Source organism: Bos grunniens, chromosome 10 (genome assembly GCF_055505025.1).
Source record: "Bos grunniens cultivar Pamir isolate PY7600 chromosome 10, Bosgru_T2T1.0, whole genome shotgun sequence".
Classification (NCBI taxonomy): Eukaryota; Metazoa; Chordata; class Mammalia; order Artiodactyla; family Bovidae; genus Bos; species Bos grunniens.
This window is the reverse complement of record NC_141174.1, coordinates 44,875,231-45,122,840: the sequence shown is the minus strand read 5'-3', so window position 1 is coordinate 45,122,840 and position 247,610 is coordinate 44,875,231. Positions and strand designations below refer to the sequence as shown.

At 40.0% G+C, this 247,610-nt stretch overlaps 5 protein-coding genes across 12 annotated transcripts; 3 read left to right on the top strand and 2 right to left on the bottom strand.

Annotated features, from left to right (window-relative positions):
- Positions 1–34,324: 34,324 nt before the first annotated feature.
- On the bottom strand, positions 34,325–68,761 carry MAPK6 (mitogen-activated protein kinase 6). Of its 6 annotated transcripts, none has more exons than XM_086320956.1 (7): positions 68,623–68,761; positions 55,001–55,090; positions 46,560–47,748; positions 45,020–45,164; positions 41,757–41,921; positions 37,695–37,896; positions 34,325–36,686 (listed from the first exon to the last, which is right to left on the bottom strand). In XM_086320956.1, exons 3-7 carry the CDS (start codon positions 47,112–47,114, stop codon positions 35,585–35,587), a joined length of 2,169 nt encoding a protein of 722 aa, XP_086177082.1. In that variant the 5' UTR covers positions 47,115–47,748; positions 55,001–55,090; positions 68,623–68,761; the 3' UTR covers positions 34,325–35,584. The 6 variants fall into 6 exon arrangements, with proteins under 6 accessions (XP_086177082.1, XP_086177086.1, XP_086177083.1 ...); XM_086320960.1 differs by lacking the exons at positions 55,001–55,090; positions 68,623–68,761 and adding exons at positions 63,047–63,110; positions 67,956–68,048; XM_086320957.1 differs by lacking the exon at positions 68,623–68,761 and adding an exon at positions 67,956–68,048.
- LOC147364456 (uncharacterized) lies at positions 68,033–69,451 on the top strand. Its single transcript, XM_086320961.1, has one exon. The coding sequence runs from the start codon at positions 68,033–68,035 to the stop codon at positions 68,750–68,752; it is 720 nt and encodes a 239-aa protein (XP_086177087.1). The 3' UTR covers positions 68,753–69,451.
- A 35,588-nt stretch (positions 69,452–105,039) lies between these two features.
- LOC147364455 (RNA polymerase-associated protein LEO1) lies at positions 105,040–141,439 on the top strand. 3 transcript variants are annotated; one of them, XM_086320951.1, is made up of 12 exons: positions 105,040–105,169; positions 114,309–115,070; positions 116,989–117,093; positions 119,911–120,005; positions 121,015–121,160; positions 121,890–121,974; positions 125,903–125,997; positions 126,546–126,680; positions 127,876–128,011; positions 129,206–129,392; positions 132,112–132,209; positions 141,196–141,439. In XM_086320951.1, exons 1-12 carry the CDS (start codon positions 105,160–105,162, stop codon positions 141,298–141,300), a joined length of 1,959 nt encoding a protein of 652 aa, XP_086177077.1. In that variant the 5' UTR covers positions 105,040–105,159; the 3' UTR covers positions 141,301–141,439. The 3 variants fall into 3 exon arrangements, with proteins under 3 accessions (XP_086177077.1, XP_086177075.1, XP_086177076.1); XM_086320949.1 differs by lacking the exon at positions 105,040–105,169 and adding an exon at positions 105,353–105,450; XM_086320950.1 differs by lacking the exon at positions 105,040–105,169 and adding an exon at positions 105,353–105,824.
- A 4,783-nt stretch (positions 141,440–146,222) lies between these two features.
- LOC147364454 (RNA polymerase-associated protein LEO1-like) lies at positions 146,223–156,146 on the top strand. Its single transcript, XM_086320953.1, has 9 exons — positions 146,223–146,660; positions 147,274–147,419; positions 148,181–148,265; positions 149,492–149,586; positions 151,342–151,476; positions 151,956–152,091; positions 153,010–153,151; positions 153,664–153,761; positions 154,772–156,146. The coding sequence occupies exons 1-9, from the start codon at positions 146,577–146,579 to the stop codon at positions 154,829–154,831; spliced, it is 981 nt and encodes a 326-aa protein (XP_086177079.1). The 5' UTR covers positions 146,223–146,576; the 3' UTR covers positions 154,832–156,146.
- TMOD3 (tropomodulin 3) lies at positions 155,829–244,556 on the bottom strand. The gene is made up of 10 exons (XM_086320952.1): positions 244,444–244,556; positions 204,288–204,483; positions 199,019–199,175; positions 179,747–179,869; positions 178,450–178,539; positions 176,311–176,441; positions 174,493–174,600; positions 169,011–169,154; positions 167,265–167,409; positions 155,829–161,931 (listed from the first exon to the last, which is right to left on the bottom strand). The coding sequence occupies exons 2-10, from the start codon at positions 204,411–204,413 to the stop codon at positions 161,897–161,899; spliced, it is 1,059 nt and encodes a 352-aa protein (XP_086177078.1). The 5' UTR covers positions 204,414–204,483; positions 244,444–244,556; the 3' UTR covers positions 155,829–161,896.
- Between the last annotated feature and the right edge of the window lie 3,054 nt (positions 244,557–247,610).

Here is a 247,610-nt window from a genome sequence, read left to right as displayed (position 1 = left end):
TGGCTTAACACTCAACATTCAGAAAACTAAGATCATGGCATCCAGTCCTATCACTTCATGGCAAATAGATGGGGAAACAATGGAAACAGTGGCTGACTTTATGTTTTTGGGCTCCAAAATCACTGCAGATGGTGACTGCAGCCATGAAATTAAAAGACGATTGCTCCTTGGAAGAAAAGCTATGACCAACCTAGGCAGCATATTAAAAAGCAGAGACATTACTTTGTCAACAAAGGTACTGTCTAGTTGTCAGGCGAGTGTATCGTCGGTTCTGTCTTTGTCTCAACAAAAATTTGAAGCGACGGACATTAGAGCCCTCAGCATGTCATAGCTCTCAGACAGACCGTGTTATAGCTCTCAGGTCTCGAACAGACTGTGTTATAGCTCTTAGATCAGTGTTACAGCTCCGTGTTATAGCTCAATTTTATTTAGAAAATAGCAGGAAAATACATCCTCGAGGAGTGAGGGCATGCCAACCCTAAGACGCGAAGAGAAGAGAGGAGCCCCTGCCCTTCGGTTCCTCTTTTTATATGTTTTTTTTTTTTCTCCCCCGGGCCTGCCCTTTGTAAACTGGGCTCGCCAGGAGTGCTGTTTGTTCTACCTGAGGTCCTCACTCTGGTCCTCGGACCTTCCTTTGTTCTATTTTCACAGGCTTTTCCCTTCCTTGTCTTTTAGCCACCGCCATTCTGGACTCCTGTTTCCTATTCTAACTACCTAACATAGTCAAAGTTATGGTTTCTCCAGTAGTCATGTATGGATATGAGAGTTGGACTATAAAGAAAGCTGAGCATTGAAGAATCGATGCTTTTGAACTGTGGTGTTGGAAAAGGCTCTTAAGAGTCCCTTGGACTGCAAGGAGACCCAACCTATCTATCCTAAAGGAAATCAGTCCTGAATATTCATTGGAAGGTCTGATGCTGAAGCTGAAACTCCAATACTTTGGCCACCTGATGCAAAGAGCTGAGTCATTTGAAAAGACCCTGATGCTGGGAAAGATTGAAGGCAAGAGGAAAAGGGGATGACAGAGGATGAAATGGTTGGATGGTATCACCAACTCAATGGACATGAGTTTGAGCAAGCTCCAGGAGTTGGTGATGGACAGGGAAGCCTGGCATGCTGCAGTCCATGGGATTGCAAAGAGTTAGACACGACTCAGCGACTGAACTGAACGGAGACTCGAGGCTCTGCAAAGCGGTGGCTGAGAGCGCACCTCTTCACACAAGCGCTTTGCCTGTGACCCAGGTGTGCTCCTCTTCCTAGTTGGCTGCCTGGGGACCTCAGCACTGGAGCGATGCCTGGTGCTTCACACTACCCCCTAATCAGTCATAAACGTCAGGCCAGAGGTGTGTGCTAACGCTGAAGCACTGCAGGCCCTCCCTAGCCCCTGTGTTTTTCCCAGGAAGAGGATGATGGGCCAAGCAGCAGAGATGAGCTGGGATGGGAAGGTTGAATGAAAGCGGAAAGAAAAGCCATGAACAGGGGTGCCACTTGGTACCAGCATCACCTCCACCTTCTGCCGCCTCGCAGCAGCCCTCCTGGCTTCTTCTCTGGAGTCCCTTTTGCCTGGACATTTAACCTAGCCCTGTCCCAAACTTGAGCCTTCCACTTTGAATTTTGACTCTTTTTGTAATTACCTTAAATCCTTCCCTGGTGGCTCAGTGGTGAAGAACCCATCTGCAATCCAGGAGATGTGGGTTCAATCCCTGGGTCGGGAAGATCCCCTGTAGGAGGAAATGGCAACCCACTCCAGTATTCTTGCCTGGGAAATCCTGTGGACAGAGGAGCCTGGTGGGCTACAGTCTATGAGGTCACAAAAGAGTCAGACATGACTTAGCGGCTAAACAACAACAAAACTCTTGAACACTCCAGTGATGATTATATGCACAAAGCACTTAGAACACTTCTATTATAGGACCTCCCTGGCAGTCCAGTGGTTAAGACTCTGGGCTTCCATTGCAAGGGGTGCAGGTTCCATCCCTGGTCAGGACCTAAGATTCCACATGCCAAGGGGCAAAGCCAAAAAAAAAAAAATCCACTGCTGTTATAACTGCATTCCTGATCCCAGAGCCAGCCTCAGAGAGATCTAGCAAAGCCTAGAGACAAGGGCAGAGATGGGGGATAGGTCATGTTTCAGGGAGTGGGACTCCCCATTTTGCTTACAAGCCAGTTTCCGCCCTAGGCCTCAGGTAAAGAGACCCCATAACTGCCGAAATTATATCCTAAGAGGTAAGACACAATGAGCCCATTCCTCTTGACTTGGATTATAATGATAGTGACTTTTGATTTCCTGATAGAGTCCTGGATCTCCTGGCACAGTCTTTCTTCCAAGTGTTTTCTGCATTCAATTAATGAAGAATGCCAAGTGGGGAAGACATTTCTGCTCATCTAATGCTTATCCATAAAACATATTTAAAAAAATAAGATTCAAACCTGATGAGTCATGAAGTCATCTTGCCTCAAGACTAATAAAAGACAGTCTGGTAGCCCAAAGGGATGTACAGGATCATAAAGAGACCATCGGTTTGCACGTATCAGTTTGCAAAATGTAAGCATTTTGAGAGCTTGATTTTATGTGTTTCTGCTTTCAGAGGTCACTGGCTACCTTGTGCTCTAATCACCTGATGAAGAGGAAACCTCTGAGTATCTGGCTTTCAGAAGCTGAAAATGCAAAAAGAAAGGATAAAGTTAAGAAATCTGTGATCTGAACCCTGCACCCTTATCCTGTGTTGAAACCATGGAGGCCACTGCTCTCCTGATGTTAGGATTGTAGTGACACTGACCTTGACTTCTCCATACAGCCTAGATACCCTGGTCCAAAGCTGCCTCCATGCTGGGCCAGCATGTCAGACTTCACTTATATCTTCACATCACCTATTCTTCTGGGAACGGGGTCAAACTCTTTATTATTTTCTAGTCGCTATTTAAGTATCCTATGAGCTTTATTTAAAGGAATTAGGGTAGGACTTCCATGGTGGTACACTGGATAAGAATCTGCCTGCCAATGCAGCGGACATGGATTCAATCCCTGATCCAGGAAGATTCCATACACTGTGGAGTAACTGAACCTGGGATCTAAAACTAGTGAGCCCATGAACTGCAACTATGAAAGCCCATGTACCCTAAAGCCTGTGCTCCACAATAGAAGCCATCGCAACAAGAAGCCAGCAAACCACAACGAAGAGTAGCCCTGGCATGTCACTACTAGAGAAAGCCCTTGCACAGAAACAAAGACCCAGTGCAGACAAAAATAAAATAAATGAATAAGTTGTTTTTAAAAATAAAATAAAGGGAAGCAGGTAAATTGTAAAATATGTTCCTCAGTTTGTTTTTAGACCTGTGGGTCTCAGTCTTGATATACATCAGAATCACCTCAAGTACTTTTAAAACTATGGATGCCTTTGCCAGCTCTGGAATCTCAATTTGATTGACTTGTGTGGGGCACAGCTTGAACAGGTTCTAGAAGATTCTACCATGCAAACAGAGTTGCACAGCCAGAGTTGAGAACCACCTCATTAAATGCTTACCCTATAGTTAACCTTTCATGATAATACATTTCCTCTTGAGCCCAATCAAACTAATTGATCCAGTAAAGATTTCAGTTAAATCTCAAGATAGTTAAAGATTTCCACTTAAATCATTGTCAAATTTCTTGTTTTCTTTTTTACTTTTTTTGAAGTAATATGTAGTCATAAATTAAAGAGTCTAATGGTTCAGTAAGATCTGTTGGAGAAACAGTTCTTAGACCCTCTCCTGCCATTTCCCAGCCCCAGAGACAACTCCTTTCAATGCTTTTAACTGATTCTTTTGGATTTGCCTCTATATCTTTAAACAGAATTCTTGGATTATTATTCCTTGATTATCAGTGTGGCATGTTATCTATTGTCTTCACACCATGATAGTGAAGACTTATCTTTTTTATCCCCTCAACTCCTGCCACACAAATTTCTGTCCCTCTACTCCCACCCAATATATTTATATCATGATTTTGCTTAAATAAATATTAATTTTTTACATTATTTTGATTTTGTACACCATTCAGAGCTGAGCCATGTAACAAACTATGATTACTTCTCCTTTCATGTACATTTCTCTTATTTCCTTGAGTTAATATCTGCCTTAATTTTCACTTGATTAGGTTTTTTTAAGTGAATATTTTTATTTTTAATCAATTTATTTTTTTGCTGCACCTGGAGGCTTGTGGGATCTTTAAACTCCAACCAGGGACTGCACCTGAGCCCTCGGCAGTGAAAGCTCAGAGTCCTAACCACAGGACCTGAGGAGAATTTCCCACTTGATTAGTTTTTTTTATTAGTTTTCTATGAACTTTTCAGTAATCCATCCTTAAATTCTCCAACAGTTGTTTAAATCTCTTCTCAAGACATTTTTGAAATTCTAAGTTCCCACAAGCCTTTGGGTGCAGCAAAAAAATAATTAAAAATAAAAATACTCACTTAAAAACCTAATCAAGTGAAAATTAAGGCAGGTATTAACTCAAGGAAGTTAGTTAATATCAGGTATTTCATAAATTTCATCTTCCTGAAGAACTGTCTCTCAGAGCTTTCTGACCTGCTCAAATCTGTGCTGGTTGCCATCTGTACCTGGTACACAATTATTATCCTGCAACATCCATTCAGTATCATCATCCTGGGATTGCCTTAGCTTTTATTGCCTGTAAGATCTCCTGTTTCTTTTTTCTAAAACTTTACATATTTATTTTAATTTTTGGCTGTGTCAGATCTTTGTTGCAGCACGTGGGCTTCTCTCTAGTTGTGCCACACAGGGTCCAGAGTTTGAGGACTCAGTAGTTCAAACATGCTGGGCTTAGTTGCCCCCTGGCATGAGGGATTTTAGTTCCCCTACCAGGGACTGAAACCACCTCCCCTGCATTGGAAGGTAGATTCTTAACCACTGAACCACAAAGGCAGTCCCAGATCTCCTGTTTCAGTACCCCAGTCTTTTCTCTTTCTTGGTTGACTCCATCGTTTTGCTGAAATACATCCTCCACTAACTTCTTGAAAAAGAGTATGTGGGAGGTAAAAAAAACTGAAGCCCTTGCATGTCTGAAAATGTCTTAGTCCCACCTTCACAGTTGATTAATATTTTTAGTATCAAATTCTAGATTGTAAATCATTTTCCTTCAGTATTTTAGATCCGTTTCTTCATTTTCTTCTAGTTCAGTGTTAAAGGCAATCTTCCATGTTTTTTTAGCTTGCAGTGTTGACTCCTGATCCTTTTTTGGTGGCTCATTTTTTCTCTCCAGAAGCCTTTAGGATCTTTTCTATGACCCTAGAGTTCTGAAATTCACAATGATATATGGGTATGTTTTCATCCATTGTTCTGGGCACTTAGGTGAGCCCTTTCAACCTGAAAACTGTGTCCTTCAGTTGTGGAAGTTGTTTCCCAGCTGCCTTTGCAGCTAGAAGTGTCCATGTGACATGGTCTGGCCAATGAGGTGTTAGCAAAAGTCTGTCAGGAGGTTCTGGGAAATCTTTTGCTTCCCTAATATTGAGACACAGAAAAGTGCTAGTATGGCCTCTTCTTCTCCTTCCCTTGAATATGGATTCATATTGATAAAAATGGAACTGTAAGAGTTATCTTGAACCCATGGGAGATAGGCAAAATAATCACAGATGTCATCCCTGATAATTTTTACCACTGATGCAGTATCAGAATCTGAGTGTCTCCTGAGTTTTTCACATGAGAAAAATGAATCTGTTTTTTGTGTTGTTTTTTTTTAAAATAAACTCTGTAGGTTGGATTTTCTGTTACTTGCAGCCAATTATTCCTGATAGATTCCTGCTTACTGTAGATGCTTGATAAACATTTATTTGGCTGAATGCTATAGAGAGGATGAAAGATTTGAGCTCATAGATGTCTTACACGAAATTGTGTCTTCTCTAAGGGAGAAAACTGAGAAAGAAAAGTGCCCAGGTTGGGATGTCCCTGGCAATCCAGACTCTGCACTTCCAATGCAGGGGGCACAGGTTCAATCCCTGATTGGGGAACTAAGATTCCACATGCTGTTTAGCATGGCCATAAATAAATAAAATTTTAAAAAATGTATCCAGGTCTTTTTCTTGGTGTCTTCAAAAAACCTCTACATAAAAGAGGAACTTGATCAAAGCACCCGAAGATACCAAAGGTGCTTGGGGGAACTGAAAAGAGATCAGTGTCATGGCTATGAGACAGCATTTAAAACCCCACTGCACACACTTCACAAGCTTAGAGAATTATAGTATTTGGAGAGTAAGGGGTGGCATTTCTTAAATTAGCAAGAGGGGAAAAAAGACCTAAAAGGTCTGGCAGGGGAATGCTTGGTTTTATCAAAAGTACTGGCATACCCATTGATGCATCTTACCTATAATATATATTGAACCTAAATAATAATTACACTGCAGTCTGTGTTCCTGGGCTTCCCAGTGGCACTAGTGGTAAAGAACTTACCTGCCAATGCAGGAGACATAAGAGACACAGTCTCGATCCCTGGGTTGGGAAGATCCACTGGAGAAGGAAATGACAACCCACTCCAGTATTCTTGCCTGGAGAATCCCATGGACTATAGCCTGGCAGGCTATAGTCTGTAGGGTCGCAAAGAGTTGGACATGACTGAAGTGACTTAGCACAGCACACAATCTGTGTTCACAAGGTAGACCAGTCCAGAATCAGAGTTTTAACAAGGAGCAAATGAATGGCTTAAGAAATAAAGCTCATTTCATCCTAAAAACCAGACACTGAAACTTTCTAGAAACAAATGCATTTCAGCATGATTGTAATTGTATGTTTCCACCACACTAAAAAATCAAGCAGCTACAGCAAGAGTAAATTTTGTTTAAAAGACATGTATTAAGCACCAATTGCACATCCAGAAAAGGCTTAATTTGGCTATGAAACTGACTTCCTGCTAAAAAGTCAGACAAGGTCAGATAAAAGGAACTTAGCATCATGGTCGACCACAGGATCTGGTATACCTTTGGGAACAAGAGTTGCCCCCACAGCTGGAGACCAGGGTAGCTATTCAAGGGGAGAAGCCTATTTCTCAGAAATCAGTTTTCAGGAAAGAGAAGTTGGGTTTTCTGTGGTTTGACAGCTCTGACCAGTCTTTACTGCAGCTATTTATATTTTTAAAGCTGCTTTCCAGTAACTGTGAGCAGCCCTCGAGTTGGCAACTGTCCTAGGAGGGTGGTGACCAGGGCCTGCTCCATGAGGAGGTAGGGGGAGGGGAGAAGGGGAAGGGATGTGACGACTGAATAAAACAAGGGGCCCAGAAATAGCAAGTGGCATTGCAGTGAGGTGAGGGAAGGGCACCTGGTGGGCTAAGGGCAGCAGGTGACCTCGTGCTGACTGAGCCACTGGGCGAGCTGGCACCTAGGCTGCATGAGGGGAGTACTTGGATACAGCGCTACTCTCTGCTGGTCTCCCAACATGACCATCTTCATGGTCACTGAAGAGATGAGGAGAGGCTCTTAAACAGTAATTCTTAGTAATCCTGGCTCTTCTCTTTATTGGAGGTTTCAGAGGGTCCCCTGGCCACCAGTGAGGTGGAGGGATGCAGGCCCTGGCTGTGCCCAGGCAGGAGGAAGGTCACACTCCCCTCTAGGCTCGTGGGGAAGGCTTGGGTCTTCGAGGGTCCCAAGATGCTTGGTTTGCCTCTTTTCTGCTCCCAGAGGGGAGAATAAATGAGCACAGATGTACATGCATACCAGAATTGCCAGTGTGATTCGTTCAACTTCCTTTGAAGAGAATTGAAATTCTCTCTTAACCTTAGCTCTCTACCTGTTGAAGCTAGTTTTTTGTTTGTTTTATGGTGGTGCCATGGAGCTTGTGGGATCCTAGTTCCCTGACCAGGGATCAAACCTGAGTCCTCAGTAGCAAAAGCTGAGAGTCTTAACCACTGCACCACCAGGGGATTCCCTGAATCTAGATTTTTAAATTATTTATTCAATTGTATGTGCGTGTGTGCATGTGTGCTCGGTTATGTCGGACTCTTTGCGACCCCATGGACTGCAGGCCCGCCAGGCTCCTCTGTCCATGGAATTTCCCAGGCAAGAATACTGGAATGGATTGCCATTTTCTCCTCGAGGGGATCTTCCCGACCCAGGGATCCAACCTGTATCTCCTGAATCTCCTGCACTGGCAGGTGGATTCTTTACCACTGAGCTACCTGGGAAGCCCTTATTCAACTTTAGGAACAATTTTTTTTACATCTTGGTCCTTTTTATGTGGCACAGACACCTTTTTTTATTATTTTTAAACTTCTATTATGGACAATTTCAAAAATACAAATTTAGATGAAACAACGTAGTGATTCCTCACATTCTACAAATCCAGCTTAAACTGTTATCAACTCACAGCCAACCTTTTTCATCTTTTATACCCTTCCTTACAACCTATCACTTCAAAAAGCAAATCCCAACCACTCGAGGCAAGCTTCTGAGTTCTTTGACCTGCACATAGCGATCCTCAAGTGGTCCTGCTTTCTGGTATGACAAAATGTTCCAGGTTCATCCTGTACTTTTACTGTTCCAGTAGAATTAGCCATTTCCTTAAATAAGAAACAGTATTTCGAGAATGCAGTCTGGGTTCTCAGGGTGCTGTTGCATCAGCTGATCACCGTTTCTAGGATACAGTGCCTACTTGGGCATTCTTTTCAGGCTCTAGTAAACATTTGGACTCACATCACTACAATAGGCCACACTTGGCATTGACTTCACTTAGAATAAGGATACAGGACAAGAAACAGCCCACCAACAGGGGAGTGGCAGGCCTTTGTCTAGGTACCCCCATTCCTTACCCCTTGAAGGAGGTCATCAAAAGGACGTGACTGCCGGTTGATCCATGAGCTGGACCCAGGCAGTCAGAGGTTCCTCATCCACTACCCGCTCCTTGGAATGCATGTTCTGCCCTGTGTTCCCACAGTGGGAGCTGTTCCAAGGATGCAGCCTTGAGTAAGGTGTTATTGAGACCATCTGGACAGTATACATGACTGAACCCAGTTAAGGCAATCAACCCTTTGTATCCACAGGTTCCACATCCTTGAGTTCAACCAACCTCAGATGGAAAAGAGTCAAAAATAAATTCCAACGGCTTCTGAAAAGCAAAAATTGAATTTACCAGTGGACCAGTAACCACATGGCATTTACATTGTATTTACACCTACTTACATAGTATTTACATTGTATTAGGCATTGTGTGTAATCTAAAGATGATTTAAAGCATAGGGAAAATATTCATATACATTATATGCAAGTACTATGCCATTTTATGTAGGGGGCTTGAGCATCCATGGATTTTAGTATCCATGGGGGTCCTGAAACCAATCCCCTGAGGATACCAAGGGAGGATGACTGTTTGAACTTTTCATTAAGCTTCTAGCAGGCAGGTGCTGGAGGGCGCCAGAAATCCTTTCATCTTTCGGCATCCTAGGACAAGCCTTGTATGTGAGTTGCTTTGTTTGTTAAAGCCTGCCACCTACCAACCTTGAGTGGGCTGCCTCTTTCTTCAGGCTCTCCTCCTTGCCCTCCCTGTACAGGAGCCAGTTTGCAAACTGACACCACCTCCCCCCAAAAATTACCAGATAAAGTACAGGATGCTTAGTTACACTTGAATTTCAGATAAACAATGAATATAATCCTCATATATAATCCTCATATAATCCAACTAGAAACTAATATTCTAATATTAGCAATATTTTTATGGGACTAGCTTGCTTCCCTGTTCCCTCAAGGGATATGTCCAATTCCAAGAGTCATACTTCTCAGGAAACTGCAAAGCCACAGCTTTCCACCATGTCTTTCTAATTCATTCACTGTCCTCATTGTCCAGATATAGTAGGTCATTTTTACCATAAACAATGTTGCTTAGTAACGTAGTTGACATTCTACCTTCCTCAGCTTTTCAAAAGAAGAGAACTATAAAACGTAAACTTCACAGAGAATGAGAAATGATTTTTTTTTTTAGCCCTATGCAAATAGAGGCCTTTTCAGCGGTCAGAGCTAGATCAAAGTAGAAATAGATGATAAAGGAAAAACTCAATTTTCCACCTGAGCCAGGAAAACCCCAGTGTTTTCCTACTGTGTCTTCTTTACTACTCACACAAAACACTTCACTTCTGACACTCCTGATCCCCAAATGTCTGGAGGTTTTCCCCTACACCAAGCAGAAACAAAGGAGAGGCAGTCAAGAGACAGCAGCGCAGTGTGCGGCAGGCTTCTGCTTCCCTCAGAGAACATATCCAACAAAACACCGTTGAGTTCTTCTGTGAGACCTTAAGCTCCGCCCAGCCCGAGGACGTTAACTTCAGGCTTTGCGCGAGGTTCCTGGAACACCACCCTGTTACCTCACCACCAACCAATCAGGAGAAAGTATGCAGACTGTGGAAGACCACAAAGACTCTGACCCCCGCCCCCCAGGTGTTTCTCCCTTCAAACACTATCATGGCCGCTGCAGAATCTTCAGAGCTGGTTTTTGGACATGAGTTCACCTTCTCCCCAAGTTGCCAACCTCCTGAATAAAACAACTTTTCTTTTCTAATCAACACTCACTCTTTTTTTTTTTTTTTTTCTTTTTTTTAATTTATTTTTATTTTATTTTTTTTTTTAATTTTATTTTTAAAAAAAAATCACATGCTCCCCATCCTGAACCCTCCTCCCTCCCAACCTCCCCATACCATCCCCCTGGGCCTTCCCAGCGCACCAGCCCCAAGCATCCAGCATCGTGCACTGAACCTGGACTGGCATCTCGTTTCATACATGACATTTCACATGTTTCAATGACATTCTCCCAAATCTTCCCACCCTCTCCCACAGAGTCCATAAGACTGTTCTATACATCAGTGTCTCTTTTGCTGTCTCGTACACAGGGTTATCGTTACCATCTTTCTAAATTCCATATACATGCGTTAGTATACTGTATTTATGTTTTTCCTTCTGGCTTACTTCACTCTGTATAATAGTCTCCAGTTTCATCCACCTCATTAGAACTGATTCAAATGTATTCTTTTTAATGGCTGAGTAATACTCCATTGTGTATATGTACCACAGCTTTCTTATCCATTCATCTGCTGATGGACATCTAGGTTGCTTCCATGTCCTAGCTATTATAAACAGTGCTGCGATGAACATTGGGGTACATGTGTCTCTTTCCCTTCTGGTTTCCTCAGTGTGTATGCCCAGCAGTGGGATTGCTGGATCATAAGGCAGTTCTATTTCCAGTTTTTTAAGGAATCTCCACACTGTTCTCCATAGTGGCTGTACTAATTTGCATTCCCACCAACAGTGCAAGAGGGTTCCCTTTTCTCCACACCCTCTCCAGCATTTATTATTTGTAGACTTTTGGATCGCAGCCATTCTGACTGGTGTGAAATGGTACCTCATAGTGGTTTTGATTTGCATTTCTCTGATAAAGAGTGATGTTGAACATCTTTTCAAGTGTTTGTTAGCCATCTGTATGTCTTCTTCGGAGAAATGTCTATTTAGATCTTTGGCCCATTTTTTGATTGGGTCATTTATTTTTCTGGAGTTGAGCTGTAGGAGTTGCTTGTATATTTTTGAGATTAGTTGTTTGTCGGTTGCTTCATTTGCTATTATTTTCTCCCATTCTGAAGGCTGTCTTTTCACCTTGCTAATAGTTTCCTTTGATGTGCAGAAGCTTTTAAGTTTAATTAGGTCCCATTTGTTTATTTTTGCTTTTATTTCCAATATTCTGGGAGGTGGGTCATAGAGGATCCTGCTGTGATGTATGTCAGAGAGTGTTTTGCCTATGTTCTCCTCCAGGAGTTTTATAGTTTCTGGTCTTATATTGAGATCTTTAATCCATTTTGAGTTTATTTTTGTATATGGTGTTAGAAAGTGTTCTAGTTTCATTCTTTTACAAGTGGTTGACCAGATTTCCCAGCACTACTTGTTAAAGAGATTGTCTTTAATCCACTGTATATTCTTGCCTCCTTTGTCAAAGATAAGGTGTCCATATGTGCGTGGATTTATCTCTGGGCTTTCTATTTTGTTCCATTGATCTATATTTCTGTCTTTGTGCCAGTACCATACTGTCTTGATAACTGTGGCTTTGTAGTAGAGCCTGAAGTCAGGTAGGTTGATTCCTCCAGTTCCATTTTTCTTTCTCAAGATCGCTTTGGCTATTCGAGGTTTTTTGTATTTCCATACAAATTGTGAAATTATTTGTTCTAGCTCTGTGAAGAATACTGTTGGTAGCTTGATAGGGATTGCATTGAATCTATAAATTGCTTTGGGTAGTATACTCATTTTCACTATATTGATTCTTCCAATCCATGAACATGGTATATTTCTCCATCTATTAGTGTCCTCTTTGATTTCTTTCACCAGTGTTTTATAGTTTTCTATATATAGGTCTTTAGTTTCTTTAGGTAGATATATTCCTAAGTATTTTATTCTCTTCGTTGCAATGGTGAATGGAATTGTTTCCTTAATTTCTCTTTCTGTTTTCTCATTATTAGTGTATAGGAATGCAAGGGATTTCTGTGTGTTGATTTTATATCCTGCAACTTTACTATAATCATTGATTAGTTCTAGTAATTTTCTGGTGGAGTCTTTAGGGTTTTCTATGTAGAGGATCATGTCATCTGCAAATAGTGAGAGTTTTACTTCTTCTTTTCCAATTTGGATTCCTTTTATTTCTTTTTCTGCTCTGATTGCTGTAGCCAAAACTTCCAAAACTATGTTGAATAGTAATGGTGAAAGTGGGCACCCTTGTTTTGTTCCTGACTTTAGAGGAAATGCTTTCAATTTTTCACCATTAAGGATAATGTTTGCTGTGGGTTTGTCATATATAGCTTTTATTATGTTGAGGTATGTTCCTTCTATTCCTGCTTTCTGGAGAGTTTTTATCATAAATGGGTGTTGAATTTTGTCAAAGGCTTTCTCTGCATCTATTGAGATAATCATATGGTTTTTGTTTTTCAATTTGTTAATGTGGTGTATTACATTGATTGATTTGCGGATATTGAAGAATCCTTGCATCCCTGGGATAAAGCCCACTTGGTCATGGTGTATGATCTTTTTAATGTGTTGTTGGATTCTGATTGCTAGAATTTTGTTTAGGATTTTTGCATCTATGTTCATCAGTGATATTGGCCTATAGTTTTCTTTTTTTGTGGCATCTTTGTCAGGTTTTGGTATTAGGGTGATGGTGGCCTCATAGAATGAGTTTGGAAGTTTATCTTCCTCTGCAATTTTCTGGAAGAGTTTGAGCAGGATAGGTGTTAGCTCTTCTCTAAATTTTTGGTAGAATTCAGCTGTGAAGCCGTCTGGACCTGGGCTTTTGTTTGCTGGAAGATTTTTGATTACAGTTTCAATTTCCATGCTTGTGATGGGTCTGTTAAGGTTTTCTATTTCTTCCTGGTCGAGTTTTGGAAAGTTGTACTTTTCTAAGAATTTGTCCATTTCTTCCTCGTTGTCCATTTTATTGGCATATAATTGTTGATAATAGTCTCTTATGATCCTTTGTATTTCTATATTGTCTGTTGTGATCTCTCCACTGTCATTTCTAATTTTATTGATTTGATTTTTCTCCCTTTGTTTCTTGATGAGTCTGGCTAATGGTTTGTCAATTTTATTTATCCTTTCAAAGAACCAGCTTTTGGCTTTGTTGATTTTTGCTATGGTCTCTTTTGTTTCTTTTGCATTTATTTCTGCTCTAATTTTTAAGATTTCTTTCCTTCTACTAACCCTGGGGTTCTTCATTTCTTCCTTTTCTAGTTGTTTGAGGTGTAGAGTTAGGTTATTTATTTGACTTTTTTCTTGTTTCTTGAGGTGTGCCTGTATTGCTATGAACTTTCCCCTTAGGACTGCTTTTACTGTGTCCCACAGGTTTTGGGTTGTTGTGTTTTCATTTTCATTCGTTTCTATGCAAATTTTGATTTCTTTTTTGATTTCTTCTGTGATTTGTTGGTTATTCAGCAGGGTGTTGTTCAGCCTCCATATGTTGGAATTTTTAATAGTTTTTCTCCTGTAATTGAGATCTAATCTTACTGCATTGTGGTCAGAAAAGATGCTTGGAATGATTTCTATTTTTTTGAATTTACCAAGGCTAGCTTTATGGCCCAGGATGTGATCTATCCTGGAGAAGGTTCCATGTGCGCTTGAGAAAAAGGTGAAATTCATTGTTTTGGGATGAAATGTCCTATAGATATCAATTAGGTCTAACTGGTCTATTGTATCGTTTAAAGTTTGTGTTTCCTTGTTAATTTTCTGTTTAGTTGATCTATCCATAGGTGTGAGTGGGGTATTAAAGTCTCCCACTATTATTGTGTTATTGTTAATTTCTCCTTTCATACTTGTTAGCATTTGTCTTACATACTGCGGTGCTCCCGTGTTGGGTGCATATATATTTATAATTGTTATATCTTCTTCTTGGATTGATCCTTTGATCATTATGTAGTGACCTTCTTTGTCTCTTTTCACAGCCTTTGTTTTAAAGTCTATTTTATCTGATATGAGTATTGCTACTCCTGCTTTCTTTTGGTCCCTATTTGCATGGAAAATCTTTTTCCAGCCCTTCACTTTCAGTCTGTATGTGTCCCCTGTTTTGAGGTGGGTCTCCTGTAGACAACATATGTAGGGGTCTTGTTTTTGTATCCATTCAGCCAGTCTTTGTCTTTTGGTTGGGGCATTCAACCCATTTACGTTTAAGGTAATTACTGATAAGTATGATCCCGTTGCCATTTACTTTATTGTTTGGGGTTCGAATTTATACACCATTTTTGTGTTTCCTGTCTAGAGAATATCCTTTAGTATTTGTTGTAGAGCTGGTTTGGTGGTGCAGAATTCTCTCAGCTTTTGCTTATCTGAGAAGCTTTTGATTTCTCCTTCATACTTGAATGAAATCCTTGCTGGGTACAATAATCTGGGCTGTAGGTTATTTTCTTTCATCATTTTAAGTATGTCTTGCCATTCCCTCCTGGCTTGAAGAGTTTCTATTGAAAGATCAGCTGTTTTCCTTATGGAAATTCCCTTGTGTGTTATTTGTTGTTTTTCCCTTGCTGCTTTTAATATTTGTTCTTTGTGTTTGATCTTTGTTAATTTGAGTAATATGTGTCTTGGGGTGTTTCGCCTTGGGTTTATCCTGTTTCGGATTCTCTGGGTTTCTTGGACTTGGGTGATTATTTCCTTCCCCAGTTTAGGGAAGTTTTCAACTATTATCTCCTCAAGTATTTTCTCATGGTCTTTCTTTTTATCTTCTTCTTCAGGTACCCCTATGATTCGAATGTTGTAGCGTTTAATATTATCCTGGAGGTCTCTGAGATTGTCCTCATTTCTTTTAATTCGTTTTTCTTTTATTCTCTCTGATTCATTTATTTCTACCATTCTATCTTCTAATTCACTAATCCTATCTTCTGCCTCTGTTATTCTACTATTTGTTGCCTCCAGAGTGTTTTTAATTTCATTTATTGCATTATTCATTGTATATTGACTCTTTTTTATTTCTTCTAGGTCCTTGTTAAACCTTTCTTGCATCTTCTCAATCCTTGTCTCCAAGCTATTTATCTGTGATTCCATTTTAATTTCTAGATTTTGGATCAATTTCACTATCATTATTCGGAATTCTTTATCAGGTAGATTCCCTATCTCTTCCTCTTTTGTTTGGTTTGGTGGGCATTTATCCTGTTCCTTTATCTGCTGGCTATTCCTCTGTCTCTTCATCTTGTTTAAATTGCTGAGTATGGGGTGTCCTTTCTGTATTCTGGCAGTTTGTGGAGTTCTCTTTATTGTGGCTATTCCTCACTGTGTGTGGGTTTGTACAGGTGGCTTGTCAAGGTTTCCTGGTTAGGGAAGCTTGTGTCAGTGTTCTGATGGGTGGAACTGTATTTCTTCTCTTTGTTCAGTCGCGCTGTGGGGAGGGAGGGAGGGATGCTGCAAGCAAATAACACTGGCGTGCGCTCGCAGTGCCTCAGCCACACTGGGTCTGCCCCCGCTCACTGCGCGTGTAGCCTCCCTGCCCACACTGCTCGGGCTCTAGGTTGTTCCGCCGGGAACAGTCCGAGGCTGGCCCTGGGTTGCATGTACCTCCCAGGTCCAAGCCGCTCAGGTTCAGGCACTCGGATAGTCCTCAGAGGCGCAGACTCAGTTGGGCCTGAGTATTGTGCTCTTCCCAGGTCCGAGCAGCTCAAGTGATGAGGTGTTTGGCGAGCGCCAATGCTGCGACTTATCGCCTCCCCGCCACTCGGTTATCTGGGCGCAAAACCGGCGCACCTTCTTAGGCAGATGTTAATCGTCCAGACCCCCAAGAAGTTTTAGTTAGCAAAGAAGCCTGCTTACAGTTTTATAGATAATGTCTCTCTGGGGCTGCGATTGCCCCCTTCCGGCTCTGGCTGCCTATCACCGGAGGGGGAAGGTCTGCAGCCGGCTATCTCTGTTCAATTCTTTGTTCCGTGCGCGGGCCTGGCGGTCTTAGGTTGGGGCTGGCTTTTCGCGTAGTAGATATCCCACAGTCTGGTTTGTTAGCCCAAATTATTTCGCTCAGATAGTGCTCAGGGTATTCAGGCCAGATTCTTACTCTAAGCGATGCAGCCCGCGCTGCGCCTCCCTGCCCAGCCCCCGCTTGTTAATGGCGCCTGCAGGCGTCTGCGCTGCTTCTCCACTGGGGGAGTTACCGTAGGACTCGCAATCTTCGAGTTTTAATTGTTTATTTATTTTTTCTTCCTGTTATGTTGCCCTCTGTGCTTCCAAAGCTCGGCACAGATTCGGCAGTGAGAAGGTTTCCTGGTGTTTGGAAACTTCTCTCTTTTTAAGACTCCCTTCCCGGGACGGAGCTCCGTCCCTCCCTCTTTTGTCTCTTTTTTTGTCTTTTATATTTTTTCCTACCTCCTTTCGAAGAGTTGGATTGCTTTTCTGGGTGCCTGATGTCCTCTGCCGGCATTCAGAAGTTGTTTTGTGGAATTTACTCGACGTTTAAATGCTCTTTTGATGAATTTGTGGGGGAGAAAGTGTTCTCCCTGTCCTACTCCTCCGCCATCAACAACACTCACTCTTGTGTATTGGCTTTTAAGTGGCAAACAGCTGAACCTGAGTTTAGTTACAGTACACTTTTTTTTTTCTTTACTAGTAATACATATGCTTGTAACTTTTAGTAATGAAAAATGGAAGACATATAGTGTTGAGTTATCTGTCCACAGGGGTTATTTAGTACCTACTATATGGTTGGGGCTTCCCTGGTGGCTCAGAGGATAAAGCGTCTGCCTGCAATGAATGCAGGACACCTGGGTTCAATCCCTGGGTTGGGAAGATCCCCTGGAGAAGGAAATGGCAATCCACTCCAGTATCCTTGCCTGGAGAATCCCATGGAGAGAGGAGCCTGGCGGGCTACAGTCCACGGGGTCACAAAGAGTCGGACACGACTGAGCGACTTCACACACACACACACACACACACACACATACATATGGTTGGCACTGCTCTAGGCATTTGGGATACATTATTGAACAAAACTGACAAGGTCCTGCCTTCTGGGAGCTTACATTGAGTGGATGAGGGAGACACACAACAACCAGTTAGCATAAGAAATAAGAAAATTGCTTAATAAGTAAGAGATGATAAGTGTTAAGAAAACAAAAGTAGAGGAGGATGGGGAACTGGAATGCTGAGGGGTGGGGCAAGGGTTGGCTGCAGGGCTAAACGGAGGCACAAAGGCTCCAAGACAAAGGGCTTAGTCCACAAGACTATCAAGAGAAGAACACCTATATGCAAAAGTACATCTATGACCTCACCTGTTAAATTTATGCTTTAACAACTATACTGTATATATATCCATGTGGTTTCTTTACATATCTTGTATTTTCATAGAAAAAAAGTACAAAATATCTACAGTGGCTATCTGTGGAAGAATATGGTGATTTTTTTATTTAATTTTTTTTTTTTATAGTTTAGTGTATTTGCTATGTTTTGTAGCTCAGTTGGTTAAGAATCTGCCTGCAGTGCAGGAGACCCGGGTTGGATCCCTGGGTCAGGGAAGATCCCCTGGAGAAAGAAATGGTAACCCACTCCAGTATTCTTGCTTGGAAAATCTCATGGACACAGGAGCCTGGTGGGCGGCAGTCCATGGGGTTGCAAAGAGTCAGGCACGACTGAGCAACTAACACTTATAACATCAAATAGACCTAGTTTATTATCAGAAGTAAAACAATATATAACATTACATGTTTTAAAAAGCAGAGCTATTTTACCTTTCAACCCCAGGAAAGGTGTTCTTAAAGGGGCAAGGAGGTGTGGTTTGACAGCAGTAAGGGGTCTGACCTTTCTGAGGAGACTGTATTCTTCCTCAGGTGGGAGCTTTACCTTTAAATAAGGAGGCAGCTGAGTCAGGAGTCAGGAGTTGGATTTCAAGGGAGCCATGTGTAAAGGGTAAATTTTTCAAAAGTCCACCTCCACACCTAAAGAACCATGCTCAGAGTGGCTGGAATGCTTCTGACACTCTAACGCCTGCCTCTCTGGTCAGTAATAATACAAAAGTCCATTTCTGGAAATAAAAACAAAAAATAAATGGGACCTAATTAAACTTATAAGATTTTGCACAAGGAAGGAAACTATGAGCAAGGTGAAAAGGCAGCCTTCAGAATGGGAGAAAATAATAGCAGATGAGACAACTGACAAAGAATTGCTTTCCAAAATATACAAGCAGCTCACTCAGCTCAATACCAGAAAAATGAACAACCCAATCAAAAAGTGGGCTGAAGAACTAAACAGACATTTCTCCAAAGATGACATGCAGATGGCTAATAAACACGTGAAAAGATGCTCCACATCACTCATTATTAGAGAAGTGGAAATCAAAATCACAAATGAAGCATCATTTCATGCCGCTCAGAATGGCCACCATCAAAAAGTCTACAAACAATAAATGCTGGAAAGGATGTGGAGAAAAGGGAACCTTCTTACATTGTCGGTAGGAATGCAAACTGGTACAGCCACTATGGAAAACAGTGTGGAGGTTCCTTAAAACACTAGAAATAGAACTGCCATATGACCCAGAAATGCCACTGCTGGGCATACACACCAAGGAATCCAGAAGTAAAAGAGACACATGTACCCCAAGGTTCACTGAAGCGCTGTTTACAATAACTAGGACATAGAAGCAACCTAGATGTCCATCAGCAGACGAATGGACAAGGAAGTTGTGGTACATATACACAATGGAATATTACTCAGCTATATATTAAAAAAAAAGAACACATTTGAATCAGTTCTAATGAGGTGGATGAAACTGAAGCCTATTATACAAAGTGAAGTAAGTCAGAAAGAGAAACACCAACACAGTATATTAACACATATACATGGAATTTAGGAAGACAGTAATGACGACCCTATATATGCAAGATAGCAAGAGACACAGATGTAAAGAACAGACTTTTGGACTATGTGGGAGAAGACGAGGGTGGGATAATTTGAGAAAATAGTATTGAAACATGTGTATTACCACATGTAAAATAGATGACCAGTGCAAGTTCGATGTGTGAAGCAGGGCACTCAAAGCTGCTGCTCTGAGACCACCCAGAGGGATGGGGTGGGGAGGGAGGGGGGAGGTGGATGCAGGATGGGAGGAAACATGTGCACCCATGGCTGATTCACGCTGATGTGTGGCAAAAACCACCACAGTATTGTAAAGTAATTATCTTCCAATTAAAATAAATAAACTAATTTTTTAAAGTCCATTTTCCTTGAAATCAGTTAGCAAGTACAGTTTAGCAAAACTTGGACTCAGCAAATACAAGAAGGAAGAATATGCTCCTCGACCTTAGGGAATTAACAATTCAACAAGAGATTACCCTTCCACTGGGAAAGGAGGAAGAGACCTGTGGGGCAAGGGAAGATTTGGCAGAGATTCATCAATGCAGAAGCAAATGTGAATCAGCAGGATGTTATCAGATGCTTGAAAGATGGGTACATAGAGGAGGGAAGGGCTCCAGGGGAGGAGGGCAGGTGGAGAAGCAGAAAGAGGCAGAGGCCAGCAAGTCCATACTGGAGGCACAGGTAGTGCTGTGAAAAGCCTGTGACCTGAACTGATACTGGGGATTTTGCAACCTCATGACCCCGAGGAAGGGGTCACCAGGAATTGCACTCCTGGCCATGGGTCTCTTAGCAAACCTGACCCACGTGAAACCAAAGAGCAAAGAAACACTTGTGGTTCGTGATGCTGAAGCAGCCATCCCATTGCTGCCAACCAACTTGACTCTCAAGTGTTTACTTACCTGGTCAGAGGGAAGCTGGGTGCAATCCCACTTTCATCGCTGAGGCTTGTTTCCCTGCATGCTTGGAAACATGGTGGGGCAGGTCCTGGCCAGAGGATGAGAGAATGAAGGGGGACTAGGCATGCTCCTGGGGGAAAATGTATCTTTCTCATCCCAATGCATGATGTGCTGGGAAAAGAGAAGAAGACCAGCTATCCCAACCTGGGGATCAGGGAAGGCTTCCTGGAGGAGACAGTACTTAAACTGGATGGGAAGAGCATGTGGGAGTCTAAGAGGAGAGGGTTCCAGGCAGAGGGAGCAGCACAGGAGAGGGAATGGGGCATCTCTTTATGCAGTAACCTCAGCCTGGCTGGAGTCTGACATTGAGTGCGTGGACAAGGTAAGGGGCGATGCTGGACTGGAGGCCACTTTCTCTGCAGGGCGACGGGAAGCCTTGAGGGTTTTAAACAATGGAGTTAGCTGATGATTGATACCGAAGTTTACTAAAGTCACCAATGACCCTTGTGTTGCCGAATCCATTTTGTACTTTTCAATCTAACGTGAATTCTCAAGGTAGCGTTTGGTCCCACTGCCCTCTCCCTCCATCCTAGAGCATTCTCATGTCTTGACTTCTCAGTCACCACATTCTCCTGGTTTTCTGTCCACCTCCCTGGTCACTCTTCTCAGCTTCTACTTCTCTCACTGGGCTCTGAATGTTGGTATTTGACAGGGTGTGTCTTGGCACCTCCTCACCATTCACTCTTGCTCTCAACCACCTCATTTATTCCCATGGCTTCACATGCATCTATTACACATAATAGAATTAGGAGAGAGGAGAGGACTCAGAATCAAGTCAAATCAAGCATAGGGTCCTGTTTCCGGGGTGTCATGGCTGAGTCTGCATGTTCATACTGAACCATCAACAATTGTGGGATGAGTCAGAGTGGAGAGGGTCAGAATGAGTAGTTCAGAGATCAGTAGAGGCATGTAATAAGGCGGGGGGCGGGGAAGAGGAGAGTTGCAGATTAGTATAGTTAGTGTTCTGGATTAGAAAGAAAGCAGAGAACACAACTCACTGTTCCCAAGCATGGAAGGAGTGGTGGACACTGATGCACATTAAAAGACCAAGTCCAAGGTCATAGAAAAACGTGATTGCAGAGAGGTTCAGGAAAGACGCATAGGCCCATCTGACTCCAAAGTCCAGGAAATCATCCAAGGCAGGGATCCAGACCACAAGAGCAAGGCCAGCAGACTGGTGGCCCTGGCCTGGCTTGAACTTCTGCTGTGGTGTGGGCAGGCAGGCAGGCATCCAAGGATATGCTCCCAGACGAGGACAAAGGCTTGGGGGTGTTGGTGGACTCTGTGTGCAGTCCAGACCACACTGACACATTCATGGTGAGACAGGGAAATCATGAGCCATTCCTGGTCCCTTATGGTTTCCAACCTTACATGCCCCAGGACAAAGAATTTAGCCACTGATAAAGCAAATTCCTTTTGTACTTCATTAGGAGTAAGGCTGCAAACAAGATCCAAACATGGTCTAAAGAAATTTTTGTGGCATTTACAATCAGCAGGAAAAGGCAGATTATTCAGTAAATGATGTTAGAACAATTGACTATCTATTTAGAAAAAACTAAGTTAGAGTCTTACCTTAAAATCAAGAACAAAAATAAATCTAATAATTAGTAGTTGATTTTAAAACTTTCCAGAAAGAAAAGCCTAGGTTCCAATGACTTCATTGATGAATTCTATCAAACATTCAAAGAAGAACTAATACTAATCTTTCACAAACTCTCCCCCAAAATAGAAGAAAGAATATTTTCTAATTCATTATTTGAAAAGACAACCCCCTGAATGGGAGAAAATATTTGCAAATCATATATCTGTTAAGGGATTTGTACAGAGAACACATAAAGAACTCTCACAACTCAGTAATAAAAAGACAACCCAATTTAAAAATGGGCAAAGATCCAGGTAGATATTTCTCCAGTGAAGATATACAAATACCCAATAAACACATGAAAATATCTCAGCATCATTAGTCATTAGGGGAATGGAAATCAAAATCACAATAAACAGACATAGAGAACAAACTTATGGCTATCAAGGGGAGAAGAGGGAGTGGGATGGATTGGAAGGTCACAATTGGTGTATACACACTTCGTTGTTGTTTAGTAGCTAAATCGTGTCCAACTCTTTTGAGAAGCCATAGACTGAAGCCCACCAGGCTCCTCTGTCCATGGGATTTCCCAGGCAAGAATACTGGAGTGGGTTGCCACCAGTCGGATTGAACCCATGTCTCCTGCATTGACGGCAGATTCTTTACCACTGCGCCATATGGGACCTGCAATACATTTTCATGTCTGAGTGAGAAGCTGAGAATAACCAGCCTTCCACCTTGAGGCAGCAGGCTAAAAGTAAGCCCTGGGGGATCTTTGAAATGTTCAGTGTAAGGAGAATTTTGACCCAGCATTTCTACTTCTAGAATTGTATCCTCAGAAATGTTTCAAAGACACCCAAAGAATGTTTACTACAGCTATGTCTGTCAGTCAGTCAGTCAGTTCAGTCACTCAGTCGTGTCTGACTCTTTGCAACCCCATGAATCGTAGCACGCCAGGCCTCCCTGTCCATCACCAACTCCCGGAGTTCACTCAAACTCACATCCATCGAGTCGGTGATACCATCCAGCCATCTCATCCTCTGTCGTCCCCTTTTCTTCCTGCCCCCAATCCCTCCCAGCATCAGGGTCTTTTCCAATGAGTCAACTCTTTGCATGAGGTGGCCAAAGTACTGGAGTTTCAGCTTTAGCATCATTCCTTCCAAAGAACACCCAGGACTGATCTCCTTTAGAATGGACTGGTTGGATCTCTTTGCAGTCCAAGGGACTCTCAGGAGTCTTCTCCAACACCACAGTTCAAAAGCATCAATTCTTCGGTGCTCAGCTTTCTTCACAGAAGTAGTAAACAATTAATGTCCATTCATAGGAAACTAGCTACAAATGATGAATCCTTACCATTAGACACTAAATGGCCATTTAAAAAAAAAACTCAATTACTGATGACATAGAAAGATGCTTGAAATGCATTGTTAGAGAAGAAAAATAAGTTACAGAACAGTATGTCTAATGTGATCCCAATTTTGAAAAAGTAATGGTATAGATGTTTGCATATGCATAGAAAAAATTCTGGATAAGTACACAATGAACTATAACAGCAGTTACCTGTGAGGACTGGATATTTAGAAGAGAGAGAGTATGGGGGGTGGGGGGAGGAAATTTTCTTTGTATACCTTTGAATCATTTTTATACTTTGATAAATATGGAAAAATAAAGCAATTACCTTAGGAGAAAACCAGGAAGGAAGCAGAGAAGGTGAGAGGGAAGGTATAATATAGGAATAGTAATTAACATTGATTTTTACCTAGGTGATGGAGTTTTGGAGAATTTTTCCCATTTGCCTATCTGCATTTTCTAATTTTTCAATGAGTTTTTATTAGTTGTTGAAAAAAATAGTTAGAAATAAAATAACGTCCTAATGCCTTTCTGTTCACCAGTTAAACAGATAAGGAAAGACTCGGTGACACGGGTACAAAAGGATTTAGTTTCCAAACAATGAAGCCATTTAGAAGAGAATGTTAAGAGAAATGGTGCTGGAAACACATACAGAAATGAAATCCTGGTGCTTCCCTGGTGGTCCAGTAGTTAAGATTCCACGCTCACAATGCAAGGGGCATGGGTTCGATCCCTGGTTGGGAAACTAAGATCCCACATGCCACCTGGTACAGTACAGGGAAAAAAAAGAATGAAATCCTAAGTCACATACTTAGTAATCATGAAAATGTCTCTCTGAGGCATCAGAACTTCAAAATTTTAAGGTATTTTTGGTGCAACATGGACTTGAAACTTGAAAGTTCTATTATGCTAATTGATCATTATGGACTACAGTACTCAACTGACATGTGTGAGTCCATACAGTAAATAAGGTAACATTTTAATTTGTTAGAAGTCTTAGAACTCCTTTTGTCTTTTCTCCCATTGGTAAGTAAATAATCGAGTCAGGCAGGTTCCGTATCTTAAAGCAAGATAGACAAGGAAGTTTATTCCAACAATATGACATTTTTGAAAACCAATCATTTTTTAAACGTTAAAAGTATATTTGCATATGTGTGAATATGGTGTGTATATCTATCTATCTGTCTATATATACTATAAGTATGGTATGTTAGGATACATGTGATTACCAGGCACGTATGGTGGGGATTTCTGAGAGGGAGTAGACAACTGGGGAGAAACAAGCAAAGAGAATAAAATGCACTAAAAATGTATGAAATTACCTTTATGTATTTGTGTTAAATAAAAAACAGATTCAACAAACATTTGAGGATTTACTATATGCAGGCCCTCTTCTAGGTGTTGAAGTAGGTCATCAGTGAAAAACTCTGACAAAGATCTCTACCCTCAAGAAGCTTACACTCCAGAAGATAATAAACTTTAGACATAACATGTTAGTAAATCATAACCTACATTAACTGTGGTGATATGTAAGGAAATAAGACAAAATATTCAATGAATGAGTAGAAAACCGACACTTCTCCTGTGTCTTTGCCCTACTACTACTACCGTACTCACAACATTCTGACACTACATGTTGAGGGTGTTTTCCAATTCTGCAGTTGGGTCTGCAATTGGGAGACCAGCTGGGTCTCCCACAAATAAACTCAGTTCTGACACTGTCTTTCAGGACATAGCATCAGATCCCACGTTAAGGGGATCTGAGGCTGCCCCCACTTCAGATGCCAATCACAAGCAGTCAGTCCCAGGTTACCTGCAACTTTTAACTTGGCTACAAATTGAGGGTTCCCACAGCCTCTTCCCCTTTGGATTTGATTATTTTCCAGAACAGCTCATAAAACTCAGGAAAACGTCTACTTACGCTTAAAAGTTTATGCTGTGAAATAAAGGATGTGATGAAGGATGCAGATAAACAGGCAAATGAAGAGATACAGGTGAAACCTGGGAGGATCCTGAGCACAAGAGTTTCTTCCCCATGTAGTTGGGTGAATCACCTTCCCAGAATACACATGTTTTCATCAACCTGGAAACTCTGAATTCCATACTTTTAGGATTTTTATGAAGGCTTCATCACATTAATAGGATTGGTCATAAATCCCATTTCTAGCCCCTCTTCCATCCCTGGAGAATGGCGAAAGGGGCTGAAAACATCAAGCTTCTAATCATAGTTGGTCTTTCTGGTCACCAGTCCCCATCTAGAAGCCTACCAGGGGTCACTTCTTTGGAACAAAAGACACTGCTAACCGGGAAATTCCAAGGGATTTAGGAATTCCGTGTCAGAACTGGAGTCAAAGACCAAATATTAGAACATAAGATGCTTCTAGTGGTCTTATCACTTAAGAAATTACAAGGATTTTAAAAACTCTGTGCCAGGAACCAGGGGCAAGGACCAATATATTTCTACTATCTCACAATGAATAAATATAATTTTTAAGAATTATAATTAATGACAATTAAGTGATAGATACATGCTGCTGCTAAGTCACTTCAGTCGTGTCCGACTCTGTGCGACCCCATAGACGGAAGCCCACCAGGCTCCCCCGTCCCTGGGATTCTCCAGGCAAGAACACTGGAGTGGGTTGCCATTTCCTTCTCCAATGCATGAAAGTGAAAAGTGAAAGGGAAGTCGCTCAGTCGTGTCCGACTCTTAGCGACCCCATGGACTGCAGCCTACCAGGCTCCTCCGTCCATGGGATTTTCCAGGCAAGAGTACTGAAGTGGGGTGCCATTGCCTTCTCCAGATAGATACATAAAAATTAAATTAAAAGAATCTATACACATATTTTTAAATTAAAAATAAAAAATTCCTTTATCAGTAATTGGTTATTTAATACCACCAACAGAGAAATATACTGGTGTGACACTTTCAGTTCAGTTCAGTCGCTCAGTCATGTCTGACTCTTTGCGACCCCATGAATTGCAGCACACCAGGCCTCCCTGTCCATCACCAACCGCCGGAGTTTACCCAAACTCATGTCCATTGAGTCAGTGATGCCATTTAACCATCTCATCCTCTGTCGTCCCCTTCTCCTCCCACCCTCAATCTTTCCCAGCATCAGGGTCTTTTCAAATAAGTCACTTAGCAGACATTAAAGGAAATTTTTATTCTAATTAAAAAACCTGAAAAAGCACCTAAGAATTAGGTGGCCTGAATTCTAGTCCTGATTCCACCACTGCCCAAACCTGGGGTAGTTACTTATTTCTCTATCTGTATCCTTAAACTTGCAGTTGGGGATAATAATATATGGTCTACTTGACTTCATAGGGTTATTGTGAAACTCACATGAAGTATATTAGTATGCTCTAAACGTCATCAAACAGGGACTCCCCTGGTGGTCCAGTGGTTAAGAATCTGCCTTCCAATGTGGGGGATGTGGGTTCCATCCTTGGTCGGAGAAGTAGATCCCACACGCCACAGAACAACCAAGCTGGCTCACAGCACCAAAGTGCCTGCCACCACAATAAAAATCCAGTGCAGACAAAAAAAAAAAAAAAATCCTCAAACACTATATACAAATCAAAGAATTGTGATTGATGAAGCTACAGATTGTTCTGATAAACCCAACAAGAGACAAGCCAGTGGAATCAATGCCTGGAAGACCCCGTGGGGTCCAGTTGCAAAAGCATTGTCCTTCAAAATGATCGAGGAAAGAGAGTTTATCACCATGTGTCGCAGGCAACTGGGGACAGCCATCTAAAAACAACCCCTCTACCTGCCTTCCACTCTCCACTAAAAGGGCTGACTTCCAGCAGCAGTGTTTCCTCAACACAACCCAGTCACTGGTAATAGTTAAACACAGGTGGGCCAATATGATTTTCTTCCAGAGAAGCTTTGACTTAGGAGAGGGAAACAGAGAGATGCACACCTAGACAGAAGCATTCTGTACATCCGGAAGTTACACTTGAAGTTGGAGCTGTGAGCAGCCATCTTTGGGCCAGGAAGCCCGGTTGTTCTAGAAAGAATGAGGCAGGGTTGAGAAACAGCCCTCCTTGTGCTGCTGGTGTCCTCCAGCCTGGTTCTGCTTCTTCTTGAGGCCCAGTTCTTGGGCTCCATGAGTCCCCTGTTGAATCCCGACAAATTTTCAAAGGTTAGCATGGTTTCTGTTGCCAAAGTTCCTGAACTAAACATACAGTCTAGGCCTGGCTCATTTGGCAGGGTTACGATTAACAGGAATAGCAGAGAGGCAGTTAAAAAATAAACCACCTCGTCCTGGCTTAACTGGGTCATGAACATATTGTGCAACCCTGACAGGTATAGTCATTCCAACAAAGAGAACAGGAAAATAGGCAAGCAGCTGAGTCAGGAGCAAAGACTGTCATTAACCTAAACTGCACCCACTTTTGGAAATGCAATTCAGGAAAATGAACCTGCTGGACCAGATGACATTTTTTTGAGAATTTCTAACTGCTCTTGAGACTGCAATTTAGAGCTTCTTAGTTATGGAGAGTCACACCTAAGGAACGCCAAAGTTATTCCTTCCCCACTGCAAATCATAGAAAGGCTGGAGAACCATGAACACTATAATTTAACCTCAAAACTATTTAGCAAATAGAAAAGTCAATGCTGCTGCTACTGCTGCTAAGTTGCTTCAGTCGTGTCTGACTCTATGCGACCCCATAGACGGAAGCCCACCAGGCTCCCCTGTCCCTGGGATTCTCCAGGCAAGAACACTGGAGTGGGTTGCCATTTCCTTCTCCAGTGCATGAAAGTGAAAAGTGAAAGGGAAGTCGCTCAGTCGTGTCCGACTCTTCGAGACCCCATGGACTACAACCTACCAGGCTCCTCCATCCATGGGATTTTCCAAGCAAGAGTACTGGAGTGGGGTGCCATTGCCTTCTTCGAGAAAAGTCAATAGAGCCTCACTAGCCCTGAGCCCCGTCAATCCAAAAGGAAATTTGGAAAACAGCAGTCATCATTCATTTCCTTCATGCCTTCATTCAACAAATATTGAGTGTCTACTATGTGCCAAGTACTGCGTTAGGGGTTGGGGATACAGCTGTGAAAAAAACTGATGAGGTCCTTGTCTCAAGGAACTTATGGTCTAAGTGGAGAGAGACAGACAATATAAAATGGGGATATTATGTGTTTGTGTATTTGCTGGAAAAAAAATCAACCAGCGCAGGTGTACAGGAGTAATAGATGTGTGTTACCTCACATGCACTGGTCAGGGACAGCCTCTGTGATAAGTTGATGTTTGAACAGAGACTTCTAAGAAGGGAGGGAGGAAGGGATGCTGCACTCTGGGTCGAGCTTTCTAGGCCGAGGGAAGAGCTAGTACACAGCCTAAGGTGGGGGCCGGTGGGAGCCAAGGTGGCTGTTCATCCCTCTCTCACTTTCCCTCTCCTACGTCAAAATGTCTCATGAACTTGGCAAGGAGTTGTGGATGGGTGCCTTGTAGGCCTCAGTCAAAACCTTCACATTTATTCTGAGGAGGGCAGTCATTGAGATTTTGAGTAATTGGAGGAGAGACATGATCTGATTTATGATTTAAAAGGATCATTCTGGCTGCTGTACAGAGAATAAACTGTAGGGGATCCAGGGAGACCAGAAAGGAGACTATGGCCATAGTCCAGCAGACAGATGGTGGGTTAGATCACGTAGCAGCGATGGAGATGGTGAGAAGTGGTCAGACTCCAGATATTGCCATAGACTCACTGAGGGATTGGTTGTGGGTTTTCAGAGGAAGGAACACCGAGTGACTCCTAGGCTTCTGACTTTCAAATGAAGACACTTGTTCTCCAGGGAGACAAAAAGCAACACAGACTATTTACAGCAAACACAGAAAGTGGACATGAACTGTTTAGTCTTTATAGATCTGAGAGCTGCCTGTGCTGGAGTAGTTCAGGCCAGGGTTTGGGCTGAGGAAGGATCAAAACCTGGAGGCAGGAGTTGGGCAGAGCTGATGAGCAGTATGCCTAGAACAAAATGCCATCTGTATGTCAAGGCCAGAAGTTATGATACTTAGATAAGGGGAAGCGATAATGAAAGCAAAGTCAAGGTCAGAGTTCAGAGTTTCAGTCCAATTGGGGAGGGAAAGGCAACAACTGAAACAGGACAAGAGCAAGGACAGTTTATGATATATGACACATTCTGCTAAAGAGTTTGAATACATTTCATTTAATCCTTACAAAACCCCATGAGTTAGGTGTCATTAGCCTTATCTTACGGATGAGGAAAAGCAAGAGGATGAATAACCCACATATGGCTGGTAGGCAGTAGAAGACAGTATTAAGCCTGGTTTGGATCTGACTCTGAAGCTTGTGTGCTTAAAGACTGCACAATACTGCAAGTTTCAATGTCTCAGTAGGCAGCTGAAGTCATCTCAAGTTATGTGGGTGTGGGAGTGGTAAGCTCAAGTGGAAGCAGAGTCCAAGTACACAGACAAATTTGGATCCAAATTTGTGGTTTTAAGCTGGACGTGAAGAAACAGGCTTGGGCTGGAGTCTGAAATCAGAAGCCCAGGATCCGGCAAAGCAACCGTCATCCTACTCCAGCAGCACCGAGCTATAAGGAAGGCATTGTACATGCAGACATACCCCAAGGTAAGTATCCTGTTTAGCTAGACTTGTAACACTATCACTGTGCTGTATCAAGACAGCAAGGGTTAGCATACAAATCCAGTGGAATTTGTTAGATCTCCGCATTGGAACTGAGATGATGTTCCAACATGGGTAATCAAACATCCATCTTTTCTGTAAGATACTTATTACACACTAAGCTTTGGAAGAGCTTGTAAAGATCCTTCTCTTCACCTGGTTTATTTAAGGAGCATGCCCCAGGCACTATGAAGAAAGAGGTTGGTGAGTTCACAATGCTCTTTCAAAGGTAAACAACTTTGGACTTTGAATACTTTTGTTTCTGGCAAGGTTGCACTGAACACAAAGTTTCATTCTTATTCTGCTTCAGAGTAATTAATTTACTCAGCCCAGTGCATCTATTACAGAAATAAGACCTAGAAGGAATATATACTGGTAAAGGTTAAACATCATGGCTATTATAGTGGGTTAGAATTCAAAAGGTGTCCCATTCAGAGTTGTCCCAGGTAGGCTGTATTATTAGGCTCAAGTAATCTGTATCACCTAAATTAACAAGAACCTTAGGTCCAAAGAGTAAGTGCCACCCAATGAGAAGATGAGTTAATGGTGAAAGTGGATCCAAAACTTGGATCTCCCAATTTGTCCTTTTTCCTCTCAAGCCAGATTTCAACATATTAAATAGTAAGAAACCCTAATATTAAGAGGCAAACTATTAATTATTAATATTTATTAATAGTAGATACATGATAAACCCATTTAGGGTAGAGTCTTTGCTTGTTTTGAATTCAACAGTAAATGGAAACTGAGAAGGCCAGGATTAGGAGGTGAGCAATTCAAAGAACAAAACCAGCCCACTAAATGTGCTACAGAAAACAGTACTTCTAAATAATTTCAAAAGGAATAATACTGTGCAGAACCTAGTAAAATACATTATTTTAACCTAGAAGTAAAGGTGATACCATATTGGATTTTATTTTAAAAGTTTGGTTTACTCCCTAGATGTAGGCCCAAGTATAAATTTATAAAATTGACTCACCTGTCCCCAAGCTGCAGCAACTGCAGTGAGAAATAAGAAGCAAGACTATCTCATCATCATTGAAGCGACTGCACAAAAATCCCTAAGGTGTAGTCTTAACTTTGTCGTGAAGTTGTTTGGAATTAGAAATTTCGATTTCTACAACTCCAATACTTTGGCCACCTGATGCTAAGAACTGACTCATCTTGAAAAGACCCTGATGCTGGGAAAGAGTGAGGGCAGGAGGAGAAGGGGACGACAGAGGATGAGATGGTTGGATGACATCACCGACTCAATGGACGTGGGTTTGGGTGAACTCCGGGAGTTGGTGATGGACAGGGAGACCTGGTGTGCTGCGGTTCATGGGGTCGCAGAGTTGGACACGACTGAGCAACTGAACTGAACTGAACTGTACTTCAAGTAAACACACCGAGCCTGGTAGGGTTAACTGAGTAGAAGAGTTGGTTTCTTCTTTGGGAGGATGTGATTAACAGAAACTTTCATACACTTGGACAGCAATGTAGCATCTCACAGACTTGAAGATATGTTTTCTCTGTGATCTAGCAATTGTACTATATATTACCCCAAAGACACTCTTATATGTGTTTACAAGAATTCTCACTGCAAATGTGTTTGTAGCAGCAAAATTTTAAAAACAAGTGTCATTTCAAAAATGGATACACTGAAAACAGCAATTAAAATGGAATTAGGAGGCCTACACACATCAACATAAACTTCAGACATGTTGAATGAAAAACCTAAGTTGAAAAAATATGCCATGATTTTAACATGCAACATTACATACGCAAAAACTGTGCATAAGAATGATAAACCAAATTCAGAAAGCGTCTACCTCTGAGGACAGAGGCAGGGAAATGAGATGTGGGAGGGCTGAGAGGGATTCAGTTTTATCTGTAGGTGTTTATCTGACACAAACTGACATTAGATAAACTAATAAAGCAAGTGGTATGTTTTTAAAAAAATTCTTTTTCTACATGCTTGAAATCTTAAAGACCAACCAAAGAAGTGTGGGAGGGAAGGTGTTGCTATTTCCAAATTAAACCTAATATCTAAGATTCAGAAGTAGCTCTAAAAATCGTGATGCCAAGCCATTAGTTCAGAGATGTGACTCATCTCATGACACAGATCATCCAAAAGCCTGAAAGCTGCACCACAGCTGGGACATTCCTCTAAGTCATAATCAGTCATTTAAAAATTATTTTTGGACATAGACAAGATGGCAGAATAGAAACCCCTAGACCTCACTACCTCAGAGAAAAACTGACTTAACAACATATGGTCCAAAAAGCCTTCATGAGAACTCCAGACACCAGTTGACAATCTCAAAACCAATAACAGATACACTTAAATGAATAATTTGAAAAGCAGTTTTATTTCAACCATGTCAGCCCCCTCCTCAAGCCAGCATAGCTCCTGCTTGGGAGGGAAAGCCCACCCACCCTGTAGCTCCTCCTTTGGGAGGGAAATGGAAGACTGGAACAATCCCCCACTGTTCCAGGTTTTGGGGGGCTGCCCAAGAGACTTGATTTCAGTTTGGCCTGATTAAAAGCACCATTCTTGAATGCCTGGGGGCCAATGAGAACAAAAGACAGCTCAGGGAATTGCTGTAGTATCAGACAATCTCGGACAGACACTAGACAAAGCAACCCTCGGAAAAGAAATCTGGTTGGGGGATGAAGAGTTGGAGCGGGGGCGGGGAGGAGTTTATACATACAAGTACAGAGATTACACAATCCTATAAAAGGTTTGAGAAACTTCTCTAGCTGGGAAGCTCAGTTCATTTCAGTTGCTCAGTCGTGCCTGACTCTTTGGGACCCCATTAACCGCAGCACGCCAGGCCTTCCTGTCCATCACCAACTCCCGGGGTTTACCCAAACTCATGTCCATTGAGTCAGTGATGCCATCTAACCATCTCATCCTCTGTTGTCCCCTTCTCTTCCTGCCTTCAATCTTTCCCAACATCAGGGTCTTTTCAAATGAGTCAGCTCTTCGCATCAGGTGGTCAAATTACTGGAGCTGACAAGACTGGTGATATTTCCCAGTACAAGTCAGTCTGTAAAGCAGGCAAAGGTACCTGTTTTTTCAAATGCAAAAATCAGAACAAAGAAAATAACAAGACACATGAATAAACAGGGAAACAAAGCTCAAAGAAACAAAATGAATCTCCATAAACTGACCAAAAAGAAATGGAGATCTATGAATCACCTGACATATGGTGGACACATGTCATTATACAGTTGTCCAAACCCACATACAATAACAAGAGTTAACCCTAATTAAGGTAAACTATGGACTTAGGCTGATTCTGATGTGTCAGTGCTATGTTCATCAATTATAACAAATGTACCACTCCAGTGGGGGATGGTGATAATAGGGAAGATTATACATATATGGAGACAGTAGATATATCAGAAATCTTTGTACCTTATGCATACTTTTGCTGAGAATCTGAAATTTCCCTAAAAATAAATTCCATTAAAAAAAGATCAAAAAAAAAAGGCTTCAAATCAACAATCTAATTTTACACATCAAGGAGCAAGGGAAAAAAACAAAAAAAGAACTAAACCCAGTTATCAAGAACTAAACCCAGTTATCAGAAGGAAGAAAAAAAAACTGGAATAGAAATAAATGGAAATATAGAAAAAATAAACAAATTTAATAAATGCTGAGCCAGAATAAGAGAGTCCACATAAATCAGAAATGAGAGAGAAATTAAAAAGGGATATTAGACTATAATGAACAACTGTATGCCAACAAATTGGATAACCTAGAAGAAATGGATACAATTCTGGAAATACGCAACCTGCAAGAGTGAATTGTGAAGAAGTGGAGATTAAATCAATCATCAAAAGCCTCCCAACAAAGGAACCCCAGGACCAGACAGATTCAATAGAGAAGTTTAACATTTAAAGAAGAATTAATACCAATCCTTTTGAAACTCTTCCAAAAAACTAAAGAGGGAATACTTCCAAACTCATTCTATGAGGCCAGCATTATCCTGATAGCAAAATCAAAGATATAAGAAAATAAAACTACAGACCAATATGCCTGATGAATAGATACAAAAATCCTCAAAAAAAAAAAAGCCCAAAACAAGCCAACTAAACCGAGTTGCATCTTAAAAGAATTATATAGTATCAGTTCCGTTCAGTGCAGTTCAGTCGCTCAGTCGTGTCCGACTCTTTGAGACCCCATGGACTATACGGTCCATGGCATCTTCCAGGCCAGAATACTGGAGCGGATAGCTGTTCCCTTCTCCAGGTGATCTTTCTGACCCAGGGATTGAACCCAGGTCTCCCACATTGCAGGTGGATTCTTTACCAGCTGAGCCACCAGGGAAGCCCAAGAACACTGGAGTGGGTAGCCTCTCCCTTCTCCAGCGGATCATCCCGACCCAGGAATTGAACCAGGGTCTCCTGTACTGCAGGAGGATTCTTTACTGGTAGCTGAGCTACCAGGGAAGCCAAAGAGTTAAACAGGAGCCATATTTGCTGGCCATGTTTTATTTGTCCTTTTTCTTCAAACAGGATAACCAAAGATACAGACAGTATTCCATAAAGTAAAATAGATGAGACAAATTCTAAGAGACTGCGATGCCACATGCTACATTTAACCTAATTTTATTCATGCTTGCTTTGGGATGGGGAATAGATCATTCAGTAAAAACATACAGTAAAAACAAAATATGTCTTATCATGTACAACTTTTAAACTACAATAATGATGTACCTTAATTACTTCCATGCACACAAGTCTAACATTACAGTTTTTTAAAAAATAAACACAATTAAGACTTCTAGGAGCATTTTATAATAAAGTAATTCCTAATTTTTCTTTGTAGATAGATCAAGCACCTCCAAAATACAAATTCCTATACACAGTGAGCGCTTTACTTAAAATGAATACTTAAGTAAATTAAGTACGTGGACAGCCTTAGGATAAGCTGACATTATATATTCAGCTAAGTAGGCAACAAACCATAGTGCCAAATGGAAAAAAGTGTATTTGCAAATAAATCTCAAAAACTAACTTTTTATCATTAAATACAGAAAATATACTGATTTGCTAAAATAAATAAGATGTGATGTAACACTTCACTATAAAGAATGCATACCAGAACATTTATAAACAGTGAGTGAATCTCATTAAGAAGAGTTTACTACAATAAACGCTGGCTAAATAGAAGTGCATATTGTGAAGCACTATGGGTGGTATATGTTTTGCCACATACTCTTGTTACCTTGAGGTAGATAACACATGTGTACCAAATTCGGCATTCATTTTCAGTTGCTGCTGGTATCATGTGTTTTTAAGAAATGTGTACAGTATGAAAAACTTGAAAATACTCATGAATGAAAAATGTTTTAGGAAAAAAATAGATATTTTCATGCAATTATGTACAGTCTCACTGTGTAAATTTCAAGGCAAGATTTTTGTTTCCTGTAAAACAGATCATTGTTCTATAAGAGAATGTTTTTCACTTGTCTTAGTGCATTTCTTTTGTCTCCTCCTGCATTGCATTTTTTGCTCTATTCTTTATTTTTGTGTGCAAACGACATGCCAGTTAAAATGAAAACCATCTCACATGTAGAAAAAAAGTCTGGATTTTAAAAACCAAGAAAAAAATCCTTTCTAAATGACACCATCTGATTCAAGTAAAAAAAAAAAAAAAAAGACTTAAACACTAGTAATAAAAAAGACAAAACACATTTCATGAAGAATACAAAGAGAAATGTCTGCTGAGTGTTTTAGTTCAGATGTTTCAGAATGCTGCTGTATGTCTTATGAGGAATCTGAGGGGAAGATTTCATAGCAGAAGGTGTTAATGTGGCCTGTATTGACTTAAGTGGTGACCCAACTGGACTGTGAAACTGTGGGATGCCTATGGATTCAAGCTGCTTGTTGAAGAGGAATTCCCCACTGCTGTTCAGAAATCCTTCCTCATTTCCTCTCTCCCCAAGCTTCCCATCCTCTACCGGCTCAGTTTCTAGCATTTCAGTATCTTCTTTCCTGCTAAAAAACTTGTCCAGGTAACTGGTATAAGTGTTTTCCTTTTCAATTTGCTCATCTTTCCTTACCTCACAACAAAATTGATTTATGAGAAAACAGTCCTCCCCACCACCCACAAACTGGCTATCCCAAGAAGATTGATACAATGCTTCTAATTGAGCCAAATTTGCCATTCCTTTTTCCTGTTTTTCTCGGCTTACTGACTTTGATATCAAACTTTTCAATTCTAATTGGGACACTGAGCTATTCAAGTCATTTAATTTGTCAACAACATCAGCAGCCTCATGTTGTGAACTAAGTTGAATAGTTCCTGCAATAAAGGAATCAAAGTCAAATCCCTGATTCTTTTCCCTTTCTTTTTCAGCCAGTTGCTGTGATGCTTCCTCTAAAGCTATCTGGGCTTTAACCAATCCATTCCTTTCACATTTTGACTTGCCCTTCTTATCAGATTTTTCTTTGCTTTGTTCTTTCCAATTAGAAAGATCTATAATAAGCTTGGGTTCATAATAATGATTAACTTCACTCTCTCTCCAAACTAAGTTATCTAAATATGATGATGACCTCGTTTTGTAGTTACAAGTATGGCTACACTCCAGATCACAGTATTTGTTTTCATGATGATCTGGGTACTGCCAACAAGGCTCAGTAGAGTAACTGGTGTCAAAAGCAGGATCCTCCAAATACTTTTCACGATCTCCATCCAAATATTTTCGAGGATCAACTTGTACATCTTCTTCATCAGTGACATCAGACAGAGCTCTTGGGTCTAGTTGAACTTCCTCAATATCAAAGTTGTTATGTATAGGCCAATCATGCTCTGAAAATTGACAATCATGGTACCTGAAAAAAATTAATACATTAGTGTTACTCCAGGTATATGATTTCACTTTCAAATTTACTGCATGCCTTTTGAGTCAAAGCACTGTGCTTGCTAGGTCTCTGAGGGGAATAATAAGAGTATTAAGTCATATAAGAATTTATAATCTTAATGGATAGGTAAGCCCTGTTACTATATAAAGCAGTATGATGCAACGGAGCATATAATTATATAAACTGCACATAAACAGCTGAGTGGCTGGCTGGTCTACAGTTCAATTTCAAAATTTCTATAAACATAATTTCACACACGGGTGAAAAAGAAAACCTTTATGGCCACAAAATGTAGATCCCTAATTTCAATCAGGTGCCGTACAGATTTTCACTCTATGGTAATAAAGCAGACTAGAGGAAGGCTTGCTGGAACTCATCACCATAAGTAGAACAAAACAAGTCTCCATGTAAATGTGTTACTGAATGTGGTATCCTCTTACTGACACATTACAGCAAGGTGCCCACACTACAACCAAGTACAGGCAGACTAAGACACAAGCGAAAACAGTGGCGGTTGAAGAGGAGAGAATAGAAAAGAAATCAGATGACTTAACTAATAAGTATGGTAGAAAATGTCGAGACTGGAAGACATCTGGGTATGTGAGAAAACAACTATATATATAGATAGTAGAAATGTTCATGTAGATGGTTGGCAGATATGTTTGATCATAAATACTTCAACATTTTAGGAGTTAAAAAATGCAGCAAGTAAACAAACTAATTTCAACATTAACTACTTCTTGTTCCAAAGTAGCATTTAATTTTTCCCATTATGTATATACTAAGCAGTAACTATTAAATATTGAAATTACATAAAGGCTATTCAAAGACATCAATAAGTTTAGCAGAAAGCCAAAAAGACCATTTCTAAACTTTTAAGATTTTTACATTGTCTTATCATATACAATTTAAAATAAAACTCACTAAATTATGTTTTATTCAAAACAAAAGCTTTTCCTAATTTAGGGTCAGTTTTACCTTTCCCAGTTATAAATGTGACTATGAGTTTCATCCATAAGCAAAATATCATCAACTTCATCTTCAATATGAAAAGGATGACTTGAGATTGGCTCATCCATTGGAAAAGAATAAATGCTCATGTAAGGATGGGAAAGCGCTTCTTCTGCTGTCAACCGATCCATGGGGCTGAATGTCAAAATTTGTTCCAGGAAATCCAGTGCTACAAGAGGAAGGAAAAAACCTTAACTGTACTGGAGGTCCACCAACCCATAAAGAAAAAAAGGGATTACACAATTAAAAGGTAAGTTAATTGAAGTTCTGTCAGAGAAACAAAACAACTTACTTGATTCACTGATTAAAAAGACATGTGTCCAAGAAACAAAGTAAGTGTCTGAAATATATCCCAATCTCATATTATGGCCAATTATAAAGGAAAAGGAATATATGAAGTTGAACCATATGAAATTTTCATTTTTGTCCGTCAAAAAACAGCAATTTCATATGGCATAACCTGATACATAGGTCCTAATTTCAGTTCTGCAACTCACTAGGTTAGCTGGATTACTAGCTATGTGGAACTGGAGAGGTTAAACTTGCTGAACTTCCATTTTTTCATGTGTAGAATGGATACAGAGATAGGTATAAGGTATAAAAATGAAATGTATAGTGTTTAGTGCTCAATATAAAGAAAGCCCCTTGCTCCCCTAACTTCATTGACCAGCTGTTGTACTAATTTTGTTGACTTCTGTTTCACACCAATCATACTACTGCAGATCACACAATGCATTTGATCACTTTAGGGCTACAGCATAGCTACCACAAACCCAGATCTTTTCACTAACTCAGACTGCATCACTGTCACCAGCCTTCTACCACCACCACACACTTGAATGCCTTATGAGTGACACCATCTTCAACTCTGAACCATTCTCACCTTCTACTTTTTCTGTTTCCTAGTTATACAGTACTGATAAAAGCTGGATGCAAAATCATATGTGTGTGTGTGTGTGTGTGCGCGCGCGTGCGTGTCTCTCTCTCTCTCTCTAAGCTCTCTACAGACTCACACATACTGTGGAATTTCAACTGGCCTTTGAAATGGCTCAGCAATGTTCCTCACCATTTCTTTTTGCTCTCAATCTTCTCATTGTTCTAAGCAGATAAACCTTCACATTTATCTCAATCCCTACTTCTTCACTCTGGTCTGTCACACATCTACTGATCCTTGCCTTCTATCTCAACAGAAAAGCTAGTTAGCACTTCTCTAAAACTAAGCTGCACTCTAGAAAGGACCTTATTCTCAACTCCCGATCTCTCATTAATATTAAAAGTAGCTGACATTTATACAGTGATTTATATTCCACAAAGTGCTTCACTACATTATCTCATTCAATCCTCAGATCAGTCCAATGAAGTACTAAAGAGAAGAAAGGTAAGGCTCCTTGTTATTCATACCCTTCAGTGGCCCAGGGCTGAGGTTCCTGCCTGTGCTCCAACTTTTCCCCACCCGCCTCTACTATATTACCCTAACCTAGGAAATGATTCCATGATACATCAAGCTGTTCTTGGTTCTTCTGCAAGTCAATGCCCCACGTGTCTCAAGGCAACAGACAATCTAAGGCACAGTTACTGATAGTTGACTCAGCATAACTGCCATTCTCAGAGTGAAACATATCCAACTACATGAGAGGAATATACTCTAGAATCCCTAAAACTGATAGCAGGGAGAAAAGGGAGGGCTAACAGTCAGGCTGAACTCCCAAATGTATGCAAATAAAAAACATTTCCATCATTGTGAAAATTCTATTGGATAGCCCTGCTCTAGAGGAAATCAGTCTATTTACTACAATGGTATGCTAAGACAAAGAAATAAGTGGTAAACTATAGAGAAAGGGAGGATAAAAGGTAACCATGAAGGAAAATTTAAAAGATTTGGGTATCCATTTAAAGACACTAACCAGTACAGGGTTCCAGTAGTCTTAATGTGTCAATTCACATGTACTTAATCTTGTCTGCTTTTTCCCTCTGAAGATCATAAATAGAATGTGAGAAAGGAACATATACTACTCTAAGAGTTCCCCTTTGCTCAGAAGGTACTCTGCCTCCAAACAAAATTCCAGTGGTAATGAAGAAGAAACTTGCAGAGCACATCTATGTAACAAGTCTTTAGCTTCAGGAACTTTGAACACTCTGCAATGCATTTGTATGCGAGTACAGGTGGCACTAGTGGTAAAGAATCTGCCTGTCAATGCGTAAGATGCAAGAGACGTAGGTTTGATCCCTGGGTTGGGAAGATCCCCTGGAGTAGAAAATGGCAACCCACTGCAGTATTCTTGCCTGAAAAATCCCGTGGACAGAGAAGCCTGATGGGCTACAGTCCATGGGGTCGCAAAGAGTTGGACATGAATGAGTACGTGCGTGCACCCACACACACACAGAGTTCTATCACTTATAAAAATCAAGAATCCTTGTTCAATGGTTACTTTAATGAACCTATTATCAAAGACATTTGTTCAACACATTATGAATAAATCCCAGGCACCAACTAAATATTCAGGTTAGTTCACAGCTGACTAATGAGGAGAAGGGAAAAGAAGATTCAAATTTAATTAGGTTACAAATGCCTCAACAGCAACGTTCTGTATTACTAGCTTGCCTGTTTTGATAAGACTCAGCAATGGCAACAGTGACTCCAAGCCAATCCCTGAGCACTCTCTCTCAATTTGGCTGAGCAGGGTCATACCTGCAGAGCAGACACATGTCCTGCTTGCCTCCCCACCTCTGGATTCTGATTTAACATTCTGCACTTTTTAAAGAGTTCCAACAGACAACTCTGAGGCATAGTCAAGTGCTACATGACTGCTGTTCAGTTATGAACAGGATGCCATCATGACAGTGGCAACAAGATCAGGAGTCAGAAAGTCAGCAATATATTACTGACTGTAAAGATACTCTAAAAGACGGGTTAAAAATGTAGCATTCCTGAAAAGGAAGCTTATGAAACCTGTTGAAATTAAATACAGTTGCTTCCTTCTCATTCAAGCATTTAATAATGAGTTCCGAGCATAGCTGAGGGGAAAAAAGACAATGTCATCAGTTTTGCCATCCAGTGCCTATTTCTCAAAACACTTGCTAAGTTAAAGCACTTTGATACACATTAACCTTAACTACATAATGATCAGAGTGGGTGATATGAACAATAAACATATAAAGAGAAAGTTTAAGATGTTTAGGAAACTCTATCTCCCTAACTTTATGATTCAGGAAAAAACTATCACAATTCTGGCATGGATACAGCTAAATACAGTACAATAATCCTTAAAGGTATGATACAATCAACTTTTAAGGAAGATATTTTTCATTTCTAATGCTCTTCTTTTAAAAAATGTTATCTTATTACAGATAACTATTACAGCATTTAGACTTTTGTATCTTATTTGTATCAACAAACCCTGAAGATACATCTCTCCATTCTGATGTATGAAATTAACTGCTTTAATGGTCAATGAAGTTTTGATTCTCTCCATGTTCCTATTAAGTCTGCACAAACTGTCACATTTAGCACCCAGTATTACTAACACCAATCTGCAATCTTTTATGTAACAAGTTTGTTCATATGTAGTTTTGATCTTTCCTCCATCTTTTCCTTGCTCTAAAACCCCTGCTTTCCTTCAAATCAATACCCTCTTTCATATCTAAATCACACTTATATTTGTACCCTTACTTACTTATCATATAACCCTCAGAGAATCCCATTCCAGCTCAGTGAGAGTCAGTGATAAACACGTTCACCTAGCAGAGATGATCAGAAGTAAAAGTTGGAAAAGCACATGGAGTCAGAACCAGAAAAGAGGGGTACACTGGAATCTGGAAAATTATTCAGAGCAAAGAAAAGATTCCCAGCCTAAGTGCTTGGCTATAAAAAGGAAAGCAAGAGCTTAAGTTTTAGGTGCACCTTGAGTGTCTAAAGACTATTTGGGAGAATGCCACATCTATAACAATAAAAAGCTAAAGCTTCCCTACACACATCCTGCTCACACATAAACACACCATTACATGATGGTTACTCTTCAGTTATAGTACCTTCTCGACTAATTCCTGGAAGCAGCTGAGTTAAAGGTTTGTGTGGCTCAGTCATGTCATTTCTAATGTAAACTGGAATTACGCTGAGAAGCTCCTGACGATCTTCCTCATGGACAACAGGAATAGATTCTAAAATCAGCTGCATCTGTTCAAGTTCATGTGCACCTAGATAAGATTAAAAAATACCAAATACAACATTAATAAACACATTTCTCAATGTTTAACCTATTGGCAATAAACATTCTAAAGCTACAGGAAACTAACAGAACTATAATGACCATCAAAGAGGAAAATGGTTTTAACTGCATCATTAATCAGCAGATTGCACTACTTTGAACATCATCATCAATCTGCTCAAAAAGCTTATCTTTTTCAAATTCTGCTCATTGATATGTTCAGTTTTAGCTGCTTTGTTTCCGTAAGAAATTGACTTGAAGTCTGGCCTCATATTAAGGTATCAGAAAGTAGTGAAAAAAGCAATAAACTGAGATTTAAAAGATGAGATTCTAGTCTCAACCATACATACTAATTAACTCACTATAACTTGGAGAATATTTAACACGGTGATGATTTAATTTCCCTATCAATAAAATAGAGCCTTAGACTAGATTTGTGAAACAGAAAGTTTTATAGTTATGGATTAAGCTCAGTTAACATTTCAGAACCACTATTAAAGAAATAAAAGGGGAAACTTCAGGGTAAATGGGCAGCTAATATTTAAAAAACAAAACATTCATTTGTTTTTCCACTTATTTCTAGAAACTCATTCAATAATCAAAATTTTTCTTGAGTGCCTACCATGAGCAAGGTACTTTAGAATACACCTGTGAAACAAAACTGACCAAATTCCTGCCTTCGTGGAGCTCACAGTATAATGGAGGAAGACAGATAACAACTTCTGTAAACATTTACATCAAACAGTGACAAATGAAGAAAATTAGAGTAAGCTAAGGGGGACAGAAAGTGAAGAGGAATTAAAAAGCCTCTTGATGAAAGTGAAAGAGGAGAGTGAAAAAGTTGGCTTAAAGCTCAACATTCAGAAAACGAAGATCATGGCATCTGGTCCCATCACTTCATGGGAAATAGATGGGGAAACAGTGGAAACAGTGTCAGACTTTATTTTGGGGAGCTCCAAAATCACTGCAGATGGTAATTGCAGCCATGAAATTAAAAGACGCTTACTCCTTGGAAGTAAAGTTATGACCAACCTAGATAGCATATTCAAAAGCAGAGACATTACTTTGCCAACAAAAGTCTGTCTAGTCAAGGCTATGGTTTTTCCAGTGGTCATGTATGGATGTTGGACTGTGAAGAAAGCTGAGCGCCAAAGAACTGATGCTTTTGAACTGTGGTGTTGGAGAAGACTCTTGAGAGTCCCTTGGACTGCAAGGAGATCCAACCAGTCCATTCTGAAAGAGATCAGTCCTGGGATTTCTTTGGAAGGAATGATGCTAAAGCTGAAACTCCAATACTTTGGCCACCTCATGTGAAGAGTTGACTCATTGGGAAAGACTTTGATGCTGGGAGGGACTGGGGGCAGGAGGAGAAGGGGACGACAGATGAGATGGCTGGATGGCATCACCGACTCAATGGATGTGAGTCTGAGTGAACTCCGGGAGTTGGTGATGGACAGGGAGGCTTGGCATGCTGCAATTCATGGGGTCACAAAAAGACAGACACGACTGAGCAACTGAACTGAACTGAAGGGGGACAGAGAGCACTGTTAGGAGTAGGGTTAATTTATATTAACAACCCCTTGGTTGTTATGACCGTATCATCCTTATGACCAAGGAAGGCCTCACTGAGAAGCTGACAAGGAAGTTAGGTAATACACCATACATTCATAAAGAGGAAGGGAGTTCCAGGAAGATGAGAAAGGGCCCAAAGGCCTAGAGGAGACAGTGGGCTTGGTGTGTACAAGAAACAACAATTAGGCAAGTGTAGCTGAAGTACAGTGACTCAGGAAAGTGACAGGAGATGAGCCCAGTGGTACCAGAACACTGAGAGTTTACATCATTCTGAATTAGATAAGAAACCATTACAGAGTTTTGAACAGAGAAATGCCATGAGCTGTGTTTTCAGAGAATTACTATGTGGTTATGTGGTAACTAGACCACAGACAAGAAGAGTTAAAGCAGGAAAGCCAGTTAGGAGGTCATGTGTTAGACCAGGAGAGGCAGAATGACTTCCTGGACTGGGAGGATGAGAGTAGTGAAAGAGATACTAGCAGTAAGATTCAAGATATACTTTAAAGAAACAGCCCATAAGACCTGTAAGGAGAAAAGTGAAAGATGACGCCAAGATTCTGGCCTGAGCAACTAAGAAGTGGGTCTGGTTTACTAAGATGAGGAAGACAGCAGAAAGAGGAAGTAGGAGGGAGAGATATCAGGAGGTCAGTTTTGGATAAGTTAAATTTGAGATGCCATTAAACATCTAAGTGGACATACTGAGTAAGACCAAAAAATAAGGTTAGAACACTTACTATAAGTTAAAAATACACAGATTTCCAATGAATGCTTAGGCCTTGCCTTTTGGTGCTATTAATATGAGGCCTATCCTAACCAATAGATTTCCCTCATGCTGCTTTTACTGAATGGTTCACAAACCTACTGAAAAGGTTTTTAGAAGGGACCTACAACTGGGTCTTTCAAATCATTTCATAAACATTTCTGTTTAATTAAGTGTTTAAAGTGTACAAAGGTTTAAGATAAAAAATTGTTTTATTTAGAGGTTTTTATTTTAATCCACCTTAACTCAAAACTTTCTCATGCACTTTTTTAGACTCCCTCATAGCACCAAACTCATTATAAAACTGGTTGTTTCTGAAATATCACATCAGTCAGGCCAACAGGATATGGCAGTTCAAGCAACAGGATTGATAGGAGACAAAGAAAGAATTACTGAATTTACAATAGCTAAAAAAATTTCACCAGGAAGTGACAAACACTGACAGAATCAGGTAACACAGGTATCATTTAATAAAAACCAACAAATATTGATCTATAAAATAGGAAATTATATTTAAGAAATAAAGATATTTCTTAATTTTTTTAAGATGTTTCTTAAATACTAGAATTCAGACTAACTTTACTGAACAATCCAGTAAATATGTAAGTGTTCTCAATCTTTAAAATACCATTTTATCTTTTCATTTTAATAGACTATAATAAATTGGTTTAAATCTTACATAAATCTTGATTCATAGAAATGTATGAAATTATTTCTCCTTGGATAATTTTCCCATTTATTTTAAAATTTCTAACCTGCAAAGAGGGTTTTACCAGTCAGCATTTCAGCAAAGATGCAGCCTGCAGCCCACATGTCAATGGCTTTAGTATAATTATTAGGAGAAAGTAAAAGACGTGGAGATCTGTACCATTTAGTAACCAATCCTTCAGAAAGATGACCCTGAAAAAGAAACAAAAATATACTTTTTACTTTAGCTGAATAACAGTACATAAAACATGATTCATTAAAGCACCCTTAATCTAAAAACAAACTGTAACTGTAAAATCCTTAAACAGTACTGGTGGTTTCTATGCCTTTTTTCAAGGCTCTTGCACTTCTGAGGCTGTATGGAGATTAAACTCCCCCTGTAACATATCATCTATAACATGATATTCTCATGAAGTATTCTGACCAAAGAATACTATAAGAATTTAGTGTTAACTCTAGGGCACATATTCACAACAGGTTTGAGAAGAGAAGCTATTTATCACTTCAAGTCAACAATGAAGTAGGTATGCTTTAAATCAATGAGAGAAAAGTCAGGAAAGAGTACCAAAGGTGAGCTATTCATAAAGCAATACGAACCTCCTTACTGACAACCCAGGGGATGTGGCTATACTGCACACGCCATTCCTAATCAATTTCACTACTTTTAATTTATGAAGTATTTGACAAAAACAGTTAAATATATGTTGCCTTGTTTCACTCTAAAAATAATGCTGAGAAAATATGAAGGTAGATATTAACACTCAGGTTAAGGAGTCTGCAGGTCATATAGTTTAGCTGGATGTAGAAATGGAACTCAATTTTAGATAGTGTAACTCCTAGTTCAGTGTTCTATCCACAATACTTCACTGTTATCCATAAAGATGTGGTCATCCATTTCATTTTGGTACTCAATTTTGATCCTGAAGTTTTTTTAAAGTTAAGTTATACTCAATGTGAGATGATACATGCAAATACCAAGATGTGTCTTAGATGTGTGCTATGGGAAGCCAAGCAAGCAGGCTTCCCAGGGATGGTTTATACCAAAACAGCTCCATTTTTACATTTTAAACATCACAGTCCCATATATGATTTCATTTGAAAACTAAAAAACTAAAACTAAAGAGTTCAGCTCAAAAAATGTCATTAATTTCCTATACAAAAGCAAATTTTATTTAAGGCAAAGTTACTATGAATTCTTCTGCCTATTCTTATTGCCTACTTTATGTTTGTGCAAATTTAGATTTCAAACTAAGTTTGCTAAACAAAGCATAACAGAAGAGTATATCCAAACAAACAAAAAAAAGTAAAAACTGAAACAGCAACCTTCTGCCCTAAACACATGATATATCCTACTTTTAAGTAAGAGAGAGTTTCAGTTATTACAAATAACCAGAATTTGTATTTAACTAGGATCCCGTTCCACCTTCACTTCAAACACAGGGAGACTGTGAATGGAAAAAAGGTAGTATGCAAAGTTTAATACAATTAACTACAAATTCTGCCACAACACACAAAGGAAATTACAAGCACCCGTTTCTGATGATGTGTATCAATTTAGAGGTCTGCCTCAACTGACTTTCCACATACCTTATGGGAATAATGGGGATCCATGATCCGTGCAAGACCAAAGTCACCTATCTTCAGCACCAAGTCTTCAGTATTAATGAAAAGATTAGCTGGTTTGAGATCTCTGTGCAGCACGTTTGCTGAGTGAATGTATTTGAGCCCACGCAGCAGCTGATACATGAAAAGCCTGGCGTGCTCTTCCAGTAAAGGGCCCTGCTCCAGCACATTAGCCAAGTCTGTCTCCATGTATTCCTGAACAATGTAAACACTGCTCAGTTCGGTAAGAGAGCCCACGTCATCCGTTAACTGGCTTCCACTAGGACCAAGAATTTCAAACACCTTCACAATGTTATCGTGGTCAAGTCTTCTAATAATTTTGATTTCGCGTAGAGCATGTTTGACACTCTGGGGATCAGTAAGGACAATTTTCTTGATGGCTACTCTTTTGTCACAGTCATTGTCTACAGCAGAAAAAACCAAGCCATTGCCTCCACAACCCAATGGTTTTAAGTCCATATACCTAGAGCCCAGATCAAAACCATGAATGTTCATGAGACTTTCAAATTTCTCTGCCATTTTTAAACCCTTACTATTGGCTTTTCCTTTCAAATTGTTGAACTTGTGTGAACAAGGAATAAAACTGGCATCAAAAGGAAAGATCTTTTAAAAAGGGAGAAAAAAATAATTCTGCGTCCACAGCAAGATGGTTTCTTGATGCTCATTGCATATGCCAACCAGGCCTGTTGAGTTCCCCTTAGATTTAAAGCTCAAAAAGCTCTACTCATACTGAGAATTAAAAAGATTGCAGTACTCATAGTTCAAGAAAGGGACAGCAACTCTGCAGACATTTAAAGAAAACACTCAAGAAACTCAAACGGAATGAAATGACATACTATGCACTCAGATTTACTGTGCTGAAGGATTTAACATTTAACAAAAATGTGAATAAATATGCACACAACAGGCTTCTATGAACATTCTCCTCACAGTGCAGATACATTCAGTGTTGGACTGGTCCTGAGCAGCATCATTCTAAGGTGCTGGTAAGCGCTATTTCCGTTTTGCTTCTTTTCTTCCTCTGTTGCTGTATATTTCAACAGGAAGCCCTGGCGGCTGTTGGTTAACAGAAGATGTCTTTTGTTAGTGATCAGGTGGCTCCAGCTCACCACAATCACAATCAAAGCTACCGTCCATCTTACTCTGATACAACCTGGAGGATGAGAAAAAAGAAGGAAAAGAGTCACCACTGCAGGAAATGCTCTTTTAATCAACTTTATAAAATGACACAAACTGGGCATTTAGCTATAAGCTACCACTGGTGGTGTATTAAACTTACATACATCACTAAATGGAAAGCTTACCCTCAATCAAAAATAGCTACCTATGTTATAAGCAATTCACATGTGTTGACTCAGGCTCCAGACCTCACCATACTAGATTCTTTGTATTATCTAGGTCATTAGGCTGTATAATTTCTTAAATGCCAATGAGCAAAGGAAAAGTTCATAATATTTTTACAGAATTCTTTAGAATTTTTCAGTAAAGCATTTGCAACATTTTTCTAAAAATACATACATAATATCTTAAAGTGTTAGTTCATTAAAGGGCATGTTTATTTATTAACTCTGCCTGACAGAGTTAATGCCTGACAATACCTAATGAACAAAAATGTAGCAGTACAAATAAGAAATTTGCCAAATATGCTCTTAAACTTACAAGGTGAACTTCGTAAGTTCACTTACAAAGGGGTGAACTTAAACAGTGAATTAACCTATGAATAAAGCCTATGAAATGTTTAACTTCACTGATGATCAAAAATATCAAATTACTTCATGAAGATGATATTTCAGATTGGAAAAATAGTTTGAATGAAGTGTCTCAACTGCAAATATCAAGTCTGGAGAGGAATGTAGAAAAACAGGAACTTTCCTACAAAAATGGTGAGAGTTTACAAGGGACAGTTAGGGAGTTTGGGATTGATACGTATACAAAATGTTATAATTAAAATGGATAACCAACAAGAACCTACTGTACAGCACAGAGAACTCTGCTCAACATTATGTGGCAGCCAGGATAGGAGGGGAGAGTTTAGGGGAGAATGGATACATGTACATGTATGGCTGAATCCCTTTGCTGTCTACCTTAAACTATCACATCATTATTAATCAGTTATAGTCCAATTTAAAATAAAAAGTTAATAAAAAATTAAAACAAAATAAAGTTATCATAAAATATTGGGAAAGAGTAAGAACATCAAAAAACAATTTGGCATTAAGTAGATACATAAGTAAATAAATAAATATCATACCTATGACTTGGCAATTTTTCTTCAAGGAAAATTCCCTAGATAAGTGCTTGCAAATGGATATACAGATGTTCACTTTTTTTTTTTTTGGAATAGCAAAATAACAAAAACAGCCTAAACTTTCAACAATAAGAATAAATGAGTTATAGTCATACAGTGAACTACTATATAATAGTAAAAATGAAGATGGCAGAAATCATCAAATATATACTAAATTTAAAAAGCAAACTGCATACAGAAACACGCATGCTGCAACTAGTTATAGCAGGTGGATAAACATGCAAAATAAAGCTATTTTAAGGTACATTCAGATGTAGCAAAAGTATAAAAACATAAGATTGATAAATAACAAATTAAAGATAATAATCACCTTAGGAATGAAGGAAGAAACAAGAATGGGGCGGGGGGATTACACAGCATGCTTCAACCAATCTTTAATGTGTTATTTTTTAAAAAACAACTGAAGTATGACAAATTATTAGAATGTTATAGAGTTAGGTAGAATGTAAATGAAGAGTTCATATTACAGGCGGAAACATAGGCAGACAAAAAGCAAAACACACATTAGATGGCAATAAGTGGTATGGAAAAATAAAATAGAAAAAAGAGACAAAGAGGGTAGTGAGGAAATGCCTCTCTGATAAGGTGTTACTGGAGCAAAGCTCTAAGGGAGGAAGTAAGGAGGTGGGTGGGCCTTAAGGATGTTATGTGGAAGTAACTGTTATAGACAGAGGGGGCTCCAATATAAAATAAAAAGTTTTAAAACATCAAAATAAATTTATCATAAAATATTGGAAAAAAGTAAAAACATCAAAAAGCTATTAGGCATAAATAAATACACTAAGATGAGCATTTGTTTCATGTTCCAAAAGCAACTAGGAGACCAATGCAGTAGCTCATTTAAACATATTAATACATGCCTATAAGCATGTAATACAGCCTAGACCCTTAAACGAAAAGGCTTCCTGGTGCTGACTTTTGACCTTAAAGCTAGTATAGGTGCATATACAATGCTATTTTCTCAATGAGTCTGAAAGGACTGGAAATAGGACAGCTGCAATAATCCTTGGTTCAAAGAGCTAATTATAATTATTTAAAGGCAGGAGAAACTTTTATCAGTGAATGAAATAAAGCTGTCCATTCTGAACCTGAAGACATGACAACTTGCAATCACCTTCAGGTGTGGCTTAAGAACTGCTAGGACCAAACACATCAGCTATTTCACAGTGGTGAAGCTTCTATACAACAGAGGAATCTACCTTATTTCCCTGTCTGCTTCATTCATATTTCTATATACTTCACATGTGGAAATATATGATCCTGAAAAATAAGGTAACAGCATATGCTTCAATCTGAGCAAATCTTCAATTCTGAGAGATCCATAAATACGAAAAATAACTGTGTGAGAGAGAAACTGATAATACGAATAACTCAGAAACTAAGTAGATAAATGACCCCTCTTGCCCTGATGTAGACAATTCCTTAAAGATCAATCAAGTTTTAAGTTTTTGATAAATGCACATTTTTATGTCTGTTTAACAGACTTGACATAATACTAAAACCTCTAAGTACTCTCATAAGCTTCTAGTTCACTAACACAGCAATCAGAGACAAGCAGAAATAACGCTTCGCTAAAACACCACCACTCTCATTCACGAGAAAAGTATCACAGTAGAAACTCCATTCAGAGGATGAATTGCAGACTCAAGACCTCCATCCATATCGGGCCCCTTTCAATCTCAGTGAGATCAAGAAGCATTACAGACCAGAAACAAATGTAAGGATGAGAATGCCCTTTCGGAAATCTCAAAGACACTGGTCATCATTTACAGGGGTAAAGAATGGGTAAAAATTCATTTCAGGGAAGGTAAGAGCTTATGCCTAGGCTGAGAGCTACAGAGTTCTCATTACAGACTCAGATGATGCCTATACTGAAAGCCTTGAGCAAACTTTACAGAAATATGAGACCACAATCTCAAGAATGTAATATTTATCAACTAAACTGTAATTCCACCAGACAGTGAGGACTGTACCAATAAAAAAAACTGGGATGGGGGAGTGGCAGAGGAAAGGTTGGGGAGTGCTTGCCTGTATAGTCGCCTCACTGCTCTGTGAGTAGTAGTCTTCAAAGTCCTTCAATATCTGTTAGACCAAAAGCTTTTTAGCACCTTTTCATCCAGGAGCTTGAAAAGTAAGCCCACCTTAATCAGTAAGTTGGAGGTAACGCCATACCTCTGTATGATAAAGTGGATCTAGTAAATGCTTCCAATTCAGTGCCCTCCATTCAGCAAGTATTTGCAAATTGTGTTATGTACTTGTCAGCATCCTAAGCACTGCAGATAAAATGGTAAGTAAAAATAGGCTTGACCCCTGCCCTCATGAAGTTTATAGTACAGCTGGAAACAAACAACAATAGGAAAAAAGGGAATGCAGAAGGGAAAAAGCAGTACAGGATGCTGTGAGAGCCTAGACACTGGGTGATCTGACCTAATTAGAGCAGTCAGGATATGCGCCTCTGGAAGCCATAAAAAGCCAAAGGCCTCCCATGCTCCTCCTTACTGACTATGAAAACAGCTTCTTCCTTATCACTATGACCCTTACAGCAGTTACATTTCAAATCCTGATCTTGTCCAATCACCTCCATCTTTCACATCCACCAAGCAGTCATCGGGCATGCAACTGCAACTAAACTGGATCAGCAGATTACTGGTCAGTGCATCCTCCATCTACCTCAACAACCTCTAGAAATGTCTCATTTATACCATTTTCTCCACCATCTATCATGTTTAACTTCATAAAAGCAAAGTTCAAGGCTCAGACTCAAGATGTGCAGTTCTCCTTCCTTTTGCACTTTCTACACACTTCAAGGAAAGAAAGGGAAAACCAAGCCAGGACAGTAACTTTAAAATGACCCTTCCCACCACCTTTTTAATTTCTATGTCTCCAAATGTTTCCCATTCCTACTAATCTGAGTGCTGATACTGTGTTGCTTGGAGAGAGATCACTGGTTAAGTTTTAATTAGCTAAGTTGATGTTGCTTTGTTTTTAACAATTTGGTAAATAACAATGAAGGGCAGAGAATGATTTATAAGAATGAAGCTGGCTCTTTGGTCTTCTTTTAGTGATTCACCATAACATGGAAGTAAAAGCTCTCTGTATAGCCAGGCTGAGTACCAGCTTCCAACATTTACAAGATAGTTCCCTGAAACTACATTAGCCACAAATGTTGCCTCGAGCTTTTTCTTCCCTAAATTGCCTCCTGCTTTCTGTCACTTAGCTCACTCCATCACCAAGAGAAATGCAGGTACTCTAAGTCAGGCCTAAGTGTATGAAGTCATAAAACACAAAAGAAAGAAATAAAAAAGACAGTAGAATAACTTCACTTTGCTTTCATGCATTGGAGAAGGAAATGGCAACCCACTCCAGTGTTCTTGCCTGGAGAATCCCAGGGACGGGGGAGCCTGGTGGGCTGCCGTCTATGGGGTCGCACAGAGTCGAACACAACTGAAGTGACTTAGCAGCAGCAGCAGCCTCATTTCCACATTCTACAGAAATTCGATTTTCTTTCCCTTCTTACCCATGAACAACTTGGTCAGTGTCAGCAAGTACAAGTTTGAGGTGAGGGCCTTAAATATAAAGGTTACTTGCCTGATATTCCCTTCCATCTTCTATTCTGCTGCTTCTCAGGTTAAATGCTGACTTGGGTCATCTGGCCTGATCACACTCACTCACTCACTTACCCCCACCCCTCACCAGCTCTTGCCTATTTAGCTCTTCTCCAGGGTCAACCAAGTAACCTGAGTTAACTGGCATTCAGCCAGCCTCACATCTCAGCCAAAGCTCAGTTACTTTTGGAGAGAAGGGAAAGGTTGAGCTCTACTTACATTCACCTAGGACTGTTTCCTAACCCTGGCACAGAGAGGTGTTGTTATAGCAAATTCACCCTTCCCTAAGATCATGTTCTCAAGCTCTCATCAAAGCTACTAAGCTTCTAGGGCAGAGAAAGCCAAAGACTACAGCTTAACTGCTTGCTTATAGGCATTCCTGACAAAGCTCTTACTCCTAATGCAGGGTAGCCCACAGTTATCAGGGACCCCTCTCAGGATTTGGGCCTCAAGGAGGTCCGAAGTGCAAACCAGTGTCAGTGAATCATCTCAGGAACTCTGTGTGAGAGGGAGGACCTTAACACTTAAGCATCAAAGCCTAAGGGGCTTTTGCCTGCTATCAGTAACTGCCATTAGCTACAGAGACAGACTTTCAAAGATGGATGCTTACATAGCTTCTAACAAAGTAACCAGTTTTTTAAAAACTTCTCTTCTAGTCCTAACTTCTGTTCTTAAATTGTCTGAACCTTTGCCTAAATGCATTTTAACATTAGGGACTTCAACCATTTAAAAGGCCATTATAAGATAAACGTCATATGTTTATTTTGATGCTCATATCTAGTTGCTATTTACTCTAGGTACTCACATTGGAATATCAGAACTTTACAGATTAGATAAACTAGTCACACGATCTCTAAAGTGAAAGTGAAGTCGCTCAGTCGTGTCCGACTCTTAGCGACCCCATGGACTGCAGCCCACCAAGCTCCTCCGTCCATGGGATTTTCCAGGCAAGAGTACTGGAGTGGGGTGCCATTGCCTCCTCCGTTAACAGCGGCTAGGCATACCCTTCCAATTCTAAAAGTCTATGACCTATGAAAGCACAGTACAAGTTTTCTAACCTGACTAGGTTTTGCTCCCACTTAATATACTAGGACGCCCAGAATGGTGGAACTGTGATTGAAATTGCTATAAAATTAACATTAAACATTTAACATAAAACATTAAACACAATCCCATCTACAAATTTATGGCTGGAAAATTTAAAATAATTATAATAACCCTTCAACCCCTTCCTATCTTCCTCCTGTCAGAGCCGTCATTTCTAAGACTCTTCTCCTAACCAATGGCAAGGAAACACTGGGGCAAATATATAAGCAGAAGACACTTGGGCAGCCTTCTTCTTCAAGTACCTTTGGAAATCTAACGATTCCAACTAAACAAAAATGAATACAAATTTCTATAGTAGTTGAGAGACAACTTATACAGTGTTACAGTAACAAATAACCCCCAAACCTCAGTGAGTAAAAAGACCTTTTAAATCTGGCTCATGCAACAAGTGAAACAGCTGTTATCCAAACTCCTGAAGGAGCTATACCACCTCTATCACAGCCACTCAATGTGCCAGAGGGAAAGAAATGAGAATATCTCACTGATATGTAACGTCGTGCGTGCTCAGTCATGTCCAACTGCTCACAACTCCATGGACTGTAGCCCGCCAGGCTCTTCTGTCTTAAGGATTATCCTGGCAAGAATACTGAAGTGGGCTGCCATGTCCTCCAGGGGATCTTCCTGACCCAGGGATGGAACCCGCATCTCCTGTACTGGGAGGCAGGATCTTTACCACTGATCCACCTGGGCCGCCCCACTGATTCGTAAACCTTCATCCAACAAATCATACACTTCACTTCTACTCATATTTTACTGACCAAAGCAGGTCACATGGTGGCACCAACTTCAAGGCAGTAGGGAAATGCCATCCCAAAATGGCCCAGAAGCAGTTTTTAAGAGCTTTCACTGTTTGTTTCAATTCTTCCATCCATCCACTACATTTTTATTCAACAAAACCTTGAGTGCTTATCAAATGCCAGGCACTGTCTTAGGCATTAAGGTATAGAAGGCATCAAATTGGTTAAAAAAAAAAAAAGCCTCATGGAGCACGTACTCCTAGAGCATTGTATTCCACTGCAGTAGATTCCATTGTAGTAGACTTCTCTCTGTCCACTAGGCTTGCTTTCTCTTTTCCATAGCATTTTCCTTCCTTTGTCTTTTGCCATCCATCCCCAATCTCATTTAATCTACCCTCTAATCTTCAAATCCTCTAATCTTCATTTTCTAGGGCACCACTCCCTTCCCCCTTGCTGCAGTTCTATTTTTAAAGGTTTGGGACTAAGTACCTTTACTGACATTTTCTGAGCATAGTTCCTGATGGCAGGCACCTTAAACACTACTGAATGAATTAATGTAAATAACATATTCTACTTGGTAGGAGAAAGCTTTGGAGAACACAAGCTCTACCCTCAATTTTTTCAGAATTTGATCACATTCTGACCTACCATGTGGGAACATCGGTGATGACTCCAGATACGGTGCTTTCCTTTCCAGGCATTAGCTCAGGAGCCTCACCCTATGGTGAACATATAGGTCTGCCAACACACGAAGAAAGCAATTGATTTCAACCCAGTTGGACTGGAGAAACAGAAAAACGTTAGCTGTTATAGCTCCTAGTTTGTTTTGCTGAGGTAGTGGAGAGGGACTGCACCACTGAAGCAGTGCCCTATATAACCAGATGAGCAGGACTCTGTAAAAAGTCCTGCTAGCTTAGCAAGTAGGTATTGTGAAGATATGGAAGATCATGCCAGTACTCTCTGATTGTACTGTTCTTTATCCCATGTTAGGAGAATCTGAAAGCACCACAGCTTTCCAGACTGGCATCAAATACAACAGCTGTTATTTCTGAGCTAACCCTGGTGAGGGTCTGAAGAAGGTCCCACTGCTCAAGGCCACATAAAACATGTCTGGACGCCCACCAAATGGAGACAATCACATGCTTATTTAAGAGTGTGCCCAATTTTTAAAAAAAATTATTCAGAATGGCATATAGCTTTTCTGGAATATCTTTTCTCCTTTGTTTCTCATTTTCTCCAAACCTAAACAAGAAAGCTTGTAAGATAGAAAATAGTGTAAGTAGGAACTTGCCTGATGGTCAAGTGGTTAAGCATCCACCTTCCAATGCAGGGGACATAGGTTTAATCCCTGGTCCCAGAAGATTTCACATGCTATGGAGCAATGAAGCCCAGGCATCATAACAATTGAGCCTGAGTTCTAGAGACTGTGAGCCACAACGAAGACCCTATGTGATGCAACTAAGACCTGATGCGGCCAAATTAAAAAAAAAATAGCATAAGTCTCTTATCAGAGTCACATGACAGTTTGATACTGCTGAAAACTTCTCATCTGATGTCACCAACCCCATATTAAAAACAAAGAAGCATGAACTAAAGTGATCTGAAGTTTAGTCCAGGATCTGTGGCGAAACTAGCTTTGTAATCAAAGCCTCTCATATTACTATGTCTCAGTTCCTCATCAGGAAAATGATGTAGCTAAACTCCATGATTTCTACAATCTCTTCCAGCTCCAAAATATTTTAAGTTTAGTGAAAAACTCAGGATTTCCACTTCTGATTAAAATGCAGAAAGTTGCAAGATACCATTACTCTCTTCCGATAAACCATGATAAACTGAGTAAGCTGCTGCTGCTGCTGCTAAGTCACTTCAGTTGTGTCCGACTCTGTGCAACCCCATAGACCAGGCTCCCCCATCCCTGGGATTCTCCAGGCAAGAACATGGGAGTGGGTTGCCATTTCCTTCTCCAACACACGAAAGTGAAAAGTGAAAGTGAAGTCGCTCAGTCGTGTCTGACTCTTAGCTACAGAACTGTAATTAAGAAATACACCTGAAAGCTAAGGATGCAAAGAACTCTAAACCCTAGAAAATATCAAGCCCTTCCTAACACAAGAGATCATGGTTATTCTCATTTCTCATAAAGTTGCAAGAGAACAAGATATTTTCCACTAACAGGACGAAGAAGAAGCCAGTCAAATTTATAAACAATGATATTTGCCGCACGCGGGTTCAGGTAACAGATTAGAATTCAGAGGAAGCCCAGTTACAAGCCCTACCTGCCAATCCTTCCCCACGGGTCTTCACTGAGAGTACAAGTCTGAAGCCAAGTCAGAAAAGCTGAGAGAAAACCTCATGAAGCATATGGGCATCCATTTTGTCCAAGACAGATGCCCCTCTCAAGGTGGAGGTCAAGACAGGAAGTATGAGATAAATCCCTCAAAGGCACTCTTGAGTATAAGGCAAATATTCTTCCTAAGAAAATGGGCAAAAACCTGATGTAAAGAAAACCGGAGGTGGTACTGGAAATCAAAGAAAATGTCCAAGCAATCCAAAGAGCCAGCAGCAAGGCTGAAAAGTAGTTCAGAAAGCTGACATGATTTACAAAGCTGACAGGGCAGAAGTATGTGATGAGACAATGGGCAAAAACTTCCCCAAACTGATAAAGACATCAACTCACAGACCTGGAAGGTCAATGAACTGCAAGCAGGATAAATACAAAGAAAAATCTAGGCACGTGATAAACTGTTGAAAGTTAGAGAGCGGGAAGGTCAAGAGCAACTCTTAAAAGCAACTATGAAAGAGAAAAAAGTATATACTAGGGAAAAACAATAGGAACAAAGGCAGACAAACACAAAAGCTAAAGACAACAGAACATCATCTCTCAAGTGTCGAAAGAAACAACCAGCCCAGAAGTCTAAATCGAGGGAAACATACTTCAAAAAGGACAAAACAAAAACATTTTCAAAGAGAAAAAAATGAAAAGAATTTGTCCAACAGATCCCCATTACAAGAAACGCTAAAAGAAGTTTGTTATCATGAAGATGAACCAAATGGAAGATCTACAGAAAGCATAAATAATTGGAAAAAGCAAAAAGCCTTAAAAAAAAAAACAACCCAATCCACACGTTTAAATGTCTTTAAGAGACTATTGATTGTTTAAAGCAAAAGTAGTAATGTATTGGGGTTACAGCATATGTAGAAGTAAAACATAAGAGCACAGTGTGTTTCAAGAGGGTGACCTGAATCATGCGGTCTTAAGGTTTGCAGTGTTAGTGAAGTAGTTTATACTGTTTAAATAGACTGTGAAAATAAACTGTGAAAAATAGACTGAAAAAAATAAAAAGGCTCAGGGGTCATCCTTAAACACCTTCTCCCTTTTTGGTCATCTGTCGTTGCTGTATGTGCTGTTTTAGTCAAGAGTCGTGTTCGACTCCTTTGCGACCCCACGGACTGTAGCCTGCCAGGCTCCTCTGTCCATGGAATTTTCCAGGCAAGAATACTGGACTGGGTTGCCACTTCCTTCTGCAGGGGACCTTCCTGACCCAGGGATCAAATCCACATCTCGTGCATTTCCTGCATTGGCAGGTGTATTCTTTACCACTTAGCCACCTGGAAAGTTCCTTTTTGGTCATTATGTTTACTTAATAATATCCCATCAAGGGGAGTGAAGGGAAAGAAAAAGAGAAAACTAAAATCACCAATTGTAAGTAATGATTCATTTTGCTAGGCAGTTTTTGTGTAATTTTTACATCAATAATGATACAAACTAATACATTAGCATTTAAATACCACAGATTCACTGACACTTTCAAAGAAGATAAAAATTTACCATGTTACACAAGACAAAGACACATATTTTATTATTTTTCCCACATATTTTAATTGAAATAATTTTTAGAGGCTCTACTTTATAACTTAAAAGTATACAGTTTTTAAGAATTTAAGAACTACATTATGGAATACAGTTCAAAAAGTTTTAACTTGAGGATATAAATAACATTATCTGGTACATATTTATCTTACATTATCAGCTTTTATAAAAGCAATTAATGAAAAAATTTGTATTATAAAGGAAATCACAGCACTGAACATGAGAATAGATTTTTTTTAATACAGAACAACAGAAAGCCTAAGAATGTATTATATATGAAGCATACTACTCTTACACTAAATCCTCCTAACAACACTGCAAAATGGGTCCTGAGATTTTTAGAGAATTTAAATAATGCATTAAAAGTCACACACACTGAGAGCCAGAATTTGAACTTCAGGTTTCAGTCCAAAGCCCATGATCTTCTTTCTAATAGTAATGTAATTTATTGACAAGTACACTGTACCTTTCTTCCCAACCCTAGTGTTTCTTATAGACAGGACATTCTTCCGCATAACCAGAATACAATCATCAAAATCAGAAAATTGACACTGGCATAGTATTACCACCTAATACTCAGATCCCATTTAAGTTTTTGCAACTGTACCAATAATGTACAGAGAGCTAAAAAACTCAGTTCAGAATCATGTTACAATGACTACAATGCAATCTTTAACATATTTTTCCCTTCAGAAATTTAAGGGAGCCAAACATTTTATAGGTGCACAAAAATTTACTGAGCACTTGGCATGTGTCAAGCAGTGTTCTATGGCACAGTGGAGAATAAGACAATTAAGGTTCTTCTGCTTCCAAACAGTTTACACTCTAATGAGAAAAGACCAACAAGTAAGTATAACTTCAGGTTTGGCCAAGTGCTCTGATGGAGTGGCTTGGAAATGGCCATCTAAAATGCTGCAACCCGAATAGTAAACGGAAGCAGCACTACTAAGAGATGGAACAAGAGGATCCCAAACAGAGGGGAAAGAAATACAATCTAGATCAGGATGTAACTTGGAATTTTGGAGGAAAAGAAAAGAAGCCAGTGTACTGACGGTGTCCTTAGTAAAGGGAGCAGGGAGTGATGCGAAAAAGAGGCACGATTCTGAATTTTATAACTAAGAAAGCTATTGAAGAATTTTAAGCAGACAACTGGCATGGTTGCATTTCCATGTTTCCAAGATAATTCTAGCTACTGGGAGGAGAATGCACTGAAGAAGATGGTCAAGTGAAAGGAGAGACCAGTTAAAAGCTATTTCAGCAGGCCACATGAGATAACGGCGACTGAGACCAGGCTGGTAGAAATGAGGAAGAAAACCAGGACAACCCGAATATTCTGGAGACCAAGAAAACCTGGCGATGGATTGGATATGGTGGATGATACAGGGAAACATAGGTTTTAAGCATAACTCCTAGGTGCCAATTACTGAGATGGGGGAGACTGGAATAACACTATAAGAGAAGGAGTTCTATTTTGGACACGTTAAGTCTATTCAGGTGAGATATTTAAACCAGAAACATATATTTGATAATTATTCACATGTAGATAGTGCTTTATTGACTATGCCAAAGCCTTTGACTGTGTGGATCACAATAAACTGTGGAAAATTCTTCAAGAGATGGGAATACCAGACCACCTGACCTGCCTCTTGAGAAACCTGTATGCAGGTCAGGAAGCAACAGTTCGAACTGGACATGGAACAACAGACTGGTTCCAAATAGGAAAAGGACAACGTCAAAGGTGTATATTGTCACCCTGCTTATTTAACTTATATGCAGAGTACGTCATGAGAAACGCTGGGCTGGAAGAAACACAAGCTGGAATCAAGATTGCCGGGAGAAATATCAATCACCTCAGATATGCTGATGACACCACCCTTATGGCAGAAAGTGAAGAGGAACTAAAAAGCTTCTTGATGAAAGTGAAAGAGGAGAGTGAGAAAGTTGGCTTGAAGCTCAACATTCAGAAAATGAAGATCATGACATCTGGTCCCATCACTTCATGGGAAATAGATCACTGCAGATGGTGACTGCAGCCATGAAATTAAAAGATGCTTACTCTTTGGAAGGAAAGTTATGACCAACCTAGACAGCATATTGAAAAGCAGAGACATTACTTTGCCAACAAAGGTCCGTCTAGTCAAGGCCATGGTTTTTCCAGTGGTCATGTATGGATGTGAGAGTTGGACTGTGAAGAAAGCTGAGCGCCGAAGAATTGATGCTTTTGAACTGTGGTGTTGGAGAAGACTCCTGAGAATCCCTTGGACTGCAAGGAGATCCAACCAGTCCATTCTGAAGGAGATCAGCCCTGGGTGTTCTTTGGAAGGAATGATGCTAAAGCTGAAACTCCAGTAATTTGGCCACCTCGTGCTAAGAGTTGACTCACTGGAAAAGACTCTGATGCTGGGAGGGATTGGGGGCAGGAGGAGAAGGGGACGACAGAGGATGAGATGGTTAGATGGCATCACCGACTCAGTTGACATGGGTTTGGGTAGACTCTGGGAGTTGGTGATGGACAGGGAGGCCTGGCGTGCTGCAATTCATGGGGTCTCAAAGAGTCACACACGACTGAGCGACTGAACTGAATGAACTGAGATAGTATTTTAAAAACTAAATTGAATGAGACTATCTATGGACAGAACTAAGAGAAGAGGAAGAAAGTCCAGGACCAATCTCTGTGTGCTTAGTCGCTCAGTCGTGTCCAACTCTTTGCAACCCCAAAGACTGAAGCCCATCAGGCTCCTCTGCCCATGGGGTTTCTCCAGACAAGAATACTGGAGTGGTTTGCCATGCCCTCCTCCAGGGGGATCTTCCCAACCCAGGAATCGAACCTAGGTTTCCTACACTGCAGGTGGATTCTTTTTTTTTTTTTTCAAGGAGAATCTGAAAATAACTCAAGGCTTTTATTATTATTATTTCCCCATATGGAAGCAACACACTCATCATTGCCCACCCCAAAGCAACAGAAGTGATTAGAGACACAGGCCTTCAAAGCTGAGACACCCGGGTACAGCCAAGGCCTTTAAACAGCACCAAAGATAGACACACACACAGTTTCTGGTCAGATATGGCCTGCTTTGGCCCTTGACCTTCGACAATGCTGCTGCCAAGTCGCCTGTGTCGTGTCCGACTCTGGGTGACCCCATGGACTGCAGCCTACCAGGCTTCTCCGTCCATGGGATTCTCCAGGCAAGAACACTGGAGTGGGTTGCCATTGCCTTCTCCATGCAGGTGGATTCTTTACCAGCTGAGCTACCAGGGAAGCCCAGACCAACCTCTGGGATATGCCAATACTTAGAGGCAGGAGAGGAGAGAGAAGCCTGTTAATGTATGACAAGGTGTGAAGTAGGAAGAGAACAAAAATATGTGTCTCATAAACTAAGAGAAGCAGGTGAATAGGCAGGAAACTGTTAACAATACTGAATGCTGCTATAAGATCCTTTAAGATGGATTTGGTAAATGGTATCGCTGGTAACCTTGACTTAAGAGTACTTTCAGTGGTGAGATGGTGACACAAGTCTGGAGTTGAAGAACAAAGCAAAGTGGAAGGAGAACACAAAGATAGTTCTTGAAAATATGCTTCAAAGTAGACTAGAGAAATGAGGCAATAGCTAGAAGAGAAAAATGTGGAATCAGGAGAGGGTTTGTAAGAGATTTCTACTCTATATCTACACTGTCCAGTACAGAAGCCAATAGCTACACAAGGATACCAAGCAAGTAAAATATAATTAGCATGACTAAGGAACTGATAATTTTTGTTTAAATAGCCAAATGTGGCTAGTGGCTACTGTATAGCTCTACAGCACATCTGTATATCAATAAAGATACCTGGTTCGATCCCTAGGTCAAGAAGATCCCCGGAGAAAGGATTGGCTATCCACTGCAGTATTCTTGCCTAGATAATTCCAAGAACAGAGGAGCCTGGAGAGCTACAGCCCATGGGGTTGCAAAGAGTTGGATTGGTACTTTTACTTTTCACTTTTTCAAAGACAGTCCAATAGAAGGGGCAAAATTCATGAGGCAGGCAAGAGACGAGTCCTTAAGAAGCTAAGAGAACGGGACTCCCCTGGTGGTCCAGTGGTTAAGACTTCACTTTCTAATGCAGGGGGTGATGCTTCGATCCCTGGTCAGGGAGCTATGATCCCACATACCTCTTGGCCAGAAAACCAAAAGGTGAAACAGAAGCAATATTGTAACAAGTTCAATAAAGACTTTAAAAATGGTTCACATCAAAAAAATATTTAAAAAAAAAAGATCAAGAGAAGGAATTTAGAGCACAAGTGGAGGAATGTACTAGGGATATACATGAATGAAGCAAGGCAAGAAGTCATGTAATTGGTGGGAACCAACAAGATTTAAAATCAGAATCTTAAACATAAAACTAAATACAGGCTGTAAGAAGCTGAGAACAAGGGAAAGGGAAGGTAATTCAAATTTACTGAGTGTCCATTAAGTGCCAGGCATTTTCTGAGTGGGGATTCTTTGGTGGCTCAGCAGTAAAGAATCACCTACAGTACAAGAGAAGTGGGAGATGTGGGTCTGATCCCTGGGTCAGGAAGCTCCCCTGGAGAAGGAAATGGCAACTCACTCCAGTATTCTTGACCAGAAAATTCCATGGACAGAGGAGAATGGAGGGCTACCAGTCTATGGGTTCACAAAGAATCGGACATGACTGAGTACACACACACATTTTCTAAGTAAAAAACTATTTCTGTTACTCAGAACCACCACCTTTTAAGTCTCATTTTACAAACAAGAGCACTGCTCCAAAAGATAAAGCAAGTTCACCAAAATCATGCAAGATTTGGACACAGGTCACTCTGACTTACTCTAGGGTTACAATCTTCCCACTGCATAAGGTGGAAGGTTAAGAACCACTCAATGTTTCTACACCTGGAAATAACACAAGAAAAGGCAGATCAATCTGGCAGCTATCGACAACTGCCAAAAAACCTGGAGATATTATGCCAGAGGCAAAAACTGTCCCCTCAATGCTACCCATAAGATAATTAAGGAACACTTACTTAACAGGTTATTTATTTTAAATATTTACGTACTTGGCCAAACCAGATCTTAGTTACAGCCTTTGGGATTTTCAGTTGTGACATGCATACTCTTAGTTGGGGCATGTGGGATCTCGTTCCCTGACTAGGGATTGAACTAAGGCCCCTGCATTGGGAGTGTGGAGTCTCAGCCACTGGACCACCAGGAAGTCCCTAACAGTTTATTTTTAATATTTTTAAATCCAAGTGTTTGAGACAAATGGGGAAATAGATATTCTTGCAGCTTAGATTCGGAGAAGGCAATGGCACCCCACTCCAGTACTCTTGCCTGGAAAATCCCATGGATTGAGGAGCCTGGAAGGCTGCAGTCCATGGGGTCGCTAAGAGTCGGACACGACTGAGCAACTTCACTTTCACTTTTCACTTTCATGCATTAGAGAAGGAAATGGCAACCCACTCCAGTGTTCTTGCTTGGAGAATCCCAGGGACGGGGGAGCCTGGTGGGCTGCCGTCTATGGGGTCGCACAGAGTCGGACACAACTGAAGTGACTTAGCAGGAGCAGCAGCTTAGATTATCTACACTATTGAACACAGGAGTATATCAGAAAATTGGCATTGCTTTATAATAACTACTAAACTAATACCTAGGCATTTTAGGGATGTAGGTAGTTAGAAACCTACCATCACTCCAACTTGTAAATTAGGAGGAAATTATTAAATTAAGTTTAAGTGAAGTGAAGTTGCTCAGTCCTGTCCGACTTTGTTGTGACCTCATGGACTGTTGCCTGCAAGGCTCCTCCATCCATGGGATTTTCCAGGCAAGAATACTGGAGTGGGTTGCCATTTCCTTCTCCAGGTGATCTTCCCAACCAAGGGATCGAACCTGGGTCTCCCACATTGCAGGCAGACTCTTGACCATCTGAGCCATCAGGGAATCCCAAATTAAGCCTAATCAGTTATTAAATTACAGCTCAAATAATTTTAAACTTAATGTGGGCAAAGATCATCTAAATATGTGCTGTCCAATACAGTAGCCACTAACTCCATGCAGCGAAGAATAAATTAATTAGAAATACATATAATTAAAAATTCAGTTCCTTGGGTATACTAGCCACCTGTCAAATGCTCAACTGTCATGTGGCTAGTGATTATCTCACTGGACAACACAGAGTAAAATACTAATACTTCTATCATCACAGAAAGTTCTACTGGACAGTGATTAGATTCTCAATCTTCCTTTTGATGTTTTTTAGGAGGGTCAATGGAAAGAGCAACTCAGAAGACCTGAGTTTTCCAAATCAGTCACTAACCAGCGGAGCAACTTATGTATGCATCACTTAGCAGTGTTGCCAGAAATGAACATGGGTTTGAATCACTTGAGAATCTAGTTAAACTGTAGCTTCTAAATAAGTCTTGAGATGGGGTCAGGATTCTGCATTTAATTCCCAAATGATGCTAATACTACTGGTCCAGAAATCACCCTGTACCAAGATTTTAGATCACTCTGGGCCTCAGTTTCTTGAGCAGTCAAATGATGTACCTGGGGGAAGATAAAATGTCCATGACTCCTCCGTAAAAACTAACATTTTATAGTTTTATGGTTGTACAGAATTAAATGCACATAGATTTCTCACATTCTGAAGAGACAGTATCTTTCCTGAAATAAATTTTTTTCCCTATGAAAAAGACATCAAATTTAAATGAAAATCAATGGGAAAATGTCGTTTGCTACAATCTCTGTATACTTTTTCAGAAATGGATTTAAAAGGTAGACATGTTATGTAAGATAAACCTTTTAAAAAGTATCAAAGGGGATACACTACACTTTCCAAATATGCAGTTCAGAAGGAAAAAAAACACTGGTGGATTCTGCCCATGCCACTATTACTTTAAAGGAATCAGTTCCACATGAAAAGCAACTCCCAAGGGGAAAAAAACCCAGTAACTACAATAACATTTTTGTTTTTGTAAAGTCTCAATCAGGACTGAGCAATAAAACCAACCAAAATCTCCGTATCTCTAGCAGGCTATAGGGTAACGTTAAGAGTCCACAAAACAGGCTAAAGGAGCTGACAGTGGGAAGCCAACAACGCTACAAAGAATTTACTATTGAGGCATGTTCTATTTTAACAGGGGCCCTAAAGTAACACAGAATTCAAGTGGGCAATGCAAACACAGAACTGGAAAGCAACAGGGAGGCTCATCATCATTTCGTAAGTCAATACCTCATAGAAGGAAGACAGACTAACACAACCAGTTTATAAATTCTGAATTAAGCATGACAGGTAATTACCTACATTCTTAAAACACAAACACACACTGGAAATACACGTTCAACCTCTAAAAGGCTTTTGAAAGTCTTTAATACTTTCTACTTGTATTTTTATATTTACTTTAGTAGGAAGTATATTTTAAAGTTTTAACTAAACTTTATTAAAGTTCCCCTATATAAATCATGCAATGTTCTTCCAAAATCTCTTCAAAGATTTAATTCACATTAATACACTTTACTGCCCACAAAACCATTCAAATAAATCACTGAGAAGATACACAAAGAAAAATATGAGAATGGCGAGTTTTTCTTCTCACTTTTAAAACACATTGTTATTCTCAATCCCCATTTTTCTCAATCTTATTTTAGGCCAACCTGCTAAACAATGGCTTTCTACAATCAGTCAAAATATTTTATTACCAAATTTCAATGTAAACCTTAAATTTGGAACTATACAATCAGCTCATCTAAGAAAAGGACTGATGAAAAAATAGTGCCTATAACAATACCTATTTTAACTTTTAAATTATTATATATTATAGTCTATTAAATTAATATAGATTAGAAAAAAGGAGAAAGCACTATATATAATTCCACCAGAGTGAAATGCTCATGTTCAGAGCTTTATCTGATTAAACACTGCTGTAGTTTTACAACACAAACTAATTTCTAGATAGTACAAAGTTAACTTTTACATTACCAATGGAAACAAAAAGGTTAATTTCTATCTATACCATAAAAGTACTATCTGTAAAAAATCCATAAGAAACCTCTCTCATCAATAGCCAAGGAACTGCTGTGGCACTGGCCAAAAAGTTCCCTCCGGTTTTCACCTAACATTTTACAGGAAAACCCAAATGTACTTTTTGGCCAACCCATAGGATCAAATATTTCATTGCCCCAACTGACTAGCAATTAATTTTACCTTTCTTTTCAACAAATGTTACCAAATTCCACCTGCAGGATATAAGATATCCCTTTAAAATGCAATTTCAGAAGCCATTACTTTTTTAGAGAATCTGTGGCTCCTCTGTGTGATAGAGAATTATAATGTAGACAGGAGCATTTTAGCCTATCATTAAAAAAAAAAATAGTGTATAAAAAAAAAGGGCCACGTAGCAGTCCGTGGGCAGGATGAGTCATCACCCAACTCAAAACTTGCAGCACTTCGAAGCTTCCTCCTACCCGACCCCATCCCCTTCAGCAATGTACCCTGAGTCAGCAAACCTTACTATTTTCTCAGTTATGAATTCTCACGATGTTTAAACGAACTTATGCAAAATGCTGCAACACTTTTAGTACTAACATTTGTCATTAGAACACGTACTTTTTCTATCGCAAAATTAACTGATCTTCAAATCAATCTTCTCTGGATTCTTTCTTAATCACAGAAAGTAGCAAACATTTTTAATCCTCTTTTGCAAATAACTGAACTACAAAATATGGTCATAAAGGTTTTTATAAATAATCCTCCATTTCCCAGAGCTCTTTTTCTAACAGTAATTCTTAGGTGATTGAAACACCTCGTGCTCAAATCTGGTATATTTCCTAGACGACTGCAATTCTTGAATTCAGGACACCAATAAGCAATTTTACAAGTTTCACAAGGCAATTCTTACTCAGTGATGTAGCACATATATGTGAAAGGACTCTGCTCCTTGGCACATAGCAAGCCCTTCCTAAACATGTCTGAACAACTACCCATTCAAGAAATGTAAAGCCTCTGCCACCGATTACCAAGCATATTTCAAACATAAGTATCTGACATTCTAAGAAGAAACTCTAGAGGCAATTTCCTTTCAGAGCCCACTCCTGTTTGATCCCTTCAATCTTCTAATTAGACTACTCTTTCCATTTCAGTTCCCCAACGTTCAAGAGAGAGGATGCGTCCAATCAGAGCTTTAAAAAATAACAAGGCTAGACGACTCAAACAATCGGAAAAGTACTCTGAAGCTGTTATCGCTCTATTTTGTCCCCTGTTACTTTTTCTTTCCTTTGATAAATCATCTTGTATCTGTAAAAAAAAAAAAACAAAACAAAACTCAGACTGACTTTGGAGGGCATTTTTAGCGATGAAGGAAAAGAACACTAATTGTGCTGCAAATGCAGTACCTCACGTTAGTGGACCTTTCCCAATGAGCGAGCAAAGGTAGAAATAAAAAGGAAAGGAATCGAAAAGATCCTGCTTCGGAACGCTCCCACCTAACACCTGAACCAGTCTTACCAATCAAGGAACAAAAAGCGGCCAAAAAAATCCTTGCTTTTCAACGAACCTCACCAAGTCAGAGAAAAATGCACCGAGAAGCGAGGAAGCTCTTTTTCAGTGAACCGACAAAACAAGTTTTCATTTGGGGACTTTCAAGGACCACCCCCGCTGCGCGTCCCGAACGCAGCTCAGACAAGGCTGTAGTAAAGGAAGGGGGAAGAAATTAGGAATTCCGATTTGGAGGAGTTTTTCTGTACCTCCTTAGCGGCCAGATTCAACTCGGGCAGAGGACTTCGGGGCTCCGCGCCGAGTCGAGTGACCGGCGCGCTACGCAATGTGCCGAGTGCACTGGGAGACTTTGCCCGGCCGGAGTCAGCTGAGGCCGAGTCACCGGAGTCGGATGGGGGAGGAGACGCGGGAGCATTTCGAAAGGCGGCGTGCCAGGAAGGCTAGACTCCGCGCCACCTCACGCGGCTGGGGCGGGTCACCCCTCCCGGCCGCCGCCCCGCGTCAGCCCGCCGCCGGCCGGGCCGGGTTTCGAACCTGCGGAGCCAGACGTAAGCGGTCGGGAGGCAGCCAGCAAGCCGGGCCCGAGGCGGGCGCGCACTGCTGGGCCCGGCACCCCGGCCCGCGAGGGGCGTGCCGGGTGGGAGGGGCGCGCCGGCCGCTCTGCCGGCCCCACGCGGGGACCCCGGCCCGCCGCCGGCGGCCCGCGGGAGGACGCGCCGGCCAGGCCCAAGAGAGCGAGCCGGCGGGCGGGCCGAGGGCGGGCGGGAGAAGGAACAAAAGCGCCTTTGTTGAGCGACGGCCGCCGGAGGGTCACACACAATGGAGGAGAGAGCCGGCTCAGCCACCGGGCCCGCCGCGGCGCCCTCCTGAGCTGCCCCGGCGGCGCGCCCCGCACACGCACACACATATACCTACCGGACTTCTCCGACTCATCGAGGGAGTGCGGGGCCCACGGACAGCCCCCAGTGTCGGCTCAGGTCTCCGGCTGTGCTGGCGGCAGCGGCGTCTCCGAGGCTCTCGCTTTGCCGCAGTCGCCGCCATGTAACCCCGACCCGCGAGAGAGGGCGAGGAAGAGGGGGCGGAGGCTCTGGAGCCACGCCCCCGTACGTCACAGGCTCACTCCACGGGTTCCCCCGCCCCCGCCCGGCCCAGCGCGCCGGCACGCGCCGGAATTTCCAACGCCCGTGACTGGGCTCCTCGCGCCGCGGGGGCGGCAAGAGAAGCACGCGGGCTTGTCCCCAGCCTCCGGTCGGATGCGCTGGGCTGGGCTAGGGAGCTGGCAAGGAGGTGAACAGACAGGCACTCTTCGCTCTGCTACTTGACCCAGGGTTAGAGCACATAGTGGTCAAACTCTTTGTGAGCGTTTACTGCGCACCTACTACGTGCATGGGACTGGACGACCTAGAGGAACAGGACTTCCCCATCCCCTGGGAATTAGGAAGCTGGACCCGAAGATGGATGGACTAGAAGGCAACAGCCAAGGAACAAGGCAAACGCGTTAAAGGTCAAGTGCTAAGACAGGCTTCTAAATGAGGTTGCCACCGCTGACCTTTCAGCCAAATGAGAAGGAGCCCGTGAAACTAGAGGAGGTGGCGGGGAGGCGGGGGTGGAGGGGTGGGGGTGGCTGTTCCTGCGGAGGGAACAGAATGAGCAACGACATGGAGGAGGGGAACACCTGGCTTGTTGCAGGAACTGGGACTAAGCCAGTCTGAGGGAAGCGTAGAATTTGGACAAGAGTGTACAGTGAGAAAAGTGGGAAATGTAGATTGGTACCTTCTTGGGCCCACTAGGACAAAAAAAAGCTTATTTATTTATTTTAGTATGGCTGATTGAATCCAGGAAGCCTTCCAGTATTTGTGTGAAATGTAGTAGGTATTTATTAAATTAGAGACGCAGGTCAGCATTTTTTTCAGTAACCGAATCACCATTTCTGGTGAGAACCAAACGTTTGGCAACCAGATATCCATTATTATGCGCATCCTCAAGCTTCAAGCTGGAGGCAAAGACCACTTCAAAGCTCACATACTAGCTTGAAGTTAAGTGAGTGGGATGGAGTTTGAATGGTTTATTTTTTTTTATATTTAAAATAATGCTATTTGAATAACAGGTGTGAAGAGGACACAGTGAGTAGATAAAACCAAGAAAAAGGGAAGGGTTGTCCTAACCACAGGATTTCTTATTTGTGAATGCCGCTTCTCTGCAATAAGAGCTCCTTCTCTTTGACCACTGTACATCCCTGCTCTGCCTGCTGGAGCTCCTCTGAAATTCATGACACCTTTCCTCCCCCATCCACCAGTGTTTGAACACCAGGAGGAGAGGGTTCAGTTCAGTTCAGTCGTGTCCGCCTCTGCGACCCCATGAACCGCAGCACGCCAGGCCTCCCTGTCCATCACCAACTCCTGGAGTCCACCCAAACCCATGTCTGTTGTGTCGGTGATGCCATCTAACCATCTCATCCTCTGTCATCCCCTTCTCCTCCTGCCCTCAATCTTTCCCAGCATCAGAGTCTTTTCAAATGAGTCAGCTCTCCGCATCAGGTGGCCAAAGCGTTGGAGTTTCAGCTTCAACATCAGTCCTTCCAATGAACACCCAGGACTGATCTCCTTTAGGATGAACTGGTTGGATCTCCTTGCAGTCCAAGGGACTCTCAAGAGTCTTCTCCAACACCACAGTTCAAAAGAATCAGTTCTTTGGTGCTCAGCTTTCTTTATAGTCCAACTCTCACATCCATACATGACTATTGGAAAAACCACAGCCTTGACTAGACGGACCTTTGTTGGCAGAGTAATTTCTCTGCTTTTTAAGATGCTGTCTAGGTTGGTCATAACTTTCCTTCCAAGGAGCAAGCATCTTTTAACGTCATGGCTGCAATCACCATCCGCAGTGATGAGGAGAGGGTAGAGAATAAATAAGAAGCACTGTGCTTTCCCTTAGAGAGCTTATAATGTGTCAAAGACCACTGAAATAACCTGTTGCTCAAGCATAGCCAAATTTGTTGATAGTTTTAGTAGCATCTTAGAGAAAGAGGTCAAGGGTAGGAAAGCTTCAGAGAATTAGGGTTAAAAACAGGTCTTTCAATGAAAGCATGTTTGAGATAAGACTAAATTTTGTAATATAATATTTGAACTACAAGAAGATCAAACCAGTTAATCCTAAAGGAAATCAACTCTGAATATTCATTGGAAGGACTGATGCTAAAGCTGAAACTCCAATACTTTGGTCACCTGATTCAAAGAACTGACTCATTAGAAAAGACCGGATGCTGGGAAACATTGAAGGCAGGAAGAGAAGGGGACGACAGAGGGTGAGATGGTTGGATGGCATCACCAACTCAGTGGACATGAGTTTGAGCAAGCTCCTGGAGATGGTGAAGGACAGGGAAATCTGGCATGCTGCAGTCCATGGGGTTGCAAAGAGTCAGACATGACTGAGTGACTTAACAACGAACAACAAATCTTTGGATTAGTAGACCTAGGGAAGAGTTTTGAAGCAAACCTTAAAAAGTCAACAGTTATTTGATAAACCCAAGAGTAATATTATGGAGGAGGGGCTGTTTACCTTGAAGAAGGCTAGGTCTCTTTGTTGTTCAGTTAAATGGACTTTGAGGAAGGTCTTGAAACTGCAATAGTTATTTGCCACTTCATCTTTTGGGGCAGAAATTTCTTGAAATTAAAATCATGTTTAAGCATATGTTGGGGTTGTAGAGTCAATGTAGTCAGTTTTAGTTCTTAACTCTATTGTGTGGCTGTAAAAAGTTTAAGTTCTCAGTAGTTTTTCAAACTGCCAAACATAGTGAAGTCATTTTGGTGGATTAAGATCTGAAGTTTTTTCTTAATGAAATAGAAAAAACTAGAGAGCATAGCCTATAACATAGAGTAAAAACATTGTTTTGTGAAACTTGTGTTTTGATTATGTATCTTATTCCAACAAATCTAAAATGTCATCAATTAGGACGGAGGTTCATGACATTGTACAGGAGACAGGGATCAAGACCATCCCCATGGAAAAGAAATGAAAAAAAAAGCAAAATGGCTGTCTGAGGAGGCCTTACAAATAGCTGTGAAAGGAAGAGAAGCGAAAAGCAAAGGAGAAAAGGAAAGATATTCCCATTTGAATGCAGAGTTCCAAAGAATAGCAAGGAGAGATAAGAAAGCCTTCCTCATTGATAAATGCAAGGAAATAGAGGAAAACAACAGAATGGGAAAGATAGAGATCTCTTCAAGAAAATTAGAGATACCAAGGGAACATTTCATGCAAAGATGGGCTCGATAAAGGACAGAAATGATATGGACCTAACAGAAGCACAGGATATTAAGAAGAGGTGGAAAGAATACACAGAAGAACTGTACAAAAAAGAGCTTCACGACCCAGATAATCATGATGGTGTGATCACTCACCTAGAGCCAGACATCCTGGAATGTGAAGTCAAGTGGGCCTTAGAAAGCATCATAACGAACAAAGCTAGTGGAGGTGATGGAATTCCAGTTGAGCTATTTCAAATCCTGAAAGATGATGCTGTGAAAGTGCTGCACTCAATATGCCAGGAAATTTGAAACACTCAGCAGTGGTCACAGGACTGGAAAAGGTCAGTTTTCATTCCAATCCCAAAGAAAGGCAATGCCAAAGAATGCTCAAACTGCCACACAATTGCACTCATCTCACCCGCTAGTAAAGTAATGCTCAAAATTCTCCAAGCCAGGCTTCAGAAATACGTGAACTGTAAACTTCCAGATGTCCAAGATGGTTTTAGAAAAGGCAGAGGAACCAGAGATCAAATTGCCAACATCTGCTGGATCATCAAAAAAGCAAGAGAGTTCCAGAAAAACATCTATTTCTGCTTTATTGACTATGCCAAAGCCTTTGACTGTATGGATTACAATCAACTGCGGAAAATTCTTCAAGAGATGGGAATACCAGACCACCTGACCTGCCTCTTGAGAAACCTGTATGCAGGTCAGGATGCAACAGTTAGAACTGGACATGGAACAACAGACTGGTTCCAAATAGGAAAGAGAGTACGTCAAGGCTGTATATTGTCACCCTGCTTATTTAACTTATATGCAGAGTACATCATGAGAAACGCTGGACTGGAAGAAGCACAAGCTGGAATCAAGATTGCCGGGAGAAATATCAAAAACCTCAGATATGCAGATGACACCACCCTTATGGCAGAAAGTGAAGAGGAACTAAAAAGCTTCTTGATGAAAGTGAAAGTGGAGAGTGAAAAAGTTGGCTTAAAGCTCAACATTCAGAAAACAAAGGTCATGGCACCTGGTCCCATCACTTCATGGGAAATGGATGGGGAAACGGTGGAAACAGTGGCTGACTTTATTTTTCTGGGCTCCAAAATCATTTCAGTTGGTGATTGCAGCCATAAAATTAAAAGACGCTTACTCCTTGGAAGGAAAGTTGTGACCAACCTAGATAGCATATTAAAAAGCAGAGACATTACTTTGCCAACAAAGGTCCGTCTAGTCAAGGCTGTGGTTTTTCCAGTGGTCATGTATGGATGTGAGAGTTGGACTATAAAGAAAGCTAAATGCCGAAGAATTGATTCTTTTGAACTGTGGTGTTGGAGAAGACTCTTGAGAGTCCCTTGGACTGCAAGGAGATCCAACCAGTCCATCCTAAAGGAGACCAGACCTGGGTGTTCATTGGAAGGACTGATGCTGAGGCTGAAACTCCAGTACTTTGGCCACCTCATGCGAAGAGTTGGAAAAGACATTGGAAAAGAGTCTGATGCTGGGAGGGATTGGGGGCAGGAGGAGAAGGGGATGACAGGATGAAATGGCTGGATGGCATCACCGACTCAATGCACATGAGTTTGGGTAAACTCTGGGAGTTGGTGATGGACAGGGAGGCCTGGCGTGCTGAGATTCGTGGGGTTGCAAAGAGTCAGACACAACTGAGCCACTGAACTGAACTGAACTGAAGACACCAATATTTTATGTAGTATAAGAAAGTAAAACTATCCAGATGATGATACCCTATTGCTACATCCTAATCACAGAGATATTAAAATAGAGGAAGTACTTCTTAGAATTGATGAACTAATTGTAGATATCTATAAAAATGCTAATTGGATCACAGTAGCACTTCCCTGGTGGCTCAGCTGGTAAAGAATCTACCTGCAATGCAGGAGACCTAGGTTCTATCCCTAGGTTGGGAAGATCGCCTAGAGAAGGGAACAGCTACCCACTCCAGTATTCTGGCCTGGAGAATTCCATGGACTGTGTAGTCCATGGGGTCCCAAAGAATCAGACACGACTGAGCGAATTACATTTAGTGCTACTTACTGGTCATTACTGCTTTGAGCTGTGTTACTGCTAAGCATTTGAAAGCCACCATAGTAGTGGAAGAATGTGGGAAAGAAGCAGGTAAGTCCACCATAAGGCAGCTTGAAATGAGTGCTTCCTGAGCAGAAGTGCAAAGTACCTGCTCTTATTGGAAGGAACAAGTGATGAGGTCTAGAGATACCAGGAAAGTTTCAACCCGAAGACAGAGCATTTGAGCTGGGCTTGATTCCATCAGCCAAGTATGAGGAAAAAGACAGTTCAAGATGAGAGGGCAGAATGTACAAAAGCATGAATGTGCTGGACACGCTTTGGAAAAAAGTCTGACAGGACTGGGGAAGTGAAGGCAAGTTAGTACCCAACTGAGAAGGCCTTGTTTGGATGCCAAAACTTTTGGATTTATGCTAAAGGCAGAAGGAGAGGAATTTAGATGATTCAACTAGTATTTAAGAACGGTAATTCTGGAATGAATGCAAAGGATAGATTTGGTGAACAAGAAGTTGGCAACAGGAAGAAGGTAGAAGGATTCATCTACATTGTTGTTTTCTGCCATGCATCCAGTCTGTCTTACTCTGGTGACAATACTCTGATGTCTTTTAAGGAGCCACCCTTTCTGTGTAAGAATTCTTTTTGTTACAGTGACAGAAAACCCAATTCAAATTGTGTTTTAAGCATGAGAGGAGGGCAGGGATGGAAGAGGGGAAATGTGTTTCTATTGGGCATAGAAAGGGGATGTTAATACAAGTGATACTTGAAGACAAATCAACTGGCCTTGATGAAGGGAAAGTCGTGAGTCACCCAGGTGGGTCCCATTTTTCCTGTTTGAGTTTAGATTCCCTCATTAGGCTACTTGTTTGATCTTTTTCCAATTCACTTACTATCTTCCTATGAAAATAAACTGTCAGTATCTTGATTTTAAAGATGGAGGGTAAGGCAGATATTAGACATACAGACCACCAAGCTTGATGCCAATTCCTGGAGATTTTCTAATGTAAATCATTAAACATATGTTAGGGAAAATGTAACAGTTAATAGGAGTCATCATAGATTCTTTTCAAGTAAATAATGACAAAAGAAATACCACTTCTTTCTTGATAGGATTATTACATTACTAAATAATGGGTAGTGTAGTCTTGATCATCTCAAAAAGTCAAAGCATTTTTGTGGATAAGATTGAGAAATATGGGTTTAGATAATTGTAGAGACTGAACTGAACTGAATTGTAGAGAAAGTTTGATTCAAAGACTGCTAATTACTGGAGAGACATTAATCTTGAGGCTTCCAGTCTCAAGCGATACAGATTTGTCCTCCTTTGTCAAGACTTGGGCAATATTTTTATCAATGTTTTGAGTTAAGATTTGAGGAAGATACAGAACTCAGATCTGAATATGTTGACAGAATAGTTACTCAAAATAATTTTTTTTAAAAAAGATGACATCTGGTTGCAATAAATACAAAGCATAGTATCTTTGTTCAAGAAATCATTTGAAAGGGGCCAGGATTTAGGAGACTTGACCTGATAGTATGACTGTAAGATAGAGATATGCATACAATGTGAGCTGCCACCAAAAAAAAAAAAAAAAACCTAACAAAATGTAGACTGTGTTAATGCAAAACAGTGTTCAAGTCACAGGGGCACTAGACCTATGCTATTCAGTTCAGAATTTCTGAACTCATGTGTTCAAACATAGATACAACATTAAAAGAGCTCCTTGCATAACAAATCAGAATTCTTTAGAAGGAGACATCCAGGTAGAGTATGGAAACCATTTTTTCCTCTAAAGAAAAGATGAGGGAATTGGGTCTGCTTAACCTGCAGAAAAGCAATTTGCTAAAGAGTTGTTATGCAGAGAGTAGATTTCTTCCATATTGCACTGGAGTTCAGATATAAGACCATCAGGAGGGCTATTATGGAGAGGAAGATTTTGGCTCTGCATAAGAAAAGACAGTTTTGGATACTGGAATTGAGCCCCGTAGTCAGGACCTCCTGGTGAAATGAGTTCTACATCACTGGAAGCATTCAATCAGAAAACAATGGCCACCTGTCAGGGATGCTATAAAAGGAATTTCTGGGGGGGTGGGGGGAGGAGGGGCCTATAGAGAGGTGATAACATCCAAGGTCTTTAATTGGAAGTTTCCATGTGTCAGTATTTATACTATTAATTTAAAATGATTGCTTTTCTAGACATGGTTTCCAAAAGAATATGTTGTAATTTTCTTTGTAAATAAAACAACTTTCCACTGAAGAAATTGATTGCCAAGTCCAGCTGATTCTTGTTCTTTGTGGTAGTTACGTTCTATAAGGTTGCTTTGAACACTGAGCTAGTGACTGCTGAACCATTGCTTTTAAGGGGGATACAGGATTAGTTTCCTTTATTTATTATTTATTCATTATTATTTATTGTTAGTTTCCTGGTAATAGCCTTTATCAAGTAACCCTTTCAGATAAACACTTTATAAACATTATTTCATTCTCTTAGGCTATGATAAATAGGATATTGGAGAAAAGCTGTAATGCCATAAGCTACTTACATTTTTTAGACAAAACCTAGCTTTCTTTGCAACAAAATCTCAATCTGTACACTTACTTTTTGAATAATGGTTATGTAACTAACCACTTAAATATACTGGGAAATACCTATTCGGATAATTTTACAAGAACAACAGATAATCAAAGGATCCTCCCTGTGATTTATCTGCCTTGGAAGTCAGTATTTTCTGGAAGTGGGATAAATTTGCAGAATGGTAGAATTAAATGACTAATACAATAGTGTAGCTCCTGTGGCAACACACACACAAACACTTTTTAAGAGGGAGCAGAGCTATGGTGACACTCTTGGCTTTAGAGAAATCTGGTATGAGGGTTTTCTTATTTATACTCTGTCCGTCCTCTTCCTATCTTGAGAGCCCTGTTAGCCTGAGGAGAAGAGATGCTCCTGAGTTCTGGAGATAGTCCACATTTTTGAAGTGAACTCTTGAGACCACAAAGTCTTCTATACCCATCCTCAGTTTATGAGAACAATCTGGGCCTCCAGCACATGATCAATGCAAATTAAAGTAAGATTCGACAAACTGTTCCTTAGCCCATCCACCGAGTGATAAATATTTTGAATTGTGGGGACAAAGCAGCTTTCAGTACACGAGGTCATTCCCCTCCTTTTTGCACTCCAAATTGTCGAGCTATCTGCCATTTGGGGAAGAAAGTGGTCACTATGTGTAACTCTAAGGAAACATGCTGAAGATGTGTTTACATTGGTCATTCTGAGTGCTCAAGTTATCAACTGGTATATAATATTGTTCAGTAGGTCTACCTGCCACAATCTCATCTTCTATTTGATGTATTTTGCCAGCTGTCAGTTACCACCATTGGAACAACTTTCCCTGAAGATGTCATCCCCAGAGGCCAGTACCCATCTCTGAGACCTGACTGAAGCCTTCACCGTTTCCAGTGAAGAGTACCCTAGGAGTGGTATTCTGAAAGGAAATGGCCAGACCCTCAGGAGGCTTAAAAGATCCATCTGCCCATCCTGGGAAGCTCTATCCTATGAATTCCCACTGCAGGCTATCTCCCCATCTTTGACCCTTGCCCCATATCCAGGGCATTACACAGGACCCAAGCTCAGAAAGACCCCATGTTTGGTTTCATACTCTCCTCTCACCATCTTGAAATCCCTAGTAAGTTTATCTTTGAACTCATGCTTGTAGGGCGGTTGGATGGGACAATGGAGCATCCATGTGAGCAGGAGATGGATGCAATTCGTGTCCACTGTTCTTTGCCACCCTATTCACATGCAGTTTTCTCAGTGCTCCGTGAGGACAGAATTCTGGTGGACTCACAATGCACTGGAGTTCAGTGAGACACAGCAAGGAAGTACAAGGTGTGATACATTTATAACTGAATAAGTGGGGGTGCTGACAGCTCTGAGAGGCCATGTTTCCATTGGAACCAGAACTTGCTTCAAACACAGAAAGAAGGCATTCTAGGAAACACAAAAGATCAAGGAACCCTATCACGTCCTTTCGTTACTTCCCCTTATTAGTCAACCACTTGCATGCATGCTAAGTCACTTCAGTCGTGTCCGATTCTGCAACCTCATTGACTGTAGCTTGCCAGGCCCCTCTGTCCATAGGATTTCCCAGGCAAGGATACTGGAGTGGTTTGCCCTTTCCTTCCAGGCCGAAAATATTTCTTTTTCCTTTCAGCCATTTCTTATACCTCAGTAAGTCAAAGCTAGAGAGTGTTGGTCCAATGTGTATATCAGGAAGTGACAAAATAATGGTCAAGTTAGTTTTCTGCTGCTAATGGTTAGTTGCTTTCCACTGCTCTGGTGAGATCAAAACACATGCTCATAAGAGCTGCGACGTAGAAGTCGGGTCATTTTAGTGATTTCACATAGGAGGTAAACACTCATATTTGTATTTCAAACTATATTTATCTTACAATAAAAATATAAAATTCATGCTGACAACTTGTTTTTAATTTTTCCCTATCTAGAATATTTGTTATAATTATTGACTGTCTAAAACACTGTAAGTCAAGAGAGACCAGAAAGAAAGGAGAAAAGCTTTATATTTTAGTACCTTTCTTTCTTCCTACTCTTTGAATAAGAGGCCTCAGAAATTAGGTAGCCAACTTCGAACCCCCCAGCCCACAAAAGAGTCCCAATAGCCTTGCTCTGGAGAAAGTGGGTCTGGAAAAGACACTCTACCTGCCTGCATCCTGTTCACTGACGACGGGGTTAGGGCAGGAGAGGTGAGAGAGTGCCTCTGCTCTGTGGGTCGGGCATCCAAGGCTGCTGCAGGACCAGCTGCCCACTCACAGGAGCTGCATGTCCTGTAGTAAACAGTGGCTTCTACTCAGGAGGTAGGAAGTGGGGGCGGAAGGAAGTCCTTGTTCTGCTGTAGAGCACATTTTCCCATGGAAACAATGTTGTAGGTCACAGTTCTCATCCTCTTGTAGTCCAGCTGCTTGTGGGCTAAATGGGCTTCTAAGAGTTGGCTTGAGAACCTAACCAGTATTTGTCACATTCTCTGGGAAAAATGCATTTTCAGTTTCAAACAACTAAATGAGAAATCAAAGTTTGGGAACATAACTCTCATTCAGAGACTATCTGTATTTTGCTAACTCAGAAGAAATGCTGAGCTCTTAGAGAAGGATGGTATGTGTAAGACCCAGATGAACAACTAAACATTAATGAGAAAGGTTATTAATTGTAATAACTTCACTGTATCCACCACATGGTATGAAGAGTCCAGTCCTTCAGACTTGCTGCTTGAAGAACTTGTGTGCAAATTCATCACGGTTGACTGGTCTCTGGCAACCAACACATACCAACCAAACCCAAGAGACTTCACTGTAGACTCGATACCAATTCGTAAAGAACATGAGAAAAGCTATACTGAGTTGGGCTAAAAATTCATCCAGCCTGTTATTCTCTGACGTCTACATTTTATTCACCCTAAACTCTAGTGTGGGGCATAGTATCTGAACATAGTATCCTCCCAATAAAATGTTTGTTGAAATGTTTTTGAATATCACAGTTGCCCCCATGACATTAACTTCAAAAGGTAAATAAGAATTTCCTCCAAATATCCACTTATTTACTCCTATTTTTAAAGCAACTGTCTTAGGAAATCTTTGATTATTTTAGTTGCTTTTTTCTTTGACCTGGTATATAGACTAGGCTCTTTTTTAAGGTTTTCAGGCAGAATTAGATGCTTTACACTAGGTTTAGCCACATTACCATTTTGTCAAAGGTAGAACAAAACAGTGCTCTCAGTTTTGTTTTCCACATTCTTAGCAAAGAGGCTAAGAACGTGGAAATCATTGTTATATGACTTTAGCAAACAGCAATAGCTCATGGTTCTCTTTCTTGAAATAAAACGTAATTCCAAGCTCATCTTCTTCCAAGTGTCTTTCAGACTAACCACCTAAAAGGATTATCAAAAATCAGTACGGAATGAAATTCATTTGCCATACTTCTGTCCGCTCACGTGGCTTTGTGCAATTTATCTTTACATCAATTTAGATTGGCCCGCTTGGTGTTTACTACTCTGGAGAGCTTAAGGGCATCTCAGTCTAGTGAATTTTTTTGTATGAGCCCACTTTAAAACAGTCTATGAAATTTTTTAAGTTTAGTCCTCTAGTAATCCTTGAGGATTCCACCCTGAAATCAGAAAAATCCATCCAGTATTTTGGCACCAACAGTAGTCAGCAGACCTTGGTATTGGCCCCAGTTCTGCCACTTACTAGTTGTTAGAGTCCAGGCAAGTCATTTAATCTTATCGTTAAAATGCCTCACTCCCTTGCAGGCTTGTTCCAAGGATCTCAGGAGATAATGTGTGTGAAAGCACTCTGAAAATGCTAAACGACTGTATAAATAAGGGGTGCTATTAATATCTCCACCCAGAAGCTTGCCTGTTTAAACCATGGTTTCCTGAAGTTAAGCCAGCTCTCTCTCTTCTTTCACTCAATTCATTTCACAGATACTCCTTTTAAGTGCCTGCTTTACCCAAGGTAGAACTTTCTCCCTGTTTTTTGAGTAACTTAGCTGGGTAGGGCTTTTCTTCAACATTTAGTGTGTAAATTGGTTTAAAAAAAAAGGTTTTGAAGAATGTAGCTTTCACTACTTCCATACTTATTTATCCTTCAAAGAACTGTGATCAAATAGTGAAGCATGAGACATGCTGGAGCATGCTGCAAAGATAGAAGGCCAGAAGACTCTGCCTGCATCTTCCACAGAAAACAGGAGTGTTTTCTCTGCAGCCCAGGAGAGACAAAGGAAAGTTCAGACAAGTAAAGCTGATGACACAATGGGAAGGGGATGAAGAGAAACTGTGTAAAATCTCTACAGGCCCCAACAGTCAGAACTATCAGAAAAAAAAGATTTACTTACATGAAAGCAGCTTACAGAAGCCTTAATTTAGCTGGTGGTCCATTCAGCAAAGAAAATTTTCTTCCAGTTTTAGAAGCTTCTGAGGGTTTGTAAATACTGTTTCCAAAGGAAAAACAAAAGGGAAACGATTCTTGGGGAAGAGGGAAAAAGACAGATTTTTTTAAAATGATTTAGCCGTACAGCAGATTATGAAGGAGGGAAAAGGAAGAGATTAAAATGATTCTTTCCCTCCTCGCTCTGTGACTCAGAGATTAATTTTAAAAATAATCTTCATCCCGGTATGAGAAGCTGAGCAAAGACATGCATCTTCACATTTCAAGCTCCATGATGGGCTTGGAGAGGAAAGGAACAAAAGAAAGAGGGAGATAAGAAACAGTAACCATTAACAATAATCTGAAAAAGATTTCACCTACTCAGAAGAGGTGAGGTGAAATTAAAGGCAGGTCTAGCTGTGATGAAATAGGAACCTCCTGTTATTACCCTGTTCTGAAGTATGTTGTATCAGCAAGGATGAAGCCTCAACTTGCCTTTTCAGTCTTACCTCCCACTGACTTTTCTGGTGATCCATATTTTACTCATTCAAATGAGTTTTCATCTTTCAACACGAATCCCCTTTCTTTGTATCGGCAACAGAAGGCTCTTCTAGGTGTTTCCTTAGTCACATTTAATTTATGTTAGCATGTTCATATTTTTTGTTTTGAATTGAAAGCATTCAAGCTTACAAAAAAGTTGCACACATAGCATCATTAACTTTTTTTTACCTGGATATTTCGAGAGTAGGCTGCTGGCATGACAACTGTGGTGGACGTTGAGATGCATTGACCAGATGCCTGTCAAGGAAGGATCTTTTGCCCAGTCATGAGGACTGTGGTTGACACGCATCTGTCAGTGGTCATTTCCTTCAGGTTTGGCCTCACCTGCAAAGAGCCACCTTGCCTAAGGAGATGCCCCTTTCCCAAGTGGCCCAAATGCAAGGACTCATCAAGCGAAGAATAGAGAAGCCTGGCTATATTAGCCCTGTGCAGGACAACTGCAATGGGCCATTTCTGCTAAAGAACTCCCAGTGGGGTTAGTTGAGCTTATCCAGTTTGCGTCTCAGATTAGTACCTCTGTCTGCCCAGTCTTGTTTCCTTCCCCTCCAATCCATAGATATTGATCCCAAGAGCCCTTCTCCATAATTATCCTGAACACTAAAGCCTGTCTTAGTCTGCTTCCTGGAAAACCCAAACTGGCACAGCTGGAGCAAGGAGAGACCTGAGAAAGCAGATGATAAGATGGGATTTTGGAGTTGGATCACCACCTGACTTGTAGGAGGACCACATCGCTGCTGATGAATGGAGCACAGATGGCCCCTGGCATAAGGTAGCAGTCTAGTTACTTACACCTCCACCAGTGGTGAATTGGAATAGCATACTCGTGAAAGAGAATGTATTAGTTGGTGCAATATATGGAGAGAATAGTAACTATAAGGACAGTGGAATTGTATGGTTATTGCTTAGCTCTTTTGAAGCTCTAGGAGAAGAAAACAAAAAGCTGAGCGAGTGGATAGCAGGCAGCTGAAAGCCAACAGTGAAAGCCAGAGTCTCTTTGGCAAAGAGACTTTAATAACCAGCAGAGGGAGCACAGAGAAAGATAAGGACCAGACAACACTAACTCATCAATGTGGCCAAGCTCCAAAGAAGGTTAAACTACTAACTAGACTAGGTCTCCTAGTCCAAGGGCAGGGCTTTTGTTGGGGAAGAAGGAGACCCTGACACATACCTTCCCAGGTTTCTTTTCATCCTCTGAGCCTGAAAAAGTGAGCCACCCTTTTCTATCAAGAGCCACCCTTCTCTATCAAGAGCCATCCACTCCCCTTGCTGGAGACCATACCAAGGACTCTTCCTACAGTACAAAATGTGTCTCCTCAGGATCTTCCCCCTCTACCCTCCTGTCCACAAAGTCTATACCTAGGGGTAAGTGGCAGCATAACTCAGCTGGGGACATGCTAGGTCTGATAAGGGAGGAAAGAAACCGTATCCCAAGGGAGTAACATGATTTAACTGACATGGATTGCAGTGAATTTGACAAGATGTGTACACTGAAAACTACACAACTTTGTTGAAGAAAGTTAAAGAAGACCTAAATTAATGGAAAGATAGTCCATGTTCATTTATTAGAAGACATAATATTAAGATGGCAATATGCTCCAAATTGATCCATAGATTGAATGTAATCCCTATCAAAATCTCACTCGGTTCTTCTGCAGAACTTAACAAACTGGTCCTAAAACTCATATGGAAATGTAAGGGACCCCAGATAGCCAAAACATTCTTGAAAAAGAACAAAGGTGAAAGATTCAGTTCCCAGTTTCAAAACTTACTACAGAGCTACTGTAGTACTGGCATAAGGATAAACACGTAGATCAAGGAAAAAAGGCTGACAGTCCAGAAATAAATCTACACATTTATGGGGCAGTGGATTTTCAAGAATACCAAAAAAATATTCTGTGAAGAAAGAATAGTTGTTTTTTTTTTTTCCAATAAATGGTGCTATCCACATGCAAAAGAAAGAATTTGGACCCTTATCTCACAAAATACACAAAACTTAAGTCAAAATGAATCATAGTCTTAAATGTAAGAGCTAACACTATAAATCTCTTAGGAAAAAAGTATAAATTTTAGTGACTTTGTATTAGGCAATGGTTTCCTAGACATGATACAAAACAGTCAACCAAAGTTTAGATCATCAAAATTAAAATCTTTTCTTTTAATTAAAATCTTCTGTGCTTCAGGGAACACTACCAAGAAAGTCAAAAGACAGCCTACAGAATAGGAGAAAATATTTGCAAATCATATATCTGATATCAATCTAATACCCAGAATGTATATATAGAGGAGCCTGGCAGGCTACAGTCCACAGGGTCACACAGAGTCAGACACAACTGAAGCGACTTAACATATATACATATATATATTAACTTAATAGTAATAAGACAAATAACCCAATTTTAAAATAGACCAAGTATTTGAATAGACATTTCAATAAGAAAGATATACAAATGGATAAAAAAGCATATGAAAATATGTTCAATATCAGTGATTTTTATAGAAATGTAAATCAAAACCACAATAAGATACCACTTCACACCAATGAAGTGAAGTCTCTCAGTCGTGTCCGACTCTTTGCAACCCCATGGACTGTAGCCTACCAGGCTCCTCCCTCCATGGGATTCTCCAGGCAAGAGTACTAAGAATGACTATAATAAAGAGAAAGAGGGCTTCCCTGGTGGCTAAGTGATAAAGAATCTGCTTGTCACTGCAGGAGACATGGGTTCGATCCCTAATCCGGGAACATCCCACGTGCCTCAGAGCAACTAAACCTGTGTGCCGTAACTATTGAGCCTGTGCTCTAGAGCCTGGGAGCGGCAACCACTGAGCCCACGTGATGCAATTACTGAAGCCCGCAAGCCCTAGAGCCTGCGCTCTGTAACAAGAGAAGCCTACGCAATGAGAAGCCCACGCAATGAGAAGCCCGCACACTCACTGCTCGCTGAAACTAGAGAAAAGCCCATGCAGCAACAAAGAACCAGCACAGCTAAAAATAAATAAATAAAAGTACAATTTAAACAAGAAAATGAAGTGTTGGTGAGGTTGTGGGAAAATTGGAACCCTCATACAATGCTGGTGGGAATGTAAAATGGTGCAGCCAGTTTGAAAAACAGTGTGACCACTGCTAAAACTGTTAAACATAAAATTACCATTTGACCCAGCAATTCCACTTCTACAAGTATTCTCAAGAGAATTGAAAACATAATGTCCACACAAAAATTTGTACACAAATATTTATAGCAGCATGATTCATAATAGCCCCAAAGGGAAAACAACCCAAATGTTAATCAAACGATGACTGGATAAATGAAATTTGCTCTATCCATAAAATAGAATACTATTCAGTTGTAAGAAGGAATGAGAGTCTGATATATGCCACAACATGGGTAAACCTTGAAAACATTAAGCTAAGTGAAAGAAGGCAGGCATAAAAGGCTACATATTGTATGCATCCACTTAATGACATGTCCAGAGTAGGCAAATTCTTAGAGACAGAAAGTAAGTTAGTGGTTGCCAGGGGCCGTCAGGGAGAATAAGGAGTGAACTGCTAACTGGCACAGGGGTACATTTCAGGGTGATGAAATTACTCTAAAATAGATTATGGTGATGGTTGCCCAACCTTGTGAACATACTGAAAAACATTGACTTGTATACTTCAAAATGGTGAATTTTACGTATAATGCTATCTCAGTGCTTTAAAAAGGACTCAGGGAAGTGAGCATGCTGGTATCGATATACTATGAAAGACCAGAAACCCCACCAGATGACTGTCCCACGGAAGGACGGGGAGGATACACCATCTACAAAAGCAATACAGGATGTGTTGGTGAAAACGTACCAGCCTGGCTATGAAGTTCAGTGGCGGCTCTTTTGCAGGCTGGACTGATGGTAGGCTATATTGTTGTAAAACTGACTTCCTTATTAGCAATGGAGTTATTACAACCCAGAAATAATTGAACCAGATGGCATCACACAAGTGTCAGAAACCATGAGGGTACAATTATGATAATAAGTGGTAAGATCAGAGTGGCAACCAGGGGAACTTGACCAGCAGAGAGTTATGGAGATAATTAATGAAACTTGGTGTCACTTGCTAAAAAAATATATGGGCAGCCAATAAGGGTACTACTCAGTTTGTACAAGCAAAAGAAAACAAAAAGGGTATAGGGCAGGGGGCCCCAACCTCCAAGGTCTAGCCTAATGATCTGAGATGGAGCTGATGTAATAATAATAGAAATAAGCTGCACAATAAACGCAAGCACTTGAATCAATCTGAAACCAACACCTCCCTGCCAGTCCCTGGAAAAACTGTCTTCCGTGAAGCTGGTCCCTGGTGCCGAAAAGGTTGGGGAACACTGCTGTGGGGAATGGAACTATTTGAGAGCAAAGTTTTTGAATACTATCGAAATTAAATTGGTACTAACTGGAACAACGTTGCTATACATTAAGGTATTAATAATAATCCCCAGGGCAACCACTAAGAAAATAACTCAAATATATACGACAAGGGAATTAAAAATGTTACATTGGAAAACATTCTTTAACGCAAAGGATGGCAAAATGGGAATAGAGGAGTAAAAAAGCCATGGCGTATGGAAAAGGCAAAATGGCAGCTATAAATCCTTTAATATAAAATGACTTAGCCAGTTGACTCCACCTTTGGACTCCACCTGTGGGCTCCACTGACCACACCGTTGCTGGTGCAATGGATACTTGAATAAAGTGGCCATGCAGCAGAGATTGAGGCTATTTTGGCCCATAAGTACAGGTTCCTGCTTATTAGAGCTGATGTAGTTATTGCCACTGCTAAATGTCCAATTTGACAGCAAAAGAGCTCCTGATATGGCACTGTTCCTCAAGGAGATCAACCAACCGCCAACCAGTTGGTGGCAAGTTGATTTCTTTGAGACTCTTCTACCCTAAAAGGTAGACTGTTTCATTCTGACAGGAATGGACATATATTCTAGGTTTAAAAGTCTTACCCTCAGGCCTCACTCTGGACTTAATGTTTGATCCACAAGCAGGAGCTTCATATAACTTTGTATCAAACCAGGGAACCTAATTTACAGCAAAAAATACATGAGAGTGGGCCGGTGACAATGGTATCAGCTGGTCATATTGCTTACTGAAACACTGTGAAGCTCCTGGCCTGACAGAGCATCGGCGTGCCATGCTGAAGGCACAGCTAAAATATTAGCTGAAATGCAACACTCTGTGAGGGCCATCCCCCCTGGAAGCATTAAACACATTGAATCGAAGATCTTTATATGGTTCTGTGTCCCCAACATGAAGAACACATGAGTCTGAGAACCAAACTATGGAAGTAGGAATAGATCTGCTTATCATTACTCCCAATGACCCCTTGGGGAATTTATGCTTCCTGTTCCTTCAATTCAGAACTCTGCAGGGTCAGAGGACCTCATTTCTAAAAGGGGAATATTTCCCACCAGAGGATACAGCAGAAGTCCCTTCGACTTACTAGCTAAAACTTCTGCTGGACATTTTGGGCTCCTAGTATCCAGGGATGAGTGGGCTGGAAGTAGAGGAACCATCTTAGGGGTTTTAACCCTAATCTTCAGAGGGATTTAGGTCTGTTGTTATACAGTAAGGGTAGAGAAGAATGTTTCAGCACCCAGACAATCTGCTTGGGTGCTTCTTGTTATTCCTTGCCCAGGTGAAATAGTAAATGCATAGTGCATTAAGGATATGGTGACCAGGAACCTCTCTGGGATGTACATATAGATCATACTCCCAGGTAAGTCACTGAGGCCAAGAGAAGTGTTAGCTGAGAATGAGAGAGATTTAGAAAGGATGGTTGAGAAAGGAGGCTGTAAGTTTCAGCGTCAGCCCCAAGACCAGCTGCAGCAGAGAGCCCTCATTTGTTTGTCCTACAAGCCTTCCTCCTCTAAGATTCCTACCAGGACAGGCTCATCAGAAACCTGAAGAAGCTATTTCTCAACACATATGAAGAAGTAGAGCCAGGAGCACCACAGGGATGAAGGCAGAGATGACCCACCAGGATTTCCCCTTTGCAGACGGACTTCTTGTCCCAGCTAGTCTGTCCGCAGACAGTCTTTAGGCAGGAGAGAGCTGCCTTACCAGAGCTCACACCCCTTTGGAGACAACTTTCATCCTTTAGGGCTTCCCTTGTGGCTCAGCTGGTAAAGAATCCGCCTGCAATGCAGGAGACCCCGGTATGACTCCTGGGTTGGGAAGATTCCCTGGAGAAGGGATAGGCTACCCACTCCGGTATTCTGGCCTGGAGAATTCCCCGGACTGTATGGTCCATGGGGTCGCAAAGAATCGGACACAACTGAGTGAGTTTCACTTTACATCCATTAACTAATCAAGGCATGGTTTTAAAGCTTAGTCATTTCAGCCTGGTTTGGGACAACACTAACGGGCTGTTTCACCTCCAAAGCTCCGCGTGAGGTTAGTTCAGGCTACTGGGCTTTCCTCATATGCAGCTTGCTTTTCCTTCCAGCTAAGCCTGCTTGCTTCCTTCTCTTCCCTTCCACAATTGTTGATCCCAAAGGCACTCCAGATAAACATCCTGGACACTAAACTCTGACTCAGTCTTCTTCCTGCAGAGTCTGAACTGTGAAAATGCCCCATCATCACAAATACTTTAGTACATTATTTTTTACTAGTGAATATTCATCTAGATAACCCCAGTACAATATCAAAATCAGGAACTTAACTTTGATACGTTACTATCTAATCCTCAGACCTCATTCAAATTTTGTCAGTGGTCCCAGTAATGTCCTTGTACAATAAAAGGATCCTGCTCAGAAATTATGCATTGTATTTGGTTGTCTCTTCTGTCTTCTTCAATCTTGAACGGTTCCCTAATCTTTGCTTTACTTTCGTGACCTTGATACTCTTTAAGATTGGTGGTCATGCACGCTCAATCATGTCTGACTCTTAGCGACCCCATGGACTCCTATGCCGCCAGGAGTAGCCCACCAGGCTCCTCTGTCCTTGGGATTTCCCAGGCGAGAATACTGGAGTAGGTTGCCATTTCTTCCTCCAGGGGATCTTCCTGACTCAGGGATCAAACCCACCTCTCCGTCTCCTGCATTGGCAGGTGGATTCTTTACCACTGAGCCACCGGGGAAGCCCACTCTTCAAGATTATGGACCACTTATTTTTGTAGAATGTCCCTCCATCAGTTTGTGAGAGGTTTTGTCATGATTAAATACAGGTTATGCATCTTTGGTGGAAGGGTTAGGGAAGTGGTGCCGTGTTCTCACTGCATCCCGCCAGGTGGCACATGACTTCAACCTGTCACTGGTGATACTAACTTGATTAAGGTGGTATCTGCCTTGTAATTAAGTATTTTGTGAGGAATTAGTTAAAAGATATGTAGATATCCCATTCTTCATCAAATTTCCTACTTATTATTTTTTAAATTTATATCCATATTGGCCAAGGAATTCCTACTTTATTCAATGGACTATGATCCATTACTGTCATCATTTCAACACCCAGACTGTTCCACATTTGGTGAGTGGGAGCTTCTTCAAGTTGCTTCTTTATCCTTTTAACAAATCTCCATCATTCTTTTGCACTCCCTTGCTTGCTGCACATGATTGTCCAAGCTTATTTTGTACTTTTCCTGCCCCAACTCTGGAATCAGCCATTTCTCCAAGCAGCTCTGGCTCCTTTTGATGGAGAATGGCATTCAGAAACTAAGATCCCAGTGTTAAGCATGCTCGTTGCTATTGAGGTGTCACCATTCTTAAGCCTTTCAGTGGACACATCTAGGGACTACATGAAATATATATGTGTATATTTATTTATGTATATAAATTTACATTTATGTTTACCACATTTTACTTCTATATTTCTATGTTCAAAATCATGAGTTCACACTGATTCCTCCAATTTCAATCCAACACCAACTAGTTCATTCTAGTTTTTTCACTATTCATATATATAATTACCATCTCTACCAGTGACAAATGTAACTCCCATTATCCTTAGTATGACTGTCATATTTCATCAATCTTTCTGTGTGTAAACAATCTCCTGTGATTGACCCTCCTCACCACCTCGTGCGGACATCTGCCTACCCTGCACTGGACTGCTGCTCTGCCCATGTACCTTCTGCATCTCCAGTGCTCCGAAATGCATCGTGCCCTACATAGTCACCTTCCTCGCCTTGGTCTGACACCCTGTGCCAGCTGGTCTTCCTTCAATGGATGGCCTCCTCACCCAGTTTGATCTCTGCACCCATACTCAGCCTCCTTTCCTCCTCTCCCCGCACCCTCCCCCCATGTGGATAGCGATCTTACCTTCATTGGGTTCCAACACCTGGCAACCACAGGCTGTCCCTCTGCAGGGACACCATTCTCACTCTGCTCAAGGTACCACACTAGTATCCCCTCCTTGGGGGAAGGGGCAGGGACACCCTCTTCATCTCAGTCAGGCCACCTTCCATCAGATACTCTTCTCATTGGTCTTGGGCTTTAACATCTGCACCTGCCTGACCTCTTACCCAGATGCCCTCTTCATACATCTCAGCCATCACAGTTCCACAACCTCATCATGGACATCCTCCTTGCTTGGGCTCCATTACATGGCTTTTGGATTGATTTGTGCAGAAAGGCAAAGGAAGAGAATGGGAAGATAGAGGAAGAAGTGGCAGACCATTAATTCATTCTTTAAAATTCATTTTTATTTATTTATTTTTTGGCCACACTGCACAGCTTGTGAGATTTTAATTCCCTAACTGGGGATTGAACCCATGCCCCCAGCAGTGAAACTTCAGAGTCCTAACCATGCCAGGGAATTACCTAAAGTTCATTTTTAATAGAATCATTTTTCTGAGATTCACTTCCATTTGCTTTATGGTAGATCTAGTTCTTTTTTTTTTTTTACTAGATTTATTTCTGACATCATGTCTGTTATATTCATTTTTTGCCGAAGGAGTCCAAGCTGCCTCTCAGCCCATTCCTTATCTGTGGTGGCCACCATCTCCTCTATCAGAACCAGATGGCTCACACAGGTCAATAGACAACAGGTTGCTCAATTGAAAAGTTCCCCTGTCACCATTATTTTCAGTAGGGTTTTTAGGATAATATGGATATGGGTGTGCATATTTAGAAAAAGGGCATCTTGCTTCAACACTTCCAATTTCTTTCTCTGTTTCCTTTTCTCTTCCTATCAGAAGTTTGTTAATCTTGCTAGGTTAGTTGAAATAGAATCTCAGTTGCCTCTAAATTTCTGCTAGACATTTTCCCATAGCAAGATACTTCAAAGGTATCCTCAGATCCCAATAAGAGTGGATTATTCCCTGCTCTTCTACCAGCTGTTCTGTGTGTCTTTATTCATGCTGGTACCTCTGCCTGTCTATCCTCTCACTGATTCTCCAGAGATCAAAGCCTTACATCCTGAAAAGTACACTTTGCATGCTACCTCCCACCAAAGTCTTTACAAATATCCCCAGCTCTGAACCTCAACAGAACTCTGTGTGTACTTATGACATAAATCCTGTTCTGACGTTATCATTGCTAGGAGACAGGAAACTAGTTCCTTGGTTATAGGTACCATTTCTTTTCTACCTGGAGGCCTTGCGCATAGGAGAGACTCCATACATTTGCTGAATTGACATGTAATAAAGGTTTCTATCTTTTATATTAATTTTTCTTTTTACATAGTATTCTCTTCAAAACAGTTACACTTCCAAGTTGTTGTTTTTTTTTTTTCTGGCAAGAGAGAGACCTACATTTTCTCCCTCACAGAAGAGAAAGATGTTTATTTTTATCATCTAAAGGACAAGAAAATGAATATATTTATTTTTTTTCAACTTGATGCAATAGGTTGTCTTAGTATACCAAGAAGCAAAATCTAATCTCAGAGTAAATTCATATTTGCCTATGCAAGCCTATATTTTTATCCTGCCCAAATGGCATACCATTTTGACTTTTGAAGTTATTAAATGTTGACATTGTCCTAGAACATATGCATTACTTTGCATAGTGAACAAAATCATATTTTCACCTGCAGAGAGATGGCCCCAATTCCTCACTCCCCATAGGAATTATGTAACTACAGTAGGAGACCGACCTGCTTCTTTTGTGTTGGTCTTAGCCTGGATTCTCATAATCTGTTCCAAAGTAGGGCATTATCAAAAATCTAGGCTGCTTTGCCATATTTTTTCTCCATTTAACTGTTTATTGCAAGGGCGATCATTAGGTTGTAAACTCTTTGACTCGGGAGTGTCTTCCAAGTCTTTTGTATCCTTCTTTTGTAGGTGATGATAGCACACTGTAGATGCACTATGAATGATTTTACCAAATTAGTCTTAGAGCACTTCACTTCCCTGGGCTCTCACTACTAAACTTGCTGTGTTCAGAAGCCAAAATTAAGGACGTTTAGTGTTCTCCTGCAGGCTTTTACTGTTTTTGGACCTCTATTTATCCCTAGTGGCCTGATAGCTATTGCATCAAGTTTTTAGAGTTAGCAATTTAAAGAATTTTATTTTTTTGTTTGTTTTGGCTGTGCCTCAAGCCTTGCAGGATCTTGCAGGGATTCAACTTGAACCCTTACCCTCGGCAGTGGAAGCATGGAGTCCTGACTGCTGGCCCGCTCAGGAGTTCCATTAAGCTTCTTTCTATGTCATGCCTTGAAATTGGAAGAACTGGTAGAGAAAGAAAAGTTGGGCACCATAAAGAGATTTCCCATTTAGTAATAGAATTCCTTCTGGCAGGTATCTGTAGTAGGCTGTTATGGCTCCCCCAGAATGTCCATGTCCTAACCCCTGGACTCTGTGGATATTACTTTGTATGGCAAAAAGGAAAAAAAGACTTCGCAGGTATGATTCAGAATTGTAAGATGGGGAGATGATTCTGGATTATCAGTTCAGTTCAGTCACTCAGTCCTGTCCAACTCTTTGTGACCCCATGGACTATAGCACGCCAGCCTCCCTGTCCATCAGCAACTCCCAGAACTTACTCTCACAGCCATACATGACTACTGGAAAAACTATAGCTTTGACTAGACGGACCTTTGTTGGCAAAGTAATGTCTCTGCTTTTTAATATGCTATCTAGGTTGGTCATTACTTTCCTTCCAAGGAGTAATCGTCTTTTAATTTCATGGCTGCAGTCACCATCTGCAGTGATTTTGGAGCCCCCCAAAATAGTCTGTCACTGTTTCCATTGTTTTGCCATCTACTTGCCATGAAATGGTGGGACCAGATGCCATGATCTTAGTTTTCTGAATGTTGAGCTTTAAGCCAACTTTTTCACTCTCCTGTTTTACTTTCATCAAGAGGCTCTTTAGTTTTTCTTCACTTTTGCCATAAGGGTGGTGTCATCTGAATATCTGAGGTTATTGATATTTATCCCGGCTATCTTGATTCCAGCTTGTGCTTCATCCAGTCCAGTATTTCTCATGATATGCTCTGCATATAAGTTAAATAAGCAGGGTGACAGTATACAGCCTTGAGGTACTCCTTTCCCAATTTGGAACCAGTCTGTTGTTCCATGTCCAGTTCTAACTGTTGCTTCTTGACCTGCATACAGATTTCTCAGGAGGCAGGTCAGGTGGTCTGGTATTCCCATCTCTTGAAGAATTTTCCACAGTTTGTTGTGATCCACATAGTCAAAGGCTCTGGCATAGTCAATAAAGCAGATGTTTTTCTGGAACTATCTCACTTTTTTGACGATACAATAGATGTTGGCAATTTGATCTCTGGTTCCTCTGCCTTTTCTAAATCCACCTTAAACATGTGGAAGTTCACGGTTCACATACTGTTGTAGCCTGGCTTGGAGAATTTTGAGCACTACTTTGTTAGCATGTGAGATGAGTGCAATTGTGCAGTAGTTTGAGCATTCTTTGGCATTGCCTTTCTTTGGGATTGGAATGAAAACTGACCTTTTGCAGTCCTGCAGCCATTGCTGAGTTTTCCAAATTTGCTGGCATATTGAGTGCAGCATTTTCACAGCATCATCTTTCAGGATTTGAAATAGCTCCACTGGAATTCCATTACCTCCACTAGCTTTGTTCGTAGTGATGCTTCCTAAGGCCTACTTCACTTCACATTCCAGGATGTCTGGCTCTAGGTGAGTGATCACGCCATTGTGATTATCTGGGCCATGAAGATATTTTTTGTATAGTTCTTCTGTGTATTCTTGCCACCTCTTCTTAATATCTTCTGCTTCTGTTACGTCCATAATATTTCTGTCCTTGTGACCTAAATGCAATTCCATGCATCCTTAGACTAGGAAGATAGTGGAGATTTGACATATAGAAGGGAAGGCAATATGACTATAAAGGCAGAGATTGAAGTGATGTGGCCACAAGCCGAGTGCCAACAGCCACTAGAAGCTGAAACAGGGAAGAAACAGATTGTTCTGCTATCTCTGGAGGGAGCAGAGCCCTGCTGACATCTTTATTCAACCCAGTGAGGCTGATGAACTTCTGATCTCCAGGAATGTGAAAGACTACATTTCTGTTGTTTTAAGCCATCAACTGTGTGGTAATATGTTATAGCAGCCAAGGGAAACTAATACAGTATTCTATATTTCAAACATTTCTATACTTTCTTTCTACTGTTCCCCTTCTTTAGCCTGGGGACTTCTCAGGTGACTCAGATGGTAAAGAATCTGCCTGCAATGCAGGAGACCCATGTTCAACCTCTGGTGGGGAAGATTCCCTGGAGAAGAGAAGGGCTACCCACTCCAGTAATCTTGCCTGGAGAATCCTATGGATAGAGGAGCCTGGTGAGCTATAATCCATGGGGTTGCAAAGAGTTGAACACAATTGAGTGACTAATACTTCACTTTTTTTTAGCCTATGTATGTATGTGTGTGTATATATATATATAAACTCCCATTTATTCTTTTTTTCCTAATAGATTTTTCCTGTTGGTGTCCCTAAGAAAACAACTTTTCATATCTTTTTCAGTACTTAGATATTGGGTTTCAAAACAATTCAAGAAACATTTGAAGACCATTCACTGAACCTCTAGCATTGTTTAGAAACTCTGGGGGGACAGAAAGGATAAATATAAATTCCATCCTTAAGTATCTTCATCCTTAATTAATTAAGAAAGTTTACATAATATTATGGTCCAACATGTGATAAAGTGCAAAGATAAGCACCAAAGACAGGAAGTGCTGCAGAAATTCAGAAAAGTGAGTAGTCTGCAAGAGGTATAGAGTAAATTGAGAGGGTTTTATTGAATAGGTGGATTTTGAAGTCAGGCATTTGGACAAAAGAAGAGTTAAGATTTCATCCTCTGGGCAGTGATTTTTTTTTTTTTTTGGCAGTGATTTTTCATCAAGAATTTCATCCTCACTGTTATTTCTTTTTACAGTATGAAAGTAGTCTAGACTTTTCTTAAAATATTTTAGAGGTATAAAAATCAGAATGTAAAAATTTCCCTATAATTCTACTACTCCTGGAGAAATGCTTTGCTATCAACTTGACATACATTCATCCAGATTTTTTTCTGTACATAATGTAATGTTGCTTATATACTTATTACAGAAATGAATTATGCTGTAAATATCTGTTTGCCACCTGCCATTAAAGATGAGCAAAATGAAAAGGAAAATCATATTGTAGGATGATTAATCTTTTGGCAACATATATGTAGATCTCTTGCATGCACATTTCCTGCATCTGTTCTAATTATAGTATAGACTGTACTTAGGGGAGAAATGGAAACAAAGGGGAGAAGCTATGGCTGATAAAACAATCTGGGCAAAAATATTAGGGTAATGGCTATGACAGTAACTGACAAAGTAAGAGACTGGGGAATTTTTCTATTAAGAGTTAGGAAATATGTTTATATATTTATAGATCTAGGGCCACATAAATAAAAACTAACTTCTCCTTCTAGCTTTAAGAGAGGAAAAAAGATGAAAGATTCCATTTACCACATTTTAAGTTAGTCATATGCTCTGATTGTAGTAATAGCAGTCCCATAGGAAAGAAATTGCTTTGTGAGCAGTGACAGCAGGGTTAAGTATTTTATGTATAATGATGTCTTCCCTGATTATGAAAGCATTATATAATTATAAAAGCATTTATAGAAAACATGGAAAATACTGAAAGATAAAACAAAAAATAAAATCATCCAGAATCCCATCACTCAGCTATAACCACTATGTATACTTTGTCATATTTCCTCTCAGACATTTTCCCGTGCAAAGGAATGCACATAAACGAAACTGAGATAATACAAGATGCTTCAAGATGTACAATTTTTACTTGACAATGTGTCATAAGCATCCTCCCAGGTATTTAAATATTCTTTTAAAAATCTTTGTTTTCTTAAATTGGCATTTTTATTCTTTTGGTGGATTACAACAGTGGTGAGATTTTGTTGTAAAAAAATGGAAACGAACACAGAAGTATGTGGGTAGGACATGAAAGTCTTCTCATAATCTCACCTCCAAGAGGTACAGAGACTTCTGTTCAGTGTGCTGGAGTCTGCTCACACTGCTCATTGAGCTAATTGTGTGTGTCTTTCTCTGACTGATTTCACTTGCATGATGTCCTCAAGTTTCATCCATGTTGTCTGTACCAGGATTTCCTTCTTTTTATGGCTAAATAATATCCCACTGTGTATTTTTACCATATTTTCTTTATCCATTCATCCACTGATGAACACTTAGGCTGTTTCCATGTCTTGACTATTGTAAATAATGTTGCAATGAATATGGGGGTCCAGATATCTCTTTGAAACGGTGATTTTACTTCCTTCCCCAGAAGTGGAATTGTTGGATCATACAGTAGTCTAATTTTAAATTTTTGAGGCACTTCCATACTGTATAAAATATCCACTTTTTCTAGTTGGCTTTGGCAATCCAACAACGGATTACAATTATGCCCTCTACTTCAATATACATTCATCAACCTAATCCTTGCTTCTTAGCATTTTACTCTGTGACTGCATTATAATTTATTCAAACAATTCTACATTGATGGGTACTTTCATTGGTTCCAGTTTCTGGTTATCATATACAAAGTTTCAGTGAATATTTTGTACATATATATCTGCATGTGTTCTTCCCTGGTGGCTCACTGGTAAAGAATCAGCCTGCCAATGTAGGAGAGGCAGAAGTCACAGGTTCAAACTCTGGGTGGGGAAGATCCCCTGGAGGAGGAAATGGCAACCCACTCCAGTATTCTTGACTGGGAAATCCCATGGACAGAGGAGCCTGGTGGGCTACAGTCCACGGGGTCGCGTAGAGTTAGACATGACTGAACACGAGCACGATCTGCATATCTCTTCAATTATTTTCTTGGGATAAATTTCTAGACAGGAAAGATTGAATCAAAGAATATTCCCAGTTACAATTTAGACAGATGATAACAAACTGCCCTTTAAACAGTTTCTTATACTCACATCATTGGTATATGTTAATATCCTGAAAAACATACTTTAATGATTGCACAGTATTTCAGTTTATAAGTGTCTGATAATCTATTTGATCAATTTCTTATTATGGTGTTTACAGCACTTCTTATTTCTTTAAACAATGTTAAAATCAGCACCCTTGTTCTCATGTGACTCTCTTGTTTTCCTAAGAAAAATTCTTTGATAATGGAACTACAGAGTCAAAGGTAAGAATATTTTTATGACATTTTTATACATATTATTAGCTTCAGCTCAATATTTAGAACTTAAGATTCTTTTAAAGAATTTACTTGATGTTAAGTAAAAAGAATTTTTTTTTTAATGACTAATATTGTTCTTGCAAATAAAGTCTTACGGCTCTCAAATAACCTTTAGGCTATTTTCCATTTAGTTATTTCTTTGAGATTTTAGCCCCAGGATTCTACCCTGCTCCCCCACCCAAATTTTGTTTCTGTGTTAAGTAGCAGATAAGATATAAATGTGTTTGCATGTTGGAAAATTAAATATATCCATATATCATATGAATCATTATTAACCTGCAGTCACACCAATTAAGACATAGGATTAACCCTACTTGTCATTTCCTTAAAGAGTAAGGAAATAAACTGCAGTCAAAGAAATGAAATCTTCAGTGGACTCTTTAAGTAAATTTCATTTTATGAAGCACAAGGAAAAAAATTTTAATTTTCCCAAAAGGTAACACTTTATTTAAATTGATCACTTTTCAATAGATACATAAAAATCAGAATGCCTACAGCTGAAAAATATTTCCTTAATGTTTGCTAGTCTTAAATGTATTGCTTTTTAAAATCTGGGATAAAGAAAACAAGTGGACAAATATTTCTAACTTTTTAAATATGTTTTTAATGTTGATTACTATGTAAAGTTAGTTTTTCAAATCTCTCCTTCACATCCCCTGCCCATTTCCTCAAGTCAATTTTTTGCTAAAGGAAAAACTGGTGAGGGGGGTGGGTACGGGTGGTGTGTGCGTGCACATCATTTTGTAGAAGACAGAGGTGTGCGTGTCTCATTTTGCAGAAGACCCGGGGTTTCTTCAGGGTATACCATCACCATCTTGTGGCTTGTTGCCATATTACTGTTAAATGTTTTAACACCATAATGCTTTTCTTTTCTTATTTTTGCAATTGCAAGCATGAAATGCAGTGTATCTTCTTCTGGTAACCCTTCTCTGGATTAGATGAAATAAACTGAGGGCCAGAAACTGCCTGCATGCAGAGTTGCCACCCTATCGTGAAATGGTATCTCTGCATTTATGTTGTATTCTCACATGATGCTGAAACAACCAGCTGGATAAGGAAATCCAGTGAAGAGATGTCGTTTTACTGTAAACTGAAATCTTCAGTTATCTTTTGTATCTTGTGTGTGCCAAATCTGTTTTAGTGATTCCTTCTGATCTGTAAAAATATTGGTTGTCATGGGAGCCTGTAAATCTTTCCCCTCTCTTTGGTTATACTGCCGGAGTATTTTCTCATTTTTGTTTCAATATTCCCCCACTTTAGTACTATTTTATTATTATTTAAAAATTTTTTTTCATCCTTTTCTCTTGTAGATGCTTCTTCTATTCTTTTTGTCTCGTTAATACATTTTGCCTTCTTTTCTCTCCCTCCTCATCCTCACTTTCAGTTTCTTTGGTATCCCTGTAGCAGATCACTTGACTTACTCTGTGGCTTGTACTAACGTCTGCACCCACGGTGCCCCCACCTTCTGTTCCGTATCCTCCTTTCTTTGTTCCTTCTAACTCCTTCCCCCAGTAGCTGACGTTCCAGCTTTTCTAGTGTGGAGAGCACTGACCTCATCTGATCTTCCGCTTAGGTCTTTTAAGGACACAGCTTCCTGGTAACCCTTAAGCTCCCAGGAAGAATCTAAATCCTACCTCTTCAAGGAAGCCACTCCCTGAATTTAACTCTAGATTCAAGAGAAAAGGTTTCAAAAAGACAATCTTAGCTCAGTCCTAAGAAATAACTGACTCATTATCTTAATTCTGTTCTTTTTTCTCAGCACAAGTGCAAGTTTTCATAGGAAGTGTACCAGGATGTTTTTCAAACTCATATTTGCATGTCCAAACTCTCGTTTGCATAGGGCACAATTACTTACTAGTGCTTTGGAGTTGACATTTGTCTTATAAAAGTGAGTTAGATTAATGACAGTGAGAAGAAAAAGATTTGGCTAAAGGACTTGCTGTCATTTTGGAAAACAGCTGAAACTGTATTGTGAGATGTATATTTCTGTCTTTTCTTGTCTCATCTTCCACCAAAATGCTAGCTTCTAAGAACAGACACTTGTTCTATTTTGTTCTCTGTTGTGCCTAGAATAGTTTCTGGCACAGAGAAGGCACTTAAATCCTTACTGGATGAAGGTATCAGGTATTCTATTAGTTTTGTTTCCTTCACAGTCTGTTCATCCTGTCCTCTCACGGAGCCTTCGGTCCTCTTGTTGCAATCTGGACCAGCATCCCTCTAGGCCTGCAGACCTAACTTTAGTCTGCATCTGTGCAGTCTTAAATTTCCTGCTTCTCAAGTTTTTATCTTCCTTGGTTTAGTCCATCTTTTTTGGTGGGCCACATTCATCAACTGTACAGTTTTTGAGTAACTCTTTCAATTGCTATTGTTGTGTGACAGACCACTTCAATATTTAGTGGCCTCATGCCACAACATTCACTTATTATCTCCTGGTTTCTGTGAGACAGACATGCAAGAAAGGCTCAACTAAGCACTGGTGGCCTATAGACTGGAGCTGGAACTGCAGGGGGTGCACGGAAGCTGAGGGCTGGCCATACATTTCTATGTAGTTCCTCTGCATGGGCTAGTTGGGTTTCTTCACAGCACGGCAGTCTCAGGACTGCTGACATATAGGCTGGTTTCCACTGAATCTGACTGCTTTTCCCGTGTACCAAACGACAGTTTGTCGAGTATAAAAGTCTAGAATGGATTATTTTCCTTCAGGATTTCAAAAGCAATTCTCCATTGTTTCATAACTTTCAGAATTATTGAACAGTTTAGTGTCAATTCCAAGATCCTTTGAAGGTCAGCTGATTTTTCTCTCTAGAAGTTTTTAGAAAAATCTCTTTATCCTCAGTGTGCTGGAACTTCATGAAAATCAAGGAATAGATTTGATAAACTAACTGAAGTTTTGCTTGATTGAATTTTAAGTTCTACTCAATTTTATATCCTGATAACTGGGTTTCCTCCCATTACTCCTTTATTCTAGCTTGAGACATCCTGTCTGTTTTAAGTCTGTTCTCATTATTATAACAAGATACCACAGAGAGGGTAGCTTATAAATAATAGAAATTTATTTCTCACAGCTCTAGAGGCTGCGAGGTCCAAGGTCAAACTGCCAACATGGTTGGAATCTGGTGAGAGCTGTCTTCATTGTTCATAGCAAAAGGCTTCTTACTGTGTCCTCACATGGTAGAAAGGGCTAATGAATTCCATTCCGTGGGATCTTTTTAAAATAAGAGTATTAATCCTTTTAAAATGACCTAATCACCTCCTGAAGGCCCTATCTTCTAATATCAGCAATTAAGCACTATGATTTCAACATGAACTTTGTGGGGACACAAACATTCAGACCACCGTACTAAGAAACCTTTTTCGACTAACTCCTAGGGATATTAATCATTTTCTGGCTCCCCATTCTTCAGCACTTGAATATAATATCAGTGACTACACTAAAGCTTTTGACTGTGTGGATCATAACGAACCGTGGAAAATTCTTAGAGAGATGGGAATACCAGACCACCTTACCTGCCTCCTGAGAAACATATGTGTGGATCAAGAAGCAACAATTAGAACCAGACATAGAACAACGGACTGGCCCAAAATTGGGAAAGGAGTAACACAGGCTGTATATTTAACTTATTTAAGTTATGTAACTTCTATGCAGAATACATCATACGAAATGGTGGGCTGGAATCAAGATTGCTGGGAGAAATATCAACAACTTCAGATATGCAGATGATACCACTCTAGTGGCAGAAATGAAGAGGAACTAAAGAGCCTCTTGGTAAGGGTGAAAGAGGAGAGTGAAAAAGCTGGTTTAATACTCAGCATTCAAAAAACTAAGATCATGGCATTCAGTACCATCACGGCATGGCAAATAGAAGTAAAAGTGGAAACAGTGACATTTTATTTTCTCGGGGTCCAAAATCACTGGAAGGCTTCCCTGGAGGCTCAGCAGTAAATAATCAGCCTGCTATGCAGGAGACACCCATTGATTCCTGGGTCAGCAAGATCCCCTGGAGGACGGCATGGCAACCAACTTCAGTATTCCTGCCAGGAAAATCCTGTGGACAGATGAGCCTGGCAGGCTATGGCCCATGGGGTCACAGAGTCAGACATGACTGAACAACTGAGCACATAAAATCACCACAGATGGTAAGTGCAGCCATGAATTTAAAAGATACTCCTTGGAAGGAAAGCTTTGACAAACCTAGACAAGATATTAAAAAGCAGAGGCATCACTTTGCCGATAAAGGTCCATATAGTCAAAGCTATGGTTTTTCCACTAGTCATGTACGGATGTGACAGTTGGACCATAAATAAGACTGAATGCTGAAGAACTGATGCTTTCAAATTGGGGTGTTGGAAAAGATTCCTGAGAGTCCCTTGGACTGCAAGGACAACAAATCAGTCAATCTTAAAGGAAATCAATATTGGTTTCCTTTAAGAAATCAATTCAAAGTTGAACTGGAAAAGTCATTGGAAGAACTGATGCTAAAGCTGAAGCTCCAATATTTTGGCCATCTGATGGGGAGAGCAGACTCATTGGAAAAGACCCTAATGCTCGAAGGCTAAAGGAGAAGGGGGTGGCAGAGGATGACATGGTTAGACAGCATTACTGACTGAATGGACAAGTATTTGTGCACACTCCAGGATATGGATGTGAAAGACAGAGGAGCCTGGCATGCTATAGTCCATGGGGTCACAAAGAATCAGATATGACTCAGCAACTGAACAACAAACTGGCACTTGCCACTTATTTCTACAAAAATTAAATTATGTGCTGCTGCAACTGCTGATTTTCAACACTCCCTGAAAGGAGCTCAGGATGGAGAGCAGAAATGAGGCACTCTGTGCTGGGGGTGGGGGAACTGGCAAAACATGTCTTCAGATAGCAAGATAATTTCAGGAGTCAATTTATGAGTGCAATTCTTGTATCACTTCATATCTAGAAAAACACCAAAATCCTTCACGGTGGTGATTCTCTTTCATGCATAGCAGAAGCTTCTGGAAAAATATGTGCTTGACTACATGTACTTTCCCTTCACCAAAATCACATATATACTGTTCTTCCCTCTCTACCTCTTCAGAGCAGTTTCTCAGAGCTATCTGAGGCTCTGTTTCCTAGGCTGCAGTCTTCATTTTGCCCCAAATAAAGCTTAATTTGCAACTCTCATGTTGTGCATTTTTTTAAAGTTGACAGTAGTTCAAAGCGCTTCTATATATATGAAAAAATCATCTTTGCTCTTATTTTTACATCTGCATAGCACCCACTGCAGGGACTCAATTCAGTAAGAACTCTAATAAAGGCAGATGATAAGTGAACGCTCTGTGTTTTCCAAGAAATAAGCTGCCCCATTGTTCATTCAGGGCTTCCCAGGTGGCACAGTGGTATAGAATCCATCTGCCAATGCAGGAGACTCAAAAGAAGTAGGTGCGGTTCCTGAGTCGGGAAGATTCCCTGGAGTAGAAAATGGCAATTCACTCCAGTATTTTGCCTGGAAAATTCCACAGACAGTGGAGGCTGGCGGGCTACAGTCCATGGGGTCGTACGACTGAGCACAAACACAAGCACACACTGTTCATTTGCTGCTGGAGAGACTTTGGGAATTCTTCTCTTTAGCTCAGATCAAGCTGTGCCTCCTAAAGGCTAACTCCATCCACAAAGTACTCAGAAATGAGCCACACGATCCTCCCATGGGGTGGCAGTTTACCATAAATGGAGTGAATTTGCAGTTAATGTATTGTTTAATCAAACTGTTGTTTTTCCTCTAAGTCTTTCAGATGTTATACAAACATTATAACAAATATTTCTGTTTTGCAACTTGATGGAAGCATAGATTTTTATCAATTTTAAAGATAGATACCTTATAGAAGTGTTTGTAATGTTACACTAACTGTGTCATGTTATTTGTGTTGTGTGAGCCAACCTAGTTTAATCTTTGTTCTTTGACTAGTGGGTATTGGTTACTATTTTGAGGATCTTATGAAGGCAGAACATGGGAAAAAGACAAACTCTCAAAAACTGGAAAAAAATGATAAAGCTATCCTGGAGATGTTTTATCCAGTTACTCACCTAACATATGAGATTTTCCATCCCTAGAGCAAAAGAAAAGATTATCTTAATGAATAAATGAATGAATGAATCTTAATACCCAAAGTTAAAGTAAAACACAAACCCAATAGGATAAACCTGTCCAGCTCTGCTAGTAAATGAAAAGGTTATTTGAACACTGTAAACATCAATGATAGTGATCTGGGTGTAACCTCAGGCAAGCACTACCTGTGACTAATTAAGCTGAAATCTAATTAAATGTATTAGATCCTGTCTGAAGACAACTTGAATAGAAGAGCAATGTATAGCAAAAACAAACAAAAAACAAATCAAGGAACCAGAAGTTATTTGTTTTGCACTATTCATATGAGATAGACACATTAATTCTGCTAGTCAAGGTGGGTAGGGTGATTCAGCAGGCCTCACTGTAATTCAATTTGTTACGATTTAATCAATGCTCTTTTCAAGGACAGTATTCCAAATGAAAATGAAACTGAATCACAATCACATAGAATACTGGTTTTTCCAGCATTCCATAAAGTTTTAAAGTGATCCCGTCTACTTACTCTTATATTATCCATTTTATACACAATAGCTCTAGGATAACATACTCAGTCCCACTTCTTGTCCATTTAAACCCTATCAGGCACTCCTATTTACAACAAAAATATACCTCATAACCTCCAAACTAAAAAATCTACTGTTGATCAAAGCCCCCATATTGAGCTAATCAGATAATATCTTAACACTGGATGTACATTTCTGAAAATTCAAAATTCCTAGAAAAGACCTAGTTGTTTAACATATCCAAGTCACTTCATTTCTTTGAGCTTCTGTAAAGCAAAAGGGTTTATCTAGCACTGACCTATTAAAAAATTCTATTACTGCCTGATTTTATAATGTGCAATTGTTTAACCACATTCCCCAGCAAAATTAGTTTTTTTCCTGAAAAAATAAGTCAATGGAATTGAAATTGTGTTTTTCTAGCTGCAGGCTGCAAGCCATTAAATAAATCACGAAATCAATTTAGTAGATGCACTGCCTGTCAGAATAAAACAAGCTTAAACAGAATAAAATAAAAGAGAATAGGAAATCTCAGGTTGCATCTTAGTAATCAGTACTGTTTTGTGATTATTTGTTTCAATTTTATATAAAAGTGTGTACCGGGTTAGGATGGCACATTTTTGATATCTGACATACAGTACTCTAAAGTTGTGGTCTGGAGAAGGCAATGGCACCCCACTCCAGTACTCTTGCCTGGAAAATCCCACGGATGGATGAGCCTGGTGGGCTGCAGTCCATGGGGTCGCTAAGAGTTGGACACGACTGAGCGACTTCACTTTCACTTCTCACTTTCACGCATTGGAGAAGGAAATGGCAACCCACTCCAGTGTTCTTGCTTGGAGAATCCCAGGGACGCGGGAGCCTGGTGGGCTGCCGTCTATGGGGTCACACAGAGTCGGACACGACTGAAGTGACTTAGCAAGCAAGCAAAGCTGTTGTCAGACTGGTCAGAAGATGACCCTTTTAGGGGTATGAGAGGTCCTTCCTCTTCCGATCACACACATATGTGTGTGTGAGGACCGATTTTCTTCACAAGCTTCAACCAAAACCTTTCTCAAGACTGAATGCAGAAGCAGGTATGAGAATTCAGCTGTTTTCATTTGAGGCAGATACCAAAGACGCTTTCAAAACTGTAAATAATTCCACTCTTCAATTTTCAGAAATAAGTCACTTAAAATCTTAAAATGCTATTTTAGGTTAACTCGTTTATTATTGTACAACGACGTTTTAAAATTTCTGCCTTAATTACTATTACAGTAAATATCAATAGATACAAGCCACATAAACAAAAGCATTTTGAGTCCTCAACAATTTGATAACAGCTGATCCGTATAAAACAAAGGACTGCAGGCCTGACTCCAGGCAGGTTTAACACAGTCACAGGCCCTTCCTGGGAGCCCCCAAATACCACCCCCTCCACTGACATCAGACCTGATGTACTCAGGTGAGAATCCTCGCGAATAAGAACAGATATTGACGAAGGGCGGGGTTGCTGGACGTAAGAGCGTGGGCAAGTGCGGGTTCAAAGTGCAAGCGAAAACAAGCTTCCAGTAGAAAAGGAGACTTTTTAGCAAGTCTTTGCGACACTGTCGCGTTTCGTTGGTTCCGTGCCGTAAACGCAGTCGGGGAGCCGCTCCCGGTCAAGACTGCGGCGGACGTGCGCTGCAATGGCGGATATGGAGGACCTATTCGGGAGCGACGCCGACAGCGATCCTGAGCGTAAAGGTGGGGTCCGCAGGGCTTCGGTGGAGGCGAGCGTGGTGGGCCTTCTCCGGCGGGAGCCCTACAGCGACCCGATTCCGGGTCTGTGAATGCTCTGGCGCCGCTGGCGGATGGCGCTTCCTCTACTTCTGCCTCAGCGCCCCCTGCCCTCCCGGCGGTGCCAGCCTTTTCCCGAGGGAGGGGATGAAGGGACAAATGCAGAATGTGTGCCTCGAGATTCTTGGTGTCAATCGAGCAAGCCGAGCCTCCTAGGCGCGGGGCAGGAATGGAGGCCGGTGAGCCGGCGCAGCGAGAGGAGGAACCTTAGAGTCCTGCTCTGCCCTGCCTTGCACATGGACTGTTGTGAATGAATGGAAATTACGTGTTCAGGAACATGGGTATGGACTGGATGAATTTGCAGAGGGGCTCTGATTGTCCTTTTGAATGAAACCAGAACGTGGCGTGATGGAAAGTTTAAAATGTCTGGGTGAGAAGACTGGGAAGGTTACTGGGGTAGGGCTGCATATAGGTGTTACGCGCTGGAGATAATGTGTCCTCCGAAGAAGTGAAGTCGCTCAGTCATGTCTGACTCTTTGCGACCCCGTGGACTCTAGCCTACCAGGCTCCTTCGTCCATGGGATTTTCCAGGCAAGAGTACTGGAGTGGATTGCCGTGTCCTCCGAGAACCTGTACAAAACTCTAGAATTTTCTTTGAGTCGGTGGTATTAGATTGGGGAGCATATGAAGTCAGTGTTTGGAGAGAAGGGATGAAGGATTTGGTGATGAAATGAATTAATAAGTGTATGTTCATGATGCAGGGGAGCACCAAGTGGAATCTAGTGTGAGGGCTCTGCCAGGATGGATGTCCTGAAGGTTCTGGTCAGGATAGGTCTGGAAGTATAGAGCCCTTATACTATACTTATACTCTTGTTACACTTACTTTTCTAATGTTTTCATTACCCTATCTTCTGTATTTGTCCGTATCCCATTCACCCTTCTAGGAACCGGAGCCATGTGAACCCTGGCATCACTCACTTCCATGAAGTTCATTCATTCATCCTTTATAGATCCCCTATCGTATTATAGCGACTTTGCTAAGTGTAGGGATTATAATGACGCAAAGATCATCACCCTCCCTCAGTTAACTTCATCGCTTAATACATAAATAATTGAATAGGTAGAAGCAGTAGTGAGTGTTTGAAGGTCTCCTGCAGAGGTGAGGGTCGGAAACGGCCTGCCGCAGGGACAGGGGCACTGGCAGCTGCAGTCCTGGGAGGCATGGGTTGACATAAGTCCTTTTGGGAGGTCCCCGGTAGCCCTAACATAGAGCCTGTAGACTCCAAGACTGGGTTGCCTCAGTTGTTAGTGTTAGTCGCTCAGTCGTGTCCAGCTGTTTGTGACTCTATGAACTGTAACCCGCCAGGCTCCTCTGTCCATGGAATTCTCCAGGCAAGAATACTGGAGTGGGTTGCCATTCCCTTCTCCAGGGGATCCTTCTGACCTAGGGATTGAACCCACATCACCTGCATTGCTACATTCTTAACCATCTGAGAGTTGTTAGGCCAAACAGCTATCAGGGAGGGAGCACAGCCCAACCCATTAGCGGACAATTGGATTAAAGATTACTTGGCAAATCCCTGCACCGGGAGAGCAGGACCCAGTTTCCCCCCCAGCCAGTCCCTCCCATCAGGGAACGTACACAGTCCTCTTATCCTCATCCATCAGATGGCAGATAGAAGCAAGAACTTAATAATCCCACAGCTTTCAAAAGAAAACCAGTATCACAGAAATCTAACCAAGATGATCACATATGAAACTATGAGCCATGCTGTGCAGGGCCACTCAGAATGGTCAGGTCATGGTGGAGAGTTCTGACAAAACATGTGTGGCCTGTGGGATCTTAGTTCCCCAACCAGGGATTGAACCTGGGCTATGGCAGCCAAAGCTCTGAGCTCTAACTACTAGACTGCCAAGGAATTCCCAAGATTTCCTTCTTTTTTTATGGCTGAATAATATTCCTTTGTATATATGCCATATTTATAGTGGTGTGGATAATATTTTGTTGTTTGTATGCACCACATTTTGTTTGTCCATAGATGGACATTTAGGTTTTTTCCGTATTTTGATAATGCAGTGAACATAGGTGTGCATATATTTTTTCAAATTAATGTTTTTGTGTCCTTTGGATAAATACCCAGAAGTGGACTAGCTGGATCATATAGTAGTTCTGTTCTTTTTCTGAAACATTTCCATACTGTTTTCCATAGTGACTGCACCTCTTTACAATCCTACCATTAGTGTACAAATGTTCCCTCTTCTCCATATTCTCTCCAACACTTGTTATTTTTTGTCTTTTTGATAATAGTCATTCCAACTGTGGTTTTGATTTTCATTTCTCTTTCAATTAGTGATGTTGAGCATCTTTTCATGTACCTATTGGTATGTCTTTTTTGGAAAAATGTCTATTCAGGTCTTCTGCCCGTTGAGATCTATATATATAATATGAGCTCTTTATATATTTTTGGTGGCGTGCTGCGATTCATGGAATCGCAAAGAGTCGGACATTGCTGAGCGACTGAACTGAACTGAATCCTTTATCAGATATATGATTTGTGAATATTTTACCCTATTCAGTAGATTACCTTTACATTTTGTTGATGGTTTCCTTTGCTGTGTAGAAGTGTTTTAGCTTGATATGTCACACTTGTTTATTTTTGCTTTAGTTGTCATTGCTTTTGGTGTCAAATCCAAAAAAATGATAACCAAGCCCGATGTCAAGGAGCTTACTGCCTATGTTTTCTTCTAGGAATTTTATGGTTTCAGGTCTGAAATTTAAGTCTGATCCATTTAGAGTTAAATTTTGTGTATGGTGTAATAAGATAGTGGCCCAGTTTCATTCTTTTACATATTGCGATCCAGCTTTCTCAACACCATTTATTGTTCTTTCCTCATTGTGTATTCTTGGCATGCTCCTTTGTTGTAAATTAATTGACCATATATGTGTGGCTTTATTTCTGAGTTTTTTATTCTGTTGCAGTGATTTATGTGTCTGTAATACAGTTTGAAATCAAGGGCATGATGCCTCCAGCTTTATTCTTTTTTTCTCAACATTGCTTTGACTGTATGGGTTTGTGTGTATGTGTGGTTTCACACAAATTTTAGAGTTCTTTGTTCTATTTCTATAAAAAATGCCATTAGAATTTTGATAGGGATTGTGTTTAAAATGTAGATTACTTTGGTTAGTGTGGATATTTTAACAGTATCGATTGTTCTAATCCATGCGCAACCTTTCCGTTTATTTGTGTCTTCAGTTTCTTTCATCACTGCATTACAGTTTTCACTGTACAGGTCTTTCACCTTTTTTGGTTAAATTGATTCCTAAGTATTTTATTCTTTTTGTTGCAGTTATAAGTGGGATTATTTTCTTAATTTCTCTGTTAGCTTATTATTTATATATAGAAACACAACTGTGTATTGATTTTATATTCTGCAACTTTACTAAATTTATTTATTAGTCTTGGAGAAGGAAATGGCAACCCACTCCAGCGTTCTTGCCTGGAGAATCCCAGGGACAGGGAGCCTGGTGGGCTGCCGTCTATGGGGTCGCACAGAGTCGGACACGACTGAAGCGACTCAGCAGCAGCAGTTTTCTGGTGGAGTCTGTAGGACTTTCTATATATAATGTGTCATCTGCAAATAGTGACAGTTTTAGTTCTTTTCAGTTTGGTTGCTGAATATGCCATTTTTATGTGAACAATTTAGTGGTATTTAGTACATTTAAAATGCCCTGCAGCCACCACCTCTGTCTAGTTCTAAAACATTTGCATAACCTCAAAATAAAACACTACACCCATTGAGCAGTTACTTACCATTTGCTCCTTTCACTAGCCCCCGTCAACCACCAATCTGCTTTTTACGTCTATGGATTTTCTATGTTCTGGACATTTCATATAAGGGGACTCATACAACATGTGGCCTTTTGTGTCTGATTTCTATCTCTTGCCATCGTGTTTTTGAAATTCATCCATATTGTATGTATCAATACCTCATTTCTTTTAAATGATTGAATAGTATTCACTCTGTGTATATATCCCAGTGTTTATGTAGCCACTGGTGAACATTGGGTTGTTTCCATGTTTTGGCTATTTAAATAGTGATGCTGTGAACATTTGTTTACAAGTATTTGTGTAAGTGCCTGTTTCCAGTTCTCTTGGGGTGGAATTGTATATATATATGTAGGGGTGGAACTGCTGAGTCATATGATTCTTTGTTTTACTTTTTGAGGAGCAACCAAACCATTTTTGGACCAGCCAACCAGTTTTGTAACCATTTTACATTAGCACCTGCAATGTTTGAGGATTCTATTTCTTCACATCTTTGCCAATATCTATTTTACCTTTTCTTTACCCCTTTTTAAAATATAGCCATCACTGTTGGTGTCAAGTGATATTTCATTGTGGTTTCAATTTGCATTTCCTAATGGCCAATGATGTTGAGCATCTTTTCATGTATTTGTTTCATGTGTATGTAACCGTGGAGAAATGTATATTCAAGTTCAATGTCCATTTTTTAAAATGGGTTGTTTGTTTTTTTGTTGTTGTTGTAAACATTCTTTATATATTCCAGATTGTTGTTGTTCAGTCACTCAGTCATGTTCGACTCTTTGCGACCCCATGGACTGCAGCATGCCAGGCTTCCCTGTCCTTCATCATCTCCCGGAGCTTGCTTGAACTCATGTCCATTGAGTCGGTGATGCCATCCAACCATCTCCTCCTCTGTCATCCCCTTCTGTCTTCAATCTTTCCCAGCCTTAGGGTCTTTTCTAATGATTCGGCTCTGAACATCAGGTGGTCAAAGTATTGGAGCTTCCGCTTCAGCATCAGTCCTTCCAATGAACATTTAGGGTTGATTGCCTTTAGGATTGACTGGTTTGATCTTGCAGTCCAAGGGACTCTAGAGGCTTTTCCAACACCACAGTTCAAAAGTATCAATTCTTCAGTGCTCAGCTTTCTAATGGTTTAGCTCTCACATCCATACATGACTACGGGAAAAATCATAGCTTTGACTAGATGGACCTTTGTCAGCAAAGTATTGTCTCTGCTTTTTTAATAAGCTGTCTAGATTTGTCTTAGCTTTTCTTCCAAGGAGCAAGCATCTGTTAATTCCATGGCTGCATTCACCATCTGCAGTGATTTTGGAGCCCAAGAAAATAAAGTCTCTCACTGTTTCCAAGAAAATTAAGTCTCTCACTGTTTGCATTACATATGCATCATATATATGGTTTGCAGATATTTTCTCCCATTTTATAGGTTGTTTTTTCACTTTCTTGATAATATCCTTTCTTGCACAAAAGCTTTTCATTTTGAGGAAGTACAGTTCATCTTGTGTTGTTGTTTATAATTCCTTCATTTTTGAAGAATAGTTTTGTTGAATATAAAGTTCTTGATTATCTCAGCACTTTGAATATTTCATCCCATTGCCTCCTGGTTTTTATGGTTTCTGATGAGAAATCAGCTGTTATCCTTACCAGTGATCCTTTGTATGGGATGAGTTGTTTCTTTTTTGCTGCTTTTAGGATTTTTCTTTGTCTTAGGTGGTTTGATAATGATGCGCTTGGGTGCTGTCTCTTTAACTTTATCCTTCTTGGTATTTGTTAAACAGCTTTGATGTGTATGCTCATGTCTTTCATCAGATTTGGGAAGTTTTTGGCTGTTATGTCTTCAAATGTATTTCCTGTCCCTTTCTCTTTTTTTTCTCTTCTGGAACCCCCATTATGCATAGATTGGTACACTTGCAGTTTTCTTACAAGTATTTTAGACTCTTCATTTTCTTCATTCTTTTCTCTTGTTCACCAGACTGGATAATCTCAATTATGTATCTTTTAAGTTTCCTGATTCTTTCTTCTTCTCACTCACATCTGTTGTTTACCTCTAATGAATTTTTCATTTCAGTTATACTTTTCAACTCCAGATTTTCTGTTCAGTTTTTGGAAAAATAATATCTGTCTTTTTATTGATATTCTGTATTTGATAAGATATCATTTTCATTGTCTGGGCTTCTTTAGGGACAAATTGTAACCTTTCTTTTACATGTATGGGCCATACTTCATTGTTTCTTTGCAGGCATTATAAGTTTTTGTTGATAATTGGACATTTTGAAATTATATTGCGGCAACTCAGGACAGCACACTCCCTTCCCCACCCCCACCCCCAGCATTTATTGTTGCTATTTGTTGTAGTAATTATTGTTGACTCTTTTGAACTAATTTTGTAAAGTCTGCAATTTTTGTATGTGACCACTAAAGTTTCTGCTCCATTAGCTTAGTGGTCAGCTAGTGATTGGACAGAGGTTTCCTTATATGCAGAAAAAGAAACAACAACAATCACAGAAGAACTTCCAGACTTCACAGGTTGTCTCTGTGTGTGTTAGGGCACGGTTTTAGCACTCCACCAAGTAGCTTACGCCCTGTCTTTGCTTTCGTTTCTTGCTTTCATGGAGCCTGAAGGTCAACCAGAAGTGAGGTCTTAGGGCCCTCTTGGTTCTTTCTTGAGCATGTGCACAGCCCTGGGGAAGTGCATGGCTTTCCAGATTGCCAAGAATATATGGGAGGGTTTTATTTGTTTGTTTCATTTATTGTGGGAGGTTTTTTTTTTTTCTCTATAACAAACTTTTGATTTTGTATTAGGATATAGCCCATTAACAATGTTGTGTTTGTTTCAGGAGAACAGTGAAGGGACTCAGCCATACATATACATGTATCCATTCTCCCCAAAACCCCTTTCTCATCCAGGCTGCCAAATAAAGTTGAGCAGAGTTCCATGTGCTATACAATAGGTCTTTGTTGGTTATCCATTTTGAATATTGCAGTGTGTACATAATCTTCCCAAAGTCCCTAACTATCCCTTCCCCCCAGCAACTATAAGTTTGTTTTCTAAGTCTATGAGTCTCTTTCTGTTTTGTAAGTAAGTTCATTTGTATCATTCCTTTTTAGATTCCACATATAAGGGATGTTATACGATGTTTCTCCTTCTCTGTCTGACTTGTTTCACTCAGTATGACACTGTCTAGGTCCATCCATATTGCTGCATATGCCTTATTTCATTATGTTTTAATGGCCGAGTAATATTTCATTGTATATATATACCATGTTTTAGTCCATTCCTCTGTTGATGGACATTTAGGTTGCTTCCTTGTCTTGACTGTTGTGAATGGTGCTGCAATGAACATTGGGGTGCATGTATCCTTTCAGATCATGTTTTCCTCTGGGTATATGCCCAGGAATGGGATTGCAGGGTCATATGGTAGCTCTGTTTTTAGTTTTGTAAGGAATCTCCATACTGTTCTCCATAGTGGCTGTATCAATTTACATTCCCACCAACAGTGTTGGAGGCTTCCCTTCTCTCTACACCCTCTCCAGTGTTTGTTGTTTGTGGATTTTTTGATGATAACCATTCTGACCTGTGTGAGGTGGTAGCTCATTGTAGTTTTGATTTGCATTACTCTAATAATTGTCAGAGAATCTTCCTTGGTGGCTCAGATGGTAAAAGCATCTGCCTATAATGCAGGAGACCTGGGTTCAATCCCTGGGTCGGGAAGATCTCCTGGAGAAGGAAATGGCAACCCACTCCAGTACCCTTGCCTGGAAAATCCAATGGACGGAGACGCCTGGTAGGCTGCAGTCCATGGGGTCACAAAGAGTCAGACACAACTGAGCGACTTAACTCACTCACTCACTAAGTAATTAGCGATGTGCACATCTTTTCATGTGCTTGTTGGCCATCTGTATGTCCTCTTTGGAGAAACATCTCTTTGGGTCGTCTGTCCATTTTTCGAGTGGGTTATTTGTTTTGATGCTGTTAAGTGTCATAAGCTGTTTGTAAATTTTGGAGACTAATCCCTTATTGGTTATATCATTTGTAAATGTTTTCTCCCAATCTGTGGGTTGTCTTTTCATTTTGCTTATTGTTTCCTTTGCTATACAAAAGCTGTTGAGTTTAAATAGGTCCCATTGTTTGTTTTTGTTTTTATTTCCATTATCTGGGAGATGGATTGAAAGAGCTCTTGCTGTGATTTGTGTAAGAGAGTGTTCTGCCTGTGTTTTCCTCTAGAAGTTTTGTCATCCTTTTAAAGTCCTTACTGCCCATATTATGTCATTCCTCAGCCTTTTCATGGAGAAGGAAATGGCAACCCACTCCAGTATTCTTGCCTGGAGAATCCCGGGGATGGGGGAGCCTGATGGGCTGCCGTCTATGGGGTCACACAGAGTCGGACACAACTGAAGCAACTTAGCAGCAGCAGCAGCCTTTTCAACCAAGCTTTTTAGTTAGTCTGTTGTTTGCCCTAACTGTTATTCATTGTCCCAAGCAGACGAAACTAATACATCTACCTGTAAAATGTTTTGAGTATCCACCTTAGCAACAAGAGTGTTCCAAGTTATGTGTGATAAAGTCAAGTCCTTTGAGTCAGTCCCTTCAGTGATCCACCAGACAGATCAGAACTAACAACCATGATTCTTTGCGAATGATGTGCTGTCTGCTCCCTCCATTAGTGGCACATGGGCCAGAAATTCAGGGTTTTATATTATCTTCAAGGCAGTGTTGACCAAGGGGTGGGTAGGGGGCAGTGGGGGGGTGGGGATAGGGACCAGAGTATGTTAGAAGATCGCTAAGTTCTGTGTTTTTACTGAGATTCAGCTTTTTTTTTGTCTCATTAAACATTCCCCTGGTTGTTGCAACTTTTAGTTTCCAGAGTCTGAGAAGATAGATTCTAACAGCTTTTAAGAAGTTTTTTCCTTGCTTTTATGTTGGGATGGACTTTTAGTGTTCCTTATTCTGCTTTTTTTTTTTTTGCTTACATCACCCTGTGTTTATATGATCCCATAGATTCTGACTCTGGATCAGGCTCGGATTCTGATCAAGAGAATGTTGCTTCTGGCAGTAATGCCTCTGGGAGTGAAAGTGATCAAGATGAAAGAGATGACGCAGGAAAACCAAGTAATAAGGAACTGTTTGGAGATGACAGTGAAGATGAGGGAGCCTCTCATCATAGTGGGAGTGATAATCACTCTGAAGGATCAGACAATAGATCAGAAGCTTCTGAGCATTCTGACCATGAAGACAACGATCCGTCAGATGTAGATCAGCACAGTGGATCAGAAACCCGAAATGACAATGATGATGAGGATGAGGGTCATAGATCAGATGGAGGGAGTCATCACTCGGAAGCAGAAGGTTCTGAAAAAGCACACTCAGATGATGAAAAATGGGGCAGGGAAGATAAAAGCGATCAGTCAGATGATGAAAAGATACAAAATTCTGATGATGAGGAGAGGGCACAAGGGTCTGATGAAGATAAACTGCAGAATTCTGATGATGATGAAAAAATGCAGAACACAGATGATGAGGAGAGGCCCCAGCTTTCAGAGGATGAGCGACAACAGCTGTCTGAGGAGGAGAAGGCTAATTCTGATGATGAACGGCCAGTGGCTTCTGATAATGATGATGAGAAACAGAACTCAGATGATGAAGAGCGGCCACAGATATCTGATGAAGAGAAAATGCAAAATTCTGATGATGAAAGGCCACAGCCCTCGGATGAAGAACACAGGCAATCAGATGATGAAGAGGAACAGGACCATAAATCAGGTAATACACTTATGAGAACCAAAGTGGTTTAGTAGAAGCATTGAGGTACAGCAGGGGCTCATTGATTCTTCTTACAGTCCCACCTTTAGTACTCTGGTTTTTCTCTTCTGTTCCTTAATTTCAACCTTTTCTAACTCTATACATTTTACTTGTAAACATTTTCCTAATCCGTGTATTATTTCTGTCTATTCCCCTTGCATTTCATTGATGATAGATCAGGAAGAAAAAAATTTAAAGAGGAAAGTCTTAGAGCAAGGTGTATAGTGCTAAAGTAGCTAGATACCGAATAGAGTTAGTTCCATTTTTGTGGGTAACTGAAGAGCATGCCCCAGATGAGAATAGATGTGCCTGGGGGGAAAAGCCCAGTGCCATTGAAATGACCGGTTTCCAGTTCAGTTTATTAGAGATCCAAAATTTCATCCTCCAGAGGTAATCAGGCTCCAAGGAGTTTACTCGGACTAACCACAGGAAGTTATAAAAATTGAATTGCAAGATTGTTTCAAGAACATCAGTTATTTTTCTCTTATCATTGTATCCTTTGGGGGGAAATCTTCATTGGATACCAAATTGTAAGTCAGGAGGTTGCCTGAGGAGCATAATATCCAGAATGACAACATAGGCTGGATGATCTCAGTAAGTTATGATAGCCTGACACGTGCATCCTCATCCTGGGGAGATGTGCTTGCATCAGAACATTCATTCCCTGAAGACAGCGGGAAACATAGAGCGGAACTTTGGCTTTTGGATCCCTTTTCATAATAGCTACTTACACTGTTTTCTTGAAGTTAACACGTTCTTCATATAGAATATTAAAACAGTTAACCATCTGATTTCTTTGTGTTATACAAAAGTCGCTTTGATTAAGTTGGAAGTCTTCCTGTAGTAATATCTGGGTTGCTTCATTTTTATAAGTAATTGATTATAATTATATATTGGTTCTGTCTTCTTAGAGAGCTGCAGTATGGGGAGTGGGAGGTCTTTTCCCCTGGAATATATACCTCAGGATAGCTTTCAAGACTGCATTTTAACATTATTTAGGAGAGGAGGTCAAAAAGTTTCCAGAGATGGATACAGGTCTATATAGACTATAAAACTGCAGTAAGTATTCAATAACTAATTCTGGGTAGAGTTATTTGTACTGGGAATACCCAGAATCATTAAGGCTTATGCACTACTTCCCAAATACTAGCAGACTAACATAAAACTAAGAGTGGGAGTCTTGTCGCTGGTCATCCTGCTTAACTAGTTCTACAGCGGTTGGGTTTGAAGTTGAAAATTATGTGAACAGTTGTACCATCCAGAAATGACATATTCGTGTCTTCCATTACAGTATATTTCCTTCTCTTTTGTCTTCTGTATTGAATGGTATATAAATTTATAGAACTGCTTTTCTCATTCTCCCAAGTTTTTCTGCTCACAAAAACCAATGTTCCTTTTTTAATTTTATTTCAAAATTAACCATAGTAAGTTGATTTTTTGTGTGTGTATGTAGAGTTCTCTTAACATTAACGCATGTATAGATTTTTGTAACCATCACCGCAGTCATGATACAGAAAGGTTCTCCTAGCCCTAAAAAACTCCGTCATACTGTCCCGTTTGTAGTCATACGCTTCCCCAGCTGGGACCCTTAACAACTCCTGCTCTGTTCTGTCACTGTGGTTTTGTCTTTTTGAGAATGTCATCTTATAAATGAAATCAGACAGGAGTGGTGCCTTTTTTCTTTCACTTACTGTAATGCATTTGAGATGCATCCAAATCGTTACTCGTGTCAGTAGTTCATTCTTAGTTATGACTGAGTAAGTTTCTGGTGTATGGGTGGTCCATAGTTTGTTTATCTCCAATGTTGCTTTTCAAACACAAAAAATCAAAGTGATGGTATGACTATGATTATGCAGAACTTCTGATTCTACTCTTACAGAATCTGCAAGAGGCAGTGATAGTGAGGATGAAGTTTTACGAATGAAACGCAAGAATGCAATTGCATCTGATTCAGAAGCGGAGAGTGACACTGAGGTACCAAAAGGTACTCTACTTACTTCTTTTATATATGTATATTTCCATTCCTTTCTCTGCGTTTAACTAGGGTACATTCGCAACCCTGGGTGTTTACCCCCGACTGCAGGACTCACAGAAAAGAGTGTGGATACGTTTAGTGTACCCAGGGAAGTTGTACAGATATGAGAAACTGCTCACACTTAAGTAGTTGAAGGACCTGCTTCATTTGTAGTCTGAGTGAGTCTGCTGTTAGGGGCCCGAGGCTCTGTTGAGGGGGAAGTGGCATTGCCTGTTCTTCAGGTTGAATAGTGACAGTTCCAGGACAGCTTGTTAGCTTGTTCTTAGGTTCTTAATAGGTTAATATTAGATGAAGAAGCTGATTCTTCAAGCTATTTTAGATGCTGCTAAGTCACTTCAGTCGTGTCCGACTCTGTGTGACGCCATAGACGGCAGCCCACCAGGCTTCCCCGTCCCTGGGATTCTCCAGGCAAGAACACTGGAGTGGGTTGCCATTTCCTTCTCCAATGCATGAAAGTGAAAAGTGAAAGTGAAGTCGCTCAGTTGTGTCCGACTCTAGCAACCCCATGGACTGCAGCCTACCAGGCTCCTCCATCCATGGGATTTTCCAGGCAAGAGTACTGGAGTGGGGTGCCATTGCCTTCTCTGATTTTAGATGAAGAGTTCATAAAAACCCAGTGTTAGATAAGGTAGGTTTTTTGTAAGGATATAAGATCTACCTGGACTTCCCTGGTAGCTCAGCTGGTAAAGAATCTGCCTGCAATGCGGGAGACTGGGTTTGATCCCTGGGTTGGGAAGATCCCCTGGAGAAGGGAATGGCTACCCACTCCAGTAGAATAGCCTGGAGAATCCCCATGGACAGAAGAGCCTGGTGGCTACAGTCCATTGGGTCACAAAGAGTCAGGCACGACTGAGTGACTTTGAGGGGGTTCCCTGAAGCTCAGACGGTAAAGAATCTGCCTGTGATGCAGGAGACCAGGGTTCAATCCCTGGATTGGAAAGTTCCTCTGGAGAAGGGAATGGCGGTCCACTCCAGTATTCTTGCCTGGAGAATTCCATGGATAGAGAAGCCTGGAGGGCTACAGTCTGTGGGGTCGCTAAGAGTCAGATACGACTAAGCAACTAACACACACACACACACGAGATCTACCTGTTTATGTATGACTACATTTCAAATGGCAAATTACTATACAATAAAGATGTTAGTATAAAAGTTACAATAACATAATTTTGATAATTTGCACAGCCATTATTGTGCTGAATGGTAGTTAGGCATTAATGTTAAATAGCTTATATAAATTATCACAAGTAACAGTATAACTAAAGCAAACATTTAGCAGGTCAACTAGAGAGAAAAGGAGACAGCTGGACAGAACAACAAGCTCTGGGATTTACTTAAAGATCTTTGGGTCTATAACTCCTAGTTACGTACATGGACTTTGGAATCAGATAACCCAAGTTAGAATCTTTGTGATTCTACTTTCCAACTGTATGATTGTGGTCAAATTAAGTACTTACTAAATTTCAGTTTCTGATCTGTAAGAGAGAAATGATGCTATCACCGTATAGTGTTGTTGTGAGAATCAGATATATTAATTACTTTATTTTGTTCACATTTACTGAGAATCTGCTTTGTACTAGTACTATTCTGTGCACTCGGAATGTAGCAATAATCAAAGACGTCTCCCTGTAGAACCCACATTCTGCTGGGGTCAGGGTAGGGTAGAGAGACTGATGATAACACGGTAAGTAAATGAAATATATAGCATGTTAGATGATGATAAAACCTAAGAAGAAAGTAATCAGGTGGGCACAGGAGCATAGTCTGGAACCAAACCTGAGATATCTCCAAGGTAGTCCTGTATTCCATGGTCTGGATGTATCAGTTTATCCATTTACGAACTGAAAGACATCTCGGTTGCTTCTAAATTTCGGCAATTATGAGTAAAGCTGTAGACATTTGTGTGCAGGTTTTTGTGTTGATATAAGTGTGTAGGTCCTTTGGGTAAACACCAAGGAGCACAATTTCTGGGGCATCTGGTAAGAATGTGTTTAGTTTGGTAAGAAACTGCAGACTGTCTTCCGAAGTGGGTGTGCCGTTTTGCATTCCTACCTGAATCAGTGAATGAGAGTTCCTATTATTCCACGTTTTTGCCGGCATTTGATGTTGTCAGGGTTCTGAATTTTGACCATTTTAATAGGTTTCCTTCTCTTTTTCAGTGGTCTGTCCTTTGCCTTGTCTTAGTGACTCACTCTCATGATTTTACCCTAGACCATGTCATTACCAAAATGGCAACTCTTCTATAATCTCAGTTTCAAGCAGTCTACCTATTGACCACCCTCCTATCTTCCTGTCATCTCCTTTACTACCCCACTTTGGTTTATTACAGATTATAGTTGATGTTATTGTTTTGCCTGTACTTGGGTGAAGTTCTTCCTGAGAGGAAGGGAGCCTGGGTAGACATGACCTGTAATTTTAAAACCTGAGGGATGACGTGGAGAATAGGCCTGTATGGTGTGCTTAAGCCCCAAATTTGAGTATCTGGACTGTAGGAGGATATTTGGGCTCCTGAGGAATAAAGGAAAGTGGAAAAACAGTAAGTAAAGGAGGAAAGGAGTGCCTCCTGTGCACTTTGCCCTTCACTGGATTTGCCCTCTTCCTCTGCACAGACACTCTAGTTAGATCCCTGAGTGCCAGGCTCAGAGTTGTGTTTGGGTGGTTTCCAGGTGCCGGGTCTAGGAACTTTAGGAATATGTTGAAGTGATAGCTTTGAAAAATCATTGTTACAGGTATTAAACACTGTGCCTTTTTCCTCTCGCATTGAAGATAATAGTGGAACCATGGATCTCTTTGGAGGTGCCGATGATATATCTTCAGGGAGTGATGGGGAAGATAAACCACCCACTCCAGGACAGCCTGTTGTAAGTAAAATTACCAGTGAGAACTGTAAGAGAGAACTAAGTGTCTCTTTTATGCCAGGAAGAGGAAGTCGGTAACTGAATTGCAGTATGGAAATACAGTGAACGTGTGACTTCCTCATTTATGTAGAGAAGTCTTGGTTATAAGGAGGATTAGAAAAAACTGTCTTGAAACGTCCTTCTGTGGAATACTACTCAGCAATAAAAAGGATTTATATATGCAGCAACTTGGATAAAGTTTACTGATATATGAAATTTACTGATATATGCAACAACTTGGATGAAGTTCCAGGCAATTACGCTGAGTGAGAAACACACAGTCCCAAAAGGTTAAGACTGTATAAATCCACTCCTATAACAGTCTTGAAATGACAGAATTATAGAAATGGAGACAAGATTAATGGAAATTACAGCAGCGGAATGAGGGCAAGAGGGAAGTGGATATTGGCTATAAAAGGGCAGCGTGAATCCTTGTGGTAATGGGAATGTCCTTTATCCGCCTGGGTCAGGTCAGTCTCCTGGTTGTGATATTGTACTGTAGTTTTTTTTGCAAGATGTTGTCACTGCGGGAAAGAAGATAGAAAGAAAGAACTGCCCGGTGTGAGGTGGGCCCACACCTTAAGAGACTAGACTGCATGGACCTGTGAATTGAATAACATTTATTTGAACATTTTTCTTGTTCATGTCAGCAAGTGTGTTTTGTTGATAATTTTCTCTAATTTTAATTGATAAAGTGACTTCATATTCAAGTGTCTGTTAATTTCACATTTCTGTTGGTGAGTATGTGGAAGATAGATTTATCATAAAAGAGATGTTTTCTTGCTTTGATGCCTCTAAACCGATCTTGTTTTTCTGTGGGGGTTTTGGGGGGTTGGTTGGTAGGGATGGATAATAGCCCTGAAGTCTTGTCTCATTATGCTTCTTATCTGCCTAAACGATTAAAGTGTGGAAATGGAGCTGGACCATCTCTAAAGTCCCATCAAGCTCTAAAATTCTGTGACTCTTTTACTAGGATGAAAATGGATTGCCTCAAGATCAACAGGAGGAGGAGCCAATTCCTGAGACCAGAATAGAAGTAGAAATACCCAAAGTAAATACTGATTTAGGAAATGACTTGTATTTTGTTAAGCTGCCCAACTTTCTCAGCGTAGAACCCAGGTAAGGGGATCAGTTGATAGTTTTTTAATGTTGGATAGAAATATGTAGAATGTTGATATTTTTCTTACTTTGTATGAATTGACTAGTCACAAAATGGAAAACTGGTTATATATCTCTGAAAAAATAAAAACCAAATATATCCTTTTACAGAAAAAGTATGGACTATTGGCAAAGGAGATTTATAATGCTTGTAGTTGTTTTTAGCAGTCTGTTACTTTCTTATGAATTAACAGGTATCACTAGTCTTGGGTGTTTCTGACTAATGAAGCCCTGAAAAAACTGAAATTGAGAGTAGTGAAGTTTGCTAGAAAAACTGCAGATGTCCTCTATAGCAGCCATTGTGGATCTAGAAAAACTAAGGGTTTGGACTGTTAAACAGCACTGATGGATATTATTCACTAAGTTACATGCAAGCTCTTCGTGCTATTTAAAAACTTTTTCCTAAGCAAAATGTGGAAAGCTAGGATATACGTGGCCTACTTGTTCAGAGACTTACATAAGAATTAAGAGTACTTGAATATTTCGCCTTGCTTGCTCTTTATTTCAAGCAATATGTATTAATACCAAATTTCAAGAAGGTGCAGTAATTTGAATACATCCTTATAGTTGAACATGAAGATATTTGACTATTATGATTTTTAGTTATTAGGATTTTTTAAAGTTGCTTTATATAGCAGGAATATTTCTTACAAAATATGACTAATAGTTTATTTTAAAAACAATTTGTAGACCATTTGATCCTCAGTATTATGAAGATGAATTTGAAGATGAAGAAATGCTGGATGAAGAAGGTCGAACCAGGTTAAAATTAAAGGTACCATTCTGTGCTTTACCCTTTTCTTCTTTTATAAAATAAAACCTGGGGATACTAACTTGAGACTTAAGCTTTTGAAAATGATCTCTGTTTCCTGTGTGGTCAACAAGTTAATCGTCTACCTTTTCAGAATAGTTTTTAGAAAGAAAATAGCATAGCTTTTTCTCTGTAAAGATGTCACTTTTTTTTATCCCTTTTTTTTGTTTGTTTGCTCTATTACATCTTTTGGTGCTTTAAAAAAATTATTAGCTACTTTCTTCATAATAAGTTGTACTGTGGTTTGTGTTTAGAACAGCTCCCTCCATATTTGTTGTGGGTTAAGTTCTAGCAACTTCCTGCAAGGGGAAATTATCTTCAGGTTCTTTGATCTATGGATGAACAAATCATATACAAAAGAAGAATTTATTACTGGTACTTAACACTTCACCACATGGCTGTCTTTGTATTTTTCCAATTGTTCGTGTTCACTATTAGGAGGGATTTTTATTGTGCTAAATTCCTATTAATGCTTCTTTTTGAGATCTTGTACTGTCTGGTTACTCTGTCCAAGGAGGGCCTCTAATCTTCCTTTAATCAAGGAGGATGTAGGTTTAAGTAGATGGTTTAGAGCTGAGTTGTAGCACAGTAACAAGAAACAGTTGAACTCATGATACCGAAACTGGTGCTATGCATTTTAAATTCTTAAATCTGAAGATTTCCTGTAAATACTTTTTTTTTTTTCCAGTAGATATTGTACATGGTATTAAAATATTAAGAAGTGAGAGTCCAGCCTTCTTAGAATTCAGGGGCTGAACTTTTAGAATAGTTCCATCTTTTCAAGTTTAATGGATCCATAAGTACCTAAAGAACCTTGATATAAACTGGTTTCTCTAAAATGCATGAGCTTCCAAAGGTTTTCAGTGAAATTTCATTACTCCTCCCACTTAATGGAAATGTAAATCAGATGAGGAAATGGAGATAAACAGGCACCATTAACTTGGTCAAGGTCACACTATTAAATATATAGGCTCTTTTTTTTGCTCTTTTTACTTCCCCTCCTCTGTCTCCATGTTAGGTTATCTCTTAATGTTGCCCTTGGAACATGTGTATATCTATTGATTTAAGGGTAGCGCTGTTAATTTTTTGTGACTGATTTAGTACCTCTGGAGTTACTCTGTTGCTTTTATTTCTCATCATTTATATAAATTAATGTGATAGTTCCTTATTTACTTACTTTTTACTGATTTTTACATTTTCCCCTTATCTTTTATCATGGTACATCAACAAGTGTCCATGTATCTATGTTTTAAGGTCACATAATACCAGACTCTAACATCAGCGTTAATGTCTAGAAATAAATGTTTTACTCTGAAATCTTAGTGTGTAGACTACAAAATGTCAGTGTATAGCAGACTATTGTTTTTTAAATCCTTGATGGGTGATGGAAAATAGCCTTGGATCCTTGGTTTTTTTGAATGAAGGCCTGCCATTCTTAAAGAGTCAGTTGGTGGTATGATTAATTCTTTAATGAACAAAGAGCCAGGTACAGTGTATGTACCTCTCTGCATTCTGTGTCTTTAGAAGTGCTTTAATGTGCCTTTCATCCCAATAGGGTAAGACCTAGCAGAGTATTCTACCATAGCATCATTATTATTTGAATCACCTTATGTAATAGGAAACGTTTTTCAAAGTGGCTTCACAGTTAATAATGGCCCCTGTGTTTTCATATTTGTATGTGGCTAACCTGTTTTATGCTTCCCTTGTGGCTCATGTGGTAAATAGCCTGCCTGCAATGTGGGAGACCTCTGTTTGATCCCTGGGTTGGAAAGATCCCCTGGAGAAGGGAATGGCTACCTGCTCCAGTATTCTGGCCTGGAGAATTCCATGGACTGTGTAGACCATGGGGCCGCAAAGAGTCAGACACGACTGAGCCATTTTCATTCACTCACTCAGCCTATTTTATAGGGCTTCTCCGGTGGCTCAGTGGTGAAGAGCTACCTGCTAGTGCAGGAGACATGTGTTCTCTCCCTGGTTTGGGAAGATTCCCCTGGAGAAGGAAATGGCAGCTCACTCCAGTATTCTTGCCTAGAGAACCCCATAAACAGAGGAGCTTGGTGTGCTACAGTCCATGGGGTTGCAAAGAGTCAGAATCAACTTAGCGACTAAACAACAACAACAAACCTATTTTATTTGAGAGGGAAGGCAGGAATAATGACAGATCATTTTGTTTACCTTCTTTTATTAAGAAAAATTTCAAACATAAACAGAAATAGCAAGAACAGTGAAGTAAACTCTCACGTACCCATCATTCACTTCAGTGGTTGTCAGGTTGGACATCTTATTTCATCTGTAGTCCTTACCCTATCTTACCCAGACTGTTTGGAAACAAATCTCAGATATGACATCATATTTAATATTGAAAGTGAAAGTTGCTTAGTCGTGTCTGACTCTTTGTGACCCCATGAACTATATAGTCCATGGAATTCTCTAGGCCAGGGTGGGTAGCTTTCCCCTTCTCCAAGGGATCTTCCCAACCCAGGGATCGAACCCAGGTCTCCTGCATTGCAGGTGGATTCTTTACCAGCTGAGCCACAAAGGAAGCCCAAGAATACTGGAGTGGGTAGCCTATCCCTTCTCCAGTGGATCTTGCCAACCCAGGAATTGAACTGGGACCTCCTGCATTGCAGGCGGATTCTTTACCGAGATACTGCATTCTTAATCAGGTAGCTTCATAGTTGTTCGTTTATTTAGTGAGGAATAAAGAAGGACAGGGGGAAACTGGAAAGAAATCATTAGGACACAGTTGTAAAGGCAGTTAGTTAACAGAGGAGATCTAGAAAATCTAGCTGGGAGTGGGAATGGCTGCTGTTAGGTAGATGGTAGGGGCAGAGGCAGGGGGATGCTTGGGCTTCAGTCTGTCGGTTTTCAAAATGCTGGCTTTGCTTTGATGCCATCTTAGCTCACATTCTCTTTCTCTTTGTGAGTGTATCCTTTTTCAGTTCTTTTCTGTCCGTTTTAGTGCACTTCCAGGATGTGGCATGGATAAACTACATGCATTTAGTGTGCTGCATTTTCCTGGAAGTCCCATTGAATTTTTAATTTCAGTAACAGTGGTTTTCATTTTAGGAAGCCTTTGAATATTTTGCAAATCTGCCTGGTATTCCCCCTCCCCATAAAGTTAGACTCTAAACCTGCTCAAACTTGGGGTTTTTATTTTCATAAGGTGCTGTTTTTTCCTTACCTATATGTGGGGGTTTCCTTATCTTTCTAAGCCAGTAGGCAGTTTTTTAGTCCCACATTTATTGGGTTTTTAGTTCTGCTTTATATAGGAGTCTCAATCCTAAATTGCTATATCATATGGCTTCAAACCTTATGTCTTGTCCTGCTAGCTCTTTCTGTGTCTTATAACTTCTGGAGGTTACTACAGATTTAGCACCTGCTCGGAGAAGGCAGTGGCACCCCACTCTAGTACTCTTGCCTGGAAAATTCCATTGATGGAGGAGCCTGGTGGGCTGCAGTCTATGGGATCACTGAGAGTCAGACACGACTGAGAGACTTCACTTTCACTTTTCTCTTTCATGCATTGGAGAAGGAAATGGCAACCCACTCCAGTGTTCTTGCCTGGAGAATCCCAGGGACGGTGGAGCCTGGTGGGCTGCCATCTATGGGGTCGCACAGAGTCGGACATGACTGAAGTGACTTAGCAGCAGCAGCAGATGCTCTGGCACTGAGCTCTCTCTCTAGTTCCAGCACTGGGAGTAGAAATTCACATGGGCATATTTTCTGTCCTGTTGTTTTTTTTATCTAATGTCTCTAGGTGATTAAAACAAGTTTTCAATGTCCTCTTTTCTGTCACTATCTGTCCATGCTTATTCTGTGATTATGTATCTCTTGTGGAGAGAAGACGCAAAAATGACAGTATTCTAAGGCACTTGTGTTTTTAAAACAGGTAGAAAATACCATAAGGTGGAGGATACGCCGGGATGAAGAAGGAAATGAAATTAAAGAAAGCAATGCTCGAATAGTCAAGTGGTCTGATGGGAGGTGAGCACAGATGCCTGAAGAGTGTGGAAACATACAGAATGTGGCTGGGAGGGATGGTGTTTTGCAGTAAGACCTTATTTGGGGTATACCTCTTATTAAAGGATTTCTGTTATTTAGTCTCTGGCATTGTATAGAAAACCTCAGAAATAAGTAAGCAGTTGAGGGTCGTGCAGGCTGGTGGGAGACTTGTTAAAAGTAGGCTGGAAATGTGATCATCCTCTGGCTATAGCACCGTAGTCAGGAAAATTAGACCAGCTCCCCTGCCCATTGCGTACTACTCCCTAGAAGCTGACACTTTAGTAAAGCTGCCCTTCGTTGGGAAGGTGGTAGGGGTTGAGTGAATGTCACAGCATGTTTTGCTTCCTAAACATAAACACGCAGTGTTCTTTACTTCTGTGTAAGTGTTTTTTCACATCATGCCTTTTTATTCTTCCCTTGCTTCTGAATTCTGTGTTAGGAGAGAAAACAGCCATTGAATCACATTCGAAGTGAACTAAAATGAGAGTGAAAGCTTTCTGACTAACGTGTGAAGTGTTCCTTCTTTTCAGCATGTCCCTGCACTTAGGCAATGAGGTGTTTGATGTTTACAAGGCTCCACTGCAAGGCGATCACAACCACCTTTTTATAAGACAAGGTACCGGTCTACAGGGACAAGCCGTCTTTAAAACCAAACTCACATTCAGGTAATTACTCTCATCAACGTACTATTTGTTAAACAGTAAAAGCAGTGAAATACAGGTGTTGTTCAAAGTGCCTGACTCCTGATTGGCGTAACCTCACAGTATAGTTCCCCAAAGACCAAGATCTGGTTCTCAGCTCTGAAGGTTCAAAGGCTCTTTTGTCAAGTGCTCTGAAAGTTGCTGCTTCACAGGGAGCCAGGTCGTGCTAACCAGAGCTCCAGGAGACTGGTATGTAAACCAGAACGTCAGTGTATTAATTCTAGAGATTACTATAGCTGCCAGGAGGCCTAAGAGTACTAACTGGGCAGTATACCTTCCTTTTTAGTAAAATTTACCTGTGAGACTGCTAGAGGTTCTTAGTGGGCGTGCGATCAGAGGAAAGGCCGTGAGTTGGTGGGTATGAAGGCCAAGGTCATCTGTTCTTTAGGCCCTGCATCCATTACCTCTTCAGGCAGTCCTGCACACTTGGTCAGCGGGCAACCCTTGTTGAGACAGAACAGGCAGTGCAGTGGAGCATTCATGTTTTTCTTTCCTTGATTCTAAGCGGATCATCCTCCTTGGGTAATGCTTACCTTACCTTTAGAGATGGCACAGTATTCTTGGTTATGAACTACATTTTCAAAATTGTAATGGTCAAGATTATAGGCTTTGGAATCAAATAGACCTGTATCCGAGTCTCACTTCCACATGCATGACTTTGGGCAACTTTTCTCAGTTTTCCTTGCCTCAGTTTCCTAATATATAAAATGTAGTAATGATCTCATAGAGGAGCTGTGACAGTGAAGTCATGTAATATAGAAAACACGAGAGTACAGTGCTTCGCACTCGTTATTCAATGAATGCTTCTTGGTTTTTGGTTTTGTTTTTCTTTTTTTTTTGTTTTCTTTCTTTCTCTTAATTTTTATTTTTTAATGAATGCTGTGTGAGCCCATCAATTTACTGCTTCTAGAGGGTGATCATGCTATGCAAGCCTTTTTTACACAAGCTTTCCATATTTTACTTCACTTGTGGAGGTGAGAATGGTTTAGTAAGCTGCAGAATGAAGAGAGGTTAGAATCCCCATCTAGTATATTGTTTTGTGTCTCTGCCTATTTTTTCATGAGAATGGGAAATGCTCACTGGCCTCATCTGATGTTGGTATGGCTGGCTCACAAATGTATTTGCTAAATAGTGAGGTATTTTTGTTCCTTTCCTGCAGACCTCACTCTACAGACAGTGCCACACATAGAAAGATGACACTGTCACTTGCAGATAGATGTTCAAAGACACAGAAGATTAGAATCTTACCAATGGCTGGTCGTGATCCTGAGTGCCAGCGCACAGAGATGATCAAGGTATGTTGGCTGAGCTTTATCCTAGAATTTTGATATATTAAGAAAAGCATTTCCCAAAATGTTGTTCATCCTCTCTTATTGACCCACCTTTCTTCCTTCCAGCTGTCATGAACAGGGAGCTGGTTTCCATTTCTTAAACATTTGGCAAATAAGGGTGATGTGGTGAGGGTCCTAAAACAGACCCTGGCTTGGTTTCTCTCCCACCAAGTCCTGAGAGCAACCTGTTGACTAAAAGAATCTGAACCTTCACAGATAACTTCAAGGATGATGAAATAAGTCATCCATGGCTGATTTGGTGTCCATGTCAAAAATCAGTGGAAATGCTCGAGAATTAGTCTAGATAGAATATAAAAAGACCAGAAGTTTCCTCCGTTTTCCGCGGAAGGTAGCAGGGCTGAAGGACCTGCAGACTCCAGGACCACGTTGAGAGATGCCCAGGCCCTCCTTCACTTCCCCAACTCCTGTGGAAATGCACAAGGAATCCGCTAGATTGTTTTTAATCTCTGTTCTGTTGACAGTGATTTTTACAGGATTAGATTTGTATGCAGTAATAAAGCAATTAAACAAGGAATCAAGGGAATGCCAGGACATCCCTGATCTCTCATTGCCTGGCCCTGCCCAGTGAACCCCAAGGTGTGGAAGCCAGGCAGATAGACGAGAATGAAGGGTCTATTTTGGGGCTCAGAGCCCCTCTCTGCCAGCACCCCCTCATCCTGCTGTTAGCTGTGGGGAGTGCCCTGGGTTGACGGCCCCAGGCAGGAATATCTGGGCGCCTTGGTAGTTTGGTGGAGCCTGGGCAAGTCAGGTGTGTCTCAGGGTGAAGAGAACCTGCTTCCCTCAGGCATCCGCTGGGCATGGACGCGGCTCCTCAGGCTGGTCGTGCCCTCTGGACTGTTCCTGGCTGCAGAGGGGATGCTGCAGCTCCCAAGGCTGTGCCCATGCCAGTTGTGATGGGGCGGTTGGTGTGAGGGAGCCTTCTGCCTCTCCACCCTGTGGTGTCTTCACGCCTTAGAACTGAACATGATGATGACCATGTGTGGTAACAGACGTGAAATGCAGAGAACTCACCCTGAGGACACAGGAACTGGTGTTATCCCAGGCAAGGCATTTTCATGTTGTTTAGAGTGAGGTAGTTTCGAGTGGGCATTAAGTGAGGTCATCTTTTTTAAAGTTCACTAATTTGCTTCTTTACAGAAAGAAGAAGAACGTTTGAGGGCTTCTATTCGTAGGGAGTCTCAGCAGCGCCGCATGAGAGAGAAACAGCACCAGCGGGGACTGAGTGCTAGTTACCTAGAACCTGATCGATACGATGAGGAGGAGGAGGGCGAGGAGTCCATCAGCTTGGCTGCCATTAAAAACCGATACAAAGGGGGCATTCGAGGTGAGTTTGAGCAGAAATGAAATTTCGTCATTTCAGGGTCGTGGAATCACCTTCGCATTAGGTACACTGTGAATGCGAAGTCATCGGGCATTTTATTTTTAAGGAATCAGTGTTGATGAGTGAGACGTTTCAAGGTCTCAGGAGCTAGTCGTTGTGAAAGTCTTTGGGGTCAGCCTAAAAGAGTAGAAGCTGCTTGTACTTGAACTTCTAGACTCGTCTCTTGAGCCTCTGTTCCCTGGTTTGAAAGTCTGCCAACTGTTTATCTTAGAACTTTTCTCAACTTTTAAAATTACTAATTAGAAATCAGGAAGTTCAGTTTTTCAGAGAATACATGTGTTTTCTTTCAAACTTCTCCATTGTATATTCTTTTCTTTCACAAGTACCAGTAATTTTTAATGGTCATTTCAGCACATACTGAGTTCCAGGCAGACACTCAAACATGGATCCTGTTTGGTCCTCATAACAATGTTATGACCCAGTTACTATTATTGTCTTGTTCTTTTTAAAAAATTTTTAATTGAATACTAAAGTAATTGCATTAGTTTCAGGGTTACAGTCTAACGATTCGGTATTTGTGTGTATTGTGAAATGATCCCTATAATAAGTCTAGTTAATAACTTCTGCCATCAAAGTCAGTTGTAGAATTCTTTTTCTTGAGGTGGGAACTTTTAATATCGGCTGTCAGCAACTCTAAAATATGCAGTGCATTATTATTAACTTCAGTCACCATGCTGTACATTGTATCTCCAGGATTTATCTGTCTTCTAACTGGATCCGTTTGACTCCCTTTGCCTCCACCCTCCACACCACACCTCAGGCAGCTGCTAATCTGGCTTCTGTATCTATGAACTTGGTTCTTTGTTTTCTGTTTTTTTCACATCGCACATATAAGTAAGATCATACGGTGGTTGTCTTTCCCTGTATGACTTATTTCACTTAGTATAATGCCTCAGGGTCCGTTTTTGTCTCACCCTTATTGAGGAAACTGAGACTTTGAGAGGTTGAGTGGCTTGTGCAAAGACATAGCTGGTACACAAACAGTTGGAGACTCAGGCGGCCTGACTTCTGAGGCATCTGTCTCGGCCACAGTACTGCCTCCAGAAGTTTCCCCGCAGCCAGCGAGTGAGATGTTGTGCTGAAAAGTAAACTGAACCCGAAGGTGGGGGACCAGGCTGGACACCCCAGTTCCGCCTGCTCTGATCTTAGCCCTGCCACTTTTCAGCTGGATGACTTTTGGAAAGTTACAGTACCTCTTTTTTCTGTTACCTTATCAAGAAAAAAGCTGCTTATTAGTAAGTGTTTACACCATGAGGTTATTTTGAGAATTGACTGACATACTGCATATTAAATACTGTATCCAGTGCCCGGCATATAACAAGTACTAAATAAACGTCTCACAAAACTATCATCGTTGTACTTAGCACTCATCAGCTTCAGGAGTGACTCCACATCTCTGAATATACCACATTCCCCATCAGTAAAATGAGGATCTAATCTTCTCCAGATGAGCTTTAATAGAGCTTTGGGAATCACTATACAAAACCTTGGGTCACCTTGCTCTGTTAGAATGATAAATTTTAAGGACACCCACCCAAATTTCTCTTTCTCTGACGATTCCATGGGATGCCTTTCTCCTTTTTTTTTTTTTTTTTTTTTTAAAACAGCAACTGCATTTGTTCTGGTGGACTTTTTACACCCTTCCTACCTGCCTATTATTTATTTTGGGACTACATATAAAGACCTTTTATATTTTCATTAGTGCTAATTTCCCACAGAAAAGATTAATTGTAGAAATACATGCCATATAAATTAAATAAAAACAAAAAATTGAGGATGTCTTTAGGAGAGAGTTATATAGTATTCAGTTCCCCAGTGATTACAGTCCTAACAGGCAAATTTATTAACAGTCAGTTCTGTCTGGTAGTCAGGTAGGCAGGGAGTAGGGAGAAAGGCAGGGCTTTGGGCTCTGAAGTGAGGAGGTTGGTCTAATAGCAACTGTTCTTATTTCACCATGCTTCACCTGAGCTGGGGTGTCAGCACAGACTTATTCATCTCCATCTCCCTTGGAAATGTCTACCTGGCAATAGGTGGTCTTACAGGCCCTGGAAACCACCTCCTGTTTTATCTCCAAAGCTTGAGTTAACTGTTACCTCTATGAAAGCATGACTCGGGCTATTTTGGAAGAATAGTGATGTCTGTCTCTTTAATCATCTTGCATACAAACCTTAAAAAAGTTTTTTAAAATCAGTCTCGTATTTGAGAGGACAAGTACTTCGTTTCAACAGATCTCAATTTACATTTATCTTTAAATTTTGAATATTTTTTTATTTTTGGCTGCGCTGGATCTTCACTGTTGCTGCAGGCTTTCTCTAGTTGCGGCAGGCAGGGGCTACTCTCATGGTGCTCAGACGTCACTGCGGTGGCTTCTCTTGCTGTGGAGCATGGGCTCTAGAGGCGCAGGCTTCAGTACCTGTGGCCCGTGGGCTTAGTTGTGGCATGTGGAATTGCTCCTGGACCAGGGATTGGATCTGCATCCCCTACATTGGCAGGTGGATTCTTATCCACTGTACCACCAGGGAAATCTGAAATTTTAAAAGTTCTTAATTATTTGCTTCTCTGTAAACAGTATACAGAATGAACTGAAGATACACATCAGAAGAAAGATCCAGGAATGGATTATCTTTGAAAGTCACTCACAAATCTTACTCTTTGCTTTCAGAGGAACGAGCTAGAATCTATTCATCAGACAGTGATGAGGGATCAGAAGAAGATAAGGCTCAAAGGTTACTCAAAGCGAAGAAACTCACCAGTGATGAGGTAAAACTAAATTTATTCAATTCTAGAGGTTTACCCTGTACCCACATGTTAATGACTGAAATGAGGAGGAGCTCACAGCCTAGGAGCACAGACATGTGTCTACATACTTCACTGAAGCTCAGTGAGATAAATCCAGAAACAGGCTGGGAGTGGCCCATTAGAGCGTCTAATACCCCTGCTTAGAGAAGGAGACCTCTTCTTGGTGTGTTGAAGGAAGAATGCTAGCACAGGGCACACCAGCCAGGATCGGCATGCCAGGTAGATGGAGAGGCCTGGGGGAAGACCTGCCCTGAGAGAGCCAGGCTCTACTGGAGAACTATTATAGAAAGCATTTAGTGTGGGTAGACTGTGTATCTCTTCTTTCTTTTGCTCTTTTTAAAAATTTTTCAATATGTTTTTAAAATTACAGAAATAATTCTTATGGTAGAAAAATCTTTTCTTTTTATGTAGATTAACTAGTATTTGAAATAGTATTGAGTAATTCAATAAAATAAATTTCCATGTGTTACTGAAATAATAAAATTTCAAAGGAATTTTAACTTATATTTTTAACAGTATCCTTTTCAAATTATGAGAGTTCAGGTACTAAAATTTTAATTAAGTCTTTTTCAAGATATATGTAACTTGATACATGATATATGACATATAACTTTATATGATGTTATATTCAGGTGTACAGCGTAATGATTTGATTGATACATGTGTATATTGCAAAGTGATTACCACAGTAAGTCTGGTTAACATCCATCACCACGATAGTTATGTATATTTTTTGTCTTGTGATGAGAACTTTTAAAGTGCATGGTCTTAGCAACTTTAAGTTGTACAATAGAGTATTATTAACTACAGTCACCGTGCTGTGCATTACATACCCAGAACTTACTTATTTTATTTAAGTTTATAGATTATTGTTATTTTTGGTGTTCTTGAACTGTTCTGTGGTATCCTACTTTGAATTTCTTTTGATTTCTCTGATTGGGATCTGTTAGACTTTCTGAATTTATAGATTGATATCTTTCATTAGTTCTGAAAATTTCTCAGCCATTAATTCTTCAGATATTCCTTTCTACCATTCTTTTTCCTTTCTTCATGAAACTCTGATTGGATGCATGTTATTCCTTCTCACTTTATCCTCCATGACTCTCAAGCTGTCCTTCATATTTTCCATGTCTTTTTAGCTTTGCGTTCTTGGACAGCTTCTTCTAGTTCACTGTTTCTTTCTTTAGCTGTCTAATACATTGTTGATCTCTTTTACTCAATTCAGTTTTTTAATCTCTAGAGGTTTAGTTTTTCAAATTGGTCATTTAAAAAAATCCTCCTAATTCATATTTTTCAGTTTCTCCTTTATGTCTTTAAGTATTTTAAACCTACTGGTATGGTCTTTTATATCTGATATTCTGAAGTCTTTACATATGTGGTTTTACTTCTGATTATTTCTGATAGCTGTTTTATGATGACTTATTTCTCCATGTGTTCTGTGATTAAATGATTGATTTACTCAGATCAGTGGGGATTTTTATAGCCTAGATTGATGGCCCTGAAGATGATATATATTTGCTTCTTGGCTACCTTGGGACTACTTTAAATTATATTCTTGGAACAGATCATTTTAGTTATTGGAAGTATGGCTTCTGACTTGTTGTTATGAATTTTCCTAGAAATGTTTAAATTTTCTTAATCCCCTCTTAATTAGTTCAAATGTTAGAGACTGGAAATTACCCTTGCAGGCATTTGAAACAGGGGTTGGCAAACTACATCCCGCTGGCTAATCTAGCCTGCCCCTGTTTTTTTTTTTTTTCAAATAAACTTTTTTTTCAAAATCTACCCATAGTTAATCATTTATGTATTGTCTCTGGATGTTTTCTTTCTGCGGTGACAGAGTTGATTAGTTGCAATAGAAACCATATGTCTTGTACAGCCTAAGACATTTGGCCTCAGGCCCTTTACTGGAATGATTTGCTGACCCCTGCCTCAGAGAAAGGGGCCTGGGCTTATCTCTAGTTCACCTGAACAGTAAAGATACAGTCCTTCGGGGTCTGTTGTTTATCTGCTGCACTTGGCCTTTGTGTCCTGTCCTCGGCACCCTGCAAGGCATAAAAGCAAAGCTTGTAGTTCATACAGTTCGGTAACTGTCGTCAAGGAGAAACCGTGCTTTAGTGCTCTGCTCGTCTCTGTGGGTTCCTGGTTTTGCTTAATTTTTGGCTTGTGATTATACCTTATTTTCTTGCCATCACTTGGGTTTGTTTATAGTTTTTCATCGTTATTTTCAGTGAGAGGGTTATTCAAAGGGCTCTTCTGCCATATTGTGGAAACATTGTTGTGTCCCTGTTACTCATGATTTTAATGTACTTTGATCAGTTTGGCCTTCTGTGAACTGTGAACTTGCATGAGCTCTTTTCTCATGAGAAACGGAATTTTGTCCTTGTGTTATTGTTGGTTAATCACAACATTTAGTATTTCCCAGTCTTCTTGGAAGTGGTATGCTATGGAAGATAAATAGACAAAATTGTTAAATTATTCTGCAACATATTTGTTTTAAATTAGATAGGAGATGTCTTAATGATGCATTTACAGTGTGTTGAACTGTTGGCAAACAGCTGTCGTCATCTAAGCAGATGCCATTTTATTTATTGGCAAGCAGAAACTGAGTGAAAATTGAAAAATGTCATGGGACTTCTGTTTATTCCTTGAATTCTCAGAAATGAGATTTCAACCTGTGATCCATCAGATAGCCTTCTTCAAGGCCGGGCAGTTAGAAACCTGTAACTGCGTGACTTAAAAATACCTCTCGCGAATGCCTCCTAGCTGTCTGTTACAGGAGCTGCCCTCTACCTCCCCGACCCGAATACTCGCTGTTAAGTCTTCCTGTTGCCCCTCCCCGCCGCCCCCCTTCCGCTTCTCCTTTCCTGACAAGAGACTTTGCTTCTGCCTGGACCTCCCAACCTCCTCACTACCCCAGTTCAGGTCCTGGAGTGGGTTACAGTGGGAGAGCCGGGGGGAGGCGGGGGGGGACCTGCTCTAGGCCTCTCTCCTTATTTGCGCACTAAACCCCACCCACACGCCATGAATCTAGATATTCCTCTGAGATTAAGCCAGTTTTCAAACCTTAAGTCCCCGTACCAGAGAATGACCATTGTCATGAGAGCATTCCTTGATATGGGGGAAAGGACAGGGCTCTGGATTGCTGAATCTTGGGGCTACCCTCTACCTCTCATATTGGCTTGAGCAAGGCATCTCACATTTCCAAGTCTGTTTCCTCACCTGTTCTATGGGACTTATGCTGTCTGCCTTATAAAGTTGTATTCTAGTTAATAACAGATATGAAAGTAGGTGTCACAGTGAATGCTCATTTCCCTTCCCCAATAGGGACTAAGTTGCAAAAAAGAGAAAACAAAGCTTTTTATCCTCCCTTATTTTTGTAAGCAGAGAAAATTTTAGAAAACCTAAATTACTCCCAGGGTGAAAGGCTGGTAGTAGTAGAAGAAACTGTGGAAAAGGGAAAGATCCCGTGGAAAGGAACATGCAGACGATGGGAAGAAAGGGTGGCATGTCCAGGCCGCAGCTTTCTTGAGTAAAAGAGGCGACCTGCTGAGACTTCCCAGAATGTGGTACTGGTGGTCTGCTTCCTTCTGCGTCTCTCTCCTCCCCCTGCTCTGCCCATAGAACCTCCATTCCTTCCTTGGCAGCTGTCTTTATGGAGCCATCAGCAACTTGGAACAACTGTAGCTCCAGCTTCCCCTCTAGAGTGAGGCTTTCCCAAGGCCGAGGTTCAGAGTATGTTTCCCTGGAAGCCTTGGCTCTCTGGGTGTTGGTTTCTTGTACTTTCAGATCAGATCAGATCAGTCGCTCAGTCATGTCTGACTCTTTGCGACCCCATGAATCGTAGCACGCCAGGCCTCCCTGTCCATCACCAATTCCCGGAGTTCACTGAGACTCACGTCCATCGAGTCAGTGATGCCATCCAGCCATCTCATCCTCTGTCGTCCCCTTCTCCTCTTGCCCCCAATCCCTCCCAGCATCAGAGTCTTTGCCAGTGAGTCAACTCTTCGCATGAGGTGGCCAGAGTACTGGAGTTTCAGCTTTAGCATCATTCCTTCCAAAGAAATCCCAGGGCTGATCTCCTTCAGAATGGACTGGTTGGATCTCCTTGCAGTCCAAGGGACTCTCAAGAGTCTTCTTCAACACCATAGTTCAAAAGCATCAATTCTTCGGCACTCAGCCTTCTTCACAGTCCAACTCTCACATCCATACATGACCACAGGAAAAACCATAGCCTTGACTAGACGGACCTTTGTGGGCAAAGTAATGTCTCTGCTTTTGAATATGCTATCTAGGTTAGTCATAACTTTCCTTCCAAGGAGTAAGCATCTTTTAATTTCATTGCTGCAGTCACCATCTGCAGTGATTTTGGAGCCCAGAAAAATAAAGTCTGACACTGTTTCCACTGTTTCCCCATCTATTTCCCATGAAGTGATGGGACCGGATGCCATGATCTTCGTTTTCTGAATGTTGAGCTTTAAGCCAACTTTTTCACTCTCCACATTCACTTTCATCAAGAGGCTTTTGAGTTCCTCTTCACTTTCGGCCATAAGAGTGGTGTCATCTGCATATCTGAGGTTATTGATACTTCTCCCGGCAATCTTGATTCCAGCTTGTGTTTCTTCCAGTCCAGCGTTTCTCATGATGTACTCTGCATATAAGTTAAATAAACAGGGTGACAATATACAGCCTTGACGTACTCCTTTTCCTATTTGGAGCCAGTCTGTTGTTCCATGTCCAGTTCTAACTGTTGCTTCCTGACCTGCATACAGATTTCTCAAGAGGCAGATCAGGTGGTCTGGTATTCCCATCTATTGAAGAATTGTCCACAGTTGATTGTGATCCACACAGTCAAAGGCTTTGGCATAGTCAATAAAGCAGAAATAGATGTTTTTCTGGAATTCTCTTGCTTTTTCCATGATCCAGCAGATGTTGGCAATTTGATCTCTGGTTCCTCTGCCTTTTGTAAAACCAGCTTGAACATCAGGAAGTTCACAGTTCACATATTGCTGAAGCCTGGCTTGGAGAATTTTGAGCATTACTTTACTAGCGTGTGAGATGAGTGCAATTGTGCAGTAGTTTGAACATTCTTTGGCATTGCTTTTCTTTGGGATTGGAATGAAAACGGACCTTTTCCAGGCCTGTGGCCGCTGCTGAGTTTTCCAAATTTGCTGGCATATTGAGTGCAGCACTTTCACAACATCATCTCTCAGGATTTGGAATAGCTCAACTGAAATTCAATCATCTCCACTAGCTTTGTTCGTAGTGATGCTTTCTAAAGCCCACTTGACTTCACATTCCAGGATGTCTGGCTCTAGGTCAGTGATCACACCATTGTGATTATCTGGGTCGTGAAGATCTTTTTTGCACAGTTCTTCTGTGCATTCTTGCCACCTCTTCTTAATATCTTCTGCTTCTGTTAGGTCCATACCATTTCTGTCCTTTATTGAGCCCGTCTTTGCATGAAATGTTCCTTTGGTATCCCTGATTTTCTTGAAGAGATCTCTAGTCTTTCCCATTCTGTTGTTTTCCTCTAGTTCTTTGCATTGATCGCTGAAGAAGGCTTTCTTATCTCTTCTTGCTATTCTTTGGAACTCTGCATTCAGATGTTTATATCTTTCCTTTTCTCCCTTGCTTTTCGCTTCTCTTCTTTTCACAGCTATTTGTAAGGCCTCCCCAGACAGCCATTTTGCTTTTTTGCATTTCTTTTCCATGGGGATGATCTTGATCCCTGTCTCCTGTACATTGTCACAAACCTCATTCCATAGTTCATCAGGCACTCTATCTATCAGATCTAGGCCCTTAAATCTATTTCTCACTTCCACTGTATAATCATAAGGGATTTGATTTAGGTCATACCTGAATGGTCTAGTGGTTTTCCCTACTTCCTTCAATTTAAGTCTGAATTTGGCAATAAGGAGTTCATGGTCTGAGCCACAATCAGCTCCTGGTCTTGTTTTTGCTGACTGTATAGAGCTTCTCCATCTTTGGCTGCAAAGAATATAATCAATCTGATTTCGGTGTTGACCATCTGGTGATGTCCATGTATAGAGTCTTCTCTTGTGTTGTTGGAAAATGGTGTTTGTTATGACCAGTGCATTTTCTTGGCAAAACTCTATTAGCCTTTGCCCTGCTTCATTCCGTATTCCAAGGCCAAATTTGCCTGTTACTCTAGGTGTTTCTTGACTTCCTACTTTTGCATTCCAGTCCCCTATAATGAAAAGGACATCTTTTTTGGGTGTTAGTTTTAAAAGGTCTTGTAGGTCTTCATAGAACCGTTCAACTTCAGCTTCTTCAGTGTTACTGGTTGGGGCATAGACTTGGATTACTGTGATATTGAATGGTTTGCCTTGGAAACGAACAGAGATCATTCTGTCGTTTTTGAGATTGCATCCAAGTACTGCATTTTGGACTCTCTTGTTGACCATGATGGCTACTCCATTTCTTCTGAGGGATTCCTGCCCACAGTAGTAGATATAATGGTCATCTGAGTTAAATTCACCCATCCCAGTCCATTTTAGTTCGCTGATTCCTAGAATGTCGACATTCACTCTTGCCATCTCTTGTACTTTAAGATACCTTAATTGGTATATAGTCTTAGGTATATTTTGGGTTAAGTAAGGTCTGAGAGCTGTTTACAATGTGAATTTTACACTCAACCTGAAAAATAAATTGTTAGAAGCTAGCTCCTGTGTGATTGTGGGTTGCCGGTTCCTTTGTCTTTAGGGACCTGCATTCATGACTGTGAGGCTTCCCAGGTGGTGCTAGTGGTAAAGAACCCTCCTGCCAGTTCAGGAGATGTAAGAGGCTTGGGTTCGATCCTTGGGTCAGGAAGATCCCCTGGAGGAGGGCATGGCAGCCTACTCCGGTATTCTTGCCTGCAGAATTCCATGGACAGAGGAGCCTGGCAGGCTACAGTCCATAGGGTTGCAGAGAGCCGGACATGACTGAAGAGACTTAGTATTCAGGAACTCATTCATGACTGTATTAGGAAGCTTTGTGTTCATCTAATATATTTTTGTTATGTATTGTATTTACATGGCACAGGGGTTTATTCCAGCTCAGTTCGAGGCAGAATCCCACACTCCTAATTTCTTAAGATGAGGTCTCCCGAAGGGTGCCACTACCTTTCTAAATCCTGAGAGTAGCAGGCCTGCATGCCTTGGCTGGACTTCACTGTGCTTCTGTGTAGCTGCCAGGGCAGTCAGTCCTGGAAGGGTTTTCGGAGCTGAATTCTGGAGCGTCTTACCCCAGACAGAGGATTAGAACTGGTGCTGGTTAGACCTCTTTGGGAGAGCTTTGACCTGGCTCCTGCGCTCCCAGCTGCTGGGCATTATCTAGGACCCTTCAGGACAGTTGCTCCCACCTTTTAGAAAGCTGTTCTTTTATTCACCCAAACCCATTAAAAAGTTTTAGAGCTGAAGAGACCATACACACTGAAATGTACTTGGGCAAGGTTGCCACAAACAGGCTTGTGTGTAGTGTTTAAGGTAAGATCCATCAGCTGAAAATAAATGAAAAATGGTGGCAGTAGTCAGCGTCCTTCTTGCTTTTGCCTGTGTGGGCTTGGGAGAGAAGTGTCTGGGTTTGCCCAAGGCTGGGAAGTAGATAGGAGGCTAGTCAGAGCCTGGGGGCAGGATCCATCTTCCAGGCTTGCTGTTGGGGTGACTTTACTGCCGCCTGCTGGGAAGTAAGTGCAGGGGACCTCTGGATCTCTTCCTGTGGGTTCATAACTGTCCTGTTTGAATTCTATGACTTCGGATCTGTGGGAATGCATTTGGGGTAATAAGGCAGGAAACAAGTGTGAGGTATGATCTTGCTCCTCAGAGGCCAGGCATAGGGACCATCAGAAAAAGTGGCCATGCCTGCTTGGATGCTACATCCAGAAGCAGTCCTTTGGACAGGGTAGTAAGAGGCCTCACCTTCCCCGGCTTCAGCCTTAAACTGGTCACCCTGTCTTATTTTTGGTGAAGAGTTTCATTAAGGTAATTCGGGAGTGTCATATTTAGTATCATTTCATTTTAATCAATATTTGATATTATTCAGTGTTGTTCTGTTTGAATTCTATCTGTAAAAATTGTTTTAACTTCCTCAGTTTTTTGTTTCTGTTAGAACACTGTGCAGCATGATTTTAAGCTTTGGAAACTTGTTTATGAAGGCCTTTAATTTCTTCAAAAATTGTTTAAAAATTAAAAAAAATACATACGTGGCTGCGTCAGGTTTTCGTTACATCATGTGGGATCTTTCATTGTGGCACACAGGCTCGCTAGTTGTGGCAAGCCGGTTTAGTTGCTCTGCGGTGTGTGGGGTCTTAGTTCCTAGACCAGGGACCGAACCCACGTTTCCTGCATTGCCAGGCGGACTCCTAAACAGGACCACCAGGGAACTCCCTCAAATATTTTTTTAAAAAATCTTTATGAGTTTTTAGTACATCCAAAACAAGAAATTACTTTTTTTAATTGACAATCTTTACAAGTTTTTTTACATAATGAAGAAGTGAAGTCTGAGGAAGTGGAGAAAAAGAGTTTAAGTAAAATATTCAGCAGGACGAGTGGTTCACAGGCCAGCCTCTTTGGGAGAGCGCTAACCCTTCCCGGGGCAAAGCCGGTTTCCACTTCCCTGCAGCCCTTCTCCATGTACAGCGGCTTCTTCCCTCTCTGAGACTGGGTCACAGCTGCTTAGCAGTTCACCCTTGTGGTTTTGAAGTTGGGTTTTAGGATCAGTTTTGTAATTACTCTGGAGTCATTTTGAACACCTCTAGTACTTGTAAGATTTGGAAACTGCCATGACCTAAACCACTGGTTTTACAGCTGGTAAACATTCTTATTACAACAATTATGTTATTTTGGGTTTTCTGAGGGTTATTCAGCTCAGAGCTACTTTTGATAAACCTTTATAGAAATATTCTCTATGAACTTTGAGACTTTAAAGATTTTTATCTGTTTAGGAGGGTGAGCCTTCTGGAAAAAGGAAAGCAGAAGATGACGATAAAGCGAATAAAAAGCACAAGAAGTATGTGATCAGTGATGAAGAGGAAGAAGATGATGATTGAAGTGCAAAATGTGAAAACTTTATATATTTTACTGTACAGTTTGTTTTATAAATATGATGTAAACATGAGTTATTTTGATCAAAAGAAATCGATTTGCTTTTGACTAATTTTAATTGTAATAAAAAATTTTAAAAAGTAAGTCTCTGTTCAAGAAATGGACTTCTTCCGAAGCCGGTTGATTTTGTTCATGCTTTACACTAAATCTTAGGTTTTAGTACATTTCTCCCAGGCCCTGCAAAGAACCTGGCCAAGGCCCAGTGAAGAAGGGAGGCATTCTTCTGGGGTGCAAAGTTTTTAAAAATTGACACAAAAAGCTTCCATAATTATATTCGTTTGCTAGGGCTGCTATAACAAAGTACCACAAACTGGGAGACTTCAAACTGTAGAAATGTATCCTCTCATAGTTCTGAAGCCTGAAGTCCTAAATCAAGGTGTCAGCCGAGCCATGCGCCCTCTGGAGGCTCTAGGGAAGACCTCCCCTGCATCGTCTTAGCTTCTGGAGGCTTCCGGTGTTCCTTGGCTCGTAGCAGCGTAACTCTAATCTCACCTCTATCTTCACATGGTGGTTTCGCTGTGTGTCTGCTCTGTATTGCCAGATCCCACTCTCCTTTAAGGACACACACTGGTAGGTTTAGGGTCACCCCTAGTCCTGTGTCCGCTCATCTTAATAATTACATCTTCAAAGATCCTATTGCTAAATAAAGGTTCTGATTGGATATGAATTTGGAAGGGTCCCTATTCAGCCCACTACAATAATCAAGTTAAATAATATTGTGATACAGCATTTTAAAAAACTAAAATTAATGCAAAAATATGATGGACAAAATGTCAAAAATTCACATAAAGATGATCTAGCAGGTCTGGGATGAGGGTCAGGCAAGTGACAGGAGTTGTACAAGTCCAGAACTCCATGGATCATCTCTATTTACAATTTTGATGTTTTGTTCAGTGGGATTTTTTGTGATTTAAAATGTATTGCAATATTATTTCTCTTGATCACTGAGATTTTGGCAGCCCTTAAGTGAGTGTCTCATTTGTTGTATCCTAGGCATGGCCCTGCTTTCTCACAGATGGTGATAGGCTTCAACAGTGAGCACTCCAAGAGCTGTTTTACCTTTTCTTGAGGGTACCTTTTATGGCTAGCACTGAAAGTCATATACAGAATCCACCACATTCTGTTCATTGGAAGTGAATCACTAATGTGAGCCCATATTCAGAGGGAGGAAAATTTGACTCCCCTTGATAGTAGAAATGGCTGAGTTAGCAGATAGATACATTTTAAATCTCTAAGACACATATTTGTGTTTTCTGCAGTGCTCTTCTACATGGACTAATCTTTCCTTTTCTTTCCATTATGGACTAGGGCTGTTAATACAACCCAGGAATGGTGGCTATCTATGGGAGGCTTTCCCTGAAACCTGGTTATAGAGAAGTGGCACTGAAGGAGAAGGTCCTAACTCACCTTTGTGTCTCTTTTCCTAACTCCCAAACCTGTAGCCTCTTTGCTATTGGCTTATCAAGTTGAAACATGTCTGGCCCTTGAGAGCCTTCATTTTTGACTCTGTCCTTTCTAGGACAACATAGTTTCTGTTTTTTTTACTAGTAGATACTTATGTGACAATGACTGAGCTCTTGGAGTCTCTCATCTCCAAACCTGCCCCTTCTATGCAGAGCTTGGCGGTGAAAGGTCAAGCCTCTGCAGGCACGTTTCAGCTTTGCCAGCTGCCCCCTGTTAGGGGGCGCTGGAGAAGAACTGGGAGCATAGATAACAAAGAATAGATTGCTCCTTCCTGTTTGCTTATAGAACTTTGTGGGGGCTTCCTGTTGAAGGGAGCCAACCAGGAGTTGTTCATCTCAGCTGAGGCGGTATATTCCTACAGCTGCTCAGTCCAGTTTGCAGTTTTACGAAGACTTGAAGACCAGCTTCATTGTATTCCTGAGAGACATCAGTACCAGCTGGACACTTGTTTTCCTCAGGTGTGAGTTTCAGCTCCAAGGGGCTCTGTTATAAGTTTTTAAGTTTAGGAATAATTCTACGTTTCCCTTTGTTCCCTTATCTGTAGGGGTGGAAGTGGTTCTCTGAATTTGCTACTTTTGTCATCCCTTAGGAATTTTCTTTGTATTTCTTGTAACCAAAATCAACAGCTCTAAACCTAATTGCGATTTTTAAAAAATACTAAAATGTATTTGTATCAACAACCGGTATGTTTTCTGTGGCCCAACCTGGACCTGAGTGGTAGTCCAGGAAGCAAATCCTCAAAGATGAGGTGCATAGGTTGGTTTGGGTTTGAATGCAGGTCTGAGTTCCTCACCAAAGGGAAACGGTGATGCCTTGGCATCATGATGAATCAGATTATCCCCTGTGGTTGAGGGCTCAAGTGGCTGCTACACTTGTTAGGCAGTCCTGATGACTAACGACTGGTATGGGGTGCATACCTCTGAGTGCCCTGGAGCACTTACAGAAAGTTTACAAGCTTAGGTTGGCTTTTTTTTAATTGAAGAATTGATTTACAGTGTTAATTTCTGCTGTATAGCAAAGTATTTCAGTTATATGTATATGTTCTTTTTTATATTCTTATTTATTATGATTTATCACAGGATGGGAATATGTTTGGATTCAGACAAAGGTGAAAAACAAAGTTTGTAGTCTCTCTGAGCCTCGTTTGCCTGTGAGAAGCAGTTTGCCTCCCTATGTCTGAGGAAACTATTAATAGCTTTTTTTTTTTTTAATATATAGTTGATTTAAAGTTTCAGGTGTACAAAAATAGTGATTCGAATATTTTTTATAGATGATACTCCATTTAAAGTTATGAAATACTGGCTATGTTTCGTGTGCTGTACACTAACTATATCCTTGTAATCTATTATTTTATACACACTAGTTTGTTCCTCTTAATTCCCTACCCCTATTATGTCCCTCCCTGCTTCTCTCTCCCTACTGGTAACCACTAGTTTGTTTTCTATTATCTGTGAGTCTGTCTGTTTTGTTATATTCACTGGTTTATTTTTCAGATTCCATATATAAGTGATAATATACTGTATCTGTCATTATCTGGCTTATTTCACTAATAAGCATAGTACCCTCTAGGTCCATCTATGTTGTTGCAAGTGACAGAATTTCCTTCCTTTTTTATGGCTGAGTAATATTTCATTATATATATATATATTCACACCATATTTTTTTTTAAATCCATTTATCTGTTGATGGACTGGTTGCTTCGATATCTTGGCTATTGTAAATATTGCTGCTATGAACATTGGGGCACATGTATCTTTTAGAATTAGGGTTTCTGTTTTTTTCAGATATAAACCAAGGAGTAAAATTACGAGATGGTAGTTTTATTTCTGATTTTTTTTTTAAAATTATTTATTTTTGACCGTGCTGGGTCCTCATTGCTGTGTGGGCTTTTCCCTCTAGTTGAGGGAGTAGGGGCTTCTCTCTAGCTGTGGCGGATGGGCTTCTCAGTGTGGTAGCTTCTCATCTTGCACAGCACGGACTCTAGGGTGCGTGGGCTCAGTAGTCGCAACTTGTGGGCTCCAGAGCACAGGCTCAGTATTTGTGGCACGTGGGCTTAGTCGCTCTGCAGCCTGTAGGATCTTCCTGGATCAGGGATTGAAACCATGTCTCCTGCAATGGCAGGCAGATTCATCGCCACTGAGCCACCAGGGACGCCCCTACTTTTAGTTTTTTGAGCAACTGCCATACTGTTTTTCATAGTGGCTGCACCAATCCACATTCCCCACAACAGCATGCAAGGGTCTCTTTTTCTCCACAGTCTCAGTGATACTTGCTATCTATAGATTTTTTGATGGTAGTTATTCAGTGAGGTGATATCTTACTGTGGTTTTGATTTCTATTTCTTTGAATGATTAGGAGTGTTGAGCATCTTTTCATGTGCCTCTTGAACATGTCCATGTCTTCTTTGCAAAAATGTCTATTAATGTCTTCTGCCCATTAATCAGATTTTTTTTATATTGAGTTGGATGACCTGTTTATATATTTTGGATATTAACCTCTTATTGGTCATATCGTTTGCAAATATTTTCTCCCATTCAGTAGGTTGTGAAACTAGTCTTCTTGCTTGAAAATCCTGTAATAACATCACTTGGATCAGTTTTCATTCTCCTCAAGAACCACTCAGCTGAGTGCTCTCTTACCCAATTTTTACCAATAGATCCATCACTAGGATCTTATGCACTGGCAAAGAAAGCGTAAACTTCAACTGAAGAAGAAATAGCTTATACGTCAAAACAGTTGCAAGGTTTTGCTAATACATATGGGCAAAAGCCTGGGGAATATGAGGGAAAGTGGATTCTAAGAATGTGAGATGAAGGAAGAACACTTGACTGCCTTGGGTGTCAAATTTACTGATACGGGTGCACTTATATATTCTGGACATGGCTCTGTGCTTGACTGGGTAACTAAAAACGCTCAGTGGTAGCCTACATTTAATGAAGTTGAGATACCAAAGTTTCCCTGGCATTGTGCAGAGGGAATCCAAAAACAAGGAGACAGGAGTGTCGAAGTAGACATGTCTTGTATGACCTGCACACCACCCCTCACCTTCCCCAACTACATTCCCTGAGAAGGCCAGCTTAAAATAACAAACATTTCATATATCTCTCAGTCCTAAAGGTCAGGAGTGGTGTAGCCCTGGCCCAGGGTCTCTCACAAGGCTTTAGTCAGGATGTTGGCTCATCCAACATTGAGTCAGGATGTTATCTCAGGCTGAAGGATCTGTTTCCAGGATGGCTCACTCTCATGGTGCTTGGGTGGGGGGACTGTTTCTCACCACATGAGCCTCTCCATGGCAGTTTATGTGTTTTCACATCGTGGTAGCTGGCTTCCTCCAGAGCAAGTGACCCAAGGGAGAAAGAGTGAGGCAGAAAGGCCATGATGTCATGCTGAGCCTTGGAAGTGAAGCTATATTATGTTGATCACATAAACCAACCATGATGCCTGTTGGAGGGGACTGCACAAGGGCCAGAATACCAGAGGCAGGAATCCCAGGGCTCCACCTTGAAAGCTGGCCATCACAGCAACTTGACTTCCACCAACTAACTGCCATTTTCCTTCTCTGTAGTCACTCTTGCTTGTTAGGCTTCTGAGGCCCAGGCTCATGAAGCCAGTTTCAGGATGGCTTAATAAAGATTTGGTTTATGAATCTTGGAAATATAGTGAAATGATGGGCCAAGAACTATGTGAAGAACTTCAGTCAAGAGAAATTAATTAATATGATGCATTCTTTCCCAACATTGAAGATTATAGTGGGACAATGGATCTGTTTGGAGACATAGATGACATTTCTTCAGATAGTGATGGGGATAATCAACCACCCATTCAAAGACAGCCTGTTACAGTAAGTACAAATCTCAACTGAGCCCATTATTCAAAGCTAAGAAAAAAGTTTCAGAGGCTGATGGGCCTGACTCTCTCATATAGAGAGAGTCTGGAACATCTGATGAATAGGTGACTTCCTTAGCTATGTTGGGAATTTCTGGATATTAAAGGGCATAGAAGGAATTGCTCAGAATGAATTTGATGCCAAACTTTAGGGGCTAGACTATGAGGACTCATAATTTGAAAACCTTTGATTCAAAAGCTTTTCTTACTCAAACTTGTGCCGAGATGTGTGTATTACTTGACATTTCCCCCTGATTTTAGTAGTTACTTAGTATTGAAGTGTTGTATAATTTCACACTTGTGTTGCTAAATATCTTATGAAAACTAGGTATGTCAATATTTTTTTCTGGTAATGCAGGCTGACACGTCTTGTTTTGCATGGTGGTTTTAGGGGAGTAGGATAGAGAGGATGAAATTTTAAAGTGAGACTGGAGGGGCTGCTGACTACTTTATCTCTGAAGTGGTTTCTAAATTTACTTCCTGTCAAACCTGCATCTGCCTGCTGCGGAAGGACAGCTAGAGCATTTCTAATGTCACCTCAAGCTCTCACATTCTGATTCCTTTCTTAGGATGGATGTGGAGTGCCTCAGAACCAGCAGGAGGAAGAGCCGATTTCTGAAACCAAAACAGAAGTAGAAATTCCTAACATCAACTCTGATTTAGGAAATGAATTATACTTTGTTAAACTACCCAAATTTCTCAGCATAGAATCCAAGTAAGAGGACTGATTTAAAGTTTTATTTTTCCTGCAAGATATTGAGTAAAAGTATGTGGACTGTAAATGTTCTTGTTTGTAATGCGTTGGCTAATCACAGAGGTGGGAGATTTTTCATGTAACTCTGAAAAAATAAATTTAGGGTGTGCTATGGTAGAAAATGATGAATTTATTGGTATGAGAAGGCTTTACTGCTAATAATTCTTTTAGCATTTTGGCACTTTCTTATCAATGAGCAGATATCATAGCTGATGAAGATGTTTTTTATTCTCATAAAGCTGAAAAATTGGTAAACGAAGGTGAGAAAGTTTGCTGGAAAAATCACAAAAGTTCAATGCAAAAGCCATTGTGAATCTAGAAAAGATGATGATATTTGAAAACAAAATAGTGTGGTTGGGTCCACACTATTTTGTGAACCATCATGATGGTTCACAAGTGCAAGCTCTTGTGCAATTAAACATGACACCTTTCTTTAAAAATATGAAAAGGTAGATCATGTGTCACCTATACCTTAGAGGACTATTTCACCAAACAAGAAAACAATTTTAAAATTTTGAATTATTAGTCACATTTGGATTTTTTTCAGGCAAAAAAAATTTTAAATAAAATTTTAAACAAGTCATTTGCATACTTCTTTGAAGTTTTACTTGAAGTTATTTGTCTACTGTGATTTTTTTAACATATTGGTATATGTTATAAAGACTTATAGTATTATATTCATACTAAAGATGGCTAATACAACATTAAAAAACAATTTTTAGGCCTTTTGATCCTCAGTATTATGAAGATGAATTTGAAAATAAGAAAATGCTTGATGAAGAAGAGAGAACCAGGTTAAAATTAAAGGTATCATTCCACACTTTATTCCTTTTTTTTTTTTTTTAAGCTTTTTATAAAATAAAATACAGGGATAACAGTTTGAGATGAACTTACAAAATGATCTTTATTTTTTGATCAATAAATAACTGTTTAGAATGAGGAATTAAATGTCTTTTCAGAATATTATTAGGAGAGAAGGTACATATCCTTTTTAAAAAATTGTTGTAGAATTATCACTTTTCTAACCTTTCTTTGGCAGTTGTAATTTTTTGACAGCAGTCAAGATAAGAATTCTTGAAAATTGTTAGCTACTTCCTTCAGGATAAATAATAATATAATTAGATATACAGAACTGCCCCTCCAATTTTTATCATGGATAGTTCTGAGCTGCTTCCCATAGCAAAAATATCTGACTCTTTATGGAAATTCAGCTTATGCACAGAGAAGAGGTCTTGTCATTAGGGGGTCCCCCTTGAGAAGACCTGGAAAGCAAAACCCTACCATTGCTCTCATAGGAATGGCATTGTCTTTAACCGGGTATGGAATGAGCGTCTGCCAGAGGCCACAGTGGTAGCAGTGGCAGGAACCATTCTTATACTACTTTTCTAATTTGGAGTTTCTCACCATATGGATAAAGCAGAAGTCGCAGGTTTTAATTTATTGTTTATTACTGAATTACATTTTTTTAAAAATTAATGCTCAGAGCTTTCTTTCCTACAGGGCCTTTCTTTAGTCCTTCTTTCATTGGGTTCATAACCCTTCAAGTGGGGTTGCAATAGAAATCTCAGTTATAACCTCCTACCTCATATGGGCCCTAAGTTTTTGCTTCCACTGCCATGAGGTGGAGCTCAGAAAAGATTAAAACAGAACATCTGGTGAGTTTAACCAGTGTCTATAGGTATCTGTAGTAGGAGGGTTTCCGTGTTGCCTAATCATCTATTTTTCGGTGAGCTTACTTTCTCACCACCTCTGAATTCTTGGCATGTGATTATAAATCACTTGAGAAGAAAAGAACATGCAGTCTGGTTTTGTATATGAAAGTGTTAGTTGATCAGTCATGTCTCTTTGCGATCCCATGAACTGTAACCCATCAGACTCTTCTGTCCATGGGATTCTCCAGGTGAGAATCCTGGAGTGGGTTGCCACACCCTTCTCGAGGGCATCTTTCTGACCCAAGCATCGAATCCAGGTCTCCTGCACTTCTGGCAGATTCTTTACCAACTGGTTTTGTATGCCTTTGTGTTTTATATCAGATAGAAAATACTATACGATGGAGGATACGCCGGGATAAAGACGGAAATAAAATTAAAGAAAGCAATGCTCGGATAGTCAAGTGGTCGGATGGAAGGTGAGCACAGACCTGAGGAGAAACACCCAGAGGGAGGCCTGGGATGAATGAAGTTTTCTGTATAGGACCATATTTGGGGATCTTTTTTCATTACAGAATTAACAAAATCTAGTAGCAACCCACTCCAGTACTCTTGCCTGGAAAATCCCATGGATGGAGAAGCCTGGTAGGCTACAGTCCATGAGGTCGTGAAGAGTCAGACACGACTAAGCGACTTCACTTTCATTTTTCACTTTCATGCATTGGAGAAGGAAATGGCAACCCACTCCAGTGTTCTTGCCTGGAGAATCCCAGGGACGGGGTCGCACAGAGTCGGTCACCACTGAAGCGATGTAGCAGCCGGCCTCTTAGTGAGTGAAGTGAGTGAGTGAAGTCGCTCAGTTGTGTCCGACTGTTTGCGACTCCATGGACTGTAGCCCACCAGGCTCCTCCATCCGGATTCTCCAGGCAAGAATACTAGAGTGGGTTGCCATTTCCTTCTCCAGGGGATCTTCCCGACCCAGGGATCGAACCCAGGTCTCCCGCATTGCAGGCAGATGCTTTAACCTCTGAGCCACCAGGGAAGGCCTCTTAGACCACATATTAAAAAGCAGAGACATTACTTTGCCGACAAAGGTCCGTCTAGTCAAAGCTTTGGTTTTTCCAGTAGTCATGTATGGATGTGAGAGTTGGACTATAAAGAAAGCTAAGTGCCAAAGAATTGATGCTTTTGAACTTTGGTGTTGGAGAACACTCTTGAGAGTCCCTTGGACAGCAAGGAGATCCAACCAGTCCATCCTAAAGGAAATCAGTTTTGAATATTCATTGGAAGGACTGATGCTGAAGCTGATACTCCAGTACTTTGGCCACCTGATGCAAAGAACTGACTTATTTGAAAAGACCCTGATGCTGGGAAAGACTGAAGGTGGGAGGAGAAGGGGATGACAGAGGATGAGATGGTTGGATGGCATCGCCGACTCAATGGACATGAGTTTGAGCAAGCTCTGGAAGTTGGTGATGGACAGGGAGGTGTGGCATGCTGCAGTCCATGGGGTTGCAAAGAGTTGGACACGACTGAGTGACTGAACTGAACTGAACTGAACTGAGGCTCCTGGCATTATCTGGGAAACCTGGGAGAAATAAACAGGGTTGAGGTCACAGTGCTGTGCTGGAAGACTCTAGACATAGACTCAAAAAGTAATCAAATTCACAGTATCTGCCTTATTGAGATGAAAACATAATGTCAGTGCCCATATGTGACCATTAGACATTATAGATTGGTATGTTTGAAAAAACGATTTCTGTTTTACTAATGAAGTCATAGAGATTGGGAAATGATAAAACAATTAGATTTCAAGTTGAAAGGAAGATGGATTTTACCACCTTTTACTTTGAAAGGAGGTAGGTTAGTTGTTTCTAGTATCTTTTGTCTGTCTTAAATCTTCAGTATGGGGACAGGATCCTGCAGTTCCACAGCATTTTAAGAATTGCTAACAGGGTAGAGGAGACTTCCCTGGTAGCTCATGATAAAAAACCCATCTGCCAATGGAGGAGATGCAGGTTTGATCCCTGGGTTGGGAAGATCCCCTGTAGAAGGAAATGGCAACGCACTCTGGTATTCTTGCCTGGAGAATCCCATGGACAAAGGAGACTGGTGGGCTGCCGTCCATGGGGTTGCAAAGAGTCGAACACAACTTAGTGACAAAACATGACAGAATGGAAGCTATAGGATTTGTTAACGATCCATCCTAATAACTGAACTATTTCTGTTTCCAGCCTGTCCCTACATTTAGGCAACAAGGTGTTTGATGTCTACAAGGCCCCGATGCAGGCCACTCACAACCACCTGTTCGTCAGGGACGACACTGGTCTGCAGGGACAAGCCGTCTTCAAGTCCAAACTCACATTCAGGTAACTATTCATAGTGATCTCTTGCTGCTTGGCAGTTTGAGCAACAGGTTAGAGAGGCTGGATGTGCAAAGAGCCTGACTGACATGATGTTGAGGTGCAGCTCCCCAAGGCCCATGGTCTGGTTCCCATGCCATTTTTCACCTTTGCAACAAGTTCCTGTCTCTCAGGGAGCCAGTTCATGCTATGGAAGCCAACACGAGGCTGCTGTCTAAACCAGAAGACGAGTTATTAATTCACATTGATCAGCACACCTGGTAAGAGGCCTAAACTGTCTGTGCCACTCTGCTGGTCAGCATGTCCCTTCTCTTCAGGGCCTTTTACCCGGGAAGCCGGCTGATTGCAAGCATGCTCTTGGTGTGTGCATGTGCCAGAGGAAAGGGCTGTGGGTGCTGATGTTACTGTCCGCCGCTGTTTGCTGTTGGTGTGATTGCCTGCAAATGTTCTTAGTAGAGTGAGTCATTTTTGTCTGTTTGCCGCAGACCTCATGCTACAGACTATGCCACACATAAAAAGGTGTCCCTGCCACTTGCTAGTAGATGCTCGAGGATGCAGACGATTAAAATCTTACCAGTGGCAGGTCCTGATCCTGAATGCCAGCGTGTAGAGTTGATTAAGGTATGTTGGCTGAGCTTTATCCCAGGATTGTTTAGGGGCATTAAGAGCTGTGCTTTTCAGAATATTAAATCATCTTATTGTGACAGTCATTTTATTTCTTGTAGTTATCAGGGAGCCAGCTTTAGCTTCCAAGTGTGTGGTTAACCATAGAAATGGTCATAGTCAATGGGCCAGTGGTGAGATACAGCAATCCAGACACTCAGGTGTTCTCTCTCCAATCTGTGAGCTCTCAGCGGGAAACTGACAGTTTTTAAAAAAACATAACCTTTGATACATATCATTAAACTGTGTTAGCCAGAGGAGAGGTGATGTAGGAAGGTCAGGACGACATTCCTGACTCAGTCAACACTGGCCCTACCCGTGGAGCCCAACATGTGGAAGCCAGGTGGATGGAAGGGAACAAGGGCTCTACTTTGGGACTTAGGGACCCTCCCCACCAGCACGCCCTCATCCTGCCATCAGCAGCTGTGGGGAGTGCCCTGGGTTGACGGCCCCAGGCACGAATATCTGGGTGCCATGGTCGTTTGGTGGAGCCTGGGCAAGTCAGGTGTGTCTCAGGGAAGGTGAAGAGAACCTGCCTCCCTCAGGCATCTGCTGGGCATGGACGCAGCTCCTCAGGCTGGTCGTGCCCTCTGGACTGTTCCTGGCAGCAGAGGGGACGCTGCAGCTCCCAAGGCCGTGCCCATGCCAGTTGTGATGGGGCGGTTGGTGTGAGGGAGCCTTCTGCCTCTCCACCCTGTGGTGTCTTCATGCCTTAGAACTGAACACGACGATGACCGTGTATGGTAACAGAGATGTGAAATGGAGAGAACTCACCCTGAGGACATAGGAACTGGTGTTATCCCGGGCAAGGCATTTTCATGTTCTTTAGTTTCAAGCAGGCACTAAGTGAATTCATTTTTTTTTAAGTCTTTACAGAAAGAAGCACGTTTGAGGGCTTCTGCTCACCAGGAGACAATCCGTCTGCAGAACCAGGGGGTGCCAAGTGCCCCCTACCAGGACTCGAACAGTGATGAGGAGGGTGAAGCCGTCGAAAACCACAACCAAGGGGAACGCGGAGGTGAGTCTGGTGACCACTGAGTGTCTGTCCTGCTGTTATTCACTGAGGACAATGCAAAGGCCTTTTCTCCTGTTTTTGTTAGGACCACTTTCTCACATGAAAAGTTGGCTGGGAAAATAAGGCACCCCCATAATTAAGAAAATCAACTAAATAATTTATGTCATTGTAAAAAATGTATAATAGGCAGTTTGCCTGATTGTATAATTAAGGACCCAGTGTTAAACTTTGTAGTTTTAAAAAATGTGTGTCTGGAGCCCTGCGGGTATTTAAAAGTGAGCAGTCTCTCTGAGAGGAAAAAAACCTCTCCAATGTAAGTCATTTAAGCATGTTTGAAAGCTGTATGTATCTCTTCATGAAAACTTAAAAAAAATGGTTGGTGTCTCAACAAAGGGAAATATATACAGTGGGAAGTAAGAACATTCAACAGTAAAAAAAAAATTTTTTTCAGGAATAAATGGGTCTTCATCTTTGAAGGTCAGTCCCATATCTAAAGTCCTCAAATTTGCTTTCAGAGGAAGGGGCCAGAATCTATTCTCCAGAGAGTGATGAGGGACCAGATGGAGATGGGGCTCAAAGATCACTGACAGCAAAGAAACTCACCACTGATAAGGTAAAACCAAATTTATTCAATCTGAAGGGGTTTGCTCTGTAGCCACAAGCCGACTCCCGGAATAAGGAGCTCAGAGCCCAGGAGCACAGACAGGTGTCTACACACCTCCCTACAACTCAGTGAGATGAGTGCAGTAACAAGCCTAGGCGTGGCCCAGAGGAATGCCTGACACCTGTGTGCAGCGGGAGGCAGCCCAGAACAGTCACCCTCTTGTTGGAAGCTGAAGGAAGTGTTAGGGTGGGTGTGCCGGTGGACAGAAAGGCCTGTGAGAAAAGACATGTGGCTGAGACACCAGGGCCCAACTAGAGAACTAGAAGTAGTTCAATGAAATAGATCAAGGGCCCTCTCCCGATCACCATGAGCATAATAATGGTGCAGGGTTATTTCATCTCCATGTTATTGAAATTATCTACTTTATTTCCTTTTCCACTTAAAGATCACAAGAAATTTTAAGTCTTAATTACACAAGTGACTCACTCTGTTCTTGCCATTGTACCATATTCATTTATCCAGTGTTTTCTGAACACATAACTCACTCCACTATGGGTCTTGAGTTACAGGTCAGAGGAAACATCCCAGTAACAGAAATGGCTCTTACTATGTAGAAGAAGCACTCATTTTTCATGTGAAAAAATCTATTTAAAACTTGGAAACCATACTGAAAAAAGCACATAAAACACAAGCAGTCCTTTAAAAAAAGTCAACAGGCTTTAAAATTGTGAATTTTAGATAGAGAAAGTGAAGTACTGAGGAAGCAGAGGAACATATTTCAAGTAGTAATGAGGGGAATCCACACCTAAATAGAGTGACGTGTCCCTTGGCCCTGACCGCTGGAAGTCCGGGCTCCCCTTGCCTGACCTGTAGAGACAGTGTCTGTGGACAAGGTCATCGCTGGAGGGTCGAGTTCTAACTTGAAAGGCTGGCTCCCCCACCGGCTCAGAACTACTTTAGACAGAATTTCCGAAAACATTCAGTATTGAATTTTACACCTTCTCTCGTTATCTGTTCAGATGAACCCTCCAGAAAGAGGAAAGCAGGGAGTGAAGAGGAAGAGGATGACTGAAGCATAAAACGTGTACTTACTATAAATATGGTTTTCAACTGCTTGCTTTAAAACAGTGATGAAATGACTTGGGATTGAAGTGAGGAACTGAATTCCTTTTGCATAATCCTAGTTGTGGTTTTAAAATGTTTGGAAGCAAGTCTGTGACTTCAGAAAATCCACTGTTCCCAGGTGAGGCCATTTTGGTAACAGTTTGCGCTGTGTCTTGGGATTTTTTTGTCAGAGCAGGCATAGCACAAGAGAGCTCACTGGAGACTCAATGCTTTGTTACGTGTTGTATGGGCCTTACCAGTTCTAATCCTCAGAACAACTCAAAGGGCTGCTGCTGTTCTCATACTACAGATATGGAAGCTAAGTTAGAACTTAAGACTTTTATCCAAAGCTTTTTCTTCTCAAGTTAAAAAGCATTTTTGAGACAAGGATCAGGAACTTATGTGCACAGCCATCACACTGCTGAGCAGGTCTATTACTGACCTTAGGGAGAAAGACATCCAGAATGCTGGGAGAAATGGTCACCAGGAGCTTAGAGAAAAACAGAGCGCTGGGAAACAAGATACTAGATGTGACTGTTAGCTTTTTGACTAGTGCAGTAGCTGGAACATAACAGGTACATGAAGTTTTTTGTTGTTCAATGTACAAACCAATGATGTTACCTTGGGCAAGTTAACTTCTCTGAAGTCAGTTTGCTCAACTTGGTGGGGTCTGGACTTGACCATTGTGAGTCTTTCATGATTTAATGTTTATATTCCTCTACTTCTGAGAAGTGAAAAATATGTTCTTTTTTTTTTTTTTAAAGAGTCTTATTGTTCAATAGAAAAGGTCAAAGAAAAATGGCCCACTTACCATGCAGGAAACCTGGATATACATTATAATTCCCTCCCTTTTATATATTTAAAGTGTAATTTCATGGAGTAAACACAGCCATAATTAGCACCAGCTCCAGAAAGGCCATTTAGAGACTCATCTAAATTGCTGAGAGGTATTATCACAGCTCAGTCATAAGGTTGACTGTTCTTTACAATTTTATTGAAGTATAGTTGATTTAGTGTTGTGCTAATTTCTTTGGTACAGCAAAAGTGACTCAATTATACACACATAAACATCTTTTTCATATTTTTTCATACTTTTCCATTATAGTTTGTCACAGGATATAGTCCCCTGTGCTGTTCATCCATCCTGTATATAATAGGATGTCTGTTTCTGTGCCAGTACCACACTGTTTTGGTCACTATAGCCTTGTAGTATTATCTCAAGTCTGGGAGGGTTATGCCTCCTGCTTTGACAATTCTGGCTCTTTTATATAAAGTTTTATATAAATATTAGGATTATTTGTCTTAATTCTGTGAAAAATGAAATGTGTTAATTTGATGGGGATCGCATTAGATCTATAGGTTAGGTTGGCTATTCTTTATAGAGGTGGCCTTGAGTCTCTGCTACAGGATGGGGGCTAAAGCTGGGCTGAGCCTAGAGGCCACCAACCCTTGCAGACATGCTGGAAAGCTTAATATTTGGTACCTAGAGGAGTGAGGTGCCATTGGCTGAGCAAGAAGGCACTCTCCCCACGGCTATAGCGCCTGTCTCCAAGGCCACTCAGAGGAGGAGCTGAAGTTAACTGACAACTGAAGCACCCAAGCCTCTGACTCACCAAAGCGGACAGGCATCAAGGTTTCCCACATGTGAACGTAAGCCCAACAGCCATTCTCGGAAAGCCAGCCAATACTAAAGATTCAAGAGAAATTTCTTTATTCCTTAAGTTTCAAAGCTGAATTATTTGATTTATCCCTAAAATTTTCCTCAAACCCATTACACGTTTCACTGATTTCCTCTTTTGGTTGGTGGATTTAGGTGACTGATAAGCAGTATCTTTGCTTTACCTTAGAAATAATCTCTAATAGCAGGATTGGCTCCCCTCAGGCTCAGAACACACTGTATCATAGGTCCCTCTTTCAATTTGTCAACTCAGTTTAAAAAAAAACAAAAACAAAAACTCAATTTGACTTTATGGACAGGCCAGACTGAGTACTGATGGTATGAGACTGAACCATAGGAACTTACTACCTTATGGGTGTAAATGGTCAAGTACTGACAGTTTCAGAATAACTCAGGGAAGTTAATACACTTGTTCTTAAAAGGTATATAAGGAGTGAACTTTAGAACATAGGAATTAAAGGGATTTTCCAAACAGTCAAAGTCTACAGTATATTTGATAGACTGTATTGAAATTATTTGTTCCAATATGAAATGGTAAATCCTAAATGCCTGTAATCCATATTCTTCAAAAGAAAATTCACTGTGCTATTATGAACCAGTATTATTAATATGAATATTCTGTAATAGTTTATTAAAATTGAAAAAGTAAGCACTTACAGCATTTTTATATTTTAGCATTAAAAAATGTATTTAAATGCCCAATTTCATGTGACAAAGAACGCACTGTTACAAAAGTAATTTTCAAGCTTTTAAACGTACCTGAAACCAAATATAATTCATCCAAAAGACTAAAAAAAAAAAAGTGGGCACTTTCTCAAAATTACAATGGTTTTTATATATTCTGCGTGTGTGCATGCACATGTATGCATGAACAATTTTCTTTATAATTTACCTTCTTTTTACAATTCTTAAGCAGACAAATCTAAACAGTTTAAACAGCTGAATCAAATTGTTTTCCTTTTGACTTAAGGTGAAATTTAAACTAAAAATTTGCTTTACACCCATGAACAAGCACCCAGAATTTGTTTTTAAACCATACTCTCTGATGAACTACAATATCTGACAGAAAAATTTTAGACCTATTAATTGCTTTGCAGCATTTAAAACATTCTGATTGTCTGTAGAAAAGGAAGTTAAGCCTCACTCACATATGTGTACTGTAAGAGAGTTTGATTATTTTAAAAGTGTACAAACTTGAACAATAGTGCTAAATACAAAACATGGCTGGTGGTGTTTCACAGTGTTACAATCTATTATCTAGCTACCAGAGCAGATATCCTAAGTAAAAGTCCTTATATATCAGTGAAGGCTGTCTAAAATGCTTGGTAGAGGTTTAAAGATTGGCTTCTCTGAATGATCAGGCTGCATGTTAGAATTTAGCATTAACAAACTTATAAATGTTTTATTATAAAAATTTTCCAATGTGTTCAGTTTTTGTAGGGAAAGACATACAGAACTAAATTATAACATACAAGAAATATGACATAAGAAAGAATGACCAAATTAAAATGAGCTAATATAAATTCTTTGCTGATTGTAAATACAATTTTCTCAATTTAAAACTCGGTGAAGAGTTCCTTTGAGTGAGAAGTAGCTAGAAACATGAATGTTCAATGAGAAGTGATGGAAAAGAGGGTTCTATGGATGTTTAGACTGAAGAACTCACACCCCTTGATAGGAGTTGCTCTGACACATCCAATGTGTTTGGGTCTTGTGGGTGCTGTGTCTTCAGTTAATACTACATGAAAGTGGAGTGGCCTTGAGGGCATTATGTTAAATGAAACAAATCTGAAAGGAAGACAAATACTATATGATCTCATGTATTAAAGCCTAAAAAGACTAAATCCATTGATACAGCCAACAGACTGCGGGTTGCCAGCGTTGGGGTGTGGAGAGTGGGTGAAATGGATGAACGTGGTTAAATGGTATAAACTTCCAGTTATAAGAAAAGTAAGTCCTAGGAATGTAATGTCAGCATAGTGATGACAGTTAATACTACTGTATTATTACATATTTGAAAGTTACTTAAAAGTTCTCATCACAAGGAAAAACATTTTTAAAAACTATGTGAAGTGATAGATGTTAACTAAACTTACTGTAGTAACCATTTTGCAAGTATGTGCATATATCAAATCATTGTTTTATACCTTAAACTATGTTATATGTCAACTATCTCAATAAAACTAGAAAAAAAAAATTTAAGTGACGTGACATTGTAATGGAGGAAAACTAGGCCGTACTGAACTTACAGAGAATGGAAACTGCTGTAGATTCCAGAAAAACAATGATCCTTTTTTCTGCCAGGAGACAATGGTGATTCCTGATTTTATAAGGAAAAAGTTAGAAGTTCTAGGACCACAGAGCCAAAATTTTACAATTTTATGAAACCTCATGAATTGTTTAATCTTATTTTAATGGCAGCAAGGGTTAAAATAAAGAACAACAGAACATAACTTTTTATCAAAACATGTTTTCTTTTATAATTTTCTTTATACCATGGATTCCCCTTTTTAAATGAAAAAACATCAGATACTGTCAATGGAAAAAAGAATTTACAAAGCTCTATACCTGTTAACTTTTTGAGGGAGTACCTACTGCACAAAGCAAGTATGTGGGTTATTTCATTCAAATCATGAGAATCTACAATTTAACAATCAAGGTAATTCTCCTTAGAATTTCTAACAGTCTAATTTTTTTAAACACAAAATGTTTATTTGGTCTTTTAAATGACAGGCACCCTTAGAGAATGTATTCCACCTATTCTTTAGACTGCTACTAGGCTTTAGCTACAAGTATATAGCACCAAAATCCATTTTAATAATATCATTAATATTGATTTTAATACATATAATCTCATGTAGACAAACTGGAAAAATTAGAACTTCTGACAAATATGAATATAAAATTTTATAAAATGTGAAATTAAAAGCTTTTAAAAAAACAGCAATTTCAAAACGCAAAGAACAGTCTTTGCTTGGATAACGAGATAAATCTATACTGGTTACACTACAAAAACTTAAATGTCTTAGAAGATCTTTGGTTTAAAAATCAAGACTATTTCACAATTCTATTGTAAAATTTTAGCATAATATAGAAATATTGCAAGTTACTAAAAGGATAAGAAGTGCCAGATTTTGTTTTTTTGAGAGGTGCCAGATTTTTAAAGATCAAAGTAAACATCCGTTTTCTCCCTTGTGTTACAGTTTGTGAAAGATTTTCTGTATTCAGATAGATGAATGCTCACCTTTAGTTAGTTATTAACAAATCTTTTCTTCCACTATATAATGAACTGTAGCTCAGAACTGGAATGGTACAAGCAAAACACTCAACTTCTTCATACTTTGATAAATAATAAATGAAAAGATATTACCCATAAGTACAATACAGAATTCTAGGTGGGGCCCTACCTACCTATATTTAAAAAAAAAAAAAAAAAAAAAGACTTTTGCGAAGACAGGGTAACATAGTTATCAATTCATTGACTTACAGGGCAGGGCAAAAAAGGAAGCCTTGCTAAAAGTGTTCTGGCGGCTCTGAACTCTTGGTCCATGCCAACTCCCCCCTCTGTTGGAACTGTGCAGTCTCTAAAAATCAAGTACATTTCCAAAGTCATTTATGAAAAAGGAGAGAGGGAGAGCCAGTGAGAGTGAGCCTGACTTGCTAACTTGAAAAAAAAAAAAAGTCTCCAGCACCCTATAACCAAAAGGGAATAGTGGAACAGTGCAAAGTCAATCTTTGGCCCCTTTCAAACACTGGATACTGATTCCAAAGAAACTCACACTCAGTCCTTATGAGGAAAGCTTTCACCTGTCAAGAAGACTTATTTCTATAGCATACAGGGAGCCATCTAGCTCGAGACAAACTGACTAGTCCAAGACAAAGGAGCAGACATTTTATAATTTGGTTTCAAGAAGTTTAAAAAAAAATTAAGAACACATCTCTCCCCTATTCTGGAAAGAGATTCCTCCCTTTAGAAAAATCTCCCTGTAAGTGACACAGCCAGGCCTGAATTGTTCAGATTCCTTCGTGCCCTGTCCTCTGTAGCTGTACAGCCTCTGCCACCTCCTGCTCCCGGGACTGCCCTGGAACCTGGCATGAATACAGGTCCACATGGTCTGTCACACTACTGGACCTGGAGTGGCCTGCCCACCACGCTACACTGTTCAACCACTCACTTTAATACTCTGAGTGACAGGAAGACATCTTGTTATGAGAAACTACTTTTATACAGTATGGACCAAAAAGTTCAAGATGAAAGGAAACAGTTAATAAAAATTAGATTTATCAAGAATAGTCATTTTCCTTATTGGTTGGAAAATCTGTAGTAAGGGGTGATTGTATACCAACCAGACAACTCTGCACTGCATACAGGAACATCTCACTATCCTGTGTAAACTCTTAATTTATACACAGGTCAGCTTCTGATTTACTTTACAGTAACCATCAATTTAAAGGACTGTTCTGCATGCTCCTGAGACTTAATCTCCACCATTTAATAAGTCTGATTTCATGTGTTTAACAACAGCTTTTTTTTTTTTTAACCTTAAATAACAGAGTTAGTTAGCTGTATGCCTTTTACAGGGAAGAAAATAGCTTTCCTACTCAGATTTTATTTTTACTATGAACTTTCACAAAAATTTAATAATGCCCACATTATTAAAATGAAAGTCTGTAATGAATTTAGACATAGCTACTTTTTAAACCAAGTGTGTAACCTAGCCAAGATGATGACTTTGTTTAAAAAAACTGTAGGTGCTGAGACACCTCAGACAGGTCTAGTGTGGGGAGGCACAGGAGACCGCTTCCTCTCGCCTGGAAACCTGCTTTGACTCTAAGACAGATGACCAAGTTTTAAGTCATCTGTTTTAAGATGTTGGCATTTTGCTTTTTGCAAGAAAGAAGTGTGTGTGTTCTAGAAAACACGGAAAAGTCTCCATGCCATGGAATGAGGAAAGCTTTGAAGTGCCTTGTACCTAAGAAGTACGACAGCAGTTCTGACATCAGCAATGTCCCTTTTTGACTTAAAAAATATTGGTCCTTAAAATGTTCATATTATTCTACATAAATGACTTACTAAACTTTTTTACAACTGTATTTTTTTTAACCCAACTCATCACAGAACATTTAATTAAGCTAAATTAAAATCAATTTTAGCAGAAATAATGCTTTAGTATACAAAATATCACCTACTATTGATTTTGCAGTTTGAAACTGGTAACAACCTTAAACTAGAAAAAAGATACATGTAATTAAAAAAAAAATTTCCAGTCTTTTCCCTTCTCCCCAGGAAAATTTTACATCTGATATCACAAGAACCCTCGATGACCTTTCAATGTCTTCCAAATATGACAGGTTGGCAGACTTACTGGTGGTCTCCTTCAACTCGTCTCTTGCGAACTATGAGAAAAATAAAGAATGTTAGAAATCCCTGTTAGTTTGTACAATGTTGATTTGCTTGTGACAAACAAGTTTCTGTGCAATCCAGTTAGAGTTGTAAAAAAATGGATTGTCCATTTGTAGTTCACACAGCCATTAAAATAAAAAACTCGTATCCTTTATTATTAAAATAAAAAACTCATATCCTTTACTGTGTTCACTTACCTGCTGAGAACTGAGGAGCTAAGCTCCCCTGTGCTTATACAACAGCAACATTAGAAATCCACAGTAGAATGGTCAGCAGTCACCTTCAACTCACTGTGCCTGTCTCATCCATGTATTAAAAAATTTTATACCTCCATTAAAAATGGTAACTTATCATATTAAATTTTGAAATAACACACAGGCAGCTGGGATTAGAAAGTATGAAAGGTAATTTGCATGCCCTTCTGGTTATTTCCTTAGTTTGTGAAAGAACATACCAAAAATACTTTTGAAAGTTTCAAAGGTAAGTGAGTTGCTACTACTGCTCTCCAAATTTTCCTTCTCTTATCTCCTACAAAATGAGCCAGTTTGGGGCTCTGAGAATACAACAAATGCAAAGTAATGCAGATGTTAGACCCTAGTAACATGGTGATGTCACCTCTGGCTACCATAAACTCGGGAGGTCAAAGTGGTTGACCCACAGTTAGCAGAGTAAACAAAGGCGCACATCTAAGGGTGCCCAGCCTAGGCACGGGCTGGAGACCCTGAGCTGCGAGGCCATGCTTGTTGGCAGCAGGGCGAGGTCTTCAGTCAGGATCTTGCTACCTTCTCTCTCACCTATCAGCCACCAGAGAACATTTGCTGAGAGCTGGCAGCTCAGGGCTCCTCAGCATTGGGCAGTGGGAACCTGCTGCTTTTTGTAGTGTGCTCTTTGGCAAGCAAGGCAACCTCTCTGAGCCTCAACTCATCCTCTGTAACAGGAGAATAGTGACACCTGAACCTCATGGCTGTGCAATTCAAGGCTGCTTCAAAGTGAAATCGCTTAGTCATGTCCGACTCTTTGCGACCCCGTGGACTGTAGCCCACCAGGCTTCTCCATCCATGGGATTTTCCGGGCAAGAGTACTGGAGTGGATTGCCATTTCTTTCTCCAGGGGATCTTCCCGACCCAGGGATTGAACCTGGGTTTCCCGCATTGCAGGCAGATGCTTTACCCTCTGAGCCACCAGGGAAGCCCCAAGGCTGCTTAGTATTGTGTTAATATAGAAAGCATTCAGTGGGGTTAAGGAATGGTCCTGAGGCCAGCCATCTTTTCAGAGTGAGGAAAGCCAATTTAGCCTTTATAAAGTTAGAGGATCTGCATGTACACATAATTGGTTTTGATACTCTTACCAGTAAGTTAAGTTCCTCTGTGTAAGTTACATGGTTGGTCTGTTAATTTCTATACTCTCTTCTGTGGAAGCAAGCAGGAAGGCAGCTGCCTCTGTGCAGCCTGAACTGGCTGTTTTAAGAGAGGAATGAAAAGCCAACAGGTGCACAGGCCTCCTGGCCAGGCTACAGGTCTTGCTCTCATGTCGTTCTGACTGCTGGCTTCTGTTCACTGGCCTTTAAGAGATGACTGGACAATCAAGTGACGTGAATAAAAGCCTGTCCAGCTATTGGCTGGGCGCTGGCTAGAAAATGCAAACCAGGAGGGCTGCAGTTTCAGGTCCCCATGAACATTTATATACACAGTTATATAACTGTGTGCACCTCAACTCTAATTTTAGCCCATGTTAACAAAGAACAAGTTTACTGAAATATTAGGGGAAGAAATCAAATGGAGAACTGAGTCTGCAAATACAAACTTAATTCATGTATATAGATATCTGAACCACATGGATATATCTGAAAGGCAAATCATATTCTTTAAAGTAGAACATTTCCAAGAAAATTTTGAATTGCAGTAGTGTTTGGATATTATTGGCAGACCATTTCAGATGTTAAAATGCATATTATTCTAAAAATGCACATTAAAAACAAGATCGATAGGACAGATAGAACAAAGTATAGAAAACTGATTACATAGTTAGTGAGTGTCAAGACAGGAACATAAGACAGAGTTCAATCGAATGTTGCACATACACCATATAACCTCTTTGCTGTTATAGCCGTGATACTTCTTAGCTGGAGAGATGGCGAGTAGGTAGGATTATTTCAGTGAAAAGTTGAGACTAAGAAAACAATGAGAGAGGGAGACGTTATCAACATCGGGACACTAAAGCTAGGATACAGCCCTATTTGCAAGGTGAAGGAAAATTATATGCCCCAGAGATGCTGTGCAAGTTGTTAAGTCTTGTTCTCTGATATCTCTGTCCAGTTACCACATACTAGAATGCTTGTAAGAAAACAGTCTTAATAGGCTTGCCATCTTGATCTAGAGGCAGAAATCAAAGTGCAGGGTAACAAGTAAAACCAGCTGAGCGTTCAGGGAAGGTAGGCTGCCGCTGCTGCGCACACAGGACAGCAGAGGATAGGCAGAGGCCACTCCTGACCCCCGTTCCTCACTGGCGCCACGTGTTACCTCAGCAATTCCTCAGTTCAGCCTATAGATGAGAGACTAATACATTTGGCCCTATTCACAATTCTTTAGCAATTTCTTGCCAAAACCCCCTCCACTAACATAAGTTCTCCACACTTCATGATTAGTCAATTGCCAATAAATCCTAACTGATCTCATTTCTTCTCCATCTCTGGAAGAGTAGTAAGAATCGTGTTTTTGAAGCATCATTTTAATCATGCACTCAGTGAGTGCCCTAAAATGGCTCTCAAATACCTCCACATAAATTCCAAAGAAATCTAAGTTCCTGACCATGTAACTTTAGTGCCTCCTATTGGTATTCCCTCTTAATCCGCTGGCAGCATTTTATTTTCATTCTGTTAGCTTCAAATAGCAAGTACTTGAGCAAAGTTTATTCTGGATCCTGCATCCTGTTAAGAAAGTCAGTTCTCAAAATCTGCAGGCTGTCTTCAGCATATAAATATAACTTGCTTAGTCCCAAATCTGAGCTTCTATCCATGCAATTCCTCACTCCAGGAATGTCCTTATTCTCATTTTACGCCTGAGACCCGTGTCTGAAGCTCTGGTTTGGACCAGAATGAAACAGCGTGGGGAGGGCAGGCGGTTTGTCTAGAGAGCTACCAGCACAAAGCCATTTGCCCTCAGCTTGGTGTCTGACCACATGGCCTCTTCATCCTCTTAAACACGCCTATGCACAACTCCTTAACTTCCCAGTGTTGACAGAAGGCAGCCCAGGAAATTGTTTTCATCTGTTCCCTGCATCTTCCACCTGCCAAAAGTCTTTCTTGCTCTGCTATCAGGCCTTCCTTTCTGACAGATCTGGACAAAGCATCTGCCACAACACGCATGCAGAAGAGCACAACCGCTGAGCCCTCAGGGGCCGGCACCCCTTCGCGTGCAGGGTTGGATACATACAGGCCCTTGCGGTGCTGCTCCTGCCAGACGGCTGCTGGGACCTTCTCTAGGAGGGACATAGGTGACAGATGGCTAGGGCTACAAGGATGCTGGTGGGATCCCAGGAAAGCTAAGGTGGTTTCAGAGGAGAGGAAGCATGGAGACTCACTCTCTCCATTCGTCCTCTCCGTTCTTCCTCTCTGCTATCTCCCATTCTGGAAGAGTGTCCCAGGAAAGCTGCTTAGTTAGGAGAAAATTCAACTTTGAGCAGGATTCAAATTCTACTACATTTTTTTTACTTAATAAATCTTTATTAAGTACCTACTATTGTCAGACATGGTTTTAAAGCTGTGGATTCAAAAGATACACATGGCCCCCGACCTTCAAAAGTTTAAAGTCTTAGAAAATAAAATAGATTATTAGAATGAAGTATAACCTCGTAAGTAAAAAACTAACTTTTTAAAGCCAATAAGGTATATGTTCTTAAGGTTTTCTAACTGTGAAGTTCAGTTAGACTTGAGAAACACTGCTGTAAAAGGCAAAATTTAAATTCCTGAAGTGTAAAAAACAGAAGCTAACTAATGAAGAAATACTAAATAATCAGCATACTTTCCAAACTACATCTAAAGTAAACAACACACACCAAATTTCCCTTTTAAAAAAAAAGAGGCTAAAATCTGCTACGAGAAATTACAGTCATCAAAGAACAAAAAGTCTGAACTAATATTTTTCACAGTGATCTGGATTAAAGGTTTTTCTGCTCCAGAAATCTTTAAAAATGCAAAGGCAAATATGGCTGAAGCCTAAAAGAACTAACTGCATCACAGTGGAATGTGACTCCCTTTAAATAGATTGCCAGTCAGGTTCGATGCACGAGACAGGGAGCCCAGGGCTGGTGCACTGGGACAACCCTGAGGAATGGATGGGGAGGGAAGTGGAAGAGGGGTTCAGGATGGGGGACACCTGTACACTCACGGCTGATTCATGTGAATGTATGGCAAAAACCACTACAATACTGTAAAGTAATTAGCCTCCAATTAAAATAAATTAATTAATTTTTTAAAAAGAAGAATTTTAATTCTCTGCATGCATTTTAAAAAATATTTCAATGAGAAGTGTTAGTCGCTTAGTCATGTCTGATTCTTTGCGACTCCATGGGCTGTAGCTTGCCAGGCTCCTCTGTCCATGGAATTCTCCAGGCAAGAATATTGGAGTGGGTAGCCATTCCCTTCTCCAGGGGATCTTTCCAACCCAGGGATCGAACCTGGGTCTCCCACGTTGCAGGCAGATTCTTTATAGTCTGAGCTACCACGTAAGCCCCTTCAATAAGAAACACCAAACTTAAAATTCAAAAACTACATGTCTGATGCACAATACTGGATGCTTGGGGCTCGTGCACTGGGACGACCCAGAGGGATGGTACGGGGATAGAGGAAGGAGGAGGGTTCAGGATGGGGAACACGTGTATACCTGTGGCGGATTCATGTTGATATATGGCAAAACCAATACAATATTGTAAAGTTAAAAAATAAAATAAATTCAAAAACTACAACTATTTTATATATCACCACGTGAAACTGAATTTCTAAAAGGGTGAAACTTTCTGGTTTGATCAAAAGGGCAAAATTTTCCTATAATGTTGAATTCTTTGTTTTAATACCTCCAAGAGGTAACTTATAACTGAGAACAAAATATCTGTTGTAGAAAACTATTTCATATTTCACTAAAAGCTACGAAGTAGGTTCTCATCCACTAACCTAATAATCACTACAACTTCATTTAAACCGAACTCTAATTCAGTCAGTATTAAAAGAACTGCAAACCCTGTGTAAAAACTTACTAAAAACAAAGTTCCTCCAATACATTAGCTTAATATTACAGTTCAGAATTTTGATTTCATACTAAGTATGTCTTACCTAAGTCATTGTTTTTTGTTATTGCATTAGCTGCCCTGGTTCGGGGTCCTTGCTGAGTAAACTGATATCCAAATTTAAGGATATTGGTATTTTCCTCAAGCATGTTGGCCATTTCCAATTCTACAGCTGTCCCCAGCTGCTGCCTCTGGAATAATTAGAAATAAAGAATAGTATTAATAAGCTAGTTCAAAATATAAGTCAAGTCTAAGACATTCATGTATATGCTGATTCTTTCAAAATACTTTCCCAATTCTTACAACATATAAGAGAAAAAAAAATAAGTTCAGTGTATAATCATATAGACATCAAAAAAATGTGGATTATTATAATGAGATACCACTTCATACTCACTAGGATGATTATAATCAAACAGATGGACAATAATAAGTATTGGCAACATACATGGAAAAATTAGGAGCTTCAGACAGGCTGGCAGGAATGTAAAATTGTGCAGCTATTATGAAAAAAAATTCGGCTATTCCTCAAAAAGTGAAGTGCAGGGTTACCATGTAACCTAGCAATTACACTCCTAGGTATATACCCATGAGAAATGAAAACATATTCATAAGAATTTGCACCTGAATGTTCATAGCAACATATTTCTACAATCCAAAAAGTGGAAAGTATCCAAATATAATAGATTCTTCAACCATAAAAAAAGAATAGATACTGGTAACATACTACCACATGAATAAACCTCCAAAACATTTTGCTAAGTGAAAGAAAGCAGACACAATAGACCGCGTATTACATAACTCCACTTATATGAACTGTCCAAAACAGGCAAATGCATGGAGACAGAAAGTACATCAGTGGCTACCAGAGGCTGGTGGGAGAGCTGAACATGAATTGACTGCTAGTGGGTTTGAATCTCTCTTTGGGGTGATGGAGGTGTTCTGGAGTTAGGCAGTGGTAATGGTTATACAGCTCTATGAATGTACTAAAAACTGTATGTATACTTTAAACAAGTAAATTATATGGTATGTGAATTAAATCTCAACAAAAGATTGGAAACATTGATTAAATAGCATTCTGGTTAAATTTTTTTTGGTTAAATTTTAAGATATAATTCTATCTTCATAATCTATAAAATTTATTTATGTTGGGAATTGAGGGAGTCATTTACCACATATTAAAAAAAAATAACTGGATTCACTTTTCAAATAAAATAAACTGAAGTATTTCACTCAAATGTATATGTTGTTTTATTTTTAGTTAACTACATTCTAGATGGAAATATTTCTAACATGTGTTTCTCTACTTCTCTAAAGAAAAGTGCATCTGGCTCTGGGTGATCCAGCAATATCTTAGGCGGTCAGCACCCAATGTGGCTGGACAGAAGCTGTGCCCTCAGGGTACCCTGGATACTGGAGTTTTCTGTTTTTCATGAACTATTCTGTTTACCTCGTGTCTGAGACTGACATGTTATAGCCACAGAAAGGTTATTATGTGGCTATTGCTACCTAAGAACTGAAAACTTTGAGGCTGGACTGTCACCTTTAAGAATCCTTCTAGTTCAAAACCACTAGCCATCTCAATCCTCTACAGACCAACCAGGGAGAGCTGCTTGTATACCTTTCTATACATTAAGATTCTGAATGCCCCAAAAGTTCTCATCCCTTTTCAGGCCTTTGCCTTCCCAAGGGCTCCCTGGAAAGCCTTCCTTTTGCCTGCCTCCTGAGTCCCCAAGCCCTGCAGGGAGTGTGGGCTGCAGCTTCTTCAAAGCTGCTGCTGTAGACCACCAACCTGGTTGTCAATTTTCAGCTCCATCAGGGTTTCGTTCTCTTTCAAAGCATCAATCAGTGCTAGAATCCCAACTCCTGTAATAAAGTTGGATTCCATATTTAAGCTCTTCAAATTTTTGTTCACTCTTAGCATATCTGCAAAAGCCTGGAAATTACAGAAAATAATTGGAGATTAGTTTGACAGCACGTGGTAAATAAACACTGAACACGCCTGAAGAAATACACACATCAATACAGCTACCTTAATGTTTCTTATTAGATTGTTTAAGCTTGACAGGCCACCTCACAGATCTCACATGTATCTACTTTTCACATGCACTTGGTCGCAAACTTTAAATTTGTTGTCATGTGTAATTCTCTGTTGCTAACACTCTCTACTGCTATTCATTCATGCTTCTGCTTATTGCTTCTTTCTCCCATGTTTCTCAGACTTTCTCTCAGTCTCTGTGTAGGAATAACTTCATCAGTGTCTCTTTGGGACAAGTTTTCTTACTTGGGTCCTGCTGTAGCTAGGTTACAGTGAAGCCCAAATGAGGGGAAATTATGAACTAACTGCCAAAGCAAGAACAGAAAGGCCACAAATAACTGGAATTGCTAGAGCATAAGAACTATGGAAAAGAAGGGCCTAACTAAACATTCACCACCTCAGAGAACAGTGTCTTGCATCTGCTTGCATTACAATTTCTCACAGGATGTGGCAGTGCTAGGCATTTGACCCAGTGCTTAATAAACACTATACTGAATAATTAACAAAGCCTGTAAGTGAGCAGAGGGGAAAGAGAAGGGCTGGGGAGGCGGGTAACAGAAGAATATGAATGTGAGCTTATTAATACAGCCCTGCAGAGGGGTCAAAAGAAAGGCCAAACTCCAGAGAACATGGGGTAAGATCAAACTTAAAAGTCGTTAAAGGCAACAGGGGCAGCCACACTATAAAGAACTTGAGGCAGGTATCTACTCTCCTGAACTACCTATTAGCAACAACTGGCTAGGTGACCTCAGGTAAATTCCTTATCCATCCATCCGTACCCACATTTATTAAAATGTTACTAACGGCCTTAGAAAGGCAATGCCAAAGAATGCTCAAACTATCGCACAATTGCACTCATCTCACACGCTAGTAAAGTAATGCTCAAAATTCTCCAAGCCAGGCTTCAGCAATATGTGAACCGTGAACTTCCTGATGTTAAAAGCTGGTTTTAGAAAAGGCAGAGGAACCAGAGACCAAATTGCCAATATCTGCTGGATCATCGAAAAAGCAAGAGAATTCCAGAAAAACATCTATTTCTGCTTTATTGACTATGCCAAAGCCTTTGACTGTGTGGATCACAATCAACTGTGGAAAATTCTTCAAGAGATGGGAATACCAGACCACCTGATCTGCCTCTTGAGAAATCTGTATGCACGTCAGGAAGCAACAGTTAGAACTGGACATGGAACAACAGACTGGTTCCAAATAGGAAAAGGAGTACGTCAAGGCTGTATATTGTCACCCTGTTTATTTAACTTATATGCAGAGTACATCATGAGAAATGCTGGACTGGAAGAAACACAAGCTGGAATCAAGATTGCCGGGAGAAATATCAATCACCTCAGATATACAGATGACACCACCCTTATGGCAGAAAGTGAAGTGCCGGGGACCAGCCCCGGCTGATCCAGGGTATTCGAAGGAGAGACGGCATAGGCGAGGATCAGGATACAATAGCTTCAATTAGATATTAATTAAAGATATAAAGAGTAATAGAATAAGGATAGCTCAGTAGGAAAATTCAGTGGAGAAAAGAGGCTGAGTAGCTTGGTTTACGCGGGAGACCAATAAAACTTCAAGACAAGAAGTTTGCACCACTTACGTAGGCCGCAGGCGTCCTTCCGTTCTCCCGAAGGAGAGGAGACACTGAGGCCTCCCCGGTCGGATCTTAGAAGCCCAGGCATAATTAGTAAGCATGGTGGGTTCCGCGCTCCAGATGGAGACTCAACCAGAGTGAGAGAGAGAACGACATGGGGAGACCAGTATTTCGAGAAACTGATCCCAATTCTTTATTTTCCAGAGTCTGTTTTTATACACTAAGATGTTATACAAAAGTCACGTGGGGACAGCAGTCCTGACTTTTATTAAAGTCAGGTGCTTCACACAAATGTATACAGAGGTCTTAGGGGTGTTACATCATCTTCTGGCCAGGGGGGCCTGCTGACAATTTACGACCCTCTCCTTGTGACAGCGGTCAGTCAATCAGGACACTTATTTCTCCAGGGCTGATTATTCTCAAAACAGACGCCACCCAAGTAAAGTTACATTCCTACAGGGTGAGGGTGTAGTGGGTTTTAGTTAAGGAAAGAATTTACTTAGCCTAAGGTCTAGCGTGATTAATATCAAAGGTTAATACTTATTCCTTCTATATATTCATTAATGTGTGTAAGGGCAGGGGATATGGAGACTTAGCAACAAACATTGGCTCAACAAATGAAAAACCCTTCACCAACACAATTTCTAATTAGCCCATTATACTTATACTAATAGTTTTCTAACTTTTCTAAGGAACCTGTTTTTAGAAGGTTTAAAGCATCTCGTGCCTCTCACGGTTGGGAGGCTGTGAGCAATCACATGTGGCTGGACGAGCCTGTCAGGCAGGCTAGAGAACCTTCAGAGGAGTTTGTAGGTTAAAACACTCTTATCACGCCCAGGAATTATTATTAACTGGAGCTCTAGGTTAACTCCTTCTCCGAAAGAGGTGGTGGGGGACAGCCCCCCGTAAAGTCAGAGGTGTAGGTAAGCACAAAGTAGTAAAGTAGGCAGGCTCTGGTTATGGGGGTAGATGCTCGAGGAGTTCCAGGGGGACTCCTGAGGCTCGATCCCGCCTTTGCGTATGTCGAGCCTCCTTCCTCATGACCTTTGTCACGGGCGGAGTACCTCACTCTGGCCCCCAACAGTGAAGAGGAACTCAAAAGCCTCTTGATGAAAGTGAAAGTGGAGAGTGAAAAAGCTGGCTTAAAGCTCAACATTCAGAAAACGAAGATCATGGCATCTGGTCCCATCACTTCATGGGAAATAGATGGGGAAACAGTGTCAGACTTTATTTTTTGGGGCTCCAAAAACTGCAGATGGTGACTGCAGCCATGAAATTAAAAGACGCTTACTCCTTGGAAGGAAAGTTGTGTCCAACCTAAATAGCATATTCAAAAGCAGAGACATTACTTTGCCCACAAAGGTCTGTCTAGTAAAGGCTATGGTTTTTCCAGTGGTCATGTATGGATGTGAGAGTTGGACTGTGAAGAAGGCTGAGTGCCGAAGAATTGATGTTTTTGAACTGTGGTGTTGAAGACTCTTGAGAGTCCCTTGGACTGCAAGGAGATCCAACCAGTCCATTCTGAAGGAGATCAGCCCTGGGATTTCTTTGGAAGGAATGATGCTAAAGCTGAAACTCCAGTACTTTGGCCACCTCATGCGAAGAGTTGACTCATTGGAGAAGACTCTGATGCTGGGAGGGACTGGGGGCAGGAGGAGAAGGAGATGACAGAGGATGAGATGGTTGGATGGCATCACTGACTCGATGGACATGAGTCTGAGTGAACTCTGGGAGTTGGTGATGGACAGGGAGGCCTGACGTGCTGCGATTCATGGGGTCGCAAAGAGTGGGACACGACTGAGTGACTGAACTGAACTAAATGGCCTATTTTTGATAGGCACTGCTCTATAGATTCTGACGTAAAACACCCAAGTCTCTACCTCATGGAACTTACATTTTAGTGGGGGGCCCAGATAATAAATAAGAAAGCAAAACATAATGTCAAATGGTAAAAAGGACTATAGAGGAGGAATAAAAGGCAAAGCAGGGTAGATGGGGAGTGTTGGGGAAAAAGCTGGCTTGCTATCTTATATACAGGGCTCAGGAAAAGCCTCCCCTGGAGGGTGACATCTGAGCAAGGACTCAAATAATTAAGGCGATGAAGTTAAACTATGTGGAGCATCTTTAGGGAGATAGGAGCAAGGAGGCTGTACAGCTGGAATAAAATGAAAAAAATAGCAACAAAGGAGGTGAGTCTCCTCAGCTAAGGCCTTACTAGGCCACTGAAAGAATCTGATTTTTACTTAGTGAGACAGGGATCTGCTGGAGGCTTCTGAGTATAGGAATGAAATCATTTAAGTTTTAAGAGTCACTTGTGATGCTGTATAAAGAGCTGGCTCTGGGGCAGGTAAGGTGGAAGCATGCAGTTAAGTTAGGAGGCCACTGCAATAATCCAGATTAGGGAAGACAGTGGCTTGGACCAGGTGGTGGTGGTGAAGATGGTGAGAAGTGGCTGGATATAAAGGAAATACCTGAAGACAGAGTGGGATATACATTTAAGGTTGTGACAAAGGGAAGTCACTCCATTATTATTATCTTGACTTGAGCAAATGAAAGAATGACGTTTCCATTTAGTGAGATGGGGAAGAATGTGAGAGAGGCAGGTATGGGATGGAAGTCAGGAGTCTGGTTTGGGATTTTGGTCTGAGACTTCTGTTAGACATCCAAGTAAAGCTGTTAAGGAGAAGCTGAACATGGGTTTGGAGTTCAGGGGAGAGGTATGAACTGGAGATAATAATGTTGGGAGTCACTGTAATACATGGATAATATATGGCAATGAAACAGAATGAGATCACCCGGAAAGTGAGTGTAGACGAAGAAAAGAACAGGGACGAGGGCCAAGCTCTGAGCCGTTTAGAGGTTCAGATGCTGGGGAGATGAGAAGGAACCAGTTTAGGGACCAGAGGAAGAATGCCCAAGCAGGTAGGAGGAGAATGAAACGGATTGATACCCTCAAAGTCAAGAAGAAAAGGGTTTATATCATAGTCAAGTGGGACTTCCCACAGAAATGCAAAACTGATTTAACATACAAAAGTTAAGCAATGTAATATGTATTAATTGAATAAAGGACAAAAACCACATGATCACTTCAACAGACACATTAAAAAGCATCGATAAAAACCCAACACTGTAGATCCATAAATGGAACCCTCTACAGGTTTTAAAAGAATGATGTAGAACTTTATATGCTGATAGGAAAAGACCTCTAAGATATATTAAAGTAAAAAATTTAGTTGCAGAACAGCTTACACTGCACTCTAAACTCCACTGCATTTTAAAACTCCATTCATGTTTTAAAATTTTCAAAGAAGGGAAATACATGGAAAAAATAAATATAAAAGGATAGTAAATAATATATTGCCTAATAGTAATCAGAAATTGAAAAAAGAGTAAAAAAATTTTTTTAAACTGATACTTGCTTTTATTGACTACTGAACATCATGGTTACTAACAGTAGCTCTTAGAACACAAAATTTTTTAAACTACACTAAAATTATTTATTTTTAAATTTATTTTTATTGAAGTATAGTTGAATTTTAAAAAAGTACATCTTTTCATAAAACCAGTTTAATCACCTTTGTAACATATCCTGGTATTACACAGTCATAATTTCAATATTATTAGTCACAGCTTACTTACAGTAGCAACAGGGTCATTGCTTCGGGTGGCTGCAAGACTGAAATATTTCACATGTGTGTTGGTTTCCAAAGCCTTTGCAAAATCTTTTAGGGTTGGAATTGGGATATTCTTGAAAGACAAAAATATGAAACATTATTACATTTTAGTTTTCAGTAAATTCAGTCCAATAATCAAAGACATCTCTACTTTCTCTTTTGCTTAAAATGTACTCAGAAATTATGTAACATATAACCACTGTCCTACAAATGAAAACTAACAACTCAGTCACCTCATCTCTTTGACTGTTCTAGTACTGTATATCTGTTGGCATAGAGCAAAGCATACATCACTGCTTTTCTAGCACAAGGTTAAAGAAAATTCTCACTATTCTCTTTTTAATTATTTGTATTATGAGTATTTAAAATGGTTCCATTTTTCTACAAAGAGAAAGATGTGGGAATCTACTTATAGTGCTTTCTGAGGCAGATGACATACTGTTCTCAGTCACAAGCTGTAAGGTGTTAAGAAAGATTAACTTGAAATGAGGAAAGAGACAGTTTTAGGAGACATCTGTTTTTCCTCTTAGTATCAAGACTTCAGCTTCCTGTAGCCTGGTTATTTTCAGATCATTACTATTGATTTAGAGGCCAAGATACATGAGAAGTAAATTAAAAAAAAAAAAAAAAAGATTAGTGATCAACTAGGCACATTAGCTTTTCCCAAGGCTTTCCTGCCTCCACTCACAGGAAGGAACACCCACAGAAAGCACAGAGGTCTAATTCCCTAGGTTCCTGTAATTTCCAGATGTTCTCTCTGCCTTCAATTCAGATAAATTAACATTTAAAATGAGGAATCTGTAACAAGGCTATCATACAATGGCTAATAATACCTAAGAGATCATCTGAGTTTACTCTTCGGTAATTAATTATCCTTATGCTCTCCTAACTCATTTCTTCTTTTTTTACTTCATGGAAGAGTTGCATTTTAAAAGTCCCAGTAAGACCCCATAAAACCCACTTCTGGGTGTGTAATCAAGAGAAATGAAAACACATATTCACACAAAAACTTGTATGTGAATGTGTATAGTGGCTTTATTTATAATTATCCCAAACTGGAAGCAACTCTTAAGTCTCAAGTCTATCAGCTGGTGAATGGACACACAAACCACGGCACATCCAAAGAAATACTGCTCAGCAACACAAAACCGCAAACCACTGAGACATGCAACAGCACAGATGACTCTCACAAGCGTTATGCTAAGTGAAGAAACCAGATTCAATGGCCACACACTATATGACTCCATTTATATGAAATTCTGGAGAAAGCAAAACGATAATGGAAAGAAAACAGATCCATGGTTGTCAGGGGCTGGAGCTGGTGGCAGGAATGAGGACGGAGGGTGTGACATGTTCTACATCTGACAGTGGTGGTGGTGGTGCGATTGTATGCATTTGCTTTAACTCACAGAAGTGCACACTAGACAGGGAGAATTTCACAACATCTACATTATATTTCAAGGGACCTGATGAAAAAGACAAAAACTGAAAGACTAAAATGCTCCTATAAAAGGGCAGTACTTCGGAAGCCCAAGACATATACTGCCATCTGCAGAGTTTATATTTCTATTAATATATGATAGCCTTTAAAAAGTAAATCAGAAAATACTCTTATATCTTAACTTCTAAAATAGAAGAAATCTCTGTTAGTATACTACTAGAAGTAAAAACTTTACCATTAAGTAGAAGGGATCAGTCTATATCAAAACTGCCCAGCTCTCAGCCGAGATCCAGCTGAGTCAAAGCAACTCAAAATAGCTTTCTGCCTGCTTATCACACCTACCTTTATATTATTCAAATTAACTTCAACAAGATAAGCATCATTTTCTTTAATCCTCTTTAAACTTTCTTCAACATTGGTTGGATTTGGGGGCTCATCAAATACTGGAAGAATCTTTTCCCCTTTTACCACATCTGCAGTAACAATGGAAAGAGCAAGTATGTCACTGATTGACACTGTTATAGTGAGAGCATATATTAACTTGGAAACACATAGCACAAACACACACACATGCAGTAGAACTAATTTATAAGTTTCTTTCCCCAAATTTCTAAAAGATCATTTATGTGCTGACACACAAAGCACTGAAATAAAGCTTTACTGAATATAAGTACCAAACATAATTCAACATTTAATTTGCTTGCAATGTATCAGCCTTCAAAAATGAGTATTTTCACTGCCTCTTGCCTCCTGGTGTATTATAAGATATCTTTATCACAAAAATATATTTGCTGATACAAGCTGACACAAATGGTGATCCCATTTACTTTTAGCAATGTTCAAGATAAAGTTCTAATACGATAAAATCTCATACCTCAAAGTTCTAATATAATAAAATCTTAACAACTGTTAAGAGATTAAGAAGAACTGAAAAAAAAAAAAATGACAAGCAAATGCAATGTGTGACCCTTCTGGATCCTGACTTGAACAAACCAGCTGTGCAATGGCATTTTTGAGAGAATATGGAAAATCTGAATGTGGACTGGTTATTGGACAACATGAAAGAATTACTCATAATCTTTAAGTTTGATAACGGCATTGTGGTTATGTTACAAGAAGAGCCTTTGTGAGAGACACATATGGAAATGGGTGAGGTAATATAAACAAACAGGATTTGCTTTAAAATATTTCGGGGAAAAAAAGAAAAATAAATAAAACAAACAAAAAAATAAAATATTTCGGGGAACAAAGCAGAACGGATGGGAGGGAGGCAGTCAGTGGACGAAACAGAGCTGGCAAGATGTGAAAAACAGTTGAAGCTGGATAATGGATATGTTATTCCCTCTTCTATTATGTATGCTTGAACATTTCCACAATAAAGAGAAAAAAAAAAAACAGGAGAATGGCCAATTACAGAACATTCATAAAATGGAATGTTATAAAGATGTTTGAATGAGGTAAATCTATATGCACTCACTAGGAAATGTGGTATGTTGCTAAGCAATACATTACATAGCATAGATCAAAATCCTCACCACCGAGTTCATGGGATATTAAAGCTAGCTTCATCATTCTAAACCTTCAGCTCCTTCACAGGCAAATTAGAGATGATAATACTTATTTCATAGAACTATTGTAAGAATTGAGAACAATTTACATTCAAGAGCTATGCACAGAAGAACATGGCCGATGGTAAGCATTCAAAAAAAAAAAAAAATTAGCCAGCAGTATTATTACTGAAAACTTGAGTAACAAAAAATACCTCTTGTATGATCCCATTTTTGTAAAAAAAAAAAAAAGAAAAGAAAAGAAAAGATATTTATAACATGTGTACATATATAAGTTTATATAAGCATAACACGAAGTCGGGAAGGATACATTCCAAATCGTTAATAGTCATGGCTGAGGGTGGGGTGGTGGTGCAGGAAGTAGAAGGCAGGATGGCTGTGAATAGAGACACTTACTTCTTGTGCATGTAAGTCATGTTTGAATTTACTACACAATATGCATTATTTTGGTAGTTTTAAAATGTCTTATACATGAATTTTTAAAAAAGCTTTGCTTTAGTCTAACATTGCATCAGACAAAAAGGTTTAGGGTCTGAAGAATTCTTTGCTTTCTCCTGAATCTGATTTTATAATATAGTTTCTTTGTCAGCACTGTTGTAGACTTCCTGAAAATTAGGAACACCAAAAACAAAATGCCAATTAAAGCCAAGTTTGACTGGTTTTTATAGCATTTACCATTAGCATTATTTAGTAAGGTGAGAGTGGTTCCTATTATGTCTGCTGACACATTAAGCATACAATATTTAATATTCTATTTTCAATGGTTTTCTACTGTCAATACCATGTAACTGGAATCTCAGGATTCCAGCACACATACGTAACATTTGGCATGCAAATACTGAAGTCATTACATGGAGGAAACAAAACATAATTAACAAAAGATTAGAATTCACAAAGCATTATAAGTTCTTACTTGAAAAATGTTCTTGGTCGACACCATTACTGCTTCCCACTATGTTGCAGAACTGTGTATTTGTTATCAAATTGTGCATCCCAAGAATAGCTACAAATATAGAAAAAGAACATTATTTTATACCCCCAAATTTCTATCAGCGATTTTAATATTCTCTGGACATTTTCATATTCAATTAAACACACATTTTTTAGCCCAAAAAAGGAGACAACATGATTAAAAAAATCCCCTACAATCTCTTTCTTATCAATACCCTTGTACTTTCTCCCCACGTCTGAATTTAGACACAGCTGGAGCCAGCTTGACCCTAAATGTAAACCTGTGCTTAGCTCCATCTGGTGGCCAAGAGAGAAAATGGAAATGATCTACTGCTATCCATCCACCCTTCTTACAATGTTTCTCCAAACAGAATGAGATAAAAAACAGATTTTTCAACTTAACCTTGACTCTTAATATTAATTTACATTTGTACTTCAGCTGAGAGCAGAGTACTAAAAAGTACAGTTGAATTCTCACATTTAAGATTAAAATCACATCCCTTAGGACTAGAAATAAATGTGGTTTTGTTTTTGCTGCCCTTTTGCACAAATGAGGCAGAAGCTACTACTGTACTGGCCCGTTCCATTCTGATGAGTGTACTGTTTACAAGTTCATAGTCCTCAGCCCCCCAGGGAATAAGATACCTGCTCCAGGTGTGGTACCACACCCTGACTGTGCTTCTCTTGTTAATTCTTAGGGTTATTTGGTACTAAGATCTTCCCAGGCATCGTATTTTTCTATCTAGGAAAATGGGTGTGGGTGGAGGTAGCTGGGGGCAGACACTGGTCCAGATAAGAAATGGGTAGTGAAAAATCACAGGGAGGTTTGGAGTTCCATCTAACTTCAGGAAAGTTAGGAAAGTGGGATGATAGCTCAGGACTACTTTATCTAATTTCCAGTTACCCATTTCTGGGTCTTCTGATAAAACGGGATACCAGTTGACCTTGGAGATAGGTTTTAGCTGAGCACCGGCTGATGAAAGTCTTTAATAAAGACTTTCAAAGATGGCAAGAAGGGGGAAAAAAGACATCCAATAATCAATAAATTCCATTAACATTAAAATTTGATCATTAAGAGAATTTAAAGAAACAAAATCCTTTATGTCAGATTTATAGTGTTAAAAACAAAGCCAAATATATGGTTACATATTCAGGAGCACTTCGCTAGGCAAAGCCAGCATTTGTGTAGTGAATACAGGTATGTGTTGGCATTTTCCCCCTCTATTCTCACTCACAAATTAATTTATTTTAGGAGATACCTGCGAGGTCACACAATTCTGTATCAGAAGCACTTGTCAAAGCTTCTTCTAGTTCTGGATCAAGAGACACTTTTTCTTCTGTAAAAGTCTGTACAGGTTTCTGTTTGGGGATAAATATTTTCCCTGTAAAACAAAGCAGTTTGTTAATTTCACTATTACTGCTAGTAACTCATTACCATTTTGTTCTAACAGAAATTATTAGAAGTATGTACAACTGAAGCTGAAATAAAAATCAAGATTAACATCTAAAACATATGTATGTATGGCTGAGTCCCTTTGCTGTTCACCTGAAGCTATCACAGCATTTTTAATCGGTGACACCCCCCAAAATAAATACAAACTCAGTATTAAGAATGCTTAAAAAATAAACAAGGAAAGCAAAAAAAAAAATTAACATCTACAATAACTCTGTTTCATCTTCAGTGTGTATTTATAAGTTTCCAATGCAATATTCTGGCCATAACAATCAGAACCAAAAAAAAAATGAACTGAGAAATTTTCCCATTTGTGAAAGTAAAATAGGTTCTTTTTGGAGTAATAATGAGTTATTCTACAAATATTTAAAAAAAAACTAAATCATAAAAAAAATCTATAAACAGATTAAGGAAATAAAACAATTCACTTTCTTATTCTTAAGCCAAGAACTGCTAGAGTCCCTGGGGGATGGCAGAGGCAATTCAACTTCTAAAAATTTGGACTTCCCTGGTGGGGCAGAGGTTAAGAATCTGCCTGCCAATGCAGGGAACACGTGTTCAGTGTTGGAGAAGATGCCACGTGGCAGACAGCATCTAAGCCTGTACACCACAACTACTGAAGCCCTTGAGCCCTAGAGCCTGGGCTCTGCAACAAGAGAAGCCACGGCAATGAGAAGCCTGTGCACCACAAGAAGAGTCGCCCCACTTGCCCCAACTAGAGAAAGCCCTTGCACAGCAAAGAAGATGCATTGCAGCCAAAAAGAAAAGAAATACATTCAAAAACACTTCCAAAACTTTAAGTTCTAATTGAAAAGAGATTTCTGTATGTACTGAGTGGTCATCTGAAACCTTCTGGCACTGTTCTTCTAAGTCTGGACAGTAACAAGGTTACTTAAGAAAACAGTTCTTCTAGAAACCCATAGTTCTTGGTATGTGAAAATTTGATATTTTATTACCGTATGTTCAAAGAAAAATTTAAAATGTGAAGTGAATGGAAAATGATAATGATATAACTGCAGCACAAGCTGACCAAACAAGATATATTTACACATAGTGGGACCAAGTTACCAAGACTGCCTCTCATTTACTTCCCGAGAGAGGTAAAAATTGTAACTAAGTGATCTAGGAAGGCCTTCACAGGTGTGTCTTCACAGAAGTTCAATTATTTTCTTTTCTATCAGAAAATTACCAGGAAAGTATGAGGCCATGTGGCCTGGTAAATCTATGCAGTGTTCTATCAAAAGAAATGTTTGTGGGCTTAATAATCAGGGCAGTGAGTAATGTATAATTCTTGTTCAAGGTAAACAGCAATCAGTGTAACTCATAAGGAAACCTCCCACAATGCACACTACTCCCAGGAATCTGGCCAAAGCTTGTCAGGTATTGTCAGCTCAGTTCAGTTCAGTTCAGTCACTCAGTCGTGTTTGACTCTTTGCGACCCCATGAATCGCAGCACGCCAGGCCTCCCTGTCCATCACCAACTCCTGGAGTTCACTCAAACTCATGTCCATAGAGTCAGTGATGCCATCCATACATCTCATGCTCTGTCGCCACCTTCTCCTCCTGCCCCCAATCCCTCCCAGCATCAGAGTCTTTTCCAATGAGGCAACTCTTCGCATGAGGTGGCCAAAGTACTAGAGTTTCAGCTTTAGCATCATTCCTTCCAAAGAAATCCCAGGGCTGATCTCCTTCAGAATGGACTGGTTGGATCTCCTTGCAGTCCAAGGGACTCTCAAGAGTCTTCTCCAACACCACAGTTCAAAACCATCAATTCTTCGGCGTTCAGCTTTCTTCACAGTCCAACTCTCACATCCATACATGACCACTGGAAAAACCATAGCCTTGACTAGACGGACCTTTGTTGGTAAAGTAATGTCTCTGCTTTTGAATATGCTATCTAGGTTGGTCATAACTTTCCTTCCAAGGAGTAAGCGTCTTTTAATTTCATGGCTGCAATCACCATCTGCAGTGATTTTGGAGCCCAAAAAGCCCATCTAAAATATCTTAATTTCTGATATTATATTTCTTATTTTTTAGTATTTCCGTTTATTAAAAAAACAAACAAACAAACAAAACCAGTTTTCATGTTTCTGCCGAAATTCCTCATCTGTTGATCCATGTGGTGCACCTTGTCCAGCAGATCTGGTATTTCTGTCATAAAGTTTCTGACTCATAACACCAATATCTGGATCACCTCTGGGTCTTCTATTGATTGTCTTCTTGATTATGGGCCACATGTGTCTTAAGACCTTTGATTTTGTATTGGGCATTTTTGTAGAAAAGTATAGCAGAGACTAAAGGAAATTATATTTGCTCCCAGAAAGGGGCATGGCCCTCAGGTCAAGACTGAAGTTACATGCTTTACAGTAGAGCTGAACTTGGGCTTTTTGTTGCAACTTTGATTCATTTCCTCACTTGAGGAAAGATCAGGACTTAATCTTCAGCAAGGCCTGGGATTAGAGCTCTGGTGAGATTTTGAGACCTCTGAGATGCCTACTTCTTTCAGCCCTGCTCTCGTGTTGTCTGCTCTACACTTTGTGAATGTGGAGGTGAACGGAAAAGGATTTCTCTCAGTTCTCCTGAGCTAAAACCATGCCTCAGGAATTTTCTCTCAGCTTTGCTTCCCTGCCTTGGTTCTTAGAGTAGGATCCCTAACACTAAATGAAGATCTAAAGGGCAGTGTGGTCTCACTCCGTCTTATGCAATGCACTGTCCAATATGGTAGCCACTGGCCATATGTGACTAGGTTTAAGTTAATTAAAATTAAAAATTCAGCTTCTCAGTCACACTAGCTATGTCTGGCTAGTAGCTACCACACTGGTTAGCACAGATCCTGAACACTTCCATCATGGCAGAAAGTTCTAGTGGACAGAACTTTATAACTATAAACTATTTAGCTAGACTATAACTTCACTGGTTTATACTCTATCATGTTAGCCCATACATAGCCATTAGAAGTTTAAAAGTTAGGCTGACTTCTTATTCCTCTGTACGGTGGCTTCTGCTTTTTCTCTATATTTCAGTCAGGAAAGAAGGCAGAGAGAGGGTCACTTCTCTTATGGAAGACTTACCACTTTCTGGAGTCACTAAGATTTGTGTCTTCAAGCTCTCTGGTATTTTTTTTTTTTTTAAACTGTGATTATGTAGTTTATATTGTTTGTTTTGGTGAGAATAAGAACTTTCTTGCAACTTCCTACATCTGAATTAGAAGTCTTTTTAGCGAACTATAATGCACTTATATTAATAAGGAAGCTTTCAACTGCATGTAACAGAATACCCAATTCAAAGTGGTTTAAACTGGTGCTTCTCAAGCTTTAACGTGCATGTCATCCATCTGGTGATCTTATTAAAATGCAGACTCATGCAGTAGGTCTGATGCAAGCCCTAAGAATCTATATTTCTAACCAGCCTCCCAGATGACCAATGATCACTCTCAAAGAACAAAGGGTTGGAACAGTAAGTATTTTTATCTCATTTAATAACTCCACAGGGAGGTGGCTGAAGGTTTAGTTCAGTACAAGGATATCAAGACAATTCAATTGAGCAAGAGTTGTCTTTTCAACAAATGGTGCTGGGACAATAGCAAAAGAACAAAGTTGGACCCTTATATAATATACCATACAAAAATAATAATTCAAAATGAACTACAGATCTAAATATCAGAGCTAAAACTATAACACTAAAAAAACAAAAACAAAAACATAAGCGTAAATCTCCAAGATCCTGAATTAGGCGATGATTTTTTAGATATAACACAAAAGTACAAGTAACAAAAGAAAAAATACACTGGACTATATAAAAATCTAAAACTTTTGTGGGACAATTGACACCACCAAGAATGTGAAAAGACAAGCTCTGGAATGAGAGAAACCGATTTCTAATTACATATGTGATACAAAATCTAGAATATACAAAGAATATTCATCAATAATAAATCAAATATTGACTGACAAAAATCAGCAATAAAAAGACATCAATTTAAAAATAGGCAAAGGATTTGAAGAAACACTTATCTAAAGAAGATATCAGATGTCTAAGAGCACATGAAAAAATGCTCAATACCATTAGTCATCAGGATAATGCAAATCAAAACCACAATGAGTGTTATCACTTCACAGCTACAAAGATGGCTATAATCAAATAGACAAGAGTTGACCAGGATGCAGAGAAATTAGAACCCTAATACTGGTGGTGGGAATGTAAAATGGCAAAGCCACTTTAGAAAACAATTTTGCAGTTCTTCAAATTGTTAAAAAAACAGTCACCATATGACCCAGCAATTTCACTAGTAGGTATAAACAGCAACTTGTACACAGGAAAATGGAAAGCAGGTTGTGTGCTCAGTCATGTCTGACTCTGCAACCGCACGGTTTTCTCAGCAAGAATACTGGAGTGGATTGCCATTTCCTCCTCCAGGGAATCTCCCCAACCCAGGGATGGAGCCTGCAGAACTGGCAGGCGGATTCTTTACCACCACGCCACCTGGGAATCACAAATGTTCACAGCAGCATCATTCGTAATAGCTAAAAAGTTGAAACAATCCAAATGTTCATCAACTGATGCATGGATACACAAAGTGTGTGTTTCCATACAACGATATATTATTGATCCATATAAAAAGGAATGAAGCACTGATGTATACTAAAACACAGATGAAACTCCCAACCCAAACATCAGGCTAAGTGAAGGAAATCAGTTGGAAACACATATTGTATGATTCCATTTATTTGAAATGTCCAGAACAGGCAAATTTAGAGAAAAAGTTGATGACTGGTCTCCTAGGGCTGGAGCATTTCAGTGAGGAGTAGAGACTGGCTGCTCATGGTTTAAGGTTTCTTTCAGGGATAATAAAAACGTTCTAAACTTAAGACTGTGCTGATCATGACACAACTCTGTGAATGTACTAAAAACCACTGAGTTGTACAGTTTACATGGGTAAATTTTATGATATGAGTTGCATCTTAATAAAGATGTTTTTTTAAAAAAACACTAAGGGACTGCAAGGAGATCCAACCAGTCCATCCTAAAGGAGATCAGTCCTGGGTGAACTCCAATAGTTTGGCCACCTGATGCGAAGAACTGACTCACTTGAAAAGACCCTGATGCTGGGAAAGATTGAGGGCAGGAGGAGAAGGGGACAAGAGGATGAGATGGTTGAATGGCATCACCAACTCAATGGACATGGGTTTGGTTGGACTCCAGGAGTTGGTGATGGACAGGGAGGCCTGGCGTGCTGTGGTTCATGGGGTTGCAAAGAGTTGGACACAATTAAGCGACTGAACTGAACTGAACTGAAGGGGCTGATGTATTAAATAAGGGCTTTTTTTTTTTTTTTTGTCATTTTGAGTAAATTTATATTTGGCCCCCTAAATTATAGAGATTAAAAAAAAAAAAAAGGTAATTTTATGAGACACATTCAACCAGACAGTGTGTGTGTCAAAATCAGCTGTTTTCTGAGAAATACAGAGTTAACAAACTGCTTGATCAATTCCATATTAACAGAAAATACCTTTGTAAACATGGGTGTTAATTCAGTCTCATAAATGAGATTTAAGTTACAAATCTTAATTACTAAGAGATGCTGATAAATTAATCTCCATTATAACAATTAATGTGATACGTGCCCTCAACATCTTACAGGATGAGTGAAATGCTCAGCTTTTATTCGATGTACAATTATGTAGGGGTGTAAAGGGGTGTGTGTGTGTGTTTGCAGCAGGTAGGGAAATGCATAAATTTGATACTACTTTTATCCAAAACCATCTGTTAACAAACTTCATTAGTATACTATTTTATTATGATCATCTTCCTTCTGATGTGTTTTTTCAAATCATGGATTCTCAATCTCATTCTGATAAAATGATTTAATACATATAAAGCAACTGGTATACAGTAAACACAATAGACCCATGTTAATTCTTTATTCTTATTTTCTCTGGAATTTCTTGCATGTGTATGTGAGAGAGATAGAATTTTCCAAAAACAATCCTGGAGTACTGAAAACCATTAAGTCCCAAGTGTCTATATCCATGATTCTTTAATTCAGAAAATGAAGATTGGCTAGGCATGGATATTTTTGAAAATGTTCCCTATATGGTTCTCATTTTTACCTACTCATGTTGATAAAGTGGTAATCTGTATAATTACAGAGATTATACTTATAAGATTAGGATGAGTAATCTGTACTAATTTTACCTTTTCTCTCCTTGAAGTACGGTCAGAAAGCCCTGACTTCTAACTTTTAATATTTGTATTTATTTGAAATAATACAATGTCTAAAAAAATGGCTATTCACTTCTGTTCTTCAGTTACACAGCATTCTATCTGACAACTTTAATTTCCTTATTTAACAATGTCTAAAACTGGATTTTAACAAAGCAATGTTAAAAACTGAAATTAGAGTTCTTTACATTGTAGCAAAATATGAAAATAAGGAATGATAAGATCATAAAAAATCTTTCGCCACTCCCAAATGCAATAAAACAAAAGCAGGGCTATGACTCTTGGTTGCTAAGAATGTTAAAATAGCTCAGTAATGTTTCTGCAACTACAGAATGACAGCTAAGGAAATAGAAGAAACCAAGATAAAATTTATACAATAGTAGCTGAAATGTAGGCATTTATCCAGACTGTGTTTGTGCCAAGAAGAGAAAAGAAAAAAAAAAGGAATATTTTGCCAAGACCCTTGTTATTGTTCCAAAAATCAGTAAAATATTATGAACCATATTAATTTTATTGCCAGGACCTTTCTTCAAAAGTCCTCATCCCTTCTGCTCTGATACCAAGTTACAACTATCAGAATGTTAAGTATTGTCTTTGTCATGGTCCCATCCTTGCTCAGTATATAGAAAGTACAATAAATAGAAACAGAGGCGTCTCTTACTTATTTCATTTCTATAGAGAAAGGCCCTAGCTAATTTTACTACGTGTATGTTTATAAGCTACACTGTTCCAGAAAAGATTTAAGGGAACTCGGCCACTATAATGTCCATAGGGGATTTGGGGACAGCTTTTTGATAGGAAGGGTACAAACCAGAAATCAAACAAACCAAAGGACCAGGGAGGCAGATTCTGGAGAGGAATTTTTGTTTTGACCCAGTAGCACCCATGACACCTGCTCAATATTACAATATGATCATCAATAAATGCCTCGTTTTTTTGTCATTTAAAAGAATTTTCTTTATTTCGTTTCTGGCTGTACTGGGCCAGTGCACAGACTTCTCATTGTGGTAGCTTCTCCTGCTGCAGCGCACAGGCTCTAGGGTGTGTGGGATCAGTAGTTGTGGTGCACAGACTTAGCTGCTCCGCAGCATGAGGGGTCTTCCTGGACCAGGGATCAAACTCATGTCCCCTGCATTGGCAGGCAGATTTCCAAACACTGGATCGCCAGGGAAGTCCCAATAAATGCCTCTTTATTCAACAAATGCTTAGTGAGCTTGAATAGTCTAGATAATGAGCCAGAAAGACAGCATAAGGAAAATAAGAGATTCTTTACTTTGAGGAGCTTATACTCTAGTTGAGGAAACCATGTATCTATAGTATGTGATTCTGGAGTCTTCCGTTTCTGGCCAACATGGAGGAATAGGGTCAGGATTTACCCATGATTGCATGCCAAAAAGGGCAAAACATAAGGAAGAAGTTTTGAAGACACTGATCATCGGGCAAAAAAGAACAGTGATTCCTAAGAGGTGAGAAACACAGTAAGTGCCGTGACTGCCCAGGTTACTGCCTGGAGAAGAGAACCCAGGCTGCAGCACAGGGAATAACCCAGGTAGAGCCCGGGGAACTCTCTGAACCAAGGAGACGCAGCTGAGGTCCAGAAAGATGAGGGCAGTCAGTGTTTATAGGACAAAGCATCAGAGAGGGAAGAGTTACACAGAGAGCACACTCTGGAGCTCTACAGAGGGCTGCCTTTTAACATTCAGCAGAGTACAGATCAGCAGATATGAGTGATGAAACTACCTTGGGTCAAGGAAAAAAACCACTGAAAAGATTAGAAATAACAGTGCACAGGCTCATGCAGGGCTGGGCACAGAATGTTCTCCCACTGACCAGCCTGGAAAAACCTCATAATTCACAGGGCACTGGGTTCAGTTCAGTTGCTCAGTCGTGTCTGACGCTTTGTGACCCTATGGACTGCAGCATGCCAGGCCTCCCTGTCCATCACCAACTCCCGGAGTTTACTCAAACTCATGTCCATTGAGTCAGTGATGGCATCCAACCATCTCATCCTCTGTTGTCCCCTTCTCCTCCTGCCCTCACTCTTTCCCAGCATCAGGGTCTTTTCAAATGAGTCAGTTCTTCACATCAGGTGGCCAAAGTACTGGAGTTTCAGCTTCAGCATGAGTCCTTCCAATGAATATTCAGGACTGATTTCCTTTAGGACAGACTGGTTGGATCCCCGTGCTGTCCAAGGGACTCTCAAGAGTCTTCTCCAATACTACAGTTCAAAAGCATTATTCTTTGGCTCAGTGGGTAGGGAACTCAGAAGGGTCTCCCTTGCCTCTGTAGTGGAGAAACGATGAGCCCTAAACTGAACACAGCTCTAGTCTCACCTAACAAATCTTAAAAAGCAAGACCCCAAAGGATCAAACTGTTTCCAACTAACTTAATCATGTCTCAGAATGAAACTCAAGAACTATTTGTAGGTCAAATATCCTGCAGTCAAAAAGTTAAAATTCATAATGTCTGGCATTCAATAAAAATTACCAGCATGCGAAGTAGAGGAATTCAATCCATAAGGAAGAGGAAAAAAATCAATGTATTAAAACTGACTTGGCAATGACAAATGATAAAATTAGCAGGTAAGGATATTAAAATAGTTACTATACTGCATAGGTTCATATGTTCAAAAGGTTATGTAGAGACATGGAAGATATGAAACAAAAAAAAAAAAAAGAAGAAAAGGAACAAAAACTGACAGAATAAATAGAAAAGGATATACTATGCTAACACTAATCAAAAGAAAGCAATATTGGTTATATTAATATCAGATAAAGTAGATTTCAGAGCAAGAACATTACCAGGGATAAAGAAGGTCACTTAATAATGACAAAATGGGCAATTCATCAAGAGGATATAACAGCTTAAATCAATTAAAATGAAAAACCTAATATTACAGCCTCCAGTGCAAGATTCTAGAACAACAAAAATCAAAATTCTCCAGTATGTAGATTATATACAGACACGTTGGAGGGAAAGGCATATCCACAGCAGGTATGTTTATTCAGGGAAAGTTTTCCATAAAACATGAACGATGAACAGTCCATCAGGCTAACTCCTCACTCCAAAGGAGTAGTGAGTGAAATCATTCAAAAGATCCAGTGACCAGTCTGCAAAGGGGATGCCTGCATCTGTGTGACTAATTTCAGTAGCCCAGTCTACTGGGCTGAGAAGACCACTTTCTAGAGGTGTATAAATGACATTTACAACTCACGAAATTTCAGCATAAAAATAGACTCAGTCTTTATTCTGAAGTTAGTGGAAAACAACTGCCCACTGCCAGTTACATAATCCTGCTGATTGATTTAGGCAGTTTAAAATTATGATCTTTCTGGTTTAACTAAGGAATCAGATCTGCCTTTTCTCCACAAGGAAATCATGTACTCAGCAAGATGAGAAAAGCATCTTTCAGAAAAGAGTGACTATAGTAAGTTTTCTGGAAGGCTAAGGTAACTGTGAATAAAGAATCTGGAAAGTTTATGAGAAACCCTTAGTTTAAGGCAATTGGTTAAATTCACCTTTAGTCAGTTAAACAGAGCAGGGCATAGGAGATTCTTGAGAAGAAAACCCAACAGCATTCCTTTATCTGGAGAGAAAGGGAAACCACCAGAAAGAAGAGATGTCCACCCTAAGGGTCAACTTAGAGTGCAGGCGTGCTCTTCAAGGAGAGGAGGAACCCAAACTGTGGGCGTCAGTGGCTCAAATGGAGGAATTCTTTGATGGTGCACTGGAGTGAGTGTACAAGGTACAGTAGGCTCCAGTCTATGAAATAAGAGAAAATGAGGAGGAAAAAGTCTTAGGCTAGGCTAGATAAGGGGGAAGTGTGATATCAGAAGTGGGGAGGAAGACTCCAAGCAAAGCAAAGTGAAGTGAGAGTCAGTAAGAAATACTGAAAACCGGGTTCAAATATTCCTCTAAGTGTCAAATCCATGGCCAGGCTCTAAGCCTTATCTATCCTGGAGACAGAATATTCAATGTATATAAAAAGAAGATGAGAAATAATCACCAGTCAAAACTCTGCGTTTCCAACATTCTCAAGAGTGAGAAAGAGCTGGATGAATATTCTCCTTTGCCCTTAGTCTATGCCTCAGTTACATCTTCTGTGACATTTCGAGGAGAAAGAGGTAAAAAGCTTCCCAATATTTTAACATGTACCTTCAAGTAAAAGGAGAATTATATTACAATTACGCTGTTTTAATTTTCTTATTTAGTTTCTCAATATCCTGAACATAGTAGGCTCATAAGAAAGATATTTTCATTAATCTTTACCAAGATTACTTGGTACCATGACCATTCCTACCTCGAGCTGGTTAGATTTTAGTTAGTCAGTTCAGTCACTCAGTAGTGTCCAATCCCATGGACTGCAGCATGTCAGGCTTCCCTGTCCATCACCAACTCCTGAAGCTTGCTCAAACTCATGTCCATAGAGTCGGTGGTGATACCATCTAACCATCTCATCCTCTGTTACCCCCTTCTCCTCCTGCCTCCAATCTCTCCCAGCATTAGGGTGTTTTCCAATGAGTCATTTCCTCAATCAGGTGGCCAAACTATTGGAGTTTCAGCATCAGACCTTCCAATGAATATTCAGGACTGATTTCCTTTACGATGGACTGGTTGGATCTCCTTGCTGTCCAAAGGACACTCAAGAGTCTTCTCCAACACCACAGTTCAAAAGCAGCAATTCTTTAGTGCTCAGCTTTCTTTATAGTCCAACTCTTACATCCATACACGACTACTGGAAAAACCATAGCCTTGACTAGATGGACCTTTGTTGGCAAAGTTATGTCTCTGCTTTTCAATATGCTGTCTAGGTTGCTTTTCTTCCAGGGGGCAAGCATCTTTTAATTTCATGGCTGCAGTCACCATCTGCAGTGATTTTGGAGCCCCCCAAAATAAAGGCTGTCACTGTTTCCCCATCTATTTGCCATGAAGTGGTGGGAATAGATGCCATGATCTTAGTTTTCTGAATGTTGAGTTCTAAGCCAACTTTTTCACTCTCCTCTTTCACTTTTATCAAGAGGCTTTTTAGTTCTTCACTTTCTGCCATAAGGGTGGTGTCATCTGAATATCTGAGGTTATTGATATTTTCCCCAGGAATCTTAATTCCAGCTTGTGCCTCATCCGTCTGGCATTTTGCATGATGTACTCTGCATATAAGTTAAATAAGCAGGGTGACAATATACAGCCTCGACATACTCCTTTCCCAATTTGGAATCAGTCCATTGTTCCATGTCTGATTCTAACTGTTGCTTCTTGACCTGCATACAGATTTCTCAGGAGGCGGGTAAGGTGGTTTGGTATTCCCATCTCTTGAAGAATTTTCCACAGTTTGTTGTGATTCACACAGTCAAAGGCTTTGGCATAAGTCAATAAAGCAGAAGTAGATGTTTTTTTGGAACTCTCTTGCTTTTTCTATGTTCCAGCAGATGTTGGCAATTTGATTTCTGGTCCTTTGCCTTTCCTGAATCCAGCTCGAAATCTGGAAATTCTCAGTTCATGTACCGTTGAAGTCTAGCTTGGAGAATTTTGAGCATTACTTTGCTAGCATGTAAGATGAGTGCAATTGTGTGGTAGTTTGAACATTCTTTGGCATTTCCTTTCTTTGGGACTGGAATGAAAACTGACCTTTTCCAGTCCTGTGGCCACTGCTGAGTTTTCCACATTTGCTGGCATATTGAGTGCAGCACTTTCACAGCATCATCTTTTAGGATTTGAAATAGCTCAACTGGAATTCTATCACCTTCACTAGCTTTGTTTGCAGTGCTGCTTCCTAAGGCCCATTTGACTTCGCTTTCCAGGATCAGCACAAGATGGTTAGATTTAGATGACCTAATAGATGTGTATTGTGGATTCTACTGTAAACACTGTAGTACTTAAAAACAATCTTTAACATATCTTTTGACAGCTATGCCTTATTAGCTGACTAATACCTTCCTCTTGCTGTCAAAAAAACTACAATTATTAAAAGCAGAACATTTATTAGTGTAGGACAAAACATTCCTCAAATGCATTGAAGATATAAGCCTTAAAATTCATCTAATTAGGATTAACTCCTCCTTCTCAGATTTTGACCTATGCTTTTAATTCCATAAAATGTACAAGTACAATTATTTCACAAATCACAAATTGAAATTACTAATTTATTTCTACATAACAACTCTCAAGTATTCTTACTCTGTAGGTCTTTTCAAGGCATTTTGAGATGATCCAGAAAGAGAAATTTGGCATGAGTATATAGCTTTTGGTCATGGTCAAAAAGAAAAATCATGAAATGTCTAATTTTCAATTTTATGGGGATTCCCTTTCGTCACACTAGTTCTGTATAATTTTAGCTCCAGAAAGACAGTGTGCCTTTAAGTGAAAAAGTAACAAGTGTAATTAATCATCATCTAGTCCCAGAATATGAGAAAGTAGTTGGATAACTTTTCCTTTCAGCAGTTTCCAATTTTTTTCTTTAAAAAAGAAGTGAGTCACCTGATTGATCTTTTAAAATAATTTACAATGAAAGGTCCTATGAGATTTTAGAAAGAGCTGGAAGGAGCTCAAGAAACTGAGTGAATTGCTATAACATTCCCTGGCACAGAAAGCTAATTCTGCCAGTGGGGACTGAACTCTGAGACCAGTCATCTTAGTAAGAAAAATGATTTAGAGACTAATGGCACATTTTATGGATTCTTATCTAGTCTGAGCACAGCAAAAAAGTAATGTTTTTTATTTCTTAATAGGTTTGCAAAATTGTTTTAAGAAGAACCAGGAGAACCTCTTCTGTCTAGGGAGACATCCTTCATCTGAAAGTCTATCTCCTGTGAAATAAGGCATTAAGAAACCTGCGACTCAACCCAGGTGTTCAGGTAACAAGTCACTGGAGAGGCAGCTTAAAAAAACAAAATTCTGAATTTTCAGAGCTAAGGAGGGGATTCACAGTTAGCTTGATTGGAAGGTATGCTAACGCGATGTAGATAATTTATTCTGAATGTGATCAAGATCTTGGGGATGAGACCCAAAGAAAGGAAGGCAGATTAGTGACTATGGATAACCAAGGCCAACTAACTTAAGGATGAGATCCAGAGTGGCTTTAAAAAGCCTAGAGCCATCTTTTAGCTGTATTTCAAAACAGAGCTCTGTAACCAAAGTTCCCCAACTGATGAAGATAAACTTGTCCTTTGTTAGGTCTAAGACACTTGTAACATGCTTTTTAAGGCTTGGCTCCATCAAGTGTGGGTGGTAGTGTTTTCTTCCATCAGATAGAGTGTTGAAACTCAAAAGCTTATCTTTGGGTTTCCCTGGACCCATTCCCTGGGTCCAATGGTTAAGAATCCACCTTACAATGCACGGGACACCAGTTCGATTCCTGGTGTGGCAAGATCCCACATACTGTGGAGCAATTAAGCCCATGCACTCAAAACCACTGAGCCCGAGCTCTAGAGCCCGTAAGAGACAACTACTGAGCCCACGTGACTCAGAGCTTATGCTCTGCAACAAAAGAAGTCACTGCAATGAGAAGTCCACTCACCTCACCTAGAGAGGAGCCCCCATTTGCTGCAATCAGAGAAAGCCTGCATCAGCAATGAAGATCCACCACAGTCAAAATATAAAATAAATCAATAAATCTTTAAAAACATACACACAGACACTTATGTTTGTGGTTCTGAACCACTCCTCCATGACAGAGAATGGAAATCTCTTATTTGGTAACAACACCTTATGACCCTGTACAATGATTACACTATAAAAGATTTTTAACACTGATTTTTCACTATATTCATGAACAAATTTGATCCTCTCAAAAACTATATGAAGTAGGCAGAGCAGATATGCAGGTTATATGAGTCCATCTACACAAATGTCAAAATAAGCAGAACTAATGACTGTATTAAAAGTTATGACAGTGGTTACCTTTGGGAAGAAGAAAGACAAGTGACTGGGAGGAAGCATGAAGGGACTTTCTGGAGGTGCTGATGTCTTGACCTGGCGGTGATTACATGAGTGTGCTCACTATATAGTTCATTGATTTGTATCCTCCTTATTTGGGCATATTCTGTAACTATGTTACACTTCAATAAAAACTTGATTTTTTAAAATGATGTGGTGCTAATCACTGCATCATAGCTGCCTATAAATAGTACTGAACAGACATATATGGTGAAAGAGGCAGTAAAAATACTGAATGTATTATAAAATGAAAACCACTAATTGTGAATGCAAAATTACTTTTTAATTCAGCCAGTTCCATTTATTTCATACCCATTTACAATGCAAAGTAAAAAATAAGAAAAAAGATTATATAAAAGGAAACAAAAACTATTATAGTTAAGGATATAATATTTTTTTTCTATCATCACCATATTCCCCACCTCTATCATTTCTCCCTTTTGATATTTTCTTATTTTCCACAATTCTCTGCCTTCTTTCCTATCTCCTCTAACCCTCCAAGATCTTTTTCGAGATAACTGGAGATGATAACACAAGAGCATACTGGGGAGCTTCCTGGGTCAGCTGAGGACAAATGCAGCTCTTTCACATCTCTTCTTTTCTCTTCTTGTCCTCAAATTCTATATTTTTCCCACCATATCTTTCTTACATCTCTCCTTTTGTTTCTTACATCCGTTCTTCCTCATTAACACCCTGAGTCCATATGAAATGCACATAATTGTAAAAAGCAGTCTTATAAAATTATGTTCCTCTATATAAACAGGACTGAAGCTTTAAATAGTGTTACAAGTATGGCTGTACATATGAAAATATAGCCAGCAGTCTTTTCTTTGACAAATGCAAAGAAATTGATGCTTTTTCTGTCTTTGTGATTTTCCACACTTCAAAACTAGGCATTGGTTTTCAGTGCCTTTTCTGGCCCCCAAACACCTGACGAACATGACATACCCAGCATTACAGCAGTGTGACGGTTAATTTTATACGCCAATTTGGCTGAGCATGGTGCCCAGCTATTTGGTCAAATATTATTCTAGAAGTTTCTGTGAAAGCATTTTTTGGATGAGATTAACATTGAAACCAGTAGTCTTTGAGGAAGCAATAATGTGGTGGGTCTTACTATCAGTCGATGGCCTTAACAGAACAAAGGCTGATCTTCACTGAGAGCAAGAAGGAATTTTGACAGAAGACTGCCTTTGGGCTACAACTGTAACTCTTCCCTGGGTCTCCAGCCTGCCAGCCTATTTGGCAGATATTAGACTTACTAAGCCTCCATAATCACATGAGCCAATTCCTTATAATAAATCTATTTTCACTGAGGAAACAACCTATTATACAACTGCATCAAAGAATAAAATACTTAGGAACAAACCTGCCTAAGGAGGTAAAAGACCTGTACTCAGAAAACTTTAAGACAATGAGGAAAGATACTGAAGACAACACAAACGGATGGAAAGACATACTATGTTCATGAATTCAAATAATTAATATTGTTAAAATGATCATACTCCCCAAGGCTATCTACAGATTCAATGTAATCCCTATCAAAGTATCAAAGGCATTTTTTCTTTTTTACAGAATTACAACAAATAATTTTAAAATTTATATGGAAACACAAAAGACCCCCTAATAGCTAAAACAATCTTGAGAAATAAAAATGAAGCTGGAGGAATCAGGCTCCCTTGACTTCAGACTATACTACAAAGCCACAGGTATCAAAACAGCATGGTGTTGGCACAAAAAGAGAAACATAGATCAAATGAAAAGAATAGAGAGCCCATAAATAAACCCATGCACTTATGGTCAAATCTTCTATGATAAAAGAGGCAAGAACATGCAACAGAGAAAAGACAGTCTCTTCAATACGTGGTGCTGGGGAAACTAGCCAGTTACTTGTAAAATAATATAATTACAACATTCTCTAACACCATATACAAAAATAAACTCAAAATGGATTAAAGACCTAAATGTCTGACTGGAAACCATAAAAATCCCAGAAGAAAACATACACAGAATACTCTTTAATATAAATCCTAGCAGTCCTTTTTTGGATCTGTCCCCTAAGGCAAAGGAAAAGCAAAAATAAACAAAAGGATGTAATTAAACTTGAAAGCTTTTTGCACAGCAAAGGAAATCACCAACTAGATGAAAAGACAACCTACTGAATGGGAAAAAAAATCTGCAAATGATATGACTGATAAAGAGTTACTACCCAAAATACATAAATAGCTCATAAAACACATCAAAAAAAAAAAATTAAAAATGGACAAAAGGCCTAAAGAGACATTTTCCCAAAGAAGACAAACATATGGCCAACAGGCACATGTCAACATCATTAATCATCAGAGAAATGCAAATTAAAATCATAATGAGATATCACACCACACCTGTCAGAATGACTATCATCAAAAAGAATACAAATAACAAAAGTTGGTAAGGATGTAGAGAAAAGGGAACCCTTGGTGAGAATGTAAATTGGGGTAGCCACTGTGGAACAGTATGGAGGTTCCTCAAAAAACTGCAAACAGAACTACCATATGATCCAGCAATTCCACTCCTGGGTATATATCTGAAAAAAATAAAAATGCTAATCCAAAAAGACACATGCACTCAGTATTCACAGCAGCATTATTTATAACACAACAGCCAAGACATGGGAGCAACCTAAGTGTTCATCAGCAAATGAACAGATAAAGAAGTTGTGGTATGTATGCACAATGGAATACTACTCAGCTATAAAAAAAAAAAAATGAAATCTTGCCATCTGAAACAAAACAGATAAACTCAGATGGTATTATGCTTAGTGAAGTAAGTCAGACAAAGACAAATACTGTATGTTATCACTTACATGTAGAATCTAAAAAACAGAGAATATACTAGTGAATATAACAAAAAAGCAGCAGACTCACAGATACAGAAGACAAACTAGTGGTTACCAGCAGGGGAAGACAGGGGGAGGGGAAAAATAGGGACAGGGTATTAATAGGCATAACTACTATGTGTGGGCTTCCCAGGTGGCTCAGTGGTCAAGCATCTGCCTGCCAGTGCAGGAGACTCAAGAGATGTGGGTTTGATTCCTGGGTCAGGAAGATCCCCTGGAGTAGGAAATGGCAACCCATTCCAGTATTCTTGCCTGAAAAATTTCATAGACAGAGAAGCCTGGTGTGCTACAGTCCATGGGGTTGCAAAGAGGTAGACACAAATGAACACACAGACACACACATTATGTATAAAATAAACAGGCTACAAGGATACATTATACAGCACAGGGAATATAGCTAATATTTTTAATAACCAAATGAAGTATCACCTTTAAAAATGTGAATCACTTTTAATAACCAAATGAAGTATCACCCTTAAAAAATGTGAATCACTGTGTTATATACCTGAAACTTCTATTTCATATATCAACTATACCTCAATTTTTACAAAAAGGAATGAATGAACAAATGAATAAATAAATCTGTCTCTACACACAGACACACACACCCTTTTGGTTTTCTTTCTCTGTAGAACACTGACAAATATAAGTATCTAAGTAAGGCACTGATTCTCAACTAGAGATGAGGTGGATATGGGGTTGATAAAAAGAGCAAAGGAGTTGGGGATAATAGGTAATTTTGAAAAGGCCTGATGCAGACTTTGTGAATACTGATTCAAAAGCCATCCACAACCTTTGTCTATTACAGAGATGAAAATGCTAAAATGAATTTTCTCCCTTTGCCTGTAGCTAAGGGGTAACCCTGTGACAGGGCTGTGGCCATATTCTTGAGAATGGCTTCCTTCCTGAATAAAAAGCTAAAGCCTCCCTAGGAGAAAGCACCATGCTCTAACCATTCTCCCTGCCTGGTCTATGAAGGATTCAGATGTCAAAGCAGTGCCTGGAAGAACTGAAGATCAGCTCTACTGCTGCCACCATTCCCCAGTGCTCCATGCACAGTATTCTCAACAGAAAGCAAGCAGAATCTGGCTTCTCGGGCCAACCTGTATTGAAAGCTGAGAAACAACCTATTTCATGTTAAATATTATTATATGCTGCTGCTACTGCTGCTAAGTCGCTTCAGTTGTGTCCGACTCTGTGAGACCCCATAGACGGCAGCCCATGAGGCTCCCCCGTCCCTGGGATTCTCCAGGCAAGAACATTGGAGTGGGTTGCCATTTCCTTCTCCAATGCATGAAAGTGAAAAGTGAAAGTGAAGTCGCTGAGTCCTGTCTGACTCTTAGCGACCCCATGGACTGCAGCCTACCAGGCTCCTCCGTCCATGGGATTTTCTAGGCAAAAGTACTGGAGTAGGGTGCCATTGCCTTCTCTGAAATATTATTATATAGAGAGCTTTAAAAAAAATAGCTGTACTCGTTCTCCACTGAGGCCAGCTAAGGTCAAAATCTTTAGTGGGAAGGACCTGTTCTCGAAGAATTTCCCAAAGTAATAATTATGAAGCATTGATAATTAAAATTATAATGGTTATGAATCATTGAATTAATAAAGAAGGCTGTAGGGTCTTAAAAAGAGTCTTTGAAAATATGACCTGAATTTTTTTTAATGGCATTCCACTTTAAACTTAAGAGTTAGGGTTGAGTGGCACTTTGACATCACTGCATTTTGTAATGTAGTATTCCATTTAAAATTTTACCTCAGTTAACTTTTAGTATCTGTTACAGTTGAGAACTAAAGAGTTCCTCAGAGAACTAAAAATCACTATGTAATAAAACCTCACTAACAAATCATTAACAAGGAACTTATGGGCCAAGTTATTGAACGTAAAAGAAATGCCCAAATTACCTAATAATTTTTAAAGTCAACAGTATTATATCTTTGAGGCTATCCATGATGCAGCTTTAAAAATATTTTCTTCAGTTCTACCTATAAGAAAAAAAAATCAAGTGCTACTGAATCATGTTTTGTGCTTCAAAGTTTTGTACTTACCTTTTTTTTCTCCAGTGTAGGGCACATAGTCTTCCCTGTCCTTATGCTCCAAAGCTTCCTTCTCCAGATATGAAAGGAGGTGTTCTCGATCAAATGGCCCTGTGGCAGACTTTGATGTCTGGTTCTTCTGCCGGAACCCTGCAGGCAGAAGGGCGTTCTGCCAAAGAGAATGAATCAGCCATTATGACCAGCAAGAACGCTAATGCTGTATGCGTCCAGATGTTACCCATCTAAGAAAGAATTATAGACTAGAATGAGATATAGGCATTAAAGACTTCATCATAGGGTTCGAGGGCAGCAACATAAAAGTATTCCAAATGAAGTTTTTTAAAATTAGGTAAAATTAACTTATACTATTATTTAAATAGGCATAGCACCTCTTCTTCAGAGAGTATTCTACTAGCAGGAAACACCCTTTATTTTTTAAGTGTCCTGGGACAGTAACAAAAAATAGTTTGTGATGCTTAATAACAGCTCAACATATATGTATATACAGAAAATATTGTAACATTCATTGCAAAAGAATGCTAAATGACTATATACATCATAGTCCTTCACAATGTCTATTTCATCATAAAGATTTTTTTCACAAGAAAACTATGTATACATACAGTATATCTATACAGGATATCAGGCAATTAACATTTACATGTTTGTGTTTAAATGCAACGTGTTCAACTTCTATATGGACGTATGTGTGTATACATCGGAACTAGGATGTATTTGGAGCAACCACTGTCATTGGCTACTCGTGCACTAAGACACTCAGAGATTCTTATGGCCAGAGTTATATCCCTAGGTTTCCACATGGGTACAGACTTTTTGAGTGCACGGAGCAACTGACAGTTGGGGGAGAGGTGGGAGGCGATGGACTAAAGTTTTCTTTTTTAGGTCCTACTCTGTATTTTCACTAAGCCCAAGAATGACAAGCAGTGACTAGACAATGACAAAAGGGTCATCCTTTTGCTTGTCAAAAACCAAAGAGGTGATATTACCTTGTCTCACAGTTCTTAAGTATTCTTTGCTTTGAAAACGGGAGGCAGACAAAAAGTCACATAAAAGGGCCAACTCTGTTATGAAGTACCTCCCAATATTTGTGAGGATGTTGAATCTCCTGGCTGTTTTAAGATCATTTTTCATTGGGGTAATCTTATATGGATAATGATAAAAACAAATTTTCATTGTATAACTAAAAATATGGTATGGCATTTCAACTCTGGCCATTTGCTGAAATCCACAATAATTTTCATAAAATTCATCTTTTGTGTTTTCTTCATGTAATTTTGCATGTATTACACAAAAGTTCATCTTTCAAGATGAAATACAAAAGAGATCTGTTCCTCACCATGCACCAAAAATGTTTCTACAACACAAAACTGTCTATAAGAACAAAAAAAAAGAAACACAAGATGTCTACCCTCTGGCTTTGAAATCAAGGCAAGAGCTTCACATGAGGAAACCATTCTCAACCAACAATCCTGCCATTTTTACTTCCTAAAGAGCTGTCTAACCTTCCTCCACCTCTAATTGTAGACCAGACAATTACTCTGGTCTATACTACGATCCAAGCTGGGATGGAAAATTACAGAGGCCTCTCAACTGGTCTCCCTGGATCAGTTGCCAAATACTCTTCAACCTTCACTCCACCCCATCCCCCCACCCTAGAGGTTACCCCAGCCTCACCTCACACACCCTCTCCATTCTAGCTACATCAGCCCTGCTCCTCCCTTTTACCTGCCATGTACTTCCTTCCCTGGGACGCTCTGTCCATACTTTTTTGTTATTCATTTTCCAGAATGTAGCTTCATCCCTCCACGGAAAACTTTTCCTGACCTCCCATTATATGCTCTTATAGGCTTGATTATTTGATTAATGTCTAACTCCCCCAACTCCTACCAGCCTGTCTCATGAGGGCAAAGACCATGCTTTTGTTTAGATCACTCTTGCATCCCTAAGCCTAGCATAGTACCTGAGATATATAGGTTGCTTCCCACCTCCAATAGTTATTGAATAAAGACTTTAAAAATACATTTATGTATTCATTTGGTTGTGCCAGGTCCCAGTTACAGCACTTGGCACCTCTGACCTTCATTGCGGCACATGGGATCTTTAGTTGTGGCATGCAGGATATTTAGCTGCCCCATGTGGGACCTGGTTTCCTGACCAGGGATCAAACCTGCGCCCCTTGCATTGAGAGCATGGAGTCCTAGCCACTGGACCATCAGGTAGGCCCTGAATAAGGATTTGAGAATACTTTTTTAAAAAAGATTGTTTTGATGTTGACCATTTTAAAGCCTTTACTGAATTTGTTACAGCATTGCTTCTGTTTTATATTCTGATTCTTTTGGCCTCAAAGCATGTGGAATCTTACCTACTGGACAAGGGGTCAAACTCTCACTCCCTGCATTGGAAGGCGCAGTCTTAACCACTAGTTCACTAGGGAAATCCCAAGGATATTTTTAAAGAAAAATGCTCATTAAGGCAAATTAATACAAGCTACTTGCCTTCACTATCAATAAGACCCTTATACATATACTGCTATTTCATGGTGGTAGCAATAGAGTTGCAGTGTTCCACCTGCCTATTTAAGCCCATATTAAACATACAGGTTTTAAATGATACATTAGCTGGAATCCTGGCTCCTTAAATACAGTTTTTGACCACAAAATAAATGAGCTATCTGGCTTTGGAGGCCAAAAGCTAAGTTTTATTAGAAGTACACTTTAATCGAGTAAGTTAATAGATCATAATTACTTAACAGATAAAAATATATTTTATCTATTAATAAATAGATAAAAATCTCATTAAAATTACATGCTTCTCCCTTACAGTGAAATGCTGTTATAATAATTAATTCCCAGTTTAGAACTGAAAAAATAGCTTTTGCCTAGACTGATTGGCTGTCTTTTGGAGACAGAAGTTTCAAAAAACATTTAAGTTAGCAAATGAGTAAACTGAATGTAGCATAAGGAAAGTAAAATAGCCCTCCAAAATATTTATAATGAAATATCATATTCACACTGCATCAAGCTGTCAATAAACATCACTGTTCTTCTAGTCTCAACTAATAGTACCAGGGGTCAGGGAGTCACAACTAGGATTGGGGAGTTTACAAAATACATCCAAAAGTTAGAACTCAAGTCTCTCCATACAAGAAGCAGGCCATGGATTTCCAAATAAGAAAATAAAAGCCATCAGCTTTTAGACCTACAGCATAAGGCACAAATTAAAGGGGACTCACTGTCATTTAACAGAAAGCCCACCAGACTCTACCAGGCATCAATCAGGTAGTGAAGGATCTAGTCTCAGGTCTTTCCACAATTGTAAAACTGAGGCAAGTCACCTAACTTTTTGTTTTCTATCTGTGAAACAGAGGACAAGAGCTAGGTCAATTTTTCTCAACTAAGGGTGTTTTTGTACCCCAGGGGACGACTGGCAAGATCTGGAAATATTTTTGATCGTCACAACTGGCAGGAAAGCATGTTAACCATATTTTAAATTTTCTGTATTTTAGGATGCTTTGACATTGTGGGGGCCTTGCTAATCCTGGAAAGCACGCCCCTCGCAGGGCTAACCAGTTCCTATGGATAGCAAACAACTCTGTCTATCATCAGTGTGCCTTTCATACGAAACCAGAGACTACATCCCCAACCACCTCTTCTACCTCTCACACACAAAGCCAATACTTGCTCTGCCCTAAATCGGCCCAGGACCAGATACCAGATAACTAGAAGCCACTCCTGTAGCCCAGAGACACTGAAATTATTCAAACTGCCCAATCCTACGCTTGCCCACGCTTGCTTACTCTGTCTCACCTATTTTTTCCCTTGGAAAGCACAATACATGTTCTAGGCCATACTTGCTCCTCATTCCTTCTGACTCCTGGCCAACCCCCTGCTTCCCCTGGTGGCCCTGTGCAGCTTGGTGTGCCTCCTGCTGTTGGGAACTGTAAGTAATAAACTCTTCCTTCAAGTAAGTTATTCTTACATGTCATCTTACCAGACCTGATTAAAACAAAATCCCAGGTACATTTTAAAACAGGAGGGTGTGCTATTAGTATGTAGTGAGCAGGGGTCTAGGATGCTGCTAAACATCCTATAATGCATCAGACAGCCTACAGCAAAGAATTACCCAGCCCCAAATGTCAACAGTGCCAAGGCTGAGAAACTCTGGACTAGATGAAAGCTTTATGTTCCTACTGTTTGATTCAAATAGGTCTGACAGGTTGAAATGCCTGGGGAAGATTCTGCTGTGACATGCAAAAGAGCACTGTTATTCTGAGTTATCCTACAGACTTAGGTGCACTAAAAAATCTTCCTTACAATAACAATTATGGTTAAGGGATTTGATCTGTAGTACAGACACATTAACCAAGTGCTGAAGTAATGCTGAGAATAGGAGTGTAATGCTCAATAAAATTTAAAAAATATTCTAGCAGGAAATAAACGTGTGGTAGTGACAAGAACACTTTCATAAAACAAACTCTACTACAATCCGTAAAAGGCACTAAAAATCAATGTCTTGGCATAATAAAACATGGTAAAGAAAAGAAGCCCAGCAAATAGTCATTACCTTCAGATTAGGAAGGCATAAACTCAGTGTTCTCCCCTCACTGCCACTTACCTTCACCCCCCCACCCAACTGCTGCTACCCCCGGAAACGTATCAGGGATTAATAATATTCAAGGATCAAGGATCTCTACCTTAGCCTTAAGTAATGTATAAGATAAACAACATCCATTTTGCAAAACAAAACATATATTCAGGTCTGCTTTACATGGATTGCAGTACTGCCCACAGTCTACTTAGATCTATTCTACCAATGACTGGAAACCTTGATCCAGTTTGTTCAGCATCTTTCAGAAAAGTAAGCATTAGATTTAAGGTCATGAAGAACCTTCTAGAGACACTTTCTACACCGCAACCATCCTGATATAGAAGCCCTGAAGAGGCACAGAGGCTGGCATATGCTGTATTTTACCCAAAACATTGTTCCCTGCCCAGAGAGAAAAGATTTCTTAAAAGGGAGAAAATTTCGGGATATGTTTGAAAATAAAAACGTTGGAAAAAATGCTTAGACTAGTTATGTTACTAGATATACAAGGCAAAAGTGGGGGAACTGAAGAGGCAAAAGTTTATTTGGATAAAGAGGAGGAGTGGGAGGGCAGTGTCAGGGAAAAGCCATGAAAAAGATAAGTGCTTGAAGGCAGCTACTTAGTATCAAAGGGTTTCAAAAATTATTTCATTTCTCTTTATGACCTAGCACCTACCTCAGGGTCAAGATCATCCAGAACAGTTTCCAGTTGTTTCAGTTCTACTTCTGACAGATTCCCAAGGAGTTCGTCTTCATCCAGATCCTTGTATTTTTCTAAGTCCTTCCGGAACGACAGTGCCATGGTTTGCAGTAGAGGAAGTCACTTAATTTTTGCTATCCAGTACACTGAGAAGTGATTTTTTTTCTCAAAACTATGGAGAGAAAACAAAAACATTTAAAATGTTATGTCATGTCCACCTTACTTCGATCTATTCTAGGTTAAGTGAAATGTAATTTCCATGTATGGTAAATTCTTTGACCATATATCACGCACTACCCTCCTCTATGAATCATTAAATGCCTTTACCTTTTGTCTTTTGTTGACAAAAAGCAACCAACTGAAAAGAGAAAGCCACAACTAGGAAGAAAGAGGTGAAAGAACAAATAAAATTCAAATCCATCAAAACAGCTTCTTGATAGTACTTAGATTTCCTGATAACTGAGTTTTAGGGGGGAAGAATTTATGTATCAAAATATAATTTTTTCCATCAATGGTTTTCAAATGAGCGCTACCAGAGTACTTTGTTTAAGCACAGTATGTTTGAGGTATGCTTGTTTTGCTATAAACTGCTTAGAAGAACATTATTTTGACTCAATGTAGAGGGGATATTAATATACTTTCCACAGGAGAAGTGGCCATTGGAAAAAAATGAGAAGGTGCATTTTAAAAATATTTTTGATAAGGCATTTTTTCCTTCTAATTTATATTTTGCTGCATTATGAAAATAATACATTTATTTGGCAAAGTAATCTAGATTCCAAGTTGAAATAAAATTCTGAAGAAAGTGTACTGATTATTTTTTAAATATGAAATATTATATATATTCTAAACAATACATACTAACATTATTAGGAAAAGGCATCTTTAAAGTAAAAAAAAAAAAACAAAAAAAAAAAACGACATAGCATTCTGAAAAATGCTTTAGAAAAAAACTCAATACTATGCTACAATATGTCATCCACTGACCGGAAAGATTGGTCAGGTGGGTCTGGTGATAGGAAAGGATCTCACCATTTCCTCACCATGTCCATCCCTCCCAAACAGCTCTGAAGTGACTCAAAAAGCAGCATCTTTCCAGATACAGCAGGACTGTACCACAGGAAAAAAATACTTAAAATAAGAATCACAAAAAGTATGAAATAAAAATGAAGTATTTCTATAAATTCTAGCTACATATGTGGATCATTTTTCTCACAAATGTTTCTGTGTGATTAAGAAATAATCCTGAGACTTAGCGATGTGGCTAAATTTTTCGGCTGTAAAACGCCCAGTACTTTAAAGTTGAGATACACTTTCTACTCCCTTCTCCCAATTTCTCCTAACTTAATATTTTTACTAATACATTTTCCTCCTCAAACTAGCAACACTTTATGGATCCTTTTATGTGTTTTCATCTCCTACGAAGAAAGGAAGGTTCACTACAGGGGTCTGTCAGCTAGCAAACATCTGGGTCCAATAACAAGCAAATAAATGGAGCTGTACTTACACAGATGTTAAATTAGAGGCATTTTGTATAACAGCCCTAGATGGGTCTGGCTTACACCTGTTCTGCTGGCACCTCATCTGGTTTAGCAGCAACCCTGGATTATTTTTCGCTTTTTTGAACACATAATTATTATCATTATTGTCATTACTAAGCTTGGTAAACCTCCTCTGTACTTTCAACTTTAAGAATACATGCTTACCAAGCATCCAGGGAGTGTATCTTCTCAACTAAAAACAATAAAGTTTGTGGAGACTATTCAATAGAAGGTATTAGCACTTTCAAATATATTAACCATAAAATGCAATTTTAAAGAAGGTGGCAGGTAACTACAGAGGAAAAAATAGAAAACATTTTGAAAAAATACTTCCTTCATTAAAGTATCAGTGATATGGTATTTGAGACAGATAAGGGTAAGAAACTGATAAGTACATGAATATGTACTAAGAGTAATCAGCTTTTGCTATTTTTTAATGTTTGAACAATCAATTCAAAAAGTCTTTAATGTAGTTTAACATATTTTTGAGGTTTATCAGTTCAGTTCAGTTACTCAGTCATATCTGACTCTTTGTGACCCCATGGACTGCAGCACGCCAGGATTCCCTGTCCATCACCAACTCCCAGAGTTTACTCAAACTCATGTTCATCGGTGATGCCATCCAACCATCTCATCCTCTGTCCTCCCCTTCTCCTCCTGCCTTCAATCTTTCCCAGCATTACGGTCTTTTCAAATGAGTCAGTTCTTCACATCAAGTGGCCAAAGCACTGGAGTTTCAGCTTCAGCATCAGTCCTTCCAATAAATATTCAGGACTAATTTCCTTTAGGATGGACTGGTTGAATCTCCTTGCAGTCCAAAGGACTCTCAAGAGTCTTCTCTAACACCAGAGTTCAAAAGCATCAATTCTTTGACACTCAGCTTTCTTTATAGTCCAACTCTCACATCCACCCATGACTACTGGAAAAACCATAGCTTTGACTGGCAAAGTAGTGTCTCTGCTTTTGAATATTGTGTCTAGGTTGGTCATAGCTTTTCTTCCAAGGAGCAAGCATCTTTTAATTTCATGGCTGCAGTCACCATTTGCAGTGATTTTGTAGCCCCAAAAAATAAAAGTCTCTCACTGTCGATCATTTCCCCATCTGTTTGCCATGAGGTTTATAGCATACAATAAAGCCAACACTGTGCTTAATAAATACTTCAAAGAAATAAGTATTAATTATTTTGAGCATCCCCTCACCTTACTCTCAAGTGTTCCAGCTTGGGCCATAAAATAAACGGTCATCCTGCAAAAGTGGGGTTCAGCTGCTCACTGCTTAAAAGCCAATAAAGAGGCAAGGTTGGTGAAAAGGACACTTTGCTTTATTTTGGATGCCAGAAGCTGGGGGTGGGGGTTGTCCAAAGGCCAACCCCCACTCTCCCGGCCAACAATCAGTGGGCTAGAGCTTTTATAGGCCAAGGGAGGGGGCTACATACAGAAACAGCACAGTCACCTCTGACAGGCATCTGAAATTGGTCATTGGTGGTCTGATCAGCATCATCTTGATATGTTTTAAGTACAGTTAATCTTTAGTTCCAGGGTTGGTTGGTTTCCATTTCTTAAGGCCAGCTCTTGGAATTGTGTCAACTTAAGTCTTGGCTACAATCTGGTCATCATGTAACTAACTTCTCCACTGGTGGGGGTTTCAGTATCTATTACAGCTCACAGGACATGGCTCAAAACATTATCTACAACCCTTGTGTATGTGTCAGTCATGTCTGACCCTTTGCAACCCTATGGACTCTAGCTTGCCAGGCCCCTCTGTTCCTGGAATTTATTGTAGCTTACAGTAAAGAATCTGCCTGCAGTGCAGGAGACCTGGGTTCAATCTCTAGTTCAGGAAGATCCCTGGAGAAGGGAATGGCTACCCACTCCAGTATTCCTACCTGGAGAATTCCAGGGACAGAAGAGCCTGGTGGGCTACAGTCCATGGGGTAGTAAAGAGTCAGACATAATTGAGTGACTAACACATACATACAGCCCTTGAGGAGGAACTGAAAGTCCCTGACTTTGCTTAATGGCTAAACTAGTGTTATTTGGCCTCCTTTGACTGTTTTCCTTTGTTTCTTCATGTTCGCACTTCTCTGATTAAACTTATTCTTTAGCTAAATAGTTTCCACAGAAAAAAAGCAGGTAGAGGACACGAAGGACAATATCCATAGGGTCCTGCTCCATTTCAGTCTTACTAATAAGGTACCGTAGCGGGCAATATGATAGGAATGAGGCATTAGGGGCAAAGGCAATGTTACATGCCACTCAGGATCTATAGGTTTGGAACATGACATCCCTTAAAGTGACTGAACAGATTACTCCAAGAGTGGCTCCTTATCCCAAAGTAAAATCTGTCACACAAAGCACTGAATAGTATTGCTTAAAGATTAACAAAATGAACACCATGAGAACATACAACCCAGCCTCAGAAAGAGAACATTACTAGTACTCTCATGTTCCCCTTTCCATCCCTTCCTCTAGAAGTAGTAGCCAGATGAAGTATTGAATTTTTAATTAATCATTCTCTTACTTTCTTTACAGTTTTACCTCAAATGTACATATCTTTAAACAGTTTTAGTTTTGCTATTTTTGGTACATATACACATGTGGACTTGTACATTATGTATCTTCTCTTTTTCCTGATATATTTATTTAATTTTAAAAATTTCTTACAATGCTGTGTTGGTTTCTGCCATACAACAATGCAAATCATCCATAATTATACAAACATTCCCTCCCTCCCCTCCCACATCCCATCCCTCCAGGTCATCACAGAGCGCAAGACTGGGCTCCCTGTGCTACAAGCAACTTCTCACTAGCTACCATCCTGCACCTGATAGTGGGTATATGTTGATGCTTGCTTTATTCATCTCACTCTCCCTCCCCACACCGTGTCCACAAGTATGACTTGCTTTTTATACTCAACATTGCTTTGCATTCATATTTAGAGCTGAAATTCTTTCCTTTTCATTTCTATATAATATTCCAATGTATAAATGGACATCTGAAGACCTGCAGTCTTTCCTGCTCTATTTTTCTGCTGTGAAATAGGCTGCTTGTTGCCTATTTACTTGGTATACACGTGCAAGAGTTTCTCCAAGTTGTCCAAAGCTAGGAATGGAATTGCTGGGACAACGGTATGGTATTACCAACTTTACTAGGTAATGTTAAACTACTTTCAAAGTGGTTGTATCAATTTAGATTCCTGGAAGATTCAGTGCATGACAATTCATGTTGTTCATCCTTGCTAACTACTGGTATTATCAGACGTGGGGTATTTGTACCCACTCTGGCGGATATGAAATGATGTTTCACTGCGGTTTTAATTTGCATTTTGCTGAGTTGTGAAGAGGCTGTGCCTCTTTTTATGCTCTTGGCCTTCGTCACTTAGACGCAGTGGTGTTCCTTACTCTATGAAGAGCCTCTGCCCATTTTTATATTGTGTTATCTTTAAAAACAGGGTAGATACTCTTTACCATATTCTGGATACTAATCTTTGTCAGTTATACATTTCAAATCTCTTCTTCCATTTTAACTCTTACTAATTTATTAAGGTATTTCTTGGGGAAAACATATCAAAATGTTTTTCAGTTATCTAAGGAATTTACTTCCTTGACTTGTTTTTTCCTTTTCAAAGCAATGCAAAGGCATTTCCTTTAAGTTCAGACTATGGAATTTTGCCAAGAGGGAAGAACTTCCAGGTAGTTCATCCTACCTAACGTTGCTCAAAACTCACCAAAAGCGTTCAGATTCCTAACCGGATTGTACCTCTCATCCTTCACTGGGGATTAGCTGTGTAGTGACAATATGCCAAGCATTAGCAAGAGAAGCTTCGAACTTCTTAGGAAGGGAAGCTATGGAAGCTGCGCTTAGCTCTGCTTTCTGTCCATGGATAACATGTCCTCTCTTGCTTGCCCTTTGACATCTGTGTATTGGAAGGAGAACAAATGCTAAATGGTTTCAACCAGTGTCCTAGAGGAAGTATCGTAAATCTACACTGAGTCTACAGGAACTTCTTTTAATCGCCAAGCTAATGTAAAATCCATTTCATAAAAATACACTTCACAATTTACACACTACAAGAATAGATTTTTTTTTTAACATAATAGTCTCATAGTTATTTTTTTTTAAGGTTGTATATAAGCAAAAGTTAGTTTTGCCAATTAGGTAAACTTTCAGGCAGAAGTAGAAAATTTTTAAACTTGAAATTCTGGTATGATCAGACTCTTTAATTCTCTATCCTTGACTCATTTTTTGGAGCAGCAGTTTTCAAGTTTTAGAGTGAATCAGAACCCCCTGGAGGGCTTGTTAGAACGTCACCCTGAGGCCCCACCCCAAGTTTCCTGATTGAGTAGGTAGAGGGGTAGGGCTGAAAAGCTGCATTTTTAACAAGCTGCCAGCTGGTGCTGATGCAGTCAGTCTGGAACCAGGCTTTGAGAGTCACTGCTCTGCTCTGGAGGAGCCGACTATATACATTCTGACACCCGGATGGCTCATCCTCCTGGCAGCTGTCTTGCCCTGCTCACAGGCTGGAGAGCTCTGTTAGAACAGCCCCAAAGTCTAGAGGGGCTGTTGCCAGGATGCGGTTCCCTTTTCACTCCACCACTGCTCCCCTGGATTCAACTATTGGAAGCAATACCAAGGAACACAGGGAAACTCCTGGAATGTTCTGCCAAAAGCCTTCATTCCATTAACCAACTTCTTTTCAGTTATTACCTGTCTCTAGAATCCTTCTCCTTTTCCACACTTGACTTCCAGATGGATTGTCAGCCATCTCATTTGACAGATGTTTTAAATTTTAGCTTTCTATTTAGATTTTTTTTTTAATAGCTATATTCTAGATCTTTGGGATCACTTTAAATGAAGCATTATTATGAGATTCCAGATGCCATATTTACATTTATATTTATCACTGCATTAGCACCAGGTAGAACTGCTTTAATTATTCTTGTGGAAAATTCTTAGAGATGGAAAAACCAGACCACCTGACCTTCCTCCTGGTAAATCTATATGCAGGTCAAGAAGCAACCGTTAGAACTGGACATGGAACAACAGACTGGTTCCAAATCGGGAAAGGAGTGGTCAAGGCTGTATATTGTCACCCTGCTTATTTAACTTATTTTCAGAGTACATCATGAGAAATACAAGCTGCAATCAAGATTGCTGGGAGAAATATCAATAACCTCAGATATGCAGATGACACCACACATAGAGCAGAAAGCAAAGAAGAACTAAAGAGCCTCTTGATGAAAGTGAAAGAGGAGAGTGAGAGTTGGCTTAAAACTCAACATTCAGAAAACTAAGATCATGGCATTGGGTCCCATCACTTCATGGCAAATAGATGGGGAAACAATGGAAACTGTGACAGACTTTACTTTGCTGGGCTCCAAAATCACTGCAGATGGTGTCTGTAGCCATGAAATTAAAAGATGCTTGCTCCTTGGAAGAAAAGTTATGACCTCACTACAGAGCATATTAAAAAGCAGAGACAGTATTTTGCCAACAAAGGTCCATCTAGTCAAAGCTATGGTTTTTCCCATAGTCATGTAAGGATGTGAGAGTTTGACTATAAAGAAAGCTGAGCGCTGAAGAACTGATGCTTTTGAGCTGTGGTGTTGGAGAAGACTCTTGAGAGTCCCTTGGATTCAAGGAGATCAAACCCGTCCATCTTAAAGGAAATCGGTCCTGAATATTCATTGGAAGGACTGATGCTGAAGCTGAAACTTCAATACTTTGGCCACCTGATGCAAAGAACTGACTCACTGGAAAAGACACTGATGCTGGGAAAGATTGAAGGCGGGAGGAAAAGGGGAGGACAAAGGATGAGATGGTTGGATGGCATCACCAACTTGATGGACGTGAGTTTGAGTAAACTCCAGGAGTTGGTGATGGACAGGGAAGCCTGGTGTGCAGCAGTCCATGGGGTCGCAAAGCGTTGGACACAACTGAGTGACTGAACTGAACTGAATACACAGGCAGTTTTAATACCTAAATGATGCATTTGCACAAAATGGAGACAAAATACTACGTAACCAAAGGATTCTCTGAGGTTCAAATACAGAAAAATAGTAGGAAGAATTACGTTCGCACATGGCAGATGGTCGGAGAGGCATAATGAATTCATACAGAACTTGAAGCAGTCAGAACCATATTCCCATTGACGGCAATTTAGTTTTCGCAAAAACAATCAATTAACACTAGGATCCACAATACTTTAAGAGAAATACCTCTCTACTTAACCAGTCTCCTGTTATTCTCCTTTAGTTTCACTTTTTTTCTAAAATAGAGTTAGATCTTGACACTATTTAAAAAACAACTGGTATACAATGGGCAGAGATAGCCTCTTCAAACTGGACAACTACATGTAAAAGAATGAAATTAGAATACTTCCTACCACCACACACAAAGATAAACTCAAAATGGATTAAAGACCTAAATGTAAGACCAGAAACTATATAAAACTCTTAGAGGAAAACATAGGCAGAATACTTGATGACTAAATCACAGCAAGATCCTCTATGACTTACCTCCTAGAGTAAGGGAAATAAAAATAAACAAGTGCAACCCTCAGTTCAGTTCAGTTGCTCAGTCGTATCTGACTCTCTACGACCCCATGGACTGCAGCATGCCAGGCTTCCCTATCCATCACCAACTCCTGGGGTTTACTCCAGCTCATGTCCATTTATTTGGTGATGCCATCCAACCATCTCATCTTCTGTCATCCCCTTCTCCTCTTGCCTTCAATCTTGAGGAGTCAGTTCGCATCAGGTGGCCAAAATATTCAGCTGAAGTTTCAGCTTCAGCATCAGTCCTTCCAATGAATATTCAGGACTGATTTCCTTTAGGATGGACTGGTTGGATCTCCTTGCAGTCCAAGGGACTGCAACACCACATTAAGTGGGACCTTATTAAACTTACCTGGAGAAGGAACTGGCAACCCACTCCAGTATTCTTGCCTGGAAAAGCCCATGGATGGAGGAGCCTGGTAGACTACAGTCCATGGAGTCGCAAAGAGTCGGACATGACTGAGCTACTTCACTTTCACTTATTAAACTTAAAAGCTTTTGTGTTGAGGTTTGACAGAAAACAACAAAATTCTGTAAAGCAATTATCCTTCAATTAAAAAAAATGAATTTTTTTAAAAAAGGCTTTTGCACAGCAAAGGAAACCACAAACAAGGTGAAAAGACAACCCGCAGAATGGGAGAAAATAACAGCAAATGAAACTGACAAAGGATTAACTCCCAAAATATACAAGTGGCTCATACAAGTCAATACCAGAAAAACAAACAACTCAATCAAAAAGTGGGAAAAAGACCTAAACAGACATTTCTCCAAAGAACACACAGAGATGGTAACAAACACATGAAAAGATGCTCAACATCACTCATTATTAGAAAAATGCAAATCAAAACTACAATGAGATATTACTTCACACCAGTCAGAATGGCCATCATCAAAAAGTTTTATAAACAATAAATGGTGGAGAGGGTGTGGAGAAAAGGGAACCCTCTTGAACTGTTGGTAGGGATGTAAATTGATAAGCCACTAAGGAAGACGGTATGGAGATTCCTTAAAAAACTAGGAATAAAACCACCATATGACCCAGCAATCCTATTTCTAGGCATATACCCTTCGGAAATCAAAATTCAAGAAGAAACATGTACCCGAATGTTCACCGCAACACTATTTACAACAGCTAGAACATGGAAGCAAACTAGATGTCCATTGACAGATGAATGGATAAAGAAGCTGTGGTACATATATATGAAATATTACTCAGCCATAAAAAGGAACACATTTGAGTCAGTTCTAATGAGGTGGATGAACCTAGAGCCTATTGTACAAAGTAAAGTACGTTGGAAAGAGAAAGATAAATATCATATACTAACACACATATATGGAATCTAGAAAGATGGCACTGATGAAATTATTTGCAGGGCAGCAATGGAGACACAGACATAGGGAACAGACCTGCGGATGTGGTGGGGGGAGGGGAGGAAGGAGAAGGGGAGACGTATGGAGAGAGTAACATGGAAACTTACATTACCGTATGTAAAACAGCCAGCCAACAGGAATTTGCTATACAACTCAGAGAACTCAAACATGGGCTCTGAAACAACCTAGAGAGGTGGGATGGAGAGGGAGGTGGGAGGGAGGTTCAAGAGGGAGGGGATATATGTGTACCTATGGCTGATTCATGTTGATGTTTGGCAGTAACCAACAAAATTCTGTAACGCAATTATCCTTCAATTAAAAAATAAATTAATTTTTGAAATTCTTCCAGTAAAAAAAAAAAAAAGACAAACCCCCCCCCCCCCAAAAAAAACCCACAACTGGAATTACATGATTCAGAGTTACATTCTTTCAATATATGAGGAGTTAACCCTCATTTCATCACTATTTCAATAGGCAGGCTCTGGGTTCAGCCTCTTATCTTTTCTCTCTTTAATGCACACATGTGGTCATGTGCTCTGGTTCAAAAATCTAAGTCTCACAGTATCTTCAATGGGATAAGGTAAAGTACAGGGTCATTTGGCCTGCTGCCTATTTTTGTAAATAACATTTTACTGGAACATACTCGCAGTCACGCTCTTATGTATTGTCTGTGGTTGCTCTTGTGCTACAATGGCAAAGTTGAGTAAATACAACAGAGATCCACATGGTGTGTCAAACCTGAAGTATTTACTATCTGGTCCTTCAAAGAAAACAATTGCCAACTCCTGACCTACCAGATAAAATCCAAACTCCTCAACACGAGATACGAAGTTTACAAACGGATCCCAGCTAGCTTTCCAACATTATTTCTGGCTGCTGACCATCACATAGCCTATGTGCCAAATAGTCCCTAAAGTTTTAGGTCTCTATGCCTTTGCTTATTTCCCTCTCTCCACAATGAATGCACTCTTTCTCATCTTCCTCTGTCCTCAAATCCTTACATATTCTTTAAGGCCTAAGTAAACGTCATACATATCATCCTGGACATTTTCTCTGCTCTCCATTCCTACCCCCAGGAAAGATCTTCAACTGATAAGATCAACATATGAGGATGAAAAGAGAATGTTTCCCAAAAAAGTAGAACAAATGACTCTAGAACGGTAGTAACATAACCACAGAAAGAAAGGGTTGCCATGCAGATATAAGAAAATGGGGTTCATTAAGCAAGATTTGGCCATGTTCATTCAACACAAGGAAAGCTCAGTGTCCTAATCAGCAGATGTGATTGGCTAGTTCCCACTGCAGTTATAAGCCTTGTAGGAAGCAGCTCAGATGGCCAATGCTTAATGTCATTCAATATTTACTCAGTTCCCCTTATTCTTCTCTGTGCTCACCAAGTAATCTAATTAAAACTTGGCTATTCACATAGCTTTCCTCACTGTAAATTAATAAACTGATGTTTTGACTGAAGCACCAGTCTCTTATGAGCACGGTTAGTACAGGCTGTTTTTTAAGAAATCAGGCACCTACTGATGGATTGAAATCAGGTCTCTGCAAAAACAAAGCTGAGGACCACCACATGAATTCTATCCCAGGGTTGGCTGGCCAACTACTTATAAAGACACCCTCTATCTCAAGTCAAAGCAACAGTGGCAGTGTATTCAGTCATTGTCTGTTTGTCTTGCTGGACACTGTGAGTCCCTCGCAGAAGAGATTCTCTCCCAGAGCTCATTTCTTACTGGGATGCCATCAAGAGGCACAATACTTGGTTATTCATAGGTAAGACAATTTTGATTTAACTGGATCATGTATCACTCTCCCCTTTTCCTTTTTTTGGTAGTCCCTCTACGTGCCCCTTTCCGTACTGTTTATGGCGTTCTCGAGGCAAGAATACTGAAGTGGTTTGCGATTCCCTTCTCCAATGGACCACATTTTGTCAAAACTCTCCCATGATCCATCTGTCTTAGGAGGTGGCCCTGCACAGCATGGTTCATAGCTTCACTGAGTTACACAAGGCTGTGATCCATGTGATCATTTTGTTTAGTTACCTGATGTGAAGAGTCAACACACTGGAAAAGACTTTGATGCTGGGAAAGATTGAGGGCAGGAGGAGAAGGGGGTGACAGAGAATGAGATGGTTGGATGGCACCACTAAATCAGTGGACATGAGTTGGAGCAAACACTGGGAGATAGTAAAAGACAGGGAAACCTGGCGTGCTGCAGTCCATGGGATCCCAAAGAGTCAGACACAATTTAGTGACTGAACAACAACTACCTGTCCCAGATATCTACAATCTCCTTGTTCCCAAATTGGGAAAGGAGTACAACAAGGCTGTGTATTGTCACTCTGCTTGTTTAACTTATATGCACAGTACATCACATGAATCACAAGCTGCAACCAAGATTGCCGGGAGAAATATCAGCCACCTCAGACTACGCAGATGATACCACGCTAACGGCAGGAAGTAAAGAACTAAAGAGCCTCTTGATGAGGGTGGAAGAGGAAAGTGCAAAAACTGGCTTGAAACTCAATATTTTAAAAACTAAGAACGTGGCATCCAGTCCCATCACTTCATGGCAAATAGAAGGGATATATGTGGAAGCAGTGACAGATTTTATTTTATTGGGCTCCAAAAACACTGTGGATGGTGACTGCAGCCATGAAATTAAAAGACAACTGCTTCTTGGCAGGAAAGCTACGACAAACCTAGACAGTGTTAAAAAGCAAAGACATCACTTTGCCGACAAAGGTCCACCGTAGTCAAAGCTATGGTTTTTCCAGTAGTCATGTACAGATATGAGAACTGGACCATAAAGAAGGCTGAGCACTGAAGAATTGATGCTTTTTGAACTGTGGTGCTGGAGAAGACTCTTAAAGAGTCCCTTGGACTGCAGGGAGATCAAACCAGTCAATTTCATTTCCTAAAGGAAATCAACCCTGAATATTAATTTGAAGGACTAATGCTGAAGCTGAAGTTCCAATACTTTGACCACTTGATGAGAAGAGCTGACTCACTGGAAAAGACGCTGATGCTGGGAAAGACTGAAGGCAGAAGGAGAAGGAGGCACCAGAGGATGAGATGGTTAGATAGCATTACTGACTCAATGGACATGAATCTGAGCAAATTCCAGGAGAGAGTGGAAGACAGAGGAGCCTAGTGTACTGCAACCCATGGGGTCGCAAAGAGTTGGACACGACTTAGCTACTGAACAACAACAATCAGTCTTTCCATACTTCTGCTAATTCTTTACAGCCTTTGCATTAGTCATCTTTTCTTCAGTATCAAAACATTCAGAATTCTCTGCTGTCTAATCTTCCTCAGTTAAAACAAAAGAAAAAACATCTGATTATCAGTGACCAGACCTCTGAAATGAAACACATGCCCTGAGGAAGATTTGATTTTCTTTTGAGTAAATAAATGAATTTCCTCCTTGCGGAATACCAAGCCTCACTCTTTAGATGTGCTGGGCTTATGACTGTGTGTCTTTTCCTCACTGGCTTCTCCTAGGACCTACTGGTACTGAACTAACCTCGTCCACCAGATTAGAAACTTTTTTTTTTCTGTTTCAAGATTCCCAGATGATTATTTGCTTTCCAATATATTTACTGTTCATTCAACAAATATTTTTGAATATCTTCTGCACCAGAAATTGACTTGTTCCAGACAACAGGCAGGAGTAGTATACAAGACAGCCAAGTTCCTTGCTCCAATTTAGTTTAAAGGTAGCAGAAAGACAAAAACAATGAACAAAAGACCCAAGGTAATAATAACATATATGATAAGAAAAACCTAGGATAATGCTATAGGTGACGTGAGGGTCAGAAAAGTTACTTTAAGTGGTTTTGATGACTGTTCTGAAAGGTGACTTTTCAGCCAAGATCTAAAAGTCTCTTGCAACTTTCTCAACCTAGGACTCTCCTAACAGTAGTAATATAGGTGAGAAGCAGTGATGACTTTGCTTGAATTTATAGCTGTGAAGACAGAAGTGGAAAAAAACATGTAATGTATTTTAGAAGCAAAGTTAAAAGGACTTGTTCATAGACTGGCAGTAAGGAGATAAGGACAAGAGATGCCTGAAGGGCTGACCCCTGTGCTAATTTCAGTTTGTATTTAATAAACTTTTTGTTGTTCTATACTTATTTTTCCTGAAGAGCTGAACATGGCCCTATGCTACCTGTATTTCTAGGTCTGGGGAAAAAAAGGTTTTTGGTTAATAGCTTCATAATGGTTTGTTTTGAGATCCACATTGTAAATTGTTTTAATAAATTTTCAACAAACTAATAATAACCAACTAACTAACCCAAATAAACCAATTAAAAATTACTAAATAAAACTGCTGGCTATGGCTTGGTGGCCCAGTGATTAGGATTCTGGGCTTTCCCTGCTGTGGCCCAGGTTCAATCCCTGGTCCAGAAAATGAGATCCTGCAAGATGTGTGGCATGGCTCCTCCATACCCACCCCTCCCCTCAAAAAAGGGCATGATTTTGTTAATACTACTTTTGGCATCGTCTTTTGCAAAGAGCTCAGTCTAAAAAGTGAAACAAGCAAATATCTGCCATGATTTTTTTTAAAAAAATACTACACAACTACTGCTCCTAACTTACTTTCTCACCAATATTTTTGACAATTATTGTTGAACTCCTGAGGAAGAGGCGATCATGAATTTGGCACACTGTGATTTCAAGATCCACACAGCTGACTCTTTCAACACCCAGTCTGAGTTCCTTGACTTTCTTCTGAGGGTCTGGTCCTCTGCCCTATATTAGCTCTACAGTCCCATGGCTGTAACGTAATGCTAATCATTACCAATAATTATATCCCTCCATAACTCAATTTCTTTGATCTTCTCTCTCGGGAACTCTTTTATCAAAATCCCAATCCTAGTTAAAACACTCTTCCTACCCCTCACCTGTACCAGACTGGAAGATAAAGCACAAAAAAAACACACGAACTGACTAACCATATTTAATATTTATCACCCCACTAACATCAAACTAGTGGGTAATCCCATTGTATTACCCTGGTCCAGTCACTCTCTCACAATCAAATATGACTATTTTACTTCTTATTTTCTTTACTTTCTTATTTTCCCTCAAACCTTTAATATTTCTTACCTATCACTCTCAGATGAAGATTCCACCTTAATATTTCACTAAGAATATTGAAGCAATCATAAAAGGACATGTAAGTTCCCACTGCTACCTCTACCAACTGACCTGAATGTGTACCCATAAGTCTACTTTCCTTCTTGTTTTCATAAGCTGTTGAGACTCTTTATTTACGGCCAATCCCATAGTCCATGACAAGATCCCATTCATGCTCATATATACATTATTATTCCAATAAGTTGACCTTTCTCAACAGGATCATGACCATCAGCACACAGATAGGAACATACCTTCCCAAATTAAAAACAAACATTCCTTTGACTTTATATCCCCCCCAAACACTTCACATCTCCCTCTCAACTATTTCTTTACTCTTCATAGCAAAATTCCTCAAAAGAACTATTTGGTTTTGGTACCCCAAATTGCTGCCCTCTTATTCTACCTTCTTCAATCTGGTGTTCATTCCTAGCACTTACTCCACCCAAATTGATCTTGTCAGCAATAACCTGCATGGTGCCAAATCCAACTGTCAATTCTTGAAGCAGCATCTGATAAGAGATCACGCTTTTCATCCCAAAACACTTTTCTCACTTGGCTATGGTGCCATTATTTTCTCTTGGTCTCCTCATATCTCTTGGCTGCCTCACCTCATTCTCCTTTGCTAGTTTCTCCTCGTCTTCCTTACCTTTAAACAAGGAAGCATCCCTAGGACTTAAATTCTTTGGATAGCCTCTCTTCTATACTTACTCCCCAGGTGACTTCATATACTCACAACTCTTGGATTTGTATCTTCAATTTGGACCTCTCTCCCAAACTCCAGACATAAAAATTTCTACCTATGTAACATTTCTACTTGGATGGCTTACAGATATCTCAAACACATATATACTAACAGACTCTTAATTTTTTCCCCCCAGACCTACTACTCCCGCCATGTTTTTACCATTTAATAAACAGCAACTCAGTCAAATCTTGGAGTTAACTTGGACTTCTCTCACACTCTGCATCTGATCCATCAAACATTTGGCTCTATCTTTAAAACATCATGGACTTACCATCTCCACTGCTTCCACTTTGGTCTAAGTCATCATTATCTGTTTCCTGGTCTATTGCAATCCCCTCCTAACTGGGGCTCCTGTAGGCCCATATAGCCTGTAGTCTATTTTCAGCAAAGGTACCACAGGTACCTTATTCTTTTTAATTGAAGTTTTTATTGAGATATTTATAGATTCACATGCAGTTGCAAGAAGCGACACAGAGGGCTCCCTTGAATGTGTTGTCCAGTTTTTTCTGACAGTAATATATATATATTCATATTACTACATATATTACATATATATTATATATATTATACATACACATATATGTATTATACATATATACATACATGTATATATTATATACATATAATAACTTATATGTAGAGTACATCATGAGAAATGCTGGGCTGGAGGAAGCACAAGCTGGAATCAAGATTCCTGGGGAAAATATCAATAACCTCAGATATGCAGATGATACCACCCTCATGGCAGAAAGTGAAGAACTAAAGAGCCTCTTGATGAAAGTGAAAGAGGAGAGTGAAAAAGTTGGCTTAAAGCTCAACATTCAGAAAACTAAGATCATGGCATCTGGTCCCATCATTTCATGGGAAATAGATGGGGAAACAGTGGAAACTTCATGGCTGACTCTATTTTGGGGGGCTCCAAAGTCACTGCAGATGGTGATTGCCGCCATGAAATTAAAAGACACTTACTCCTTGGAAGGAAAGTTATGACCAACCTAGACAGCATATTAAAAAGCAGAGACATTACTTTGCCAACAAAGGTCCATCTAGTCAAGACTATGGTTTTTCCAGTGGTCATGTATGGATGTGAGGGTTGGACTGTGAAGAAAGCTGAGCGCCAAAGAATTGATGCTTTTGAACTGTGGTGTTAGAGAAGACTCTTGAGAGTCCCTTGGACTGCAAGGAGATCCAACCAGTCCATCCTAAAGGAGATCAGTCCTGGATGTTCATTGGTAGGACTGATGTTGAAGCTGAAACTCCAATACTTTGGCCACCTGATGCGAAGAGCTGACTCATTGGAAAAGACCCTGATGCTGGGAAAGATTGAGGACAGGAGGAGAAGGGGATGACAGAGGATGAGATGGTTGGATGGCATCACAGATTCAATGGACATGGGTTTAGGTGGACTCCAGGAGTTGGTGATGGACAGGGAGGCCTGGCATGTTGCAGTTCATGGGGTCGCAAAGAGTTGGACACAACTGAGCGACTGAACTGAACATTTTGCAAAGCTATAGTATATCACAATGAACATACTGACACTGACATGGTCCACTGATCTTAGTCTGATTTTCCAGTTTTACTTATATTTGTGTATATGTGTATAGTATGTTCCATACAATTTTATTATCTTTTAGGTTTGTGTGCCTACCACTACAGTCAAGATACTGAATAGTTTCAACATCACAAAGATTCCCCATGTTGTCCTTTTATAACCACACCCATCTCCTTCTCTAATTCTATCAAACAACATTTGATGCCCTCCATTTCTAAAATTAAGAAATGCCCTCCATTTCTAAAATTAAGTCATTTTAAAAAAGGTTATATACATAGAATCACACAATATGCAACCTTAGGGATCTGGCTTTTATCATTAAGCATAAATTCCTAAAGATTCATCCAAGATGCTCTGTATCAATAGTTCACTTTAAAAAGTTATATTCCATGGTACGTATTTTCTGCAGTTTAACCATTCAGATGTTGAAAGACAGTTCTTGACTATTACAAATAAAGTATCTATGAACATTTGTGTATAGGTTCTTGTGTGAATTGGCCGGATCCCATTAACTAATCAGAGTAAAAACCAAATGGATTTCCAATGATCCACACAGCTGTACAACATCCCAGCTCCCCCAACCCAAGTCCCAACACATCTCCAATCATTCTTCACTTTGTTCACAGCACTTGAGCAACATTTATCTTCTTGTTCTTCCTCCGACAAACCAGGCGTACTCCTGACTGAGGGCTTTTCCACTTGATGTTCCTTCTACCTGGAAAAATCTTCCTTAAAACGGCTAAATGACGTGTTGTTTCACTTCTTTAAGATCTTTGCTTAACAAGCAACAAAAGTTTACTGTATTGCACAGGAACTATAGTCAGTATCCTGTAATAACCTATAATGGAAAATAATATATGTGCATATGTGTAACTGATTCACCTTGCTGTGTACCTGAAACACTGTAAGTCAACTATACTTCAATAAAATAAATATATTAAGAAAAAAATCTCTGCTTAAATATCAACTGATTTGAGAGGCGTTCTCTGTCCACTACATATAAAATAACAACTCCAACAGGCTCATCCACTACTGTACTAGGCATTCTCTACTTTCTTACCCTATATTTCTCTCTATATTATCTAACATGCTATGTATTATCTATATCTTGTCACTAAAACCTAAACTATATTCCATCAAGGACTTTGCTTTGTTTAGTGCTACATCAAGAATACATCATGGCACAGGCCAAAACTAAAAAATAACAAACATATCTAATCTTAAGACTAAGGGTAAACTTACGAAAGTCACGTTAAGTCAACCTGGAGTCGTTCAGGATTACTGAAACACTAACCTTTTACCTTTAAAGCTTTGTTCAGGATGTTTCTTCCTAGATCAAATATAAGTTAAGAAGTTGCTTAAGAAATAAATCAAGGCTTATTTACTAAGAAGCAAATAAATTAAGCTAAAAATTAATAGGAAAATTAACATTTGATTGGGCTAACTCTGTATTTTTAGCTTTTTTTCCTTCAAAATTTGCCTTTTTCAAAATAAAAATACTAATACCTACAAGCATAGCCAAAACAAAAAAGAATGACAATACCAAGTACTGTTAAGAATGACAATATCAAATACTGGCAAGGATGTGGAGCAAGTGATATGCATCATTTGCTAACAGAATGCAAATTGAGTCAACCAGTTTAGAATACCCATACCACAGTGGTGTAGCAATTGCCAGTCCCATAATTCCACTCTTTCCAAAAACCATATATAAGAAATTAGTATCCTCTGCTCAGAGACACTGTGTTTAGCTAGCATAGCTCTCTCTCTAATTACAGTAGGTATTAAATTCAGGTTTGTCTTTTTGTTTCAGGTACTGACTATTGGCTGGTAGTCTTATCCTTTTATGCTGAAGAAAATTTAATGACTACACATTTCTTTTTAACCAATAAAAGTATTTCAATGTTGATACATATTAGATAACAGTACTCAGGATCAAAATATTCTCTCTGGATACATATCTATTAGTCTTTTGAATTGAATATGGTTCATCAACCAAAACTTGTTAAGTTTCTGATTCAGTATGTTTTGGTTAAAAAAATTCAAATCAACATTCCTTTTTCATTCTTGTTTGGGCCTGGCTTCAAAAATAACCTGGAAACAATTTTAAAATAAGCTATCTCTAACATTTAAAGCATCTAAATCTGTCCTATTTAGTGTCAGCCCTGAGTTTCAACTCGGCTGGTTTGAGGAACATTCCCTTTGATGGAGAAGGCTGGAGTAAAGAAAGTCCTCTATTCCTGGCATTTGCTAAAGCACAGGAATATCTGTCAGGAATACTGTGCAGCAGATTCCTCAACTGCAAGAGTTTAAAAGTCTCACAGGTCATTTCCTTTTTATGAGCTTATGATTCTAGATAAGAGTATAACCAAAAAATGTACTTTGGACACCACTGTGTCCAAAATACTATGCATACCATATTTACCTTCTAAAAAATAAAAACCATTTTATTTTAGGTGTATATAACATATATTACTTTTGTAGTAAATAAGACATTTTTTAAAGGAAATAACTGGATGTTACATCTTTCTGTTCTGTTCACTGCCTCTTTTATACCATGAAGCATAAAAGGCAGGGTGTTAAATAATGATTTTTGTGGCATTCATAGGATGCTACAGTTGACCTAGATGTGGGTACATCTGAGTGAGGAAGTTGCTCAGCACACACAAGTTTGAGAAAATGGTAGTTGATTATTCTATGTAAAAGTTCCATGGAAACTTACCAACCTTCACTAAGTATGAGATTAGTTAAGCAGCTCTTTCTTGCCATTGTAACTGATGTTATCTTGATTTTTTTTTTAAATGAGGTCTATAGACCCACCCTAAAAGCACAAGGAAAGAATATAAAGTCTGGAGACTGAGGGCAGTCCAGAAAAACTTGTTAGGGCCAGAACAAAAAAGAGATTTAACTGGAAGCAGGTTATCCAGTGTGACCTTAAGGGCAAAAGCAACCAGGTCATTTCTGTGACTATTAGGAGAAATACTTCATAGGTTATTCATACCACTTCAAAAACAATCTTTCAACAAGACTCTACTGAGAGACCTTGTGGCTCCTATGGGAGCACCCCACTTCCTTTTCTGGTTCAAAGTAGCCAAGCCAGCTCCCAGTTGTAGCCCACCTCCTCTCTATCTATTCTTGGTGTAGTTGCAGCATCAGAGATCCAAGGCAAGGTCAGAGAGGAACCCACTCTATTTGGATGAATGCCACATCAACCACGCCCTTAGCAAACCCAGTTTATAAGTACCAAATATTTTTCAGTCTTCCTTTTGGTTTGTTTAATAGACTGGGTAAACGAGGAAATGTTCAAGCTTTTCTAAAAGTTACTGCAAACTCAAAAAAACCTTAAAATAGAAATGACATCATAAACAAGTCTCTCAGGGTATTAAGGTTACAGAGCTCTTAATCTCTGTTGGTTAACCTAAAGGATCCTTCTATCAGTCACACTGCAGACAAAACCAAATATGAGGTGACTTGCAGGAAAAGCTTATCAGTGCTTAGCCATCAGTCAAAATACTGCATTCACTCCAAGTATACAATGGAGAGACTGAGAGTTCTCTCTCTCTCTCCCAAGGGAAGTATTGCTATGACTCATTCTTCCTCTTGCAAAAATTTTCTTAATACACCAAGTTAGTAAGCAATGAACTACATACTAAATCCTAAAATAAACTAGGCTAGATCTAAAAGAAATCATGCTGAGATCAAGCTGAGTTTTATGCAGTGAGCAAAAGGTGAACAGCAACATCTTTCCTCAGTCTCACCCTTTTGAATTTCCTGGGCTTCAGACCAGATTTTTTCCTTCATTCTGAAAAACTCCTTTTCAGCCTTACCAATTTCCCCATCTTCAAATCAGTAAATGTATTTGTATACATTTATTAAGTGCCAATTACATTTAATGTGCTGTCCAGGAGAAGGCATACACTGGACGTAAGCGGGTAGGATATAGGGAGAGGAAAAGGACCATGAAAATGAAAGGAAAAGAATTTCAGATAAATTCTCTCTCCCCATTTTATGTTTCTCAAACTGGAATTTTTAAAAATTAATTTATTTATTTGAATTGGAGGCTAATTACTTTACAATATTGTGGTAGTTTCTGCCATACATTGACATGAATCAGTCACGGGTGTACATGTGTCCCCCATCCCCCTCCCCATCCCATCCCTCTGGGTTGTCCCAGTGCACTGGCTTTGAGTGCCCGGCTTCATGCATTGAACTTGGACTGGTCATCTATTTCACATATGGTAATATACATGTTTGAATACTGTTCTCAAATCATTCCACCCTTGCCTTCTCCCACACAGTTCAAAAGTCTGTTCTTTACATCGGTGTCTCTTGTGCTATCTCACATATAGGGTCTTCATTACCATCTTTCTAAATTACATATATATGTGTTAATATACTGTATCAGTGTTTTTCTTTCTGACTTATTACTTCACTCTAATAGGCTCCAGTTTCATCCACTTCAGTAGAACTGATTCAAATGCGTTCTTCTTAATAGTTGAGTAATATTCCATTGTAAATATGTACCAAAGCTTTCTTATCCATTCGTCTGCGGATGGACATCTAGGTTGCTTCCATGTCCTAGCTATTATAAACAGTGGTGCAATGAACATTGGGATGCACATGTTTCTTTCAATTCTGGTTTCTTTGGTTTGTATGTTCAGCAGTGGGGCTGCTGGGTCGTATGGCAGTTCGATTTCCAGTTTTTTAAGGAATCGCCACACTGTTCTGCATAGTGGCTGTACTGGCTTACATACCCATCAACAGTGTAAGAGGGTTCCCTTTTCTCCACACCCTCTCCAGCATTTATTGTTTGTAGACTTTTTGATAGCAGCCATTCTGACTGGCATGAGATAGTACCTCATTGTGGCTTCGATTTGCATTTCTCTGATGAGTGATGTTGAGCATCTTTTCATGTGTTTGTTAGCCATCTGTATGTCTTCTTTGGAGAAATGTCTGTTTAGTTCTTCAGCCCATTTTTTGATTGGGTCATTTATTTTTCTGATATTGAGCTCCATGAGCTGCTTGTATATCAAACTGGATTTTTTTTTTAATTTTATTATTGGAGTATAATTGCTTTACAATGTAGTGTCAGTTTTTGCTGTACAACAAAGTGAATCAGCGATATGTATACATATATCTCCTCCCTCTTGAGCCTCCCTCCCACCCCACCCCACATCCCACCTTGCTAGGTCATCATAGAGCACCGAGTTGAGCTCCCTGTGCTATATAGCATCTTCCCACTAGCTAGCTATCTTACACATGGTAGTGTATATATGTCAGTGATAATCTCCAAATTTGCCCTACCCTTTCCTTCCCCTGCTGTGTCCACATGTCTTTTCTTCACCTCTGCATCTCCATTCCTGCCCTGCTAATAAGTTCATCTGAACCATTTTTCTAGATTCCATGTATATGCATTAATATATAATATTTGTCAAAATGAAATCTAAAGATCATAAGAATCAAAGACATGGCAAAAACAGGGCAAAAACATGGCAAAGACAGGGCAAAAATTTACTGATAAATGCAGATTCAAACTCAACACTGCAAAGTTTTCTTCAGATACACTGCTGAGCTCTCTCAATATGCCAATGTGGTGACCAGCAAGTGGGGCACACAATGAAAGTAAATTTGATTCTCCCTCAGACCCTCTCTTGCCACTTTCCATCCTAAGAGTACAGCCCAGGTGGTACATTAGATGAATCCATCACTGGGATGTCTCTTCACTGCTCCTTCTCCACTCCCTTTTAACATCCACAGGTATGTACAACCTTATCCTACAGCAATGCTATGTATCAATAATTGTACCACAGAAAAGGATTAAGAAGTACATCATTCACTGTTTAACTGAAAATGTGTTTCTATAGAAAAACAAACTTCTGAATGAGGAAACTATCCTGGGAGAAATCCACTGTTCTCAACAAAATGTGACTATATGAAGATGTACATAAGTGTTGCTAGCAATACTTGCAGACCTGCTGACTAACATTTTTAATAAGGTATCAAAATACTTTGTGTGAAAGCTGTCTCAGCATTTGCGAGACTTAAAAAAGTGAAGGTTTTGGTAAAACATGGGACGAAGTGCTCTAAGGAATTATTAGAACTAATCTAAGCCATCAAAAAAGCTTAAAAAGCAAGAGAGTTCCAGAAAAACATCTATTTATGCTTTATTGACTATGCCAAAGCCTTTTACTGTGTGGATCACAATAAACTGTAGAAAATTCTGAAAGAGATGGGAATACCAGACAACCTTACTTGCCTCTTGAGAAACCTATATGCAGGTCAGGAAACAACAGTTCGAACTGGACATGGAACAACAGAATGGTTCCAAATAGGAAAAGGAGTATGTCAAGGCTGTATATTGTCACCCTGCTTCTTTAACGTATATGCAGAGTACATCATGAGAAACACTGGGCTGGAAGAAGCACAGCTGGAATCAAGATTGCCGGGAGAAATATCAATAACCTCAGATATGCAGATGACATCACCCTTATGGCAGAAAGTGAAGAGGAACTAAAGAGCCTCTTGATGAAAGTGAAAGTGGAGAAGGAAAAGTTGGCTTAAAGCTCAACATTCAGAAAACGAAGATCATGGCATCTGGTCCCATCACTTCATAGGAAATAAATGGGGAAACAGTGTCAGACTTTATTTTGGGGGGCTCCAAAATCACTGCAGATGGTGACTGCAGCCATGAAATTAAAAGACACTTACTCCTTGGAAGGAAAGTTAGACAGCATATTCAAAAGCAGAGACATTACTTTGCCAGCAAAGGTCCGTCTGGTCAAGGCTATGGTTTTTCCTGTGGTCATGTATGGATGTGAGAGTTGGACTGTGAAGAAAGCTGAACGCCGAAGAATTGATGCTTTTGAACTGTGGTGTTGGAGAAGACTCTTGAGAGTCCCTTGGACTGCAAGGAGATCCAACCAGTCCATTTTGAAGGAGATCAGCCCTGGGATTTCTTTGGAAGGAATGATGCTAAGGCTGAAACTCCAGTGCTCTGGCCACCTCATGTGAAGAGTTGACTCATTGGAAAAGACTCTGATGCTGGGAAGGATTGGGGGCAGGAGGAGAAGGGGATGAAAGAGGATGAGATGGCTGGATGGCATCACTGACTCGATGGATGTGAGTTTGAGTGAACTCTGGGAGTTGGTGATGGACAGGGAGGCCTGGCGTGCTGCAATTCATGGGGTCGCAAAGAGTCAGACATGACTGAGCAACTGAACTGAACTGAAGCCATCACAATAAGCCCATATCCATAACATACACACAGAATACAGCTACTATTGTTATCTGTGTTGTGATACTTGTATCTGTAATTACAAAATAATGCACAATCTTGCCCCAAATGTCAACTAGTACAGGTGATATATCTGCTAGTGTTTTAATCCTTCCAGACCAGATTTTGTTTTGAACCAACAATCTCTAATAAAATTCATCCTTTCTACTAAAATTCTACCTTCCCCCACCTTTTTTGGAGGGTAAGTCTGGTTGTATTGTAATGAGGAAAATATAGCAAGTTTTAAAAGTTTAATAGGAAAACTTTTCAGTCTTAAAAATAAGTGAAAAGAAAGTTCTCAGTTTTAGCTAGACTATAACTCAAGTCCCCTTTCTTTCCTAGAATGAGGAAAATTTTATTTCTAAACTGCCTGATGAAAACTTCTGAGTCTTTCCTGAAGACACAACAGACTATGACAAACTGAAATATTGGGTTAGCAAAAAAGTTCCTTGGGTTTTTAAGTAAAAATAAAAGACACATTTTTCATTTTCGCCAAAAACCTCATTGAACAGCATATTCACCATTTTGTATCACTACCTTCTGTCATTTTTCAAGGAACTTCATAATTCCATCTTTCTAAAACATTTTATCTTTTTGAGCAAAGAAGTGTTCCAGGTACTTTTTACAATCTTCCAGAGAATTGAATTTTTTTCCACTTAGAGAACATGGTAAAGACCAAAATAAATGGACTCTGAAGGTTCAACGTCTGGTGAACAGAACAAACGAATCAGAACTTCCCAGCCAATAGTGTTTGTAATAGTGTTTGCCTAGCCATCAAAGAAACATGCAATCTTGCGTTATCTTGACAGAAGACTTTGGGTTTTCTGTTGACTAATTCTGGACACTTCTCATTGAGTGCTGCTTTCAGTTGGTCTAACTGGGAGCAGTACTTGTTGGAATGAATCATTTGGTTTTTCAGAAGGAGCTCCTAATAGAGGACTCCCTTCCAGTTCCACCATGTACACAATATCAACTTCTTTAGATAAAGACCGATCTTTGGTGTGGTTGGTGGTGGTTCACTGCACTTCCCCACATTGTACAGTGTCCAGTTTTCATCGCCATCACAATTTGTTTTAAAAACAGAACACTCTCATTATGTTTTAGAGAATCACATGCAGAAACACAATCAAGGTTTTTCACTTAACTTACGTGAAAACCATTAACATAACCACCGATAAACATAACCAAGCTGGTGCACATGATTCTCAATGCTTGATTTGGATGATTTGAGTATGTTGGCTGTCTCCCACATGGTATAATGCTGACTGTTCTATTTGATCACTATCAGTGTCAACTGACTGGAGCACTGTTCAGTGAGAAATTTCCACCATGAAACTTTGCAAACCACTTTTGACATGTTCAATCATAGTACTTTCTCCATATGCTGCACAAATCTTTTTTCACATTTCAATTGTGTTTTTACCTTTCTTGAAATAATATAGCATAATATGCTGAAAATGCTCTTTTCCTTCCACCTTCAATATTAAAATGGCTACATAAAAACTGACCTATTTTGTTTTGTTTTTTTTTTAATGCCACACTGATATAACAGCTGTCACAATACAATCTAACAAAACTGTCTTAAATGAAGTTAAAGACAACCGAGCACAACTAGAGCCATGGTATGGAAAAAAATAAGCAAACTTTTTGGCCAACCCAATACTTAATAGAATTCACTTATCCCTCAAGGAGAAAAAAACAAACACAAACCAAAAAATACAGAAAGTAATCCAGAATTCTTGGGGAGAGAAAAGCTTAGCATTTAGTTCCAAACATTGGGGGTCAGTAGATCCATGGACGTAAGGGCTCTGTGACTTTGAGCAAGTTACTTCCCTTCTCAGTTTTTCAGGCTAGATGAGGAATAACCAAGATATGTCTTAGTTCTGACAATAGACTCCTCCAGGTCCAGACACAGCAAATCAAACAGCCTTCTCCCAGTCAGCGTAAACTCTCCTCAGTCTTCAGGCAGCCACTACCAACAGATGAGAAGTGGGAAAGGGATGAAGCCTATTAACTTCATTCCCAACTCCAATGTCCTCAGGTCTCTTCTAGCTCTAATGTCTGTGATCTTAAAGAAATACTAACCAAACTTGAGGGAAAAAATAGTAACTTGCCCTTATCGCTGTCAGGATGAACAATGTATAAGCAGAAAGGGAAAATATGAGTGCTGAATCATGCTGCTGCTGCTGCTAAGTCGCTTCAGTCGTGTCCGATTCTGTGAGACCCCATAGACGGCAGCCCACCAGCTCTGCCGTCCCTGGGATTCTCCAGGCAAGAACACTGGAGTGGGTTGCCATTTCCTTCTCCAATGCATGAAAGTGAAAAGTCAAGGTGAAGTCACTCAGTCATGTCCGACTCTTGGCGATCCCATGGACTGCGGCCCACCAGGCTCCTCCGTCCATGGGATTTTCCAGGCAAGAGTACTGGAGTGAGGTGCCATTGCCTTCTCTGAATCATGCTAGGTAAGCTCAAAAACCACAAAGTGAAACACTTTAGGAAAGCGACTTGGAAAACAAGAACAGATTAAACAACAAAAAAAGTAAATAATGAAGTCAAACATGGGCCTATGTTGTTATGCACTAGAGAAGAAGTTAAAGTGGAATGACCATATTAATAAATGCTTTCTTGGAAAGTTGCCAAATAAAGCAAATTTCTACAGATCATTTCCTATTTTTCCAAAATAAAATTAGAAATGGTTCTATGAAAATATGAATTCCCAATACATAATAAATCATAAGAATGAATGCAAAAGAATTTTAGTCACAAAATTAAATACAAATTTTATTAATATAGTAAAAATGCTGAAGTATAAAGCAGCATATGCACTTCTGCCTTGTTACTTCATTTTTTCTTTTAAAAATAAATTTACAAGTAACTTCTGTCTCTATTTCAATTAAAATTTAAAACCAAGACACTCAAAAATAGGACAGTACTAGAAGATATTAGGGAAAAGACTTTAGAACAAGGAAAATAGATTGGGAAAACAGATTTAGAATCTAGGAAAGAGGTGTTTGGGAAACAGGCTTCATAAATGCTTTAGTTTCAGAAGGTGATAGTCAAAGAAATTTTAGATTGAGTGACTCAATTAACCCCATTAATTCATCCATGTCCATTCCTCAAATCTGGCACTTTTCTCTATTACCACAAAAAATACTAATGGTAAACAAATGATCCTTATGGTCTTTCTAAAAGTCTAGGATCACTCAAGTTTTAAAAATAAGGGCCTTGGAACCAACTCTGGAAGGGCTCATAAGAACCAGAGACAAATTAGAGAACTAAAGAAACAGGGAGAGTGTGCACTAGATCTCCAGCGGACCCTTTTGAGTTCTGTATCACGCACATGTAATTTTTAATTTAAATAACAAATAAATCATTCATTTTACTTTGCAGTTGTGTATGAAAAACAGTGACAAATATTGCCTCTGAGTTTATGCATGCCATAACAAAAAGTTTCATTAAAGAGTGTGGCAGATTCATGTTGATATATGGCAAAACCAGTACAATATTGTACAGCTAAAAAATAAAATAAAATAAATTAAAAAAAAAAGAGTACTGTTAAAAGAATTTCAGAACATTAAGGGGAAAATCTAACAATTTATGAGACCAATAGCAAAAATCATTTAAAGAGATATATAATTATCAATTCTCCAAAGCTCCAGAAGCTTGGGACCAAAGGCCTTATATAATTAAAACTCAAACTGGGAAGGGGCCAGTTTTGGGGTGTTTTTCTCTAAGGAAACATCAAGAGGAATCACTTTAGCTTTCCCAAAGTTCTGTGCAGGCCTTTAAAGATTTCTGTTTCTGGACTCTGCCTCATCCCAGGAATGGTTCCAGTACCTAGGAAAATTTCTGGAGTCTCATAAAGAGAGGAAGTGAAAACAATGCTTTACCAAGCCCTCTTTCCTAGGGACAAATGAACTCCTTGCCTGACGTAAGCTTTTGCTTTCCTGCTCTAACGATCTTGATCATAGTCACCCAACTACGCTTCCTCAAACAGTGCTTCTACATTACACTTGTTTGCTTAGAATTCATTTTTATTTGTTAATGGTTTGTATTTTGACAGTTTCTTGGGTGATTTTCCTAAAACTCCACCTTTCTACTTTTTAACTAAGGATTATTAGGAATCTTCAGGTCTAATCAAGCTGGCTCAAGGTCACACAAATATCCTAAAGTTCACCTTTACATCTGTGGCTCATTTGTTGCCCCAAATGGACTGCACTTCTCTTCAATAATCCTCCCTACCCCAGTGCCAAATTTCACTTCTCCATCCTATCCAAATTTGCATACCCTTCAAAGATTAGCTCAAGTCCATCTTCCTCAAAGCCTTTCCTAGCTCCTCCCAGGCTACGTGGCCTCTTTTCCACCCTGAAGGTTAACAACGCTCAAGATGCACCACCCCATTTAGCCCCAGCACTTTCATTAACTCAGGTGTCTGGTGCCCTGTCTGCTATGAATGCATGCTCCCCTTGGACTGTGCCTTACTCCTACATGGTGAAGTATTTCATACCTAACATTGGAGAAGTAGCACACGTGTGACTTTTAGGGACACCACTCATTTTACCCTAATCAATTTCAGGAGACCAGGGACACACCAAGCTTTGCCATAGCAATTAATTTTCAGACTAACATAGAGAAGCAGTTATGTTTGGAGAGGCACATGCCTATAATTTACATAACATGTCCTAATGTCTCAAAGGGTAGGAATTAGGGTATAATTCTCAACAGGTGAAGAACACCTAACAGCAAAGAATGAGTTCCCTCACTTAATGCCAAAAGGAGCCATTCTTCAAGAAAACAGCACTATCCCAACACTTTGACTTTGTGTCCCAAGCATAGAGAACAACACCGTTGATGAGATACTATGGTATCCCAAGTGAATAACTGAAGCAATGATCAACAGATGGAGACACGTAAGTAACCACTTGGCAACCAGGAGCAAGATCACACAGCCCACCACAAGTGATCTCAGGAACAGAAAGGGAGAAGGCCAAGATGACTATCCTCCTATAGACTAAAGACAGCACTCAATATTTTTTGAGAAGAGAAAGTTATTTGCTGTTACTGAATTGTACACTTAAAGTGGATAAACTTTATGATACATAAATTATGCTTCAGTAAAACTGTTTAAAAATCTTTGGGGTGACTTGAGCTGGCGTACTTGCTTGTGGTGAAGCATCTCACAGTCCCGTAAGGAGAGGGTACCACGGGTTTTTATTGGAATTTCAAGACAGAAGGCACAAAACCTCTGGTGCAAAAGCCGAAAATTTTCATCATATTACGATAGTAGAGCTTCCAATAATAATAAAAAGTATCAAAATATAGTCTTTGAGAAATACATATACATACAATAAAAACCAAACCATATAAAACTAATGAAATAGAACTGTGCCCCTAGTGGGGATAGTTCAGGAGAAAGGAGAAATGGAAGGGGTGGGGTGGAAAGAAAAACTAATATTTAAGACTGTTGATAGTTGGAAAAAAGCGGAAGTGATGAAAGAAAGGAAATCTTAGAAATCATTGCTATTGGTCAAGATGCTTGGTTTACTGTCCCCAAGGTCATAATGTCCACCTTGGCATACGTTCTTTTAGTAAGGGCTAGGGACATTTTTCCTTTAACAGCAAACAAAGGAAATCAAGAAAGCCACATAGAAAGGAGTAAAGGCCACTTAATTTAATGCAGAGAAGGGGAGGAGGTTACTAAGAGCTTAGTATAAGACCCAAAACAGGAGTTTAGGATAATATTCAAATGGACACTTGATGCCAACTATAAACTAAAATTTTTAAGTATTAGAATAAGACTGTCTATATCTTTCTTACATCTTAGTAACAAATTTCTTTCATTAATCTGAGTTCTCAGATTAACAAAGAGGCCATATGTCATACTCCAACATAATGAAGAGAAAAATAAAGGAATGATTTTTATTTGCATACCTGTTATGTGTCAGCTACTTTAGCAAATACATCTCCTCATGGCAAAATATTTAAAATATTGCTATCCCCATTTCATAGATGATGAAACTGAGGCTCAGGATAAAGAGCCTGCCCAAGGATACATAACTTCCTTCTCAACAATGGATGTGAGATTTGAACCTGACCCTAAAATCCGTTTTTTACACTCTATCATGCTGCCTCTATAAAATACTTTCTACCAGTTTTTACTTTTATGATACTACACACCACATACTAACAGAACCAAGTTGCTGAAATGGCAGTAATTGGCAAAAGAAGCCACAGCTGAAGGCAAGAGAAGGAAAAACCATAAAAAAACACAGAAGTGTGGGGCAATGTAATATAACTACCTCCAAACTGCCAACAACCTCAGAAGGCAAATCAGCAGCACAAAATAATACCTGATGCACAAGGGTATGCATGTTCAGCTGAACACAATGAACTCTGAATTCTACATCCTCCAAATCATCCTAAAAGAATTTAAGACCAGGAAGAGCTTTATAATGCATTTTACCAAAAATGACATTTAAAATAGATTTTTAAAAAGAACTTAGTCTTCTTACAGACAGTTCTCTTTGCAAACTTGGGCAAGCTAGGGAGTGACCTTTTGTCTCTGTTTTCTCATCTGTAAAATGAGAATAACAACAGTACCTATCTCAGGCAGCTGATATATTAATTCATCAAATGAATACATCTAAATCAAAACAGTTCTTGACATAGAGCAGATGTTTGATAAATTTTGGCTAATAAAGTCATTATCTTCAAAGTTCATTTTAAAGGAATAGCTTCATTGGTTCATGCTAGGTAAATGAGATATCATATTGAGATCCATATAATCCAAGTGATTAATTGAAAATTCTGGGTGAGAGCAATGAAGACTGAAAAAAGATTATAAAAAAGTGAGAGATGACAAATGTACAAAGAAAGCAGCACAAGAGAGATGTTAAGTCACCACTTTGCCTACACTTCTATCAACATTTATCTCATAATATAATCAGTTGCTTAATATCTATTTTCTTCATAGGCCAAGAGTCTTTTAAGGGCAGGCATTTATTTTTATATTATCAGCTCAGTACAGGGCTTGCAGCATAGCAGATACTAAATGTATAACAAAATTAGAAGGGAGTGGGACTCAGTAAGATTTGAGATCTATGATGGGAGGACCTGATTTTAACAGTCCAAATAGGACTGGGGGCAGAGTCAGTAAAAACTTATTATCGCTTTTTATTTAATTGATTATCAATATTCTATTCCTTCTGAACTAGGAAATACATTTCAAAAATGTTTAAAAAATAGTTGATTTGCTCTAAAATGAGAAATCTTTCAAATGATGATAAAACAAACTTTGGTAATTTATTTTTAATATTAAAAATATTGCTCTGATTTGCCTGTTATGCCCCAAAGTTAATTCTAATGGTCAGAAAGTGGAAAGTGAAGTTGCTCAGTCGTGTCCGACTCTGCAACCCCATGGACTGTAGCCTACCAGGTTCCTCCGTCCATTGGATTTTCCAGGCCAGAAGTCATAGCAATAAACTGATGCTAAAGAGACACACCTACTTTTTAGCTGTCAATCTGCCAGATGCAGTGCAGATACAAAAACACAATGACCTCTGGTACCAAAGTAAGCAGGGCTGGGGATGACCAACCCTAAACCACCTTGTCTGAGACTTCCCTTACCTCAGGCCTTTTGAAGCACACAGCCATAACAATGCCTCCTTCCTCACAGATGTTCAGTACAGGGAGTACCCCTAGCCTAAGAAAGATCAAATCCATCTTCAGGAATCTGAAAAGCTGGGAAACAAAACCTAAGTTGAGAGATCATATGTCGTCCAGTCTAGTCTGGAGGCAGCCTCATAGCAAGCCAAAGTCACAAATTAAGCTGAAGCTAAGGGGGAAGCAGAAGCCAAAGGAAAACAGAGAAAGTCAGGAGAGGATGGAGCAGGGCTGGGACATTTGCCACAGGTGTAAGATTTAAGAGGGCACCAAGAAACTCAGTTACAAAGACAGACGATATTTTAAAAAATCCAAATTACTGCTCTGGAATGGAGAGGAAGCACAGAAGCTGAAGAGAGCCCATGTAAACTGTTCAGAGGGAGGAGGACAGGAGCTTTCCAAGTGCCTGCTCTGGGTTCCAGCTGTAGTTCGGTGCAAGGAGCTCAGGCACCTTAACTGGGTAACACCCGCTATAACTCCCAGCCTTTCTGCCATAACTTCGAGTAAGCTAGCTTAAGCGGGTAGTGTTCTGAGACCTAAGAACCCTGATTAATAAACTATTTTGGGAAAATGAGACATGCACATAAAGCTTTTGTGTGTGTGTGTGTTGTTTTTTAAATTAAGGCAATATATAAATAACTGACAAAAGAATGGTACCAGCAATTAGTACTACAGAAGTTCAGAGATCACTGTGGGTGATCAGGGAAGGATCTTGTATCCAGATAGCAGGGCGGAGCTATATTTGAAGCTAGAAGATCAAAGTACATGTTAAAAAGGGATGGGAGGAGGATGAGAAGGGAGCCAGGGAAAGGAAAGGAAGAAACTTAAAAGGAAAGACATGATCCTCTGTATTACAGCAACGAAGTAAACATGGTTCCCTGCTCTTCTGCCTCCAGCCCTCAGATAACACTGCTCATTACACCTGAAATGTCCTTTCACCCTCTGCTCACGTTGAGACCCGTTCTTTCAGGGACTGGTTCAAACATTTCTTTGAAGAGGCTCCCCTAGTATCTGACTCAGAAGGAGTTATAAGCCAGAACTCCTATTTAGCAGTGGGAAAAGATAGACAAGAGGAAATGGCAGATGGGAAGGCTAACTAAGAAGCTGAATGCAGTGACGAGACCTGTACCCTGGTGGAGAGCAAATGATGTCTTAGAGGAGAACAGGAAGTGAGACTCTTTGACAAGGAGGACTAACAGGGGCTCAAAAGTGGCAAAGCTAAAGCAGGTGTAGCTGCACAGAGGGCTTGGTAGAGATAAAAATGTGTAAATCCACCAAGGTCCATTTCTGTGTATGGTTCTACCATCTTCTCTAAGATACTGTAGTTCTTTGGGACAAACAAATGGAGGGGGTTGACTTTTAAATAATCCTTTACTGATTTTTCCTAATCATAATAATCTTTCTTCCCTACTTCCCCACTCCCCCATCCCAACCACCCCTCCAATCCCACCTTCAAGCCAAGCCAAGTAGCCCAGAGGCCATTATGACAAAGTGGGGGGGGGGGGGAGGGAACAGTTCTTTAAGAATACTAACTTGGGTTAATAATCACCCACCATGAACAAAAATAAATCCTGGGTATATCAAATCTAAGCTAACTACAACAATCTTACATACAAGTCTATGAAAGTGAAAGTGAAATCACTCAGTCGCGTCAGACTCTTTGGAACCCCGTGGACTGTAGCCTACCAGGCTCCTCCATCCATGGGATTCTCCAGGCAAGAATACTGGAGTGGGTTGCCATTTCCTTCTCCAGGGGATCTTCCTGACCCAGGGATCGAACCCGGGTCTCCTGCATTGGAGGCAGACGCTTTAACCTCTGAGCCAATATATTGGTACATATTAAATAATACAAACATGACGATTGCTACTGATTTAACAGATTGATAGTTTCAGGAAGTGTTTTAACACCAGGAGAATATACTTGAAATAAACTCAACTTACCATCAGTTCTCATTCACTCTTGTCCACTCATGCCTCATTTCCTCCCAGCTTACCATATTTCTACCCGTTTTCTCACATGCGCTTCAGGAATTATGTTCACATGTGCATACTTGTAATGATATTAGTGCTTAGATGTGCCCAGATGTAAAACTGTCATTTTTAAAGAGTAATCTCCATGTATCAATTACCTTAGATTTTAAGTGTGTCTTGGTGTGTTTGTGTTCTTCCCTCAGACAGTAGGTGTGTTTGAGCACACATACCCGAGGGAGTGTCTCTCTCTACAGATCAAAAAGGGTGCATGTCTGTGGAGGAACCTAGCCTGTGGTACAATTCTCAAAGTGAATTATTAAAAGGGTGAAATAATAAATAGAAAACAAGCAAAAAGAGGAAAAACAAGAAAGAGTATAAGGGCAAAAGAAGTCTGTCACAAAAGATGATGTATTGTATGACATTTATATGAAATGTCCAGAACAGGCAAATTCATAGACAGAAAGTACAACAGTTGCTTATGGCTAGGGGGGTTGGGAGGAAGTGGGTAGTGACTACTAATGGGCATGGGGTTACTTTTTGATGTAATGAGAATGTTCTAAAATGAACTGTGGTGACGGTTACCCAACTCTATGAATATACTGAAATCCACTGTCTTTTACACTTTAAGTGAGTGAACTGTATGCTGTTGTTGTTCAGTTGCTGAGTCGTGTCTGACTCTTCTCAACCTCCTGGACTGCAGCACACCAGGCTTCCCTGTCCTTCACTATCTCCCGGAGTTTGCCCAAACTCATGTCCATTGAATTAGTGATGCCATCCAACCATCTCATCCTCTGTCGTCCCCTTCTTCTGCCTTCAATCTTCCCTATCTTCAGGTTCTTTTCCTATAAGTCGGCTCTTTCCATCACATGAACTGTATATGTGAATTATATTTCAATAAAGCTGTTACTGAACTGAACTGAACTGAAAGCTGTTATACATTAAATAGAAAAAGAATAAGGAAACCAAAGTTGTCCTGCATTTCCATGGAAGGGTAACTCTATTTTCGAAAATCTCAACTGTCTTCTACTTCAATTTCAATCAAGCTTTAGTTTCAAGGTTTCCCACTGCTAAGTCCCCTAGTGGTCTCATCTCCATCTCCAGCTTTATTTGTCTTTACTGACAAGGGTGACCCACATACAGAACACGGTGTCCACTGGTTACCACAGAAAAGGACATGTTCACTATGATTTCAACCATAAAAATATGTATGTGGATGAACAGAGCCTGGAAGGAAATGAGAAAAAACAAAATAGTTATATTAGAGTAATATGATTAAGGTGATGTTCTTTTTAAAATGTTACTGTGTTATCAGTCAATAAAATCTGATAATCTGATAACCAAGAAAAAAGAACCAACCTTAGAAATTGTTTCAAGACAAAGTCAGGAACTGTGTGTCAAAAAGGATTGGACTGAAGTAGTGTAGCAGAAAGATGAAAACTAAAATGCATGGGTTTTATATATATATGACTATGTGTATATATATGTGTCAGTCGCTCAGTTGTGTCTGACTCTTAGCGACCCGGTGGACTGTAGCCCACCAGGCTCCTCTATCCATGGGAATTTCCAGGCAAGAATAATGGAGTGAGTTGCCATTCCCTTCTCCAGGGGATCTTCCTGACCGAGGGACTGAACCTGGGTCTCCTGCATTGCAGGCAGATTCTTTACCATCTGAGCCACCAGGGAAGCCTTATATATGTGTGTGTGTGTGTGCGCACGTGCTAAACAAAGGCAGGTGCCTTCCTGCTTCCTTCCACATTAGAGAATATAGAAATTAACAGACCAATCATGTCACTTAAGCAGGGGAACTTACTGGTAAGAGTATCAAAACCCATTATGTGTACATGCAGATCCTCTAACTTTATAAAGGCTAAATTGGCTTTCCTCACCCTGAAAAGATGGCTGGCCTCAGGACCATTCCTTGACCCCACTGAATGCTTTCTATATTAAAACAATACTAAGCAGCCTTGGGGCTTCCCTGGTGGCTCAGAGGGTAAAGCGTCTGCCAGCAATGCGAGAGACCCAGTTCGATCCCTGGGTCAGGAAGATCCCCTGGAAGAGGATGGCAACCCATTCTAGTATTCTTGCCTGGCAAATCCCATGGACAGAGGAGCCCGGTGGGCTAAGTCCAGGGGATGGCAAAGAATCAGATACACTGAGCATGCAAAGCACTCAACATCCTTAATCATCAAAAAAGAAAGCAAATTAAAACTATAGTGAGGTACCATTTTATATCCTTTAGTATGACTAAAATAAAAAGGGCTGATGGCACTAAAATTTGGTGACATTAAAATTTGGCAACTAGAACTCACATAAACCACTCTGGAGACCTGTTTGGCAACTTTTTAATAAAATTAAACATACATCTTACCCTATGACTCAGTAAATCTACTCTTAGGAACTTCTAAAGAGAAATAAAACACTTATCCACACAAGACTCATAAAACGTTCATAACAACTTTATTCCTAACAACTCAAATCCAGAAATAGCCCAAATATCCATCAAGAGGAAATGAGATACACAAATTGGAGTATATTCATACAATGGAATACTATCCATCAGTAAAAGAGAAACCACTGATACTACCTACCACTGATACACACAACACTGACAAATCTCAGAAACATTCTGTTACCATTTATGTCAAGTCCAAGACTAGGCAAAACAAACCTATGGTGTCAGAAATAGGGAGTAAGAAAGTGGTGGCCTTTGGAGAATGTGTAAAGGAAATGGCTGGAAAGGGGCATGAGGGTACTTTCTATGGTGATAAAAATATGTTCTATCTCGTTAGTAGCAGTTACAACAGTGTATAAAATGGACAGAACTACTTGAACTATTGAAGATGTGTGCATTCTATGGAATGTGAATTATACCTCAGTTAAAAAAAAAAAAAGAAAAAATACAATGTAGTACTCTGCTTCAAGACAGAAGTTAATGATTTTGTTTCAAATGAAATTTTAGAATACCACACACATACATGTTCAATTACTTGCTATTCACCTCTCTATTCCTTCGTTATTGTAAACCACCTAGTGGGTTACGGATGCCTATAGGTATATAGATCAAAAGTATACGTGTTCATGTTCAGGTTTCATTAATGTCAAATCAACTTTGACTATTCACAAATTTCAATACATGCCTAATGGACTGTGAGAAGTTCGGTAAAAAAATTTTTTCTAATATGATTTTATAGTTGTCATTTTAGAGGGTCTGAAATAAAACTGAGAAAGGAAAAGGCAGCTAAATTGGATGTTAGCAAGGATGGGAGATAGTATTTTGGCAATTATTACAACCCAAAGAATAAGGCTCTCAACTACTTCAATCAAGACAGAGTCATGTATGTTTAAATTTAAGGACAACTGAAAAGCATGAAGAATAATTTGCCAGGTAATTTGATCTTTAAAAGATAACATATACTAAAGAACAGCAGCAGTGTACATCACAAACACCTAAAACTCACTGAGACCTTTTCTACTGTTATCACTGAGTTCTCTGTGCCTCTTTCCAGGTCTGTTTTCATCTTGACCACCTCTTACCCTCCACAGGACAGTGCTCAGATCTAACCGATTTTCATAAAGCCACCTCACTCCAGGTTCCAAATAAACTTTTGAAGTTGCACTCTATTCTATGTAGATATATTATAAATACATTCAAACAGTATAGAGAGTATATAGCCTAGGGGAATGCATATGATCATTTAGTGGAAAAAAGATGACTTCATTTGTTACCTACTCCCATGACTGTTGAAGATCTCTCCCTCTGAACTCCTACAGCATGTTTTTATTCCCTACAGACAAACTTACAGTGCTCTGAACTATAAACAAGTACACATGCCTAATCTCGGAGACAGCAGACTCTCAGACAAAAAAATATATATATATCTTCTATGTCTGTAGTCACCAGAAGCCTAAGACAGGGTCTTGTACAGGTGGGGGCAAAACACATGTTGAATCAGTGAATTACCGAATTAATATGAGTGAAAACGTGTGAGGGTGAAAGAGGAAGAGAGATGGGAAAAAAAGATCAGAGAATACAACAAAGAGAAAGGAGAAGGGAAGGAGCAAAAGAGAAAAAAGAAAGGGCAAAACCTTGGGAAGGAAATTATTTTTGTTAGAGAGAAGGATTATTATTATTTTTAATAATGAAAGAGGGTTGGAAAAAGCCATTGCTATGCATCTCATATCACAGCTATCAGCACTGGTCTTTAAACTGTCATTATAAACACCCTAAAACATCTCTCAGCCCTTCATATTCCAAGTGTCATTTCCCAATGCAACTACAGTATTCCCTATCTGACCAGAAGATACAAAGGCCCCACTTCAAAGCTACCAGACACTGGGTAATTTATGGTGAGAAGCGTCACTCTACCCCATTCAAGTCCTTTCTGTTGTGATGAATCTGTGTTTCATTTAAATAAACCAGGAGCTGAAATTTGAAAAATCTGATTAGAGGAATCTGAGCACTGTAACTGGATTTGACCTGTAAGTATTTAACTTTAGGTGAAGTTACTCATTGCAGAGTAATTTGACCTGGAAGATATACCACAAAACTTTGGAATTAGTCATAACAACACACACAAATTGAGCATTAGGTCAGTGACATCCTAAAGAACTATTTTTGTTCCTTTATACCTAGTACAAGGGCTCGGAATGACAGGTGTGCTCAATGTTCCCTGAATGAATAAAATGAATTTTTAAAGTCAGGTATTTAGGGCTGATAATCTTGGGGTCATCTGGCCGAACAACCTCATTTTAAAGATGAACAAACTAGAAATCCTGAGAGCTTTGAAAGCAAGCAAGCTAAACAAGCCAAAATATACTGCATCTGACATTTTCCCTTTTCCTTACTTTCCTAGAAATGTGTTAAGTGATTCTAAGTATTCTAATAAAATAACTTTGGCTCTTAAAGAAGTGAGAGGGTTAAAAAAAAAAAAAAGGTGCCAAAGGACTTCCCTGGTGATACAGTGGATGAGAGTCTGTCTCCCAAGGCAGGGGAAACAGGTGGGTAAGATTCCACAGGCGGTGTGTAACTAAGCCTGAGAGCCACAAATACTGAGCCGGTGTGCTGCAAAGTCGCTTGGCCTTTTAACCTGTGTCACCGAAATAAGAAGCCCTCGTACCCAAGGAAGAATAACAGACCCCCCCAGCCCCCGTTTGCCACAACTAGAGAAAGCCTGCCTGAGGCAATGAAGATCCAGAACAATCAAATAAATAAAACTTTTAAAAGGTGCCTAGGACTAGGAAGGAGAGACTAGCAAAGGTAAATGAGGTTAAAGAAAATTATTTTTCTAAGCCTAATATATTTTTGGACAGGCCAATTAATTAATCAATTTAATCTGAAAAATTAATCTGAAGGAATTCTCAGAAAAAAGAAACACGAAGTGCATGAAAATGTTACAAACCAAGGGAGACCGCACATAACTAGTTTAAATCTCCACAGGCTTATTTCCTGTTCAAGTACGACCTCCTGGGATTACGTTTTACTGCAATGTTCATTACCAGATGACTTTTGGTTTTAAGAGAAGCCAAGGGCAAGTTGGAAATGCGATTCTTAACTAAACATAAAAAACCCCCCAAACCAAACCAAACAAACAAAAAAAAACCCCTATGTCTGTTCTCACTTGTTTGTAATCAGGATGCAGGCTTGCAGAGGTAACACCCCAATTTCTGTAAGCAAAAATATAACGACCCAGTCACGTCCTCAAAACAAACCAACATACAAACTTCACAGCCGGATCCAGCTGTCCTGCATGGGAGCCAGGAACTTATTCTAACAGCAAATAGATCAAAAGGGGGAACGCAAGACAAGCCAGATTTCAATCAAAAAGGAAAGGGTGTGCCCTGCTTTTTTTTTTTTTTTCTTTCCAACTTTCACCAAGCAGAAATCTTTGAAGGAGTCTTGGTGAAAAAAAACCTTTAGACGCTAGTCCCCCGAGCTACACCCCGGCGAGGGGGAAGGGGCAGGCACCTCGAGCTCTCACGACAGCGGCCCGCGCGAGCTCCAGCCCGGCGGGGAAGGGGCCGGTCCCGAACCCCACGAGGCCGGGCCCCCGAGTGATTCATCAGCAACTCGGGGTTCGCGCGCCTCCACCGCGGGCGACGCCCCAACACGTCCCACGGCTGCTACCCCGGCCCGTCAGCTCTGAAGCAACCCCCAGCGTCCCCTCGCTCCCCGAGTGGTATCGGTAGGGAAGGAGATCGCAAGCCGGGCGGCTGGAAAGCAGCAACCTCTCCCGCCTCAGCCACCATGGCCGGTGCGACTCCCTGCCCGCGCCCGCAGACGGCCTTCCTGGAAAGCACCGGACTGGGCTTACCTGACTGGCGTCCGCTGCGGCAACCGACCTCCTTCACAAACCTGCGGGGACTGCCTGCCGCTCGGTTCCCAGTACCCGCCCGTCCGCCGGCGTCCGCCTCCCAGGGAGTGGTCGGATCCACCCGCCGGCGTTCCCCCAACTCGACGGCGCTGGTTCCCACTCCGCCCCCAGACGCGCGTGCGCACTCCCAGATCGAGGAGGCATCCTGGGAGTTGTAGTCCGAGCGAGGAGGGCGCGACTCGGCGAAACCCTGGTATTTTCTTTTTGGTGGACGTTGAAAGAGGCTGTGAATACCAAGACTTAACACCAGCCCGAGGAAACGTCCTCTGCTCGTGGAATTATCTACCTTGGACCCTTTGAGAGCTATAAACAGAAGCTAACGGCTCATTAGTATAGATTTCCTTTTTTACTTTGACTTTTAGTCAAGAGGGACTCACGGCAGGACTTGTATGCTTGGTTGCTAATGCGAGGACATGACTTTGAGTCCTCTAAATTTTTCTTGAAAAACTGATAGAAAAGGAAACAAAGGCCAAGACACGAGAGAGACATAAATAAGGAGATGTCACCTCAAGGGCATTGTGACCCTAGTGAGTTCCTTAGGTATGAAACCAGGGATGATGTTGCAGAGATCAGTTTCAGCCCCATCCCAACCTCGCATTTTAGCTACAAGCTGTACACCAGGCAGTGGAACTGAAGTGATGGAAGTGGGAGAAAAAATAGTAGAGCTGCTTAGCCGGGAGCTGGGGCAGGTGGACACTCTGGAGGCGAAGAGGAAAAGAGCAGGAATACTTTAGAAGACAGCTCCACGGTGGCTTGTGAAATGGCTGCCTTTTGTCCTGTGCTCTGAGGAGAGGAAATAGCCATGACCTTGCATTCATTAATCACTCCCCGGTAATTTTCCTGGTCTGCCCTTCAGGAATAAACCATTCATCGGAGCCAGCTCCACTTTGATACGCCTTCTTAAAAACAAAACAAAACAAATGCATCCAGATAGAGGACTGAAGTGCCTGCTTGAGATACATTCCAGCTACTTCAGTTCGGTCGCTCAATCGTGTCCGACTCTTTGCGACCCCATGAACCACAGCACGCCAGGACTCCCTGTCCATCACCAACTCCCAGAGTCCACCCAAACCCATGTCCATCAAGTCGGTGATGCCATCCAACCATCTCATCCTCTGTGGTCCCCTTCTCCTCCTGCCCTCAATCTTTCCCAGAATCAGGGTCTTTTCAAATGAGTCAGCTCTTCGCATCAGGTGGCCAAAGTATTGGAGTTTCAGCTTCAACATCAGTCCTTTCAATGAACACCCAGGACTGATCTCCTTTAGGATGGACTGGTTGGATCTCCTTGCAGTCCAAGGCACTCTCAAGAGTCTTCTCCAACACCACAGTTCAAAAGCATCAATTCTTCAGCACTCAGCTTTCTTCACAGTCCAACTCTCACATCCATACATGACCACTGGAAAAACCATAGTCTTGACTAGATGGACCTTTGTTGGCAAAGTAATGTCTCTGCTTTTTAATATGCTGTCTAGTTTGGTCATAACTTTCCTTCCAAGGAGTAAGTGTCTTTTAATTTCATGGCGGCAATCACCATCTGCAGTGACTTTGGAGCCCCCCAAAATAGAGTCAGCCATGAAGTTTCCACTGTTTCCCCATCTATTTGCCATGAAATGATGGGACCAGATGCCATGATCTTAGTTTTCTGAATGTTGAGCTTTAAGCCACTTTTTCACTCTCCTCTTTCATTTTCATCAAGAGGCCCTTTAGTTCTTCTTCACTTTCTGCCATAAGGGTGGTGTTATCTGCATATCTGAGGTTATTGATATTTCTCCCGGCAATCTTGATTCCAGTTTGTGCTTCCTCCAGCCCAGCGTTTCTCATGATGATGGTTAAGCACCTCCCGGCATTTACTTCCGGGAGCGCCTGGGTAAACATCCTGGAATTTCATGCAGTTAGAATCTGCTAATTTAACAATAAAGATCACTAATGATTTGGGGGTTTTCAGAAGAAGAAAAAGAAAATAAAAACAGTTCCAAAATGCAAATACTCTTAGAAGGCTATTAACATGAAATCGAGTGCCACTGCATCTTATTTTCTATAGCATATTAGTGGGAATCTGTTTCTCAAATATTCTTGGAGATAATAACTGAGAGCAATGTCCTACAGAATTCAGAATTCAGGTTCAACTAATATTTATTGAATACTTAACCCACACCAAGAATTGTGCCAACACTCCCTTAATAATATATCATCCAATCCTCTAAATAACCTACAAAGACTATGTTAGTATCTTCTGTTTCTACATATGAGAAAACTAAGACTCAGAAAATTTAAATAATCTGTGCAAGGTCACACAGTCAGTAATTGTGTGAGATCCAGAAATGAAGTACAGGTAGCCTGACTCAAATTCTAGCATGCTTTCCACCGTTGATCAGACTGTCTTCTGCTGCTGCTGCTGCTGCTAAGTCACTTCAGTCGTGTCCGACTCTGTGCAACCCCAGAGATGGCAGCCATCAGGCTCCCCCGTCCCTGGGATTCTCCAGGCAAGAACACTGGAGTGGGTTGCCATTGACTGTCTCCTAAATCTCATCCAATTCTTTAAGATAATCTGTGACTACATCTTAGTTCAGTTCAGTTCAGTTGCTCAGTTGTGTCCGACTCTTTACGACCCCATGGACTTCAGCACGCCAGGCCTCCCCGTCCATCACCAACTCCTGGAGTTTACTCAAACTCATGTCCGTTGAGTCGGTGATGCCATGCAATCATCTTATCCTCTGTCGTCCCCTTCTCCTCATGCCTTCAATCTTTTCCAGCACCAGGGTCTTTTCAAATGAGTCAGCTCTTCGAATCAGGTGGCCAAAGTATTGGAGTTTCAGCCTCAACATCAGTCCTTCCAATGAACATTCAGGACTGATTTCCTTTAGGGTGGACTGGTTGGATCTCCTTGCTGTGACCACATCTAAAGTACATTAAAAAATTTTCTAATACAGTCCAGGAAAATGCTCTTACTGGAAGAGCTGAATATCTGGATTCACTTGATAGTTCTGAATTTCATTAGAAGTTAATATATAGGTATTGTGACTAACTAAAAAGTCTCTTGTGAGTTCATGCTACACCTCGGGAAAAACTGACAAACCAGAGCGTCTGAAAAAGCAAGGGAGCAGGGT

What these genes read in the sequence shown, in the direction of transcription:
- MAPK6 (XM_086320956.1), bottom strand. Translation starts at nt 47,114, where the DNA reads ATGGCAGAGAAATTTGAAAGTCTCATGAACATTCATGGTTTTGATCTG. An exon ending in TGGTAAAACCCTCTTTGCAG is followed by an intron (nt 41,922 to 45,019) that starts GTTAGAAATTTT and finishes AATCTTATCTAG; the next exon opens with GTGCACATGAACTTGAACAG. An exon ending in TCCAGGAATTAGTCGAGAAG is followed by an intron (nt 37,897 to 41,756) that starts GTACTATAACTG and finishes TTCCTCTTGTAG; the next exon opens with CACTGGATTTCCTGGAACAA.
- LOC147364456 (XM_086320961.1), top strand. Translation starts at nt 68,033, where the DNA reads ATGTGCCGAGTGCACTGGGAGACTTTGCCCGGCCGGAGTCAGCTGAGG.
- LOC147364455 (XM_086320949.1), top strand. Translation starts at nt 105,393, where the DNA reads ATGGCGGATATGGAGGACCTATTCGGGAGCGACGCCGACAGCGATCCT. An exon ending in ATACAAAGGGGGCATTCGAG is followed by an intron (nt 129,393 to 132,111) that starts GTGAGTTTGAGC and finishes CTTTGCTTTCAG; the next exon opens with AGGAACGAGCTAGAATCTAT. An exon ending in AGAAACTCACCAGTGATGAG is followed by an intron (nt 132,210 to 141,195) that starts GTAAAACTAAAT and finishes TTATCTGTTTAG; the next exon opens with GAGGGTGAGCCTTCTGGAAA.
- LOC147364454 (XM_086320953.1), top strand. Translation starts at nt 146,577, where the DNA reads ATGGATCTGTTTGGAGACATAGATGACATTTCTTCAGATAGTGATGGG. An exon ending in AGCGTGTAGAGTTGATTAAG is followed by an intron (nt 152,092 to 153,009) that starts GTATGTTGGCTG and finishes AAGTCTTTACAG; the next exon opens with AAAGAAGCACGTTTGAGGGC. An exon ending in AGAAACTCACCACTGATAAG is followed by an intron (nt 153,762 to 154,771) that starts GTAAAACCAAAT and finishes TTATCTGTTCAG; the next exon opens with ATGAACCCTCCAGAAAGAGG.
- TMOD3 (XM_086320952.1), bottom strand. Translation starts at nt 204,413, where the DNA reads ATGGCACTGTCGTTCCGGAAGGACTTAGAAAAATACAAGGATCTGGAT. An exon ending in CTACACTGGAGAAAAAAAAG is followed by an intron (nt 179,870 to 199,018) that starts GTAAGTACAAAA and finishes TTTGTTTTACAG; the next exon opens with GGAAAATATTTATCCCCAAA. An exon ending in GCAATGACCCTGTTGCTACT is followed by an intron (nt 169,155 to 174,492) that starts GTAAGTAAGCTG and finishes TGTAATTTCCAG; the next exon opens with GCTTTTGCAGATATGCTAAG.